A 247,948-nucleotide genomic window follows, 5' to 3' on the forward strand; every position below is an offset into this window, starting at 1 on the left:
TACTTCCACCTCCACATTATCTGCCTTCATCCCTATCTTAGCCCTACCCCACTTGAACCCTTAACCATGCATTTGCAACCTCTAGACTCAATTTCTCTAATGTCCTCCTTGCTCTCCTCCCATCCTTCACTTTCCATAAGCTACAACTTGTCTAAAGTTCAGCCACACATATCCTGTTCCATTCAACCATCACCCTCATCCTCATTAAATGATCACAAATTTCCAGACCACAAATGTATTGAATTTAAAAACCTCATACTTATTTAAAAATCCCTCCAAGGCTGCGGCCCATGGAGGTTGCAGAGTCCACCTCTGCAGCATCTCCTCTTGCACCCTTTTGTCCTCTTCACTCTGATCTTTTATGAATTTCGCCCTCTTTTCTCAACATGGTGACAGAGCCTTCAGCAACCTTAGCCCTATTCTTTGGAATACCTTCCCTAAACCCTATTGCCTCCTCGTTTCTCTTTACACCTTTTAACCCTTCTCAAAAAACATCTTTTCAACTAAACTTTTGGTCACCCCTGCTAACTCTCCCACCACGGCTTGGTTTCTTTTATTTGTTTTTTCTACACCTCTGTGAGCATCTTGGGGTGTTTTCTACGTTAATGGGGCCTATGCAAATGCATTTTGTTGTTGTACTGATACATCAGATATCATAATAATCAGTGGTAGTCTGTGTCTGATGTTAACTGCGTTTGGATCAGAACAGTGCTCCAAAGCTGATAATATGTTTACACCACTATAACTAATGAAACAAACGTGACTATTATTTGTACTGAATTTGCCACACCGCAGTACCACACCTTTACACAGCAGCCCAGCTGATACAGGCAATTCAGAGCAAGCTCACAGAAGATGGGGGAGAATGCACAAGATTTAGAGCAGACCAAAGATGTAACAAGGAAAATGAGAGAACATCAGGCCTTGCACAAGTGACTACAAAAATAAGAGATCAAACCGATCAACAGTGAGCTTCTGTACTCCCGTGTCCGGCTCCCTTCCCCTTCCTGTGGCCACCTGATCCTACGTTGATTAACACTTTTACATTAATGTACACAATTATTAAGGTGGCAATATCAATGTTTGCTCCAATCAATGCTGTGTAATGATTTTTTAAAAATCAGCACCAATCTAGTACAGGATGTTTCTGTTTAAATTTTCCTTTTCCATTCCTCTGGAAGTTCATCTTTTCAAGTTATTACACGCATCTAGTTGCTGCTCTGATGATGCTACTGATGAAACCTATCAGCATGCAGCTGTACTGGAAATCCTGCAGCTTCCTCTGCTAGACGGGTCCTGGATACCGATTAAGATTATGGATTTTCAGCCAACAAAATTCAGCACTGGCCCTGGAGTAAATTTTGTATAAAGTGACACCCCTGACCTACATTGGCTCCAGGTGCAGGAATGCCTCGATTTTAAAATTCTCATCCTCGTGTTCAAACCCACCATGGCCTCGCCCCTCCCTGTCTTTGGAACCTCTTCCAGCCCAACAACCCTCTGAGATCTCTGCACTTCTCCAATTCTTGCTTCTTGCGCATCCCCGATTTAAATCGCTCCACCTTCAGCTGCCTAGGCCCTAAGCTCTGGAATTCCCTCCTTAACCTCTCCGCCTCTCTACCTCTCTCTCCTCCTTTAAGATGCTCCTCAAAACCTACCTCTTTGACCAAGCTTTTGGTCACCTGTCCTAATATCTCCTTATGTGGCTCGGTGTCAAATTTTGTTTGATAACGCTCCTGGAGTAGGCCATTCGGCCCTTCGGGCCTGCTCCGCCATTCAAAATGATCATGGCTGATTGTCTAACTCTGTACCCTGTTCCCGCTTTTTCCCCATATCCCTTAATCCCTTTAGCATTAAGAAATATATCTATCTCTTTCTTGAATACATCTAATGACTTGGCCTCCACTGCCTTCTGTGGTAGAAAATTCCACGGGTCCATCACCCTCTGAGTGAAGAAATTTCTCCTCATCTCGGTTCCAAATGGCATACCCCATATCCTGAGACTGTGACCCCTGGTTCTGGACTCCCCAGCCATCAGGACCATCCTCCATGCATCTAGTCTGTCTAGTCCTGTTAGAATTTTATATGTTTTGATGAGGGTTGTTGAAGTTTGGAACTCTCTTCCGCAAACGGCAATTGATACTAGCTCAATTGCTAAATTTAAATCTGAGATAGATAGCTTTTTGGCAACGAAAGGTATTAAGGGATATGGGCCAAAGGCAGGTATATGGAGTTAGATCACAGATCAGCCATGATCTTATGAAATGGCGGAGCAGGCACGAGGGGCTGAATGGCCTACTCCTGTTCCTATGTTCCTAGATCACCTCTCATTCCTCTGAACTCTAGTGAATATAGGTCTAGTCGACCCAATCTCTCCTCATACGTCAGTCCTGCCATCCCAGGAATCAGTCTGGTAAACCTTTGTTGCACTCCCTCCATGGCAAGGACATCCTTACTACATTAAAGGCGCTATATAAATGCAAGTTGTTGTTGTTGAATTGACAGCAGGGATTGGTCAGCACGGTGACATTTCCAGTGGAGCTGCTCACCAACATCAGCACAACAGCTCCCAACTGTGCGAAGATCCAAACTACACCAACAATTTGCCTTTAAATAGCACCTTTAACTTAGAAAAATTTCCTAAGGCACTTCACAGATGCATAGGAACGTAATAGATTCCCAGACAATGGAAGAGATATTAGGAGGGGTGTCCGAATGCTTGATCAAAGACGTGAGCTTTAAGGTCAAAGGAGCAGAGGGAGCTGAACAAATGGAGAGGTTTAGGGAGGGAATTCGAGAGTATGGACTCAGCAGCTGAAGACGCAGACTGCTAATGTTGGGGCGAAGAGACCAGAGTCAGAGGAGAGTTCCAGGGAAGACTTGTAGGGCTGGTGGAGGTGACAAAGATAAATAGGGGTGAGGCCATGAAGAGATTTAAACACAGGGATGAATATTTTAAATCTGAGGCATTGTGGGGTCCAGGAGCCAATGTGGGTCAGCGAGGCCAGGAGTGATGGGTGAACGGGACTTGCTGCAGGATAGATATGGGCAGCAGAGTTTCAGATCGGTTGACGTTTATGGAGGTTAGAGGATGGGAGGCCGGCCAGGAGAGCATTGGAATAGCAGGATAAGAAAGGAGTATTAATATACATGGAAACATAGAAAATAGGAGCAAAAGTAGGCCATTCGGCCCTTCGGGCCTGCTCCGCCATTCAAAATGATCATGGCTGATCGTCTAACTCTGTACCCTGTTCCCGCTTTTTCCCCATATCCCTTGATCCCTTTAGCATTAAGAAATATATCTATCTCCTTCTTGAATACATCTAATGACTTGGCCTCCACTGCCTTCTGTGGTAGAGAATTCCACAGGTTCACCATTCTCTGAGTGAAGAAATTTCTCCTCATCTCGGTTCTAAATGGCATGCCCCATATCCTGAGACTGTGACCCCTGATTCTGGACTCCCTAGCCATCGGGATCATCCTCCCTGCAGGAGGACTAGTCTGTGTAGTCCTGTTAGAATTTTATATGTTTTGATGAGATCACCTCTCATTCTTCTAAACTCTAGTTAATATAGGCCTAGTCGACCCATTCTCTCCTCATACGTCAGTCCTGCCATCCCAGGAATCAGTCTGGTAAACCTTCGTTGCACTCCTTCCATGGCAAGGACATCCTTCCTCAGATAAGGAGACCAAAACTGCACACAATACTCCAGATATGGTCTGGAGTACAAATGACTCCCATCAAGTAGGAGCTCCCTTCTGGTGCTTTTGCATTTGCTGCTTCTGTAGTACATATTGCAGATCAGCATCTTTATGCCAGCTCCCATTGAACGCTGAAAAACTGGCTTTATGTAGGTCTAAGGATGCATTGACACTGAGGCTGGGAATTTCTGTGTCTGCATTCCCCAACCTGTGATTTTCCACTCATTAAAATGAATGGACAGAAAATAAGGGGTTGGGAGCACAGAAGGGGAAAGTCCTGGTCTGTAACTGTGGCACTGGTACACAGCAATTTCCCATTTACGCTTCAGTTATAACAACACCTTGTATTAATATAGTATCTTTAATGTAAAAAATCACCCAGAGGTACTTCACAAATAAAAAATAAAGAAGGGAAGGGATACCAACACTTGATTTACACTTCACAAGTTTAAATCCTTGAGGGACGTCACATAGAAACTTTAAAAATTGGAGCAGGAGTAGGCCTTTCGGCCCTTCGAGCCTGCTCTGCCATTCAGAATGATCATGGCTGATCCTCTATCTCAATACCATATTCCTGCTCTCTCCCCATACCCCTTGATGCCTTCTGAGTCTAGAAATCTATCTATCTCCTTCTTAAATATATTCAGTGACTTGGCCTCCACAGCCTTCTGTGGTAGAGAATTCCACAGGTCCACCACCCTCTGAGTGTGGTCATACCAACAACTTACATTTATATAGCTCCTTTAACATAGAACACTAAATTTGTTCTGTGAATGCACTGTTAAAATCAGGATAAGGGAGCTGGTTTGAACAATGTAAACAAGGGGATTAGCACACTGGCCTCAGTCTCCTGCATCTCCACCACAGAAACAGCAAATTTAAAACATCATGCTTGAGTACGTCATATTGGAAGTGCTCTCCTCCACTTACATTCTCCATTAAATAATAAGAGAAAGGCCTGACTCTGTCCACTTCATCTCTGCGTTACCTGAAATAACTTACCAAATCTACTGCTGTAAAATGTTTTAACTGAGAAAAAGTTAAGTGGGCAGGAACAAGCAGCTTCAGTCTGTTCAACTAAACTGCCAGACATCAGGATTACTATCTTTGAGTTTAATATTAGTGAGGCACCTACCAACAGTGTCAAACTAAGGCATACAGCTTCTTTGTTTCTGTTTCTCATGAGAATGCTGGCTGCCCAAATCAATGTCCGCCTGAAAATCTTTCCCCTAGACACGGTGTAAACAAGTTGCAAATTGGCCCCATTGGAGCCGATTCCCAGATTGACAGTTTCCTAGTGGAGCCTTAAGTATTCTCTCCCTAGAGGGGAGGAGAGATCTAGACATTCAATCTGGGCCAGCTTTAGACACTTTGTAGCTTTCAGTTACAGAGCTTGAACCAAAATTGGCTTGCTTTGCCTCACAGAAGCATTTACGAAATACATAAATGCTTCAAGATTAATTATTCCCCAACTAGTAGTTCGAGAACCTGCTGAGGTGTGTTCTGCTATTTATAATTCATTGAAGATCAATAAAGCAACATTATTCCAGTTGTGAAAAACTTTCCCAAGGCAGGATGTGAAAAAGCAAAGGACTGTACAGCTAAATTTAAAATGTCCCATTCTTGACTTCAAATCCCTTCATGGCCTCTGCCCACTGTACCTCTGCAACCTCCCTCAGCCCTACATTCCCTTTTGCAGCCTTCGGTCTTCCTACTCTGGCTTTTTGTGCATCCACCCCCCCTTCGTCCTACCATTGATAGCAGAGCCTTCTCCTTCAGCCGCCTCAGCCTACTCCCTAGAACTTCCTCCCTAAACATCTCTACCTCTCCACCTTGAAAAATCATCTTTTGACCAAGTTCTGCCACCTCTCCTAACTCTCAAATCATGGTTTGGTGAATGCTCCACTTCCCTTTTTATCTATTTTTTTCTCCTCTACCACCCACTTCCCCTCCCTCCCCATGTAAACCATGTGGGATATTTTCTACATTAAAGGCCCTTTTTAATTGCAACCTGTTGTTATTGTTGGACAGTGACAAATCGGTACTGGCAGACAGTTCAGTGCAAGACATCTGTTACTGTCTTGGCTGTGTTGTGCAAGTGAGGCACAGAGCTGCAGTAAAATACAGAATTACCATGATTGGTCCTGTTATGGTTTCTGGACAAAAGCAATAAATGTCTCAAAAGCAAAATACTGCGGATGCTGGAAATCTGAAATAAAAACAGAAAATGCTGGGAATACTCAGCAAGTCAGGCAGCATCTGTGGCGAAAGAAACAGAGCTAATGGGCTCGATTTTTGCACCCGTGATCGGGTGCGTTCGTGGCGGGGGGGCTGCGAAAATCGGGGATTCCCGGGGCGGGGCGGGAGCCCACTTCCGGGTTTCCCACTGACGTGCTCACATGCGTGCACAGCCCCCGCATGTGGGACTCCCGCCGGCAATTAAAGCCGGCGGGGTGCCACTTAAAGTACTTGAACAGGTACTTCAGGTTGTTTACAGACCTGATTGACCTGTTATTTTAGCAGGGATGGTATTTTGCAACTGACTGAGACTGTTTCCCGTACTGGGGGAAACACTCCCAGTTCAAATGGAGGTGTTGCAGCCATCAGCCTGTGGCAGCTGCAAAGGTCCATTTGACAGTTGGGGGGTGGGGGAGACCCTCACTCATTGCAGGAGGCCACTCTGTCACTTTGGACAAAGTTTGGCCTCCACCACCCTCCTCCTAACAATAAAATTGACCAACTTGCACACTTACCCCGGCGTCCAGACACATTTACCTACCTTGTGGACCCCCTCAGATGTACATCTTCCGGATGGGGGCCGCCGTAGCTGCAGTCAGGACCTCCTCGGAGGGTGAACAGCATCACCAGCCTCACCGGCCACGCCGTCCACCTCTGACACATGGAGCTCCACAACACAGTGCCGTGACACATCCACCTGCACAGCAGGAAGGAGGGCAACCGCAGAGAGAGATGCGTCGCAGAGGGCACTACCCTCGCCACAGGGTCCACAGACCGAGGCTCAGCTTCCTGGACCTCTCTGAGCAGCAGTGCACACGGAGGCTCAGAGTCACTCGACATGTAGTCGTGGACATCTGCAGCCTCCTTCATGCCGAGCTGCTCCTGGCTGGCCCGAGCACCATCTTCTTACCTGGTGCTGTCAAAGTCACCACTGCCCTCAACAACTTCTTCTCCACATCCTTCCAGGGTGCCACCGGGGACATCGCCGACGTCTCTCAGTCGTCTGCACAAAAGAGCCCTGCAAATACACCTACACCCACTCTGCAGTGGCATCAGTTGTGAGTCTTCATTGTGATCCTCAGGAAAGGGCATTATTGCACAAACCAGACAAGATTCGCAAAGATGTGACAGTAGTGGTGCCAATATAATATGTAATGTGAGTTGATCAGAAATCAAATATAAGTAAAAACCATGACAAACCCTCAAACACCCTTGTGCATCCCCTTCATGCTCACGACACGTCTGCCTTACGCTTCCTACTGCACATATGTGATGCACGCCCTGTGGCTGCAGCACAGGTAGTGGCAGGTTGAGTGAGGCTGACTGTGAAAGAGATGCATGGGAGGGTGAGTATGAGATAGAGCCATGAGATTGTATGAGGATTGGGTTGAGTGGTAGTGGCGGGATGAGTACTGGCGAGGTGAGTAAGTGCAGGTAAGATGAGGATGAGGTTTGAGTGGGTGTGAGGGGTGATGTGACAGAGTAGTGTTGGCAGTGCAGAAGGAGATGTGGGGTGGGGGCGGTGATGTGGCAGATGGAGTGTAGGGGAATGAGTAAATGTACTCACTTTGGCTGACCTACTGAGGTCATTGCAGCGCCTCCTGCACTGTATGCAGGTACGCGATATGTTGGTGGTGCAGGTTACCTCCTCTGCCACCTCAAGCCAGGCCTTCTTGGTGCAGAGGCAGGCCGCTTCCTCTCGCCAGCCGGGGGGAAGATCTCTGTCCTCCGCCTCCTCCTCACACCATCCAATAAGAGCTGGAGTGAGGCATCATTAAACTGGGAGCAGCCTTCCCCCTGGGCTGCTCCGTGCTGTAATTTTTCCGATTTCTTGCAGCATCAGTCAGTGGAGGACTGCCCCTTTAAATAGGGGTCCTCCAGCTGGCAGATCTTACTGCGCATGCGCAGTCCGCCCGCCGCGCAGCTCAGCAGCGGGGATCCCGGAAGAACAGGTAAGTGGATCCAATCAGCCTGCGATTGCATGCGGGGCAGACTGATTTCACCGGGTGCGTTACCCACGCGCCCAATCTATCCCCAGCCGCGAACCCGCCGCCATGGTAATATCGGGCCCAATGTTTCAGGTCGATGACCCTTCATCAGAACTGAAAGAAGTTGAAGATTAAACAGTTTTTATGCAAGTACAAAACCAGGGAAAGGGGTTTTTTTTATTCGTTCATGGGATGTGGGCATCGCTGGCGAGGCCGGCATTTATTGCCCATCCCTAATTGCCCTTGAGAAGGTGGTGGTGAGCCGCCTTCTTCAACCGCTGCAGTCCGTGTGGTGACAGTTCTCCCACAGTGCTGTTAGGAAGAGAGTTCCAGGATTTTGACCCAGCGACGATGAAGGAACGGCGATATATTTCCAAGTCGGGATGGTGTGTGACTTGGAGGGGAACGTGCAGGTGGTGTTGTTCCCATGTGCCTGCTGCTCTTGTCCTTCTAGGTGGTAGAGGTGGTGGGTTTGGGAGGTGCTGTCGAAGAAGCCTTGGCGAGTTGCTGCATTGCATCCTGTGGATGGTACACACTGCAGCCACAGTGCACCGGTGGTGGATGGGGTGCCAATCAAGCGGGCTGCTTTATCTTGGATGGTGTTGAGCTTCTTGAGTGTTGTTGGAGCTGCACTCATCCAAGCAAGTGGAGAGTATTCCATCACACTCCTGACTTGTGCCTTGTAGATGGTGGAAAGGCTTTGGGGAGTCAGGAGGTGAATCATTTGCTGCAGAATTCCCAGCCTCTGACCTGCTCTCATAGCCGCAGTATTTATATGGCTTGTCCAGTTAAGTTTCTGGTCAATGGTGACCCCCAGGATGTTGATGGTGGGGGATTCGGTGATGGTAATGCTGTTGAATGTCAAGGGTAGGTGGTTAGACTCTCTCTTATTGGAGATGGTCATTGCCTGGCATTTATCTGGCGCGAATGTTACTTGCCACTTATGAGCCCAAGCCTGGATGTTGTCCAGGTCTTGCTGTATGCGGGCTCGGACTGCTTCATTATTTGAGGGGTTGCGAATGGAACTGAACACTGTGCAATCATTAGCGAACATCCCAATTTCTGACCTTATGATGGAAGGAAGGTCATTGATGAAGCAGCAGAAGATGGTTGGGCCTAGGACACTGCCTTGAGGAACTCCTGCAGCAATGTCCTGGAGCTGTGATGATTGGCCTCCAACAACCACTACCATCTTCCTTTGTGCTAGGTATGACTCCAGCCACTGGAGAGATTGCCCACTGATTCCCATTAACTTCAATTTTACTAGGGCTCCTTGGTGCCACACTCACTCAAATGCTGCCTTGATGTCAAGGGCAGTCACTCTCACCTCACCTCTGAAATTCAGCTCTTTTGTCCATGTTTGGACCAAGGCTGTAATGAGGTCTGGAGCCGAGTGGTCCTGGCGGAACCCAAACTGAGCATCGGTGAGCAGGTTATTGGTGAGTAAGTGCTGCTTGATAGCACTGTCGACGACACCTTCCATCACTTTGCTGATGATTGAGAGTAGACTGACGGGGCGGTAATTGTCTGGATTGGATTTGTCCTGCTTTTTGTGGACAGGACATACCTGGGCAATTTTCCACATTGTCGGGTAAATGCCAGTGTTGTAGCTGTACTGGAACAGCTTTGCTAGAGGTGCAGCTAGTTCTGGAGCACAAGTCTTCAGCACTACAGCTGGGATGTTGTCGGGGCCCAAAGCCTTTGCTGTATCCAGTGCACTCAGCCGTTTCTTGATATCACATGGAGTGAATCAAATTTGCTGAAGACTGGCTTCTGTGATGGTGGGGATATTGGGAGGAGGCCGAGATGGATCATCCACTCGGCACTTCTGGCTGAAGATGGTTGCAAATGCTTCAGCCCTGTGTTTTGCACTCACGTGCTGGACTCCGCCATCATTGAGGATGGGGATGTTTGCAGAGCCTCCTCCTCCCGTTCGTTGTTTAATTTTTCCACCACCATTCATGACTGGATATGGCAGGAATGCAGAGCTTTGATCTGATCCGTTGGTTGTGGAATTGCTTAGCTCTGTCTATAGCATGTTACTTCCACTGTTTAGCATGCATATCGTCCTGAGTTGTAGCTTCACCAGGTTGGTACCTCATTTTTAGGTATGCCTGGTGTTGCTCCTGGCATGCTCTCCTACACTCCTCATTGAACCAGGGTTGATCCCCTGGCTTGTTGGTAATGGTGGAGTGAGGAATATGCTGGGCTATGAGGTTACAGATTATTCTGGAATACAATTCTGCTGCTGCTGATAGCCCACAGCGGCTCATGGATGCCCAGTTTTGAGCTGCTAGATCTGTTCTGAATCTGTCCCATTTAGCACGGTGGTAGTGCCACACAACACGTTGGATGGTGTCCTCAGTGCGAAGACGGGACTTTGTCTCCATGAGGACTGTGCAGTGGTCACTCCTACCAATACTGTCATGAACAGATGCATTTGCGACAGGTAGATTGGTGAGGACGAGGTCAAGTAAGTTTTTCCCTCACCACCTGCCACAGGCCCAGTCTGGCAGCTATGTCCTTCAGGACTCGGCCAGCTCGGTCAGTAGTGGTGCTACCGAGCCACTCTTGGTGATGGACATTGAAGTCCCCCACCCAGAGTACATTTTGTGCCCTTGCTACCCTCAGTGCTTCCATCCAAGTGGTGCTCAACATGGAGGATGACTGATTCATCAGCTGAGGGAGGATGGTAGGTGGTAATCAGCAGGAGGTTTCCTTGCCCATGTTTGACCTGATGCCATGAGATTTCATGGGGTCCAGAGTCAATGTTGAGGACTCCCAGGGCCACTCCCTCCTGACTGTATATCACTGTACCGCCACCTCTGGTGGGTCTGTCCTGCCGGTGGGACAGGACATACCCAGGGATGGTGATGGAAGAGTTTGGGATGTTGGCTGAAAGGTATGATTCTGTGAGTATGGCTATGTCAGGCTGTTGCTTGACTCGTCTGTGGGACAGCTCTCCCAATTTTGGCACAAGTACCCAGATGTTAGTGAGGAGGACTTTGCAGGGTTGACTGGGCTTGGTTTGCCGTTGTCATGTCCGGTGCCTAGTGGTCCGATGCCGGGTGGTCCGTCCGGTTTTATTCTTAATATGACTTTTTGTAGTGAGATTTTACAACTTGCTGGGCGATTTCAGAGGGCAATTAAGTATCAACCACATTGCTGTGGGTCTGGAGTCACATAAAAGCCAGACCAGGTAAGGACGGCGGGTTTCCTTCCCTAAAGAACATTATTGAACCAGATGGGTTTTTACGACAGTCCGGTAGTTTCATGGCCACCATTACTGATACTAGTATTTTAATTCCAGATTTTTATTTAATTAATTGAATTTAAATTCGCCAGCTGCCGTGGTGGGATTTGAACTCATGACTCTGGATTTTTAGTCCAGTAACATAACCACTATGCTACCGTACATGTGTGGGGGGAGAAAAGAACAAAAGGCTAGTTCTCTGATAGGGTGGAGCGCAGGGTGTGATTAAATGACAAAAGGGATGACGGTGCAAGGAAAGGAGGATGGTAATGGGACAAGTAATGAAACAAAAGATTGGTGTACAGGAGCTGCAAGTGGCAACAGCAGAACCATTACCTGCACCTGCTGTACAAAAAAACAGGAGCAGTGGTTATGATCTGAAGTTATTGAAATCAATGTTGAGTCCAGAAGGTTGTAAAATGCCTAATCGAAAGATGAGGTGCTGTTCCGCGGGCTTCCATTGAGCTTCACTGGAACAGTTTAAGAGGCCGAGGACAGAAGTCAGAGTGGGAATGGAACGGGGAATTAAAATGGCAAGCGATCGGCAGGTCAGGGTCATGCTTGCGGACTGAGTGGAGATGTTCAGCAAAGTGATCACCCAGTCTATGTTTCATCTCCCCGATGTAGAGGAGACCACATTGTGAGCAGCGAATACAGTATACTAAATTGAAAGAACTACAAGTAAACCACTGTTTCATCTGGAAGGAGTGTTTGAGGCCCTGGACGGTGGGAAGGGAGGAGGTGAAAGGGCAGGTGTTGCGTCTCCTGCGCTCGCGTGGGAAAGTACCATAGGGAGGAAAGCGGGTGTTGGGGGTGATGGTAGAGTGGACCAGGGTGTCGTGGAGGGAGCGGTCCCTTCGGAATGCTGAAAGGGGAAGGGAGGGGAAGATGTGTCTGGTGGTGGAATCGCGCTGGAGTTGGCGGAAATGGCGGAGGATGATACATTGAATGTGGAGGCTGGTGGGGTAGAAGGTGAGGACAAGGGGGACCCTATCATGGTTCTGGGAGGGAGAGGAAGGGCTGAGGGCAGAAGTGTAGGAAACGTGACAGACACGGTCAAGGACCCTGTCAACTACAGTGGAGGGGAATCCTTGGTTGAGGAAAAAGGAAGACATATCGGAAGTACTAGTGTGGAAGGTAGCATTGTCAGAACAGATGCGACGGTGACAGAGAAACAGGGAGAAGGGAATAGAGTCCTTACAAGAAGCGAGGTGAGAGGAAGTGTAATCAAGGTAGCTGTGAGAGTCAGTGGGCTTATAATAGATATTGGTTGACAGCCTATCCCCAATGGAGATAGAGAAGTCGAGAAAGGGAAGGGAAGAGTCGGAGATGGACCACATGAAGATGAGGGAAGGGTGGAAATTACATAAGAACATAAGAAATTGGAGCAGGAGTAGGCCAATCGGCCCCTCGAGCCTGCTCCGCCATTCAATAAGATCATGGCTGATCTGATCCCAACCACAAATCTAAAGAACACAAGAAGTCGGAGCAGGACCCGGCCACATAGCCCCTGGGCCCTCTCCGCCACCCACAGGGCATTGACCGATCCGAACTCAGCTTCATGTCCAATTTCCTGCCCGCTCCCCATAACCCCTAATTCCCTTTACTTCTAGGAAACTGTCTATTTCTGTTTTAAATTTATCTAATGATGTAGCTTCCACAGCTTCCTGGGGCAGCAAATTCCACAGACCTACCACCCTCTGAGTGAAGAAGTTTCTCCTCATCTCAGTTTTGAAAGAGCAGCCCCTTATTCTAAGATTATGCCCCCTAGTTCTAGTTTCACCCATCTTTGGGAACATCCTTACTGCATCCACCCGATCAAGACCCTTCACAATCTTATATGTTTCAATAAGATCGCCTCTCATTCTTCTGAACTCCAATGAGTAGAGTCCCAATCTACTCAACCTCTCCTCATATGTCCGCCCCCTCATCCCCGGGATTAACCGAGTGAACCTTCTTTGTACTGCCTCGAGAGCAAGTATGTCTTTTCTTAAGTATGGAGACCAAAACTGTATGCAGTATTCCAGGTGCGGTCTCACCAATACCTTATATAACTGCAGCAATACCTCCTTGTTTTTATATTCTATCCCCCTAGCAATAAAAGCCAACATTCCGTTGGCTTTCTTGATCACCTGCTGCACCTGCATACCAACTTTTTGATTTTCTTGCACTAGGACCCCCAGATCCCTTTGTACTGCAGTACTTTCCAGTCTCTCGCCATTAAGAAAATAACTTGCTCTCTGATTTTTCCTGCCAAAGTGCATAACCTCACATTTTCCAATATTATATTGCATCTGCCAAATCTCCGCCCACTCACCCAGCCTGTCTATATCCCCTTGCAGGTTTTTTATGTCCTCCTCACTCTCTACTTTCCCTCCCATCTTTGTATCATCTGCAAATTTTGATATGTTGCACTCGGTCCCCTCCTCCAAATCGTTAATATAGATTGTAAAGAGTTGGGGACCCAGCACCGACCCCTGTGGAACACCACTGGTTACTGGTTGCCAGTCCGAAAATGAACCATTTATCCCAACTCTCTGCTTCCTGTTCGATAACCAATCCTCCACCCATGCCAGAATATTACCCCCAATCCCGTGATTTTTTATCTTAAGTAATAATCTTTAAGATAAATTGGAAGCAAAGTTGATGAAATTTTCCAGTTCGGAGTGAGAGCAGGAAATGGCACCGATACAGTCATCAATATACCAGAAGAAGTGGTGAGGGAGGGGACCTGAGTAGGACTGGAACAAAGAATGTTCCACGTATCCCACAAAAAGGCAGACATAGCTAGGATTCTTATGGGTTCCCATAGTGACACCTTTGATTTGGAGGAAGTGAGTGGAGTCAAAGGAGAAATTGTTCAATGTAAGAACAAGTTCAGCCAGGCGGAGAAGGGTGGTGGTGGATGGGGACTGGTTGGACCTCCATTCAAGGAAGAAGTGGAGGACCCACAGGCCGTCCTGGTGGGGGATGGAGGAGTAGAGGGACTGGACATCCATGGTGAAAATGAGACGGTTAGGACCGGGGAACTGGAAACTGTTCAAGTGGCAGAGGGCGTCGGAAGGGTTGCGGATGTAGGTCGGAAGAGGCTGGACAGGGGGAGAAAAAATAGAGTCGAGATAGGAAGAGATAAGTTCCGTTGGACAAGAATAGGCTAAAAAGATGGGTCTACCCGGTCAGTCCTGCTCGTGGGTCTTGGGAAGGAGGAAGAAGCAGGCTGTGCGGGGTTGGTGGACTATGAGGTTGGAGGCCGTGGGGGGATGATCTCCAGAGGAGATGCAGTCAGTGATGGTCTGGGAAACTACGGCTTGAAGTTTGGCAGTGACGTCATGGTCCAGGGGGAGGTAGGAGTAGGTGTCAGAGAGTTGGCGTTCAGCCTCCGCAAAGCAGAGGTCTGTTCACCACACATCAACAGCGCCGCCCTTGTCAGCAGGTTTCATGACAATGGCCCCGATATCACCAGGGAGGCGGGATGGCAGCGGGGGGGGTGGTGAGGGGCGACTGGGCATATGGGTAACCCGTCCAGTAAAATCCGTCCGTTCCCCACGCAATCATGAGTAAATTGAAGTCACTTACCGTGGCTTCCGGGTTTCCCATCGTCAACCTGCGCATCCGCACCACAGGCTGTCGGCTGGAGGAGCCCTATTTAAAGGGGCAGTCCTCCAATGCTGCTCCTGCAGCGAAGAACCAAAATTATCGAATGGAGCAGACCAGGGGAAAGGCTGCTCCCAGATTTGCCAATGCCTCACTCCAGGTCCTACTGGGTGGGGTGAGGAGGAGGAGGGATACTTTCTACCCAGCAGACGGGAGGAAGTGGCCTGCATCTGCCACCAAGAAGGCCTGGCTCGAGGTGGCAGAGGAGGTCACCAGCAGCAGTAACATCTCCCGCACATGGATTCAGTGCAGGAAGTGCTTCAATGACCTAACTAGGTCAGTCAAAGTGAGTACACTTACTCATTCTCCGTCTTCCACATCACTGCCCCCACCCCACAACTCCTTCTGCACTGCCAACACTACTCTATCACATCACTCCTCAAACCCACTCAAACATCATCCTCAACTTACCTGCATTTACTCACCTCCCCAGTATTCATCCCACCACTACCACTCAACCCAATCCTCATACAATGTCATGGCTCTGTCTCATACTCACCCTCTGATGCATCTCTTTCACGGTCAGCCTCACCCAAACCAATGCATTCAGCGGTTGGCCACATCACCATCCCTCACTCATGCCTCTCTACTTTCTCCCCTTATAGGAGGAGAGAGCCCAGAATGCATGGGAGAGGGCGAAGACCAGAGGGGGGCTGCAACATCTGGTCGTCCTTACCAACGCGGAGCAGGAGGCTCTTAAATTAAGCTGCACCCTCGAGTGCCTGTCTGTCGGGGATGCCGAGACCACCACCCGACAAATGGCTGGTGACAGAACTTTAACATTCAGCATCACAATAGCAAATGATGTTAACATGCCTTGCCATCTTCAGCACTTCAACATCTGTCATCGTGCTTAATACTGCCTTCTGTTCTCTTACAGTTCCTTCAGCGACTGCTGTGACGGCGGAGGGCGATTCCTCAGAGGACCTGCCGGCCTCTGAGGGGGCACCGTCACATCTGAGCCAGCCATCTACCAGCGCAGATACACACACCTCGGTGGGTCCCCGTCCTCACTTAGTTGGGGTCGCACATGGTGAGTCACCACACACGTGAGCACGAGCAGACACTGGTGGCAGGGGCAGCTGTGGAGAGTCCGCGTCGGTGGGAGCACTCTTCTCCAGGCTCTGCTCAGCTGAACACAGATGCTGAACCCTGGGGGCCATCCTTTAAAAGGAGAATGATCGAGGGGCGGCAGCACATTTGCGAGGTGCTGGAACAGGTGCCACACGCACTCTCCAGAATCGCGCAGAGGATGGAGGAGTCCAACTCCTGCATGGGTGGAATGGTGGCACAGGTACAGGAGGGAATCTCTGAGATAGTGTCGTGGCTAAATGCGGGAATGTCTGCGATGGAGGGAAGACTAGCCTCCACGGAGCTTCAAGCACGGCTCACCAATGAGTCCATTGAGGCCCTGACAACGGCCCTTCGGAGTCAGGGTGAGCAACTTTCTGCCGCCTTAAACAGACAGGCAGATACTCTGGCACTGGCCTTACAAGGCTTCACACATGTCCTACAAATTGTCGTCCAGCAGGGTGGTAGAAGTGATGTGGGCCTGGCCCAGGAGAGGGGTGATGGCGAGAGGGGACATGGAAGTGGGGACGCCACTCAAAGTGCCCCCACGTCTCACCCGTTGCCACCCTCTCAACCAGTACCCGCAATGCTGCCTCCTCTCCAGGTGTACGAGTCTGCCCCTGCACAGGTGCAGATGGAGCAGTTTTTGGAGGGGCCCTCACGGGCACCGAAACCCAGAGGGCATAGACCCAAAACATCTAATCGGTCAGGGCATGATCAAGAGCAACCTGCCACTACCTCTGCTGCAGCCACAGGGGATGCACCACGTAGGAGTACTCGTAAGCGTAAGGCGAAGCTTTTGTGAACACAAAGGGGATGCACAAGGGTGTTTGATAGCTTGTCATGTTTTTTATTTATATTTGATTCTTGTTAATGGCACATTAAATATTATTATTGTCACCACTACTGCCATGTCTTGGCCATTCTTGACTGGCTTGTGTAATAAGTCCCTTTCATGAGGTTCACCAAGAACACCCACACTTGATGCCACTCATTGGGTCACTCTACAGTGGGTGTATGTGTAGTTGCACGACTATTTTGTGCAGGTGCCTGTGGCGCAGCACTGTGTTGTGGAGCTCCACGTGGTGGAGGTGGACAGTGTGCCTGGCGAGGCTGCTGATGTTGCTCATCCTCGGATGAAGTGATGAATGCAGCTATGGCGCTACCCATCCTGATGGTGTGAGTTTGAGTGGGTCCGCAAAGTAGGTAAATGTGTTTGCACAGCAGAGTTTAGGGTATAAATTAAGAATTTTGAGTGGAAAGACAAAGGTGTTGCAGCCAAAACTTTATCTGAAGTGACAGAGTGCCCTGCTGCAATAAATTAGGTTTTCCCCCCAACTTCCAAATAATCCTTTGCATCTCCTACTGGCTCCTGGCTGAAACACGTCTGCTCCAACAGGGAGTGTTTCCCGCAGCACGGGAAACACGCGGAGAATCCTTCAAAATTGCACCCCTGCCAAAATCTCCACTCAATGAGGTCTGCCAAGTACCTCAAGTATCTAAATAACTATGCAAAGTAGCATTCCGTTGGCTTTAATTGCCGGTGGGAGGCGGGAGCTGCGCGCACACCCGAATGCGTCACTGGATCCGGGCTCCAAACCCGTTCCGGGATTCCGCCATTTTAGGAGCACCCCCACCTCCAACACGCCCGCTCAGCCATCCAAAAATCAGCCCCAATGTCAGGGTTGGACCTGAGAGAACAGAGTGATGCAAGTTCAGAGGGGCATAGGTTAGAGTGAGCGAGGGGAATAGAGAAATTGAGATGTCACAACAGCAGTTTTCAATGAAAAGATCAAGAGAGGGTAAGAGGCCAGAGGGAGGGGTCCAGGTGGAACAAGAATTCTGAAGGCAGGAGAAAGGGTCCGCTGTGTGGGGGGAAGACTCCTGGTCAAAGAAGTGGGCGTGGAGGCAAAGGCGACAGAAGAAGAGCTCAGCATCGTGTCAAGCTCAAAATGAATTGAGGTAGGGGCGTAAGGGGATGAAGCTCCTCTGGACCCATCTTTTGTTTCTTTAGTTGCCCCATTACCACCCTCCTTGCCTTGCACCATCATCCCTTTTGTCATTTAATTACTCCTGCCCTCCACCTTTTTCTTCTTTCCTCACCTCCCCTTCCTCCCCCCTTTCCCTGGCTCTTTACTTGCTTAGAAACTGTTTAGTCTTCTTCCAGTTCTGATGAAGGGTCATCGACCTGAAACGTTAACTCTGTTTCTTTCTCCAAAGATGCTGCCTGACTTGTTGAGTATTTCCAGCATTTTCTGTTTTTGTAGCAGTGAATGTCTGTCGTCCAATCTATCAGCACCTTTCATAACTAACCACACAACACAGAAACAGTGTGCTCTCATTCAGGAATGTAAAATACAAACTCAGGAGTCAAGTATTGAGCCATTTCTCAGTGTAAGAACACTATTTCAAGTACTAGTGAGATCTAAGATCACATTGGATCAGCTTTCTTAGTTCTCCTACCCAACATCAGCCCTTCCCTCAGAATAAACATCTATATTACTCCCTTCGTAAAGCTGCATTTGCAAGATTATCCTGGCCAACATTTATCCCTCCAACAACACCATCATAAACAGTTTGGTTATTTATCTGGTCATTTATCTCATTGCTATTTTTGGGATCTTGCTGTGCACAGATTAGCTGCCATGTTTTCCTACATAACAACAGTGACTATACTTCAAAAGTAATTCATTGTTTGCAAAGCACTTTGGGACATTTTTAGGATGTGAAAGATGCTATATAAGTGCAAGTTCATTTTTCTTCTCTTTTTAGTAAGATGGAATGGACAGCATATAGATATTGAAAGACCCCATCAATTCCTCTTGGTTAATCCACCAGAAACCATGCTCGAATGGAGGAGGAGGGATTCTTTCCTTAGCCAGCATTCTTGTTCTTTTCCCTAGTCATGGCTGAAGCTGACTAACTTTCTTCTTAACATACGTTCAAGCATTCATCAGACCGTAGTTTTTCTGCAACAATCATTTAGGAAGGTTTTACATAATTATATCATCCATGACAGACTTCACGTATTTTAGGAGGGAATTAAAACACATGCCGTTGCCTGCAAATTTTGATAACGTCCACTAAATGCACTTTATTTTATTGCAATAGATATAATTCAACTTTCTATATTGTTTATTCACAAGAGGTAAAATCTAGTATCCACTCAGGATTCCAGTTTGCAAAATGACTCATCAGTAGAAACAACTAGTTATATGAGACCAAAATGGAACAGTGTCCAGCAGATCAGTCACGATGTCTGCAGGATAGAACGGTTTTCTTTTAGTTCTTAGAAACGTTGAAAAAAAAATATTTTTGATAGGGTAGATAGAGAGAAAACTATTTCCTCTGGTGGAGGAGGCCAGAATAAGTGGACATTACCTTAAAATTAGAGCTAGGCTAGAGGTTAGGTCAGGAAGGACTTCTTCACATAAACAGTAGTAGAAATCTGGAACTCTCTCCCCCAAAGCTGTTGAGGTTGTGGGTCAATTGAAAATTTCAAAACTGAGATTAATAGATTTTTGTTAGGCAAGGGAATTAAGGGTTACGGAACAAAGGGGTTACGATGGAGTTAAAATGCAGATCAGCCATGATTTAATTTAATGGCTGAACAGGCTTGAGGGGCTGAATGGCCTACTCCTGGTCCTATGTTCCTATCCCCAAAGCTTTTCACTGTTCATAGTATCATAGTACCATAGTAGGTACAGCACAGGAGGAGGCCATTCGGCCCACCGTGCCTGCGCCGGCTCTTTGAAAGAAATATCCAATTAGTCCCATTCCCCTGCTCTTTTCCCAAAGTCTTGTAAGTTTTTCCCTTTCAAGTATTCAAAGCTAGGTGGGAAGGTAAGCTGTGAGGAGGACACAAAGAGTCTGTAAAGGGATATAGACAGGTTAAGTGAGCGGGCAAGAAGATGGCAGATGGAATATCATGTGGGGAAAAGTGAGGTTATTCACTTGGGTAGGAAGAATAGAAAAACAGAATATTTTTTAAATGGTGAGAAATGTGAGATTTTACTCTCAGTTGCCAGTAATTGTCCTGACTCCAATTTGGTAAAAAGGTGCTTTATTGAAATTCACATGTTGTGGGAAAAAATCACCACTCGGAGTCAGACTTAAAGATTCAACATGCAGTTTATTGGACAAACTACTCTGGGAGAAGGCTGGACATTCCGCAATGTACGCATATACCTTCTCAACTTTAAAATGGTTGTCATGCTTTTTTATACCTTTGAAATACAGATTTCAGTAGCTTTTACATCATAAATCTTGATTACACACATTAACCAATTAAGTCCGCACAGCAACAACAGACAGTTTATACATTAACCAATTAAGTCTGCATAGCAACAACAGACTGCTTACGCATTAACCAATTAAGTCCGAACAACTATTATCACCTTAAGACAGCATGCCTTTGTTTTATGCAGTCTGGTTCTATAGTTTTATCAGTTCGTTATGAAATGTCCTTTGTCTTCCCAGACTGTAAGCCAGTTCTGGAATGTACAAACTCAACACTTTTAACTGTCTTTCCCACAGTCACAGAATCCATTTTATTTAATAGTGTCCCTTTGTTAATAGAATCCATTTTGTTTAATAGTGTCCATTTTATTAGTAGTCAAGCGTTATATTTAAGCCTTTAATTAAGGTTAGTCTAATCTACACAAAGCGCATTTCAATGTGGTTTTAGGGTAAATACCACTGTCATGTACCCATTAGTCACTTCATCGTTGCCTTTAATTCAACAGTCCAAAATCCACGCTAACACACAAAAGGACCAATACCCACAGTGTTGGGGCAGCGGTTCACAACACAGAGCAAGAGATCATATCGCCCGTTCCGCACTGGGTAGAGTCATGTCTGTCCAGGAGTCTTGAAGAAAGTACGCTTTCCGCCCCGCCTGGGGTACCTTCAAGGATTCACACGTCTTCTGCCCCGCCTCGGGTGACCCCTTGGACTCCTCATCCTCAGTCCTGCTCCACCTGGATCCACTTCTATTGATCCAGATTGTTTGTCAAAGTTACGTTACTCCTGCTAAGTCTCTACAACCTGATACCCGTGCAGGGTGCTCTTTTTATGCTACTTTTGGGGGACGGCACAGGGGCTGTTACTGAGACAGGTGTTTACCCTATCAGGGTCTTTCTAAAGGGCGAGGTGGCCAATGAGGCGTCATGTATCTCTTTAGACAAAGGAAGAAGAATCAGCCCACTTCTTATCTCTATATTTCACGGGTAAGGGGTGATTGAGTGGCTGTCAAAATGTCATGCCCTCTGGTTGACCAATCATTGGCTTCCAACACTAGAGGGCGCCTGCCCCTTCAACTTATCTTGTTCTAACTTCTCTTCAAGGCCGAAGCCGGCAGCTTGGACCTGTTATCTTTTCACTCCCTGTCTTGTCCCAGGCTGTTAGCTCTAAGACTCCATTGTCTCATATGGACAGCTAGTTCCTTATCTCATGGACATGACTGAGTAACTTGTTAATTTAGCTATGGTTACTGCTTGTGTGCTGTGCTAGCAATTTCATAATCCTTTTAATTGTATTAAGGGATTTTAAGTGTTTTGTAAAGCTGACAGATTCTAGATTATATGGTTAATTACTATATCCTTGTTTGATTAGTACAGAAGGGAAAAAGGTGTACAAGGATAGCAAAAGTTACATATCAAAATTCCATTTGGTACAATGAATCAAGTTACATGTGTGGAACGTGGTTGCCTAGCGACATAACGGCCCATCCTTTATTTCACTGTTCTTGCCTCAGATAGCCTGGTTGTGCGTTTTTAACCACTATTATTGAATTTGTGTGGAAACCATATTTCCTTACAGTCCCCACCCTGGAGGGAAAGGAGTCCTCTCCGACCCCTCACTTTATTTCCCTCATGAACTGAGCCACTTTCAAATGACTGGTGTGGTGTGTGGTTACATATTGTGGTTATATATATGTTGAGTGCAATATAAGTGAAGTTAACCGTGAGTAAACATAAGTACTATTCAGGTGTGGGGGCATCTCGGACGCCTCTCTGGTTTTCTCTCCTAGCCATAAGTTATCTCACCCCCATGCTGATTCAGTGTCAAACAGCTCTAGATGGCCTTTACCTTGGCTGTGCATTTACACACCCAGAGGCAGCTATTTTTCCTCATACTGAGACCGGACCTCGTCACCACTCAGTACTGCCCTCTTGCTAAATACCTAGACTCCAAGCGAGTTGGGATAAATGACAAGATTTAGATTTATCCCATATTCTTATATCTCCAACCTTTTGAACCTGAATTTTTGCCTTACCCCGTAACCTTCTTGGTCTTGTCTAATCATATATATATATATATATATTACTTCTAAGTTTCATTTGGTTAATACAGAAACCTACAGTGTATCATAATACCAAAAAATCATGGACTTAAAGGATTCTCCAGCTCTTCTTTTACTAATATCCATCATATGGATATTTTCTAAGAATTATTTCTCCCAATTTCATTGTTAACTGAAAGAAACCTAACCTTGAATTTTGGAAATCCAAATTACTATGTCCCTCTTTACTTTAATTTCAATCCCTCTGATTGGTATCAGTGTTTCCTGACTGTTTCATTAATTAGTCAGTTTCTCTATGGAGCATTTGTTTAAAAGGTTTTCTCACTCTCCTGAGGCACATTAACCATTTCATGTCGTGCTGTTGTCAAGTAACTGAGCATGTCTGAGACCCGTTCTTCAGTGCATCTTCATCACATATTTCTGCATACCAGTTGCCTCACACGCAACCTATCACATTTGCACACTCAGCGGTATCCCAAAATCATGCCAGACATGACATCAAATACAAGCCATTCCTGTGCTTTCAGGCTCTCTTATCAGCAGAGCGGGGGGTGACTCAGGTAGTCCCGATGTCTCAGGTAGTGGCCAGGCTATCAAATGCAATTTTGTTCAGTATAGGCAAGGACACAAACATCTCTAAGAGAAAGCTATCACTTTACTGTTCTCAACTACACTTCCCTGACTTTCACTAGATTGTACATTTGCACCAGATTGTTATCTTTATTAAATCATGCCCATGTCAGTGACTTTAGCAAAATTCCCATTTGGTGGTGTAATTTCTCTGTTTCTATACTTTAATTTTCAATCACTTCCTGTTATCCGATTTTACACATCCCATTATGTTATCTTTCATGAGCCCTGGAGGATCTTTACAGTCCAATTACAATATTTACAGTCGGATCCAATATCCCAATACATTTTATTTGTTTATTTTACTCAAATTCTTCTTAAAGCGCTTTTCATTATCCCAATTCGAGAGCAGTATTGTTGCACTGACAGGGCTTGTCAATGTACAATTTTATTCCCTCCCCAAAAAATTCTTTCTCATTACACAGCATTGGATAGGAACCATTTAGACTGGACTTCCTTTATTTTAAAATATAATTTGATTATCCTCTTAAACCACAGGTAAATTTTCCCTTCTCGAGTGCTTGAACAGCAACTCATATTAATTTTTCCTATCAATTCCAATTTCAGAAACAAATTATGCACAGGCTTTGTGGTTTTATAGTAGAGACAGAAGTGCTTGTAATTACTTTTGGATGTAACTCCCATATCTCCCCACCTCAAGCACTCTGCCTTGGAAGACAATAAATAACCCTGAATGGGTTAAAGCAGAGCTTTTGAGAGGCAAAGTCTCAGTCCAAACCATCACCACGTTGTGATATTGGATATCTGCCGATGTCTGCAGTTAAGGTCTTAAATTCTTCACACTACTGGACTGTTTCCTGCACCAACATTCCTCCAGCAAAGGTTGCTCCGTAACTTTCTGAAGCCATTTTATGTCAGAGAACTACTCTCGGTAATCCTGCACCATCAACACTCACGTGGTCACGAAAACCATGGTCCCCTGTTTTAAAAGAAACACAGAAAATCCACTGTGGCTCTTCTTGAGAGCCCAAGGGGTTAATTTGTCTATTCATAATTTTATTATTTCATTCTGTCACCGTGAGGAAATAGCCAATTAAATTATGTCAATTATTTTAAATAAATGCAAAAATATTGCTTGGTGAATTAAAAACAGATGTCGGTTGGATTGGGTTAATCTTTTTTTTCAGAAACAAAACGACCGAGCCAGATATCAGACTCACGCAGCATTCTCAGCGTACATCAACGTAGCTTTCACATAAATTTTTTTAAAACATTCATGTCGGGAGATAGCATTTCCCTTCGTTTATTTTAGTTTTTAGTTAGTCCAACATTTCCAGATTGTTGTGATCAACTTTTTGTTGAGGTCCCCCTCAATTTCTAATTGTTTCTTAAGTTTTATAATTTGCTGTCCTTGCCATAACGCAACTCTAGCTTTCCAATTCATTTTTTTTCACATACTTTTCGTGGGTATATCCTTTATTTAATCTTTCTGTTTTTCATTCATTTTTTTTTCTGACCACAGTCGATCACCAAGATAAAAAGAGGTGTGTGTGCTATCAGAGCTAATAGCTATCACACCTTAGGAAAACCAAGATGATTATCCCAAAATTATCAAAATTGATGCCCTGTACTAGAAAATAAGATATCGTTCTTCGATTTACAGTTACACACATTAACTCCTTACACATCAATTCACACTCACCAATACTCAACACAACTTCTCAAATACATCAATTCACACTCACCAATACTCAACACCACTTCAAATACATCAATTCACGCTCACCAATACTCAACACCACTTAAAACTTCAAATCGCTTGACATTTACTTCAATTCATTAAGCATTTAAGAAATTCAAAATGCCAATTTTTACGTGATGGTCTCATGTCCGGATTTGAGACGCTCACATTTTATAAGAACCAGAAATTAATAGGTCAGTTAACCTCAATAACTCCAACTTTAACTCAGCAATATCAGAATTAAGCACAAGACAAAACAGATACATTACGCAAAAGAGGAAAACACATAACAAGCTCTAAGAAGGGGGCATAGCCCGTAACACGAACAGAGGCACTCACAATGAGGACAGAATTTTAAAGAGACAGTACACTGAAAACAAATGAACGCATTCTGTAGCTTATTATCTCTCCCTTTTTAAATCATTTATCCTTCATCTCCGCACTCCATTTTCAATCTCCAATTTTTCCTACTTAACTTAATTCTAAAATCTAATGTGGGAAAGCCCTTTTACCAGGCTTGTTTTTACTCCCATGTTTAAAAGCTTTCTCCTTCTCCTCCGTTGCTGGAAGGAAGGGGTATAGTAATATAGTACCAAGTTCTCTGGCCAGAGTCTGCGCAATGTCTGGCCGTATCGGCTGTGATTCTACTACGGTGGGCCCCTGCCCTCCCTTGGCTCCCGTTGTTGTTCTGGTGGTTATCACATTTAGGGGCATTGGCTCATACATACAAACATACGAATTAAGAGCAGGAGTAGGCCATTCTGCCCCTCGAGCCTGCTCTGCGATTTGATAAGATCATAGCTGATCTGATTGTGACCTCAACCCTAGTTTCCCGTCTACCTACTATAACCTTTGACTCCCTTGTTAATCAGGAATCTATCTGACTCAGCCTTAAAAATATTCAATGACCCTGCCTCCACCACTCTCTGGGGAAGGGAGTTCCACAGACTCACGACCCTCTGAGAGAAAAAAATTCTCCTCATCTCCATCTTAATTGGGAGACCCCTTATTTTTAAACTGTGGCCCCTAGTTCTCGTTTCCCCCACAAGGGGAAACATCCTCTCAGCATCTACCCCTTCTAGTCCCCTCAGGATCTTATATGTTTCAATAAGATCACCTCTCATTCTTCTAAACTCCAGTGCATACAGGCCCAACTTGTCCAACCTTTCCTCATAAGATAACCCCCTCATCCCAGGAATCAGTCGAGTGAACCTTCTCTGAACTGCCTCCAAAGCAATTGTGTCCTTTCTTAAATTAGGAGACCAAAACTGAACACAGTATTCTGTGATGTGCTGTGGTCTCACCAATGCCCTGTACAACTGTAGCAAAACATCTTTACTTTTATATCCCATTCCCCTTGCAATAAATGATAACATTCCATTTGCCTTCCTAATCACTTGCTGTACCTGCATACTAACTTTTTGTGATTCATGTACTAGGACACCCAGATCCCTCTGTACCTCAGAGTTCTGCAATCTCTCTCCATTTAAATAATATGCTGCCTTTCTATTCCTCCTGCCAAAGTGGACAAATTCACATTTTCCCACATTGTACTCCATCTGCCAAATTTTTGCCCATTCACTTAACCTATCTATATCCCTTTGCGGACTCCTTATGTCCTCTTCACAACTTACTTTCCTACCTACCATTGTGTCATCAGCAAATTTAACAACGATACATTCGGTCCCTTCTTCCAAGTCATTGATATAGATTGTAAATAGTTGAGGCCCAAGCATTGATCCCTGTGGCACTCCACTCATTACATCTTGCCAACTTGAAAATGGCCCATGTTAGCTAACAGGAAACTCTCTGTTTCCTGTTAGCTAACCAATCCTTTATCTATGCTAATATGTTACCCCCTACACCATGAGCTCTTGTTTTGTGTAGTAGCCTTTGATGTGGCACCTTGTCAAAAGCCTTCTGGAAATCCAAGTACACCACATCCACAGGATCCCCTTTATCCACATTGCTTGTTACTTCCTCAAAGAACTCTAATAAATTAGTCAAACACAATTTCCCTTTCACAAAGCCGTGTTGACTCTATCCGATTGCATTGAGATTTTCTAAGTGTCCTGCTATAACCTCCTTAATAATAGATTCTAGCATTTTCCCTATGACAGATGTTGAGCTAACTGGCCTGTAGTTACCTGCTTTCTGTCTCCCTCCTTTCTTGAATAGAGGAGTTACATTTGCTATTTTCCAATCTGATGGGACCCTTCCAGAATCTAGGGAATTTTGGAAAATTAATACCAATGCATCTATTATCTTTGCAGCCATTTCTTTTAAGACCCTATGATGAAGTCCGTCAGGACCTGGGGACTTGTCAGCTTTTAGTTCTAATATTTTTTTCAGAACCCTTTCCTTGGTGATTGTAAATGCTTTAAGCTCCTCCCTCCCTTTCACCTCTTGATCCACAAATATGTCTGGCATGTTATTTGTATCCTCTACGGTGAAGACGGACGCAAAACATCTGTTCAATTCATCCGCCATTTCCTTATTCTCCATTATTAATTCCCCAGACTCACTCTCTACAGGACCAATGCTCACTTTACTTAGTCTTTTCCTTTTTAAATACCTGTAGAAACTCTTACTGTTAAACCACTGGTCGACGTTGGGGTAGGGATAGGGGGCCGCTGGTCCCTCCCAGGCAAGAGTGCCTCCTGTCATCCCCTGTCCCCTGGTTATGGCTGAAACAACAGCTTTCTGGCATCCCAGTCTGCCCTCCAGCTCGGCTATCCTGAGGTGACATGTGGAATGGTCGGGATCTCTTCCTGGCTTAGCTATTTCTTCTCGCAAAGCCCCTTGTGCATCCTCTAATTTCTGGGTCAAAACCCCAATTACTCCCTCCATCTCCCGGATCCTCTCTTTCATCTCCTGTGACCCGACTGCTAGCGCAGCAGACACACACCCCGAACTCTGCTGCTGTTGCAGCATGCTTGTTAGTTCATGCGTCCTATTTTGTTGCAGCTCTAGATCTCTCTTTATCTGATAATTTTCCTTTCCTAGCTCGAGGGCTTGCGTTTTGACCTGGCTCAGTTCTTTTTCCACATCAGATCTTAATTGCTTGCTCCTCTTCGCACAGAAGATGGCGGCATGGTTTAGTAGGTGATAGCCTCTTTTAAGCTTGATGGTACCCTCATCCATTTGTTTCTGAATGAAAGCCATCATGGCAGGGAGGCTGTTCCCACTATCACTCATAACTATCTTAATCACTTCGGTACTATTTAAATTTTCCCATTCTGCCTGTCGGACCGACTCCACGTTTTTTGCATGACGAGCCATCCCCTTAGCCACAAATACAAAATCAACCTACTCCAGAGAGCAAACGCACTCCCTTTTGGTTCTCCCTCCTAATCTGACGTACCGTGCACAATAGGTCAGTCCAAGGACCTTCTGTGAAGCCAAAAGAGCACCAATTTTAGTCAGGTCCCAGCGGAGTCACCAAATTTGTGAGATTTCACTCTCAGTTGCCGGTAATTGACCTGACTCCAATTTGGTAAAAAGGTGCTTTATTGAAATTCATAAAAGGACCAATGCCCACAGTGTTGGGGTAGTGATTTACAACGCAGAGCAAGAGATCATATCGCCCGTTCCGCACTGGGTAGAGTCATGTCTGTCCAGGAGTCTTGAAGAAAGTGCGCTTTCCACCCCGCCTGGGGTACCTTCAAGGATTCACACGTCTTCTGCCCCGCCTCGGGTGACCTCTTGGACTCTTCCTCCTCAATCCTGCTCCACCTGGAGCCACTTCTATTGATCCGGATTGTTTGTCAAAGTTACGTTACTCCTGCTAAGTCTCTACAACCTGATACCCGTGCAGGGTGCTCTTTTTATGCTACTTTTGGGGGACGGCACAGGGGCTGTTACTGAGACAGGTGTTTACCCTATCAGGGTCTTTCTAAAGGGCGAGGTGGCCAATGAGGCGTCATGTATCTCTTTAGACAAAGGAAGAAGAATCAGCCCACTTCTTATCTCTATATTTCAGGTAAGGGGTGATTGAGTGGCCGTCAAAATACCCTCTGGTTGACCAATCATTGGCTTTCAACACTAGAGGGCGCCTGCCCCTCCAACTTATCTTGTTCTAATTTCTCTTCAAGGCTGAAGCCGGCAGCTTGGACCTGTTATCTTTTCACTCCCTGTCTTGTCCCAGGCTGTTAGCTCTAATACTCCATTGTCTCATATGGACAGCTAGCTCCTTATCTCGTGGACATGACTTGTTAATGTAGCTATGGTTACTGCTTGTGTGCTGTGCTAGCAATTTCATATTCTTTTTAATTGTATTAAGGGATTTTAAGTGTTTTTGTAAAGCTGACAGATTCTAGATTATATGGTTAATTACTATATCCTTGCTTGATCAGTACAGAAGGGAAAAAGGTGGGCATGTAAGGATAGCAAAAGTTACATATCAAAAATACATGTGGTACAATGGGCTCAATTTTGAAATGGTGGCTGGTTGGCAGCGGGGGAGGGGGAGGGTGAAGGTGCGTGTGGCAAGCCCGCATAAACAAAACTTATCGTTTCTGATGTGATCGCATCGCAATTGACGGTGGTTAATGTGCTCTCCGGGTTTCACGCCGGCAGCCAGCCTGATTGCAGCTCCTGATGGCAGCCAGCCTGTCAACACGAGGTGGGGGGGGGGGGGGAGAGAAAGAGAGAGGGCGAGACGTCATCGGCGCTGTAACGGAAGATTGGGGGGGGGGTGGGGGGAGAGTGGAAGATCGGGGGGAGGAGAGTGGAAGATCGATGGGGGAGAGGTGAAGATCGGAGGGAGGAGAGTGGAAGATCGGTGGGGGAGAGGGGAAGATCGGAGGGGAGAGGAGAAGATCGGAGGGTAGAGGAGAAAATCGGGGGGGACATCGGAGGGGTGAAGAGGGGAAGATTGGGGGGGACATTGGGGCGGCTGAAGAGGGGAAGATGGGGGGGGACATCGGGAAGGTGAAGAGGGGGAGATCAGGGGGACATCGGGGCAGCTGAAGAGGGGGAAATGGGAGGGACATCGGGGAGGTGAAGAGGGGGAGATCGGGCAGGTGAAGAGGCGGAGATCAGGGGGAGGACATCAAGGCGGGGTGAAGAGGGGGAGATCGGAGAGGGGACATCGGAGCAGGGTGGAAAGGTAGGTTGATTTTGTGTTTTAACTTCATGCAATGTTTTTTTATTTAATTTATTTTGTTTCTTTTTGCCTGATCCGGCCCTTCATGCCTGGTTTGACCAGGCATGAATCAGAAGCGGTGGGCAAGCAAGTAAGTTAAAAATCGTTCCAACTACCTAATATGTCACAAGTAAAGTGTCTTAAGTATCTCAATGAGGTACATTTGGCTCTTTAACTATTATAAAGTTGGCAGGACTTCCGGAATCGGGACGCCCGCGTGCACAGATGCATCTGTGGGGAACTTGGAAGTCAGTGGGTTGGAGCCGGCTTCCGAACCTGAACGGGATTTCCCCGATTTTCGGAGCCCCCCCGCAATGCACCCACAATTTCCCGGGAAAATTGAGCCCACTGAATCAAGTTACATGTGTGGAATGTGGTTGCCTATCGACATAAAGGCCCATCCTTTATTTCACTGTTTTTGCCTCAGATAGATTGGTTGTGTGTTTTTAACCACGATTACTGAATTTGTGTGGAAACTATATTTCCTTACAGAAGCTATTAAATGTTGGCATTCAAAGAAATTTGGGTATCCTCGCACAAGAAACACACAACATTAGCATGCAGGTACAGCAAGCAATTAGGAAGGCAAATGGCATTTGGCCTTTATTGCAAGGGGGTTGGAGTACAAGAGTAAGGAAGTCTTGCTGCAATTGTACAGGGCTTTGGTAAGACCACACCTGGAGTACCGTGTACAGTTTTGGTCTCCTTATCTAAGGATATACTTGCCTTAGAGGTGGTGCAACAAAGGTTTATTAGATTGATTCGTGGGATAAGAGGGTTGTCCTAGGAGGAGAGATTGAGTAGAATGGGCGAGTACTCTCTGGAGTTTAGAAGAATGAAAGGTGATCTCATTGAAACAAATAAAATTCTGAGGGGGCTTAACAGGGTAGATGCAGAGAGGATATTTCCCCAAGCTAGAGAGTCTAGAACTAGGGGGGCATAGTCTTAGGACAAGAGGTTGGCCATTTAGGACTGAGATAAGGAAGAATTTCTTCACACGGAGGTTTGTGAATCTTTGGAATTCTCTACCCCAGAGGGCTGTGGATGCTCAGTCGTTGAGTATATTCAAGGCTGAAATAGATAGATTTTTGGACTCTTGGGGAATCAAGGGATATGGGGATTGGGCGGGAAAGTGGAGTTGAGGTCGAAGATCAGCCATGATCTTATCAAATGGTGGAGAATGCTCGAGGGGCTGTATGGCCTACTCCTGCTCTTATTTCTTATGTTCTAAGTATTTATTTAATTCCCTTTTGAAAGTTACGATTGAATCTGCTTCCACCACTCTTTCAGGCAGTGCATTCCAGATCATTACCGCTGCGTAAAAAAATGTTTCCTCATGTCACCTCTGGCTCTTTTGCCGATCTCCTCAATCTGTGTTCGCTGGCTACTGACCCTCCTGCCACTGGAAACAATTTCTTCTTATTTAGTCTATCAAGGCTTTTGACAAGGTCCCACATGGCAGACTGGTCAAAAAAGTAAAAGCCCATGGAATCCAAGGGAAAGCGGTAAGTTAGATTCAAAATTGGCTCAGTGGCAGGAAGCAAAGAGTAATGGTCGACGGGTGTTTCTGTGACTGGAAGACTGTTTTCAGTGGGGTTCCGTAGGGCTCAGTACTAGGACCCTTGCTTTTTGTGGTATATATTAATGATTTGGACTTGAATGTAGAAGGCATGATCAAGAAGTTTGCAGATGATGCAAAAACTGCTCCCAGTTTAATGATGCCTCACTCCAGGTATCATTAGATGGGGTGAGGAGGAGTGGGAGGACAGAGATCTTCCCCCCGGCGGGCGGGAGGAAGCGACCTGCCTCTGCCACCAGGAAGGCCTGGCTCGAGGTGGCAGAGGAGGTCACCAGCACCACCAACATATCGCCCACCTGCATACAGTGCAGGAGGCGCTCCAATGACCTCAGTAGGTCAGCCAAAGTGAGTACACTTACTCATTCCCCTACACTCCATCTGCCACATCACCGCCCCCACCCCACATCTCCTTCTGCACTGCCAACACTACTCTGTCACATCACCCCTCATACCCACTCAAACCTCATCCTCATCTTACCTGCACTTACTCACCTCGCCAGTACTCATCCCGCCACTACCACTCAACCCAATCCTCATACTCACCCTCTCGTGCATCTCTTTCACAGTCAGCCTCACTCAACCTGCCACTACCTGTGCTGCAGCCACAGGGCATGCATCACATATGTGCAGTAGGCAGCGTAAGGCAAACGTGTCATGAGCATGAAGGGGATGCACAAGGGTGTTTGAGGGTTTGTCACGGTTTTTACTTATATTGAATTTCTGACCAACTCACATTACACATTATATTGGCACCGCTATTGCTACGTCTTTGCGAATCTTGTCTGGTTTGTGCAATAATGCCCTTTCCTGAGGATCACTATGGAGACCCACAACTGATGCCACCCATAGTGTCACTGCAGAGTGGGTGTAGGTGTATTTGCAGGGCTCTTTTGTGCAGACGACTGAGAGACGTCGGCGATGTCCCTGGTGGCACCCTGGAAGGATGCGGAGGAGAAGTTGTTGAGGGCAGTGGTGACTTTGACAGTGACAGGTAAGAAGATGGTGCTTGGGCCAGCCGGGAGCCGCTCGGCATGAAGGAGGCTGCAGATGTCCACGACTACATGTTGAGTGACTCTGAGCCTCCGTGTGCACTGCTGCTCAGAGAGGTCCAGGAAGCTGAACCTCGGTCTGTGGACCCTGTGGCGAGGGTAATGCCCTCTGCGATGCATCTTTCTCTGCGGTTGCCCTCCCTTCTGCTGTACAGGTGGATGTGTCACAGCACTCTGTTGTGGAGCTCCACGTGTCAGAGGTGGACGGCGTGGACGGCGAGGCTGGTGATGCTGTTCGCCCTCCAAGGAGGTCATGACTGCAGCTACGGCGGCTGCCATCTGGAAGATGTGCATCTGAGGGGGTCTGCAAGGTAGGTAAGTGTGTCCTCACACCGGGGTTGCGGTTCCAGGTCGGTGAATTTTATTGTTAGGAGGAGGGTGGTGGAGGCTAACCTTTGTCCAATGTGATGGAGTGGCCACCTGTCGAATGCACCTTTGCAGCCGCCACAGGCTGCTGGCTGCAACACCTCCGTTTGAACTGGGAGTGTTTCCCCCAGTATAGGAAACTGTCTCAGTTCAGTGTAAAATCCCACCCCTCCTAATAAGACAGCTCAATCAGGTCTGTAAACGACCTGAACAAGCAACATAAATACTTTTAAGTGGCATCCCGCTGGCTTTAATTACCTGTGGGATTCCCACCTGCGGGGGTTGCGCGCGCACGCCGACGCGTCAGTGGGGAACCCGGAAGTGGGCGGGTTGGAGCCGGGCTCCGGACCCGCTCCGGGATTCCCCGATTTTCGGAGCCCCCCCGCCAGGAACGCACCCGATAGCAGGTGCTAAAATGATGCCCTATGCCTCTATTAATAAAGCCCAAGATACCAAATGCTTTTTTAACAGACTTCTCAACTTGTCCTGCCAACTTTAAAGATTTGTATACATACACCCGCAGGTCGCTCTGTTCCTACACTCCCTTTATAATTGTACTATTTGGTTTATATTGCCTCTCCTCATTCTTTCTACCAAAATGTATCACTTCAAACTTCTCTGCTTTAAATTTCATCTGCCATTTGTCTGCCCATTTCACCAGTCTACGTCCTCATGAAATCTTTTACTATCCTCCATGTTATTTTCTACATTTCCGAGTTTCATGTCATCTGCAAGCTTTGAAATTATACCCTTTATACTCAAGTCAAGGTCATTAATATATATCAAAAAGAGTAGTGGTCCTAATACTGACCCCTGGTGAACACCACTGTATACTTCACTCTGTTCAGCTCTACTCTCTGCTTTCTGTCCCGTAGCCAATTTTGTACCCACCCTGCCATTGTCCCTTAAATCCCATGCAATTCAATTTTGCTAACAAGTCTATTATGTGGTACTTTATCAAATGCCTTTTGAAAGTCCAAATACACAAGATCAACCACAAAACCCTCATCAACCCACTCCATTACTTCATCAAAGAACTCAATCAGGTTAGTCAAACATGATTTTCCCTTAACAAGTCACATGTGCAGGAAGTGTCATCAGCTGGAGGAGCTCAAGCTCCAGGTTTCGAAGCTTGAGCATCAGCTGGTGTCACTGCAATGCATCCGTGAGACTGAGAGCTACGTGGATAGCACGTTTCTGGAGGTGGTCACCCCGCAGCTTAGGAGTGTGCATGCACAGAGGGAATGGGTGACCGCCAGACAGATAAGGAGGACTAGGCAGGTAGCGCAGGAGTCCGGAGTGCATCTCACTCTCTAACCAGCATTCAGTTCTAAATACTGGTGAGGGAGAGAGTTCCTCTGTGGAGTGCAGCCAAAGCCAAGTCCACAGCACCATGGATGGCTCAGCTGTACAGGGGCGGGGTCGGGAGAAAGGTCAGGAGAGCAATAGTAATTGGGGATTCTATAGTTAGGAGAGCAGATAGGCATTTCTGCGGCTGCAGACGTGATTCCAGGATAGTATGTTGCCTCCCTGATGTCAGGATCAAGGATGTTACTGAGCGGCTGCAGAACATTCTGGAGGGGGAGGGTGAACAACTGGAGGTTGTGGTCCATATCTGTACCAACGACACAGGTAGAAAGAGGGATGAGATCCTGCAGGCAGATTTTAAGCAGTTAGGAAAGAGATTAACAAGCAGGACCACAAAGGTAGTAATCTCCGGATTACTCCCGGTGCCATGTGCTAGCGAGTATAGAAACAGGAGGATAGATCAGATGAATGTGTGGCTGGAGAGATGGTGCAGGAGGGAGGGCTTTATATCCCTGGGGCATTGGGACCAGTTCTAGGGAAGGTGGGACCTATACAGGCTGGACCGGTTGCACCTCAACGGAGCAGGGATCAATGTCCACGCGGAGAGGTTTACCAGTGCTGTGGGGGGTTAAACTAATTTGGCAGGGGGATGGGCACCAGGATGTAGCAATGAAAAGGAGAAACAAGGGGCACAAAGGATCGGGGGAGAAAGATAGGGAGAACAAGTAATGGTACAGTATTAGGTAGGATCAGACTAAAAGAGAGTACGAAAGTCTAAGACTGGTTTGCAGTGCATGTGTGTAAATGCATGAAGCATAGTAAACAAGGTTAGTGAGCTGCAGGCCCAAATAGCCACATGGGAATACGATATTGTGGCGATAACGGAGACCTGGCTCAAAAAAGGGCAGGATTGGGTACTGAATATTCCTGGATACAAGGTGTTCAGAAAAGATAGGGAAAGAAAGAAAGGATGGGGGGGGGTGGCAATATTGATTAAGGAGAATATTGCAGTACTGGAGGGAGAATGTCTTGGAGGGGTCAAGGACAGAATCTATTTGGTTACAGTTAAGAAACAAAAGAGGTGCCATTACACTACTGGGTGTATTCTATAGGGCACCAACTAGTGGGAAGGATATAGAGAGAAAATTTGCAGGGAAATTACAGAAGCTATGGAGTGGTGATAACTGGGGACTTCAACTATCCTAATATAGACTGGGATAACAATAATAATAAGGGGCAAAGAGGGGGTGGAATTTTTTAAATGTGTTCAGGGTAACTTTCTTAACCAGTATGTTTCCGGCGCAACAAGGAAGGAGGCATTGTTGGACTTGGTTCTAGGGAATGAGGCAGGAAGTCAGTGGGGGAGCATTTAGGGAGCAGCGATCATGGTATCATAAGGTGTAGAATAGCTATGGAAAAGGACACGGACCACTCTAAAGTAAAAATACTCAACTCGAAGAGAGCCAATTTCAATGGGATGAAAACAGATCTGGCCTGGGTAAATTGGAATCAAAGATTGGCAAGTTGACCGGAGGTCACCGGTTACGGTTACTGGCTTAGTACAAAGAGGAGAAGAGTCAATTCTCTCTTAACTCTCAATTCACTTTATTCACGCCGTTAGATCATGTACATATAGCTGATACATCTGGTTAGATATAGACATGCAGTTCACACCAGGTTATACAGTTTTATACCCAAACTAGGATCTAACCGCACACCCACTAGGTTTCTCTGACACTCCCTGAGTGGTTACAGAATATATGTCGTCTCTACGTCCCTGATGTAGGTTCTTCCACTTCCGCGATGGTTGGTCTCCGGAGTCTTCGCTCTGGCTCCACGCCCCAGATCCTTCATTCTTATTCCGAAGGACGATGTAGACATAGAAATACGGCAGGGGGACTGTGATATACTCGAACATATTAACATCGAGCGGGAGGAGGTATTGGCGGTTTTAGCAGGCCTAAAAATGGATAAATCCTCAGGCCCGGACGAAATGTATCCCAGGCTACTGTGTGAGGCAAAGGAGGAGATTGCGGGGGCTCTGACACATATATTCAGAACCTCTCTGGCCACAGGGGATGTGCCAGAGGACTGGAGAACCGCTAATGTAATACCATTATTCAAGAAGGGGAGTAGGGAAAAACCGGGGAACTACAGGCCAGTGAGCCTAACATCAGTGGTAGGAAAATTATTGGAAAAAACTCTGAAGGACAAAATTAGTCTCCACTTGGAGAAGCAAGGATTAATCAGGGATAGTCAACATGGCTTTGTCAAGGGAAGATCATGTCTGACTAATTTGATTGAATTTTTTGAGGGGGTGACTAGGCGTGTGGATGAGGGTAACGCAGTGGATGTGGTATACATGGATTTCAGTAAGGCCTTCGATAAAGTCCCCCACATGAGACTGGTCAAGAAGGTACGAGCCCATGGAATCCAGGGTGCCTTGACACTTTGGATACAAAACTGGCTTAGTGGCAGAAGGCAGAGGGTGATGGTCGAAGGTTGTTTTTGTGACTGGAAGCCTGTGGCCAGTGGGGTACCACAGGGATCGGTGCTGGGTCCCTTGCTGTTTGTGGTCTACATTAATGACTTGGATATGAATGTAAAAGGTATGATCAGTAAGTTCGCTGATGATACAAAGATTGGTAGGGTGGTAAATAGCGAGGAGGATAGCCTCAGTCTGCAGGACGATATAGATGGGTTGGTCAGATGGGCGGAACAGTGGCAAATGGAATTTAACCCGGAAAAGTGCGAGGTGATGCACTTTGGAGGGACTAACAAGGCAAGGGAATACACAATGAATGGGAGGACCCTAGGCAAGACAGAGGGTCAGAGGGATCTTGGTGTGCAAGTTCACAGATCCCTGAAGGCGGCGGAACAGGTAGATAAGGTGGTAAAGAAGGCATATGGGATACTTGCCTTTATTAGCCGAGGCATAGAATATAAGAGCAAGGAGGTTATGATGGAGCTGTATAAAACACTGGTTAGGCCACAGCTGGAGTACTGTGTGCAGTTCTGGTCGCCGCACTACAGGAAGGATGTGATCGCTTTGGAGAGGGTGCAGAGGAGATTCACCAGGATGTTACCAGGGCTGGAGCGCTTCAGCTATGAAGAGAGACTGGGAAGATTGGGTTTGTTTTCCTTGGAGCAGAGGAGGCTGAGGGGGGACATGATTGAGGTGTACAAAATTATGAGGGGCACAGATAGGATGGATACTAAGGAGCTTTTTCCCTTCGTTGAGGGTTCTATAACAAGGGGACATAGATTCAAGGTAAAAGGCGGGAGGTTTAGAGGGGATTTGAGAAAGAACTTTTTCACCCAGAGGGTGGTTGGAGTCTGGAACTCACTGTCTGAAAGGGTTGTGGAGGCAGGAACCCTCACAACATTCAAGAAGCATTTGGATGAGCACTTGAAATGCCATAGCATACAAGGCTACGGACCAAATGCTGGAATATGGGATTAGAGTAGACAGGGCTGATGGCCGGCGCGGACACGATGGGCCGAAGGGCCTCTATCCGTGCTGTATAACTCTATGACTCTATGACTCTATGAATCTTATCTCTTCAAGCTGTGCTGTCTCTCTCCCTTTGGTTTAGGCCTACTCGCTTTTGCCTGTGTCTTCTCCTCATTGGCTCTGTCCCAAGGACTTAGGTAGCATTACCTCATTACTCCTTTTCTCGATAAGGACTTGTGTCTTATCACATCTCCTTTGTCTTTCACAAAACTTAACTTATTCAAACCGGTTCCAGCCAGCTCAGGCCAGTGACTGAACTCAGGATACTTCAGTTCAAAAGTTGTTCTTGCCTGTGTGTGTCAGCAGCTGACGTCTCAGGTTACTTTCTGCAGCCCCTGGCCAACAGGCAGGCAAAACTGTAATTGAACAGCGGGCGGCCTTTAAAGAGGAGATGGTTCGGGTAATGTCTAGGCACATTCCCATGAGGCAGAAAGGTAGGTCAACTAAAGCCAGATCTCCCTGGATGACAAAAGAGATAGTGAGTAAGATGAAATGGAAAAAAGGGGCGTATGACAGATGTCAGGTTGATAACACAAGTGAGAACCAGGCAGAATATAGAAAGTTCAGAGGGAAAGTGGAAAAGGAAATAAGAGGGGCAAAGAGAGAGTATGAGAATAGACGGCAGCCAACGTAAAAAAGAATCCAAAAGTCTTCTACAGGCATGTGAACAGTAAACGGTAGGAAGAGGAGGGGTGGGGCCGATTACGGACCATAAAGGAGATCTACTCATGGAGGCAGAGGGGATGGCTGAGGTACTAAATGAGTACTTTGCACCTGTCTTTACCCAGGAAGAAGATGCTGCCACAGTCTCAGTAAAGGAAGATATAGTTGAGATACTGGATGGGCTAAAAATTGATAAAGAGGTACTTGAAAGGCTAGTTGTGCTTAAAGTAGATAAGTCACCTGGTGCGAATGAGTTGCATCCTAGATTGCTGAGGGAAGTAAAGGTGGAAATTGCAGAGATACTGGCCATAATCTTACAAACATCTGTAGATACAGGGGTGGTGCCAGGGGACTGGAGAATTGCAAATGTTACACCCTTGTTCAAAAAAGTGTGTAAGGATTATTCCAGCAACTACAGGCCAGTCAGTTTAACCTCATTGGTGGGAAAATTTTAGAAAATATAATTCAGGACAGAATTAATAGTCATTTAGATGAGTGTGGATTGATTAGGGAAAGCCAGCATGCATTTGTTAAAAGCAAATCGTGTTTAACTAACTTTTTAGTTTTTTGATGAGGTAACAGAGAGGGTAGATGAGGGCAATGTAGTTGATGTGGTGTATATGGACTTTCAAAAGGCGTTTGATAAAGCACTGCATGGTAGGCTTATCATCTAGATTGTGGTCCATGGTATAAAGGGGGCAGTAGCAACATGGATACAGAATTGGCTAAGTGACAGGAAACAGAGAGTAGCGGTGAACGGTTGTTTTTCGGACTGGAGGGAGGTGTACAGTGGTGTTCCCCAAGGGTCGATGCTGGGACCACTGCTTTTCTTGATATATATTAATGACTTGGACACGGTTGACAGGGCACAATTTCAAAATTTGCAGATGACACAAAACATGGAAGGGTAGTGAACAGTGCGGAGTGATAGACTTCAAGAGGATTTGGACAGACTGGTGGCATGGGCGGACATGTGGTAGATGAAATTTAACCCAGAAAAATGCAAAGTGATACATTTCGGTAGGACGAATGAGGAGAGGCAATATAAAGTAGAGGGCACAACTCTAAAAAGGGTACAGGCACAGAGAGATCTGGGGGTATATGTGCACAAATTGTTGAAGGTGGCAGGGCAGGTTGAGAAAGCGGTTAAAAAAGCATATGGGATCCTGGGCTTTATAAATAGAGGCATAGAGTACAAAAGTATGGAAGTCATGATGAACCTTTATAAGACACTGGTCCGGCCATAACTGGAGTATTGTGTCCAGTTCTGGGCACCGCACTGCAGAAAAGATGTGAAGGCCTTAAAGAGGGTGCAGAAGAGATTTACTAGAATGATTCCAGGGATGAGGGACTTTAGTTATGTGGCTAGACTGGGAAAGCTGGGGTTGTTCTAGAAACATAGAAACATAGAAAATAGCAGCAAGAGTAGGCCATTCGGCCCTTTGGGCCTGCTCCGCCGTTTTAAATGATCATGGCTGATCATTTAACTCTGTACCCTGTTCCCGCTTTTTCCCCATATCTCTTGATCCCTTTAGCATTAAGAAATATATCTATCTCCTTCTCGAATACATCTAATGACTTGGCCTCCACTGCCTTCTGTGGTAGAGAATTCCACAGGATCACCACCCTCTGAGTGAAGAAATTTCTTCTCATCTCGGTTCTAAATGGCAAACCCCGTATCCTGAGACTGTGACCCCTGGTTCTGGACTCCCCAGCCGTCGGGAACATCCTCCCTGCAGAGGAACAGAGACGGTTGTGAAGAGATTTGATAGAGGTATTCAAAATCATGAAGGGTCTAGACAGAGTAGATGGAAACTGTTCCCATTGACAGAAGGGTCAAGAACCAGAGGACATAGATTTAAGGTGATTGACAAAAGAACCAAAGGTGACATGAGGAAAAACTTCTTTACACAGCAAGTGGTCAGGATCTGGAATGCACTGCCCGGGGTGGGTGGTGGAGGCAGATTCAATCATGGCCTTCAAAAGGGAACTGGATAAGTACTTGAAAGGAAAAAATTTGCAGGACTAGGGGGATAGGGTGGAGGAATGGGACTAGCTGGATTGCTCGTGCATAGATCCGGCGTGGACTCGATGGGCCGAATGGCCTCCTTTCTTACTGTAACTTTTCTATGATTCTATGAGGGAGAGGGTTCTTCTGGGGAGTGCAGCCATGGGTGGCTCAGCTGTACAGCGGAGGAGGAGAAATGTCAGGAGAGCAATAGTGATAGGGGAATCAATAGTTAGGGGAACAGACAGGTGTTTCTGCGGCTTCAGACGTGATTCCAGGACGGTACGTTGCCTCCAGTTGCCCGGGTCAAGGATGTCACTGAGCAGCTGCAGAACATTCTGAGAAGGGAGCGTGAACAGCCAGAGATCTTGATTCACCTCAGTAACAATGACATAGGTAGAAAGAGGGATGAGGCTATGCAGACAGATTTTAGGGAGCTAGGAAAGAGATTAATAAACATGACCTCAAAGGTAGTAATCTCCGGATTACTTCCGGTGCCATGCAGATGAATGCGTAGCTGGAAAGATGGTGCAGGAGGGAGGGCTTTAGATTCCTGGGGTATTGGGACCGGTTCTGGGAGAGGTGGAACCTGTACAAGCCGGACGGGTTACATCTCAACAGGGCTGGAACCAATATCCTCGAAGGGAGTTTTGCTAGTGCTGTTGGGGGGTGGGGTTTGAACTAGCTTGGCAGGGAGATGAGAACCTGAACGTAGATTCAGAAGGGAGCGAAGCAGAGCTGGAAATGGAAGGCAGAAAATTAGTAAGCAAGTTTGGAAGGCAGAGGAATCAAAGGTTGGAAAATAGACAACAAAGGAGTTTGGCAGTGCTTAATGGTATATACCTCAATGCAAGGAGTCTAGTGAATACGGCAGATCAGCTGAGGGCACAGATTGACACGTGGAAGTTTGATATCATAGCTTTTACAGAAACATGGCTTAAAGAGGGCTAGGAATGGCAGCTCAACATTCCTGGTTACAGGGTTTTCAGACGAGATAGAGAAGGGGATAAAAAAGAATTGGGGGGGATAGCAATATTGGTAAAGGAAACAATTACAGCCATGAGGAGGGATGATATGTTAGAAGGATCATCAAATGAGGCCACATGGGTTGAGCTAAAGAACAAAAAAAGGGGCAATCACACTACTGGGAGTGTATTATAGACCCCCAAGCAGTCAGAGGGAGATAGAAGAGCAAATATGTAGGCACATTTCTGAGAAGTGCAAAAACAATAGGGCAGTAATAGGAGGGGATTTCAACTACCCTAATATTAACTAGGATAGAATCAGTGTAAAAGGTATAGACGGTGCAGAATTCTTAAAACGCATTCAGGAAAACTTTTTTAGCTGGAATATAGCAAGCCCAACAAGAGAGGGGCAGTTCTGGACTTAGTTTTAGGGAATGAAGCTGGGCAGGTGGAAGGAGTATCAGTGGGAGAGCATTTTGGTGGTAGTGATCATTATTCAGTTAGATTTAGCATAGTTATGGAAAAGGACAAAGATAGAACAGGAGTAAAAGTTCTCAATTGGGGAAAGGCAAATTTTACTAAGCTGAGAAGTGATTTAGCAAAAGTGGACTGGAAACAGCTGCTTGAAGGTATATCAATTGTAAACAATTTTACAACACCAAGTTATAGTCCAGCAATTTTATTTTAAATTCACAAGCTTTCGGAGATTTTCTCCTTCCTCAGGCATCTCCACATCATGAAGGTATATCAGTATCAGAACAATGGGAGACATTCAAGGGGGAGATAGTGAGGGTTCAGAGCAAATATGTTCCCACAAAGAAAAAGGGTGGGACTCTAGAGCCCCCTGGATGTTATGTCAGACACCGAGAGCTCAATACTGCAGAAAGCCTAGAGGACTATAGAAAGTGCAGGGGTGAGACTGTAAAGATTAGGAAAGCAAAGAGAGGGCATGAAAAAATACTGACAAGTAAAATCAAGGAAAAACCAAAGATGTTTTATAAATACATAAAGAGCAAGAGGATAACTAAGGAAAGAGTAGGGCCTATTAGAGACCAAAAAGGTAACCTATGAGTGGAGGCGGAAGATGTGGGTATGGTTCTTAATGAATACTTTGCGTCTGTCTTCACAAAAGAGAAATGTAAGGAATCTTACAACACCAGGTTATAGTCCAACAGTTTTATTTGAAAATCACAAGCTTTCGGAGATTATCTCCTTCGTCAGGTGAGTGAGTGAATGAGAGGTTCTCAAATCGCATATCTTATATTAGGCTGGGACACGATCACACCAATCAAAAGGTGTCATTGGTGTTCAGACACGTTAGCCATGGAAAACAGTACGTCCCAGTATACTGAATGCACAATGGGTCAAATTACACAGACAAAGAGAGAAAGAGACCCGAAAGGCAGAGAGGGAGAGAGAGAGAATGTCTAGTTGTATTAAAAACAGATAACTTTTTTTTTCCTGCTGGTGGGGTTACATGTAGCGTGACATGAACCCAAGATCTCGGTTGAGGCCGTCCTCATGGGTGCGGAACTTGGCTATCAATTTCTGCTCGACGATTTTGCGTTGTCGTGTGTCTCGAAGGCCGCCTTGGAGAATGCTTACCCGAAGATCGATGGCTGAATGTCCTTGACTGCTAAAGTGTTCCCCGACTGGGAGGGAACCCTCCTGTCTGGCGATTGTTGCGCGGTGTCCGTTCATCCGTTGTCGCAGTGTCTGCATGGTCTTGCCAATGTACCATGCTCCGGGGCATCCTTTCCTGCAACGTATGAGGTAGACAACGTTAGCCGAGTCACAGGAGTATGAACCATGTACCTGGTGGGTGGTGTCCTCTCGTGTGATGGTGGTATCTGTGTCGATGATCTGGCATGTCTTGCGGAGGTTGCCGTGGCAGGGTTGTGTGGTGTCGTGGACGCTGTTCTCCTGAAAGCTGGGTAATTTGCTGCGAACGATGGTCTGTTTGAGGTTGGGTGGCTGTTTGAAGGCGAGTAGTGGAGGCGTGGGGATGGCCTTAGCGAGGTGTTCATCGTCATCGATGACATGTTGAAGGCTGCGGAGAACATGGCGTAGTTTCTCCGCTCTGGGGAAGTACTGGACGATGAAGGGTACTCTGTTGGTTGCGTCCCGTGTTTGTCTTCTGAGGAGGTCTATGCGATTCTTCGCTGTGGCCCGTCGGAACTGTTGATCGACAAGTCGAGCGTCATATCCCGTTCTTACGAGGGCGCCTTCAACATGTCATCGATGACGACGAACACCTCGCTAAGGATGATGCAGACATTGTAGTGAGGAGGAGTGTGAAATATTGGATGGGATAAACATAGTAAAGGAGGATATATTAAAGGGATTAGCATCTTTGAAAGTAGATAAATCAACAGGCCTGGATGAAATGTATCCCTGGCTGTTATAAGAAGCATGGGAGGAAATAGCGGAGGGTCTGACCATCATTTTCCAATCTTCTCTGGCAACAGGCGTGGTGCCAGGGGATTGGAGGACTGCTAATGTTGTACCGTTGTTTAAAAAGGGAGAAAAGGATACACCGAGTAATTACAGGCCAGCCAGCTTTACCTCAGTGGTGGGCAAATTATTGGAAACAATTCTGAGGGACGGTATAAATCGTCATTTAGAAAGACATGGATTAATCAAGGTCAGTCAGCATGGATTTGTTAAGTGAAGGTCGTGTCTGACTAACATGATTGAATTTTTTTGGGGAGATAACAAGGAGGGTCGATAAGGGTAGTGCATTTGTTGTAGTCTACATGGATTTTAGCAAGGCTTTTGACAAGGTACCACATGGCAGACTGGTCAGAAAAGTAAAAGCCTGTGGAATCCAAGGGAGAGTGGCAAATTGGATCCAAAATTGGCTCAGCGGCAGGAAGCAAAGGGTAATGGTCGACGGGTGTTTTTGTGACTGGAAGGCTTATTCCAGTGGGACTCCATAGGGTTCAGAACTAGGTCCCTTGCTTTTTGTGGTATATATTAATGGTTTACCCTAAATGTAAGGGGCCTAAATGTAAATGATTAAGAAGTTTGCAGATGATACAAATATTGGCCATGTGGTTGATAGTGAGGAGGAAAGCTGTAGATTGCAGGAAGGTATCAATCGACTGGTCAGGTGAGCAGAAAAGTGGCAAATGGAATTCAATCCAGAGAAGCGTGAGGTAATGCATTTGAGGTCAAATAAGGCAAGGGAATATACAATAAATGGGAGGATACTGAGAGGTGTAGAGGAATAGAGGGACCTTGGAGTGCATGTCCACAGATCCCTGAAAGTAGCAGGACAGTTAGATAGGTGGTTAAGAAGGCATACGGGATACTTTCCTTTATTAGCTGAGGCATAGAATATAAGAGCAGGGAGGTTATGCTAGAACTGTATAAAACATTAGTTAGGCCACAGTTTGAGTATTGCATACAGTTATGGTCACCATAATATAGGAAAGATGTGATTGCACTAGAGAGGCTACAGAGGAGATTTATGAGGATGTTGCCAGGACTGGAGAATTTTAGCTACGTGGAAAGATTGTATAGGCTGGGGTTGTTTTCATTGGAACAGAGGAGGCTGAGGGGTGATTTAATTGAGGTTAATAAAATTATGAGGGGCCTAGATAGAGTGGATAGGAAGGACCTAGTTCCCTTAGCAGAGAGGTCAGTGACCAGGGGGCATACATTTAAAGTGATTGGTAGAAGGATGAGAGGGGAGCTCAGGAGAAATTTTTTCATCCAGAGGGTGGTGGAGGTTTGGAACTCACTGCCTGAAAGGGTGGTAGAGGCAGAAACCCTAAATTCATTTAAAAAGTACTTGGATGTGCACTTGAAGTGCCGTAACCTGCAGGGCTACGGACCAAGTGTTGGAAAGTGGGATTAAGCTGGATAGCTCTTTTTCGGCCAAACTTTTCCAAGTGCCAATTAATTTTGTCCGGATTATTGTCTCTAAAAGTTTCCTCACCACCGACGTTAGGCTGACTGGCCTGTAATTGCCCAGTTTATCCCTCTCCCCTTTTTTGAATAGTGGTGTAACATTTGCAATCCTCCAGTCCTCTGGCACCATCCCCATATCTAAGGAGGATTGGAAGATTGTGGCCAGAGCCTCCGCAATTTGCACCCTTACTTCCCTCAGCAACCTAGGATGCATCCCATCCGGACCGGGTGACTTTTCTACTTTGAGTAATGACAATCTTTTAAGTATCTCCTCTTTATCTATTTTTATCCTATCGAATATCGTTACTACATCCTCCTTTATTGCTACAATGGCAGCATCGTCTTCTCTAGTGAGGATGCGAAGTATTCATTTAGTACCTCAGCCATGCCCTCTGCCTCCACATCTTTTTTGTCCCTAATCGGTCCCACACTTCCGTTGATGACGCTTTTACTATTTATACGTTTATAAAAGACTTTTGGGTTCCTTTTATTTTAGCTGCTAATCTATTCTCATACTCTGTCTTTGCTCCTCTTATTCCCTTTTTTAGATCTTCTCTTTACTTACTGTATTCAGCCTGATTCTCAACTGCATTATGAACCTTACATTTGTCATAAGCCTCTTTTTTCTACTTCATTTTAATCTCTAATTCCGTCAGACAAGAGATGCCAGTGGCACTGGAACAGAAGGACCAAGCCAATGCTCGGACCTACGGACCTAGATCGCTCGGATGGACAGAGTGTCGAAGGTCATATTAAGGATGTGTTATGAATCACAAATTGTCAAAACACTGTAAAGCTCCTTTAACAATATACCTTAGTCCTAATCTCCATGGAGACCACCAATTCCCACAGCAGCAATGGTCTGTCTGACTGAGATTGCCCCAATTTAGTGCAAAATTAGAGCACTAGTTTTGTGCATAAGTAACTAGATTGTGGAGCAGGACCCTTAGAGTCATCAGATAGAGAGGATTTTCACCTTGTCAGCTTGGGACCAGAGTCTAACCCACTGCATTAACCAGTTTCTCATTTGCCAACCTAATATTGATCTTTTAGGTCTTTTGGCCACATATTAATTGTGTTTGGCTTGCATCTTAAATGGAGCATATCACAAGTAACAAGCACGCTGCCAACCTGCGTGCTTCATGTTCAGGGACTCTTAAGGTTGCTGCTGGACTGGGCACCTAGCACACATCTCTGCAATATTTCTCAATCCAGCATTTGTCTTTTTTCTATTTACTTGCAGGAGAAGACAGCACATAACAGGTGGCAGTAAATGTAGACTGGGGGAATTGGGTCAACTAATCTAAGATCTTTGACTCCTTACAAGGAGAGGGCATTCTGAAAAGGCCAGAGGTCTCCCCACAAGCTTACAGCTAGTACTGTCCTTTGTTTTTTCTTCTTTATCTCCCTACTCACTCATTCCCTCACACATAACACATAAGAATATCTTACTATGTAAGTTTTGCTTCAAGGACGTCTTCTTTCCAGTTTGTAAAATATGTTTTGTGATCCTCTCGGTGCCAAACAGGAGAGATGGTGCAGTCCTCTGCTGAGCACCTCACTGTAGTCTGCATCACTCACTCCTACAGTGGCAAGCACGAGCACAAATCCATCGACTTTGGGGATCAGTTAGTGAGTTGCAGAAGGGAGCACTCGATGCATCATTGAGAACGATTGAGGAGGAGGTGGAGGTGGCACTGCAGGAATTGAAGCCTGCTGGCTGGATAGACAGTTCAAGGGCTCCTACAGATGCTGAGCCAAGGGATTCAGACCTCACAGGTGTTTGATAGCTTGGCATGCAGTTAATGCTTTTATTTGGCAGTGCACCAAGCAGCCTTCAAAGCTTGTGGGCATTTAGAAACCACACCTAAACAGTGCTACGTGACCTCCCCCAGCCTTCTTCCCCACCCCCCCCATTCTGGGATTCAGACCACTGTAGAGAGCATGGCCACACTGGGCTCCTCTGCCGCAGAGACTCCTTCCTACGTTCAAACATTACAAATGCTCTGACTGCGGCTGTACAGATCATGAGCTTTATTTATAATAGCCTGGGGGCGATTTTAACTTTGCTCGCTTGTCAGAAACCAGCCAGGCGGGCAGTTAAATTCACCCATGGGACTTACCCGCTGATGTCCCACTCTCTTGCCGCAGGTTCCGATTTTAACCTAGTTTTCTGAACAGGTGGGAAAGACTCCCGCCAGAAACTGATGGGGATCCTCTTTTAAATATGCAGATAGGGCTCCAGTAATGTCGTCAGGGCCCGGCTGCTATTTTAACCAGCGGGACGAGGAGCCGTGGCCTGAAGAGGCCCGAGCAGCTAAGATTTTTCAGCCACAACAGATGAAGTTTTAAATCCCAAATGATATTTAGCAGGCTGCCACTTCTTCTAATTTTTGACCTGTTCAATTCAGTGCTTTTAGGAAATAAAGAGTTGAATACTACTTGTTTTACTCAAACAATTTTGAGGCCAATACAGGTTGGTATGTGCAATTCTGTTCATTAGAGCTCAGTGACAGTAACTGGGCTTCTATGAAGCATTGGCTTTCATTTCCAGTTCTTCAGAATGATCTCTGCTGAATCCAATGTACTATCTTGCTGTAAAGAGAAAGAGGAAAAAAAAAGATAATTTACACAAAGACTAACTAGAGATGCACAAATACAACAACAACTTGCATTTATATAGCGCTTTTAACGTAGTAAGACATCCCAGGGGCGTTATCAAACAAAATTTGACACCGAGCCACATAAGGAGATATTAGGACAGGTGACCAAAAGCTTGGTCAAAGAGGTAGGTTTTAAGGAGCGTCTTAAAGGAGAGAGAGAGGTAGAGAGGCGGAGGGAGGGAATTCCAGAGCCTAGGACCTAAGCAGCTGAAGGCACGGCCGCCAATGGTCGAGAGATTAAATCGGGGATGCACAAGAAGCAAGGATTGGAGGAGCGCAGAGATCTCGGAAGGTTGTAGGGCTGAGGCTGTGACAGAAATAGGGAGGGGCGAGGCCATGGAGGTATTCAAAATCAAGGATGAGAATTTTAAAACCTAGGCGTTCCCGGACCGGGAGCCAATCTAGGTCAGCGAGCACAGGGTGATGGGACAAGGGACTTGGTGCGAGTCAGGATATGGGCAGCAGAGTTTTGGATGAGCTCAAGTTTATGAAGGGTGGAAGATGGGAGGCTGGCCAGGAGAGCATTGGAATAGTCAAATCTAGAGGTAACAAAGGCATGGATGAGGGTTTCAGCAGCAGATGAGCTGAGCCGGGGCAGAGACGGATGATGTTATGGAGATGGAAGTAGGCGGTCTTGCTAATGGAGTGGACGTGTGGTCAGAAGCTCATCTCAGGGTCAAATAGGATTCCAATGTTGTGAACGGTTTGGTTCAGCCTCAGACAGTGGCTAAGGAGAGGGATGGATTCGGTGGGTAGGGAACAGAGTTTGTGGCGGGGACTGAAGACAATGGCTTCAGTCTTCCCAATATTTAGTTGGGAGAAATTTTTGCTCATCCAGTACTGGATGTCGGACAAGCAGTGTGACAAACCAGAGACAGCGGAGGGGTTGAGGGAGGTGGTGGTGAGGTGGAGCTGGGAGTCGTCAGGGTACATGTGGAACCTGACATTGTGTTTTCCGATGATTTCGCCGAGGGGCAGCATGCAGATGAGAAATAGGAGAGGGCCAAGGAGAGATCCTTGCGGGACTCCAGAGGTAACTGTGCAGGAGCGGGAAGAGAAGCCATTGCAGGTGATTCTCTAGCTACGACTGGACAGATAAGAGTGGAACCAGGTGAGTGACGGGGGAGAGGCGTTGGAGGAGGATGGTGCAGTCAACCATGTCAAAGGCTGTAGACAGGTCGAGAAGAATGAGGAGGGATAGTTTACCACGGTCGCAGTCAATAGGATGTCATTTGTGACTTTAATAAGGGCAGTTTCAGTACTGTGGCAGGGGCAGAAACCTGATTGGAAGGATTCAAACATGGAGTTGTGGGAAAGATGGACACGGATTTGGGGGGCGACGACACGTTCAAGGACCTTGGAGAGGAAAGGGAAGTTGGAGATCGGGTGGTAGTTTGCAAGAACAGACGGGTCAAGGGTGGGTTTTTGAGGAGGGTTATGATGTCAGCAGATTTGAAGGGGAGGGGGACAGTACCTGAGGAGAAGGAACCATTAACAATATCAGCTAACAAATGGGCCAGGAAGGAAAGATGGGTGGTCAGCAGTTTGGTGGGAATAGGGTCAAGGGTGCAGGAGCTGGGTCTCATGGTCAAGATGAGTTCAGAGAGGGCATGAGGGGAGATAGGAGAGAAACTGGAGAAAGATGCAATGCTTTTATACATGCTTTTAGTTTGTGCTTCATGAATTCTATGCAACACGATTGGTAAACAGACCCTGCCACTTCTTGAATGTTTAAACCAGTTGACTGACCTTGATAAAGCAGAAGCGAATATACTTTTCAAAATGGCTCTTGGACTGGTCACTGACAAATGAGGTCACAGGAATAGCTGCCAGTCGCTGAAAGAAAATAAAGGTTTGGAATGTAAACTCTAGTGAACTGTATAGGGATGAGCACAAATCAAAGTTTCAATTCCACATATCTGTATTGTACACGATTATCACAGGTGAACAGTTTAATCAGAGCAAAAGCAACCTATTACAATGGTAAGGAAAAAAAATCTATAATATATTAAAAATTTTAAGTCTGCGAGCACATCCTATCAACTTTTTTCCCATTGTAAGTTTCTACGTCCATTTTTTTAAAAATTCGTTCATGGGATGTGGGCGTCGCTGGCAAGGCCGGCATTTATTGTCCATCCCTAATTGCCCTCGAGAAGGTGGTGGTGAGCCGCCTTCCTGAACCGCTGCAGTCCATGTGGTGAAGGTTCTCCCACAGTGCTGTTAGGAAGGGAGTTCCAGGATTTTGACCCAGCGACGATGAAGGAATAGTGATATATTTCCAAGTCGGGATGGTGTGTGACTTGGAGGGGAACGTGCAGGTGGTGTTGTTCCCATGTACCTGCTGCCCTTGTCCTTCCAGGTGATAGAGGTTGTGGGTTTGGGAGGTGCTGTCAAAGAAGCCTTGGCCAGTTGCTGCAGTGCATCCTGTAGATGGTACGCACTGCAGCCACTGTGCGCCGGTGGTGGAGGGAGTGAATGTTTAGGGTGGTGGATGAGGTGCCAATCAAGCGGGCTGATTTGTCCTGGATGGTGTCAAACTTCTTGAGTGTTGTTGGAGCTGCATTCATCCAGGCAAGTGGAGAGTATTCCATCACACTCCTAACTTGTGCCTTGTACATGGTGGAAAGGCTTTGGGGAGTCAGGAGGTGAGCCACTCGCTGCAGAGTACCCAGCCTCTGACCTGCTCTTGCTCTTCTATTACATAGAATCTACAGCACAGAAACAGGCCATTCAGCCCAACAGTCCGTGCCCGCATGCAGCAAGACCTGGACAACATCCAGGCTTGGGCTGATAAGTGGCAAGTAACATTCATGCCAGACAAGTGCCAGACAATGACCATCTCCAACAAGAGAGAGTCTAACCACCTCCACTTGACATTTAAAAAAAAAATTCGTTCATGGGATGTGGGCTTCGCCGGCAAGGCCAGCATTTATTGCCCATCCCTAATTGCTCGAGAAAGTGGTGGTGAGTCGCCTTCTTGATCCGCTGCACTCCGTGTGGTGAAGGTTCTCCCACATTGCTGTTAGGTAGGGAGTTCCAGGATTTTGACCCAGCGACGATGAAGAAACCGTGATATGTTTCCAAGTCGGGATGGTGTGTGACTGAGAGGGGAACTTGCAATTCAATGGCATTACCATCACCAAATCCCCCACCATCAACATCCTGGGGGTCGCCATTGACCAGAAACGTAACTGGACCAGCCACACAAATACTGTGGCTATAAAAGCAGGTCAGAGGCTGGGTATGCTGCGACGAGGGACTCACCTCCTTTCCACCATCTACAAGGCACAAGTCAGGAGTGTGAAGGAATACTCTCCACTTGCCTGGATGAGTGCAGCTTTAACAATACTCAAGAAGCTCGACATCATCCAGGACAAAGCAGCCTGCTCGATTGGCACCCCATCCACCACCCTAAACATTCACTCCCTTCACCACCGGCGCACTGTGGCTGCAGTGTGTACCATCCACAAGATGCACTGCAGCAACTCGCCAAGGCTTCTTCGAAGTTCAAAATCCTGGAACTCCCTACCTAACAGCACTGTGGGAGAACCTTCACCACACGGACTGCAGCAGTTCAAGAAGGAGGTTCACCACCACCTTCTCAAGGGCAATTAGGGATGGGCAATAAATGCTGGCCTTGCCACCGACGCCCACATCCCCTTGAACGAATAAAAAAAAAACTGGTTTATGCTTCACACGAGCCTCCTTCCATTCTAATGACTCTTCCCACCCGTCCCCCATATCTTACTATTCCATCCTCCCTCATGTATGCATATTTATAAGAATGCTGATATAAACTTGTCACACTGTAATTACACCCTCTCATCAGTGGTGGTGCTTTAAAGTCTCAGTTTTGCATCTCCCAGTTCCTCAGCCTATACTGCAAAGATACTCCTGTGTTCCAACCAACTCTTGCAATATTTTCATCTAAAACACAGGCAATCATCTTCCTAATTTCAGCATGGTTGAATGAACTGCTTTGGTCTGTAGCAAGATAAGTGCTTTGCAAAAGCTGCTTTCAAGTTGATTCTTTTCTTGGGATTATTAATAAATGAGGCTTTTCTTTACGATATACTGAATTCTGTCACTGAATATAGTCACTGAATTCTGATGCACAGTAATGTGTCTGGTATCAGGCGTCGCTTTCTAATACACCTGAACTTCTTCAGTCTGCAAGGCCACGGACATCAGCAGTTGTTTTTTTTCACTTCAAACTTTTTCTCTGGATTCCTGGTCTACCTTCTTTCTTTCCTTCTTTTTTAGGCACAAAATAGCCTGAAGGTATAACTCCGTGTGTAACATAAGATGGGAACGTGATTTACCTCAACCCAAAACCTAAAGCAGCCAAGATCAGCTCTAGAAAATACCACACACTCAGAAGGCCTTGTGAGACAAACTGCACGTCCAATCTTGGTGTTTATGAGGCAAACAGAGGGAAAGAGGGGAGATGAAAGAGAAAGAGGGAAAGAGGAAAGGGGAAATAAAATTAAGGACAAATGAGACACATGGGGGGAGTGAGGGGAAGAATGAAGGAAAGAAGCAAAGAGAATAAATAAAGGACGGGGAGATGAAACAGGGAGAGAAGAGAATGAGGCAAGGAAAAAATAGAGTGAGAAAAAAAATCCAGATTTCAATTAAATAGTTGGAAACAAGAGCATAGGTGTCATTTTCAATATTTCTTGCAGAAACAAGAAACTGAGCATACTATTATCCAATATTTAACACTGGTGGCTGCTTGTCAGTACAACATTTGTTTTGCTGGCTCTTGCACTTCAAAAGGTGGCCACCCCTGATGTATGTGATCACATTCACACAAATAGAGTGATTAAAAAACAGTTTAAAAAAAGGCTGCATGTACTGACACCACAAGTCCCGGGCAGAATGGAGATGATTTGGTAATTCCCCCATCAACCATGCTTGGAGCCCACACAGCTGTAAGTGACTGGGATTGATTTAAAGCTCATAATTTCTATTAAGTAGCTATCTTCCACTCACTGTATTTTGCTGGAGAAATAATCCAGCTGTTCTCGGGAGACTGTGCTGTAGTTTCGGTCATGAGTTCCGTTTGCTGTAGTTCATAGAGACTCTGTTTAAATAGATTCTGTTTGCTGAGTAAATAGACTGTTTGCTGTAAGTTTATTGCCTCCAACTCACTGGCTGACAGTGGTGTCAATACTCACTCCGTTAAAAAAAGTGCCTCAATAATACCTGTGGGTAATCCACTGGATAAACCATAGTACCTGCCATTCTGCTGGAGGATTAGAGGAGCCATAAAAGGCAGAGGTCTTTACACCCGAGGTCATCTTTGCACCACCACTTATACCATCAAACTGGATTCCCAAAGCCTGGAACATTACTGATGACACATGTGGCCATATATGCCCCTAACCCCTGATACTACCCCTATCATGAATAGAAACTCCATTAACGTGCAGCTGGTCTGTGACAGAATAATGCATGTTAATGCTCACTGTGCTGGGAGCTTGCCACGGGTGCTTTATTTTATGGCAATCGATGGTGCCACTGTTCACTCAGAGCCAGGAAGACTGGTAGCGGACAAAGGCTAACCATTGGAGTCCTGGCTCATAACTCCCTTTGAGACATACATGGGCAAAGCTTAGACAGATACAATAGGCACACACAGCTACCAAGGTTTGGATGAAGCAGACCATCTGGATGTTAAAGCAAAGATTCCAATGCATCAAATTGGGGGGGGGGGGGGGGGTGGTGGGCGGGAGAGAGAAAGAGTCTCATAGCACAGCCCAGCAAAGATATCCAAGATTATTATGATCACTAGCCTAGTGGTTATGGTACTGGACTAACAATCCAGAGATTGCGAGTTCAAATCCCACCATGGAAAATTGGGAATTTGAATTCAGTAAAATCTGGTCATTTGTGGGCTGTCACCAGATAAATTAAACAACAACAACTTGCATTTATATAGTGCCTTTAACGTAGTAAAACATTAAGAATGAAAGTTGCTGGTTCACTAATATCCTTCAGAGAGGGGAACCTGCCTTCCTTACCCGGTCTGGAATACACATGACTCCAGTCCCATACTACACGGATGACTGGGTAACTAGGGATGAGTAATAAATGAGACTGTGCCAGTGTCACCCACATCCCAAGAATGAATATATTAAAAAATAATAATCTCCTGTGCTATCCATGCATAGGGCCATTGCCATGGAGCAGGTCAAAGAAGAAAATCAACTTCAGTAGCATGAAAGGGGCCTCGAACATGAGCAAGAGTTGTCTGCAAAACCAATCATTCACTCAACAAGAGTTTTAAGGGAAGCTCTACCAACAACACATTTAATTAAATGTCTGTATCATGCAATGCAAAATCAGTGATCTGCACATATGCCCAATACCCTGGCAAAAAGAAGAGACTCCTGCTCCTCCGGGTCCCACAAAGAAAGTTAAAAACAAACTTAGCTGCTCGGGCCTCTTCAGGCCACAGCTCCTCGTCCCGCTGGTTAAAATAGCAGCCGGGCCCCGATGAGATCACTGGAGCCCTATCTGGACATTTAAAGAAGGACCCCACCAGTTTCTGGCGGGAGTCTTTCCCACCTGCTCAGAAGAGCAGGTTAAAATCGGAATCTGCGGCAAGAGAGTGAGACATCCGCGGGTAAGTCCCATGGGTGATTTTAACTGCCCGCCTGGCCGGTTTCTGCCAAGCGAGCAGAGTTAAAATCACCCCCAGGCTGTTGTAAATAAAGCTCATGATCTGTGCAGCGCAGTCAGAGCACTTGTAATGTTTGAACTTCGGAAGGAGTCTCTGCGGCAGAGGAGCCCAGTGTGGCCATGCTCTCTATAGTGGTCTGAATCCCAGAATGGGGGGGGGAAAGAGGGCTGGGGGAGGTCACGTAGCACTGTGTAGGTGTGGTTTCTAAATGCCCACAAGCTTTGAAGGCTGCTTGGTGCACTGCCAAATAAAAGCATTAACTGCATGCCAAGCTATCAAACACCTGTGAGGTCTGAATCCCTAGGCTCAGCATCAGAAGGAGCCCTTGAACTGTCTATCCAGCCAGCAGGTTGCAATTCCTGCAGTGCCACCTCCACCTCCTCCTCAATCATTCTCAATGATGCATCGAGTGCTCCCTTCTGCAACTCAATAACTGAACCCCCAAAGTCGATGGATTTGTGCTCGTGCTTGCCACTGTAGGAGTGAGTGATGCAGACTACAGTGAGGTGCTCAGCAGAGGACTGCACCATCTCTCCTGTTTGGCACCGAGAGGATAGCAGAACATATTTTACAAACTGGAAAGAAGACGTCCTTGAAGCAAAACTTACATAGTAAGATATTCTTGTGTGTTATGTGTGAGGGAATGAGTGAGTAGGGAGATAAAGAAGAAAAAACAAAGGACAGTACTAGCTGTAAGCTTGTGGGGAGACCTCTGGCCTTTTCAGAATGCCCTCTCCTGGTAAGGAGTCAAAGATCTTAGATTAGTTGACCCAATTCCCCCAGTCTACATTTACTGCCACCAATTATGTGCTGTCTTCTCCTGCAAGTAAATAGAAAAAAGACAAATGCTGGATTGAGAAATATTGCAGAGATGTGTGCAAGGTGCCCAGTCCAGCAGCAACCTTAAGAGTCCCTGAACATGAAGCACGCAGGTTGGCAACATGCTTGTTACTTGTGTTATGCTCCATTTAAGTTGCAAGCCAAACACAATATGTGGCCAAAAGACCTAAAAGATCAATATTAGGTTGGCAAATGAGAAACTGGGTAATGCAGTGGGTCAGAGTCTGGTCCCAAGCTGACAGGGTGAAAATCCCCCCTCTATCTGCTAGCTCTAATGGTCCTGCTCCTCAATCTAGTTACTTTTGCACAAAACTAGTGCTCTAATTTTGCACTTTTAAAAAATTTGTTCATGGGATGTGGGCATCGCTGGCGAGGCCGGCATTTATTGCCCATCCCGAATTGCCCTTGAGAAGGTGGTGGTGAGCCGCCTTCTTGAACCACTGCAGTCCATGTGGTGAAGGTTCTCCCATCCCTGTTAGGAAGGGAGTTCCGGGATTTTGAGCCAGCGACGATGAAGGAACGGCGATATATTTCCAAGTCGGGATGGTGTGTGACTTGGAGGGGAACGTGCAGGTGGTGTTGTTCCCATGTACCTGCTGCTCTTGTCCTGCTAGGTGGTAGAGGTCGCGGGTTTGGGAGGTGCTGTCGAAGAAGCCTTGGCCAGTTGCTGCAGTGCATCCTGTGGATGGTACACACTGCAGCCACGGTGCGCCAGTGGTGAAGTTTGTGTTTGTTTGTGAATGTTTAGGGTGGTGGATGGGGTGCCAATCAAGCGGGCTGCTTTGTCCTGGATGGTGTCGAGCTTCTTGAGTGTCGTTGGAGCTCCACTCATCCAGGCAAGAGGAGAGTATTCCATCACTCTCCTGACTTGTGCCTTGTAGATGGTGGAAAGGCTTTGGGGAGTCAGGAGGTGAGTCACTCGCCGCAGAATACCCAGGCTCTGACCTGTTCGTGTAGCCACGGTATTTATATGGCTTGTCCCGTTAAGTTTCTGGTCAATGGTGACCACCAGGATATTGATGATGGGGGATTCGGCGATGGTAATGCCGTTGAATGTCAAAGGGAGGTGGTTAGACTCTCTCTTGTTGGAGATGGTCATTGCCTGGCACTTGTCTGGCGTGAATGTTACTTGCCACTTATCAGCCCAAGCCTGGATGTCGTCCAGGTCTTGCTGCATGCGGACTCGGGCTGCTTCATTATTTGAGGGGTTGCGAATGGAACTGAACACTGTGCAATCATCAGTGAACATCCCCATTTCTGACCTTATGATGGAGGGAAGGCCATTGATGAAGCAGCTGAAGATGGTTGGGCCTCGGACACTGCCTTGAGGAACCCCTGCAGCAATGTCCTGGGGCTGAGATGATTGGCCACCAACAACCACTACCATTTTCCTTTGTAATAGGTATGACTCCAGCCACTGGAGAGTTTTCCCCGATTCCCACTGACTTCAATTTTACTAGGGCTCCTTGGTGTCACACTCGGTTAAATGCTGCCTTGATGTCAAGGGCAGTCACTCTCACCTCACCTCTGGAATTCAGCTCTTTTGTCCATGTTTGGACCAAGGCTGTAATGAGGTGTGGAGCCGAGTGGTCCTGGCGGAACCCAAACTGAGCATCGGTGAGCAGGTTATTGGTGAGTAAGTGCCGCTTGATAGCACTGTCGACGACACCTTCCATCACTTTGCTGATGATTGAGAGTAGACTGATAGGGCGGTAATTGGCCGGATTGGATTTGTCCTGCTTTTTGTGGACAGGACATACCTGGGCAATTTTCCACATTGTCGGGTAGATGCCAGTGTTGTAGCTGTACTGGAACAGCTTGGCTGGAGGCGCAGCTAGTTCTGGAGCACAAGTCTTCAGCACTACAGCTGGGATGTTGTCAGGGCCCATAGTCTTTGCTGTATCCAGTGCACTCAGCCGTTTCTTGATATCACGTGGAGTGAATCGGCAATTGGCAATCTCAGTCAGAAAGACCAGGGGCGTGATTTTAGCACGGACGCAGGAAGGGAGTGGGGAGGGAAGATAATCGGACATGAAACCCGGAAGTTAAGTTGGCAGGTCACAATCTGTGATCGCAACCTTAATGAGGGCAATAAATTTTACTTCTGGGCTTTGCGCCCGGCAGCCAACGGGAAGGCCGGAGATCGGAGAAGAGGGAGAATGGGATCGTGGCCCGTGGAGGGCATGGTGGGGTGGGGGGGGTGGGGGTCTGATGCTGGCAAGAGGTCAGAGGTCGATTGCAGATCGGGTGAAGAGTTCTGAGGTTGAGTGAAGAGGTGTGGGGGCGGTGGGGGAGGAAATCGGCCGATTGTGGGGTCATGTCATGCCAGGTGAACTTGTTGGGCGTGGATAAAGTACTCCTGCGCATCCGGGCCCATAAGCAGCTCAATAAAGGCACTCACCTCATGGATCCAACCCTCCCACCCTGCTTTCACCTGACGTGAATTGGAAGCGATGGGAAACCTGACAGGTAAGGTTAAAGTTGTTTTAGTTTTGTAATACACAAAAAATTAAGAGCCTCAACTATTGCAATGAGATACATTGCCCGTTTAAGTATCAGCCCGTCGGCTTTAAGTGGGGGCGGGACTTCCGGGTGTCTGTTACACGCGCGCATCCAAACACCTGGGTCAAACCCGGAGGTGGGCACCTTGGAGCCGGGATGCGGTCCCGCTCCAAAAATCAAGTATTTTTACCGCCCACCTGTCCCCAACCCATCCGTTCTCGGGTGTAAAAATTACCTCCAGGTTGTTGGTGTGGGAATTGGTGGTCTCCATGGAGGTTGGGACCAAGATATATTGTAAAAGGAACTCTGCCCTGTGCCTAACCATGGTGTATCAGGACGTGCTTCATGGAAATACACCAGTACTAGCATCCCTCACATTCCTCACCTTGAAGGACAGATATCCGTGTTCAAAAAAAAACTGACTTGGAAAGATAGTGCTTCACGACAGTTTCAGAAAATGTTATTTTAAGACGCAAATACTGAAGAGGAGACAGACAGACCATCCCATACGTGGAGAGTTTGCACTCGTGAGTAATGTCACACTCGAGTGAAGGTGTGAGTCACGATTCACTGCGTGTGAATAAACAAAAGAGAGAATGATTCGTTCATCACGTCTTGATGCAGATGGTGCCCCCTCAACATAAAAGAACAAAGAACACACAAGTTACAACACAGCAACTTGCATTTATATAGCAACTTTAACGTTGAAAAAAAACTTCCAAAGCGCTTCACAATGAGGAGTGGTGACCAAAAGCTTGGTCAAAGAGGTGGGTTTTAAGGACAGTCTTAAAAGAGGAGTGGGAGGTAGAGAGGTGGAGGGGTTAAGGGAGGCAAGTTCACAGCATGGGTCCTAGGTGGTCAAAGGCATAACCACCAATCGTGGGGCGAAAGAAGGTGGTTGGGGGGGGGGTGCACAAGACGCCAGTCTTAGTGAAGTGGGGAATTTGGAGTTTGGGGTGGTGATAGTTCCAGAGGAAGTTACAAAGATAGGAAAAGACTTGCATTTATATAGCGCCTTTCATGACCTCGGGTCGTCCCAAAGCACTTTACAATCAATTAAGTAATTTTTGAAGTGTAGTCACTGTTGTAATGTAGAAACGGGGTGGCCAATTTGTGCACAGCAAGGTCCCACAAACAGCAATGTGATAATGACCAGATAATCTGTTTTAGTGGTTTTGGTTAAGAGATAAATGTTGGCAAGGACACCAGGGATAATTCCTCTGCTTTTCTTCGAAATAGTGCCCTGGGATCTTTTATGTCCACCCAAGGGGGCAGACGGGGCCTCGCTTTAGCGTCTCATCCTAAAGACGGCACCTCCGATAGTGCAGCACTCCCTCAGTACTGCACTGGGGTGTCAGCCTAGATTTTGTGCACAAGTCTCTGGAGTGGGACTTGAACCCTTCTGACTCAGAGACAAGAGTGCCACCCAATGAGCCACGGCTGATACCGTGGATGGGGCCATGAAAGGATTTAAACGCAAAGATTAGAATTTTAAATTTGAGGCATCAGGAGCCAATGTAGGTCAGTGTGGACAAGGGTGACGGGTGAATGCGACTTGTTGTGGGATAGGATATGGGCAGCAGAGTTTTGGAGCACAAAAGTAGTCCTAAGGAAATAAATTTGGGGGGAGAATCTCTCCTTGAACCAATCTAGCTTTCACTGGATTTGAACTTGGGTGGAGCAGCCTGCAACTGTTGAGACTTTTTTTTAAAGTCTCAAATTAGACTAGGGCAAGCTTTAAAAAGGATTGAATGTTGACATCAGTTCCAATTTTTGCTGACAGTTATTCTATTGCTCCTTTATTAAATAAATAATGCATTATTTAAAAGTAAGGCTAAGTAAATGTAAATTATACCCATGTGCGAGCTCAACCAATTCTGGACCCATCTTTTGTTTCTTTACTTATCCCATTACCACCCCCCTTTGCCTTCGCTATCATCCCTTTTGGTCATTTAATCACTCCTGCCCTCCACCCTTTCACGGATTCTCTGCTTTGTTCTTTCCTTCCCCACCCCTTTCCCTGGCTCTGTATTCGCTTAAAAACTGTTAAATCTTTAACATCTTCCAGTTCTGATGAAAGGCCAGTGACCTAAAACATTGGGGTTGATTTTAGGATGGCCAAGCGGGTGCGTGGGGGGCTCTTAAAATTGGGGAATCCCGGAGCGGGTCCAGAGCCCGGCTCCAACCCGCCCACTTCCGGGTTCCCCAGTGACGCGTTCGGGTGCGTGCGCAGCTCCCGCATGCGGGACTCCCACCGGCAATTAAAGCCGGCGGGATGACAATTTAAATACTTACTTACCTAGTTGAGTTCTTGACAGACCTCATTGACAGGAGATTTTGGCTGGGGTGGAATTTTCATGGATCCTCAGCGTGTTTCCCATGCTGTGGGAAACACTCCCTGTTGCAGTAGACGTGTTTCAGCCAGCAGCCAGTGGGAGATGCAAAGGATTTTTTGACAGTTGGGGGGGCTACCTCATAAGACCATAAGAGATAGGAGCAGGAGTAGGCCTTTCGGCCCCTCGAGCCTGCTCCGCCATTTAATGAGATCATGGCTGATCTGATTTTTACCTCAACTCCACTTTCCCACCTTTTCCCCATATCCTTTGACTCCCTTACTGATCAAAAATTTGTCTAACTCAGCTTTTATGTATTCAATGACTCAGCCTCCACAGCTTTTTGGGGTAAAGAATTCCAAAGATTCACGATCCTCTGGGAGAAGAAATTCCTCCTCATTTCCGTCTTAAATGGGCGACCCCTTATTCTGAGACTATGCCCCCTAGTTTTAGATTCCCCCATGAGGGGTAACATCTTTTCAGCATCTACCCTGTGGAGTCCCCTCAGAATCTTGTATGTTTCAATAAGATCTCCTCTCATTCTTCTAAACTCCAATGAGTATAGACCCAACCTGTTCAATCTTTCCTCCTAAGACAACCCTTCCATACCCGGAATCAACCTAGTGAATCTTCTCTGAACTGTCTCCAATGCAAGTATGTCCTTCCTCAAATAAGGGCACCAGAACTGTACGCAGTACTCCAGGTGTGGTCTCATCAGCACCCTGTACAGTTGTAGCATGACTTCCCTGCTTTTATACTCCAACCCCTAGAAATAAAGGCCAATATTCCGTTTGCCTTCCGGATTTACCTGCTGCACCTGTATGTTGACTTTTTTGTGTATCATGTACGAGGACACCCAGATCCCTCTGTACCGCAGCATTTTGAAGTATTTCTCCATTCAAATATTTTGCTTTTTTATTTTTCCTCCCAAAGTGGATGACTTCACATTTTCCCACATTACATTCCATCTGCCAAATTTTTGCCCATTCGCTTAACCAGTCAATATCCCTTTGCAGACACTTTGGGCTCGATTTTTGGATGTCCGAGCGGGTGGGTTCATGGCGGGGGGGCTCCGAAAATCGGGGATTCCTGGGGTGGGACCGGAGCCCGGTGCCAATCCGCCCACTTCCGGGTTCCCCAGAGACGCACTTAGATGCGCGCGCAGCCCCCGCAAGCGGGACTCCCGCCGGCAATTAAAGCTGGCAGGATCCCACTTAAACCAATTAATTTGATAGTTCAGATTGTTAGCAGACCTGATTTGTAGGATATTTTAGGAGGGGTGGGATTTTCATCGAAACTGAGCGTGTTTCCCATACTGGGGGAAACACTCCCAGTTGAAATGGACATGTTGCAGCCACCAGCCCGTGGCAGCTGCAAAGTCCATGTGACAGGTGGGGGGAGTGGGGGGGTGGGGGGGGAAGACCCTCACTCATTGCAGGAGGCCACTCTGTCACTTTGGACAAAGTTTGGCCTCCACCACCCTCCTCCTAACAATAAAATTCACCAACTTGCAACCTCAACTCCGGTGTGCAGACACATTTACCTACCTTGTTGACCCCGTCAAACGTACATCTTCCGGATGGGGGCCGCCGTAGCTGCAGTCATGACCTCCTCGGAGGGCGAACAGCATCACCAGCCTCGCCGGCCACGCCATCCACCTCTGACACATGGAGCTCCACAACACAGTGCTGTGACACATCCACCTGCACAGCAGAAGGGAGGACAACCGCAGAGAGAGATGTGTCGCAGAGGGCACTACCCTCGCCACAGGGTCCACAGACCGAGGCTCAGCTTCCTGGACCTCTCTGAGCAGCAGTGCACACAGAGGCTCAGCGTCACTCGACATGTAGTCGTGGACATCTGCAACCTCCTTCATGCCGAGCTGCTCCTGGCTGGCCCGAGCACCATCTTCTTACCTGTTGCTGTCAAAGTCACCACTGCCCTCAACAACTTCTCCTCTGCATCCTTCCAGAGTGCCACCGGGGACATCGCCGGCGTCTCTCAGTCGTCTGCACAAATGAGCCCTGCAAATACACCTACACCCACTCTGCAGTGACACAATGGGTGGCATCAGGTGTGGGTCTTCATGGTGATCCTCAGGAAAGGGAATTATTACACAAACCAGACAACATTTTCAAAGACGTGGCAGTAGTGGTGATAACAATTTTTTATGATTTTTTGCAAAACAAACGAAAATAAATCAAAAACATGACATTTTGTATTACACCCATGTGCATCCCGTTTTTGCTCACAAAACCTTCACCTTACGTTTACGGGAACCCCTACGTGGTGCTACCCCTGTGGCTTCAGCAGAGGTAGTGGCAGGTTGCTCTCGTCCATGCCCTGACCGATGAGATGCTTTGCGTGGACACCCTCTGGGTTTCGGTGCCCGTGAGCGCCCCTCCAAAGACTACTCCACCTGCACCTGTGCAGGGGCAGACTCGGCCACCTGGAGAGGGGGCAGCATTGCGGGTACAGGTTGAGAGGGGGGCAACGGGTGAGACGTGGGAGCGCTTTGAGTGGCGTCCCCACTTCCATGTCCTCTTTCGCCATCATCCCTCTCCTGGCCCAGGCCCACATCACTCCTTCCACCCAGCTGGACGACAGTTTGGAGGACTTGTGTGAAGCCTTGGAAGGCAAGTGGTAAGGTATCTGTCAGCCTGTTTAAGGCAGCAGAATGTTGCTCATCCTGAATCTGAACGGCCGTTGTCAGGGCCTGAATGGACTCATTCCCGCACCTACCCGCGACACTATCTCAGAGATGCCTTCACGTCCCTGTGACAGTATTCCGCTCATGCAGGAGTTGGACTCCTCCATCCTCTGCGCGATTGTGGAGAGCGCACGTGGCAACTGTTCCAGTACTTCGGCAATGTGCTGCTGCCCCTCGATGACTCTCCTTTTCACGGCTGGCCCCCAGGGTTCAGCATCTGGGTCCAGCTGAGCAGAGCCTGGAGAAGAGTGCTCCCACCGACGCGGACTCTCCACGGATGCTCCTGCCACCAGGGTCTGCTCGTGCTCACCTGCGTGGTGACTCACCATGTGCAAGCCCAACTAAGTGAGGACGGGGACCACCGAGGTGTGTGTATCTGCGCTGGTTGATGGCTGGCTCGCTCAGTTGTGATGATGCACCTTCAGAAGCCGGCTAAGATCATTCGCTATCGTGAGTGCTGACTGTTAGATTTCTGTCACCAGCCGCTTGCGCACTCCCAGTCTCGGTGTCCGCCACGGTTTCCCATTCATAAAAACCATGTTGACTCTCCTTGATTGTACTATGAGTCTCCAAATGTCCTGATACTACTTCCTTAATAATGGATTTTAGCATTTTCCCAATGACAGATGTTAGGCTAACTGGTCGATAGTTACCTGCTTTCTGTCTCACTCCCTTCTTGAATAGGGGTGTTATGTTCGTGGTTTTCCAATCCGCTGGGATCTTTCCAGAATCTACTGAATTCTAGAAGATTACAACCAACGCATCCTGACACTCTCTGTTTATCATTACCCCCATCACTTTCCTGTACTACTTCCTTGTCTTTTCTCTTTATCAATCTAAACTTCACCACACCTGAGCCCTCCCCCGTCTATTTAGTTTAAAGCCTTCTCTACCGCCCTAGTTATTCGGTTTGCCAGAACACTGGTCCCAGCATGGTTCAGGTGAAACCCTCATTTATTGCAGCAGGGCACTCTGTCACTTCAGACAAAGTTTTGGCTGCAACACCTTTGTCTTTCCACTCAACATTATTTATTTATACCCTAAACTCTGCTGTGGAAACATATTTATCTACTTTGCGGACCCCCTCAAACTCACACCGTCAGGATGGGGGGGGGCGCCATGGCTGCATTCATCACTTCATCAGAGGATGAGCAACATCACCAGCCTCGCCAGGCATGCCGTCCACCTCCGCCATGTGGAGCTCCACAACACAGTGCTGCGCCACAGGCACCTGCACAAAATAGTCATACAACTACACATACACCCACTGTAGGGTGACCCAATGGGTGGCATCAAGTGTGGGTGTTCATGGAGAACCTCATAAAAGGGACTTATTGCACAAGCCAGTCAAGAATGGCCAAGATGTGGCAGTAGTGGTGACAATATAATATTTAATGTGAGTTGAACCAAAATCAAATATAAATAAAAAATATGACAAACCGTCAAACACCCTTGTGCATCCCCGTTGTGTTCACGAAACCTTTGCCTTACGCTTCCTACTACTCATACATGATGCATCCCCTGTGGCTGCAGCAGAGGTAGTGGCAGGTTGGGTGAAGGTGATCGTGAAAGAGATGCATGAGAGGGTGAGTATGAGATAGAGCCATGAGATTGTACGAGGATTGGGTTGAGTGGTAGTGTTCGGATGAGTACTGGCGAGGTGAGTAAGTGCAGGTAAGCTGAGGATGAGCTTCGAGTGTGAGGAGTGATGTGATAGAGTAGTGTTGGCAGTGCAGAAGGAGTTGTGGGGTGGGGGCGGTGATGTGGAAGACAGAGTGTAGGAGAATGAGTAAGTGTGCTCACTTTGGCTGACTTAGTTAGGTCATTGAAGCACTTCCTGCACTGGATCCAGGTACTGCTGACCTCCTCTGCCAGGCCTTCTTGGTGGCAGGGGCAGGCCACTTCCTCCCTCCCGCCGGTAGAAGATCTCCTTCCTCCTCCTCACCCCATCCAGTAAGACCTGGAGTGAGGCATCATTAAACCTGGGAGCAGCCTTTCCCCTGGGCTGCTCCATGCTGTAATTTTGGCTGTTTGCTGCAGGAGTAGCATTGGAGGACTGCCCCTTTAAATAGGGCTCCTCCAGCTGACAGTCTGTGATGCGGGTGCGCAGTCCGCCCACTGCGCAGGTTTCCAACGGGAAACCCGGAACCCAAGGTAAGTGGTTTCAATTTACTCGCGATCGCGTGGGGAACCCACAGATTTTACTGGGCGGGTTACCCACGCGCCCAGTCGACCTCCCGCTGCCAACCTGCATCCCTGGTAATATCGGGGCCATTAACTCTGTTTCTCTCTCCATAGATGCTGCCTGACCCGCTGAGTGTTTTCCAGCATTTTCGGTTTTTATTTCAGATTTCCAGCATCTACAGTATTTTGCTCTTTTTTTATTCTTTGCTCAGCTAAGTAATATTATTAAAAACCGCATGCAGTCAATCAGGTATTTCGAAAGCTGGGCAGCAGCTGCTTTCTTGATATGTAGGTACTGGCCGACAGAAACTTTCAGTTGTACCCGAATTTGATTGAAAAAATTCTTCCACTTCTTTAAGTATGTACAAAATGTGAAAAAGCTGAAATCCTGTATGTTCGGGATTAATCATGTTTACAGAATCTGTAACAGAAGCTTCCTGTTTAAAATTACACTGTCGTCTCTCGGGGAAAAAAAAGTATAGTCTTGCTCACAGAAAGCTCGGGTCCTGTATGCAGTTTCTGACATCTATCCAAATACCTTGCTAAACGCAGACAAAGGTGAACTTTATCAGGGAACGATCTTTCAATATAATTACAATAAGTTTATCGGTTTATTTGCCCTTCAATGTTTATGCACAACTTATTACAGAAAATCTTGTCATTTCCACTGAACATCCATCAACAGATTGTGTGCTGGCTTAAAAAGAGCTTTCAAGTCCTAAACCAGTGCTGCAGGACTCCAAAAAGGGCATACGGGCAGGCATACTACTAAATCATACAGTTATCATGTCTCCAGTACTTAAGGTGCCAAGAATACTTAGCCAATGAACTCACCGTTCCCCAGGACTTTGTTCTTTCTCCCACTCTGTCCTTTTTCTATATCAGTTACCTCCTCAGCTCATCATCTAACACTATTTACTCTTCTGCCAATGATTCATTGGCATGTTCATCTACTTTCTTCAGGATACACACTTTTAAGTATACACGTGTGCTCGTGTGGAGCATAAAACGCCGGCATAGACCAGTTGGGCCGAAAGGTCTGTTTCTGTGATGTGACACATCCGCCATTCCTCCTGCAGTGCAATGGCTGAATCACTGCATCTTGATCCTCTCTCTGTCCTTCAATGCAGCAGTAAAAAAAACTTTTTCTTTCAGCTCTTCAAAGAGTTTCTTCACATGCTTCCTTCCTTCTACAATCTTCTGGCTCTTAAAACCTAAATCTGTCAATAATTAATCACTACCTCCTGATATTTTTACTCTTTTCAACATTCGTGGCGACCTGCACAATGGGTCGTGGTCTTTCACCTTAGTTTATCGATTCATCAATTTGAAAGAACAGGGCCCAATACTGCTCTCCTTGTGTGGAGACCTGTCAGGTCAGGTCTCCGCCCCCTTTATATTTCCTCAGGTTCTTCCATGAATGGGCAGACCTGGGTCTAAACCTGCAGTAGGCCCAAGAGTAGCCCAACTGCGTAAATGTGGTGAAAGAACGTTCCTAGCCCTCCCACCTCAATTTCCTCTTCCAGTGACCTGCCACTTCGAGTAACGTCCGAACACAATGGCAGCATGCCCTGGTGTCCCGAGATAGGGGAGCCAGGTAACAAGGTGAAGAAGGGCAAATAGGAAAACAGCCTTCCTTTTATTGCAGGACCCATTTGATCTTCGCACTTTGAGGCCTTCCAGTAACTGTCAGAAGGCCCCCGAGGCTGGCGGCCTCCCATAGCTGCGCTTCTTTTTCGGCCTGATTCCTGGCCAAGGATATTCCAGGGAGGGGGATGGCCGGGCCTGTGCAAGGGCCGTGACCAGGCTATGATCATGCCCCAGCCCACCAAATCTGGGCAATTCTCAGCCTGGTGGGCTCCACTTCTTATTTGCAAAAATGGAAGTGCACAGAATTGGAGGCAACCTTTCGACATGGGATAAAAATTGGCTGGGAGGTCGGCGACAGAGAGCAGGAACAAAGGGAACGTACTCTGATTGACGGGGATGTGGCGAGTGGTGTTCCCCAGGGATCTGCATTGGGGCCTCAGATTTTCATAATACACATCAATGACTTGGATGAAGGAATAGAGAGTTGTATAATCCAAGTTTGCAGATGACACTAAGTTAGGAGGACCAGTAAGTAGTGCAGATGGGAGCAGGAAGCTACATAGGGACATAGACAGATTAAGTGAGTGGGCAAAATTATGGCAAATGGAGTCCAATGTGGGAAAGTGTAAGGTCATCCACTTTGGATCCAAGAAAGACAAAAATAAGAATATTTTCTTAATGGTGAGAAATTAAGAACTGTGGAGGAGCAAAGGGTGTCTATATTGATAAATCACTAAAAGCTAGTGGGCATATACAAAAAGTAATCAAAAAAGCTAATGGAATATTAGCCTTTATCTCAAGAGGGCTGGAATACAAAGGGGAGGAAGTTATGCTTCCTTGATCAGACCCCGTCTGGAGTATAGTGTTCAGTTTTGGGCACCGCACCTCAGAAAGTATATATTGGCTTTGGAGTGGGCGTAGCGCAGATTCACCAGTAGGATACCGGGGCTTAAAGGGTTAAATAACGAGGACAGGTTGCATAAACTTGGTTTGTATTTCTTTGAGTTTAGAAGGTTAAAGGGTAATCTAATCAAGGTGTTTAAAATGACAAAAGGATTTGAAAGGGTAGGTACAGGGGAACCATTTCCTCTGGTGGGGAAATCCAGAATAAGTAAATGAGGTGCAGGTCAACCATGATCTGATTGAATGGCAGAACAGACTCGAGCGGCTGAATGGCCTACTCCTGTTCCTATGTTCCATCTGTCCACCACCCAGGCAGTGGCAGGGAAGCAATAATCAGGGCCAAAATGTGCATCTCATTCCTACGGCTTGAATTGTATCTTGAATTTCCAAAGCTGAGGTGCAACAATAAGAAATGCATTTTATATAACTCCTTCATGTCCTAAAGTTCTTTGCAGCCAATCAAGTATGTTTGAAAAGTAGTCACTGTTGTAATGTAGGCAAACATGGCAGCCATCATGTGTACTGCAAGATCTCACAAACAGCAATGAGATAAATGATCAGATAATCTGTTTTAGTGGTGTTGATGAAAGGATAAATATTGGCCAGGACACAGGGAGAACCCCCCATTCTGCTCTTCTTTTGAATAGTGCCATGAGACCTTTTATGTCCACCTGAGAGGCCTGACAAGGCCTCGGTCTAATGTCTTTTCTGAAAGGCAGCACCTCCGACAGTGCAGTACTCCCTCAGTACACAGTACTGCACTGAAGTGTCAGCCTGGATTACGTATTCAAGTCTCTGGAGTGAGGTTTGAACCCACAACCTTCTGACTTAGAGCCACGGTGGACATTGATAATCACCAATATGAAATCACTTATTTTATATCATACGATTGAAACTAAGTTGACCTTACCTTGTTTTTAATCATCCACTTCACAAATTTGTTATCATATGGCTCGTTCCCTTCCATCTTGGAGAGATCCACGTCTAGATGGAAAGTTATATAAAGGATTAGGAGAATCGATCATTTCATTATCTAGATTAGCTAACATAAGGATCGGGTATGAAAGGCAAGACCTTTCTGGTCTTTGTGACTCAATATCACACAGGGCAATGCACCTATCGACTGAACAATCGAGGAGCTCCAACAGCTCACATTATTTAAATAAAAAGAAGTTGAGTATGTACCCAAAAAAAACCCCTTTCTGCCTTCCTTTACTCTCCACTGCTGAAGGTGGTGACTTAAATGGTAACACAGTTCCACATGCCTTGAAGGCTGGCCTGCGTGCTGATTCTTTATGTGTGAACCTTGGCAGCAAATGTCAGTAGGCTATTCAACTGTGTGGGGCATCGCTGCCAAGCCCGATACTCGACTCGCCCAACATCCACACGCGCATCTTTCCAGCGTGGCAAAAACAACAAGCAGCAGAGGCAGGAACCACGACCTTCCCTCTTGCTTAGAGATCAAAGGTCATCCTCCCCACTGCCCCAGGGCTAAATCTGCCCGCACCAGGGATCTGACAAGAATCTTGTTGGTTTGTATGCGTGAGTGCACCATATAATTCTTGTGTAAAACCAGTAGACTGGCAGTTTGTTTTAATGCCTTACAGCACTTGGCAACTGGCCCAGCCAAAAGGTGTGGGTTTTTCTTTGGAAATCTCACGATCATTGCTGATCGATCCAACGGCAAAACAAAGTACGAGGCAACCGCTTACTGCCAAACTGCCATCAGCATGCACCCTTGGATCACTTTCAAATCAGAACTGTGGGCCCATTTATACTGCCCTGAGTCTTTAGTTTGTTGAGTCTAAAGTCAGCCTTGAATATACGGTGGGACTAATCCAATTTTCCATTTGTAACAAAACTCCTCTTGTTACTTTAATACATCATTCAAGAAATGGAAGGAAACATTTCAAAATCCAGCTATGTGTTCCTGCTGGCGCCAACATAAAACCTAGCTACCTGAGCAAAGCTCAACAATGGTGCCGAGTTAATAAATGACAAGTGCTTTTGGTGCTCTAAGTGGGGGAGGGGAGGAAGAAGAGGAGAAGCACTTACTCAGAACAGAAATATTGGCAATCATGAAGTATCCCCCCTCAGGGATGACTGGCCTCATCCCAGCAGCGTGGAGAAACTTTGCCATGCGATTTCGCTTGACTTCCAGCTCGCGAGGCAGAGACGAGAAGTAGCATTCCTGCTCCGTCAGACGGCCGTGCTCCTTCCGAATACCTTGGGCAACAGCTTCCTGCGCAACAGAAGGAGACGGACATCTTCAGTCGGTGTCCTTTGTAGCAGATATTAACAGCTCAAAAAGACATGGTGCAAATATTACATAGGGTTACATAGAATGCACAGCACAGAAACAGGCCATTTGGCCCAACCCGGTCCATGTCAATGTTTATGCTCCAGACGAGCCTCCTCCCTCCTTACTTCATCTAACCCTATCAGCATATCCTTCTATTCCTTTCTCCCTCATGTGTTTATCTAGCTTCCCCTTAAATGTATTCTGTTCCCCTCCTTGTAGTAGCTCCTCCTCCTCTTGGCCACACAAAGGAAAGAAAAAACACCTTTATTGGCCTCTTCTGGGGCTGATCCTCCTCTGTCCCACGTTGGCCTGGCGGGAAAGCTGCAGTGGCTTCCCCTGCTCTGGCCTGAGTTAAAATTGCAGTCGGGTCCCGAAGACATCATCAAGACCCGACATGCATCTGCAATACAGGCTGAGCGGGATTACAGCACCTTTCGAGCAAGTGAGACTAATGAATGTTGTTGTAAGATTTCCCCCTGCTCTAACTACAAAACGGTGGGGGGGGGGGGGGGGGGGGCCGGGGAAAGGTTCTGCTTAGGGGCACTTTCCCTCCCATTGAGGGTTCAATGCCTCAAAGTGCAGGGGGTGAGGGGTGACCAGAGCCCACACTGCTGATGTGGAAACCTGTAGCTGAAGGTCCTCCTGGTCTACCAGGCGCTTCTGTGTACTCACTCCACTCAGGTGGAGGCGCCAGTGTTATCGACGGAGTGGGTGCTTCTGGAGATGATGCCGACCGCTGCAGTGTCAGAAGGGGCAGGTGATGGGTGAGGACAGGGTAATGGGCAGGATAATGGAACTTGATGGGTTGGGGAAGGAGGTGCGGGCAAATCTGGAGTCTCGGTCATAGAAGAGGAACTTTCAAGTTGCGGGGATAAGAGGGAATTAAGAATATTTTATGAACCACCTTAACAGTTTAACCAGTAGCTGAACGATGCTTACCTTTTACTCACCTCAAAGCAGAAACCCTCAGCACAAAGGGAGAGATCACAGGTTGTGCCACAGTACCACCCAGTGGCCAGAGCCCACATCTGCAGCAGGGCTAAAAGCAGTGTTCTTTTTGCCATTTCGCCATATTTACTCACTTAGAAACTAAATGGAGAGAGTTAGGGAGTCACCTGATGTTACTTCAACTACATTTAATTACATCGGTGACCCTTATCACAGCAGTACCTACTGCCGTAACAGATACTGCAGGGAAATGCTGATGTTTTTATTATGGACAGAGCCTGAGTTTTCAATGTATTTTGTAAGGGAATGCTGCGACTCCCTCAACACTTTAACGTACGGTAGCTAGATTACTCAGGCAGTGCTGTGAACTGAGCAATATTTTACAGCAGCGTACACTTCTCTGAATTTCAGGCTTGTAGATTGCTTCGCTTCCTACCAAATACTGAGCTTGAGACTCTGCAAAGTAAACAGCCTGAAATTAAAATGATGAAAGGTTTGCACGTTATCAAAACTGAATGAAGCTTCTGGATAATTTTTTTGTTTTAAATTGAGGCCTGGGTTTGGGGCAGATATGCACAGCAAATTTAAAATTGTATACACTTCTTCCAAAATGGAAGTTTCAGAATGATCTCAAGATCAGGAACTCCCACCTTCAGCACTGAGTGACGACCCATCAGGTTACAAGCAGCAGTTGAGACCAGCAACATACATCGCAACGTAGCAAAATAGCAAAAGCTGACCAACAATTTTTTAAAAAGATTGAAAACTCAGAAGCAGTGCTGAATATAGGTACAGCATGTAGTCACATTGAAAGCGCAGTGGGACGCAGGATTCATCTAACATGCCATCACTAGTATAGTGGAAGGTTTGGATTATCTCTCATGTCTTGTGGAAAAATTGCAGGCTATTGTAACTATGTATCGTCATTCTCAGTTACCAACCTAAAATTCCTTACACGGTTGTCACAGTGACATGAAGGTGCTCCTCTCCCCACTCCATCATTTGGTGTCAGCCTTGGCAACACTCACCTCCGAGCCAGAAGGTTGTGGGTTCAAGCCCCACTCCAGAGATTTGAGAACATTATCAAGGCTGACACTCCAGTGCAGTACTGAGGGACTGCTGCACTGTCGAAGGTACCAAATTTCAGACGAGGCTTTAAATAGAGGCGTCGTCTGCTCCCTCTGCTGGACATAAAAGATCCAATGGCACTCTTTGAAGAAAAGCAGGAACTTCTCCTGGTGTCCTGGCCAATATTTATCCCTCAACCAACATCACTAAAAAAAACCTCAGATTATCTGGTCATTTGTCCCATTGTTGTTAGTGAGACCTTGCTGTGCTGTTTTCTGTTGCGTTTCCTTACAAGGCAACAGTGATGACACTTCAAAAAGGATTTAAAGGCTGCAAATCCCCCCTCAATTCATACTGGCACTTATCTTCTCCCTCCCAATTCACAAGGGCACTATCCCCTCAGTTCACTTTGGCACTGTTCTTCCCCACCTCTTCCCCCCCACCTCAATTCATGCTGGCTCATTCCCCACTGCTCCCCCGCTCCCCCCCCCACCTCAGGTGATATTGATACCTTCCACTCCCCTCACTTCATACTGACAGCTTTCATCCCCTTACAGTTCCTGTTTACACTCTCCTTGCCCACCCTCTCAGTGCTATCTCCTCCTCCAACTCCGATCTCCTGTTGCTCCGGGGAATGAAATGCTGATTTGGGTGGCGATTCTGGCGATTGGCCTTTCAAAACAATCACAAGGAGCCCAAGGCATTGTCTCGTCCCTCGGATCAGCAGATGGTAGGCACGGAGTGGCACTGAGGGAACAGAAAATTTAAAAAGTGTACGCAAGCATACGTCTGGTATGTACACTCTGTTGTATACTCCTTATAGAGGATGGGCAAAGATCAGTCTAGAAAACAAGGTCTCCAAGTTGATAGCTACCAGGTCACTGCTCAGTTCTGCAAACACACAGACAGAAGAATCACTTCTGCAGACTTTTGTAAAAAAAAAGAGAAATGTGGATAATTGAGGATTCTGCAGTACACGCAACCCTACAACCTGGGTTTTAAACCCAGCTGAACCAAGAGATGAAAAGTGCCCAGCCTCTGCCTCAGTGCCTTTTGTAAAACGATTCTGGGCACAGACTCGACCCAGCCCCTATAAAAGGGGAACTGCCTGCAAATTGGCAGTTTTACTCACAGAGCCTACAAGCTTGGGGAAAGGGAAAATCCACAGTACAACGGAGAGCATTCTTTACTGCAATATATATATTTTTGGTGGCCCTTCACTTGAACACAATTCACCAGAAATGTAATTAAAAGAAAAAAATCCGTCAGTGCATTCTGAAAGCTGCAAATGTCAGTAACAGAATGTGATCAAAATGAGGAACTTACCCAAATGCTGGGGTCAGCTGCATCTGCAGTCAGTTAAAAATGTCACGCGCTGATATTGCTGCATCGGTAAAAACTTAATTAAAAAAACTATTTTGTTTGTGATTTAGGATTTTCTAAATAACAAAAAGCTATGGTGCCCAGCGATATTGAGCAGTGGAAAAGGAGGAGATTGCTTCACAATCATGGCTCCTGTCCATGATTCCCCTCACGAGGAAAGCTCCTCATCTCTGCTGGATGGTCAAGGGAGGTGCGGAGCAGCCAGATCCAGAGCTGCATTGGGCAAGGACTGGAACACAACAAGGCACTTGACTAACCTCTTAAAACAAAGCAAGGAGAGACTTGGCAGTACCAAGTAAAATATTTTAATGTAGACAGTATTTGGCTGCAGCGAAAAAAAATCCTGAATACTTGTGGCTGTTTTTTTTGGTTGGTTGACATTAGGCCTACCTTCCAATTAAAGGATCTATCATTCCACTGCCTGTATTATATCACACATACATCTAAAGTGGTTCAGTGGCTAATAAAGGTAAACATTCAAGCATTAAGAAGCAGATTCAATAGAAACTTTCAAAAGGGAATTGGATATATAATTGATGGGGAGAAAATTGCAGAGCTATGGGGAAAGAGCAGGGGAGTGGGACTAATTGGACAGCTCTTTCAAAGAGCCAGCACAGGCACAATGGGCCGAATGGCCTCCTTCTGTACTGTAAGATTCTATGAGTCTATGATTAACCAGCTCAAGCATTGACTGCTGATTCTGGTGAAGCACATTTTCTGAAGCAGTTGTTAGATAAGAGACTTACAGTTATACTTTCCCACCTGAACAGGAGTGCAGCAAGTATAAATGGTGTTCTGTTGAACAGTCTGAAGATGTTTTATCAGGTGTTCTGGACCAATAGACCAACCAAGCTGGTAGAGAGGACAAAAAAAAAAATCACACGATAAATTACTATTTTAAGTAAAATCCATTCAGAATTCTATTGCATTTAATTCTGTACAAACTGAATATTAATTTTATTAATTTTTTACTGACCAAGAGCTTTATTTCTACATACACCAGCTGAAAGCATTTCAGAAAGAGACTATACGTGTAATGTTACTAAATGAGCTGCTCACTTTTAGTTTTAAAATAAATCACAATAAATAAATAAATTCTTAAATACTCACCTTCCAGCCAGTCACACTAAAAGTTTTGCCAGCACTTCCTATGGTAATAGTCCTCGCCCACATTCCTGGCAAAGTGGCTATGAAGGTGAAGGGAAGAAAACATCAGATGAAGCCAATTGACCACATTACACTGTTTGTGTTGAAGAGCTAAGCAACATAAGGAAATACACGTCAACATAGTGGAAACACAAGTGACTCAAAATAGGTCAGGCTGTTAAAGCAGTGAGTGGGTGAACCACAGAGAGGAGATAGGGCTGGGGTTCCTGCTCCTGGTCGCTATCCAGCGACCTGAGCTTGAATGTGGGCTAAGGATCAGGCTTGGTTATGATGCTTCCCATGGTAAAATAGCTCACTGACAGTTGGAGGTAGATTCTGAACCGCGATCCCACTCACCCAAAATCTGGTTACTTGGATCCTGCCAGGAGTCCGCCATAAATGTCTGACGGCCTCCCACCCAGGGAAATAGGCCAGGGTCAGAATGGCTGGGGGGGGGGGGGGAGCGGGGGTGGGGAGGGCAGGGAGTCCCACCCCTACCTTGTAAGGGCAGGAAGGGTCAAATCCAGCCTTTGTTGTCTGGGCTCAGTCATGAAAAATGACTACCCGGATGAGGTACCGGAGGGTATTCAGTACCCGGTGGGAATATAACCTGGCAAGGAATCAAAGGCTTCGGGAGAGAAAGCTGGGAGGAAAGAAAAAAAAGAGGAATCTCACTCAAGGAAACTTGGCATGATTGAAACCCCGTTATTGTTGCATATAAATGGGAAAAGGCCAACAGAAGGGAACGAGGTTATCAGTGATTTTTGGTGAGGGTCGCAAGTTTGGTTTAAGTTAGTTACAGAAATGCAAATTTTATAAGATGCAGATAAAGTTGTGCAGGGCATGTTTTTTCTGTTCTCCACCAATGTATTTTATTTAAAGTTCATCTATTTCATCTTCTATTCGCTTTGCCAGCTCTGACTACACTTCCGCCGTTTAAAGATTAGAGAATGCACATTATTCCCAATGTTATCCAACGCCACAAAAAATGAGCTTAAAAAGATACTGGAATATTAAAACTTCCATAGAATTCACATCAATCTTGCCCCAAAAGGCTAGCCCCAGGGAATTCTTGGAAATTTAGGGGTCAAATCAGAGTGAAGGCCTACCAGCGGGTCACAGATCCTCCCTCTCGTAGTCAGTGTTGAACTAGGAGGCCAGGAAAAAGCGAGGGAGAAACAGAGAGGGTTCGTGCCAGCGATGGAAAAAAAAAACACAGCCCAGCAGAAACCCACTGCAATAGGTTGGCCAGATGTAAAAGAGCCATTCGGATGACATAACCACACAGTTACCATTAATCGTTGAAGTGGGGACTGGCAGCCTTGCTGGTCTTGGATGGGGACTGTGGCTGAAGGGAACCCAGAGTTTAATACATCAGCCATATTCTTCACCCAGGAGACCCATGCGGTGAGTCTCCAGCAAGCTTTAAAACATCTCCAACTAAATCTTTTTGGGGTGGGGTATTTTAGATGAAAACACTTCATCACCTCCCCAGAATATTCTTTACATCAGCATTACTTCTGCTGGTTTAAAGAAACTGCTTTTTATATTGGTTAGTAAAGGTACGAATTCCTGCCCTTTCTCTCTCCGATCCCCCTGACAGCAACAACAGCTTGCATTTATACAGCACCTTTAACGTAGGAAAACGTCCCAAGCTTCACAGGAGTGCAATCAGTAAAAACTGACACCAAGCCCAAGAAGGAGATATTAGAACAGGTGACTAAAAGTATGGTCAAAGAGGTAGGTTTTAAGGAGGGTCTTAAAGGAGGGGAGAGAGGTGGAGGGGCAGTAAGGTTTAGGGAGGGAATTTCAGAGCTTAGGGCCTGCACGGCTGACCAAAGTACTGCTTTCAACATGTACACACACCAGTATAGAGCCACCATCTCTGATGACCTTCTCAATAAGTGGACGTATTCAGTATTACCTATTTTTATGTGCTTATGTCCACTGTACACGAGCCACTCATACACCTCATCACTGATGCAGAGAACATCATGCTTAATGCACAGGTCAGCAATTACCTTCAGTTCTTCCATTTTAAATATCTAAAAGCATAAACCACAGTTCATTATAATATGAAAGAGTTATCTGGGCAGAACAACACTTTGGTCATTTTTTGTTTTAGGTTAGGCAGGTTACTTAAAAAAAAATAACAATCTGTCCATGATCTTATCAGCGGCGGAGCAGGCACGAGGGGCTGAATGGCCTACTCCTGTTCCTATGTTCCTATAAGACTGCTGCAAAAACTGAGCTTAAAAGGAGCAAGGTAGAATGGCACACAGCATAACAAGATAGCTGAGTCCAGGCCCACTGCAAGCATATTATTCAAAGCATCACTACTTCGGGTTTGTCAAAACAAACATAGTTTTATCGAAGCAGATATCATTTTAATAGCTCGGATCCCAGTCAGAGGATCCCCCCCCGCCGTGCCAATTCTTTTTGTTTCCCCCCACTCCGAAGGTGGCGCATTGCTGGCGAATGTTTCCACAGCTGCCGGGAATCCATGAGCAAGTCTAAACGGCGAGGGTCAGCGGGCTAATGTTGTCCTCCCCTGATGTCCCACGTAAGTTCACTTTCAGCAAAAGATGTTGGAATGGGAACCTTGCCTGATTGTTCCCCACCTGACCCAGAGTTGACTGGCCCAAATGTAGCACGACTGCCCCCCCGCCCCCCCCCCCCGGTCCAGTCGAAATCATCTAACCCAACACAGACTGGGGACCAAAAACTTTTATATTTATACAGGAATTTCTTTAGCAGGTATGACTGTAAACTTTTATGTTTACAGTAACTTTCAAAAGGGAATTGGATATACACCTGAAAAGGGAAAAAAAATTGCAGGGCTATGGGGAAAGAGCGGGGGAGTGGGACTAACTGGACAGCTCTTTCGAAGAGCCGGCATAGGTATGATAGGCTGAATGGCCTCCTTCTGTGCTGTATGCTTCCATGATTCTATGAGGAATAAAAGGCACCTCCAGTCATGTGAGAAGGCTGCGCACATTGGCCTACGTTTCCCATCGCAATGCTCATCCCGAACTTATTAAAATGAACGGGTCACTGACAGCATTACAATCGAAAACTCTGTGCCATTTTGTTTACCAATAAAGCCTTTGACCTTGCATCATCATCATTATTTTTAGGGGCAGTAACACACACGCAGACAGAAAACCTCTTCCCTTTATTTGATTTGAAGAAATGCAGCAACACTTGATGAGACAGCAGTAACGAAAGCCATGACGTTTTTCAGAAACCAGAAGTACACTGTATAGATTAAGAAAACACAGTACACAGCCAGGATTCCGAGAATCAGAAAAATCTACTCAAGCCTTGCATTCAGCCACAATCCGGGACGTCAACTGAATTATTAGGTGCGTGTAATAGCCTGTGAAATACTCCTAGCCATCTGTTAATTCTCTGCCTAACTGAACTATATAATCTAATAATAACTTACTTCCTATGATTGAACCATTTCCCTTAAGTACATGAGAGAATCTTCAGTTCTCTAAATGTAAACTGAGTGCAGATGGCCACTAATCAGTGTTGTTTAATTTAATTTTAAAGGTCTTATTTTTGGTACAGCCCATTCAGAGCTTATGATCTAACACAAAGGTAGATTCCTCCTTCACATCTGATAGATTAATATTTGATGCATAAATTTTCAAAAAGTAAAAGATTAGATTTTGACGCCTTACCTTGCCCAAAGGATTATTGGGTGTATTAATGATTATTGCTTTAGTCCGAGAATTAAATTTACTAGCAAGTTCGTCTTCATCGAGGACCCAATCTCCACTATCAATCGCGCCCTGCTCAACTTTTTCTTGTATCTTAACGAACAAAAAACAAACAGCAGATTTCAACTTTCCACCAGGCATCCTAGCATTTACAATAAATAAATGGAGCAATAATATTTAGCTTTAGAGTAAATTATCAGGAGCAACACGAGGGCAAGGCAAGATCCAAGCAATGAAATGGAAAATAATTACTCTTACAGGAATATTTTTTGGGGAGATGGGGGTTGGGAGAAAACACAGAATAAAACTGGTTTACAAAATGCATGAATTTACATTTTATCTGGATTGTAATACTGTAGTGTTACAAGTGTTAATTGTATCCATGTGATTTATATCAATTAGTGTTAATTGTATTCAGGTGCTGGGTATCAATTGAGGACTCTCTTGTATCCATTTATAGGAGGGAGCTTATCTCGGGTGGGGGCTTGGTGTGTGTAATGGGGATCTTTGAGAATAAAGGCTTGGAAGCAACTGAAGACTAGACTCTAGTATTCTATCCTTCCCCACCTGGTTTTCCAATTTATTACAACAAGGACTGTAACCCTTTCTGGCATTGGCTCATCAAGTATCTCAGTCCAGAGTTAAGGGTTTTTTGTAAGGGAATAAGGGGCTGTTGCTGACCTCAGTTTATCCTGCTGAAATCATAGTTCATGGGAAGAAGGAGCCAACACCAGTGAGAGTTCTTAGCCATGTCACCAGTATCAGGAGCAGTAGTAGCTCAGGATTGTTGTAGCCACTAGAGAGATTAAGATTTGATGGACCTATACTGCTGAACCTCTACCTGGCTTCCATTGCCATCACTGCTGAAATCCTCATTTCTACACTCCTATATGGTGCCTTGAAACTTGCCTTGTCTTTTGTATAATGCTTTTGAGTCTTTGGTTCTGATGAAAGGTATACACCGAGAATGTTGACCTATATTTTCCCTTTATAGATGCTAACTGAACCAGCATTTTCTGTTTTTGCCTTTACTTTCCCTTGTCTTTGTTGCTCAAGAATCTTCCCAGAATGTACGGCTAGAGCAGCAGCTGTGTCTCTTTGAGGAATATTTATTCCGGTCAGGATGGACAAGTCTTTCTGTGCATCTTCTTCATGCTCCCCAGGGGACTAAGTGGTCTACTTATCCATGGGATAGTTAAGAATGCACAATTGGCTAACCCCATGAACATCTTACAGGTTTTGCGGTAGTGTTTCTGCAGGCTTTCTCCAATCGCCTGGCCAACTTTGGCAGAAACACTGGAGAGACGGCATAAGCAGTTGATTGTGCCATTTTCCTGGGATTTCTGCCGATTTCCTGCCGGAATTAAGACAGGAGTTTGGAAGAACCCGTGGAAATCTCAGGCATTTATCTTCTCACTGAAGCACGTTGGTTAGTTCTTCTTGGGTTGGCTACTGACAGCTTACTGGAGAGTACAATGCTACTTTAAGACTTACAAGTTTAGGCAAAAGGCGCTGTGACTGTGCTTATCCAACACAGAATCATGTAATGTTGCAACTGGTGCACTTTTTTTTAATATAAACAGTACTCAGCATGTACAAAGATCTTCCTTGTGACTAATTGCCCGAGGTGCAGTGTTACTGACAGCAGATAAACAGAACTAGAAGGAAGTTATATGCAATGTTGCAAGAACACATTGGGGACATTCCAACTGAGAATTTTTAAAAGAGCATGTACGAGGAAACTAGTTTGTACAGTGGGGTTAGTACACTGCCTTTTCACTATCAGGGCTTGGGTTGGAATTTATCCCAGGCTGATGGAATAAAATTATTCTCTCTGTTGGCTTTTAATGGTACTTTGCAATTGATTTGAATTTTAATCCAGTTCTTAAGTACAGGCAAACAGCTTAAAGCTGCCGGTCTCATCCCGAGAGGTTAAAAGAATGGCTGGAGTGGGAAGTTTAAAATAAAAAAAATCAGTGTAGGAGGGAATGCTCTTCTGAGACTCTGACTAAGGGGCACTGTTGGGTGAGAGTAAAGGAAGCCTTAATCTACACTTGCATTTATATAGTGTTCCTTACATCCACAGAAATTCCATAATGCTTCACAACCAATGAAGTACTTTTTGAAATGTAGTCACTGTTATTATGTGGCCAAACTTGACAACTAACTTCCAAAAACAACAAATAAGATAAATTACTAGTTAGTCTTTTATTTGTGGTGGTGTTGGTTGAAGGATGAATGTTGGCCAGGACACTAGTAGAACTCCCCTGCTCTTTGAATACTGCATTGGGATCTTGTACGTCCACCTGAGCAGGAAGACGGGGCATTGGTTTAACATCTCATCCGAAAGACAGCACATCTGACACTGCAGCACTCCTTCAGTACTGCAATGAAGTATCGGCCTAGGTTATGTGCTCAAATCCAGAGTGAACATAAACATGCTGACTCAGACGAGAGCGTCACCACTGAGTAAAGCTGGCGTTTGGGCATTTTATACCCAACCAGAAAGTGTTGAAACTAGAACCTAAAATTTATGCTGTCCACTATTAGTTCACAAACACTTAATGCATTCATCTGGAATTATCTGTCTATTTAATGAAGGTGTTAACCCTGGGAAATGCCTTTGTTAAAATGGCTGACAAAGTAATTCCAGATGAATGTGTTAAGCATGCATAAACTAATATGACACATTGTTATTCCATAGGTTTGGCATCCAAAGTGGAAAAATGTGCTCACCTCCCCTCCCCTCCACCAAATTTCCTCACCACGGTGAAAACAGAACTTTACTGGTGGGAGGAGGCTCGTGCAGAGCATTAAAGTCGACATGGACCAGTTGGACTGAATGACCTGTTTCTGTGCTGTAGAGGCTATGTAAAAAGGGAGCTAATGCATGCCTTCCCCTTTTTTGAAAGCAAACCAGAACTCCTAAGCATATTGTAGAACTGCCTCCTTCAGCCCACGCGCAGGATAGGAGGTAGATTTGTGGCAAAAAGGGGAAAATATTTCAGGCAGAGAAGGTTCTGGCCTACACCAAGTTGTCACTAAGCAGCTTGGAGAGGGAGTTAGCCTCATGACAGGCATGTCTTTTTGCCAACACCCCTCACGTGAAGACTAGGATAAAGCAATTAATGATGAGTAAGCCTGAGATGTGATAAAATTGGCTGACACCTTGTAAGCTATCCTGCATAGATCCTTTCACCAGGCTGAAAACAGATGTCCACCATATAGATGATGAAGAAACTCTGAACCTTGGATCGACAGCATACTAGAAGATATTACTTGGAGGTCAAGTATCACAAAAACACGCTCATATATCCAGCGTTTGGTATCCATCATGACTGGGCTGCTAGAGGTAAGCAGCTATCACTGAAGCTCTGTACAACTAACTGGTGGAACGTCTGTTCACTGGGGTATGTTGTGCATGCACTCAGTGTTCAGGATAGTGGAAAGGCACTCACATCTTTTATGGAGAGTTTTGTTACCCACCTTGCTGCTCGTGTGAAGCTCCTGATATCTGGTGAAGGGCCAAACCCACACTGGTCAGCTGCACAATAGAGTTTGAGAAGTGATGGTTATTCCCATATCACTACAGCAGAGACGAGTTGGTTGAGAGGGAAACTGGGAGTATCCAGCATGCAAAGAGTCAAGAATGTTATAATAAGCACATGGCTTGGACAGGAACCAGTGCTTATACAGACGATCCAAGACAGGCGACTGCAATGGTTTGGGCACGTTTCAAGAATGGAAACAGCTAGGATACCTTTCATGGGCCTGAATGCAGAGGTACACGGAACAAGAAGACAAGGAAGTGCTGGATAGACAATGTCAAGAGTTGCTTGTCACAGAAAGGGATACAGACGACTGAAGCAGCCGGGCTAGTTCAGAACCAACAACAGTTGACTGAATTCATTCGGCCCCACCGTCGCTGCTGAGCTGACGGATGGGAATTTAGTAGTAGTAATCGGTAGGATAGAGCAATGGTTAGTTACTGAACTAGTAATCCAGAGTCCTGGAATAATAATCCAGGCTTCAATGTATTGGGCATACAGCAATAGAAATGATTAAAATACAAATCTTTAAAAGGATATTTTTTCCATGAAAATGCAACATCTACTGCCAAACAATAGAAAACAGTGTGTTTTATTGAGTGTTAAATAGCTCTGTTTGATTAAAGACTCACAGGTCTTAACGAGATGAAGACTGGGATCCCTCCAGCCATTTTAACCATTGGTTCATAACAGTCAAAGAATGGCTCAATGATTATCACCTGAAATTAAAAAATACATTTTATTAATTGTATACATTAAAAACAGGTTACAACAACTTGCATTTATATAGCGTCTTTAACATAGTAAAATGTCCCAAGGCTCTTGATAGGAGCGATTATCAAACAAAATTTGACACTGAGCCATATAAGGAGATATCAGGACAGACGACCAAAAGCTTGGTCAAAGAGGTAGGTTTTAAGGAGAGTCTGAAAGGAGGAGAGAGAGGGAGAGAGGCGGAGAGGTTTAGGGAGGGAATTCCAGAGCTTAGGGCCTAGGCAGCTGAAGGCATGGCCACCAATAGTGGAGCGATTAAAATCAGGAATGCGCAAGAGGCATGAATTAGAGGAGTGCAGAGATCTCCGGAGGGTTGTAGGGCTGGAGTGAGGTTAGAGAGATTGGGAGGGGCCAGGCCATGGAGGGATTTGAAAACGAGGGTGAGAATTTTAAAATCGAGGCGTTCCCAGACTGGGAGCTAATGTAGGTCAGCGAGCACAGGGGTGATGGGAGAACTTGGTGCGAGTTAGGATACGGGCAGCAGAGTTTTGGATGAGCACAAGTTTATGGAGGGTGGAAGACGGGAGGCCGGCCAGGAGAGCATTGGAATAGTCAAGTCTAGAGCTAACAAAAGCATGGATGATGGTTTCAGCAGCAGATGAGCAGAGGCAGGGGTGGAGACGGGCGATGTTACCGAGATGGATATAGGCGGTCTTGGTGATGAAGCGGACATGTGATATCGAGAAAGAAAGAATTTGTATTTATACAATGCCTTTCACGTCCTCAAGACGTCCCAAAGCACTTCACTGCCAATGAATTATTTCTGAAGTGTCACTGTTGTAGTGCAGGCAAACAAAGCAGCCAATTTGTACGCTACAAGGTACAACAACCAGCCAATGAGATAAAGGACCAGATAATCTGTCTTAGTGGTTGAGAGAAAATGTCGACCAGGACACTGGGACAACTTCCTGCTCTTCTTCGAATAGTGCATTGGGATCTTTTACGTCCACCTGAGAGGGCAGAAGTGACCTCAGTTTAATGTCTCATCTGAAAAACAGCAGTACGAGTGCTGAAAATGGCATCAACACCCTTGGTTTGGAGAGAAGGAAAAAAATTGCTTACTTAACCTAACCTAGAGGCAACCGAGGCCAATTGTAACACCCTACCTCCATTCCAGATAGGATCAGTACAGAGCAGGGACCAAACCTGGGACACTCCTGGTCATAGGGCTCGGCCACTCGCTTGACAAACGCACAGAGCGAGTGAGAGAACCACAGTACTGTCACCTTTTAGGTTGATTAGCACATAATCGCACACAAAAAAAAAATGAAAAAAATACAATTATCTTCTTTTTACCTCATCTCCGTCATCAACCAGTCCTTGTATAGAATTAGAGAGGGAACCGTACCCTCCAACTGTTACCACAATCTCTTTATTTGGATCAATGGCACGTCCGCATACACTTCCATATAGCTCAGCAAGTGCCTTCACTAATGGAGGGTGACCCTTGTGTGAAAAGACAAAATATAGTAACAAGTGAGCAATTACCAAAAGCGTATTCATTTCAGCATTGTGTGTATTCTGCGAAGGCAGCTTTTATTTTTGGATAGTTATTGTTGACTAGTTAAGATTTGGATTCCTATAGTGCAATAGGCACTTCCTGGGCACTGGATCCACCAACTCTGATCAAACTAAATGCATCTGTAACCAATTATTTTACTGGACCAAAGCTCTCATAACCAAAACCCTTTCTCTTTTTTATGTATAAAAAAACATTTGGAGAAATGATCCAATGGCACAAAAACCAGAGTAGTTAATTTGTGGAATACTTTTTCTAAAAAAAAACTAGAATTAAACAATTTTTAAATGGGATAAATTAATTTGTAACTATATTTTTTTTAATTTGTAACTATCTTAAGACGATATCTAAACACAATGGCCTCAAAAATCCAGGGTCCAGTTCCGTCGCAAAACCGTGGCAGAGAGGGAATTGCGATACGCAGGCTGACTGGGAGACTGATCCCCCTCGTGTTTCTGGGGTCAGGGCAGGGTCAGGCAATTTAAATAAATCAGGCCAACACCAGTATTTGGCGTATCTTAGCTGTCCGTTCGAGGGGGAGAGGGAAGCAAAGTTCACTGCTGAAAAGCCAATTGAGCACTAAACTCAAACCACTTCAAATACTGTGGCATTGGTGAGATTGCATCTGAGGTCCCATTGAAATTTGGCAGCCAGGTCATGACCCCAACATGGAACACCTCTGTGGGTCCCATTTCCACCTCTCTACTGTACTGGCTGCCTGTATCATACCAGTGTGCAGTAGAATCAGAGCAGAGGAGGTGGGAACAGTCTAAGATCCAACGGCTGATGCTATCCCTCTGGCCCCACCTTCTACTTTAATGCCAGGCCTCCAAGGGGTGAATGGCCCGTCCCTGACCCCAACAGGAATTCCTGCTCAATCAGCTTCAGGGGCAGAAACCTGGTGTTACCAGACCCCACCCCATTTCCTGGTCCCACCAGTCACCATCAGTTAGACTTCTACCCCCAGGTACTCAGCTGGCCCCAAGGATATTGTAACATAGGGAGAGCAAAATTACAAAAACAAACCAAGTCAAATCGTGATCAAAGTTCAACTGGAAGGAGGGTGAGAAATGTGATGAGTGGAAGACAAGCATCAAAAATGAAGTATGGCACATCTATAAGTTGAGTATTCTTTCATTGTCCTACACATACAAAAGGGTAATTTTCCTTAATGAGCACCTCTTCATAAATAAGGGGACAGTGTCTGTGCGGGATTCAAATCAGAGCTAGCAGTCCTCCAAACCTGCACATTTTTTTTGCAGCCATAAACAAGTAGTTGTAGAGGACCTCATGGAACACACTTTAAACCAGTCTTTACAGGAGATATTATGTGCATTGGCCTTTAATTTTGTCTTGCGAATCTCTTGCTGTCAAGTATGAGCAACGTAGGGTACAATCTACTAACGGCCAATCCTTAAATGGGTGACAGCTTCACCCAATGTTTTACTTTCATTCTATACAACAAGGTCAAATCGATTTTCTGACCCTTTTTAGCTGCATCTATATTTCAGTAAGAGATCAAGTGGCTAGAGTGAGGCCCGGTGCCTCAACACGCTGTGTGAGATAGTGCCAGGATGGAGAATTGAAATTGGAATTCAGGCAAGACATTTCCATTCTCAGCCATTCCACTGGAAGATGTGCTTACTGCAGTACAAGGGTTTTCCCCACAAGGATGGCAAAGATACAAGGCATTCGATCAGGGCAAATAGGTGGGGACAGAAGGGGATGGGAGGTGAGAAACTGAAACAATACACAGTGTGCCCAATATCCACCTGATAAAACCTACATTTCATGCAGAGTAGGACTTTTTTTTGTGTGTGGAAACCCGTCACCATGTTTAAGAGTCTCCAAATTGATCCACTGAGAATTCCACGTGAGTGTTTCTGTTTGAGCGTGCCCCAAGGCCAGGGACCTTAGGTATAGGTTGGCAAGAACCAACAGTTGGAGGCCCCCAAGTAATTGTAACCAGGGTCTAAATGGGACAGTGCTGTAAACTACACAACAGATTCAGGTCCTGTACCAAATCTACTGCTTAAGGAGGTGATCTCATCTTCAAGGTTTGCTTCGGAAACTGGCATTCAAAAGTAAGAAACCTATTAAACGGAAACAGATTGTTGATATAGCTGCAGGAGCCATCCTGAAAGATTTGAACTCATCATAGAGAAGGCTCTACAACTTGTTTAGGGCAAATACTTAAAACTGTGGAACTATGGTTCAACCTAGAAGAATTCTTAAAAGGGACTGGTGTCCTTTGATTTTCCTCACGAGGCCATGATACTGGCAGAACAATTAAATTATAGTTTGATAAAATTCTGTTGAAAACAGAATGGAGCTCAAAGCAGATCAGATACTTCTATTTACTGTACTCATTAAATAAAATGTTGGGTTCAGTATTGCAGTCATAATCCAGAGGTCTATAGTAATAATCCAGAGAACGTGGGTGCAAATCCCATCATGGCAGTTTGAGAACAAGCTTGTTGTAAAAACCCAACTGCTTCACTTGTGTCCTTTGAGGGAAGGAAACCTGCTGTCCTTGCCTATATGTGACTAATCCCACGCTAATGTGATTGATTCTTAATTGACCTTTGAGGTGGCTTAGCAAGCCGCCGCTAAGAATTCGGGGCAACTAAGGATGGGAAATAAATGCTGGCCTTGCCACAACCTCACCCTGCATGAATGAATAAAAATAAAAACTTTCTAAACATACTATAAAGCACCATTCCAGTCCTCAACACTGTAGGTTTGAAACCAGCTTAGGTATAGTAAAGAGTCATGAAAAGAACTTACAAATCCTCTTGTATACTGGTTCAGCATAAAATTTTCACCTGCTGCAGCATCAGCCAAGGCTTCTCTTACATGAGGTGGAGGAGGCAGGTCTGGGAACCCCTGACCAAGATTGACCACCCCTGGCTCAGCAGCCAGCCTGGTAAATTCAACCCTATAAAACAGTGCACACTTTACTAAACGCAGAAAGTGGTGGAAATACACAAGTCTGTGAAGAGAAAGACAGGTTAAGACGTTGCGGGTGTGAATCCTTCATCGGGCCTGAAATGTGCGGACGGAAGGTCAGATTTTCCTCTGTGCACTCGGTACAGGTGATTATTTAATGTCCAATCATAAAAAAAGGAAATATGCCCTGTAACCAGGGATTGACACGTTTTAGAAAATGAGGTAAATGGTTTTTTTGATCAATCCCTAGGTGTAATTCTAAGGCACCATTCTATGTACCTATGTGACTCAAAGACAAAAGTCTTAGAAACCCTGGTATAGATTATATGAAAACTATTCCACCATTTTAACCTTTGTCTTTGTAGAAAAGATACCTGAGTATACATAGGAACAGGAGTAGGCCATTCAGCCCCTCGGGCCTGCTCTGCCATTTGATAAGATCATGGCTGATCTGTGATCTAACTCCATATACCTGCCTTTGGCCCATATCCCTTAATACCTTTGGTTGCCAAAAAGCTATCTATCTCACATTTAAATTGAGCAATTGAGCTAGTATCAATTGCCGTTTGCGGAAGAGAGTTCCAAACTTCTACCACCCTTTGTGTGTAGAAATGTTTTCTAATCTCACTCCTGAAAGGCCGGGCTCTAATTTTTAGACTGTGCCCCCTACTCCTAAAATCCCCAACCAGCGGAAATAGTTTCTCTCTATCCACCATATCCGTTCCCCTTAATATCTTATAAACTTCGATCACCCCTTAACCTTCTAAACTCTAGAGAATACAACTCCAATTTGTGTTATCTCTCCTCGTAACTTAACCCTTGAAGTCCGGGTATCATTCTAGTAAACCTACGCTGCACTCCCTCCAAGGCCAATATGTCCTTCCGAAGGTGCGGTGCCCAGAACTGCTCACAGTACTCCAGGTGCGGTCTAACCAGGGTTTAGTATAGCTGCAGCATAACTTCTGCCCCCTTGTACTCTAGTCCTCCAGATATAAAGATATAAAGGCCAGCATTCCATTCGCATTATTGATTATTTTCTGCACCTGTTCATGACACTTCAATGATCTATGTACCTGAACCCCTAAGGCCCTTTGGATATCCACTGTTTTTTAAACTTTTTTAACATTTAGAAAGTACCCTGTTCTATCCTTTTTTGGTCCAAAGTGGATGACCTCGTATTTGCCTACATTGAATTCCATTTGCCACAGTTTTGCCCATTCACCTAATCTATCAATATCGCTTTGTAATTTTATGTTTTCATCTACACTGCTTACAATGCCACCAATCTTTGTGTCATCGGCAAACTTAGATATGAAACTTTCAATGCCTTCATCTGAGTCGTTAATAAATATTGTGAATAATTGAGGCCCCAAGACAGATCCCTGCGGGACTCCACTAGTCACATCCTGCCAATGTGAGTACCTTCCCATTATCCCTACTCTCTGTCGCCTTTCGCTCAGCCAACTTCGTAACCAAGTCCATACTTTTTCCTTGATTCCATGGGCTTCTAATCAGAGTTTACTTCCAATATTCTAATTACACATGTCATACATGCAGCACATGGCTTCCAAAACTTTAGTTAAGTGATAATATTTCACAGAAGATAAAAATCTTTTCGTAATAAATCAAACTTTAAAAAAATCTGAATTGCCATCATAAAGACAAGAGAATTTAAGCTGCAATTGCAATGACCATAATATAATCCAGAAATGTCAATGTCCATTGCCTCCTCTGTATCCATTTCAAAGTGACAAACCATAGTCCATTTGAAAAAGCTGAGGGAAGGCAAAGAAAATTGGGTGAAATTGTACTGGGCTAATATTGCACAGTATGATTCCATTCTCAAAAGTATATTAAAATGGCAGTGGGGCTGCACAAAACATTGGACTTGCAGAACATACCACACAGAGCCATAGGCAAGTTCATGCTAGTGGCTCTCTAACTTGGCCAAGCTATCAGATTGATCCATACAGCAGAGACAACGTGATTCCCCACAGATACTCGAGAAAACTACGGGCAGTCACCCTGGGCTGTCCTCCTGCACCTCCTAGTGGCCAGTTAAAGAACAGCATACTTACCCTCTGCACCAGGGAACGATGATTTTTATTCGGAGACTTGAAATGAGGTGGAAAATATTAAAAATGGTTTGGAAATAATGAGTAATTTTTGTGTTTTAAGATCTGAACTTTGTAATATAATTAAAAAGTATCATTCTTATAACTGTGGCTGCTGCTCACTCACTATTTCAATTTGAAATAAAACCCATTTATTACCTGATAACTGGATTATATTTCAAATTGAGAAATAGTGAATAAGCAGCAGCCACGGTTATAAGAATCAACATATTTTAATTCTATTGTTAAGTCCGCCATTTAACTGTTCAAAGTACCCTATCCAGTTACCGGATGTAAATTTGATCAGGAATACCATAAAACACGTATGTTGCTGAATGGACCTGGACAGCATCCAGGCTTGGGCTGATAAGTGGCAGGCAATGCATCTCCAACAAGAGAGAGTCTGACCACCTCCCTTTGACATTCAACGGCATTACCATCGCCAAATCCCCCACAGTCAACATCCTGGGGGTCACCACTGACCAGAAACTTAACTGGACCAGCCACATAACTACTGTGGCTACGAGAGCAGGTCAGAGGCTGGGTATTCTGCGGCGAGTGACTCACCTCCTGACTCCCCAAAGCATTTCCACCATCTACAAGGCACAAGTCAGAAGTGTGACGGAATACTCTCCACTTGCCTGGATGAGCGCAGCTCCAACAACACTCAAGAAGTGGAAGCAACATGCTATAGACGGAGCTAAGCGATTCCACAACCAACGGATCAGATCAAAGCTCTGCAGTCCTGCCACATCCAGTCATGAATGGTGGTGGACAATTAAACAACGAACAGGAGGAGGAGGCTCTGTAAACATCCCCATCCTCAAAGATGGCAGAGTCCAGCACGTGAGTGCAAAAGACAAGGCTGAAGCGTTTGCAACCATCTTCAGCCAGAAGTGCCAAGTGGATGATTCATCTCAGCCTCCTCCCGATATCCCCACCATCACAGAAGCCAGTCTTCTGCCAATTCGATTCACTCCACGTGATATCAAGAAACGGCTGAGTGCACTGGATACAGCAAAAGCTATGGGCCCAGACAACATCCCGGCTGTAGTGCTGAAGACTTGTGCTCCAGAACTAGCCGCGCCTCTAGCCAAACTGTTCCAGTACAGCAACAACACTGGCATCTACCCGACAATCTGGAAAATTGCCCAGGCATGTCCTGTCCACAAAAAGCAGGACAAATCCAATCCGGCCAATTACCGCCCCATCAGTCTACTCTCAATCATCAGCAAAGTGATGGAAGGTGTCGTCGACAGTGCTATCAAGCGGCACTTACTCACCAATAACCTGCTCAACGATGCTCAGTTTGGGTTCCGCCAGGACCACTCGGCTCCAGACCTCATTACAGCCTTGGTCCAAACATGGACAAAAGAGCTGAATTCCAGAGGTGAGGTGAGAGTGACTGCCCTTGACATCAAGGCAGCATTTGACAGAGTGTGGCACCAAGGAGCCCTAGTCAAATTGAAGTCAATGGGAATCAGGTGGAAAACTCGCCAGTGGCTGGAGTCATACCTAGCACAAAGGAAGATGGTAGTGGTTGTTGGAGGCCAATCGTCTCAGCCCCAGGACATTGCTGCAGGAGTTCCTCAGGGTAGTGTCCTAAGCCCAACCATCTTCAGCTGCTTCATCAATGACCTTCCCTCTATAAATAAGGTCAGAAATGAGGATGTTCGCTGATGATTGCACAGTGTTCAGTTCCATTCACAACCCCTCAGATAAAGAAGCAGTCCGAACCCGCATGCAGCAAGACCTGGACAACATCCAGGCTTGGGCTGATAAGTGGCAAGTAACATTCGCGCCAGACAAGTGCCAGGCAATGACCATCTCCAACAAGAGAGAGTCTAACAACCTCCTCTTCACATTCAACGGCATTACTGTCACCGAATCCCCCACCATTAACATCCTGGGGGTCACCATTGACCAGAAACTTAACTGGACCAGCCATATAAATACTGTGGTTACAAGAGCAGGTCAGAGGCTGGATATTCTGCGGCGAGTGACTCACCTCCTGACTCCCCAAAGCCTTCCCACCATCTACAAGGCACAGGTCAGGAGTGTGATGGAATACTCTGCACTTGCCTGGATGAGTGCAGCTCCAATAACACTCAAGAAGCTCGACACCATCCAGGACAAAGCAGCCCACTTGAATGGCACCCCATCCACCACCCGAAACATTCACTCCCTTCACCACCGGCGCACAGTGGCTGCAGTGTGTACCATCCACAGGATGCTCTGCAGCAATTCACCAAGGCTTCTTCGACAGCACCTCCCAAACCCGCGACCTCTACCACCTAGAAGTATTACAGCAGCAGGCTCATGTGAACAACACCACCTGCACGTTCCCCTCCAAGTCACACACTATCCCGACTTGGAAATATATCGCCGTTCATTCATCATCGCTGGGTCAAAATTCTGGAACTCCCTTCCTAACAGCACGGTGGGAGAACCTTCACCACACGGACTGCAGCGGTTCAAGAAGGCGGCTCACCACCACCTTCTCAAGGGCAATTAGGGATGGGCAATAAATGCTGGCCTTTTCAGCGACGCCCACATCCCATGAACAAATATAAAAAAAACCATCCAGGACAAAGCAGCACACTTGATTGGCACCCCATCCAGCACCTTAAACACTCACTCCTTCCACCACCGGCGCACCGTGGCTGCAGTGTGTACCATCGACAAGATGCATTGCAGCAACTCGCCAAGGCTTCTTCGACAGCACCTACCAAACCCGTGACCTCTACCACCTAGAAGGACAAGGGCAGCAGGCACATGGGAACAACACCACCTGCACGTTCCCTTCCAAGTTACACACCAAATATATCACCGTTCCTTCATCGTCGCTGGGTCAAAATCCTGGAACTCCCTACCTAACAGCACTGTGGGAGAACCTTCACCACACGGACTGCAGCGGTTCAAAGCAGCGGCTCACCACCATTTTCTCAATTAGGGATGGGCAATAAATGCTGGCCTTGCCAGCGATGCCCACATCCCATGAATGAATAAAAAATCCTGGGATTTCAAAAAGGTTCTGACTGTAAACAATCAAGCCCTTCCCCTCAAGATTCATTCATTCCAGTAATAAGGATCTTTACAAAAACAAGATTCTATATGAACGTCCTGCTAGAGTGGCCCAGTGGTGACTTCAGAAAGTACAGCAATTACCTGGTGCCACCATGTAAACAGGGTCCACTATAACTTGCCAGGATCTAATATCCTCAATGTTCTTACCAGTAGGAAGAGAATGGGGAGGAAGGGACGAATTCTGACTTCCTTTCTTTGTAGTTTTTTTTTTATTCGTTCATGGGATGTGAGCATCGCTGGCGAGGCCGGCATTTATTGCCCATCCCTAATTGCCCTCGAGAAGGTGGTGGTGAGCCGCCTTCTTGAACCGCTGCAGTCCGTGTGGTGACGGTTCTCCCACAGTGCTGTTAGGAAGGGAGTTCCAGGATTTTGACCCAGCGACGATGAAGGAACGGCGATATATTTCCAAGTCGGGATGGTGTGTGACTTGGAGGGGAACGTGCAGGTGGTGTTGTTCCCATGTGTCTGCTGCTCTTGTCCTTCTAGGTGGTAGACATGGAGTAAGTTGAGGCGAATAGCTTAGATGCATTTAAGGGGGAAGCTAGATAAGTACACGAGAGTGAAAGGGATATCCTGATAGGGTTAGATGAAATAGGGTGGGAGGAGTCGCGTGTGGCGCATAAACACCGGCACAGACCAGTTGGGCCAAATGACCTGTTTTTGTGACGTCCATTCCACGTAAACACTGATCCAACTAGACTACAATCCAACCAGCACTTACAAGAATCCTGAAACTTGTAAAGTCTGCCTTCACTCAGCTATGAGCCTGATGAAGGTGACACTTGCCAACAGTGAAAATCTTAAAAATAAAATGTAACTTTGTACCTGCAGAGAGTTTTGGTGCTACTACTTACCATACATTCTTATCCAGGCCTTCAATTCTTTTTGCATTTTTGTGTCTGCATAAAGTCATCTACAAGTTGAAAGAAGCAAATTATTTCATTCATTTTTACATAATGCACGGGTCTTTATAAAATAACATTACGCTCAATCAACGAACACACAAGAAAAGATCCCAACATGTGCATTTTAAAAGGGTGCAGGCACTTTTGGTTTACAAGGCAACATTTCCTCCAAGTGAAAAGAGCAAGCACTCAGAGTATCAAATATAGCAATGCTGCTTTTAAGGCTGATCACTAATTTTAATAACCCCCTCCCCTGCCACCGTGCATGCACAAATACAAATTGTCTTTAAATGCAGGTGATTTCATTTCAAATCCTTTGCTGTCCTACCAACAGGCATAAAGAACCTTAGATTAACTAGTTTAGTGAAATGGTTCAATCCCTATCAATGGCCTGATAGATCTTTTGCAAGTTGTCCATAGGCTTCTCTCTTCTTCCTTCTCTGGTAATCTTCTTCCACCAAAATCCAGCGAATATCTTACATATTTTTTGTTTACTGTTTTACTGTAAATTCTTTGTACTTCTATTTCACCTAACCGTCAAATTTCTAAACTAAGGGCAGTCAGAGCTTATAAAGCTGAAACACTGGAAAAAAGAAGACAAAGAACTGCAAGTTTTGTCTGCTCACTGATATTCCCACTGTAACTAAGCATATCATGCAAGTCATTTTGAACTGTAGCCCACTGATGTGACATGCTTTGTTTCCAACTATTTGCTTGTACCCTCTCATGCCCCTGACTCATTTCTCCACTCTGTCTTATTTCCTCTTCTCTCATTCCCTTTATCCCCTTCCATCATTCTGTCTCTCACACTCCTGCCCTCATTCCCTTTTTTGTCTTTCACTCCCTCCTCAATTCCCTCTTTAATTCTCTTTCTATTTCTTGAGCTTAAGTTTATGGAGGGTGAAAGATGGGAAGCTGGCCAGGAGAGCATTGCAATAGTTGGAGTCCCAGGGTAAAAATGTGTTGTAGAAAATGCAATTAATCCAGTTAAATTTGTCTATTCCAATTCCTTACTCCTGCACTTTCCTTTGTCAAATTAGTACAACTGGATAGTTCTGTCACGGTTTTGAAAATATACAATGTTAGGTCGACAGTTCTGTCAAGATTTTGAAAATGTACAATGTTTGCTGATTGCACATTTTCAAAACCTTGACAGAACTATGTTAGCCACCAAGATAAGGGAAAACAAAAGCCATCATTTATTCATGGTATAACATTCAGTACTGTCTGCTGACACTATTGTAACAATATCAGTTTTGTACATTACTATTGAGAAACCAAGGTGAAGGATCAAGGCAAGAGGAGTGGAGGTTGCCAGCACTGAGAATGTATGATTTATAGGAAGTGGATGAACGTATCGCCAGTAAAAAAGCAGATAGGGTTGGATGGTGACCATTGATATGAAGAAAGAACAGGGTGGCAGAGATTTGTGGAATCTTGGAGTTAACAGAATCAGTGAATGAAGGATCAATTGCAGCATAGAGCGAGCGATTGCAATCTTGACATCGCCGGTTTCCACCGGTGCAGTATAAAAACGTGGATTTATATACCATCTTTAACATTCTCAGGACATCCCAAAGTGCTTCCCAACCAATGAATTACTTTTGCAGTCACATGTCATGTAGTTAACCGCAGCAGCCCATTTGTGCACAGCAAGATCCAGCAAATGAAATAATGCTCTGGGATCTTTCATATCCACTTAAAGAGACTGACAGGGCCTGGGTTTAACATCTCATTCAAAAGACAAGATCTTTTGTAATCCAGCATTCTCTTAGTACTGCACTTGGGTATGAGCCTGGGTTACATACTCAAATCCTGCAGTTGGGTTTGAACTCGCAATCTTCTGGCTCAAGGAGAATGAGTGCTACCACTGAGCCAAGGGTTTTTGGTGTAACCATGGGACCTTGAACACCAAACTCAATAGATAGAAAGAGTCTTGGTTTACCATCTTATCGCAACACACGGCACCTCATACAACGCAGCACTGTGCTAAAGTGTCAGCCTAGATTCCATGCTCAAGTCTTAGAATGGGTTTGAAAGTCATCATCCACTGACTCAAAAGGCAAGAGTGCTACTACTGGGCCAAAGTGACACTGCAATCCCAGATATGATTCCTGGAATGGTGCGAGATCCCCTGGTGGAGTAATAGGTTTGTCATTTCATAAAGAAATAAATTGCACCGAGCTTGTAGAATACTTGCAATAAGTTGAAGGTCTCTTTAAATTCTGCAATGGTACAACAGTTGTCTAAAACCAAAAGATGGCATACCGTTGAGGTGGAAAACTTTGGGGCGCTTGAATGACGAAGTAGATTCTGTGTGGTTTTGATACGTTTCAGCAAACAAGAAAGATGCATGCCTGCAACACAGAATGCAAAAAAAAACAACGCAACAGTGATTACACTTCAAAAAGGTAATTTGTTGGCTGTAAAGCGCTTTGAGAAGCCATGAGGATGTGAGGGGAGGCTATATTAATGCAAATTCATACTTTCTTTCCTTTTCAATGCAAACACCAAAAGTTCCATAAATATTCTGCAGTCTGACTTTGCTCAAAGCGCTGCAAAACATGTAATTCTGAGAGTGCATTTCCAATTTGGTCCTTGTATGTTGGAAAGCTCAGCTGAAAATGGAAAAAAAGTCATTTTCAAAATCCAGAACTAAATTATAATTCATGAAATATCACAAGTATCCCAGGCTACTGTGTGAGGCAAAGGAGGAGATTGCGGGGGCTCTAACACATATATTCAGAACCTCTCTGGCCACAGGGGATGTGCCAGAGGACTGGAGAACCACTAATGTAGTACCATTATTCAAGAAGGGGAGTAGGGAAAAACCGGGGAACTACAGGCCAGTGAGCCTAACATCAGTGGTAGGAAAATTATTGGAAAAAATTCTGAAGGACAAAATTAGTCTCCACTTGGAGAAGCAAGGATTAATCAGGGATAGTCAACATGGCTTTGTCAAGGGAAGATCATGTCTGACTAATTTGATTGAATTTTTTGAGGGGGTGACTAGGCGTGTGGATGAGGGTAACGCAGTGGATGTGGTATACATGGATTTCAGTAAGGCCTTCGATAAAGTCCCGCACAGGAGACTGGTCAAGAAGGTACGAGCCCATGGAATCCAGGGTGCCTTGGCACTTTGGATACAAAACTGGCTTAGTGGCAGAAGGCAGAGGGTGATGGTCGAAGGTTGTTTTTGTGACTGGAAGCCTGTGGCCAGTGGGGTACCACAGGGATCTGTGCTGGGGCCCTTGCTGTTTGTGGTCTACATTAACGACTTGGATATGAATGTAAAAGGTATGATCAGTAAGTTCGCTGATGATACAAAAATTGGTAGGGTGGTAAATAGCAAGGAGGATAGCCTCAGTCTGCAGGACGATATAGATGGGTTGGTCAGATGGGCAGAACAGTGGCAAATGGAATTTAACCCGGAAAAGTGCGAGGTGATGCACTTTGGAGGGACTAACAAGGCAAGGGAATACACAATGAATGGGAAGACCCTAGGCAAGACAGAGGGTCAGAGGGATCTTGGTGTGCAAGTTCACAGATCCCTGAAGGCGGCGGAACAGGTAGATAAGGTGGTAAAGAAGGCATATGGGATACTTGCCTTTATTAGCCGAGGCATAGAATATAAGAGCAAGGAGGTTATGATGGAGCTGTATAAAACACTGGTTAGGCCACAGCTGGAGTACTGTGTGCAGTTCTGGTCGCCGCACTACAGGAAGGATGTGATCGCTTTGGAGAGGGTGCAGAGGAGATTCACCAGGATGTTACCAGGGCTGGAGCGCTTCAGCTATGAAGAGAGACTGGGAAGATTGGGTTTGTTTTCCTTGGAGCAGAGGAGGCTGAGGGGGGACATGATTGAGGTGTACAAAATTATGAGGGGCATAGATAGGATGGATACTAAGGAGCTTTTTCCCTTCGTTGAGAGTTCTATAACAAGGGGGCATAGATTCAAGGTAAAAGGCGGAAGGTTTAGAGGGGATTTGAGAAAGAACTTTTTCACCCAGAGGGTGGTTGGAACTCACTGCCTGAGAGGGTTGTGGAGGCAGGAACCCTCACAACATTCAAGAAGCATTTGGATGAGCACTTGAAATGCCATAGCATACAAGGCTACGGACCAAATGCTGGAATATGGGATTAGATTAGACTGGGCTTGATGGCCGGCGCGGACACGATGGGCCGAAGGGCCTCTATCCGTGCTGTATAACTCTATGACTCTATGACTTGAAAAGCATACAAGCGCAATGCTTCTATTCTAACTAGCACATACAACATGGCAAGAGACTATTCTGAGAAGGGTTACACCTGAAACCCTTGGCTCAGTGGTAGCACTCATTCTCCTTGAGCCAGAAGATTGTGAGTTCAAACCCAACTGCAGGGCTTGAGTATGTAACCCAGGCTCATACCCAGTATTAAGGGGATGCTGGATTATAAAATATCTTGTTTTTTGAATGAGATGTTAAACAGACTGACAGGGCCTAGGTTTAAGTGGATATAAAACATCCCAGAGCATTATTTGAACAAGAACAGGGGAATTCTCCCATTGTCCTAGCCAGCATTTATCCTTCAACCAACACCAAAAAAGAGCAGATTAGGTATTTATTATTGCAATGCTGCTTGTGGGACCTTGCTGTGTGCAAAAGCTGCTCCATTTGTCTCTATACTGTGACTGCACTTCAAAAAGTAATTCATTGGCTGTAAAGCACTTAGGGATGTCCGGTGGACGTGAAAGGTGCTATATAAATTCAAGTTCTTCTTCTTCAAAACCTCAACTTGTCTTTTCTCTTTATGGACTGATCGTTTATCTCATTCTAGCATTTGTTTTAACATTTCCAGCATTTACAGTTTTTTTTTATTGCTGAAGAAGAATGCATTGATAAAGGATATGCCGGAGATGTGAATATGGATTTTCAAATGGTGTTTGATAAGGTGCCACATATGAACCTTGTTGATTAAATTAAAACACGTGGCATTAGGACAACAACTACTGACATTTATATAATGTCGTTAATGTAGTAAAACGTCCCAAGGCACATCATAGGATAAAAATTGACACAGCGCCAAAGAACGAGACATTAGGATAGGTGACTAAAAGCTTAGGAACATAGGAACAGGAGTAGGCCATTTAGCCCCTCAAGCCTGTTTGGCCATTCAATGAGATCATGGCTGATCTGTGACCTAACTCCATGTACTTGCCTTAGCCCCATATCCCTTAAAAATCTATCAATCTCAGATTTAAAATTAACAATTGAGCCAGCATCAACTGCCGTTTGCGGAAGAGAGTTCCAAACCTCTACCACCCTTTACGTGTAGAAATATTTCCTAACTTCACTCCTGAAAGTCCTGGCTCTAATTTTTAGACTCTGCCCCCTAATCCTAGACTCCCCAACCAGCGGAAATAGTTTCTCTCTGTCTACCCTATCAATTCCCCTTAATATCTTGAAAACTAACTTGATCGAAGAGGTAGGTTTATAGGAAGAGAGAGAGTTGGAGAAGTTCACAAAGGGAATTCAAGAGCTTAAAGACTAGACGGCTGAAGGCACGGCCGCCAATAGAGGGGCCGTATGGCCTACTCCAGCTCCTATTTCTTACGTTCTTAAACGCAGAGTTCAAAATGATAAAGGGTTTTAATAAGTTAAAATCGGGGGGGAAAAAAACTATTTCCCCTGGTTGTTACATCAGTAACTCGTGGACATAAATTTAATATCATCAGCAAAAGAACAAAGGGAGAGGTTAGTAGAATTTTTCTATGCAGAGTTGCTAGGATAAATAAATGCCCTCCCAAAAACAATGGTGGAAGCACAATTCAGAATAGATTACAGATGCGAGGTGGATAAATATTTGAAAAAGCAATATTTAAAAAAGGTTCTCGAGAAAGGCTGGGGAATGGGACGAAGTGGGTGGCACTCACAGAGCGGAGGCACAGACACGACCTGAATTACACCTTCTGTGGTGTGAAATTCTAAATTCTATCAGTTTAGCCGTTTGAGAAATGCTTCAGCTTATGGGTCACTTCAAACCTGTATGCCCCGGGCTGGCTGTCCAAGTGCGGGTTGGGTCACTTGTCCAAAGTTCAGAGTTTCCTACCTTGTGATGATAATTCTGGACTAAATTCCAATGGATATCTGGACGGCTGGTGACAGACGAGAGAATCATTCACCGAGGAGGACAAAGCTCAGATTAGCACTGAGGGGTAGTCCCTGCACAGGGAGAAATAGACAACGGGAAGTGGCTGGACTTTTATTACCAGCTGACACGTGCAAACTACGTACCGGCACATTGTAACTGACTGTGACTTCTGTAACAGTGCTGTCAGCATCAGTCATCAGCGTCAAGAGAGAAACCGATAGCCTCAATGACATAGAAAGTGGGTCAGGGCCAGTCAGTACACGGGGACTGGGTGTCCGGCTCAGGGCTTCACTTACCCCGTTGCGGGTTTATTTAAAGTACATTACCCACTCACATCAGGGGCCGTTCGAGTTATAACTGACCAGGCTTCTCCCGCATTGACCCCTTCACCCTCGCCCTCTCCGTGTCTCTCTGGGACAAGCCATCGTTAACTATCCCTGCAGCCACTCAGCAGTCAGACCACAGCCCTCCTGCCCACTTCTCCACCAGCAACTTTAAAGTCTAACTTTGCTTTTGGATGGGGATTGGGAGAACTCGACCCTGGGTGAAGCGCAATCTCTCTATCCCTCACTCTCTATCCCTCACTCTCACTCTCACTGATTCACTCTCTCTATCCCTCACTCTCACTGATTCACTCTCTCTATCCCTCACTCTCACTGATTCACTCTATCCCTCACTCTCACTTTCACTGATTCACTCTCTCTATCCCTCACTCTCACTTTCACTGATTCACTCTCTCTATCCCTCACTCTCACTTTCACTGATTCACTCTCTCTATCCCTCACTCTCACTTTCACTGATTCACTCTCTCTATCCCTCACTCTCACTGATTCACTCTCTCTATCCCTCACTCTCACTGATTCACTCTCTCTATCCCTCACTCTCACTTTTACTGATTCACTCTCTCTATCCCTCACTTTCACTGATTCAATCTCTCTATCCCTCACTTTCACTGATTCACTCTCTCTATCCCTCACTCTCACTTTTACTGATTCCCTCACTTTTACTGATTCACTCTCTCTATCCCTCACTTTTACTGATTCACTCTCTCTATCCCTCACTTTCACTGATTCACTCTCTCTATCCCTCACTCTCACTTTCACTGATTCACTCTCTCTATCCCTCACTCTCACTTTTACTGATTCACTCTCTCTATCCCTCACTTTCACTGATTCAATCTCTCTATCCCTCACTTTCACTGATTCACTCTCTCTATCCCTCACTCTCACTTTTACTGATTCACTCTCTCTATCCCTCACTTTTACTGATTCACTCTCTCTATCCCTCACTTTCACTGATTCACTCTCTCTATCCCCCACTCTCACTTTTACTGATTCACTCTCTCTATCCCTCACTTTCACTGATTCACTCTCTCTATCCCTCACTTTCACTGATTCAATCTCTCTATCCCTCACTTTCACTGATTCAATCTCTCTATCCCTCACTTTCACTGATTCACTCTCTCTATCCCTCACTTTCACTGATTCACTCTCTCTATCCCTCACTCTCACTGATTCACCCTCTCTATCCCTCACTCTCACTTTCACTGATTCACTCTCTCTATCCCTCACTCTCACTTTCACTGATTCACTCTCTCTATCCCTCACTCTCACTGATTCACTCTCTCTATCCCTCACTCTCACTTTCACTGATTCACTCTCTCTATCCCTCTCTCACTTTCACTGATTCACTCTCTCTATCCCTCACTCTCACTTTCACTGATTCACTCTCTCTATCCCTCACTCTCACTTTCACTGATTCACTCTCTCTATCCCTCACTTTCACTGATTCACTCTCTCTATCCCTCACTTTCACTGATTCACTCTCTCTATCCCTCACTTTCACTGATTCACTCTCTCTATCCCTCACTTTCACTGATTCACTCTCTCTATCCCTCACTCTCACTTTCACTGATTCATTCACTTCCTCTCTCCCTCAGTAAGTCACTTATTCTCACATTTATTCACTCTCACTCAATCTCACATTCACTCAATCTCCCACTCTCATTCAGTTACTCACCCCCTTGATCCAGAGGAAGAGGGAATTGCCCCCTGATCCCACAATGAAAGATGATTTTTTAAAATTCATTCATGGGATGTGGGCATCACTGGCGAGGCCAGCATTTATTGCCCATCCCTAAATGCCCTTGAGAAGGTGGTGGTGAGCCGCCTTCTTGAACCACTGCAGTCCGTGTGGTGAAGGTTCTCCCACAGTGCTGTTAGGAAGGGAGTTCCAGGATTTTGACCCAGCGACGATGAAGGAATAGCGATATATTTCCAAGTCGGGATGGTGTGTGACTTGGAGGGGAATGTGCAAACCAACCTTAGGGTGCAAGAGGATAAGAACATAAGAAATAGAAACAGGAGTTGGCCCTACAGCCCCTCGAGCCTGCTCCACCATTCAATAAGATCATGACTGATCTTCCACCTTAACCCCACTTTCCTGCTCGATCCCCATATCCCTTGATTCCCTTAAGGCAATTCCCTCCTCCCTTGGGTAAAGGGGGGGGGGGGGAGAGTGACGGAATGAGGGAGTGAGCTTCACCCAGAGTCAAGTTCTCCCAACCCCCACCCAAAAGCAAAGTTAAACTTTAAAGGTGCTGGTGCAGGAATGGGAAGGAGTGCTGTGGTCTGACAGCTGAGTGGCTGCAGGGATGGTTGGCGATGACTTATCCCAGAGAGACACGGAGAGGTAAGTGAAACACTACCAAACACTTCCAAATATCCATCAATCTCAGTCTTGAACATATTCAACGACTGAGCATCCACAACCCTCTGGGGTAGAGAATTCCAAAAGATTCACAACCCTCTGAGTGAAGAAATATTTCTTCATTTCAGTCCTAAATGTCCAACCCCTTATCCTGAAACTATGATCCTGAGTTCTAGACTCTCCGGCCTGAGGAAACAAGCTTTCAGCATCTATCCTGTCAAGCCTGTTAAGAATTTTAGACATTTCAATGAGACCATCTCTCATTCTTCTAAACTTCGGAGAATATAGGCCCATTCTACACAATCTCTCCTCATAGGACAACCCTCTCATCCCAGGAATCAATCTAATGAACCTTTGTTGCACCCCCTCTAAGGTGAGTTTATCTTTCCTTTGGTAAGGAGACCAAAACTGTACACAGTACTCCAGGTGTGGTCTCACCAGAGCCCTACATAATTGCAGCAAGACCTCCTTGCTCTTATACTCCAACCTCCTTGCAATGAAGGCTAACATACCATTTGCCTTCCTAATTGCTTGCTGTACCTGCTTGTGAACTTTATGTGATTCATGTACAAGGACACCCAAATCCCTGTGACCACCAACATGTCTTAGTCTCTCACCTTTTAAAAAATATTCTGCTTTTCTATTCTTCCTACCAAAGTGGATAATTCCACATTTCCCCACATTTTACTCCATCTGCCACCTTCTTGTCCACTCACTTAACCTGCCTATATCCCTTTGCAGACTCTTTGCGTTCTCCTTACAGTTTACTTTCCCACCTAGCTTTGTATCGTCAGCAAACTTGGATACATTACACTCGGTCCACTCATCTAAGTTATTGATATAGATCGTAAACAGCTGAGGCCCAAGCACTGATCCTTGCAGCACCCCACGAGTTACAACCTGCCAACCCAAAAATGACCCGTTTATTCCTACTCTGTTTCCTGTCCATTAACTAATCCTCAATCCATGCTAATATATTACCCCCAATCCCATGAGCCCTAATCTTGTGTAACCTTATTGAATGCCTTTTGAAAATCTAAATATAATACATCCACTCGTTCCCCCTTATCTACCCTGCTAGTTACACCCTTAAAAAGCTCTAGCAGATTTGTCAAACACGATTTCCCTTTCATAAAACCGAGTTGACTCTGCCTAATCATATTACGGTTTTCTAAATGCCCTGTTACTACGTCCTTAATAATAGATTCTAGCATTTTCCCTACTATTGATGTCAGGCTAACTGGCCTATAGTTCCCTCTTTCTTGAATAGCAGGGTTACATTTGCTACCTTCCAATCCATAGGGACCATTCTAGAATTTAGGGAATTCTGGAAGACCAAAACCAATGCATCCACTATCTCTGCAGCCAGCTCTTTTAGACCCCTAGGGTGTAGGCAGTCAGATCCAGGGAATTTGTTGGCTTTTAGTCCCATTAATTTCTCCTGTACTTTTTCTTTACTAATCTTAATTACTTTAAGTTCCTCCCTCTCATTAGACCATTGGTTCCTCACTATTTCCGGTATTTTTTTGTGTTGTCTACTGTGAAGACAGACACAAAATATTTGTTTAATGTCTCTGCCATTTCCTTATTCCCCATTATAATTTCTCCTGTCTCTACCTCTAAGGGACCCATGTTCACTATCACTAATCTCTTCCTTTTTACATACTTGTAAAAGCTCTTACAATCTGTTTTTATATTTCTTGCTAGTTTACTTTCACATTCAATTTCCTCCCTCTTTATTGTACTGCTTTTTATTTTCTCTCTCTCTCTCTGTCCTGAGTCTCTCACCAACTTGATGCCACTCCCTCTTTGCCCATTCGTTCTACGAGACCCCAGAGACAAACCCCTACACTCAGTAGCAGCACGGTATCAGCAGCCTTAAAGTGAAGGTCTGTCCCTGGAATCAGGGCCTAAAGTTCAGTCAGGACCCGAAGACCAGGGCTCCCACCCATGACAAGCTCCCACTAATTTCTGCTGCTGAGACCAGTGCCCGTGGTTCTCTTTTGTTTACCAGAGGAAAATAGCTTGTGTTTTTAACAATATTTAATACAATAAGAGAATGAACCGGCAGAAAAACTAAATAACCCTCCTGATTGCTCGGTGCTTTATTGCACGTCAGCATGTCCCATGGGTGTAGGTGTCCTTTCACTGGATGCTCTTGGGGCCCCAGACTGGCCTAGGGCTTATACGGCTCTAACTCCACCCCTGACTAAAGTACTTCATTGGCTGTAAGCGCTTTGGGACGTCCTGATAATGTGAAAGGTACTACAGAAATGCATGCTTTTGCTTTTCTTTCTTTAGTCACTGTTATAATGTAGGGAAACGCAGCAGCCAATTTGCACAGTGAGATCCTACAAACAGCAATGAGATACATGATCTATTTTAGTGCTGTTGGTTGAGGGATCAATGTTGGTCAGGACACTGGGAGAACTCCCCTGCTCTTCCTCAAAGTGCCATGCTTACAGTGCCATGTTTATATTGCCTGAAAGGTCAGGCGTGGCCTTGGTTTAACATCTCATCCGAAAGAAGGCACCTCCAACAGTGCAGCACTCCCTCAGTATTGCACTGGGGTGTCAGCCTGGATTATGTGCAAGTCTCTGGAGTCGGACTTGAACCCACAACCTGCTGACACTTGTCTTTTCACTGTTCTTTGTTCCTGTCCAAAAATATTACATCAGTTATATGCGCGCTTTATTGTGGATTTAGAAGAGCTTGGCTCAGTTAATAACATTCTCGCATCTGGGGTTGGATTATTTGGTTTTTTTGCTTTTAAAACTTTATGTTTAAAGAAAAACAACAAGCTATTTTGTGGAATCCTATGTCAGTGAAATACCTCAAAAGATCTTCACACAGTGAATGGGATGTAAACACAGCAGCCATTCTGTGTCAGCGACATCCACAAACAGCAATGAAATAAACAAACAGTTAATCTGTTCTTTTTTATGGTAATAATTGTGGGAGGAATGTTGGCCAGGACACACTGAGAACTTCATTCAACAATGCAGCACTGGAGCAGCAATCCAGAATAAGGCCTAGAAAACCGGCCAGGGCAAAATCCCAGCAGTTATGACGGGACTCCCCTCCCCCCCCCTCCGCCTTGCAAGAAAGTGGAGGATCTTAACTCCAGCTGCTCACTGTGGGGGCCACATAAAAAATAATGGGCAAAAATAACTCCACCTTGATCTTCGGAGGGTCCAGAATCTGACTCCAGCCCGGATCCGCAGATGGACTCCACTTCCATCTGATAATACCAGGCGAAGCTACACCAGGTCTCGACTGAGGACCTAGGAGCTTGAACACCTGACAGGGAGTCCCTGCCCCCGGCCCCACCCCCATTACATCAATGGCCTTGTGGGGACAGGCAGAGGCTCTGCCCCTACTCCCGAGAAGGTAATCCCAGAATCCCCTACACAGGGTCGCACCTGGCATATCTTACGACAGGAGTCTGCCAGAAATGTCGCGAATGTTCAGGGCCTATGAGTTCAAATATTGGTGCAGGATTTGAAACCATAACCTTCTGACCTATAGAGGGGAATGTAAGTAACAGCCAATTTTACACATGGAAAAAAATCCTCCAAATAGCAAAGAGGGGATTTGGAACCCAGTGTACCATTAGGGGATCTAAAAATAATTTCTAACAGCATTCTATGGTTTTTAATAATCCATCACTCTCCGTTTTAAGGTCACCTCCTTGGACCTAATATCAGTTAGAACTTAGGAACAGGAGTAGGCCATTCAGTCCTTCTAGAAGATTCATTTAGCCAATCCCAAAACAGTTGGCATGGGTGTTTATCTGTAAAGTATCTAACAAATTATAAGGGGTCAAAAATGGGATTTAAACAAATGCAACATATGCTACGATGCTTAGACAACTCAAGTTCAATCCACGGTCATCCTTTAAACCAAACAATATACTGGAACTGTGGTCTCATGCCTGAAATATTTACATTTTCAAACCCAAATAAGGTGGTACATTAATTACAACCAGTGTTTTAAGAAGAGTCACAGCAACTTACAACTGTTGTAATATTACAGCAACTTGCAACGATTTCCATTAACTGCTTCATACCTCACACCCAAAACTCATTCTACACTTCAGTACCGATGTGAAGAGACACACTCTGTAGAGCTACATGTCTGTCAGTAAGCCTCAGCTCACACTGCTCCCTATGTGAAATCACTACATCCACGCTCTTGTAGCCACTTATTTTTAATAAACTCTTTACTGACCAAATTTCAGCTTTTTAGGTGAGGAGAATTGTTCTTTACATAGAGGAATGCTGGACATGGATTACCCTGGCGAGTTCCATAATAGCTTTTAAAAAGTAAGTGGAAAAAAGAACAGGGGAATGAGACTAGGTGGACAGCTTGTTTCAGAGACCTGGAGCTGGTGCAACATGCTGAACATTCTGTACTGTAAAATTCTATGATTCATGGTCACTAGTTCAAAGCAGGTGGTTTGTCAGGAAGATTGTTTATTTTCAGGATTCTTTGGCCATTTTTTCCCCCAATACTTAGGCTTTTAAAATAATTCCCAATCATTTTTCACTGATTTTCACCCAAGGAAAGAAGACTTGCCAACAAGAAGACCTCTGCTCAGCAAATTTCACAATGAATGCTTAATGTGACCGTACTACGTTCCTATGTGAGCTATTTTTACATAGGCAGGGTTAATGTCTGTAAAATAATAATGTATGCAAGGATTTCATACGAGCGTTTAAAAGTATCTGTACATGAATTTCATTGTAACCTGATAATTTTTAGCACCAGGAAAAGGTCTTTAGGCTTTTGACATGATCACACTAACGTGAGTGATATGTCGTAGGCAATCCATGATGCTTGGACTTTAAAAGTGTCTCGGCAGTTCACTGGAACTCCTGGGAACATTATAAACTTATTTTTCAATCTTCTTAACATTAAGAGAACGTCCGGGACCTTCCTGCTTGCTCTCCCTTAGCAATTAAAAATTAGCCCCTCAGGGAGCATGAAAACACATGCATGTACACAGAGCAACTTTGTCAATAAGTTCAGTGCAAAGTGCAGCTGGCAGTATTACTTGGGTCTTCTGACGAGGCATCACAATCCACAGATACTGAACTGAGGCTGCTAACTATAGCATAACTGCAGTTTAAGAGAACAAGTTGGCAAAAGCAGTTCTTGCTGAGTCTTTTTTAGGGAACCCTGAACTTGTTTGCAAGATGCAACATGGCATTTTCTTCTCCTCCCTTTCCCCTTGCTCCCCTTCCCATGTTTTCTTTTGTTGAAAATTTCCCAGGAAATCAATAACAAAAATCAGATTAAAAAAAAACTTCGTAAATCAATTAATTTCTAACCTGCATGCTCAGCTGACAGTAGTGATGGTACTAGCAGTCTGAAAAATTGATCTGGGCCAAGGCATAGTGCCAGCTTGACAAACAGCAACAGGTGCAAAAGATATATTGGAATTGAGAGCTAAAATAAACAAAAGTCCCAGTACAGCTCCTCAAAGAAAACTTAACTTGGTATCACCGATTCCCTTCACTCAGAATCCTTACTTGGTTCCAAATTGCTCTAGCCAAGCATATCTTGTGAAATTGTTTTATGGGCAGTTGCTTATCAAGTATTAAAAACTCAAATCTTGATCAACACGCAATGCTAATGAGACCAAGTTTCTTAAAGCTGAACAGTCCTAGAACAGAACCACAAGGTACTACTTTGCTTAGATGGATGATTAGTGAGACTGAGCACTCAAAAGCAACCTCCTATCGTGGGAGGACATTTAAGGAACGAGGATCTGTCAAGATGATATTTTATTGTTCAGCAAAAATCACTAACAAGATAAGTTGCTAACAGAGTGAGGACTTTCAACTGGGAATTTGGTGAATGTGGGAATACACTGGTAAGCAGTAAGAGTGATTAATTTTTATCAAACTGAAAATTAACTTAGATTAAACTTAGTTTACTAACTTTAAAAACCTGCAAGTCAGTGCTGCAAGTCAGTGGCAGTTAACAGTAACAGACAATCAGCTGTAAGTAGGTTCCTGGCTAGGTGTTAACTATTATGGCTGGAAGTTGACTAACCAATTGTAATTAGAGTGTGTTAAAAAGCTATATAATACCGGATCTTTGCAAAAGCGCAGAGTTTGAACTTCTAATGGAGTGAATTGCTAACAGAGTGAGGACTTTCGACTGGGAATTTGGTGAGTGTGGGAATTTGTCTGAGGGGGAAGGAGCTGCTAAGTGATTTAAACCAAGGGACTATAAAATAACCTGTCAACTTTTAAGACTTAAATAAAAAATACATACTTTTTTTTTTAAAAAGGACTAAGTAATTACTAATTAATTATTTTGAAATCAAGCTAAATCCATTTACTAAATATAATCTAGATCTCAAGTGATTCCATTAGTCCTACAAATAAACTACTGATTAAATAAAAACTAGAGGTAGCAGTACAGGCTGTGTGTCAGGATTGTAATACATGGGAGTTTGTGGACAGCAAGACTTTGCTGGATTGCCACATCTGCAGTAAATATCTCTGGCTTGAGACACTCTGGCTCAGAGCCTTTGAGCTGGAGTGTGAGATAGATACACTCCAACACATAACTGAGCGGGAGATAGAGAAGGAGGTCTCGCAGATACTGGTCCTATCCAACAGCTATGAGGTACTTGGTACATGAGGATGAAGGCTGCAGAGAGGATGCCCAGAATGCTAACCATGGCACTGTGGCACATGAGGCAGTCCAAGAGGAGGGGGAGGAGGAGGAGGATCAGACTAGAAAGGTTGTAGTCATAGGGAATTCCATAATCAGGCGAATAGATAGCGTCCTTTGCAGTCATGACTGAGTCCAGAAGGGTGTGTTGCAAGGGTAAAGGACAGATCAGAGCAATTGGAGAGGAACTTGGAAAGGGAGGGGGAGGATTCAGTTGTCGTGGTCCGTATCGGCACCAATGACATAAGGAAGAACAAGGAGGAGGTCCTGCTAAGGGACTATCAAAAGTTAGGAACTAAATTTAAAAAGCAGGACCTCTGAGGTGGTAATCTCAGGTTTACTACCTGAGCCATCTGCTAACTGGCATAGAGATAGGCAGATCAGGAAGGTGAATACATGGGTAAAGAGTGGTGTGGGAAGGAGGGGTTCTATTTCCTGGGACAATGGCAGCAATACTGGGCCAGGAAGGAGCTGTACCGCTGGGACAGACTCCACCTGAACCAGAATGGGACCAGAGTCCTTGCGGAAAGAATAAATAGGGCGGTGCATAAAGCTTTAAACTAGCAAGATGGGGGAGGGATCCGATAGCAATAATAAAAGCTGAAAGATAAAAGAGATAGGAGATGAGAGTGAAGGTCAGACCAGAGTAAGGAATGAAGATCACAAATGGTCAATAACAATTACAGTTATAAAACATTAGTATAAAAGGACTATTTAAAAAATAAAGTAAAAGGAACAACTATTAAAGATGAGTTAAACTGCCTATACAGCATCCAAAATAAGTTTGATTAGTTTATCAATTATATATATTTTCATTCACCAGAAAAGGGAATAGTGCCAGAGGACTAGCAACAGCTAATGTGATTCCTATATTTAAAAAGGGAGATAGAACCAGTCCAGGGAACTATAGACCAATTAGCTTAACGTCAGTGGTAGGAAAGATAGTGGAATCTTTACTCAAAGATGTAATAGAAAAACATCTAGAAAATTTAAATATAATAAAGAATAGTCAGCACGGATTTCAGAAGGGAAGGTCATGCTTGACCAACCTTATTGAATTCTTTGAAGAAATAACAGAAAGGGTAGACAAGGGTAATGTAGTAGATATAATATATTTGGATATTCAAAAGGCTACATAGTAGACTGATGACTAGGGTCAGAGTATGCGGAGTCAGGGACAGGTAGCAGAATGGATAGCAAGCTGGCTACATAACAGAAAACAGAGTAGGGCTTAAAGGTAGTTACTCAGACTGACAAAAAGGTGGGAAGTGGTGTTCCACTAGGATCGGTGCTGGGACCACTGTTGTTCACCATTTACATGAACAATTTGGACTCTGGAATCGGAAGTACAATTTCAAAATTTGCGGACGACACCAGATTGGGGGGTGTAGTTAATAGAGAAGGACTGCGATAAAGTACAGGAAGACATTAATAAACTTTCAGAATGGGTGTGTAATTGGCAAAAGAATTTCAATATAGATAAGTGTGAGGTATTACATTTTGGTAGGAAGAATAAAGGGGTCACATACTGCCTGGATAATAAGAATCTAAATGGTAGAGGAGCAGAGGGATCTGGGGGTACAGATACACAAATCGCTAAAAGTAGTGACACAGTTTAATAAGGCCATTTTAAAAAAAAGTAAACCAAGCATTAGGGTTCATTTCTGGAGGGATAGAATTAAAAAGCAGAGAAGTTATGCTAAACTTGTATAGAACTTGGTTAGACCACACTTGGAGTCCTGTGAACAATTCTGGTCTCCATATTATAAAAAGGGATATAGAGGCAATGGAGAAGGTGCAAAAAAGATTTGCTAGGATGATACCAGAACTGAGAGGTTATACCTATCAGGAATGATTGAGCAGGCTGAGATAGAGAAAACTGAGCGGTGACCTGATTGAGGTCATTAAGATAATGAAAGGGTTTGATAGGGTAGATGTAGAGACGAAGTTTCCGCTTGCGGGGGAGACCAGAACTAGGGGCCATAAATATAAGATAGTCACTAATATATCCATTAGGAAATTCAGGAGAAACTTCCTTACCCAGAGAGTGGTTGGAATGTGGAACTCTCTACCACAAGGAGTAGTTGAGGCGACTAGCATAGATGCATTTAAGGGGAAGCTAGATAAACACATGAGGGAGAAAGAAATAGAAGGATATGCTGATAGGGTTAGAAGAAGTAGGTTGGGAGGAGGCTCTTGTAAAGCATAAACATAAAGCGTAAAAGTTCTAAATTGGGGAAAGGCCAATTTTACTAAGCTGAGAAGTGATTCAGCAAAAGTGGACGGAAACAGCTACTTGAAGGTAAATCAGTGTCAAAACAGTGGGAGAGATTCAAGGGGTTCAGAGTAAACATGTTCCCACAAAAGAAAAGGGTGGGACTGCCAAATCTAGAGCCCCCTGGATGACAAGGAGCATAAGGCAAAAAAGGGAAGCTTATGTCAGGCACCAAGAGCTCAATACTGCAGAAAGTCTAGAGGAGTATAGAAAGTGCAGGGTTGGAATTAAAAAGGAAATTAGGAAATCAGAGAGGGCATGAAAAAATACTGGCAAGTAAAATTAAGGAAAACCCAAAAATGTTTTATAAATACATAAAGATCAAGAGGAAAACTAAGGAAAGAGTGGGGCCTATTAGGTTCTTTTTTGGTCTCTATGTGTGGAGGCGGAAGATGTGGGTATGGTTCTTAAAGAATACTTTGCATCAGTCTTCACAAAAGAGGGGGATGATGCAGAGATTGTAGTTGAGGAGGAGGAGAAGACTGCAGAGTGTGAAATATTGCATGGGATAAACATAGAGAGAGAGGAAGTATTAAGGGGATTAGCATCTTTAAAAGTAGATAAATCGCCAGGCCCAGATGGAATGTATCCCAGGCTGTTAAGAGAAGCAAGGGAGGAAATAGCGGAGGCTCTGACCATCATTTTCCAATCCTCCCTGGCTACAGGCATGGTGCCGTAAGATTGTAGGACTGCTAATGTTGTACCGTTGTTTAAAAAGGGAGAAGGAGATAGACCGAGTAATTACAGACCAGTCAGCCTAACCTCGGTGGTGGGCAAATTATTGGAATCAATTCTGAGGGACAGCATAAATCATTATTTAAAAAGGCACGCGTTAATCAAGGACAGTCAGCATGGATTTGTTAAGGGAAGGTCATGTCTGACTAACTTGATTGAATTGTTTCAGCAGGTAACAAGGAGGGTTGATGAGGGTAATGCATTTGATGTGGTGTACATGGATTTTAGAAAGGCTTTTGACAAGGTCCCACATGGCAGACTGGTCAAAAAAGTAAAAGCCCATGGGATTCAAGGGAAAGTGGCTAGTTGAATCCAAAATTGGCTCAGTGGCAGGAAGCAAAGGGTAATGGTTGACGGTTGTTTTTGCGACTGGAAGGCTGTTTCCAGTGGGGTCCCACATGGTTCAGTACTAGGTCCCTTGCTTTTTATGGTATATATTAATGATTTGGACTTGAATGTGGGGGGTTTGATCAAGAAGTTTGCAGATGATACAAAAATTGGCCTTGTGGTTGATAGTGAGGAGGAAAGCTGTAGAATGCAGGAAGACATCAACGGACTGGTCAGGTGGGCAGAAAAGTGGCAAATGGAATTCAATCCAGAGAAGTGTGAGGTAATTTGGGGAGGGCAAACAAGGCAAGGGAGTACACAATAAGTGGGAGGATACTGAGAGGTGTAGAGGAAGTGAGGGACCTTGGAGTGCATGTCCACAGATCCCTGAAGATAGCGGGACAGATAGATAGAGTGATTTAAAAAGGCATACGGGATACTTTCCTTTATTAGCCGAGGCATAGGTTATAAGAGCAGGGAGGTTATGCTAGACTGTATAAAACATTGGTTGGGCCACAGCTAGAGTACTGCGTACAGTTCTGATCAACACATTACAGGAATGATGTGATTGCACTAGAGAGGGTACAGAGGAGATTTTCAAGGATGTCGCCAGGACTGGAGAATTTTAGCTATGAGAAAATATTGGATAGGCTGGGGTTGTTTTCTTTGGAACAAAGGAGGCTGAGGGGAGATTTAATTGAGGCATATAAAATTATGACGGGACCAGATAGAGTGGATAGGGAGGACCTATTTCCCATAAGCAGAGTGGTCAGTGAGCAGGGGGCATGGATTTAAAGTAATTGGTCGAATTAGTGGGGAGCTGAGGAGAAATATTTTCGCCCAGAGGGTGGTGGGGGTCTGGAACTCACTGCCTGAAAGGGTGGTAGAGGCAGAAACCCTCAACTCATTTAAAAAGTACTTGGATGAGCACCTGAAGTGCTGTAACCTACAGGGCTACAGACCAAGTGCTGGAAAGTGGGATTAAGCTGGATAGCACTTTTTTGGCTGGCACGGACACGATGGGCTGAATGGCCTGCTTCTGTACCGTAAATTTCTATGATACACTGGCATGGACCTAATGGGCCAAATGGCCTGCTTCTGTGCTGTATATTCTATGTAATTCCATAATATTACTGTTGAGTGTAACAAAACATTTGATGCAGTGGTGATGGGAAGCCTCCAGGGTACCATGTCTGTGCCACGTTATCTTATCTCAGCTGGGGGAGTGAAAGGCAGTACAAGTGGCCTCAGTACTCCTGGATCAAGAAGAAAATCAGTTAGTTCTCCCACCCCAAGCACTATCCAGGGCTCTCTGCTGGAAAATGCCATTGCATACACATCCGAAGACGACAAAACCAGGCTGAATTATAATGGTCAAAAACATGCTAATAGAGATTATAGGGGTGATTCTGTGCTCCTACGTTCCCCAGTGGAGAGCTGCACTCTCAGAATATAGAGCTACAATAATCTTCCCTTACGTCTCCCCTCAAACGTGAAGAACAGTCATTTGGATGAGATCTCGAAAGGTTGTCTGCAACGGAGAAACTGTACCCTAGTGTGATCAGTAAAGCTTTACTTTTCAAATTTTAAAACATTATTTAATTTTATTTATATAATGTGTTCTGAGCAGTCCAAGTGGCCATAATTTTATTTACCTGTAACTATCGTACCTGAGACCCGGCGAACGGAGAGGAGAGTTCCAGTCTCTGAATACTGGGTTGGCATCCAATGGGATACTCGTGTCCGATGGGAGCGGTGTGGCAATCCCCAATCACGGTTCTCCTGGTAGAGTCAGGTTAATGACCTGTGCACGTAAAAAGCAACTTTATCATGAAAACAACCCAAAGCACTATCTGCTGGATGCAAAAGCAGCGGAAGAAATGGGTTTGCTAATGTGAAGTTAGAGAAGAGAAGAAAAAGAAGATGGCATTTGAGAGTGAACAGAAAACAAGAACTGGCAGAAAAAGGATCAACTTAAAGGAGGGAAGGACTGGAGCTTTATTCACCACCTATCATAACTCGATAATTATAAACCAGTGTTTCTACACTAAATCGACCCCAATTACAATCGATGGGGATCTATTTGGAAGAGAGCGTGTCCCGTCAATCCATTCAGAGCACCAGTTTCCACAAATCAAAGAATTGCATAAGGTGTATGTAACACTCTGATTCCTAATTATAGACAATTGCGACGATGGTGCTCCCATGGCAGTGTTAGGTAAGGAATCCTTTCATTTTTCCTTGAAGCACAGGCTACTACGTACTGTGTTATGAGGTAATTAACCTGCAAATTCCTGCTGAAGGTAACTATATCTATTGGATCGTTCCAAATTGATTCAGCCTTAATGTACCTTTTTGTCTGCGACGTAGGAAGAGGAAGAAGGGAATGGAAAAGTTGGGAAGGCCAATGGTGGACATTAGAAAGGCTAGTATATTGAACTTATAAAGGTGGGATGGGTGGCAAGGTGGTGCAATGTGTTCAAACAACAAAGCATTGTGCATGGACTGTACAATGTCAGCTGTGGCTCAGTGATAGCACTCTTGCCTCTGACTCAGAAGGATATGGGTTCATATCCCACTCCAGAGACTTGAGTGCATAATCTAGGCTGACACTTCAGTGCAGTACTGAGGGAGTGCTGCACTGTCGGAGTTTCCGTCTTTTGGATGAGATGTTAAACAGGGCAGTCGAGGCCTCTGTCAGGTGGATGTAAAAGATCCCATGGCACTATTTTGAAGAATAGTAGGTGTGTTCTTTTGTTGTCCTGGCCAATATTTATCTCTCAACCGACACCACTTAAAAAAAAATCTGATTACCTGGTCATTGTTGTTTGTGGGACCTTGCTGAGCGCAAATTGGCTGCCGCGTTTCCTACATTACAACAGTGAGTGCACTTCAAAGTACTTCATTGGCTGCAAAGCACTTTGGGACATCCTGAAAGGCACTATACAAATGCAAGCCTTTCTTATACTAAATAGCATGTAGTGTATTCATTGCATCTGAGGTTTTTTTACACCATAATTACACCTAAAAAAAAAGACAACATACCAGGGTCCTTGAAGGCAAGGTTCTCCTCATTTATATAGTCGCAGGAGAAAAATTGGAGGCCTTTCTCATCTACGGCAGACTTTTTGTTCTTTGGAGGGGTAGAATGGTCCCAGTTTTACGTCTAACGTATCTGCAGAATGCCTTCAGTAGACTTAATATTACTCAAATATTTCTAGTATGCTTTCATGTTTTTTGTAGTTGCAAATATGGAATGTAAACAATTTCAAAACTCTCTCCTTGCCTTAGCAGAATTGATCTGTGGTCCCCACCATTGCTGACCTCTGACCATCCCCTTCTGCTACCATTACACCCCAACTGTCTCCTGTAAACATTGGTTTCTGCACTGATTTAGACATTCTCTGCTTATGTCTTTATTGGGGCGAGGGCTCTGATTTTTGGCTTGTCATGAGATTTAGCTTTCATTATGGGATAGTTTGGTTACATACGAATTAAGAGCAGGAATAGGCCATTTGGCCCCGCGAACCTGCTCTGCCATTTGATAAGATCATAGCTGATCTGATTGTGACCTCAACCCTACTTTCCCGTCTACCTACTATAACCTTTGACTCCCTTGTTAATCAGGAGTCTATCTAACTCAGCCTTAAAAATATTCAATGACCCTGCCTCCACTGCTCTCTGGGGAAGGGAGTTCCACAAAGGTTCACTTAACCTGTCTATATCCCTTTGCAGATTGTTCTCTGTCAGTGGAGCTTATTCACTGTGGTAAAATCTTCAGTGGATGAAACATAGGATGGATAAACCTGATAAAAGAGGACCTTTCCTCCGCACTACCTGGAGAGTAATTCCCAGTATGTGGGTACAGTAGGTTAGTGATTTATGGTACTGGACTTGTACTCCAGAGGTCTTAAGTTCAATTCTCATCACGGCAAGTTGTGAAATTGATTTAAATAAATCTGGTAATTTGAGGGCTAGCATCATAAAAGCTGCTGCATTGTTGTAAAAATCCAACTGCTTCCTAATATACTTCAGGAAAATAAACTGCCACTCCTACCCGGTCTGACACGTGATTCCAGTCCCACAGTATGCGGTTGACTCTTTGATGTCAGGGCATCTAATGCTGCTTTGCCAGCATTGTCTACTTCTCAAGAACAAATATTAGATAGAATTTACAGCACAGAAACAGGCCATTTGGCCCAACTGGTGTTTATACTCCACACAAGCTTCCTCCCACTCTACTTCATCTAACCCTATCAGCATATCCTTCTATTCCTTTCTCCCTCATGTACTTAACATTCTCATCCTTGTTTTCAAATCCCTCCATGGCCTCGCCCCTCCCTATCACCGTAATCTCCTCCAGCCCTACAACCCTCCGAGATCTCTGCGCTCCTCCAATTCTTGCCTCTTGCACATCCCCGATTTTAATTGCTCCACCATTGCTGGCCACCCCTTCAGCTGCCTAGACCTTAAGCTCTGGAATTCCCTCCCTAAACCTCTCTGCCTCTCTCTCTCTCTCCTCCTTTTTAGGACACTCCTTAACACCTACCTCTTTGACCAAGCTTTTGATCACCTGTCCTAATATCTCTTTATGTGGCTCGATGTGAAATTTTGTTTGAAAATCGCTCCTGTGAAGCGCCTTGGGACATCTTACTATGTTAAAGGCGCTATATAAATGCAAGTTCTTGTTCCCTTTAAATGCATCTATGCTATTTATATTTTTTTAAAAAAGAACAAATAAAAAAAAATTATTATGAGAAGTAATTCTGCAAGGCTGTCATGGAACCTCACTAAATGGGAGTGCGGGTTGCAGAATTAGCCTTGTTATGTTAGAGCCCTATCTCTGACCTGCATACCCCATCCGCTGAGGCTGTGCCTCATTGAATTTACCCACTAATAGATGATTAGCTTTTACAACACTCATGCAGCAGATGGCAGCACCAGTCACTATTTGAATTCAAACACTTATCACTGCAAGTAACTGCGTGATGCATTGTGGTGCGATTTTTTTTTAAAAAGGTCATATTTACTCAAAGCTGTTGATGCAATCATATTGACACTACAGTTGCAAGTCCACATTAGCTTGGAGAGCAAAAACATTTTAGTTCCTGCATAAATTGAAAATCGTGAGGTTTGAATCAATCTGACAAGCGAGCAATCTCTCGGTAAAACTTATCTTCGGTATTTTCTGTGTATGTGACATTAGGAACAGAGTCACGTAAATTATCCGATTCAGTCCTTAAACTAAATGAACCACTGCAGTCTCTGTGTCTGTTAACCCCTATGGTACAGGTTTTTTCTTGTGTGTGGAATCTAGCTGATATGAGGAACAGTAATGAAAAATATTGGGGTAGAAATTGCTCAGAGCAGTGAACCAACTGTGCTCGCCGCTCCATAGATTTATACTAACCCACTAACTTACCATGGTCTTTTCTTCGATTAGGAAGTGGAGAAGAGCCTAGCGTCAGTTCAGGCCAAGCTAGGACCCATGGGAGAAGAGGATAGAGCACTCCCCTCGACCAATCAGATCACAGCATTTTTGACAGCTGATCGCTCTTGCCCCCTCAACCAATCAGATCGCAGCATTTTTGACAGCTGATTCTGCAGGAAGTTGTTTAAATCAATCATTTTGAATCAATGTAAAAAAAGTTAGACAGCCGGAGGGGGGGGGGGGGGGGGACAAAAGGGTAAGAAATAATTTAAATAAATTAATGGGACAGAAAGGAAAAGAACATTTTTAATGACCAAAAACTATTAAAATAAGGAGTAATGAGACTCCACATTTTTTTAAAAGTTAATTTTTAGTTGTTTGGCAGTCATTAAGACTTACCATGCTGCAAAAACTTAGTTTAGACCTGTTTTTTGTTTTAAGCATACCTGTTTGGTGGTGTAATTAGTTACTTTCCAGCTGGGCAGATGAGCAAGTTGGCACTTTTTCAATGATTTCTCTGATTGCAGCGTGCGAGGTCCCTTTAATTCAAAGCGGCCATATCACCGGCAAACCAGTAGGAGCAAGTTCTAGATTTCCGCGTTTCACTGCCCATGTGCGAAAGCCAGAACTTGCTCCTTGATTTCGCCACGAACAACGGAGAGCGCTGTTGAACTCATTGTTATTTCCCAAGCGACTTCTGCCCCATTAACTTGAATGCCATATACACTGAAGACTTTACTATTCATTATTGATTTCATACTCAAAAATCCTTTTGTTGAGTTTGCCTTCAGAGTTCAGGTGTCATCAGTAATGCCTGTTGCCTAGCAATTCCATGGTTGAACCTTTGGCCTAAATCTTGTTGCACAGTATGCTTTATTACTAAGATCAGAAACAGACCTGAAGAGGTTCAGCTTGGTTAATACACTGCCATCGTCTTTCCAGGAATAGTGTTCCCATAAGTGCCAGTAGATAAGAATATCTGTCCTCTCCTTTCAATCGATCCATTATTAAAGGCATTATATAAATGTAAGTTGTATTGATGGTGGAATGGACAAAAATGTGGCAGATGAAAATCAACATCAGTAAGTGTGAGCTGGTACATTTTGTTTTTTAAAAAAAATTAATTATTGTACTTTGAATCAAGAAAGGCTGATATTTGTAGAATATTTTACTGTTCTTATTACTACTTTGAGATTCTCTCCTCATACATCCTCCTTGCTCCCCTTATCCTTTTCTTAACCTCTGTCCTTATTTTCTTGTATTTTTTCTTATTTTTATCATCCCTACAGGCCCCATATGCCCTCCTCTTCAACTTTAGTTTGTTTCTAACCTCTATTTATCCACAGCATTCTGAAACTTGAAGTAATTTCCTTTTTTAAAAATGGTGTATATTTATTCCCCAACTTTGAAATCTCTTTCTAAAAAAAATACATAAATAAATCCCATTGTTGATCTACAGTCCTGTGAACCAATTTCTCTTTTCACCTTAGTTCGCTCACTCGTCATCTTTCTAAAATCTGCCCTATTCCAATTAGGTGCCTTTGTTTTTATACCAATTTTTTTCCCCTGATGTGTCAGATTGTTTCCAAGTCCATCTTGAGTTCAAGTCATCTCAGTTGGGAATACTTCTTGCAGATGTGTTTGCCCAAGTTAACACCAAGGGCCATAGATTGGGCTGTGTAGTGCCCTTTGTGTAGGCGCTATGCGGCCTCCCAAGGAGCCAAAATGGTGTCCGGAATCCGCGCGCATACTTCTAGCGTGACATGTGCGGACACCATCTTGGTAAAGGAGTTTGCGCACGTGCAGATGATGAACGTCAACACCATGTAAAGTAGGGAGAATATGCGGTAAATCAGTGTGCAACGCTGATTTAAAGGGACAGATGCGATTTTGGAACTCAACGCTGTTAACCATGTAAAGCTTAACAGGTTGTAGATGGCCTGGAGGACCCCACACCATTGCTATTTAAAGGAATCATGCAGGTTAGTTGCTGAATTATTGCTTCTGGCTACTAGTACAATTGTACATGTTTCTTGAAGCTTCTTATACTTGGAGGAAGTTGCAGTATTATATAGAGTGGTCTGGCAGGTCCTGCATTACTGTTGGTGGCATTTAAAACTGTGTGCTGAACAAGGTTTCTGCCAACCATGGGTGGCCTGCTAGGGCTCCCGCTGGGCATTGAACACAACTGAGAGCATAGTCGGAGTCGTCCAACAAGGGCCTTAAGGGAACAATTCTCTTACTCAACCTGAGCGAAGATCAGTGCATCTGATGGCTGCAGTTCACCAAAGAGGTTGTTAGAGATATGTCAACTGCTGCAGCCTCACAGCAGGGCGAGGACAGCATTGCCTGTGGCTGTCAAGGTAACTGTGGCACTGAACTTTTACGGCTCTGGATCCTTTCAGGCCTCTGCTGGCGATATGTGCAACATCTCGCAGTTTGCAGTGCACTGCTGCATAAGGGAAATCACGGAGGCACTGTACGAGCTATGCAACAGGTTCATAACGTTCCCTCTTAACAGAGAGAAGCAGAATGGGGGAGCGTGAGGGTTTGCTCACATTGCAGGCTTCCCCATGGTGCAGGGTACCATTGACTGCACACATATAGCCATGTGTGCACCACATCTCAACTCTGCCATCTTCATGAACAGAAAGGGGTTCCACTCCTCAATGTGCAGTTGGTGTGCGACCGCACACAGCACATCATGCAGGTCAATGCCCGCTACCCTGGCAGCAGTCACGATTCCTTCATTCTGCAGCAGTCCAACGTCACACCATCTTTCAACCAGCAAGTCAAAGGCTGGCTACTGGGCTATCAGCTCATGACGTGGCTCATGACACCGGTCAGTAACACGCACACGTGCAGAGCAGGCATACAATGAGAGCCATGCAGCCACTCGGAATGTCATCGAGCACACCGTAGGCCTCCTAAAGCAACGCTTCCGCTGCCTGGACCATTCTGGTGGAGCCCTGCAGTACCCCGCAGAGCGTCATTGTATGCTGCACAACCTAGTCATTGAGAGGACAGCCCTTGGCACCGCCTATCCAGCAAGACCCTGAGCCAGAGGAGGAAGATGCAGGGAGACAACAAGGTGCACAGGCCCTGTCTGCCAGGGCTCTGCGTGCTCTCCTTATTAATGAGCGATATCAATAACCTCAACAACACCTCCCAAGTCAACAACAGTCCTACAATCTGCACCTGTCCTCTCCCACATAACTATCCAATCATTGTGCTTATGATTACACATTGCTTCCTCCCGCAGCTCATCACAAATAAAAACCACCACCAACTGCGACTATAAGTACAAATTTATAAACTGACACATGAAGTCATGTATACAACATTAGACTATTCACCCTTGTGTATTCCCTTAGTGCCTGTCGTTTGTCTGCCTTTTCCTTTCCTTGTGCTCATACGAGGTGTATCCCCAGTGGCTGGAGCATGGGTGGTGGGGGGCTGCTGGCCTTCAATGGAGGAGCTTGCAGATGGCCGTGGAGGACAACCTCGAGCAGCTCTGGGACAGGGGGGCCCGGCTTCAAACTGCACCATCTTGGCCTGGGCTGCAGTGGTGCAAGAAAAATCTAATGGCTGGACCTGCGAGACAGCATGCACCAATGTTCTCGGTTAACGCACTGGAAGCCTTGGTGGATGCATGGAGGGCCATCCTGTATCTGCACGGTGGCACGAGGTCCTCCAGACACCAGCTGTGGAGGCAGTGGGAGGAAGTGGCGCTGGAAGTGAATGCCAGGAGCATTGCACCACGCACGTGGGTGCAGTGCAGGAAAAAGTTCAATGATTTGACACGAGTGATCAAGGTGAGTGAATTCAAATGTCAAGTGGCACATCCTACCAATATTACCACTGCTCCATGCATGGCACCCCCCCGCCCCCGCCAAACACTGCCCATCCATACGCAATGCTGTACTTCGCATGTTGCATCTCACCATCACATAGTCCCACTCTTACAAGCCTCACACCAACAACTCACAGGTCACACACACTGGCAGCTATTCAACCATGACAGCCACATCACCCAAATAAATAAAAACTACCACCAACTGCGACTATAAGTACAAATTTATAAACTGACACATGAAGTCATGTATACAACATTAGACTATTCACCCTTGTGCATTCCCTTAGTGCCTGTCGTTCGTCTGCCTTTTCCTTTCCTAGTGCTCGTACGAGGTGTATCCCCAGCTGCAGCCCAGGCCAAGATGGTGCAGTTTGAAGCCGGGCCCCCCTGTCCCAGAGCTGCTCGAGGTTGTCCTCCACGGCCATCTGCAAGCTCCTCCATTGAAGGCCAGCAGCCCCCCACCACCCATGCTCCAGCCACTGGGGATACACCTCGTATGAGCACAAGGAAAGGAAAAGGCAGACAAACGACAGGCACTAAGGGAATACACAAGGGTGAATAGTCTAATGTTGTATACATGACTTCATGTGTCAGTTTATAAATTTGTACTTATAGTCGCAGTTGGTGGTGGTTTTTATTTGTGATGAGCTGCGGGAGGAAGCAATGTGTAATCATAAGCACAATGATTGGATAGTTATGTGGGAGAGGACAGGTGCAGATTGTAGGACTGTTGTTGACTTGGGAGGTGTTGTTGAGGTTATTGATATCGCTCATTAATAAGGAGAGCACGCAGAGCCCTGGCAGACAGGGCCTGTGCACCTTGTTGTCTCCCTGCATCTTCCTCCTCTGGCTCAGGGTCTTGCTGGATAGGCGGTGCCAAGGGCTGTCCTCTCAATGACTAGGTTGTGCAGCATACAATGACGCTCTGCGGGGTACTGCAGGGCTCCACTTCCCCTTTAAGAGGTGCAGGTTGCCTTTAAGTAGTGCTGGCCACGCCCCATATCAGGCCCCCTGCTGGTGCGTGCAGCCACTCAACAGCGCAGGGAGTGCTGGCTGCACAGAGCAATCGTGCAGATTTTCAGGCAGCACGAATCTCACGTGACCCCCGCACCTAGTTTCAGGGGTTAACCAATTTAACCCCCCTACTATTCAACCCCCTACCAATTTAACCCCCCTACCATTCTGCAGGAACCAGATGTTAATGTCTCTTCCTACGTTGCCATTCTTACTATAAATGCTAGTTAAGTTTATATTTTTATCAACTTAAATTTCAATTAAACTACACTGCCCTAAATTCCCACCCTAGTAAAATTTCCACTATGGACGTATTGTTCTCACTCTGTCGTAACTTCATTCCCTGACCTGCTCACCACTCAAAACTGATGTGATCCCACTACTATTTCTCTTCTCATACCCCTACCAAATTAGATCACAATCCAGTTTTAGCTGCTCAGCCAACCCAACTACACAGTAGATTAATTAACACCTAGCCAGTGATTAATCGGCTATCTGTTAACTGTTAATTCACTACAGTTGCACCAATCAGTTAAAGAGGGGGGAAAACACACACATACATAATGTTCCGAAGTACTTACTCACCACTTACTCTAATCACCACTGAATTCACACCTTAGTCAAATTCCTCCTTAGAAGTACTGTTCTGATCCAGTTCCCACCTCACTCTGTTACCAGCTCTGTGTGTTCCCAACTGCAGGATCAGAGGGAGAATGTACAGCAGTTAGATTTTTGAGAGATCTCGTCATGAAAAAGATTTCAAAGCAAAGGGTTAATTTCAAAGACTTGCATTTTTGGTGCTACTTGCAGGTTGCAGCTTTTATGAGCAGGATGTAAAAGGCTATTTTCAATCAGCGCGATACAATAAAGAATCCCCAAGGACCCTGTCATGGTGAACTATCACATCCATGTTGTCTTTCTAATTTAAGTGTTGCAGGCAGCTGACACTGAGATTGCTGACTTGTAGAGACAAGAGACACCAAAAATACCATCATATATGTCAACTGCAGTTCCACTATCATTACAGGATATCCAGGAAAATCTCCACTGCTATTATCAAACACAAAAGGTTGTCACCTTGATCTGCATGGTATGCACGCATAGGAGGCAGATCCTTATCGTGGAACAAAACGTTTCTGTATAATAAGAGTGGGATGTGGGTCACTGCAGTGTCTAAGAGTCTCTTTGTCATCATAAGTAAACGTAATCCTCGGGCCTGCCATAATGTTCCTTCTCCAACTGAGAGGGAGGAATTCGACTTGTGCCCAAAACGGGTGGCAAGTCAGCGAAGCAATTGCTCTGCATGCCGGCTTGAGGACCAAGCTAAATTCAGCATCTGGATATCATTTGAACAGAAGCGGCGAGCCGCGGGCGTTAAATGGGCATCTGGATGCAGTCGAGCCGGTTGGGGGTCTTGATAAATTCTGGCCAGCTTTGAAAGCGAGCCAGCCCGCAGGTAGATCCTGTGGGGCGAAACTGAGGGAGGCAAGCCCGGTCCAGCAACGGTCCATTGGATTTCTGGATTCTGGCCTCTTGCGCATTCCCGATTTTCATCGCTCCAGCATTGGCGGCCATGCCTTCAGCTGCCCAAGCCCATGCTCTGGAATTCCCTCCTTGGACCTCTCTACCTCTCTCTTTTCCCCCCTTTTTAAGACGCTCTTTAAAACCTACCTCTTTGGCCAAGCTTTTCGTCACCTGTCTTAATATCTCCTTATGTGGCTCGGTGTCAGATTTTGTTTGCTAACGCTCCTGTTGAAGCGCTTTGGGACATTTTACTACATTAAAGGCGCTATATAAATACAAGCTATTGTGGAACCAGGAGGAGCACTTCTGCTCCTTCTAGCTCCACAAAATTATAACTGTTATTTGAGCACCGACCAGTGGTGCTCAAGGCCTGGTACAACTAGGTGGGGTGCAAGCTCTGCCCATTTGTACCAGAATTTTGCACTGGAGTCCTACAACCGGCGAAGGATCCTGATTCGCATAGTGAAGCGGCCTTACGCCTGTTTCAGGCGGGCGGGCCACTCACCCATTTACAGACCTGCCTGAGTATAGCTTCAGGTGGACCTTGGGTGTTGACGGGGTGGTGGAGACGCCCCCACCGAATTTGCAACTCCTGGCCACCCGTTTTTATGACCTGAGTTAAATTTCGCCCCCTAAGTGTCATCTACTAGTACTATTTTTTTATTATTATTATGAAACCTTGGCAACCTAAAATAAGGACACTACCAAGGTTGAAAAGAGCGTGAAAGAATGCAAGGTAAATCACGAGATAGGGATTTGGTAATGTTTATAAGAAAAAGCAAAGAACAGGTCATGATTTCAAAGCTGTCAGCATATAGTGCAGAGCAAGAGCATATAGGCTAGTTGCCATATCTTAGAATTTTAGACCTTTTTTTAATGGTAACGGCTGTTGTGTTTTAAAACACCAAGTGATTTGTGCAGGTTTAAAAAGCCACAAGCTGCAACTACTGGGGCAAACAGTTTCTTTGTTAATGGCTCAAGCATTGAAGATGTGTATTAAAGCTAGATGAGCCCATTTGTGGAAAGTCATGGTTCACAAACTACTTCTAACTGAGATAATGAGAGTTAATTGACTCACCCCAGGATCATTAAGCCAGGATAACACCTATTATTTTTGAGAGTAGACAGTGGGGCAGTGAACATAGGAACAGGAGTAGGCCATTCAGCCCCTCGTGCCTGCTCCGCCATTTGATAAGATCATGGCTGATCTGTGATCTAACTCCATATACTTGCCTTTGGCCCATATCCCTTAATACCTTTGATTGCCAAAAAGCTATCTATCTCAGATTTAAAATTTAGCAATTGAGCTAGTATCAATTGCCGTTTGCGGAAGAGAGTTCCAAACTTCCACCACCCTTTGTGTGTAGAAATGTTCTCTAATCTCGCTCCTGAAAGGTCTGGCTCTAATTTTTAGACTGAGCCCACTTCTCCTAAAATCCCCAACCAGCGGAAATAGTTTCTCTCTATCCACCCTATCTGTTCCCCTTAATATCTTATAAACTTCGATCAGATCACCCCTTAACCTTCGAAACTCTAGAGAATACAACCCCAATTTGTGTAATCTCTCCTCGTAACTTAACCCTTGAAGTCCGGGTATCATTCTAGTAAACCTACGCTGCACTCCCTCCAAGGCCAATATGTCCTTCCGAAGGTGCGGTGCCAAGAACTGCTCACAGTACTCCAGGTGCGGTCTAACCAGGGTTTTGTATAGCTGCAGCATAACTTCTGCCCCCTTGTACTCTAGTCCTCTAGATATAAAGGCCAGCATTCCATTAGCCTTCTTGATTATTTTCTGCACCTGTTCATGACACTTCAATGATCTATGTACCTGAACCCCTAAGTCCCTTTGGACATCCACTGTTTTTAACTTTTTACCATTTAGAAAGTACCCTGTCCTATCCTTTTTTGATCCAAAGTGGATGACCTCACATTTGTCTACATTGAATTCCATTTGCCACAGTTTTGCCCATTCACCTAATCTATCAATATCGCTTTGTAATTTTATGTTTTCATCTACACTGCTTACAAAGCCACCAATCTTTGTGTCATTGGCAAACTTAGATATGAGACTTTCTATGCCTTCATCTAAGTTGTTAATAAATATTGTGAATAATTGAGGCCCCAAGACAGATCCCTGCGGGACTCCACTAGTCACATCCTGCCAATGTGAGTACCTACCCATTATCCCTACTCTCTGTCGCCTTTCGCTCAGCCAACTTCCTAACCAAGTCTGTAACTTTCCCTCGATTCCATGGGCTTCTATCTTAGCTAACAGTCTCTTATGTGGGACCTTATCATATGGCTTCTGGAAGTCCATATAAATAACATCCATTGACATTCCCCTGTCCACTACTTTAGTCACCTCTTCAAAAAATTCAATCAGGTTTGTCAGGCACGACCTACCTTTCACAAATCCATGCTGGCTCTCTCTGATTAACTGAAAATTCTCGAGGTGTTCAGTTACCCTATCCTTAATTATAGACTCCAGCATTTTCCCCACAACAGATGTTAGGCTAACTGGTCTATAATTCCCCGGTTTCCCTCTCTCTCCTTTCTTAAAAAGTGGAGTGACATGTGCAATTTTCCAATCTAGAGGGACAGTTCCTGAATCTAGAAAACTTCGAAAGATTATCGTTAGGGCATCCGCAATGTGCTCACCTACTTCCTTTAAAACCCTGGGATGGAAACCATCTGGTCCTGGGGATTTGTCACTCTTTAGTGCTATTATTTTCTTCATTACTGTTGCTTTACTTATGTTAATTTTATCGAGTCCCTGTCCCCGATTCAATATTAGTTTTCTTGGGATTTCCGGCATGCTATCCTCTTTTTCTACTGTAAATACTGACGCAAAGTTCAATGTCCGCCATTTCCCCATTGTCAATGACAATATCCCCACTTTCAGTTTTTAAGGGGCCAACACTGCTCCTGACCACCCTCTTTTTCCTAATATAACTATAAAAGTTCTTCGTATTGGTTTTGATATCCCTTGCGAGTTTCTTTTCATTCTCTCTTTTTGTAGCTCTTACTATCTGTTTTGTGACCCTTTGTTGATCTTTGTATCTTTCCCATTCGCCAGGATCTGTGCCATTTTTTGCCTTTTTGTATGCCCTTTCCTTATGTCTTATACTGTCCCTTACCTCTTTAGTTGTCCATGGCTGTTTTTTTTGGCAAGTAGAGTTCTTGCCCCTCAGGGGTATAAACCGATTCTGTATCATGTTAAATGTTTCTTTAAACATTTCCCACTGATCATCAGTCGTTTTACCCATTAACAGATTTGCCCAGTTTACTGTGGACAGTCTCTGTCTCATCCCATTGAAGTCGGCCTTACCCAAGTCTAGAATCTTAGCAGCTGACTCACTTTTTTCCCTTTCAAACACTACATTGAACTTGAAGTGAAGTAACCAATTTTTTTTTGACAGGCCTGCTGGTGAAACTCTGAATGGGGAAGAAGTCAGAGAGACAGTCCTCCTACTTGCTGAGACACAGGGTAAAAGGGAAAGTAGGCACACGGGCAGGAAATCAGATTTTAAACAGGGAAGTGCAAGATGCAGGCCTAGGACTGGGGCTGGAAGCTGAGATACAGGAGATCAATGATTGCAATTAGATGTTGTCTAGAAAGAAAGGTAATGTCAAAAACAAGCAACTCAGCCCACACTAGGAACAAAACGTGTGGTTTATTATTTTTTTTCTCATTTTCCATGGAGACAAGTGAAATTTAAATGAAATATGGGTAGTTTGTTTGCAACGGTTATTCTGTATGTTCACAGAATAAAGCAACTTAATGATTCACATCAAACCTCACCTCACCAAGTTATTTTCAGTCAGCCTTTGAAAATATTGGAAAAGTGTGCAGGAGGGTATGTGTGGGAAAGACACAACATCCAGTTCAAATCACAAGGAGGTAATACTGTTACACGCTCAGGTTACACTATCGTATGATTAGATATTGGGCAGAACGTCAACTGGGATTGAACTACACGGTTGTACCTTAGAAGATACCTAAGGCAGACTTGAAACATGTAACAGTGGTCTATTTGGAATGCTGATTCCCCCTATCGCTGAGCCTGTTGAGACGTTCCTGGTCTGTCTGGGCTCAACCATTCACTGCACAAACTCGCTGAGTCATCAGGGGAGTTTTTTTTCTTGTTTTCTTAATGCAAGTGGGAGTTTTGAGTAGCAGGATGTTTATGCCAAGTCTGTATGTAAATAGTTGACTGTACTGCCGATTTTTGTTTGGCACAAATTTCACGATTTTTAGATTTCACCAGTCATAAATTTATAACCTCAGTTTGATACATTGTATTGAAGTTTCCTGCTCTTAGTAATACATCTGTTAAAATATACCTCCCTTTTACTGAGCGTAGTGTGGAGATAAGGAGGGGGAGGAGTGGAATTAGTGAATGCTATGGAACTACTTAATGTAATTTTTTAAAAAAAGACCCTCATTTTATTGTGAGACTACAAGAGATGGAGATAGATCTTTAACGTTGCTGCAGTGCCAAAACTAGAGCACTACTGTGGGGTCAGATCAGTGACTGGACTCTCCAGTGTAGTTGGGAATTGTCCCCTGCCCCCACTCACCCTGACTACTGGGTGAGAATCGCTTTGCACCATGCCATTCCAGTCCCCAAAGTTATCTCACTGCAGAGGATCGCGACGGTTTCACAATGACAACAAGAATGTGAATAGAGCTGCAAACCTACTTCAGAATAATAGACTAAGTATGATCTTGCAATGCCAATATAAATCAGCTTCCCATATCCAAAACAAACTGGGGAGCAAAGTGCTTTCAGTTGACTTTGTGCAGTATGATTGCACACTTTTTTATTTCTTGGGATTGTCCAGCTCCTGTCAAAGCTACAATTTAATCAATGAATAGCCATCTTTCAGCATTAAAATCTGCAAACTGATTTGCTCTGAACAAAGAAACTGTTTGTGTATTAATGCAGAGGCTGAGCGACCCTTGTGTTTTCTAGTGCTTATTAGGCCAGAAAAATTCATTCAGCAATTTGAAGATTGAGTTGGTAGGTTGAGATTCCAGCTGGAATTTGTTTCTCTATTACCCTGGGTGGTGCTGGCAGCAACTATATCACAATTTATGGGATCCTCCCCTTTATTATATCTGCTGCTTTTTACATGTCTCATTAAAGATCTGTCCAAGTTAATTGGAAGCCATTCCAATTGCATGCATAAACATTTGAAGAGCTAGCGTAAAACACTGCACTCTGAGCAGTTACTCTGCCCAAAGGGATCTCTTTATGTACCCAGTAAGAGAGATTAGGAAACAAGGATTTCAGTGTAATTAAGAACATTGGGAGATAGTGCCTTAGTTGGTGGAAGTTTCATTTTCCGATTGCTGTAGGCTTGAAGTTATTACAGTTCCTCATTAGTGTTAGCATAGTTTTCACAAGAGATGGAATGGGTGGATCTGTGAACAATTTGTTAATGTATTTTCAAGTGGTAGACACTTCTGATGTCCTTTTTTGTTTCTATCAGTATGACTTAATTCAAGAAACAAAACTCCACTTGGAATTTAAAAAAAATTATTATTCAGTCCAGGGATGTGGGTGTTGCTGGCAAGACTGGCATTTATTGCCCATCCCTAGTTGTCCTGTGAAGGTGGTGATGCAACTGAGTGACTTGCTAGGCCACTTCAGGGGGCCGTTACGAGTCAACCACATTGGTGTGGGACTGGATTCACGTATAGACCAGACCGGGTGAAGGCGGCAGGTCTTAAAGGACGTGAGTCAACCAGTTGAGTTTTTATGACAATCTGACAGCTTCGTGGTCACTTTTACTGATACCAGCTTTCTATTTCCAGATTTTTTTTTAAAACTCGCATTGTCTGGATCACTAGGCCAGTAACATAACTATTACGCTACCGTACCCATACATGATATTAATAGAATACGTTACCTGTGCGTAAATGGCTGCCTGGTTGGCTATGTAACACTGTACTACTATGTAACTCATTGCATGAAAGGCACTTTAAGACTTGTATTTGCATTATGCAAATACAAGTCTTTTCTTTATAGACTCACCGTCGTAAAATTACACACTGCGGGACAAACGAACACTTAACATGTTTGTCTGAAATCCTCTTCTTGCTGTTTTAGTGGAAATACCAAGACAATAGCAGGGAGAGGAATTTCAAACAGACACGTTAAGCACTTGTAATTATTCCACTGAGCAAATTCAAGGCCCACTTTTGTTCCCAGCAATTACTGGGACAACTGCACAGTTGTACTGAAGACTGCAGATGTGACACTGATAATATTCCTGACAAGCCGGATGTTATTGCAGTTTCTATTTTTAATCTTATTAAGGGTACATGACTTTATATTGGGGGGAGAGACGAGTTTTTTTCACTGCAGTTTTCCAAGCTGATTGTTGGAAGACCAGATGTTAACTAATTACATAGTGTCAATAAAATCCAATATGCACAGCGTGGAGACTAGAGATTTCACCCCTGGTCTCCTTAGTACAGGAGGTGTCTCCAATGCTGCACATAAGTCAAACAGTTGTGACATGTGGGTTATGGTATTTGCTCTGATCCAAAACATTAGCATCAAGGAAGCCCAAATGTCTTTAATTACAGTTGACTTGCTTTTCTGCACAGCCATGCACACAAATCACTGAGGTTGAAGATTGCACCCGGGTACCGGCTATGTTTGTAAATTAGTTACTGTCAACCATGTGAAAAGGAGACTCTTTCTCTCTCTCTTTCTCTCTCTCTTTCTCTTTCTCGCTGATGACAATGGGCCAGAAATTTCTCCGAGCAGTGAGGCAACACTCGCCGCAGCTCCTGCGAATTAAATTAACAAAATTACTTACTGCGGGCTCTGTGGCATCGAATTGCTTGATTTTGAATTTTTTTTTAAAAAATGGTGTGCTATCAACCCAGCCTCTGAGTAGCGTGAGTTGCTGCAGCTAGGACAGTCTACGAGGAGAAGATACCGCCCACAAAATCTGTCAGGAAGAGAAGTCACACCCACATTCAAGCTGCATTGCTCAAACAGACTTCATTCATTTAAAGTTAATATTCTGGATGTTATCGTAAATAATTTTTTTATATATAAAAAAAGCCAAAGAAATAATTAAATTAAAGAGACAGAAGGGAATTGTTTTTTAAATTTAAATTTTTAATTTTTTTACGGCCAAAAGCTATTTAAAATAAGGAGTAATATGAGACTCCACATTTTTAAAATGTAGTTGTTTGGCAGTCATTAAAATTAACTGCCTTTCAAATCTTAGTTTAGATCTGTATTTTTAAGCGTGCCTGTTTGGTGGCGTAATTAATTACTTTCCAGCTGGACAGATGAGCAAGTGTGCACTTTTTCAATCATTTCTCTGATTGCACCGTATGATGTCCCTTTAATTCGAAGCTATGAAATCATGGGTGAACCAATAGGAGCAAGTTTATGATTTCCATATTTTAGTGCTCCTTCAATTTGCCATTAAAAACGGAGAGCGCTGTTGAGCCCCTCTGTTATTTCGGGAGCAATTTCTGGCCCAATATTTTTGCACCTATGTATAGCAACGGATTTAAAATGAACAAACCTTCATTCTGATTCTCCTCTCTGTTGCCTTTCCTGACCAGGAAACGGGAGGTCCACATCAACAGTTTCTGCCTTTTGGCTGATGACAGGATTTCCCATATTTTGTCCCTTAAATAAATTAAATAAATCTCTGCATCCGATGTGATTGGTAAGCTTGGGTCATGTGATAGCGACTGACACGGTCACGGAACCTCACCCTGCCTCCAAGTGACAAAAATAGAAAGTTGGATCAGCAGCAGCCATGTCATTTCCTCTTGGCCGAAGCCATCAGCCTGTTCGCTGACCTGTGGGAGTCTTCACTTGGGATTGGAAACTTGGATGGAAAAGTTGTTTCAGCCGGAGGTCAAGTTGTACAATTAACGTCATCATCAAATCTGAGTTGCACTAGAATAAACATTCGTGCTGGTCGAATGTGCGTGGTGGGGCTCATTGAGAAGGATATTTTTTTAAACTTAACAAAATCCTTTTCACAGAGGAGTCGCTCTGCAATGTAACCTCAAGTGGAATTACATAGAATTACAACATGGAAATGTTCAGCCCGACCAGTCTGTGGTGGTGTTTATCCACCACACGAGCAGTAGTCCTAATCCCATGTGCCCACCCTGTTCCCATGTTCCTTTATTCCCCTTTATTTGAACCACCTATTCTTAAATGTTGACATAGTCTTTGCTGCACTAACTCCAGTAAAACATTTCACAGACTCTCAGCCCTCTGGTTTCTATTGCCCCCTGTTTTATATCTTTTACATTTAATCTTATATCCAAGTCCCCTTGTTCTAGACCCCTCAATCATAAGAATGTAAGAAATAGGAGCAGGAGTAGGCCATGGGGGCCCATAAGCCTGCTCTGCCATTCAATAAGATCATGGAGGATCATCTATCTTAACCAAGGGTACGGTAGCATAATGTTTATGATACTGGACTGGTAATCCAGTGGCTTGGACTAATAATCTGGAATTAAGAGTTCAACTCCTGCTGAGGAATTTAAATTCAATTACTTAAATAAAATGTGGAATAAAAAAACCTAGTATCAGTAATGGTGGCCATGAAACTACCAGATTGTTGCCCCACTTTAGGGAAGGAAACTAGCTGGTCTGGCTCCAGACCCACAGCAATGTGGTTGATTCTGAAATGGCCGAGCAAGCCACTCAGTTGTACAATCTTGCTCAAGAAGGTGGCTCACCACCACCTTCTCATAGGACAATTAGGAATGAGCAATGCCCACATCCAATGAATAAAAAAACCCCTCCATTTCCCACATATCCCTTGATTCCCTTAGTGTCCAAAAATCTATTGATCTCAATCTTGAATATGCTCAATGACAAAACGTCCACAGCTCTATGGGATAGGGAATTCCAACAATTCACAGCCCTCCGAGTGAAGATATTTTTTCTCATCTCGGTCCTAAATGGCTGACCCCTGGTTCTAGACTCTCCAGCCAGGGGAAACAACCTTTCAGCATCTACCCTGTCAAGCTCTCTAAGAATTTTATATCTTTCAATGAGATCACCTCTCATTCTTTGAAACTCCAGAGAATATGCCCATTCGACTCAATCACTCCTCATAGGACATCCCTCTCATCCCAGGAATCAAACTAGTGAACCTTCATTGCACCTCCTATAAGGCAAATATATCCTTCCTTAGGTAAAGAGACCAAAACTGTATACAGTACTCCAGGTGTGGTCTCACCAGAGCTCTATATAATTGCAGCATGGGATGTGGGCGTCGCTGGCAAGGCCAGCATTTATTGCCCATCACTAATTGCCCTTGAGAAGGTGGTGGTGAGCCGCCTTCTTCAACTGCTGTAGTCCGTGTGGTGAAGGTTTTCCCACAGTGCTGTTAGGAAGGGAGTTCCAGGATTTTGACCCAGCGACGATGAAGGAACGGCGATATATTTCCAAGTCGGGATGGTGTGTGACTTGGAGGGGAACATGCAGGTGGTGTTGTTCCCATGTGCCTGCTGCCCTTGTCCTTCTAGGTGGTAGAGGTTGTGGGTTTGGAAGGTGCTGTCGAAGAAGCCTTGGCGAGTTGCTGCAGGGCATCCTGTGGATGGTACACACTGCAGCCACAGTGCGCCGGTGGTGAAGGGAGTGAATGTTTAGGGTGGTGGATGGGGTGCCAATCAAGCAGGCTGCTTTGTCCTGGATGGTGTCGAGCTTCTTGAGTGTTGTTGGAGCTGCACTCATCCTGGCAAATGCAGAGTATTCCATCACACTCATAACTTGTGCCTTGTGGATGGTGGAAAGGCTGTGGGGAGTCAGGAGGTGAGTCACTTGCCGCAGAATACCCAGCCTCTGACCTGCTCTTGTAGCCACAGTATTTATATGGCTGGTCCAGTTAAGCTTCTGGTCAACGGTGACCCCCAGGATGTTGATGGTGGGGGATTCGGCGATAGTAATTCCGTTGAATGTCAAGGGGAGGTGGTTAGACTCTCTCTCTTGTTGGAGATGGTCATTGCCTGTCACTTGTCTGGCGCGAATGTTACTTGCCACTTATCAGCCCAAGCCTGGATGTTGTCCAGGTATTGCTGCATGCGGGCACAGACTACTTCATTATCTGAGGGGTTGCAAATGGAACTGAACACTGTGCAATCATCAGCGAACATCCCCATTTCTGACCTTATGATGGAGGGAAGGTCATTGATGAAGCAGCTGAAGATGGTTGGGCCTAGGACACTGCCTTGAGGAACTCCTGCAGCAATGTCCTGGGGCTGAGATGATTGGCCTCCAACAACCACGACCATCTTCCCTTGTGCTAGGTATGACTCCAGCCACTGGAGAGATTTCTCCCTGATTCCCATTAACTTCAATTTTACTCGGGCTCCTTGGTGCCACATTCGGTCAAATGCTGCCTTGATGTCAAGGGCAGTCACTTTCACCTCAGCTCTGGAATTCAGCTCTTTTGCCCATGTTTGGACCAAGGCTGTAATGAGGTCTGGAGCTGAGTGGTCCTGGCGGAACCCAAACTGAGCATTGTTGAGCAGGTTATTGGTGAGTAAGTGTGGCTTGATAGCACTGTCGACGACACCTTCCATCATCTTGCTGATGATTGAGAGTAGACTGATGGGGCGATAATTGGCCGGATTGGATTTGTCCTGCTTTTTGTGGACAGGACATACCTGGGCAATTTTCCACATTGTTGGGTAGATGCCAGTGTTGTAGCTGTACTGGAACAGCTTGGCTAGAGGCGCGGCTAGTTCTGGAGCACAAGTCTTCAGCACTACAACCGGGATGTTGTCGGGGCCCATAATCTTTGCTGAATCCAGTGCACTCAGCCGTTTCTTGATATCACGTGGAGTGAATCGAATTTGCTAAAGACTGGCTTCTGTGATGGTGGGGATATTGGGAGGAGGCCGAGATGGATCATCCACTCGGCACTTCTGGCTGAAGATGGTTGCAAACGCTTCAGCCTTGTCTTTTGCACTCCTCACTCTTATACTCCAACTGCCTTGCAACAAAGGCTAACCATTTGCCTTCCTAATTGCTTGCTGTACCTGCATGTTAACTTTCTATGATTTGTGTACAAGGACATCCAAATCCTCTGATTACCAACATTTCTTCGTCTCTCACCTTTTAAAAAATATTCTGCTTTTCTATTCTTCCTACCAATGTGGATAATTTCACATTTTCTCACATTATACTCCATCTACCACCTTCTCACCCACTCACTTAACCTGTCTATATCCCTTTGCAGCCACTTTGCGTCCTCTTCAAAGCTTACCTTCCCACCTAGCTTTGTATCGTCAGTAAATTTGGATACATTACACTCGGTCCCCTTATCTAAGTTATTGATATATATTGTAAACAGCTGAGGCCCAAGCACTGATCCTTACGGCACCCCACTGGTTACAACCTGCCAATCCGAAAATGACCCGTTTATTCCTACTCTCTATTTTCTATCTGTTAACCAATTCTCAATCCATGCTAATATATTACCCTCAATCCCATGAGCCTTAATCTTGTGTAACAACCTCTTGTGTGGCACCTTATTGAATGCCTTTTGAAAATCCAAATATACGACATCCACTGGTTTCCCCCTTAACTACCCTGCTGGTCAGTTTCCATCTGTTCTGTCCCATCCCCTCATAATTTTAAGTCTCTCTGCCAAATCATCCCTTAATTTCCTCTGGTCTAATGAAAACAGGTGGAAGTACAACAATGGTAACCATCATTTTAAAAATGTAAAACCCACCGTAAAACCTGTTATGTAAACAGTACGCCTAATACAACTCAATAGACAGTGAGTGAAGACCATTAGAATCGTAGAATCATAGAAGTTTACAACATGGAAACAGGCCCTTCGGCCCAACATGTCCATGTCGCCCAGTTTATACCACTAAGCTAGTCCCAATTGCCTGCACTTGGCCCATATATAGAACTAGGCCCATATATATATATATACCATTCATCCCATCAGACTTGTGGTTTCCACAGACCAGCTACAATTTAAAATGGACTGTCCCGAATTTATTTAGTCTCCTGAGGAGGGTGAATGAACCACAGGGAAAACTTCCAAGATAAAATGTGAATAAAATTCCAACCACTCCCCCGCCCTTCCCCACCCCCCCCCCCCCACCCACCCCCGAGCACCAAGCTCATTGATCAAAACTTCAAAATCTCAAATTAACATTAGTTGAACTGAAATCCATGAGGATAGGTTTCCCGACCGATATCGGGACTGCTGGCAGGAATTGGGCCTGTGTGGGACCAGGAAACTGGGCGCTGATTACTCCGGTCAGATCCCTGCTGGGAGACTCTTCCGTTAATATTTCTCTCTGGGCCGTACTCCTGTTCATTTTATATGCATGCTAATGACAGGCTTGTTGAACCTGCCAGTGTTTGGACGGAAGGTGCGCCCAATGTTATTTCTTCCCATTCAGGCCAGGCGTTAAAGGTAAGCTGCATTCTTAAATCAAACTTAAAGGGACGCAGAAAGCAAAATACTGCAGATACTGAAAATTTGAAACGAAAAACAGAAAACGCTGCAAACACTCAGCAGGTCTGGCAGCATCTGTTGGGAAAACACAAACCTGTTAACGTTTTGGGTATAAACCTTTCCTCAGAACTGAAGGATGCTTTCAGTAAAATCCTCTTCCTCATCTAATTGTCTCACTTAGCAAATTAATGCAGGCATCACAAGATTCCCATGTTCATTTTTGATGCTCGGAATTGTCTGGAAAATGACATAGAAGAGCAGAATGAAGAGTTCAGGACTTACTGACATTACAGATGAAGTTCAGATCTACCAAACCATGATCACCTGAAGACAGAGGTGGCATTCATCTGCAGGGTATCCTACTTGAAATACCAACACAGTTCCAAATATATAAATTGGCTTTGGCTTGACAGTCTCATTCGGGCCATAAGGTTGGTTAGTTTGGGAGATAGAAAGTTTTTAAGTTTAAGGCACATTCTTAGGGTAGAATGGAGAGCGCTTTAGTCTGCATCTCATGTGCATCATACTTGATCCTAAAATGCTATTATGTAGAGTTTGAGGAGAGGTTTTAAATTACTAAACACTCAACAATTTGCTGTGATTGTAAAGTTTTTTTTCGTTACCTCGAACTCGACAATGATTTCCTGGTCAGCCTCCCATTTCCACCCTCCATAAACTTGAGCTCATGCAAAACTCTGCTGCCCGAATCCTAACTGGCACCATCCCATTCACCCATCACCCCTGTGCTCGCTGAGCTACATTGGGTCCCAGTCCACTAACATCCTGAAATTAAAATTCACATCCTTGTTTTCAAATCCCTCCATGGCCTTGCCCCTCCCTATCTCTGTAACCCCCCTCCAGCCCTACAACCCTCCAAGAACTCTGTGTTCCCCCAATTCTAGCCTCTTGTGCATCCGCCATTTACTTCACCCCACCATTGGCGGCCGTGCCTTCAGCTGTCTAGGCCCTAAACTCTGGAAGACCCTCCCTAAACCTCTCCACCTCAATCCCCTCCTTTTAAGAAGCTCCTTTAAAACCTACTTTTTTGACCAAGCTTTTGGCCACCTATCCTAATGTCTTCTCCTTGGGTTCGATATCAATTATTTTTTTGGTCACATTATGCTCCTGTGAAATGCCTTGGGACAATTTACTATGTCGTTGTTGTTGTACTTCATGTGCTTTGACAACATCATCCAGAGACAGAATCAACTTCCAGATGTGTGCTTGTGCATCCCCCATTTTCATCGCTCCACCATTGGCGGCCGTGCCTCCAGCGGCCTAGGCCCCAAACTCTGGAATTCCCTCCCCAAACCTCTCCGGCCTCTCTACATCTCCTCCTTCAAGACGTTCCTTTAAAACCTAGCTCTTTGACCAAGCTTTTGGTCACCTGTCCTAATATCCCCTTATGAGGCTCGATGTCAATTTTTGTCTGATAACGCTCCTGTGAAGCACCTTGGGGGACTATATAAATGAAAGTTGTTGTTGTATGCTGATGACACCCAGGTCTATATCTCCACCACCTCTCTCAACCCCTCCACTGCCTTTACATTGTCAGGCTACTTGTCCAACATCCAGTCTTGGATGAGCTGTAACTTCTTCCAGCTAAACATTGGGAAGACTGGAGCTTATGTCTTTAGACCTACCACAAACTCTGTACTCTTGCCACTGACTCCATCTCACTCCCTGGCCACTATCTCAGACTAAACCAGACTGTTAACAACCTCGGTGTCCCGTTTGATTCTGAGTTGAGCTTCTGACCACATAGCCTCTTTATCATAAAGGCCTCCTCCCTCCACCTCTGGAACACCTCAAATTTAAAATTCTCATCCTCGTGTTTAAATCCCTTCACTACTCTATCTCTGTAACCTTCTCCGGCCCTACAAGTTTCCCACCCCCACTGCCACCTTCATCATACTCTTCATTCATCTCACTCCAGCCTGTTGTGTAGCCCCCTCCTTTACCCTACCACTGACAGCTGTGCCTTCAGTTGTGTAGGTCCCACATCTGGAATTCCCTTCCTGATCTCTTCCACCTATCCACCTCCTTCTCCTTTAAGACCATCCATTAAACCCACCTCTTTGATCAAACTTTGGTCACCCTTCATAATCTCTCCTTTGGCCCGATGTCCATTTCTCCTTGCGCCTTTTATGAAGTACCTTTTAGGATGTCTTTCTGCACTAAAATAGCAATATAAATATAAAATAGCAATTAATATGTTGTTTAAAAAAAACCCTCTTTATTTGTAACATTGCTGAAACTCAGGAATACCAGCAATGGATTAAAAAAAATTAGTTAAAATAAGTGGCAGCTCACAATAATTTGCACCATTCACAGTCACCATTTCGATGGGCCTTAATGGCAGTTCCGAAGTTCTGGTGAGAGTTTACCTTCTGTTATCTTTATTATATAGTGATTAATGTTTGCAAATGTCCTTTCGTTGAGAGGATATTAGAGGTATCACAGAATTAGGTAATGGTTATCTGAGGATAAGGCAAGGGATAATCAAAGGCTCTTTGTTTTATGCAGAGGAATTGCACTCTTTGTACTGGAAACAGTTGGTGATGATGTCCTGCCTGATGTTGGGTAATTCTGGAAGCGGGTTGTCCTGTGCCACCTCTTTTCTCTCTCCTGGGCATCCTCCTCTAACCTGTCCAGTTCTTTCCCGCCTTTGGGACACTATACTGGACCCAATACCACTGCCTTTTATTGTGGTGGCTTTTTCTCAGGGTGGTATATGGGCATAAATACAGGGCAATCCCTGGGGCTACTAAACCATGCCCCAGCATGCTTCAGAGCAGGCAGATTAGGGTTATGGTGGGGTCAGCAGACTAAATTATGGTAGCCACTTATTGGGGCAGAGTTTCGGCAGAAGGCCTTTCCGCCCCATTTTCGTTGTCGGACCGCCTCTGTACCACCATAAAATGGGCGGTTTTATCAAGGAAAATCCAGGCCATTACCTCTGCGAAATTGCTTTCACTACTGCTGTTCATTTGACTTTTTCCACCCTCTCATTTCATTTCCATCTTTTGCTCATGGCTACTTTTCTATGATGAGAATATTTGTTGATAGGTGTGTATATTTGAAATATTTATTCCTATTTTAACATTTTTAATCCCTTATCTTCATCCGCCCTTCCCCCACCCCCCGCCCCCCCCCCCCCACCCCACCCCGGCGGCCCCCAATCTACAGTGAAAAAAGACTGGAGCATGGCTTCCTGTAAAGTAAAAAGTAAAGAACTTGCAGATATATATTACACCTTTCACATCCTCAGGACATTTAAAGCACGTTACAGCCAATGAAGTACTTTTGAAGTGTAGTCACTGTGGTAATATAAGCAAACGCGGCAGCCAATTTGCCCAAAGCAAGATCCCACAAACAGCAATCCGATAAATGACCAGATAATTTTGGTGATGTTGGTTGTAGTCAAGTACCAGGAAGAGCCAGGTCCTGTTCCTCCCCCAATTCCACCCCCACCGCTATGACTCTCTCTTGCTATTTTCCCTCCACTTCTGGGAATTGCTGCAGTCACCACTTGCCACCTTCCCCCTCAACAGAACACTCTCGATTTGGACCTGAGTGGAAGGGACTGAAAACTGCATCCACCCCTGACCCCAACCCTACCTCCACTTCTAATAGTTTCAAAAACCACCTGCAAAGCTTCTGCACTTCCTGTGGGAAAATTAACTGATGCTTTGAAGTGAAACTAACTAATATTGAGGAAAAGAACTCCAACAGAGATGGCCAATCATATGGCTAAATTGTGTGCCCTCATTTTGATCAACGTGACCTTGGAAGTTACATGGTGGCTTTGTCAAGGCTTTGGAGATTTGGATGTTATGGGAAAGACCGGTTTTGGAGCAGATCTTCCAGCTTGTGGGAAAAAGCACAATTAACTTGTACAAGTCTGAACGAGGAGTTGAAACATGTGCTTTCCTGTGGGAATTATTTAGACGTGGTTCTCACACAAGCTTCATACAGTTGGAAGGCTACCGAACATACTGTAGGGACATCCTTTAAGAAGCACATCGCTTGGAAACTGCTGACATCTTTTGCTGGCTCTGTGGTCCATCAGTTAATAATCCTCTTTTTAAAAAGAAAAACCTGCTGTTCACTCTCTCTAACATATCAGTAAATTGAGAGGAATTGTGTCAGGAGTTTTCCTCAGTCTTCACTACAATTTGCCTTCCTGTCAAATAAATTTATATCAGTTTCATGCTTCTTTAAGATTGGATACAGTAGTTTAGTTCCTGTCGTAGCTGCACCAGCAACCTAGAGGTCAAAATCCCATTGCAGCAAGTTATGAAATTGAATTCAATTAATCTGGTCATTTGTCAGTCAGTCAGTATTGGAACAAATGACCATGAATGCTGCTGGATTATTATAAACACAGCTGGTTGCACTAATGACCTTCAGGGAAGACAACTGGCTTGTCCTACATGTGACTCCAGTCCCACATTGACTCATCAAGTTCTCTGAAACGGTCTGGCAAGCCCTTCAGTTTAACAGCAACTCGGGACGGGAAATAGACGCTGCCTCGCCAGCGTTGCCCACAACCCGAAAACAAATAACAAAAAATAGAAACATCTTCCTTTCTGTTTGACACCGTGTGGGCATGAGAATATTGGGAAATAGAAATTTTCTTCATTTATTTCTTCTCCAAACTGTAATTCAAATGAGAAATCTCCTGACACTGCTCCTTTAAGAGATTTTATTTTCATGACAGTCATAAGAGATCCATGGTGTTATAAAGGCCTTGATTTGGATACCCTCCTGAGATCTTATTCTCTCATCGTTGGCACCTGTTTCTCTTGGATTGCTATCCATCCAGGCAATGTTATCCCAGTATTCTTTTGAATGGTGTACGTTTAGAATCACAGTGAGCAGTTTCTAGTTCTCTTTCGGTATCATTTTCACCTTTTTTTCCACTGTAGCACCGAGTCACAGCCACCAACTATAGCCTGGTGCAGCCGCATAATTCAACCTTGACCAATGTTGTTGTGCCCTCGTTTTGTTTAATGTTGCCTAAGGTATTTAGCAGCCTCAAGCCTCATTCCGATGTGGAGGATTTCTGTTCAGTATTTGGCATCCTGTTTCAGGCCTTGATTGAATGCTGGACCTTTTAAAACACCCGTCTCCCGCTGGGCTCCCACGGTTCTCTTTTGCATACCCCTGTCCTCAGCTCTGCACCAAGTAGACAAACTTGACAGAGTGCTCATGACCACTACGGAAATCCCGATATATTTTGCCTGTCGCAGACTCATGTATGATTTCCACATCAGATAAATTATGATAATCCTTCAAAGCCAGGGGAGGAACCAACCCTGTATTTATTGGCAAGGGGTCAAAAGAGTACAGCCTAGAAATTCCACAAGTCTTGCTTCATCGCTGGATTGCCCACCCCATGAGGGCACCAGAACCATGCCACCCTATCGGGGTGAGGGGGTGCTGGGCATGTCTGACCTAGGTATCCCAGATAAAAGATTCCCACTGCTTTCTGCCCCCTTGCTGTTATTCTGCTTCCTTAACAGCAATGAATTTCCCTGAGATCAATTGCCACTGGGATACAACATTGTAGGCCCACTTACCGACAATGTACGGCAAGTATACCTGCTTCTTGCAGGTATACTTACCTTTGGCTGTACGCTGGGCAGGGCTGGCAGGATTTCAGGAAAGCCCAGCATCAAGGCACCCCCAACTCCAAACTCTCGCCTCCATGTCAGAAGGTTGTGGGTTCAAGTCCCATTCCAAAGACTTGTGTGTCAGCCTGGATTTTGTGCTCCAGTGCAGTACTGAGGGAGTGCTGCACTGTCAGAGGTGCCGTCTTTCAGATGAGATGTTAAACCGAAGCCCCGTTTGCCCTCTCAGGTCGATGTAAAAGATCCCGTGGCATTATTTCGAAGAAGAGCATGGGAGTTCTCCCTGGTGTTCTGGCCAATGTTTATCCCTCAACCAACATCACTAAAACATATTATCTGGTCGTTATCTCATTGCTGTTAGTGGAACCTTGCTATACGCAAATTGGCTGCCGTGTTTCCTACATTACAACAGTGACGACACTTCAAAAGTACTTCATTGGCTGTAAAGTGCTTTGAGACATCCTTAGATTGTGAAAGGCACTACATAAATGCAAGTTTTTCTTTCTACCCTCTACATTAGCGCTAAGAGGGCATATCCAGTGCCACGTGGATGATTGGTGCTTTATCACATTGGATTATTAAGTGAGGAGACGATCAAGGAAATTAATTTCCTTCCTTGATTTTCTGAGAACTTTTTTTTATTCATTCATGGGATGTGCGCATCGCTGGCAAGGCCGGCATTTATTGCCCATCCCTAATTGCCCCTGAGAAGCAGGTGGTGAGCCGCCTTCTTGAACCGCTGCAGTCCGTGTGGTGAAGGTTCTCCCACAGTGCTGTTAGGTAGGGAGTTCCAGGATTTTGACCTAGCGATGAATAAGGAACGGCGATATATTTCCAAGTCAGGATGTTGTGTGACTTGGAGGGGAATGTGAAGTGGTGATGTTCCCATTTGCCCGCTGCCGTTGTCCTTCTGGGTGGTAGAGATCGCGGGTTTGGGAGTTGTTGTCAAAGAAGCCTTGGCAAGTTGCTGCAGTGCATCTTGTCGATGGTACACACTGCAGCCACAGTGTGCTGGTGGTGAAGGGAGTGAATGTTTAGGGTGGTGGATGGGGTGCCAATCAAGCTGGCTGCTTTGTCCTGGATGATGTCGAGCTTCTTGACTGTTGTTGGAGCTGCACTCATCCAGGCAAATGGAGAGTATTCCATCACAATCCTGACTTGTGCCTTGTAGATGGTGGAAAGGCTTTGGGGAGTCAGGAGGTGAGTCACTCGCTGCAGAATACCTAGCCTCTGACCTGCTCTTGTAGCCACAGTATTTATATGGCTGGTCCAGTTAAGTTTCTGGTCAATGGCAACCCCCAGGATGTTGATGGTGGGGGATTCGGCGATGGTAATGCCGTTGAATGTCAAGGGGAGGTGGTTAGACTCTCTCTCGTTGGAGATGGTCATTGCCTGGCACTTGTCTTTTCCTCCATTGAAGTTGAAGATTTTCTGAAGATGTTCAGTGTGCTTTGTCTCAGGGCAGTTTTGGCTTCAGAGGTGGATGGATCAAAACCATAGACATGTGTTTCTCCCATTATTTTATTTTTCCAAGAAGGACCGGACATTTTCGATCCTTAATGGACAGAAGAGTTTTAGATAAATTCATCCAAAAGGAGACGTTCGCGATGGTAATGTGATCACAGATCATTCAAGCGATACATCCAAGAGACTGGTCCTCAAGGACATGTAGTTTGACTTAGATATGTGTCCACTGATGAAAATACTTGATGTTCATCATAAGGAATAAATTACCAATACAAGATAATCTTGATACCCTGACATTAGCACCCAGAACGTTCAGAAAATGCCTGCCAGTAATAGCAGCCATCCCTAAGCTGCAGCAACTATACATACCTCTTTAAAAAGTGGCAATTTGTAACACAGAATGTCCGCCTTCACATTTACGCTGCTACATTGCTGGTCCAATAGTACATTTCTTTACTATCCTGGCGAGTGACGTGTCTGCAAATGACGTCTTTGGCTAGACTCACACTGGCGAAGAAATAAAAGGTATTTTTAATGTTTTTTAAGCATGACCAGTTTTTCCTGCTAGTCTTGGGAAATTGCTCAGTCTGGGGGCGGTCAAAGGATCAGTACCACAGTGAGGATCCATTTCCTTACTGGCATATAGAGTGGGGCCTGCTATCAGGTCATGTGACCGTGTGGGGCTAACCACAACTTGTTTGGTCGGATCAGATCTTCATGTTTAGTTTTTGGACTTCTACGGATCAAATCCCAAATTCGCACTACAACCAATGGTAGCCAAACACTCAGTTGCAGTGCAGAACACATATTGAAAACAAAAGTGGAAGCACTAACTAGCACTAAAGAAAAGTTACACCATATGTCGACTCTAGAATTCAGTAATCGAAATTTAGGCACATTTGCTTAAATAATATTTTTATCTTTCGTCTACTTTCGCCCAACATTTTTTAATCATTGCTGAAATCATCTCCAACACATAACGTGTAGACAGATCATTGTGTTGGTTGTTTTCTTGGTGTATGTATTGAGTGACCATTCCTCAGATAGTTGCATACAATTCACCAAGGTTTGTGCAAATTATGAAAGGAAGTCCTGCCGGAAACTGTTCTTTTTGGCATCAGTAATAGGCTATTTACAAAGCTCAACTTGAAGCATAATTCAGAAGTTCAAAAATACTTTTGTAGATTTGAATGACTATTCCCAGTACAGGAAGCACTCACTGCACGAACTTCTGCCCAGCCAAGCTGAAGACAACATGCCCATGGCTTTGTTCTCACTAACATGGGTGGATCTCAAGTCGATTATCGCGCCAGTAAGATTATATAGCAGGATACAAGCAATTGACCACATGGGAATTGAATTTATAGCTGCCCTACCATTATAGGTCAGGTTGCCCTTTGGTATGTTTTCTTTAATAATGACAAAGATGATTTTTTCTGAGTAAACACATAGTGAGTTAGTCTAAATGGGGGTAAGTTTGACTCTGTGCGATAGTGACAATGAAGTCAATGGAAATAAAAATCGGGAGAGATGTAACATGGGCTGTCGATTCGCTATCACCCGCTTTACACTATCGCACAGAGTCAAAATGACCCCCAGTGTTTGGGACAAAATTGAGCTTTTGCACGAACTAAACACCACCATTCAGTGGAGCACAATCATGCCAGTGCATAACTATTTTACCTGCACAACACCTAAGGGTAGATTTAAACTTTCAACCTCCGGGCGGTAAACTGGTTGGATTAGATTGGCTGCCCGTTATGCAGCCCACCTGATTTTTCTTTCCGTTTACTTCAGTTAAAATGGATTGAAAGGTTCTCCCAGTCTCCTGTCATTAATGGCCATTTTACATTGTTTCCCCAGGTGTTTCAATGGTCTCCTGTTAAAGTTAGGGTGGAAGACTGGGAGAGTCCCCATGGAATTTCAGGGCCATTGGTTTTAATGTATTACCAGTGAATCTCCTGTGGTGCAGCTCAGAGTGAATCAGAGGGTACATGGTTTTCTAAGGAGAGGAGCATCAGTTTTGGCGGCTAATATTGGATAAGTTAGGAATACAGTGAATGATTAAAAATAATTTAATTAATGTGAAATGGATTTCATTAGAAATTGAAATTAAATGAGTGCAGTCGATTCCAAAAATAATTGTATTATGAAAAAGATTTTAAAGGTATAGTAATGAAGGGAATGCTTGTTTAAAATTTAAAAATTCATGTTAAATAGATTAAATTATGTATGAAAATATGTTTATGAATAATTTAAATGGAGTATTTTATAGAATAATTTTAAAATAATTTTGCATATAATGTTTTGTATGGTTTGTATGGAGTATATTTTTTATATGTAAATATCATTGCACATGCACATCGCACATCAACCAATTTGAGTTTTTCAGGTCAAACAGGGTTATAGGGTGGAGGATAACTGATCCAATCGGAGCCTAATGGGATGCGTTTTGTTCCAGCAATTGTCTGCCACGGATTGGCACTTCTTCCTCATTTTGTCTGTGGGGAGGATTAAATTTGGGGGATAGGTTCCTTTCTCTATTTCCCACTCCTTTTCATTAGAACATAAGAGATAGGAGCAGGAGTAGCAGGAGTGTACTGGCCACAGTACACTCACTTCATTGGTCCTTCGAGCCTGCTCCGCCATTCAATGAGATCATGGCTGATCTGATTCAGGCCTCAATTCCATTTTCCCATCACCTTTGACTCCCTTGCTGATGAAAAATTTGTCTAACTCAGCCTTGAATATATTCAATGACCCTTTGGGGCAAAGAATTCCAAAGGTTCACAACCCTCTCAGAGAAGAAATTTCTCCTCATCTCCGTCTTAAATGGGTGACCTCCTATTCTGAGACTATGCCCCCTAATTCTAGATTCCCCTAAGAGGGGAAACATCCTCTCAGCATCTACTCTGTCAAGCCCTCTCAGAATCTTATATGTTTCAATAAGATCTCCTCTCATTCTTTTAAACTCCAGTGCGTATAGACCCAACCTGTTCAATCTTTCCTCATAAGAAAACCCTTCCAATCCCAGAATCAACCTAGTGAACCTTCTCTGAACCACCTCCAATGCAAGTATATCCTTCCTTAAATAAGGGGGCCAGAACTGTACGCTGTACTCTAGGTGTGGTCTCACCAGCACCCTGTACAGTTGTAGCAAGACTTCCCTGCTTTTATACTCCATTCCCCTTGAAATAAAGGCCAATATTCCATTTGCCTTCCCAATTACCTGCTGCATCTGTATGCTAACCTTTTGTGTTTCATGTACGAGGACACCCAAATCCCTCTGTACCGCAGCATTCTGTAGGCCTTCTCCATTTATATAATATTTTGCTTTTTTATTCTTCCTACCAAAGTGGATGACTTCACAATTTCCCACATTATACTCCATCTGCCAAATTTTTGCCCATTCGCTTAACCTATCTATATCCCTTTGCTGACACTTTGTGTCCTCCTCACAACTTACTTTTCCACCTATCTTTGTATCATCAGCAAATTTGGCCAAGTCATTGATATAGATTGTAAATAGTTAAGGCCCCAGCACTGATCCCTGAGGCACCCCACAAGTTACAGATTGCCATCCTGAAAATGACCCCTTTATCCCGACTCTCTGTTTTCCGTTAGTTAGCCAATCCTCTATCCATGCTAATATATTACCTCCAACACCATGAGCTCTTACCTTGTGCAGTAACCTTTTATGTGGCGCCTTAGCGAAAGCCTTTTGGAAATCCAAATACTCTACATCTACTGGTTCCCCTTTATCTACCCTGTTCGTTACTTCCTCAAAGAACTCTAATAAATTTGTCAAACACATGTTGACTCTCCTTGATTTTATTTTGAGTCTCTTTCATCCTTTGGATTTTGTTTTTCCCCATTGGGAATACCATCACCTCCAACTTCAGGGGTATGGTGGTGTATTTGGGGGTTCATGAGCGTAATAGTTATTTTACTGGACTAGTAAACAGAGGCCTGGACTAATAATCCAGAGAATGTGAGTTCAAATCACACTATGGCAGTTGGAGAATTTAAATTCAGTTGATAAAATCTGGAAATAAAAAACTGGTATCAGTAAAAGTGACCATGAAGCTATTGGATTGTTGTAAAAAACTCAACTGGTTCACTAATGTCTTTTAGGGAAGGAAATCTGCTGCCCTTACCCGGTTTGGCTTATATGTGATACTAGTCCTACACTAACGTGGGTGACTCTTAACTGCCCTCTGAAGGAGCCCAGTAAGTCATTCAGTTGTATCAAACTGGTACAAAGCACAGACTGCAGCAGTTCAAGAAGAAGGTTCACCACCAGCTTCTCAGGGCAACTAGGGATGGGCAATAAATGCTGGCCTTGCCGGCAAGGCCACATTCCAAGAATTAATAATAAACACAAAAGTTCCGCTCCAAGTCACGCACCATCCTGAGTTTCCTGACTTGGACATATATTGTCATTCCTTCATCATCGCTGGTTCTATAGCCTTCAACAACAACAATTTGCATTTATATAGCGCCTTTAATGTAGTAAAATGTCCCAAGATGCTTCAAAGGAGCGTTATCAAACAAAATTTGACACCAAGCCACATAGTATGAAGAGAGATGACCAAAAGCTTGGTCAAAGAGGTAGGTTTTAAGGAGCGTCTTAAAGGAAGAGAGGGAGTTGGAGATGTTTAGGAAGGGAATTCCAGAGCTTGGGGCCGAGGCAGCTGAAGACATGGCGGCCAATAGTGGAGCGATGAAAATCGGGGATGCACAAGAGGCAAGAATTGGAGGAGCACAGAGATCTCAGAGGGTTGTAGGGCTGGAGGAGGTTACAGAGATAGGGCGGGGCGAGACCATGGAGGGATTTGAAAACAACGATGATAATTTTAAAATTGGGAGGCCTAAGACCGGCCCGAAATTGGGCTTCATCTAAATAATGTGGGTGAACAGCCGGCACCTCTCATGCCTCCTTTAGGCGGCTGCTAGGGACACCTGAAAAATGGCCCAACCCAATGTCGGGTAGGACTTTTTCAGATGCCCTTTTTGCCTGTAAGATGGACGCAGCAAGGTCCAATTTCTACCCCATAGTCTTCTGTTTATTTTCCTGAGAATCTCAACACTTATTTAACCCCCACATACAAATACATAAGCTGGGAAATTCCTCGGAGCTGGTCCAGCTCTGCTGGCGTTACCTCAGCGACAGAAACTCAGTTTACGCGGGTAAATCGGGGATTCGGCCGCACTCCTAGCGAAGTAACGGTGGTGGAGCGGGGGCGACTCCGAGGAATTTCCCCGCCATGGTTTCTGATGCATTGGAAAACCAGAGAAATGGGAGCAAGGGGAAATTTCTTCCCTAATTCGTTTTTTTTTACTGAGGAATACAGGAATCCTCATAGAACTGGGAACCATTTGGGAACTGGGAGCTACAGAGCTCCCTTCAGGCAAAGATGCAGAACGTATTCACAGTTTAAATCTAAGCTGATGTCAGTGGATCTTGTCGCTATGTTTAGTTTTATATTTGTACACACTGGCTACTTAGATTTGAGTGACATCATAATGAAACTGACATCACAGTAATATAATTGATCGCTGTAGCTCCACAATTTTAACATCATAGTAAAAAAATCTTAAGGACACAGGAGTTAGAGAATAGGGGAAGTTAATTTGAAACCATGAGTGGCATTATTTCAACCCACCAGATCAAACACACTTTATAACATTTTGAAAGAAGTTGTTCTTTTCTTCTTTTAGCCTCGGTCTGGTCATAATGCTGCTGGGCAGCTTTAAAATTCAAACCATAGCTGAAAAAGACATTGTGTAACACAGCAATAGTACCTGCTACTTCATGGCCAGTGCCAGAGCAGTCCCATAGAAAGGTAATCCCTCCTCCCCAATCTCTACACATTTCAAACTACACCTGAGGTAAGTCTACCCGACTTTAGATCAATTGTTAACTTAGTCTATATTTGATAATTTTATTATGTTGCTGGCAGACCCATGATGAAAGCACAAGTTATGTTTATTTTTAAACAGTGGATAACTTCTATGGGATTTCAGAATATATCCTAGACAGCAACATGATAGGGTTAATATAACATATAACAGTTGGTTATTGTGATGTCATATTAATCCCACTAGCGGTCTTTTAATTCCTCAATTATTTTCTGGCACGGGATTATAGATATGTTGTCAGCAGTGTGATACCATCTATATCATATCTTTGTAACTGGATAACTGGCTTGTGATGGCTTCCACAAATGGAAGATATTTATCATGTCACTTTGTTTCCATGACATATCCTTCTATAAAATCCTCTTCTGCGTGTCAACTTGGCTCTATTGGTGGCACTCTTGCCTCTAGATCTGGAGATTGTGTGGTTTCAGGCCCCACACTAGGAATTTGAGCTGATGTAATCTAACATGGTGCTCTAGTGCAGTACTGAAGGAATGCTGCATTGCCACAGGCACATCCGTCTGTTTGTTCAGATGTATAGTAAAGATCGCACAGCAATGCAAGAAAAACAAGAAGATGTTTCTGACCAGTACTCCTCCCTCTACCACCACTTAAAAAAGAACAGATTAACACTCCATCATCTCATTACTATTGGAGGGGTCTTGTGTACAAAATGGCTGCTGCTGTGTCTGCCTACAGAACAACAGCAACTGCACTTTAAAAATCAATTCATTGAATATGAAGTGGTTTCTGAGAGATATGATTTGCTGCTGTGCACATAGAATTATTACAGCATTGAAGGAGGCCATTCGGCCCATCGAGCCTGTGCCGTCTTTTTGTAAGAGCAATCCAGTTAGTTCCAATCCCCCGTGACCCTGCAAATTTTTCCCCTTCAAGTATTTATCCAATTCCTTTTAGAAAGCCATGATTGAATCTGCTTCCACCACCCTTTCAGGCAGCGAATTCCAGTTCATAACTACTCGCTGCGTGAAAAAGTTTCTCCTCATGTCGCCTTTGGTTCTTTTGCCAATCTCCTTAAATCTGTGCCCTTTGGTTCTTGACCCTTCTGCCAATGGGAACAGTTTCTCTTTATTTACTTTATTAAAACCCTTCATGATTTTGAACACTTCTATCAAATCTCCTCTTAACCTTCCCTGCTCCAAGGAGAGCAACCCCAGCTTCTCCAGTCTATCCACGTAACTGAAGTCCCTCATCCCTGGAACCATTCTAGTAAATCTTTTCTGCACCTTCTCTAAGGCCTTCACATCCTTCCTAAAGTGCGGTGTCCAGAATTGGACACGATACTCCGGCTGTGGCCAAACAGTGTTTTATAAAGATTCAACATAACTTCCTTGCTTTTGTACTCTATGCCTCTATTTATAAAGCCCAGGATCCTGTATGCTTTTTAACTGCTTTCTCAATCTAACTTGCCACCTTCAAAGATTTATGCACATATACCCCCAGATCTCTCTGTTCCTGCACCACCTTTAGAATTGTACCATTTAGTTTATATTGCCTCTCTTTGTTCTTCCTGCCAAAATGTATCACTTCGCACTTCTCTGCATTAAATTTCATCTGCCATGTGTCCGTCATTCCACCAGCCTGTCCAAGTCCTCTTGAAGTGTATTACTATCCTTCTCACTGTTTACTACACTTCCAAGTTTTGTGTCATCTGCAAATTTTGAAATTGTACCCTGTACACCCAAGTCCAAGTCATTAATATATATCAAGAAAAGCAGTGGTCCTAGTACCAACCCCTGGGGCACCTTTCTCCAGTCCGAAAAACATCCTCTTTTATTCCACAGGCTTCAATTTTGCTGACTAGCCTATTCTGTGGCACTTTATCAAACGCCTTTTCAAAGTCCATATACACAACATCAACCACATTGCCCTCATCAACCCTCTCTGTTACCTCATCAAAAAGCTCAATCAAGTTAGTTAAACACGATTTGCCTTTAACAAATCCATGCTGGCTTTCCTTTATTAATCCACACTTGTCCAAGTGACTATTAACTTTGTCCTGGATTATTGTCTCTAAAAGCTTCTCCACCACGAGGTTAATATGTGAATCTTTCTAACAAAATTAAAGGTTGAATTTTGTTGTAAAGTTAACTAGTTCATTATCCATCCAACACAAAGCTGTTTCTCCAATCAACTTTATCAGGCAACTAGGAGAAGTTTAAATCTGAGTAGCAGTCGAGGGAATTTTGGACAGAGAACATCATTTACTGCCATCATGGCATGAGGCTTACATATTACTACAAAGATGGACTGGGGGGTTACATTTACATAGAATTACATAGAATCCATAGCATGGAAACAAGCCATGCGGCCCAACTGATCTGTGCTGGCGTTTAAGCTCCATACGAGTCTCCTCCCATCCCTCTTCATCTAACCATATCAGCATATCCTTCTATTCCTTTCTCCTCGTGTGCTTATCTGGCTTCCACTTAAATTCATCTATGTTATTCACCTCAACTACTCCATGTGGTAGCGAGTTCCGCATTCTTACCACTCACTGGGTAAAGATGTTTCTCCTGAATTTCCTATTGGATTTATTGGCGACTATCTTATATTTATGGCCCTTAGATTTGGTCACCACCACAAGTGGAAACATCTTCTCTGCATCTACTCTCATATCCTTTCATAATCTTAAAGACCTCTCTAGAATATATCTCCATTTAGATGACTATGAGAAGGAGCCTTCACTTTCACTGACATGTGAAAAGTACCCCTCTAGGTGAAGACCCTTTGTCTCTCGACTTGGCCTGTGGTGAGTCTGTACAGGATATTAGTGCAGTAAAGGGTTTATGATCTGTTTGTGCAGGCTGGCATTCCATTGGAGGATCAGCATTTTAGCAGCGATGTAGCAGCGGGCTTGCATAGTAGCAGAGACCTTGTGGTGTTTGGGCAGTGATGTAAGGGAAAGAATGTGAGCAAATAGTTCAGACAGAAGGGACCGGCAGTTCTGTTGACGTAGCAATACTGGGAGGACGTTTTACATAGAACACCGGATCAAATTGAGAGTTAACGAGACCGAAGGGATGTTTAAAATAGTTTTATAGTAGTGTTGGCCTCCATATATGGCATGAGAACCGTGCAGTGAAAATCTAATTCAATAGAGTTTAGACACACTAAACCACGGTGGGGAACTGGGGCCTGCACCCTGGATCTCGTTCTAAACCAACAGTTCCTACCAGTCCCAAAGCACTGTAGGGTGCATTGCTCAGTACAATATATTTCTTTTCTCAATAAAAATAACCACATTGCAAAGCACTGTGCAAGTGTCAATTGTTCATTGCTTTAACACAAATTACTAAATCAAATTACATATATTCACCAAAACTGCTCTAATCACCCTGCACGCTTCCCAATAAAGCAAACTGTTCACCCTCATTCCAGTTCTTAAAAAAAAATATGCTTGCAGTCTCTAACTTCCTGCCCATTCCCTTCTCCTGTTGCAGGACCCCTCTTTCCTGCCTCCCACACGTTACCACGTGCCGTATTAGAAATCTTTATTCTCCAACTCTTTCCTGGTATGCCATGTCCCTTAATACATTCACACTGCTGAGCAGCTGATGATGCCCCACTCTTAGTGCAGAGTAATACACTTTGCCAGTAGGATAGCTACAAAATGTGAAACATTTCCTAGAATGGCCTGAATGAACCGATTTTATCATTAAAATGGAAAAATGTCCACCTGCAATTTCATCATCTCTCTTAATGTATTTTAAAGTCACTTTTGGATCAGCCCATTCAACATTATGGACACCCCTCCCTCCCCCAAATCAGATAGCTCCCAGGCCTCTCCAGTTTTACTATCCGACGTGTTTGGCGCAGCTTCCCAGGGACCATGCCTGTCCATGTGGACTATCCTTAATTGTGACGTTTAAATCTCACTTTTGTACACTGCCTGCAGACCGACTCACATCTTTTCCTGCTTTCATCCCCCCCTTGCACACTTTATAGATCAGAAAGTGGACATTCTTGTGGCTGGATGTTTTCAATTCGTAAAAAATTGGCAATGTGTTTATTTATTCACCAGAGCTGAGTGTTAGGAAACTCTGCTTAGTGTATAAATTGGATTACTTAGACATCACAATTTTAAAACACTATTCGAAGATCTGCACTTTTTCTCCCAGAAGCAAGGATAATTTGAAAATTAATTCGAAGCATTGAAGATGGCAGGGCAGGTTGAGAAAGCAGTTAAAAAAGCATATGGGATTTTGGGCTTTATAAATAGAGGCATAGAGTACAAAAGCAAGGAAGTTACGTTGAACCTTTATAAAACACTGGTTCGGCCACAACTGGAGTATTGTATCCAATTCTGGGCACCGCACTTTAGGAAGGATATGAAGGCCTTAGAGAGGGTGCAGAAAAGATTTATTAGAATGGTTCTAGGGATGAGGGACTTCAGTTACATGGATAGGCTGGAGAAGCTGGGGTTGTTCTTGTTAGAGCAGAGAGGGTTGAGAGGAGATTTGATAGAGGTGTTCAAAATCATGAGAGGTCTAGACAGAGTAGATAGAGAGAAATTGTTCCCATTGGCAGAAGGGTCGAGAACCAGAGGACACAGATTTAAGGTGATTGGCAAAAGAACCAAAGGCGACATGAGGAGAAACTTTTTTACGCAGCGAGTGGTTATGATCTGGAATGCACTGCCTGAAAGGGTGGTGGAGACAGATTCAATCATGGCTTTCAAAAGGGAATTGGATAAGTACTTGTAGGGAAAAAATTTGCAGGACTATGGGGAAAGGGCGGGGGAGTGGGACTAGCTGGATTGCTCTTGCAGAGAGCCGGCACGGGTTCGACGGGCCGAATGGCCGCCTTCTGTGCTGTAATCTTCCTATGATCACCCATAAATGTGTCTATTTTGGCTGTCATTACTACAGTAACTGTACTTTGTTAATGCAAAAAGCCTACCGTGCTAGGAGATTTAAAATAGGATGTATAATTTATCATATTAGCTCACATATAGCATTGGATTTCCACCCCCAGATGTCACCAGCTTACAGTGTATAGGGTCGTGTTTGTGTATTAGCTACATCTGGTGGTAAGACACTTTCACAATTGTGGTGAAACGTGGCACATTTCTGTTGAATATTATTTACCCTTGTGTTGCTGGAGAATGAGATAAGCAGTACTTGCCTTTGAAATTGTGCTATGTGATACTGAGGGAATTTGGTGTTACGCCACTGCTTTTGGCCTCCCCCACCGTCTTGGCTCCGATTCCTTGCTCCCTCCGTCTTCCAAAGCAACCCTTATTTTTTTTAATATTCAGTCCCGGGATGTGTCTGTCGCTGGCAAGGCCAGCATTTATTAATAGCCTCTGTAGTTGTTCTTGAGAAGGTGGTGGTGAGCCTTTTTCTTGAACCACTGCAGTCTGTGTGGTGAAGGTGCTCTCCCACCCTTATCCCAAAGCATTTTCCTATCTTGCCCTTGTCCTCACAAAGCTCAACAAATCCAGGAAACCCATCATTTGTCCATTTGGACTCCTGCCCTCCCTGTTCCTTACCAACTTCTTTTCTTCAGCCCTCTAAATCACCAGCCTAGCTCTATTCTTTGGCATCACTCTGTACCACCTGCAAAATAGCTATCATAAGAACAGAATAAATAGGAACAGGAGTAGGCCATACGGCCCCTCGAGCCTGCTCTGCCATTCAATAAGATCATGGCTGATCTTCTACCTCAACTTCACTTTCCTGCCTATCCCCAAAGGGATTTGATTCCCTTAGTGTCCAAAAATCTATCGATCTCAGTCTTGAATATACTCAACGACTGAGCATCCAAAACCCCGAGTTGGAGAATTCAAAAAATTCAATAACTTTTGAGCGTAGAAATTTTTCCTCATCTCGGTCCTAAATGGTCGACCCCTTATCTTGAGACCATGACCCCTAGTTCTAGACTCGATAACCAGGGGAAACAGCCTCTCAACGTCCATCCCCTGTTAAGCCCTCTAAGAATTTTATACGTTTCAATAATATCACCTCTCATTCTTCGAAACTCCAAAGAATATAGGCCCATTCTACACAATCTCTCCTCATAGGACAACCATCCCAGGAATCAATCTAGTGAACCTTTGTTGCACCCCCTCTAAGGCAAGTATATCCTTCCTTAGGTAAGGAGACCAAAACTGTACACAGTACTCAAGGTGTGGTCTGCGCAGGGCCCTATATATTTGCAGCAAGTTTTCCCGACACTTATACTCCAACCCCCTTGCAATAAAGGCTAACATACCGTTTGCCTTCCAAATTGCTTGCTGTACCTGCATGTTAACTTTCCGTGATTCATGTACAGGGACACCCAAATCCCTCTGAATATCAACATTTCTTAGTCTCACCTTTTGAAAAATATTCTGCTTTTCTATTCTTCCTACCAAAGTGGATAATTTCACATTTCCCCACATTATACTCCATCTGCTACCTTCTTGCCCACTCACCTAACCTGTCTATATCCCTTTGCAGCCTCTTTGCGTCCTCCTCGCAGCTTACATTCCAACTTAGCTTTGTATCGTCAGCAAACTTGGGTACATTACACCCGGTCCCCTCAACTAAGTCATTAATATATATTGTAAATAGCTGAGGCCCAAGCACTGATCCTTGCAGCACCCCACTAGTTACAACCTGCCAAAAATGACCCGTTTAATCCGACTCTCTGTTTTCTGTCTATTAACCAATCCTCAATCCATGGTAATATATTACCCCCAATCCCATGAGCCCTAATCTTGTGTAACAACCTCTAGTGTGGCACTTTATCGAATGCCTTTTGAAAATCCAAATATACTACATCCACTGGTTCCCCTTTATCTACCTTGCGAGATACAGCCTCAGAAAATTCTAATAGATTTGTCAAACATGATTTCCCTTTCATTCGAGTTGACTCTGCCTAATCATATTATGATTTTCTAAGTATCCTGTTACTATGTCCCTAATAACAGATTCTAGCATTTTCCATATTACTGATGTCAGGCTAACTGGCCTATAGTTCCCTATTTTCTCTCTCCCTCCTTTCTTGAATAGCGGGGTTACATTTGCTACCTCCCAATCCACAGGGGCCGTTCTAGAATCTAGGGAATTCTAGAAGATCAAAACGAATGCATCCACTATCTCTGCAGCCATCTCTTTTAGACCCCGAGGATGTAGGCCATCAGGTCCAGGGGTTTTGTCGGCTTTTGTCCCGTTAATTTCTCCAGTACTTTTTCTTTACTAATCTTAATTATTTTAAGTTCCTCACTTTCATTAGACCCTTGGTTCCTCACTATTTCTGGTATTTTTTTGTGTTGTCTACTGTGAAGACAGATACAAAATATTCGTTTAATGTCTCTGCTATATTCTTATTCCCCATTATAATTTCTCCTGTCTCTGTCTCTAAGGGACCTATGTTTACTTTTGTTAAACTCTTCCTTTTTACATACTTGTGGAAGCTCTTACAATTGTTTATTATATTTCTTGCTAGTTTACTTTCATAATGAATTTTCTTCCTCTTTATGAATTTCTTGGTCATCCTTTGCTGAATTCGAAAACTCTCCCAATCCCCAGACTTACTATTCTTTTTGGCAACATTGTAAGTCAGTAATGTTGGCCATGAAACGACCGTATTGTCACTAACCCTAACCCATCTGGTTCACTAATGTCCTTTAGGGAAGGAAACCTGCTGCCCTTATCCGGTCTGGCCTATATGTGACTCCAGACCCACAGCAATGTGGTTGATTCTTAATTGCCCTCTGAAATGGCCCAGCAAGCCACTCAGTTGTAAAATCTCGCTAAAAAAAGTCATAATAAGAATAAAACCGGACGGACCACCCGGCATCGGACCACTAGGCACTGGACACGACAACGGCAAACCAAGCCCAGTCGACCCTGCAAAGTCCTCCTCACTAACATCTGGGGACTTGTGCCAAAATTGGGAGAGCTGTCCCACAGACTAGTCAAGCAACAGCCTGACATAGCCATACTCACAGAATCATACCTTTCAGCCAACGTCCCAGACTCTTCCATCACCATCCCTGGGTATGTCCTGTCCCACCGACAGGACAGACCCACCAGAGATGGCGATACAGTGAAACACAGTCAGGAGGGAGTGGCCCTGGGAGTCCTCAACATTGACTCCGTAACCCATGAAATCTCATGGCATCAGGTCAAACATGGGCAAGGAAACCTCCTGCTGATTACCACCTACCATCCTCCCTCAGCTGATGAATCAGTCCTCCTCCATGTTGAACACCACTTGGAGGAAGCACTGAGGGTAGCAAGGGCACAGAATGTACTCTGGGTGGGGGACTTCAATGTCCATCACCAAGAGTGGCTCGGTAGCAGAACTACTGACCGAGCTGGCCGAGTCCTGAAGGACATAGCTGCCAGACTGGGCCTGTGACAGGTGGTGAGCGAACCAACACGAGGGAAAAACTTACTTGACCTCGTCCTCACCAATCTACCTGTCGCAAATGCATCTGTCCATGACAGTATTGGTAGGAGTGACCACCGCACAGTCCTTGTGGAGACGAAGTCCCGTCTTCGCACTATCCAATATGTTGTCTGGCACTATCACCGTGCTAAATGGGATAGATTCAGAACAGATCTAGCAGCTCAAAACTGGGCATCCATGAGGCACTGTGAGCCATCAGCAGCAGCAGAATTGTATTCCAGCACAATCTGTAACCTCGTGGCCCGGCATATTCCTCACTCTACCATTACCAACAAGCAAGGGGATCAACCCTGGTTCAATGAGGAGTGTAGAAGAGCATGCCAGGAGCAGCACCAGGCATACCTAAAAATGAGGTGCCAACCCGGTGAAGCTACAACTCAGGACTACATGCATGCTAAACAGTGGAAGCAACATGCTATAGACAGAGCTAAGCGATTCTACAACCAACAGATCAGATCAAAGCTCTGCAGTCCTGCCACATCCAGTCATGAATGGTGCTGGACAGTTAAACAACTAACGGGAGGAGGAGGCTCTGTTAACATCACCATCCTCAATGATGGAGGAGTCCAGCACGTGAGTGCAAAAGACAAGGCTGAAGCGTTTGCAACCATCTTCAGCCAGAAGTGCCGAGTGGATGATCCATCTCGGCCTCTTCCCGATAGCCCCACCATCGCAGAAGCCAGTCTTCAGCCAATTCGATTCCATCCACATGATATCAAGAAACGGCTGAGTGCACTGGATACAGCAAAGGCTATGGGCCCCGACAACATCCCGGCTGTAGTGCTGAAGTCTTGTGCTCCAGAACTAGCTGCGCCTCCAACCAAACTGTTCCAGTATAGCTACGACACTGGCATCTACCCGACAATGTGGAAAATTTCCCAGGTACGTCCTGTCCACAAAAAGCAGGACAAATCCAATCCGGCCAATTACCGCCCCATCAGTTTACTCTCAATCATCTGCAAAGTGATGGAAGGTGTCGTCGACAGTGCTATCAAGCGGCACTTACTCACCAATAACCTGCTCACTGATGCTCAGTTTGGGTTCCGCCAGGACCACTCAGCTCCAGACCTCATTACAGCCTTGGTCCAAACATGGACAAAAGAGTTTAATTCCAGAGGTGAGGTGAGAGTGACTGCCCTTTACATCAAGGCAGCATTTGACCGAGTGTGGCACCAAGGAGCCCTAGTAAAATTGAAGTCAATGGGAATCAGTGGGCAATCTCTCCAATGGCTGGAGTCATACCTAGCACAAAGGAAGATGGTAGTGGTTGTTGGAGGCCAATCATCTCAGCCCCAGGACATTGCTGCAGGAGTTCCTCAGGGCAGTGTCCTCGGCCCAACCATCTTCAGCTGCTTCATCAATGACCTTCCCTCCATCATAAGGTCAGAAATGGGGATGTTCGCTGATGATTGCATAGTGTTCAGTTCCATTCGCAACCCCTCAAATAATGAAGCAGTCCGAGCCCGCATGCAGCAAGACCTGGACAACATCCAGGCTTGGGCTGATAAGTGGCAAGTAACATTCGCGCCAGACAAGTGCCAGGCAATGGCCATCTCCAACAAGAGAGAGTCTAACCACCTCCCCTTGACATTCAACGGCATTACCATCACCGAATCCCCCACCATCAACATCCTGGGGGTCACCGTTGACCAGAAACTTAACTGGACCAGCCATATAAATACTGTGGCTACAAGAGCAGGTCAGAGGCTGGGTATTCTGTGGCGAGTGACTCACCTCCTGACTCCACAAAGCCTTTCCACCATCTACAAGACACAAGTCTGGAGTGTGATGGAATATTCTCCACTTGCCTGGATGAGTGCAGCTCCAACAACACTCAAGAAGCTCGACATCGTCCAGGACAAAGCAGCCCGCTTGATTGGCACCCCATCCACCACCCTAAACATTCACTCCCTTCACCATCAGCGCACAGTGGCTGCAGTGTGTACCATCCACAGGAAGCATTGCAGCAACTCGCCAAGGCTTCTTCGACAGCACCTCCCAAACCCGCGACCTCTACCACCTAGAAGGACAAGGGCAGCAGGCGCATGGGAACAACACCACCTGCACGTTCCCCTCCAAGTCACACACCAGCCCAACTTGGAAATATATCGCCGTTCCTTCATCGTTGCTGGGTCAAAATCCTGGAACTCCCTACCTAACAGCACTGTGGGAGAACCTTCACCGTACGGACTGCAGCGGTTCAAGAAGGCAGCTCACCACCACCTTCTCAAGGGCAATTAGCGACGCCCACATCCCACGAATGAATAAAAAAAAATTTTAATCTCTATTCATGCCATTAATTCATCCATCTTGTTACAAATGCTTCATGCATTCAGATATAGTCCCTTTAATTTTAACTTTTTACTATTTTTCCCTGATGTGACCTTAGTCACTAATGCCCTATTATCTTTGTTAAACTCTCTGTCCCTTCCTGACACACTCTGCTTGTTTTTAACCCAATTCACTACTCTGCTCTGCAGCCTTGACTTTTCTCTTTAGACATAAATTTACCCTTACCTGAACCCTCCTCACCTCTTATTAGTTTAAAGCCCTATCTACCATCCTAGTTCTTCGGTTTGCCAGGACATTGGTCCCTGCCCATCCCAATGGAACAGCTCCCTCTTTCCCTAGTACTGGTGCCAGTGCTCCATGAATTGAAACCCCAGCTTCCCACTCTTTTAGCCATGCATTTAGCCATCTAAATCTGTTTGACCCTATGCCAATTTACGCGTGGCTCAAATAGTAATATAGAGATTATTACCTTTGAGGTTCTGCCTTTTAATTTGGACCCTAGCTCCTCAAACTCCCTCAGCAGAACCTCATTCCTAGTTCTACCTATGTCGTTGGTTCCTATGTGGACCACGGCAACTGGATCACCCCCCCAACCCCAGCCCCCCTTCTCCAAGTTCTTCTCCAGCCGTGAGGAGATGTCCTTAACCCTGGCACTGTGCAGACAACACAGCCTTCCGATCGCGGCTGCAGAGAGCAGTGTCTATCCCCCTGACTATGCTATCCCCTAACACTACCACATTCCTTTATGCTCCCCCCAGTTGAATGGCCTTCTTTACCAGGGTGCTGTGGTCAATTTGCCCATACTCCCTGCAGTCTTTGTTCTCATCCACACAGGTAGCAAGTACCTCATACCTGTTGGGCAAGGGCAAAGGTCTCCTCCACCACTGCATCTGGGGTCCCCTTACCTGCCTGACTGGCAGTCACATCCTCCTGTTCCTGACCACTAACCAAATCTAACCCACTATCTAACCTATCATTACACCTTCTCCTCAAAAAACCCTCCGTAGTCTTGGCCCACCCTACCTCAGAGATCTCCTTCTGGCCTATGTCCTGTCTTGCACCCTTTGTGTTTCTGACACTGGTTTATTCCTAGTTCTCCATCCTTAATACTCCACCATTGGTGATCGCTCTTTCAGCCACCATACCCTGCCTTTTGGAACTCCCTTGCTAAATTCCTTTGCTTTACCTCCCCCCTGTGAGTAAGTCTTTGTCTTAGTGGTAATATCTCTGCCTCTGAGTCAGAAAGTGAAGGAATTTGAATCCCGCTCCAGACAGTCCTCCTGAGTGGAGACCGGAGCTCCGGTACTGAATTCTGAGTTCACATCCAGTGGAGACACTCGGGTCCAGTGGATGTGGGTGCCCATAAAACCCTCCTGCTGTATAGGACTAACCACCCTGTTGGCTGGTATAAAGATGGTTACGGCTCTGGAAGGAGCTTTCACATCGCAGCCTCTCAGACTGTTGATCAGCCTGCGAATCCTTCCTCAACTTCACACTATTCTCCAAGGGAAGTGTGTGAAGATACGAAAAAAATTATAACCATCTCCTTTTCTGTTCATCTGCTCCCATCTACCTGTTCTTTCTTCCTGCTCAGTGCTCATTTTTTTTGTAAAATGTTCTGAGATATATTTTGCTGTTAGGAAAGCTAGGTAAATGTAAGTTATTGTTAAAATAGTGATGGAGGAATTTCATCTGAATGGATTAATGCATTTATTACTAATAATAGCACTGGCTGTGTTTTATGCAGTCCCAGTACTCATTTGCGGGCACCATATGTCACCAGTGGAGCAATGCATATTTTTCTTTTTGTGAATGTCAAGGATTAAAATCATGTGTTGTACCAATAGAACAGATTATGGAAAAAGAAACCACTCACAATGACCAGCATATTCATTATGATTTTTGGCTGCTGTGATCTCAGTTTTTATGATTTATCTCAATAACGTTCATAAGAAAGAAAACCTCATCAGGTGTACTGCTAGTTCTTCTTCGAAAAGTGCCAAATCATTGTCACCCCGAACAAGAAAATGGTGCCTCAATTTAACATCTCATTTCAAGGACCACACAACACTTAACTGCCAAACTAAATTATGTGCTGAACTCCTAGAGTGGGGCTTGAGTCCACAACCCTCTAGCTCATAAACAAGAGCGCTACTAACTGAGATAACCTGTCATTGAATACTCAATACAAAAGATAGACACCCTAAATTATAAAATATTTCAGAGTAAGCAGATTGAAAACATGTTTAAAAAAAACGTTTTTGTTTTTTCTTTTCTACAACAATAACAATGGTGAGGTAATCGAGCGTCTTTATAAATTGTTGGTGTGATTGCACTTACAATACTATGTACAGTTCTGACCCTCACGACCTAATCTGAATTCACTTCACTGGGGAATTGCCTGGGGACACGCAGCAGACAGCCACAACTTGCCGATCTAACTTAAATGAGGCCCAATATCGTGTGTGACTCAGGCCTAGCCCTTTTGGCGCTGAGATCTTTCCCCTGCACACAGTTCATACTATCCAGTTTCACCTCCTAAATTCTACAAAATCTGTACCTCTCTCGACCCCCTCCACTGCCTCCGATTTGTTACGCTGCTTGTCCGACGTTCAGTACTGGATGAGCAGAAATTTCCTCCAATTAAATATTGGGAAGACTGAAGCCATTGTCTTCGGTCCCTGCCACAAACTCCGTTCCCCGGCCACTGACTCCATCCCTCTTCTTGGCTATTTTCTTAGGCTGAACCAGACTGTTCACAACCTCGGCATCCTATTTGACCCTGAGATGAGCTTCCGACCGCGTAACCTCTCCATCACCAAGTCCGCCTACTTCCACCTCAGTAACATTGCCCGTCTCCGCCCCTGTCTCAGCCCATCTGCTGCTGAAACCCAGGCAAAATACAATTTATGAACTGGACTTTCCAAATTACCTCAATTTACCAAATTTTCATTTTTAAATACAATTTATGAACTTTAGCTTTACTATAAACTATTTCAATAAAAATTTCTTTTAATTTATTAACAGCAATTTAATTAATTTATGTAGAGTATTTTATCTCTGCTCTTGGTTTTCTCGCATCTTGTGATAGTTTTAATTTATTGTCAATCTCGACCCCCCCAGATCTCTTTCATTTTCAATGCACTTTATTTTTTTTCCGTTTAAGTAATAATCCCTTCCTGGAATTTTTGTCCCCATATGAAGCACTTTGCATTTCTCTACAGTGAATTTCAACTGCCATCTGTCTGCCCAAATTCCAAATATATTCAAATCCTCCTGTAGCTTATCCTGTTCAGCTTTGGAGTCATAAATCTTTTAAGATTTTATTTCTATCCAGATGTTCCATGATCTAACCTTTAATAAAGGTTTCCATAACTTTACCCACAATGGATGTCAAACTCACTAGTCTGTACTTTCCTGGATCAATTTTGCCACAATCTGCCTTTCTCCAGTCCCCAGGCACCTCCAGTATTCAGTGATTTCTGGAAAATTTGTGCCAGAGTTCCTGCAATTCTCTCCTTTATTTTCTTAAGGATCCTCCTGACCCCACATTAAAACCATGGGCAGCTGACAGCCACCGCTCACCCATCCTCTCGACCGCCGCCTCGACCCACCATCCTACTCATCCCTCTCCTGGTCTTAGTTGCCTAACCCTGACCCTAACTCTAACCTTAACCCTAACCCTAACCCTAACTCAAGGCCGACCTTGAATACTTTTGCAGGTTTTGGACATAAGAAAACCTCATATCTTTCTGGAGCAATTAATTTGAATTACATGGGGAATCTAAATTAGACTCTTCATTTGACGGCTGCGAGGCTCACAGGTTCTTGTCTTTGTGATATTTTAATGCGCTTTGTGTATTTTGGGGATTTGAAAAAAAAAATCACTATTATTTCTATTTCCTGAAATGACCACAAATATAATTTAAATTTGAGATTATAGTTCATAGAAAGAATCATAGAAAATTTACGGCAGAGTAGGAGGCCATTCGGCCCATCGTGTCCGCGCCAGCCAAAAATGAGCCACCCAGCCTAATCCCACTTTCCAGCACTTGGTCCATAGCCTTGTACATCACGGCACTTCAGGTGCACATCCAGGTACTTTTTAAATGAGTTGAGGGTTTCTGTCTCTACCACCCTTTCAGGCAGTGAGTTCCAGACCCCCACCAACCTCTGGGTGACATTTATTTTCCTCAGCTCCCCTCTAATCCTTCTACCAATCACTTTAAATCTATGCCCCAGTTATTGACCTCTCTGCTAAGGGAAATAGGTCCTCACTATCCACTCTATCTAGGCCACTCATAATTTTGTACACCTCAATTAAAACACCCCTCAGCCTCCTCTATTCCAACAGTCAAATGAGGCTCCATCTTCTGCTTATTTTACCAAGCTACTACAGTAAAGATTTAATCCGATAATCTAGTTTTAAAAAGGAATTGATTTTTGAAACTGTCAAAAACTCCTGTGTAAGGATAAAATTCCCTTCAAATGAATACTTTAAATGAAGTCTTTTGCCCCTGTTTAATCTCCACTTCCAGGAGGTTTATCCAGACTCTTCTCAATGATGCTAATGGGAAGCCTCTTTTAAAAACGTATCTATTTGATCCAGCAACCCAGCTGAGAAATTATGCAACTCACCCACGGAAGGTAATCTAATCTGAATGTCAGTCAACCACTGGGATCTGAACTCGGACACTCATGATAAGAGCCCAACACTCGACCACTGACGTTACTGGGGCATAGACTGTGCAAGTGAGATTTCATATTTTGAACTCATTTTATTTGAAAACACTTTTCTTTCTTTCTGCTTTCACTCCACAGGATACAGGGATGTTTACAGTGTCCGAATTCAAATGGTTAACAGATCCTCAGACTGCCTATCGCATACTGAAGCCGTGGTGGGACGTTTTTAGCCACTACATCTGCATGGTGATGCTCTTGATTGCTCTGCTAGGAGGAACGCTTCAGATTGCTCAGAATAAAATGCTATGTCTTCCTTGCAAGCTGGTTGTAGACAACTATTGCATGGCCCCTTGGGAGCGTAATTTAAGTGCGTCAATAAATAAATATCCAAATGGGAGTTCTCGTATTCTAAGTGGAATAAAAAACCTTCTCGACAGGCAGCAGTACTCTTTCATTGATGCTGTGTGTTATGAGAAGCAGCTTCATTGGTTTTCCAAGTTCTTCCCCTACCTAGTGCTCTGGCAGACGCTGCTCCTTTTAATTTGCAGCAACTTTTGGTTCAAATATCCCAGCACCAGTTCAAGGCTTGAGCATTTCATCACCATTCTTCATAAGTGCTTTGACTCACCGTGGACGACTCGGGCTTTGTCCGAGGCAGTGGAGATAAGTGGTGAGAAGCAGCCTTACCACAAACCTAAAGACACATCAAAACCATCTTATTCTTCCTTAAACGTTGAGATGGCTAACAAACCTGCACAGAGCAGGGTGGAGCCCAATCCTTCAGACGCCACTGAGAAAACTATCCTGGACCAAAAAGAGGGAGAGCAAGCAAAAGCTATTTTTGAAAAGGTGAAGAAGTTCAAAGCACACGTTGAAGAAAAGGATATCATCTATAAATTGTATATGAGACAGATTATTACTAAAGTCCTTATATTCATTTTTATCATTACTTATATCCCCTATTATGTTATTCAGATGAAGTTTGATATCAAATGCATGATTGACATACAGATGTTTACAGGATATCAGCAGTATCACTGTGTCCATTCCTTGGCAACTATATTCAAACTCTTAGCATCTTTTTATGCAGTACTGGTTGTGATACATGGACTTCTTAGTGTCTATAGTCTGTACTGGATGCTCAGACGCTCACTGAAGCAGTATTCATTTGAAACTGTTCGAGAGGAAAGTAGCTACAGGGACATTCCAGTCATTGTAAATGACTTTGCATTCATTCTTCACTTAGCAGACCAGTATGATCCCCTTTATTCGAAGCGATTCTCAGTCTTCCTCTCGGAGGTCAGTGAAAACAAACTGAGACAGATTAACCTTAACCTGGAGTGGACAGCAGAAAGATTAAGGCATAAGCTGCAGAAAAACGCTCAGGACAAGATAGAGCTGACCATGTTCATGTTAAGTGGACTCCCAGATGCTGTCTTTGAACTGAAAGAACTTGAAGTGCTAAAACTGGACCTCATAACTGAAGCCAAATTCCTAGCAGCAATGTCTCAGCTTACCAACCTTAAAGAGTTGCACCTTTATCACACACCAGCGAGTGTGGATCCCCAGGCACTGAATTTCTTATCTGAAAATCTGCAAATATTGCACACCAAGTTCACTGAGATGGATAAAGCTCCACGTTGGATATTTAATCTAAAGAACCTGACAGAACTTCATTTAACTGGTAACTTAAAAATGGAAAAGAACCACTTTACTTCTATAAATGGACTTGAGAACCTAAAGAATTTAAAAGTTCTATACATGAAAAATAGTCTTCCTCACATTCCAGCAGTGGTAACTGGCACAGGACTCCTCTTACACAAACTGTCCATTGATAATGAAGGCACCAAACTAACAGTGTTCAACACATTGAAGAATATGATAAACCTCACTCACCTTGAACTCCATAACTGTGACCTCGAACGCATTCCGCATTCTATTTTTAGCTTGTACAATCTACGTGAAATTGATCTGAAAGGTAACAGGCTTAAAACAATAGAAGAAATTATTAGTTTCCAGCATCTGAAATGGCTTTCTTGCCTTAAACTTTGGCACAATGCTATTGCTTACATACCAGTGCAAATTGGAACACTAGCAAATCTGGAACAGCTGTACCTCAATAATAACAGAATTGAAACCATACCAACACAACTTTTTTTATGTAGCAAATTACGATACTTGGACATCAGCAATAATCACTTGACTTCTATTGGTGATGAGATCAGTGATCTGAAACATCTTCAGTACCTTAATGTATCCAACAATAATGTAAGTGAATCAGTCTCTAGTTATTGTCAAAGGAACTGTATATGTAATTGCATAAGTTAGTTTATCGGAAGATCTTCAATCTCTGGCCTCTCTATGGTGTACAGGTAGCTGAATCCACAGATGTTAATTCACTTTCCATTGAATCATTCATCCATCATTCCAATTCTTGAATCCAACTGATAGGGTTGCTGCTAAAAATTGAACAAGAAAGCTAATGTTAGCTTAGCTCAGTGGTAGCACTCTTGCCTCTAAGTCAGACGGTTGTGGGTTTAAGTCCCACTCCAGAGACTTGAGCACAAAATCTAGGCTGACATTTCAGTACAGTACAGTACTGAGAGAGCGCTGTATTGTCTTTCAGTGAGAGGTCTTTCAGAATAATTTGCATTTATATAGCACCTTTCGTGTCTACAGGATATCCCAGATTGCTCCACAGCCAATTAATTACTTTTGAAGTGTGGTCACTGTTGTTATGTGGGCAAACACAACTGCCAATTTGTGCACAGCTAAGTCCCACAAACAGCAAATGAGATAAATCTGGTTTGGTGGTGTCGATTGAAGAATAAATATTCAGCAGGCTGTCCTTCAGCCATCTCGGCCCTACTCTGCAGATCTCCCATCATAAGCCTTACTATTTCTATCCCCACCTTTAAAAGTCTCTCTCTCTTTAACCAAGCTGATGGAGTAAAGGCAGGAAGGGATGCACAGGAGATCAGAATCAGAGGACATAGTAACATTAGGAACAGGAGTAGGCCATTCAGCCCATCGGGCCTGCTCCACCATTCAATTAGATCATGGCTGATCTGCACTTCAACTCAATTTTCCCACCTTTGCTCCATGTCCCTTGATGCCCTTTACCCAACAAAAATTGATCGATCTCAGCCTTGAAAGCTCCAATTGTAGCATCCACAGCCTTTTGAGGGAGAGAGTTCCAAATTTCTATCACCCTTTGTGTGAAAAAGTGCTTCTTGATTTCGCTCCTGAATGGCTTAGCTCTCATCTTAAAATGATGTCCTCTTGCTCTTGATTCCCCCACCAGAGGAAATAGTTTCTCCATTTCTACCCTATCAAATGCTTTTAACATTTTAAACACCTCAATCAGATCACCCCTCAATCAAGGGAATACAAACCCTTGATGTCTCCATTTTCTCCATTCACTGCTGGTCTATGTCCCATCATGCACTACGTCCTTCAGACTTTAAATTATTACTGGAGGTACGACATCCTGGCTGTGTTAACTATACTTCACCCAAAATAGGTTGTAATTAAGAGATCCAGTCAATGTTCAGACAAACATTAAGCTGTTTATTTTTGAAGGCCTCTTCTATTGATCTGTAAAACACATTTTACTGCACCCTATGGGCTGAAAATGGCTCTGAGAATTTTACTAGACAGGTAGTATCCATTACAGGTACCGTAGATCCATTACGTTAAATTGTAAGTAAGTTGGGACATTAGAATTTAATGGCTGCAAGTATGTTTTCTGCCCATCTTTACGTAGACAAAATAAAAGCCCAAATCTTTTAGCTATAGACAATCTGCAGGCGATACAAGACAAGAGATACTGATGTGGTAATGACTTTTAGCTGTAGACAATCTGCAGGCGATACAAGACAAGAGATGCTGATGTGGTAATGACTTTTAGCTATAGACAATCTGCAGGCGATACAAGACAAGAGATGCTGATCTGGTAATGACTTTTAGCTATAGACAATCTGCAGGCGATACAAGAGATACTGATGTGGTAATGACTTTTAGCTATAGACAATCTGCAGGCGATACAAGACAAGAGATGCTGATGTGGTAATGACTATAGCTCCACAGGTGGTCTGGTTTCATTGGTGTAGAATGCCAATTGGCATGAAGGCAAAATAAATGTTCTTTTTGATGTGAGACAGCTTGCAATTTAGAACACAAGGAAAGTAAATCCCAAATAAAGGGACGAGGGAAGGGAGCATTAGTGGAAGCCTGTCTGGATTATTTTTTGGTGGTTGTAACCCAGAAAGGTCCAAAGCCAAAGAGTCTGACCAGACTACTAGGATTCTGCCCTGGCATCAGTATTGAGACATTGTTTCTTGGTGTTGCATATTAGGACGAGCGATGACAATTCTAAGATGCCTTTGGTCATTTGGGAGCTTTCCCATAATTTATTCAGCCTATTTTTTTTTTACTTTTTAATGTGTGAATTTTATGCTCATTAAGGTGAGGAATATTAGTGCTCAGGAATGGGACACCATCCATTTCAGGCACTCGGTCTCAGCAACAAGTACTTCCCAGCCAGGCATGCTATTAATGCACATTAATGTCCCCTCTGCTCAGTCGGACAATGTGCCTAAACTATGATCTCAGAACACCCACTACTGCCATTTCCCACACCATCCATCCAAACTTTGAGTGAGATTGGTAATTTAGTATCAATTAGTGCCAGGTTAGAGGCAGTAGAGGCAGCTTCCTGCTGTGGCAGGAACAGAAGATACGATTCTAAATATTAGTACTAGATGTGGAAAATAGGTCCATGCCAACGAGGGACTGGGTTGAGATTTCACGTAGAATTCCTACAACCAGCAGAAAGGCTGTCTCAGTTTTCAAACCTCTTTTTCAAGATATGTCACATCAAGGGGAAATATCATACAGGGGTTTTTGGCTGTAAGAGCAGACTAGTTCAAGAGCAAGAACATAGGCCATTCAGCCCTTTGAGCCTGTTCCGCCATTCAATGAGTTCATGGATGATCTGTACCCTAACTCCATTTACCCACCTTGGCTCCATGTCCGTAACCATATTTAAACAGTTGTTGCCCCTCCTTCCTAACTAGTGACAATCTCCTTATGGCGTCTTGTTGTTGATTTAAAGCCGTCAAAGGTATTTCCTCTCTGCAGATAAACAAGAATATTGGCCTTGTTATTACAGTTGCCTTTTCTCACTCGTGATTTTTAAATTAAATGCTACAACTTGGCAACCATTCATAGTACTGGGATGGCACAAATGATTCACATCGGTGACCTTTGCTTCATTAAAGAAGCTTCACAGGGACGAAGGCTTTTCTTAGTGCAATTATCTGGAAAACAACAGAGTCTGAAATCCCACCCGGAACAACAACCAGAAAAAGAACTATATATAATGGAGATTGAAGTTGGCAAATTTTCATTTTACAGTTTGCCAACAGCGTTGTACAACAATGAGAATTTATTGTTGCTTAAACTTTGACTTTTATTATTGTTTCCTGATATTGTTCTCAGTGTGTGTGTTTTTCTTTTCAAATGCTTTGGTTATTTGTCCTGGAATGTTTCTATCTTTTAGTACAATTAAAGGCTGTTTGCAACTCAGTTACTAACTGTGTTTTGTTTAGTGAGTCGGAGATGCTCTGGTTCCCATTTCCTGAGCTTTAGTTTAGATTTGTTGAGCATCTTTTGTCCTGTTTGTGAGGAGTTGGGAATGTCTTTCCCCCCGAGGCCCTGGATATTGTAAATATGTTGCTGCAGTGAGGATTTTTTTATCCCCCTCGCTTCTTAATCTGTTGCCAAAATTTCTTGGAGGACATTCAAGCATCTTGTTTAACAGAACTCTGAAGTTGTAATTGATTCAATTATTGTAAAATGACCCACATTTACTTCAACAAAAACTCTGCTCATTTTTACACAGCGAGTGGTTAGGATCTGGAATGCACTGCCCGAGTGGGTGGTGGAGGCAGGATCAATCATGGCCTTCAAAAGGGAACTGGATAAGTACTTGAAAGGAAAAAAATCTGCAGGGCTACGGGGAAAGGGCAGGGGAGTGGGACTAGCAGGATTGCTCTTGCATAGAGCCGGCGCGGACTCGATGGGCCGAATGGCCTCCTTCCGTGCTGTAACCTTTCTATGGTTTCTCACGTTTCATAATTTGTAAAATGAAAATTTGCCAACTTCATCCTCCATTGGCCGTTTGGTCAACAAAAGCATCAACCCTTTTCCATAAAAGTTTGGCTGAAAGAAAGCATCAGCACCAATCCACACAGTGTCCAACACATTGTGGTTGAGGTATATATTTAAGAGAGGGAGAGGAGGAGGGATCTGGAGTAGCGAATGTCTTAATTAAACAACGTGTCTCACATGGCAGTTTTTAATTAGCCCCCACTTTCTACCTTGTCTTGTGAAGATTTGAGATACAGAGAAACCATTGGAGGTTGTGGGAAGAAGCAAAGACTAGGGGAGATAAGGAGTTCCACAGTTTAGAGATCCTGGGAATTAATGAATAAGAGTGGGATTTCACCACAGTAAGGGTGTAAGGTGGAGGAAGAATGTACAGGCTGGTGCAATTCAGCTTAGAACACACAAAATTAGAAGGGGTAGATATTTGTCTTCACTGCCTGGGCTGCAATCTGTCATTTAAAACCAGGCAGATTCTATGACGGACGGTCTGAAATTGAACCCATGTGGCGAGTGACAATTCTACTACTGAACTACCAATACGAGCAGTTTTAATAGAGGTTTTTAAAATTATGAAGGGTTTTTGATAGGGTGAAATGGGAAAGACTATTTTCTCTGGTTGAGGAGGCAGTGAAAAGAGGTCTTAAATTTAAGGTTGTAAGAGAGTGAGAAGAGAGGTTAGGAGAAATTTCTTTGATTAGAGGATTGTCAGAGCATGGGATGTTTTGCCACAGAAAATGGGCTGAATGACTTCCTCCATTGCCGTTAATGTCTATGGTTCCTTAAATGGCTAAATTCAGCAGCTACAGCAGAAAATTGAGATCTGTACAAAAAATATTGGGGTAGATTTTCAATTCTACCCAGGCGTAAAACTGGCGATGTGGATCGACCATCCGTCATAGAACCCGCCTGGTTTTAAATGACACATTGCAGCCCAGGCAGTGAATATCTACCCTATCTAATTTTGTATTGTTCTAAGCTGAATTGCACCAGCCTGTACATTCTTCCTGGACCCTACACCCTTACTGTGGTGAAATCCCACTCTTATTCATTCATTCCCAGGATCTCCCCCAGTCTTTGCTTCTTCCCACAACCTCCAGGGTTTGAAACTCCAAACTTAGGGCTCTATTTGTGTGCGTTCCTGGCGGTGGGGGGGGGCTCCGAAAATCGGGGATTCCCGGGGCGGGTCGGGACTCCCGCAGGCAATTAAAGCTGGCGGGGTGCCCCTTAAGCTATTTATTTAGGTATTTCAGGTCGTTTACAGACCTGATTAAGGAGATATTTCAGGAGGGTTGGGATTTTACAAACAACTGGGACTGTTTCCCGTACTGGGGGAAACACTCCCAGTTCAAATGGACGTGTTGCAGCCATCAGCCTGTGGCAGCTGCAAAGGTCCATTTGACAGGTGGGAGGGGGGAGACCCTCACTCATTGCAGGAGGCCGCTCTGGCACTTTGGACAAAGTTTGGCCTTCACCACCCTCCTCCTAACAATAAAATTCACCAACTTGCACATTTACCCCGGGATCCAGAGACATGTACCTACCTTGCGGGACCCCCTCAGATTTACATCTTCCGGATGGGGGCTGCCGTAGCTGCAGTCATGACCTCCTCGGAGGGCGAACAGCATCACCAGCCTCGCTGGCCATGCCGTCCACTTCTGACACGTGGAGCTCCACAACACAGTGCTGTGACACATCCACCTGCACACAGGAGGGACGGCAACGGCAGAGAGAGATGCGTCCAAGAGGGCACTACCCTCGCCACAGGGTCCACAGACCGAGGCTCAGCTTCCTGGACCCCTCTGAACAGCAGTGCACACGGAGGCTCAGAGTCACTCGACATGTCGTTGTGGACATCTGCAGCCTCCTTCATGCCGAGCTGCTCCCGACTGGCCCGAGCACCATCTTCTTATCTGTCGCTGTCAAAGTCACCACTGCCCTCAACAACTTCTCCTCTGCATCCTTCCAGGGTGCCACCAGGAACATGGCCGACATCTCTCAGTCGTCTGCACAAAAGAGCCCTGCAAATACACCTACACCCACACTGCAGTGACACAATGGGTGGCATCAGTTGTGGGTCTTCATTGTGATCCTCAGGAAAGGGCATTATTGCACAAACCAGACAAGATTCGCAAAGACGTGGCAGTAGTAGTGCTAATATAACATGTAATGTGAGTTGGTCAGAAATTAAATATAAGTAAAAACCATGACAAACCCTCAAACACCCTTGTGCATCCCCTTCATGCTCACGACACGTCTGCCTTACGCTTCCTACTGCACATATGTGATGCATGCCCTGTGGCTGCAGCACAGGTAGTGGCAGGTTGAGTGAGGCTGACTGTGAAAGAGATGCATGAGAGGGTGAGTATGAGATAGAGCCATGAGATTGTATGAGGATTGGGTTGAGTGGTAGTGGCGGGATGAGTACTGGCGAGGTGAGTAAGTGCAGGTAAGATGAGGATGAACTTTGAGTGGGAGTGAGGAGTGATGTGACAGAGTAGTGTTGGCAGTGCAGAAGGAGATGTGGGGTGGGGGCGGTGATGTGGCAGACGGAGTGTAGGGGAATGAGTAAGTGTACTCACTTTGGCTGACCTACTGAGGTCATTGCAGCGCCTCCTGCACTGTATGCAGGTGGGCGATATGTTGGTGGTGCAGGTGACCTCCGCTGCCACCTCGAGCCAGGCCTTCTTGGTGGCAGAGGCAGGACGCTTCCTCCCGCCCGCCGGAAGATCTCTGTCCTCCCCCTCCTCCTCACCCCATCCATTATATTTCTTGCAGCATCAGTCAGTGGAGGACTGCCCCTTTAAATAGAGCTCCTCCAGCTGACAGATTTTACTGCGCATGCGCAGTCCACCCGCCATGCAGCTTAGCAGCGGGGAACCCGGAACAAGAGGTAAGTGGATCCAATCAGCCTGCGATTGCGCGCGGGGCAGACTGATTTCACCGGGCGCGTTACCCACGCGCCCAATCGCCTCCCCCCCCCCACTGCCAGGAACCCACCGCCCTGGTAATATCGGGCCCCTAGTGTGGAACTGGAGTCAAGCGTAGGGTGGACTGGATTTGGGCAGCTGGTTCTCTTTCCCAAAGGAAGTTGGTGCACCGGTTGGGTTTTTATGACAATCCAGCAGCCCACAACTTACCAGACTTATTGAAATAAGAACAGAGGAAGCTGGAAATACACAACGGGTCAGTCAGCATCTGTAAAGAGAAAAGTGCAGGTTGTGATGATTCAGGCGTGTGCCCTTTTTTCAGATTCAGTGCAGGATTTTCTCTTATTACCTCAGATTTCGGGCCTTTCCTTTTTATTCCATCAGATGTGTTACATAGAATTACATAGAATTTACAGTACAGAATCAAGGCCATTCGGCCCAACTGGTCTCCACCGGTGTTTATGCTCCACACAAGCCTCCACACACCCTACTTCATCTAACCCTGTCAGCATATCCTTCTACTCCTTTCTCCCTCATGTACTTATCTAGCTTCCCCTTAAATGCATCAATTGTATTGAAGGTATTGAATTCAATCTCACAATTTGCCTCATGTGTGTGTGTGTGTGTGTGTGATTTGTACTTATGACCTCAGGGTTATTAGTCGAATACCATAACCCCTGCACATGCATTCCCAGGCCAAGTGCACAAAAGCTGCAGATGACTTTAAACAGCCTCCCTATCCTTTCTATTGGGGATGCTTCAAACATCTGGTGAGTGCATTCCAAATCTAATTCAATAAAATGATAGGTCAGAAGTCCAATGGGAAAGGGAACAGTCACTTGATGCATGGGCCTGAGATTCTGTTTTATTTCCTTGACTACGTAAATTTTGGAATTATTTGATATTGTTGAACACTTTCTTAATCTAACGTCCTTTGAAGCCACACCAGTTAGATATGTTTGCAATGACCTTTCGAAACTATTTTGCCACCAGAACCCTTTTTTTAATGTTAAACATTATACTACAGCTTGATGTACAATTAAGAGGCATTTATGCTCTGTGTATATATATATGTATATAGTAAAAATTTTCAGTTAGAAACCATTATCCCCTGGTTATATGATTCATTTTTAATTTGGTATTCTTTTATAGTTGGAAGCATTACCACATGGACTATATCAGTGCAAGAACCTGCGGACATTGCTTGTGTCCAAAAACAGTCTGACAGAATTATCACCTCAAGTGGGTGATCTGGTGAACCTTGTACATTTGGACCTTTCCGGCAACCAGTTTGAATCCCTGCCTGAAGAACTAGACCGGTGTAACTTTAAACCAGGTGGTCTTCTTGTGGAAGAGACGCTCTTAAGTTCATTACCCGCCTCTATAAGAGAACATTTGGAAAGAATTGAGAAGGAGCCAGCGTAATCAGATCTTATGCCAAAAATCCGCCAGTCGCAGTGTTTATAGCTAGTAGAGATTATTGGAAGAAATATTCAACTATTATCGTCGGTGAGGAGCTTGGATTGTAGCCACGTGCATTTTTCAACACGGAAAACCAACAGATATCAGATATCAGACAGATATCTGTCAGGTATCCAGAAGAGCATATGTATTATTACAAAAAATTACTAATTTAGACACGTAAGGGAATAAAACGATTCTTGGGAAGTAGATCGTAAGCCACAGAAGGGAAAAGAATTGAACATTGATCAAGAAACCGAAAGCGACATATATTGCGATGCTGAATCAGTCACCCTTGTTTGTTGATTGATGTTCTTTGTTGTGTTTACAGGATATATAAATTTGCACAATGTACAGTCAGGGAATCTGTGGGAGGGCGGAAATTTTCAGATTTCCAAAATAAATATATAAAGTGTTAAATAAAAGTAAAATTGCACTATAAGATTTTAAGGGATTGTTTCACATCATGAATTTTGTTTCCTTTCAGAAGAACGCTCTCATACAAAGGCCGACACCCTCTTCACAATGTTCAGTCAGTAATCATGACTGTGGAGCGTGCTAAAATAGCCACAATGTCTATTTATTTCTCTTCACTCTGCAGTTTAGTTATTGAGTTATTTTAACTTGGAACACATTCTGACAGTGGGATGAATTGCCACTGCATACTTTCAAAGATATATTCTGTTAGGATATATTGACTTTAATATTCTTTAAAAGTATTTAATAAATATTTGGCACACCATTTTCTTTGCACTGTTGGAAATAGCGAAGCCTTTTGACCGTATGTAATTCGTCTTCTGATTGATTAAGATCAGGGAAGTAACTTAATTTCTTCATTGCGTTTTTTCCCATTTCTCTTGCCCTCAGTTTCCTACCCGGGTTTTAAAAAAATCGCATTTGCTTCCACTATTGTCTGGGGCAGATACTCCTTCCTCAAAAGCCACCTTTTCTCCTTTGATGGGCCATTCCCTTGTTGTGAGGCTTCCAGCCTAGTGTCCCAGTTAAAAATTGGACAGACTCAATTAATTGAGGTGCATTTGACATATGGGGGGTGATAGCAGGCTTTCTGTCAGTACTCCTGTCACAAACTCAAGTAATATCTGCTCAGCAAAGCTATGATGACTTAAGCAGAGTAATTGTAAACAATTTTACAACACCAAGTTATAGTCCAGCAATTTTATTTTAAATTCACAAGCTTTCGGAGGCTTCCTCCTTCCTCAGGTGAACGAAATGAATTCCTCGAAATGAAATCGCATTTATAATTCACAGAACAATGCTTGGTGATTACAGACAGTTTTTTCAACTGCCCGTTGCCAAGGCAATCAGTGTGCAGACAGACAGGTGTTACCTGCAAGGTCTCAGAATATACAAATCACCAAAAAAAAACAAAAAGCAGAGTAAGTAAAGTTCTCTTCCAACCCACCGCCTTTCAGCCCTGAAACAGTTATTATAGGTTGCTGAGAAAAATATGTCTTTTTTTTGTTGGTTTGTACTAAATGCCACCTAAACATGCAGCTGTGAGGATGGGAGCCACATGTATGGTGAGAGAAAGTGTGATCAGTGTAACTAGTCTTATCCCACTACCGCAAGCATTGCCACAGATGGGATAAAATCAGATGACAGGTTGGGTTTGATCATTCCACTGACCTTGCCTCCAACTCCCAATTGCCCAAACCGCAGCCCCACCACTAGTGTGTAAAATCTAGTAGCAAATTTCCATCGATTGTGTGAGAGGCTGGGAGAGGCAGGCTATGTATAAATACTATGTATAAATTGCAGCAGTGTGATTGATGGATCTTTTCCTCCACACTGTCAGGAGATCTCTGTAATTCCACGAAGACACATATATACACATTTTGCAACTGTTTCATAAGATCAACTGAAAGATCCAACTTTTTTTTCTTAATGTTAAATGAAATAGGAAATTTAGAAATACATATCAATGCTGCAGAAGATTAAAATTGAGTGAAATGCGATGTTCGTTCACAGTTAAAATATAAAAGCTGGGTGTACAATATTTCTGATTTATTTAATGGAAATATTTTTTTCTATTTAATAGGAATCCAAATTAAGAATTTGAAAAATTGTCACTAAAATGTTAAGCAGGAAAATAGGTGTGGAGTTTCCAAGGTTACTTATCTGATGGAATCAGAAGGATTAAATGGAACAACTTATTTCTAGAGCAAAATGACCTAATTGCCTATTAACGGTCACGGAAGTACTTGGCACAGTCAAAATAAACTGTTAGTAACATTTTAATATAAATTCAAACATTTCAATTTATAGGGGGAGTAAGTAGTAGGCATTATATTTGGACTTGTGGGGAGAAACATGCTTTGGATGGTAACTGAGCACTAATCGAGCCTATATTCTACTCCAGCCGCTTTGTAATTTAGTGCCATGTGTAAGTTAAGCCATTCACTGGGGAACATTACAGTTCATGCTTTCAGGATTCTGTTTTTAACAGTGTTACACCAGTTTCTGTGATTGGAGCTCATCCCCCCACAATCAGGAAAAGTGCTTCCTATTAATTCTGCCGCCACAAAGATAGGTTTCCGTCAATCTAGCAATTAATCCCGATTACAGTAAGTTGCATACTGAACTTTACATCGCTTCATATGTAAAAAAGACTCACATTTATACAGCACCTTTCACGACCTCAGGACATCCCAAAGCGCTTTACAACCAATGAAGTATGTTTAAAGTGTAGTCACTGTTGTAATGTAGAAAATATGGCAGCCAATTTGCACACATCAAGGTTCTAAAAAACAGCAATGTGATAATGAGCAAATAATCTACTTTTACGTGTTGGTTGAGGAATGAATATTGGCCAGGACACCGGGGAGAACTGCCCTGCTCCTCTTCGAAATAATGCCATGGGATCTTTGACATGCACCTAAGAGAGCAGATGGGGCCTCGGTTTAACGTTTCTGAAAGACGGCACCTCTGACACTGCAGCACTCCCTTAGTACTGCACTGGAGTATCAGCCTAGATTTTGTGCTCAAGTCCCTGGAATGGGACTTGAACCCTCGACCGCAAGAAGGGATTTAAACATGGGATAATGGAATAGGTGAGCATGAAGCTGGAGGGCAGCAACACGTTTGGCCATCATAAGAGCATAAGAAATAGAAACAGGAGTAGGCCATACAGCCCCTCAAGTCTGCTTCGCCATTCAATAAGATCATGGCTGATCTTTGACCTCAACTCCACTTTCCCGCCCGATCTCCATAATTCCTTGATTCCCTTAGTCCAAAAATCTATTGATCTCAGCCTTGAATATACTCAATAACTGAGCATCCACAGCCCTCTGGGGTAGAGAATTCCAAAGATTCACAAACCTCTGAGTGAAGAAATTCCTCTTCACCTCAGTCTTAAATGGCCCACCCTTTATCCTGAGACTATGCCCCCTAGTTCTAGACTCTCCAGCCATTGGAATCAACCTCTCAGCATCTTGGTATCTCCACAAACCTGAGCATTTACTACTACAGTGAGCTTTATTATATCCGTTAGTAGTCAACGAGCCCCATTTGAAATGTAATATGAAAATTGTGTCGGGATACTAGTCAATGTAACACCAGTTGTATAATGTATACACCAGTTAATCTAATGTCAGCTGTGGGTAAACTCTTAGAATCTATATTTCGAGAGCATTTAGAAATACATGGATTATTCAAGGACAGCCTTGAATTTGGCATGGATTTGTTAATGTTTGATAAATTTAATCTTTTTTTTGAAGTGACCAAGTGGATAGTCTAAGGGAGTGCAATAGAGTTAACATTTATGAATTTTCAAAGATATTTGACAAGGTGTCTCATAGGCTTGTCACAAAATTTCAAGCATATGGTATAAGAGAAAATGTAGCACCATGGATAAAAAGTTGGTTGACAGACAGGAAACAAAGAGTTAGGCCCCAATTTTAACTCCGGGCCATTTCTTGGACATTTCAGCAGTGGTGTGAGTTCTCAGAATGGGCTGGAAGTCAGCAGGAAACGGACAGCGGGTAAGTGGCAGGATCAGCTGTCGGGCCGACCCTACGGGGGTCCCGTGATCGGGGCAAGGGGGGGGGGGGGGGGTGAGTTCGTGGTAGGGGAGACCTAAGCTTTCCTGTGGGGTCCAGAGGATAGGAGTGCCTGCTCCTCCTGGTCCAAAATGGAATGTTAAAATTTTTGGGCCTCTTCTGGCCCCAATCCTCTCCTCCACTGGGTTGGGCCTGGTTAGAAACTCACAGCCGCTTCCCGCTCAGGCCACCTAAGAAAAGTTGCGGTCGTGGTCCGATGACATTGGGGTCTGACCTGCGGACGTTAAAAATAACCCCGCCGATTTTGGTCAAGGAGAGCATGTGAAAATTGGAATCTGCCAGCTCCTGGCGGCTGCAGGGTGGGTAGAAGACATCAGGCTCCTGGTTACATCAGCAGATCTGATCTGCATCTTTAAAGTAGGGCACCGCTTCCTTCCTGCTCGCCTGCTCAGGTTAACATGGGGACGCGGCAGGGATTGGAGGAGATAAGTGTCTCACGTTATTTTAACAGCCTCCCCCACCTCCCCGCCTGGTTTCCGCCAGTCGGGGGCAGTTAAAATTGGGGCCTATTGCTTTAATGAGATACTGGGGACTACTTCCACTGCAGCACAGGAGGTAAGAGGAGATTTAGTAGAGTTTTTGAAATTATGAATGCTTTTGATGAAGTGACCATAGAAAGACTATTTCCTTTAGTTGGGGAGTCAGTGATGAGGTCATCAATTTAAAATTATGTTTGAGAGAGTGAGAAGAGAGGGTAGGAAAATTTATTGTTAGAGCATGCAATGCTTTGCCACAGGGAATGGGTGAGGCAGAGAAAAGTGGAGAAATATTTGAAGCATAGGAAGATACAGGATTGTGGGGTGAGAGCAGGGCAGTGGGACTCGTTTTGATTGCTCTTTTGATCAGCACAGAGACAATGGAGCGAATGGCCTCTGTTTGTGCTGTAAGCTTCTATGACTATAATAAAAACATTAAAAATGACATTTATAAGAAAATTATTAAATTTACCTATACCTTGGCATTTGTGTGTTTGAAATGCCTGCAGCAGTTTTCTGTCAGAGGCCTGAACTTTGAGATTGTCCCAGTTCCCAAACGTATCACTGATAGCTGAAGAGACTCAATAAGATAGCAGGTTACAGTTTCCAACAAGCATCCGTGCCTAGAAACTTCTAGAAATCTTGTGATTGGTAAAAAGACTGGCCAAGACTCTAGAAATGAGAAGACTGAGGGGTGACCTGATAGAGGTCTTTAAGATAATGAAAGGGTTTGATAGGGTAGACGTGGGTAAAATGTTTTCACTTGTCGGGGAGTCCAAAACTAGATGTCATAAATATAAGATAGTCACTATTAAATCCAATAGGGAATTCAGGAGAAACTTCTTTACCCAAATATTGGTTAGAATGTGGAACGCAATACCACAAGCAGTAGTTGAGGCAAATAGCATAGATGCATTTAAGGGGAAGCTAGATAAGCACACGAGGGAGAAGGGAATAGAAGGGTATCGTGATAGGCTTAGATGAAGAGGATGGGAGGACGCTCGTGTGGAGCATGAACACCGGCATAGACTAGTTGGGCCGAATGGCCTGTTTCTGTGCTGTAGACTCAGTGTAACTCGATGAAGACTGCCCAGGACTTTCTACTTGTGAGCCCTGTCTCCTCCAATGGAACATTGTTAGGGATGAAAACACCAAGGGAAGCAAATTTTAGGAGTAGTAAAAGTAACCAGAATTTTCTTTTTGAGGTATGTATGGGAGCAAAAAGGGTGTATACAAATACAAGCTGATCTCCCATAACTAGAATCAACATGTAAAGTGAGAGCTGAATGCAGATACTACCTCGGAGAAAAATGATAAATGGGAAAGTTTTGGGTGAGAACAACTCTGTGTGTTCTTTATATTTTATAATAGATTCAAAATGCTTACATTGGCTGCATTTATATTCATATAAACCATAACAAGTTGAGGCAGGAGTGTACCATTATTCAAATTTGGAGGGAGGTTGTAAATAAAAATCTGGAATTTAAATATTTATTTAAGCAGGACCTTTCACTAACACCAAGTACTCTTACAGATATATTTATTACAAAAGGAAAGATGCAATTGAGCTGAATATTTTCTTAAGTTTCATATATTTCATATCCATTGCTGTCAAAACCCATACCCTCAACAGATGGACAGTAAAGGTAAGGAGCTGCTCTCCCATGTTATCTGCAGAGATTTATTTGTTCATGGTAAGTGCGGTATATATGCAAAACAAATTTATTTGCCTGCAGTGGCTAAGGAGGTTTTTTGAAATATATTTTCTAAGTCCAGCTAAGAAAAAACATTGCTACACTGTTTCTGGGGCGATCTCTTATAAATTTCTTTACAGTCCCTTTCATGGTCAGTCCAAAGTCGGATTAATGAAAATCTTTCTTTCCTATGACATTTCCTCTTTGAGTCATGAGAAAACCTCCATCATGATTTTGGAGGAGGCCAAAGATAAGCATGACACCGTTGAGATACCTTGCAAAGGGAGGACACCACAGCCCTGAAGATACAAGAATTGGGGTCCAATTCAGTGCAGAAGGACCTGAATCCTTTGGCAGGTTGTGCCACGTGGCAGCTTTGCATGATATCATACAAACTCTGAGAGTCTATTAAAACAGGTATGGCGCATGTGCAATCCATGGCTGGGTATCATCTCTTTATCAGCCCCATTACACACCAAATCTCACAAGGTGAATGCACTGGTCCAATACCCTCAGAATATCTTTGAAATGGTGCAGCGTAAAGATACACAGTGGCACAATCATACCAGGCAAATTTGGTTGGGTGCAGTTGACAGAGCAGGTTGGCTCAAAAGCTAATTTATTCAAAGCATGGTTGGAACACAGTCATTTTCCTCCTTACAGCCCTGGAAATGGATGCTTCAAAATCCTTCAACTCCTGTGAAGGATGGTCTGCAAGGTTTGTGGGGTGGAACCAGTACCTCTCTCTGGCTTCTGTGCTACTTTGTCCAGAGTGTAATTCTGTGGAAGATTTCTGAGAGTCTGTTGCTCCCAAAATTCGGCAGCAACACATTAACAAATTAAACAGTTTCGTAAAAATATTATTGTTAATACTTATTCTTTAAAAAGCCTCCCATAATTATATGACATATTCATATAGGAGTGAGCATTGCTTCTCCTTTATTTCATATCAGTTAAACAAATATAGGGGTAGATTTTCAACTTGCCGCCCAGGCATAAAACCAGCACTGTGGATTGAGAGTTCGACAATGGAAATCAGACGGTTTCTGTAACAGTCAGCCGATCCGCACTGTGAATTTTACACCAGTCGAAGGTCTACCCCATATTGCTTATTGCTGGTATTTTATTTGTTTTAAGTTAAAGAAAATGATTGAAGTGATGTTAGTTACCCTTTACTTTTAAAAATGTGTAATATAAGAATTAATTTACCTGTGAAAATGACAATGTTATTTGACTACATTTTTATCACTTCTTTTCCTGTGCCTTTTTAAAAAATTTGTTCTCAATTCCTCCTTCAGAGGTTGATTTTTAAAACTCTACAACAGGGGCTTCCTTCACTTTCTTTGGCACAGTTCTTACACTTTGGGGTGCTGTCTATCATGTATTGTCTATCATGTCTATTATTACTAGACTCATGTGGAAGGGACGTGTGAGTTGCAACGTATAACATGATTTACATTTTTACATTGTGACCCAAGAATGGTGCGCACCATTTTCTCCGGAGGAAATTTGCGCTTAACCGATTTACACCGGTTTCACGCCGAAATATTGCTATGCGTGAGTTTCGTCTGAGATACATCCGCAGAAACCTTCTGCCGCTTGTTTACATAGCTCCGTTCCCCCCATGCAAAAGTGCAGCTCAAGCGAGTTTCCTGCCTTTACACCAGTAATGCTAGTTGGCATAGATTTAGGCCCAAAAAGTTAGGCACAGCACGGATACTAGCTGAACTGAGATTCGATTGCTATTATCTTAGCAATATTATTTTTGTTGAATTTTTCCTAATAAGACCTGCACAATACTGGACCAAAGATTCTGTCAGTCTCGGTGCACCTGAAATGCCTTGAACCCCCTCACACGTTCAGAAAGCCTAAGCAGCTGGAATGGACTTCCCAATGGTGCATACATCTGGTCTGCATGATAATGGAAGAAAAGTTGCAGAGTCCATTCTCTTCCGCCCCTATTGGTAGTGCTACGTTTGTGCTTGTTGTATGTGGGATTATTACTTTCAGGCATTGGCAAATAAGCTCCGCAGGAAATTTCGGTGTAAGTTCCATTCGGCAAGATTGGTGTAGTAACCGACATAATTTTAGTGTAGAAACTCCTGTATAAACTTTTCTCGCTGGCTTCTTTGTAATGTATATTTTATAACATTTTTTTACTATTCAGACAACTGTTACTGTTTCCTGTGATCCAGGAAATTCCGGGCCTAAGTGTTTGTAAGCAAATGGAAACAGGTTTGGCAAACACTTTCAAGTATTACTAAAAGATCAAAACAAACTGCAAAGGCACTTTTTGAACCATGTGTTGAAAATATATCCCTAATGCAGAAGAAGCTTCGCAGCTCAGGATTTTTTTTCAAATGAGATTTCCAGAATTGCTGCACGTCTATCACGCATCATCATGTAAGCTTTCTTACATCCGAGGTGACAAGAGTGTAGCTTAAAGCTAAATTAATGTGAGCATTTGAGATTATTCCTTACTGGCATTTGGTTGCAAGTGAAAAGAAGTGACATTGAGAATGATTGATCAGGTGCCAGTGAGTATTTACACATGTACCTTTAATTGTTCATATTTATTATTTTGGCTGCATTTCAATAGATTTGCGGATAACGCCGTCTCCTTATAATTTTGTGCTATGACTACCAATCTGTTACTTTCCCATATTTGGTATGGGTCCTATGTATGTTGAACAGAGGTTGATTTCACTTTAACATTATTGTGTTCTACTGCCCTCACTTTGAAGAACCCAATTAAGTAAATGAAATTCTCCAGATTGCTTTGAAAGGATTTGGAAAGTTCTTCCTCTCATTAACTGTTGTACTTGTCTGTGCCTTTAGTTTCTCCCCTGACGAGCTGATAAAGTTGTTGGCTTTCATCATTTGTTGAATGTTGGAAGGCTGTAGTGGCCTTTTTATTTATATTTTGAGTATGGCACTAATAGACTGTTCATTACAAACACTGCGGCCTAGAAAGCAGTCAGCGTGAACTGGGCGCAGCGAGCAACCCTTGCACTGGAACGGGTCGGCCCGGGCATACCCGATATTGGGCCTTGAGCTTCATTTATACGAGACCAGCGAGCTGTACAGACCTGGCAGGGTGTCCCCAGGCTGCTCGCTGGCAAGGAGGATTTCAATTTCGGTAAAGAGGAGGGGTGAATTACGAGAATTTCCAGAAACAGTTTGGAACGATATTAGATGTGTAAATGGAGATGAGGTCTAGGAGATGATAGCAAAAGAAAGAAAGAGAGCAAGAACTTGCATTTATATAGCACCTTATTGTCTCGCTCAGAAGCATCCCAAAGCTCTTCACGTGGAATAGATGGCTTTTTAAAGTGATATTTCCTAGACACTGGCACTAGCCAGATGGACCACAGTGGTCTTTTCCAATCCTGTACATTCCTATCTTCCTACGTTCCTATGTCACTGTTCCTGCGAAGTTAAGAATAACACTATTCCAGTAGTTAGAGAAAGTGATTGAATTATTAAAAAATTAAAATTGTCAGTGAAACTCAAAATAACAGTAAGAATATTTTAAATGAATATTTTCCAGAAATAGTCTTAGATAAGTAAAAAAGACTAATAAATTTCCTGAGCCTGCTGGAAAATATACTAGGCTTCTGAGGGAGTGTAGGGAACTTAGGGTCATTCCCAGAGATTCATGGATCTGGACGATAGTTCAGGCAAAGAAAGCCACTGACGCAGTAGTTTTGTGAATCAAAGTGATTCTTTCTTTAGTAATTTAAAAAGAGCATATAGCAAGCATGAAGCAACTCAATGAATACATGGATTACGCTACCCGATAATACAAGTGGGGGTTCGCAACATCCCTTACTTAATGATTTAAAAGAGCACATGAGCAGGCACAAAGCAAAGCGAGTAAGTAACGAATACAACCTCATGCATCAAAGCAGTCACTTAGGTCAAAGCAGTCATTTAGGTCCTAAAGTAGGGAGTAGATTACTGTGGTAACAGGTGATGTGTCAAAGTTCTTCTCATCAAGTCTTTTCATCAAAGTTTAGGAACAAAGTGGTTTGGTCAAAGCTCAGAATCAAAGGGCTCTATTTTAGCACCCGCGATCGGGTGCATTCCTGGCAGGGGGCGCCAAAAATCGGGGATTCTCAGGGCGGGTCAGGAGCCCGGCTCCAACCCACCCACTTCCGGGTTTCCCAAAGACGCGCTGACATGCGCGCGCAGCCCCCGCATGTGGGACCCCTGCAGGCAATTAAAGCTAGCGGGGTGCCACTTAGGCTATTTATTTTGGTATTTCAGGTCATTTACAGACCTGATTAACGAGATATTTTAGGAGGGTTGGGATTTTACATACAACTGGGACTGTTTCCCGTACTGGGGGAAACACTCCCAGTTCAAATGGAACTGTTGCAGCCATCAGCCTGTGGCAGCTGCAAAGGTCCATTTGACAGGTTGGGGGTGGGAGGGGAGACCCTCACTCATTGCAGGAGGCCACTCTGTCACTTTGGACAAAGTTTGGCCTCCACCACCCTCCTCCTAACAATAAAATACACCAACTTGCACACTTACCCCGGTGTCCAGAGACATGTACCTACCTTGCGGACCCCCTCAGATGTACATCTTCCGGATGGGGGCCGCCGTAGCTGCAGTCATGACCTCCTCGGAGGGCGAACAGCATCACCAGCCTCGCCGGCCACGCCGTCCACCTCTGACACATGGAGCTCCACAACACAGTGCCGTGACACATCCACCTGCACAGCAGGAGGGAGGGCAACGGCAGAGAGAGATGCGTCGCAGAGGGCACTACCCTCGCCACAGGGTCCACAGACCGAGGCTCAGCTTCCTGGACCTCTCTGAGCAGCAGTGCACACGGAGGCTCAGAGTCACTCAACATGTCGTCGTGGACATCTGCAGCCTCCGTCATGCCGAGCTGCTCCCGGCTGGCCCGAGCACCATCTTCTTACCTGTCGCTGTCAAAGTCACCACTGCCCTCAACAACTTCTCCTCCGCATCCTTCCAGGGTGCAACCGGGAACATCGCCGACGTCTCTCAGTCGTCTGTACAAAGGTGCCCTGCAAATACACCTACACCCACTCTGCAGTGACACAATTGGTGGCATCAGGTGTGGGTCTTCATTTTGATCCTCAGGAAAGAGCATTATTGCACAAACCAGACAAGATTCGCAAAGACATGGCAGCAGTGGTGCCAATATAATATGTGATGTGAGTTGCTCAGAAATTAAATATAAGTAAAAACCATGACAAACCCTCAAACACCCTTGTGCATCCCCTTCATGCTCACGACACGTTTGCCTTACGCTTCCTACTGCACATATGTGATGCATGCCCTGTGGCTGCAGCACAGGTAGTGGCAGGTTGAGTGAGGCTGACTGTGAAAGAGATGCATGAGAGGGTGAGTATGAGATAGAGCCATGAGATTGTATGAGGATTGGGTTGAGTGGTAGTGGCGGGATGAGTACTGGCGAGGTGAGTAAGTGCAGGTAAGATGAGGATGAGGTTTGAGTGGGTGTGAGGGGTGATGTGACAGAGTAGTGTTGGCAGTGCAGAAGGAGATGTGGGGTGGGGGCGGTGATGTGGCAGACGGAGTGTAGGGGAATGAGTAAGTGTACTCACTTTGGCTGACCTACTTAGGTCATTGCAGCGCCTCCTGCACTGTATGCAGGTGTGCGATATGTTGGTGATGCAGGTGACCTCCTCTGCCACCTCGAGCCAGGCCTTCTTGGTGGCAGAGGCAGGCCGCTTCCTCCCGCCCACCGGGGGGAAGATCCCTGTCCTCTCCCTCCTCCTCACCCCATCCAATGATACCTGGAGTGAGGCATCATTAAACCTGGGAGCAGCCTTCCCCCTGGGCTGCTCCATGCTGTAATTTTTCCTATTTCTTGCAGCATCAGTCAGTGGAGGACTGCCCCTTTAAATAGAGCTCCTCCAGCTGACAGACCTTACTGCGCATGCGCAGTCCGCCCGCCGTGCAGCTCAGCAGCGGGGAACCCGGAAGAACAGGTAAGTGGATCCAATCAGCCTGCGATTGCGCGCGGGGCAGACTGATTTCACCGGGCGCGTTACCCACGCGCCCAATCGCCCCCCTGCCGCGAACCCGCCGCCCTGGTAATATCGGGCCCAAAGTCTTTTTGTCAAAGTTCAGAAACAAAGTCTCGTTGTAGAAACTCATGCTGCAGTCGTTAACTCTTGAAGCTTCTTCCAGCTTCTCCAATGTTGTCTGTTGTCAGTCTGTTTTGACTGCTACAATGTCTTAACTTTATATGTTTCTGATCAAATAGGTGTGAACCAAGTTATAAGAAGGCCCAATTTGTTCATTGCATTAAGATGGATGGCTGGTTGGACCACTCATGAACCGTATGAACCCCTTATATCCTCCCCTCTATGTGAAGCCGGGTGTCCTATCAGTTCTTTGTCCTTCGCAGTTGCTCTATAGTTTCTGTACTGTATTGCTCCTGCAGTGTTAAACTGATGTCCAACTGTCCAGTTTAAATGGTCTGCACTTCGCTGTTTTGCAATTGTGCATTTATACTGTAATGTCCAGGGCAAGTTAACCCTTGCTTTCAAATGTAGTGTAAAGGTACTATCCAAGTGAAGGTCCAAATCCTTAAAGGAACTGGTTAACCCTTTATGTTGATTCGTCCAGTAGTTCAGAAGAGTAAAATGGAGTTTGACCCAATGTCCAAAATCCTTACAGGAGACCAGGAGAATCTGTGGAGCATGAAGTAATCATTGGAAGGCTCTCCAGACCTGGAAGTAAATCTATATTCAAAAAGGGTGACAAATGAACCAGGCAACTACAAGCCCATTAGTTTTCCATCAACAACAGGTAAAATGATAGAAACTATTTTTAAAAGTAAGCTGGAGGTGATCCTGCATAACAATACCTTGATAAGAAACACAGGACATGGATTGAGAAAGATCTTGCCTGAGACCTTCTGGATTTCTTTGAATATGTTACAGAAAAAAGAGATACCGCATCTCCTTATGATATAGTTTATCTGGGCTTCCAGGAGGCTTTTGACTACCACAATAAAGATTACTAATTAAAGCTACAGGAATCCAAGGTAGAAGATAGGACTGTATGAGAAGTTGGATACTAAATTGAAAGCAAAGAGTACTCATGAATAATGACAAAATGTGGGAGATAAATTTTGAGTGGGGCCCTGCATTGGTCAATGCTTGGACCCAAATTGATTTTAATCTATATTTAAACCTTTTGCCGAAATTAAATGTGAGTTTTTCAAATTTACTGAGGACACCAAAATAGGAGAAGTACTGGGGCAGAAATTGTAGTAAAAGGTTTACAGAATGATTTAGATAGACTGCACAACTGTGCAGAAAAGTGACAGATGCATTTTTTTTATTCGTTCATGGGATGTGGGCATCGCTGGCGAGGCCAGCATTTATTGCCCATCATTAATTGCCCTTGAGAAGGTGAGCCGCCTTCTTGGACTGCTGCAGTCCATCTGGTGAAGGTTCTCCCTGTTAGGTAGGGAGTTCCAGGATTTTGACCCAGCGACGATGAAGGACTGGCAATATATTTCCAAGTCAGGATGGTGTGTGACTTGGAGGGGAATGTGTAGGTGGTGCTGTTCCAATGTGCCTCTGCCTTTGTCCTTCTAAATAGTAGAGGTTGCGGTTTGGGAGGTGCTGCCGAAGAAGCCTTGGCGAGTTGTTGCAGTGCATCATGTGGATGGTACATACTGCAGCCACGGTGCGCTGGTGGTGAAGGGAGTGAATGTTTAGGGTGGTGGATGGGGTGCCAATCAAGCGGGCTGCTTAGTTCTGAATGATGTCGAGCTTCTTGAGTGTTGTTGGAGCTGCACAAATCCAGGCAAGTGGAGAGTATTCCATCACAATCCTGATTTGTGCCTTGTAGATGGTGGAAAGGCTTTGGGGAGTCAGGAGGTGAGTCACTCGCCGCAGAATACCCAGCCTCTGACCTGCTCTTGTAGCCACAGTATTTATGTGGCTGGTCCAGTTAAGTTTCTGGTCAATGGTGACTCCCAGGATGTTGATGGTGGGGGATTCGGCGATGGTAATGCCGTTGAACGTCAAGGGGAGGTGGTTAGACTCTCTCTTGTTGGAGGTGGTCATTGCCTGGCACTTGTCTGGCGCAATAAATGCAAATTATTGCATATTGATCATAGGAATGAGCATTATAAGCATGCAATGAATGGGATTGAATTGGCAAACAGAGACTTGGGGATCTGGGAGTGGAGGCGTGTCTGAACAATGTGGAAAAGCAATTATAAAAGCTGATAGAATGCTGGGATGTATAACCAGAACAGCGGAGCAGTAAAAGTAGAACAGAACAAAAAAATGCAACTCTCTGGAGGTTATGCTGGGACTTTACAATGCATTGGCCAGTCCTCAATTGAAGAATTGGGCTCATTTCTTCAACAACAACAACAAAACAACAACCTGCATTTATATAGCGTCTTTTAACGTAGCAAAACATCCCAACTCGCTTCATAGGAGCGTTATCAAACAAAATTTGACACCGAGCCACGTAAAGAGCTATTAGGGCAGGTGACCAAAAGCTTGGTCAATAAGGTAGGCTTTAAGGAGCATCTTAAAGGAGCTTGGAATGGTAGAGAGGCAGAGAGGTTTAGGGAGGGAATTCCAGAGCTTAGGGCCCAGGCAGCTGAAGGCACGGCCGCCAATGGTGGGGCGACGGAAATCGGGGATGCGCAAGAGGCCAGAATTGGAGAAAGGCACAGATCTCGGAGGGTTGTAGAGCTGGAGGAGATTACAGAGATAGGGAGGGGCAAAGCCACAGAGTTATTCGAACACAAGGATGAGAATGTTAAATTTGAGGCGTTGCCAGACCAGGAGTCAATGTAGGTCAGCGAACTCAGGGGTGATGGGTGAGCAGGACTTGGTGTGAGATAGGATAGAGGCAGCAGAGTTTTGGATGAGCTGAAGGTTCTGGCGAGCAGAAGGCAGGAGGCCAGACAGGGGAGGATAGGAATATTCGAGTCTGGAGGGAACAAAACCATGGATGAGTGTTTCAACAGCAGATGGACTGAGGCAGGTGCAGAGATGGGTGATATTAAGGAGGTGGAAGTAGGTGATCTTGGTGATGGAGAGGATATGGAGTCGGAAGCTCAGTTCAGGGTCAAGTAGGATGCCGAGATTGCGAACAGCCTCAGACAGTGACTAGGGGCAGGGATGGAGTTGGTGGCTAGGGAACGGAGTTTGTGGCTTGGGTCTTCCCAATATTTAATTGAAGGAAATTTTGCTCATCCAACACTGGATGTCGAACAAGCAGTGTGACAAATCAAAGGCAGTGGAGGGGTCCAGAGAGGTGTTGGTGAGATAGAGGTGGGTGTCATCAGCATACATGTAGAATCTGACATTGTGTTTTTGGAAGATGTCGCCGAGGGCCAGTATGTAGATCAGAAGTAGGGGGGGGGGGCCAAAGATAGGTAAGTATCTGGTTATCACACTAAAAAAGATGGAAAGATTGGGATGGATTGAGAGAAAGACTGATCCTGAGCTTGAGGAAGGATTAAAGCAGATTAAGCGAAATAGTCTAAAAACATAAGAACATAAGAAATAGGAGCAAGAGTAGGCCATACGGCCTCTAGAGCCTGCTCCGCCAATCAACAAGATCATGGCTGATCCTTGGCCTCAACTCCACTTTCCTGCCCGATCTTCAAATCCCTTGATTACCCTAGAGTCCAAAAATCTATCTATCTCAGCCTTGAATATGGGAAACATAGGAACAGGAGTAGGCCATTCAGCCCCTCGTGCCTGCTCCGCCATTTGATAAGATCATGGCTGATCTGTGATCTAACTCCATATACCCGCCTTTGGCCCATATCCCTTAATACCTTTGGTTGCCAAAAAGCTATCTATCTCACATTTAAATTTAGCAATTGAGCTAGTATCAATTGCCGTTTGCGGAAGAGAGTTCCAAACTTCTACAACCCTTTGTGTGCAGAAATGTTTTCTAATCTCGCTCCTGAAAGGTCTGGCTCTAATTTTTAAACTGTGCCCCCTACTCCTAGAATCCCCAACTAGCGGAAATAGTTTCTCTCTATCCACCCTATCCATTCCCCTTAATATCTTATAAACTTCGATCAGATCACCCCTTAACCTTCGAAACTCCAGAGAATACAACCCCAATTTGTGTAATCTCCTCTCGTAACTTAACCCTTGAAGTCCGGGTATCATTCTAGTAAACCTACGCTGCACTCCCTCCAAGGCCAATATGTCCTTCCGAAGTTATGATGCCCAGAACTGCTCACAGTACTCCAGGTGCGGTCTAACCAGGGTTTTGTATAGCTGCAGCATAACTTCTGCCCCCTTGTACTCTAGTCCTCTAGATATAAAGGCCAGCATTCCATTAGCCTTATTGATTATTTTCTGCACCTGTTCATGACATTTCAATGATTTATGTACCTGAACCCCTGGGTCCCTTTGGACATCCACTGTTTTTAACTTTTTACCATTTAGAAAGTACCCTGTTCTATCCTTTTTTGATCCAAAGTGGATAACCTCACATTTGTCTACATTGAATTCCATTTGCCACAGTTTTGCCCATTCACCTAATCTATCAATATCGCTTTGTAATTTTATGTTTTCATCTACACTGCTTACAATGCCACCAATCTTTGTGTCATCGGCAAACTTGGATATGGGACTTTCTATGCCTTCATCTAAGTTGTTAATAAATATTGTGAATAATTGAGGCCCCAAGACAGATCGCTGCGGGACTCCACTAGTCACATCCTGCCAATGTGAGTACCTTCCCATTATCCCTACTCTCTGTCGCCTTTCGCTCGGCCAACTTCCTAACCAAGTCCGTACCTTTCCCTCGATTCCATGGGCTTCTATCTTAGCTCTTATGTGGGACCTTATCAAATGCCTTCTGGAAGTCCATATAAATAACATCCATTGACATTCCCCTGTCCACTACTTTCGTCACCTCTTCAAAAAATTCAATCAGGTTTGTCAGGCACGACCTACCTTTCATAAATCCATGCTGGCTCTCTCTGATTAACTGAAAATTCTCGAGGTGTTCAGTCATCCTATCCTTAATTATAGACTCCAGCATTTTCCCTACAACAGATGTTAGGCTAACTGGTCTATAATTCCCTGGTTTCCCTCTCTCTCCCTTCTTAAAAAGCAGAGTGACATGTACAATTTTCCAATCCAGAGGGCCAGTTCCTGAATCTAGAGAACTTTGAAAGGGCATCTGCAATGTGCTCACCTACTTCCTTTAAAACCCTGGGATGGAAACCATCTGGTCCTGGGGATTTGTCACTCTTTAGTGCTATTATTTTCTTAATTACTGTTGCTTTACTTATATTAATTTTATCGAGTCCCTGTCCCCGATTCAATATTAGTTTTCTTAGGATTTCCGGCATGCTATCCTCTTTTTCTACTGTAAATACTGACGCAAAGTAATCGTTCAATGTGTCTGCCATTTCCCCATTGTCAATGACAATATCCCCATTTTCAGTTTTTAAGGGGCCAACACTGCTCCTGACCACCCTCTTTTTCCTAATATAACTATAAAAGTTCTTCGTATTGGTTTTGATATCCTTTGCAAGTTTCTTTTCATTCTCTCTTTTTGTAGCTCTCACTATCTGTTTTGTGACCCTTTGTTGATCTTTGTATCTTTCCCATTCGCCAGGATCTGTGCCCTTTTTTGCCCTTTTGTATGCCCTTTCCTTATGTCTTATACTGTCCCTTACCTCTTTCGTTGTCCATGGCTGTTTTTTTTGGCAAGTAGAGTTCTTGCCCCTCAGGGGTATAAACCGGTTCTGTATCACGTTAAATGTTTCTTTAAACATTTCCCACTGATCATCAGTGGTTTTACCCATTAACAGATTTGCCCAGTTTACTGTGGACAGTCTCTGTCTCATCCCATTGAAGTCGGCCTTACCCAAGTCTAGAATCTTAGCAGCTGACTCACTTTTTTCCCTTTCAAACACTACATTGAATTTAATCATGTTATGATCGCTATTGGATAGATGTTCGCGTAGAGTTAAGCCGTTAACTAAATCTGGTTCATTACTCATTACTAAATCTAGTATGGCTTGCCCCCTTGTTGCCTCTAGGACATACTGCTGTAGAAAACTATCCCGAACACACTCAAGAAATTCACTACCTTTCTGACAGTTGCTAGTCTGCTTTTCCCAATCTATGTGAAGGTTAAAGTCCCCCATTAAGACCACTACGCCTTTCTTACACTCTTGTCTAATCTCTGCATTTATACAATCTAGCACTTCAGAGCTGCTGCCAGGGGTCCTATGCACAACTCCCACTATAGTCTTAGATCCTTTCCTATTTCTCAATTCAACCCATAAGGTCTCTGTTGGCTGCTTACCTCTCATTATATCCCCCTTTATCATTGAAGTGATTTCATCTCTAATCATTAAGGCTACTCCTCCCCCTCTTCCATTTTCCCTATCTCTCCTGTAGACCTTATAACCTGGTATATTTAGTTCCCAATCCTGACCATCCTGCAGCCATGTCTCAGTAATAGCTATCATGTCATACCCTCCAATTTGAATTTGAACCTGTAGTTCATTTAATTTATTCCTTATACTCCGTGCATTTGTATATAGAACTCTTAGTTGGGCCACACACCCTAGCCTGACCTTCAGCTTTGAAGCTGGGTTAATCGCCTTACACTTTCTAGTTTTCACTTTATCTGTAGTGCCTAAAGTACACTTTCTTTCTGCTGTTCTATGCTTTTCCCTTTCACTTGTTCTTGAACAACTGTTTGTCCTATTTGTATTGTAGATTTCCCCTGGGTCTTCCCCTCTCTTGCTGCGCTCAACTTTACTCCCTTCTGAATCCCCGCTCAGGTTCCCATCCCCCTGCCACTCTCGTTTAAACCTTCCCCAACAGCACTAGCAAACACCCCCGCGAGGATATTGGTCCCAGACCTGCTCGGGTGTAACCTGTCCCGCTTGTACAGGTCCCACCTTCCCCAGAACTGGTCCCAATGTCCCAGGAATCTAAATCCCTCCCTCCTACACCATCCCTGCAGCCACGCATTCATCCGGTCTATTTTCCTGTTCCTATACTCACTAGCACATGGCACTGGTAGTAATCCTGAGATCACTACCTTTGAAGTCCTGCTTTTTAATTTATCTCCTAACTCCTTAAATTCACCTTGCAGGACCTCATCCCTTTTTTTTACCTATGTCGTTGGTACCGATATGGACCACGACTACTGGCTGTTCACCCTCCCCCTCCAGAATGTCCTGCAGCCGCTCCACAACATCCTTGATCCTAGCACCAGGGAGGCAACATATCATCCTGGAGTCACGTTTGCGGCCACAGAAACACCTATCTGTTCCCCTTACAATTGAATCCCCTATCAATATAGCCCTGCCACTCTTCTTCCTCCCCTCCTGTGCAGCAGAGCCACCCGTGGTGCCACAAACTTGGCTCTTGCTGCTTTCCCCTGATAAGCCATATAGTTGCCTTCCTAATTGTTTGCTGTACCTGCATGTTAACTTTCTGTGTTATGTGTACAAGGACACCCAAATCCCTCTGAACACCAATATTTAATAGTTTCTCACCATTTAAAACATATGCTAATTTCAATTTTTCCTACCAAAGTACAAAATAACCTTACATTTCCCCACATAATACTCCATCTGCCACTTTCTTACCCACTCACATAATCTGTCTTTATCCCTTTGCAGACTCTTTGTGTCTTCCCTACAGCATACTTTCCCACTTAGCTTTGTATTGTCAGCAAACTTGAATACATTACATTTGGTCCCTTCATCTAAGTCATTAATATAGATTGTAAATAGATAAAAGAGATCAAGGGGCCTTCATTGTAGAATACAAAATACTAAATGGCATTGATGATGTAAACCTTGAACATTACTTCAAAATAAGGCAATAAAACAGGATATAAATTTAAATCTATAACAATAGTTTTAGAACAGATATTAGAAGGAAATTCTTTACTCAAAGTGTGCTGAATATTTGAAATGAACTGCCATTTTGAGGAATAGGCAGAAACAATAGGAAAAGTTAAAGAAGACTTGGATGCTATAAAGGAAGAGTAAGAGTACTGGAGGGATGGGTTTTGATGGGTCGAGTGGCCTTTTCTCTTGACTTCTTATGTTCTTATAAGCGATAATGATTGTACTGACCCCAGTGATTCAAGAATATGGTCTACCAATTATTTTTGTGGAAGATTTTATCCCTCATAACAGGACAGGAAGAGACATGCTCTATGTCTAGCTCACAATAGGCAGACAGGGACTCCCAGTGAGATGTAGATTGGTCACCATAAAGAAAATTGCAATGAGATAGGGTTATGTAAGTCCTGAGAGTTTACTGCACCAAACAGTGTAAGCAAAATTTGGGCTCACTGTTGGTAACTCTTTTATTAAGTGAGTCACAGCTAATGTTGCCAGGATAATTTGGAGCAAGCACTTTCCACATCAACTTGCTTCTCTAAGTCCAAATGCTCTTTTGCTGCCTCAGTCTACTTGGAAAGACCCTCAGGGAGAAAGGGCCATCCCAGGTTAGCATGAATGCTGTTCAGCACAATAAGCCAAATCTCCATGTACGCTGTTATTTGCGATTTCTTTATGGAAAGCAGTCTGCATCACATTGGGGATCCTTTGACTGCCCACTGAAAGTGAGGCATAAAAGAGTTAATAATCCTTTGTCTGCCCACTGAAAATGAGGCGTAGAAGAGTTAGTAATCCTTTGTCTGCCCACTGAAAATGAGGTGTAGAAGAGTTAGTAATCCTTTGTCTGCCCATTATGAACTAGGCATAGAGCCATCACTCTTCCTCTTGCTGTGTGTGAACTCAAAGCTAGCATGAGGATCCACCCAGTAATGTCTAAGCCAAAAATATGAAGAGCTCTTTTGATGCTCCTAGACTTATGGAAAAGGCAGTCAAGCAGCGGATGTCAGCCCAGGTTCAAAATGAAACTGTTCCCAGTCAGACATTGGTGATTCAGTCAGAGAGCCGTCTGACTCATAGAGTATAGCTCTTTTTTTCCCCTAGCCTTTTGGGAAAGGCTTTCAGGGAGTTGCCATCTTTTTGGGTTTTTTAACACCCACCATCAAGAGGTTTTGCACACTAACTCTTTAGCTTTTTTCCAAATAAACTTATACAAATTCTACCCATCCAGTTTTGGGTATTTCTACTAGGTTAATGTGTATCAGATTGGGACAGGTCTATGTTTTAGCTAGAGAAGATGAGTTTAAACTATTGTATATGGCTCTACATAATCAACAGCTGCATTTTGACACTTTTTAGAGCAGGGATCAAGGCGTGTCATAACCAAAGCCAAAAGATTTAGTGACTCTGGTTTATCAAGTAGTTATGGCAGAAAAACCAAAATAAAACTGAAAACAAAGCAAAATACACAAACAAAGAATCACAAGTTTAAAACTAAAAATTGTAATTCTAAAAGATACAGAAAAGCCTTAGCAAGGGCATTGATACATAATTAAGCTCAAGAACATTTCTAAATGCACTAGTTTCAACCCAAGAGGAATGGCAAGGGCAGAATTGCACATTTTTATTGTAGTCATTTGAGCTACCCGTGGACCAAAATTTGTAGAGCAGCAAAAATGTTTGTGGTCCAAGTCACATGATCATGTGTGAGCCAATACAATCCATTCATTTTGCTAGCTGCTGCACTTCAAAAGCCAATAAAAATCTTTGCATGAAAATAACATTTTCGTACATTTACTTTAGCACAGGGTTGGTAATTGGTTGAGAGATGGGAAACAGAGAGTAGGGTTAAAGGGAATGGGCTCAAACTACAAAAAGCGTAGCCAATAGCATAAATACAGGTTGATATACAGTCCTGCATCAGCATCACAAAGTACAGTACAAATGTTCCAATATACTTCTGATTGGCAGGATGTGACAAGTAGTGTACCCCAGGGATCAGTACTGAGGCCTCAGCTTGTCACCACATATAGATCAATGATTTGGATGATGGAATAGACAGTTGTATATCCAAGTTTACAGATGTCGCTAAGTTAGGAGGCACAATAAGATGTCTAGATGGAAGCAGGAAGTTACAAGGGGCTATAGACAGATTACGTGAGTGGGTAAAACTGTGGGGAATTGTGAGATCATCCAAGAAAGGCAAATTGGAATATTTTCTTAATGGCAAGAGACTAGGAACTGTGGAGGAGCAAAGGGATTTGGGTGTCCAGGTACACAAATCACTAAAAGCTAGTGCACAAGTACAAAAACTATTCAAAAAGGCTAATGGAATGTTGGTCTTTAGCTCAAGGGGCTGGAATACAAAGGAGAGGAAGTGATGCTTCCTCACACAGGTCCTCACACCCCATTTGGAATATTCCACTGTTTTGGACATCGCACCTCTGGAAGGATATATTAGCCTTGGAGGGCGTGGTGTGCAGGTTCACCAGAATGACACCAGGATTAAAGGGTTAAATTATGAGAATTGGTGGCAAATACTTGGCTTATATTCCCTTGAGTTTAGAAGGTTGAGGGGTGTCCTAATTGAGGTGTTTAAAATGATAAATGGCTTTGATGGGGTAGATACTTCATTTAGTGGGGGAATCCAGAACAAGGGGGAGGACAATCTTAAAATTAGAGCTCGGCCATTCAAGAGTGAAATTAGGAAGCACTTTTTCCACACAAAGTGTAGGGGAAATCAGGAATTCTCTCCCACAAAAGTCTGTGGATGCTGGGTCCAATTTAAATTTTCAAGGCTGAGTTCAACAGATTTTTGTTAGGTAAGGGTATCCAGGAATATGGATGAAAGGTGGGTAAATGGAGCTGAAATACAGATCACCCATGATCTAATTGAATGGCAGAACAGGCTCGAGGTGCTGAATGGCCTACTCCTGTTCCTATGTTCCTACCATAGGGAATCTTTGTGATATGAAACAAAAGTTGCGGACCAACCTTCTTCCATTTGAAATGGCACTAATATATTTTAGAAATCAGCAGTTACCAAGCTACTGAGAATTTCAGCCCCTGGGGAGCTAACTTATTTTAATAGCTTTATTAAGAAGAGGCTCATGGCATTGGGACTGTTTTTGAAACCGAGACAGTACCATGAATAACTTATTTTTATGAGTAATATTTATTTTAGATTGAACCTCAAACTACGAGAAGAGCAGCCAATAGCATGAACACAGGTTGATACACAGTCCTGCGTCAGCATCACAAAGTACAGTACAAATGCTCCAATATACTTCTGATAGCCTTGAATCCTCCCTTTTGATATGACTCATTAAATTGAAAAAAAGAGAAAGAGCAAAAAAATGGTGCTGTGCTCTATTGCCAGGTGGACCCTTTAACCTCTCAGCAAAGCTCTCCTAAATTCACTAACCTCAGAATGGGGATTGGGTCCTGAATTAGTATGCAAGAGACAATTCCCCCCCTCCTAACAGGAGATCTTTATATCTGAGCCCTGTATTCTGTCTTCCTTATTTGTTCCCAGGTATGCTACAGTCCTACCTTCAGGTTCAAGCTCTCTAGGGACCGATGATTAACTAATCTTCCCTGGAGTGGAATCCTATCTGTTTCTGTTGAAACACTAAATGCTAATCACATCATTGAGACAGCTAGCTTTGAGGAGTTACCGAGACTGCTTGAAATAAGGTATTCCCCGACCATATAAAGCAACTGGATTTACATGCACTTGACATGGTACATTGCAAAACACACTGGACAGGTGAATCTTTCTGTATTAATTGAGCTCTCATACAAAGCTGGGTTCATAACTTCTCCAAGCCAGTCTCCCTCATACGCATCTGGGCTTGTCACTAAACAAAATGCAGAAAAAGATAAAAGTACAAAGAAGGTAAAAAAAATAGTTACTTGTAATGGGTAGTTTTTTAATAATGCAACATTTACATGGAATTGAACCGACACAAGCTTGATGGGCCAAATGGCCTGTTTCTATGTTGTAACATTCTATGAATCTATAATATTCATAGAATCATACAATGTTACAGCACAGCTGGAAGTTATCCAATCCATCACATGAGTCAGGGAGCTAATCACTCAGTCCCATTCTATGAAGTAAAGTACGGAGCAGGTTCGAAAGCACGTTTTTCAAATGACCAATAATGGAGGATAAAGGAAAACCTGCTGCAGAAAACTGTCATAAATTGAACAAGAAATTAAAAATATTTCTAACTGCAAATAGTCGGGGAGACAAGAACTGAAAACCAGGCTGAAATTTTAACGCAACTGAAGTGGATTCTGTCACTCTCCCCAACTCCTGGAAGTATTCTTCCCACAGCAGAAATATGATTCCTGTGGGAAAGGAGTATTGTATTATTTTCATCAACTAGAACTAATAGCAATGTAACTGGAAGTCGAAAGCTTTTCGGAGTGGATTGGATCCCTTAAGCAGAAAGGGATATTACTGCAAATTAAATCTAAGTTGGCTTGGTGTTGTATGTTTTTGGTAGTGTTCAGGTGATACGCGTTCGTTTACAATTAGTAGAAGAAAAAATAGATTGTCCCACGGGAAACAGTTCACTGGTGTACTGGCCCAGATAGTCCAGCCTTGGATCTCTAAGTGGGTTATCAGGACAAAAGATTTTTTTTTGTACGCCGCGTTTTTCTGTGGGAATGTTTTTTTTTAAAAAACCATCCCCTGCAACCGGATCCATATTAAATGTATCACTTTGACCGAAAGGCAGCTTTTTAATTACATGCAGTTCACATGCCGGCGCTGCAGGGAAACATCCGCTGTCTCCTCCAGCGAGTGAATGTGTGACCATCGTGTGGGCAGCAATTCTGCAGGACCCCCGGACGGCGGGAAGCCCCTCCTCTCTCCCAGCCCAGGGCACGTCACCCTGTCTCCCCCCAGGTTCGCATTGGTGACAGGAAGGTGGGAGTGAGTCTGATGATGCGGCCGCATGAACACTCCACAGTCCCAGTACACACACACACACAGGGTAAAGGCGGAGAGAGGACGAGCCGAGATCTACCGTGCAGCATCCTCTCCCCTTCTCATTCAGCTGTAAGGAGGAGAGGCAAGCGACCTGACAGCAGGACCGTGATTTAGCTCCATGTAACAAGGGGAGGGTTTGAGGGCGGGCTGGCTTTGCCTGAAGAACCGACTGTACCACCGTGGAGATACAAGGTAACCAGATGTATCATTCTAACCAAGGGGTGGGCAATCCCATGTTACAGAAAGGAAGTGGTTGTAGCTTGGATGAAGGATGCTGGCGATTGAACTAACCCGTCTCACTGGGCAGAGAGGAGCTGAATATGTTGTCAGCCAGTATTAATTGCCAATTCCAAACCTCACATTGATATAGGTAGCTTCTTCTCCTTCCCCCAGAAAAGAAAAATCTGAAAATATGCAACTTGGCTTACGATCATGCGAATATCCTTATATATTTCTATTTAGAATTAAGATCAGGAAAGACCCGGATTTTTTGTTGTTTCGAAATGAATAGCTTTTTGTTTTTTTTAAAAAAGTGCTTGAAACAGATATTTGGGCGCTTGGTTCACATATACAGTACACTCGCTGTGGACCTCCTGTTTCATGCTAGCGGATATCTTTCCCCATGTAAGTACTGTTTATTAATATACCGTCCGTCACTTGTTAGATGTTCTGTCATGCTTAAGACAAGTGGGGGCAAAATGCGCCAGGATTGCGCCCGCTCTATAACCTTCAATGGAGCGCACTGGACACATTACAATAGTATCTGACGGTTGTAATTCAATTTCATTTACCTCCTATGCTCTGCTAGAAAAGCCGAGGAATGATTTGAAGAAAAAAAAGAATTGCCGAATGCCTTGGGATATTGACGGAGAATGCAAACAAAAGTTGTATTTAAACTGTCTGTTATTCGGTCTCGTTGTTATTTCAGTTCTGAGTCAGTCAGCCTGTTGCCTTTTTATTTCATACTGGGTTTCTGCTGCAGACAGCTGAGAGGGTGGGGTTATCGAGCAGTATATCTAAACCTCTCTCTTTGTATCTGCGTGTGTGTCTGTGTGTGTAAGTATGTATGTATTTATATATGATCAACGCCAAATATATTGAGCGGTCTTCAAAGCTCTATAAATAGATTTAATGACTAAGGATATAGGAGCAGGTAAATTCGAGGGAATCAAATCAATGTATAAATTACACAATGGGAGTTGCAGTTAGGGGAAATGAGACCTAAACGCCTGATGTAGTTATTGCAAGTGACTGGTGGATGATGTCGTTTCGAAATGGTTCTCTTAGCGAGATTAAAGGCCCATCGTCTTCATTTTTTTTTGACCAATCCCTTTTTTTTCTTGTAGTTGTGAAGGGAGAAAGGCCACGCGTCTTATTGTTATGGTGATATCACACGCTAGTGCCTCATGTTGCATTTTCATGTGACTCCTGCCAGCCAATGTTTGTAAGCGAACGAAAAATGTTTGCCCGGGTAGCACCGCAAAAGTGAATGCAAAAGAGGCAGTTAGGTTTTTACTTCAGGGCAATAGTCACAGTGAGCTGTAAATCATCAATACAGCTCTGCCTCAGAATACCCTAAGATTGTTCATACAACAGGATATCAGTCTGGGTGCACAAAAACAGGATACACCTGTCAAGGCCATTCAAAACAATTCACTTCCTAGTGGTAAAAAGACAGATGCTGTATCATTAGATGGGAATCTGTGTGGGTAACTTTAATTAGAATTTCATAATTGCTCCTATTGCCCCTGCAGACAGCTGGCCCTTTAAAACTATATGCCACATGTCTTCGTGGATTTGGGAACAGCAAGTCAAGATTTTGCATCATTGCCCCCTATCAGTTCATATAACCAATGCAATATCTGCTGGCGATTTTAGGGATGGGCAATAAATGGGCAATAAATGCTGGCCTTGCCAGTGACGTCCACATCCCTTGAACAAATAAAAACAAACATATGGCCTGGGATTTGCTGTGTATTTGCGCCCAGAGGCTCGCGCAATCAATGTAAAAGATCGCGGAATTTTGGACGTAAGTGAGTAACGTGCATAAATAAAATACGACCAAGTCTTCTCAATCTTTTATGATCACCTATCGATCCCTCTGCCTATAATAATGGCCCCTCCCCCAAATTACAAAACCTAATACGTAAGTTTCCTGCAGTTGCGCTTGCTCAGATGCTCTCTTCAAATCACGACCAGAGTTTCAGACAAAAAAGTAATTTTTTTGGTGTTTTACTGTCCCCACCGCTTATAGCGGGCTCATTTGTGAACGCAATTTGCCCGATGTACCTGATAACAGCTGAAGTGAAGCCAGAACTGTCTCCCCAATGTCAAAATTAAATTTAACAGCACCTGACAAAAAATGAACAAAAGCAGCAGACAGTAACATGTTCCTGTATAATTTTTCAAACACACCCTCAGTATTTAATATTTAATTTTAAAACAGAACCGGAAGGTGTCAAGCTCAGCAAGCTGGCGAGAATGGCTCGCTGCAGTGGCAGGAAGTCTAGAGGCTTATTAAAGTCATTTCCTCTATTAAACTTCAAGAAACGCTTTTTTTCAGTGAGGGAAAATTAACTGAGGAATGCTCAAAATGAAAGTCCTGCTGGCAAACAGTGAGTAACTTAATAAAATTACAAGGTGCGAACAGCTGCTTGAACTGCCCAAAATAGTCGGACTGCTTAATAGGGTTTAAGCGGCACCTTTGTAATTGACGCCTATGGAAATGGCAAATGGTTAGGGCCGTTTACTCGATATAGGCGGCTGTCCGGAATAAGTGGGGACGGTGTAAGTGGTGGGGACTGTATCACAATTTTTTGACCATTTGTTAAAAACTGATCCTCACTGAGACCTGCACTGTATTTTTTTGTTTCTTTGACTGCATCTTTATGGCATCAGTATAAGTCACGTTGAAAATTGAAAAGCCTCCCCGATTGCAGATTCCTAAACACGCTATGCCCAATGTGCGTGAATGATGGTTAAATGAGATGAAACTTTAATTTTCACACTTAAAGAAGGAATATATGGTGTCAGTTTGGCTTTTTTCTTGGGCCCTAATTGTTTACGGTTATTTACGACTATTTTACGATCGGACGTATTCTAATGAGATCGGCAGGAAATTTGAGCGTAACTTGACATTGGTAGAATGGGCGCGGGATTGGGTGCATTTTTAGGTCCAACTTCCGGGTTGTACCCACAGAGGAAATTTCAGGCCATGGATCATTAAAATCATTTTTTCCTGGAATCTTTTAGTTTAAAATTAGTTTAAAAAAATGATTTCTTTCCAAAATTGAGAGGAAAAATTTCTAAGTGTTTTCTTATAATATATCAGTTATGGAGAAGGAGGTGCATCGCATCTCTTGACATCAGCATATACACATGCTGACCGCAGGTTCAATTGATGCATATCTCTAGGCCTGTGAAAATCGTTTGAAAATCAGAGGAATTCTTACAAAAGAAATACTTCACCAGTGGTACTCAAGTATCATCCTCTGAAGAAAGAAAGAAGAAACAATTACATTTACAGAAGATGTTAAACCAAGGCCCCATCTGCCCTCTCAGATGGACATAAAAGATCCCACAACACTATTCAAAGAAGAGCAGGGAAGCTCTCCTTGGTGTCCTGGCCAATATTTATCCTTCACCCAACATCATTAAAAAAATCCAATTTTCTGTTCATTATCTCATTGCCGTTTGTGGGACCTTGCTGTGCGCAAAATGACTGCCACATTTCCTACATTACAACAGTGACTACATTTCAAAAATATTGGCTTTATTGGCTGTAAAGCGCTTTGGGACGTCCTGAGGTCGTGAAAGGGACGATATAAATGTAAGTCTGTTTTTTCTTTAAGTAGCGTTTTCACGTCCTCGAGACGCCCCAAAGTGCTTTACAGCCAAAGAAATTACTTTTGTAGCCATTGTTATAGGCAAACGTGGCAGGTCAATTTGTACACATCAAGCTCCCACTAACAGCAATGAGATAAATGACCAGTTAATCTGTTTTTGGTGGTGTTGATTGAGGGGCAAATGTTAGGCAGGGGAACTCCCCACCTCCTCATTGAACAGTGCAATGGGATCTCACCTCTGACAATGCAACATTCCCTCAAACTGCACTGAATTTAATTTTAGATAAGATCATTTTTATTTTTGCCTTGTAGTGGGTTTGGCCACCTGATTTGGAGCCGTGCTGTTCCTGAAGCTGGGTACAGAAACAGTTTTTTAAAAATCTTTTGGCTCCAAGAAATACATGCTGCACCATTGAGAATCACGGGGATTGCAGTGAGCTGAGCTGAGCCAAAGCAATAATTGAGAAACTGTGTAAAAAAAAAACAGCAGCTCCAACCTAGAGGTCTTGCATTTTAATTAAAAACAGGAATTACTGTTTGATGAATAAATCCAATAGGGAATTCAGGAGAAACATCTTACCCAGAGAGTGGTTAGAATGTGGAACTCGCTAGCGCAAGGAGAAGCTGAGGCGAATAGCATGGATGCATTTAAGGGGAAGCTAGATAAGCACATGAGGGAGAAAGGAATAGAAGGATATGTTGATAGGGTTAGATGAAGAGGGGTGGGAGGAGGCTTGTGTGGAGCATAAACACTGGCATGGGCTGAATGGCCTGTTTCTGTGCTGTACATTCTATATAATTCTATGAATACTGTAGGGTAAGTCATTGTCTCCCTTTAGCCCAGAGTACTTCTTTAAAATGTACTTATGTTGACATGTTCATGTCACCAGTACAGTTTTGACTTTGCAACTAGGTGAAAAGCGGCAGTTTAACTTGGGCAACAGAACCCGCAGTGACACACGAGCAGTCTAATATATCAGAAGGGGGTCTCAGTTAGGTTTTACTCTGACTGCAGTATGACTCTAGTCCAATATGAAACTGCATTTCAAAAGTGCCCAGGGAGTCTTTGGACATTCTGGTAACTTTTAACACTTTGAATGGAACACTTAATGTTAGGAGAAATCTGGCATTAAAAATGAGCTGCTGAGAGATTGGAGCATTGAGCGTGCACCAAAGCACAGATGTGTAGAGCTTCTGTGTCATGGCACCTCTGCTGGTCAGAGTCGAGTCTGTCAGCAGATCTTGTGTACTGCAGACTTAATTATTTTTATGACTCTAAACTAGTGTTAGAAACTCATTGTGGAAGGCATCATAGGTAGGTCTGATTCTGTCCTGTCCACTTTCCAACAGGGCCACTGGATATTGATTGGGAGTGGAAACCTGGTTAATTTAATTTGTCCCCTTTCCCCACCCAAGGGCACTGAAGCTAACTGTAGTATCACCATCATTTCCCTGGCTGAGATTAGTTAATTTAGCACAGGTTAGGAATTGAACCTGGGTTCTTCATTGATCCGCATGGACTAGTAGTATAGAATACAAGTGCATTTACCCATTGAGCTAACCAGGCAGTTCCCTTTTGTTGTTCCTGTTTGTACATTAATTTCAGTGCTTCCTTCTGTTAGTTTGTTGGAGTGAAACATTGCCGTTAATTTTTTGGAACTGTCTATGTCTCAGGCACTCCCAGGGACTATGCAGAATAAAGTTCTCTGTATTCTGTTCCACCAAGATTTCTTAATTATTAGAACATGGCCCCAGTTTTATTTGTTGAATTTCCTGCATCAACAGCTTGTGGGTTTTGGGTCCAGTTTACCAATTATGCTGAATTGTGGATGATTTTGTGCTGTGGAATAAATTGGGATAGGTTGATACTGTCCAAACTCACTTCTCATAGGATCCTTACAACGAGCAGATAGTGCAGTTGAACCTGTTTCAAATTTGATTTTAATGTAGCCTGTAGCTGCCATGGTCACATGAGATGATGAACAGATAAACCCATGAACTCAGCCATCGCTTTAGATTAGTTCAGTGTCGCCCCTAGTTTAGAGCTCATTGGATTGGGGGTAATATATTAGGTCCATGTACATGAGTCACAGAATGTTTACATGCAGGTACAGCAAGTAATTAGGAAGGCAAATGGTATGTTAGCATTTATTGCAAGGGGGTTGGAGTATAAGAGTAAGGACGTCTTGCTGCAATTATAAAGGGCTCTGGTGAGACCACAACTGGAGTACTGTGGACAGTTTTGGTCTCCCTCCCTAAGGAAGGTTATACTTGACTTAGAGGCGGTGCAATGAAGCTTCACTAGATTGATTCCTGGGATGAGGGGGTTGTCCCATGAGGAGAGATTGAGTAGAATGGGCCTATATTCTCTGGAGTTTAGAAAAATGAGGGGTGATCTCATTGAAACATATAAGATTCTAAGAGGGCTTGATGGGGTGGATGCTGAGAGGCTGTTTCCCCTGGCTGGAAAGTCTAGAACTAGGGGTCATAGTCTCAAGATAAGGGGCTGGCCATTTAGGACCGAGATGAGGAAAAATTTCTTCACTTAGGGTTGTGAATATTTGGAATTCTCTACCGCAGAGGGCTGTGGATGCTCAGTCGTTGAGTATATTCAAGACTGAGATCAATGGATATTTGAACATTAAGGGAATCAAGGGAAATGGGGATAGGGCAGGAAAGTGGAATTGAGGTAGAAGATCAGCCATGATCATATTGAATGGCGGAGCAGGCTTGAGAGGCTGTATGGCCTACTTCTGCTCCCATTTCTTATCTTCTGTTCTCACCTGATCTTATCAAGTTTTCACTCTGGGACAATCCTCCTCATGTTTCCCAGGAAGCCACATTTCCATTTTGAAAAATGCAGATAGTCCCGGTGGATGGGGCAGTCTGCAAGATTTGCTGGTGCGGTGGAATGTGCTATACCTACAGCTTGCCGTACCAAAACTACAATCCAGGTGTGGGTCCAGGCTTGTGCAGTGTAGTGATTATGGTGCTGGACTCACTAGAGATTCTTAAGTTTAAATCCCCACCATGGCAATTTGTGATACAATTCCCCACCACTTAAAATGTCCATGTTTTAAAATGTGCAATCGCTCATATTGGCCAAAGTGCGATAACCGTTATCCATTTGCATTAACGTCAATTTCAAAGTTGCCAGTTATGGGGTCTTAAGTGCTCTGATTATTTTGGGCAGAAACAGCTGTGCTTACTCTACCTTCTTTACTGCACTGAAAGCAAGGAGGTCTGGACTAATAATCCGGAGTCATGAGTTCAAATCCCACCACGGCAGCTGGGGAATTTAAATTAAATTAATTAAATAAAATCTGGAATAAAAAAAACTAGTATCAGTAATAGTGGCCATGAAACTACCGGATTGTCGTAAAAACCCATCTGGTTCATTAATGTCCTTTAGGGAAGGAAACCTGCCATCCTTACCCGGTCTGGCCTATATGTGACTCCAGACCCACAGCAATGTGGTTGATTCTTAATTGCCCTCTGACATGGCCTAGCAAGCCACTCAGTTGTCAAGAAGGCGGCTCACCACCACCTTCTCAAGGGCAATTAGGGATGGGCAATAAATGCCGGCCTTGCCACAGCCCACATCCCATGAACGAATAAAAAAAACAATCTTAAGTACCTATAAATAGCACCTCTTTAAAGTGCCTCTTGCCCTGAAGCAAGAGCAATAATAAGCTTCTGGGCACCACACTTTAGGAAGGATGTCAAGGCCTTAAAGAGGGTGCAGAAGAGATTTACTAGAATGGTACCAGGGATGAAAGACTTCAGTTATGTGGAGAGATTGGAGAAGCTGGGATTGTTCTCCTTTAGAACAGAGAAGGTTAAGGGGAGGTTGAAAGAGGTGTTCAAAATCATGAGCGGTTTTGAAAGGGTAAATAAAGAGAAACTGTTCCAGTGGCAAAAGGGTCAGTAACCAGAGGTCACAGATTTAAGGTGAAAAGAGCCAGAGGCGACATGAGGAAACATTTTTTTACGCAGTGAATTGTCATGATCTGGAATGCAATCTACTTGCTTAAAAACTTTACTCTTTAACATCTTCCAGTTCTGACGAAAGGTCTTCGACCTGAAACGTTAACTCTGTTTCTTTGTCCACAGATGCTGCCTCACTTGCTGAGCTTTTCCAGCATTTTCTATTTTTATTTCTGGAATGCAATGCCTGAAAGGGGGGTGGGAGCAGATTCAATAGTAACTTTCAAAAGGGAATTGGTTAAATCCTTAGAATCAAAGAAAGGTTACAGCACTGAAGGAGGCCATTCGGCCCATTGAGTCTGTGTCGGCTCTTTGCAAGAGCAATCCAGCTAGTCCCACTCCCCCGCCCTATCCCTGTAGCCCTGCAAATTTTTTCCTTTCAAGTAATTATCCAGTTCCCTTTTGAAGCCACGATTGAATCTGCCTCCAACACCCCATCTAACAGTGCATTCCAGATCCTAACCTGTGTAAAAAAGTTTTTCCTCTGTCACCTTTGGTTCTTTTGCTAATCACCTTAAATCTATGTCCTCTGGTTCTTCACCCTTCCGCCAATGGGAACAGTTTCTCTCTATCTACTCTGTCTTGACCCTTCATGATTTTGAATAACCCTATCAAATCTCCTCTCAACCTTCTCTGTTCCAAGGAGAACAACCCCAGCTTCTCCAGTCTATCCACGTAACTAAAGTCCCTCATCCCTGGAATCATTCTAGTAAATCTTTTCTGCACCGTCTCTAAGGCCTTCACATCTTTCCTAAAGTGCGGTGCCCAGAACTGGACACAATACTCCAGTTGTGGTCGAACCAGTGTTTTATAAAGGTTCATCATGACTTCCTTGCTTTTGTACTTTATGCCTCTTTATTTATTTACAAAGCCCAGAATTCTGTATGCTTTTTTAACCACTTTCTCAACCTGCCCTGCCACCTTCAATGATTTGTGCACATAAACCCCCAAATCTCTGTTACTCTATCCCTTTTAAAATTGTGCCCTTTAGTTTATATTGCCTCTCCTCGTTCTTCCTACCAAAATGTATCAATTTGCATTTTTCTGCGTTAAATTTCATCTGCCACGTGTCCGCCCATTTCACTAGCCTGTCTATATACTCTTGAAGTCTGTCACTATCCTCCTCACTGTTCAACATGCTTCCAAATTTTGTGTCATCTGCAAATTTGGAAATTGTGCCCTGTACACTCAAGTTCAAGTCATTAATACATATCAAGAAAAGCAGTTGTCCCAATACCGACCCCTGGGGAAGATCACTGTACACCTCCCTCCAGTCCGAAAAACAACAGTTCACCACTACTTTCTGTTTCCTGTTACTTAGACAATTTTGTATCCGTGCTGCTACTGCCTCCTTTATTCCATGGCCTTCAATCTTGATGACAAGCATATTATGCAACACTTCATCAAATGCCTTTTGAAAGTCCATATACACCACATCAATTGCATTGCCCTCATCAACCCTCTCTGATACCTCACCAAAAAACTCTATCAAGTTAGTTAAACATGATTTGCCTTTAACAAATCCATGCTGGCTTTCCCTAATCAATCCTCACTTGTCCAAGTGACTGCTAATTCTGTCCCAGATTATCGTTTCTAAAAGTTTCCCCAACACCAAGGTTAAACTGACTGGCCTGTGGTTACTGGGTTTATCCTTACACCCTTTTTTACAAGGGTGTAACATTTGCAAGTCTCCATTTCTCTGGCACCACCCCTGTGTCTACAGATGTTTGGAAGATTATGGCCAGTACCTCCGCAAATTTCACTCTTACTTCGCTTAGCAACCTAGGATGCATCCCATCCGGACCAGGTGACTTATCTACTTCAAGTACAGCTAGCCTTTCTAGTACCTCCTTTATCAATTTTTAGCCCATCTCAACTACATCTTCCTTTACTGAGACTCCTTGGTAAAGACAAATGCAAAGTACTCATTCAGTACCTCAGCCATGCCCTCTGCCTCCATGCATAGATCTCCTTTTTGGTCCCTGATCAGCCTCATCCCTCCTCTTACTACCCGTTTAATGTTTACGTGCCTATAGAAGACTTTTGGATTCCCTTTTATGTTAGCTGCCAGTCTATTCTCATACTCTCTCTCTGCCCCTCTTATTTGCTTTTTCACTTCCCCTCTGAACTTTCTATATTCAGCCTGGTTCTGACTTGTGTTATCAACCTGACATCTGTCATAGGCCCCTTTTTTCTGCTTCATCTTACTCTCTGTCACTTTTGTCATCCAGGGAGCTCTGGCTTTAGTTGCCCTACCTTTCTCCTGCGTGGGAATGTACCTAGACTGTACCTGAACCATCTCCTCCTTAAAGGCCACCCACTGTTCAATTACAGTTTTGCCTGCCAATCTTTGATTCCAACTTACCCGGGCCAGATCTGTTCTCATCCCACTGAAATTGGCCCTCCTCCAATTGAATATTTTTACTTTAGAGTGGTCCATGTCCTTTTCCACAGCTATTTTAAACATTATGATACTATGATCGCTGTTTTCTAAATGTTCCCCCACTGACACTTGCTCCACTTGGCCTGCCTCATTCCCCAGAACTAAATCCAGCAATGGCTCCTTCCTCATTGGGCCGGAAATGCACTGGTCAAGAAAGTTCTCCTGAACACACTTCAAAAATTCCTCCCCCTCTTCGCCCCTTATATTATTACTATCCCAGTCTATATTAGGGTAGTTGAAGTCCCCCTGTTATCACAACTCTATGGCCTTTGCACCTCTCTGTAATTTCCCTGCAAATTTTCTCTTCTATCTCCTTCCCACTAGTTGGTGGCCTATAGAATACACCCAGTAATGTAATGGCACCTCATTTATTTCTAAACTCTAACCAAATAGATACTGTCCTTGACCCCTCCAGGATGTCCTTTCTCTCCAACGCTGCAACATTCTCCTTAATCAGTCCTGCCACCCCCCCTCCTTTCTTCCCTTCCCTATCTTTCCTGAACACCTTGGGGGTGATTTTGACCCCCAAGAATGGATGGTTTGGGGGGGGGGGGGGGGGGTGGGAGTTGAAAATAATTGTTTTGGGTTGCAACTGCAAAATTTTCAGACTTTACATTTCCTGTGGGAAGCCCAAGTTACACCTGGAAATAAAGCCGGGTTGCGATCGCGACCCAAAAAACAATTATTTTCAACTCCCACCCGCCCCCAACCCACCTGTTCTTGGGGGTTAAAATCACCCCCCTTGTATCCAGGAATATTTAGTACCCAATCCTGCCCTTTTTTGAGCCAGGTCTCCGTTATTGCCTCAACATCATATTCCCATGTGGCTAATTGCACCTGGAGCTCTCCAACCTTGTTTACCACACTTTGTCCATTTACACACATGCAAACCTATTTTAGACTTTCTTGTACTGTCTCTTAGTCTGGTCCCATCTACTACCAAACTATTTCTTGCTCTAGAGCAATCTTTCTCTCCAATTCCTTTGTGCACCTTGTTTCTCCTTTCCAATGCTACACCCTGATGCCCATCCCCCTGCCAAATTAGTTTAAACCCTCCCCTACAGCACCAGTGAACCTCCCAACGAGGACATTGGTACCAGTTCCGTTGAAGTGCAACCCATCCGGCCTGTACAGGTCCCACCTCCTCCAGAACTGGTCCCAATGCCCCAGGAATCTAAAGCCCTGCCTCCTGCACCATCTCTCCAGCTACGCATTCGTCTGCTCTATCCTCCTATTTCTATACTCGCTAGCATGTGGCACTGGGAGTAATCTGGAGATTACTACCTTTGAGGTCCTGCTTCTTAATCTCTTTCCTAACTCCTTAAAATCTGCCTGCAGGATCTCATCCCTCTTTCTACCTATGGACCACGACCTCTGGTTGTTCAACCTCCCCTTCCAGAATGTTCTTCTGCCACTCAGTAACATCCTTGACCCTGGCACTAGAAAGGCAACATACCATCCTGGAATCACGTCTGTGGCCACAGAAATGCCTGTCTGCTCCCCCTAAGTATAGAATCCCCTATCACTAGCGCTCTCCTGACATTTCTACTCCCCCCTGTACAGCTGAGCCACCCTTGGTGCCTATGGCCTTGGCTCTGGCTTGAAAAGGAAAAATTTTACAGGGCTACGGGGAAACAGCAGGGGAGTGGGACTAATTGGATAGCTCTTTCAAAGAGCCGGCACAGGCACGATGGGCCGAATGGCCTCCTCCTGTGCTGTTCCTACTGTGATACTATGAAGACAGGGAAGACTTTCAGTCAGAAGGGTTTCACCCCTAGGTCCCAGAAGTGAAACAGTCTACCAGCTCACAGCACCACCTCAGCCCTACGAAGGGCGTCATTTAAAAAAAAAACTGAATACAAATGTTGCAGCTCATCTGAATTAAGTTTTCTATTCTTTTGACCTCATTTTAAGGCAATATTTTTCCACCATCCCTAATTCTCCACCGCATGCATTATTCCCCAGCCAAAAAGAGTTAGCCTGGCTACTTGCTCTCAGACCCCTTCTAATACCACGCTGTTACTATCTGCTGAAGAGTATCCTGAGATTACTCATCCTTTTTATTTGTACCTCCTGCCCCCCACTCCCACCATAACAGTATTCCTGAGGTCAGGAGCTCTCTATCTGTAGGATCTTGTTACCACAAGTCTTCACCTGAGAACTGTAGCAAAACACATAGCAGCATCAATGCACTGTGCCATTACTTTTTTAATTAAGGTTATGAAATCCTTCTTTCATTCCCTTTTTTTCCTTCAACTTTGGTACCACTAGTTTGGTGGGATATGGTTGTGTCCGTGCTGTGAACGGGAAGATAGTGGCGATATGCTCACATTTTTTGCAGTGGGTTATGAAGCTAACCGGAGAAGAGTTCCTGGTGCCTGTTAGTAAGGGCTCAAACCCATAGTTGTCTAACGCCCTTGTGGCCGAGAGGGGGAAAGGGGAACAGCCGGATGTCGTGGTCCGTGTAGGAACAAATGAAATGGGAAGGAAAAGGATCAAGGTCCTGCAGTCAGAGTTTCAGGAGCTAGGGACGAAGTTAAAAAGTAGGACCTCAAAATAGTAATCTCCGGATTACTCCCAGTGCCACGCGCTAGTGAGTGTAGGAATAGTAGGATAAGTTAATGCGTGGCTAGAGCAATGGCGCAGGAGGGAGGGCTTCAGATTCCTGGGACCTTAGAACCAGTTCTGAGGCAGGAGGGATCTGTTCAAGATGGACCTCAACAGAGCTGATGGAGGAGCAATGTCCTCGCGGGGAGGTTAACGAGTGCTGTAGGGGAGGGTTTAAACTAATTTGGGAGGGGGATGAACACTGGGATGAAACATTAGAGAGGAGAATAAAACTGCACAGAGGGACAAGTAGCACCAGAGTAAAGAATAGTTCAGAAATAGGAGGGATTAGACAGGGGGCAAACACGAGGCAGTCTAAGATGAGATTGGAGTGCATGTGCGTAAATGCATGTAGTGAAGTAAATAAGATTGGTGAGCTGCAGGCTCAAGTCACCACATGGGATTATGATGTAGTGGCAATAACAGAGACCTGGGTCAAAGAAGGGGAGGATTGGGTACTTAATATTCCTGGGTATTCAGGAAAGATAGGGAAGGAAAGAAAGTGGGGGGGGGTGGTGGCGGTGGCAGTATTGATCAAAGAAACTGTTATTGCACTGGAAAGGGCTGATGTAGTTTAAGGGTGAAAGACAGAATCTATTTGGTTAGAATTAAGGACCAATAGAGGATCTATTATGCTACTGGGTGTATATTATAGGTCACCAAATAGTGGGAAGGAGATAGAGGAGAACATTTGCAGGCAAATTACAGAAAGATGCAAGAACTATAGACTAGTGATAATGGGGAACTTCAATTATCCCAATATAGACTAGGACAGTAACAGTATAAAGGGCAAAGAGGGGGGGGAATTCCTGAGATGTGTTTGAGAACTTTCTGGAAAATTGTGTTGCCAGCCCAATCAGGAGGGAAACGGTACTGGATCTAGTTCTGGGTAATGAAGTGGGGCAGGTGGAGCATGTTTCAGTGGGGGACCATTTGGGGAACAGTGATCATAATATCTTTAGCATTTGGGGAACAGTGATCATAATATCATTAGGATCAGAATAGTTATGGAAAAGGACAAGGAACAATCAAATATGAAAATGTTTAACTGAAGGAGGGCAAATTTCAGTGAGTTAAAAAGGGATCTTGCCCAGATGGATTGGAATCAAAAATTGGTAGGCAAAACAGTAATTGAACAATGGGAGGCCTTCAAGGGGGAGTAGGTTTGGGTACAGAGTAGACACATCGCTACGAGGTGAAAGGAAGGGCATTCAAAGCTAGAGCTCTCTTGATGATTAAAGATATAGAGATTAAAATGAGACAAAAAAGGGAGGCTTATGACGAATATACGGTTTATAATGCAGTAGAGAACCCAGGCTGAATACAGAAAGTACAAATAGATCTAAAAAAGGGAAAGAGGGGCAAAGAGAGAGTATGAGAATAGATTAGTGGCTAACATAAAAGGGAACCCAAAAGTCTTTTATAAACATATAAATGGTAAAAGGGTCGTCAAAGGAAGGGTGGGACCGATTAGGGACAAAAAAGGAAATCTTCTTGTAGAAGCAGAGGGTATGGCTGAGGTACTGAATGAATACTTCAAATCCGTCTTCATTAGAGAAGAGGATGTTGCCATTGTAGAAGTAAAGGAGGAGGTAGTAGTGATATCTGACAGGATAAAAATAGATAAAGAGGAGATACTTAAAAGATTGGCAGTAAAAGTAGAAAAGTCACCTGGTCCAGATGGGATGCATCCTAGGTTACCGAGGGAAGTAAGGATGGAAATTGCGGACGCTCTGGCCACAATCTTCCAATCCTCCTTAGATATGGGGATGGTGTCGGAGGAATGGAGGATTGCAAAAGTTACACCTCTTCAAAATTGGGGAGAGGGATAAACCCGACAATTACAGGCTAGTCAACCTAATGTCGGTGGTGGGGAAACTTCTAGAGACAATAATCCGGGACAAAATAAATTGTCACTTGGAAAAGTATGGGCTAATAAATGAAAATCAGCATCGATTTGTTAAAAGAAAATTGTAATTGTCTAACTTTATTGAGTTCTTTAATGAAGTAACGGAGAGGGTTGATGAGGGTAGTGTGGTTGATGTTGTGTATATGGACTTTCAAAAGGCATTTGATAAAGTACCACATAATAGACTTGTTAGCAAAATTAAAGCCCATGGGATTAAAGGGGCAGTGGCTGCGTGGATACAAAATTGGCTAAGGGACAGAAAGCAGAGAGTAGTGGTGAACGGTTGTTTTTCAGACTGGAGGGGAGTATACAGTGGTGTTCCCCAGGGATCAATATTAGGACCATTGCTCTTTTTGATATATATTAATGACCTGGACTTGGGTATAGAGGATATAATTTCAAACGGTTTGCAGATGACACGAAACTCGGAAATGTAGCAAACGATGTGGAGAATGGTAACAGACCTCACAGGGACATAGACAGACTGGTGAAATGGGCAGACACATGGCAGATGAAATTTAATGCAGAGAAGTGTGAAGTGATATATTTTGGTAGGAAGAATGAGGAGAGGCAATATAAACTAAATGGTACAATATTAAAGGGGGTGTAGGAATAGACACACCTGGGGGTGCACATACACAAATCTTTGAAGGTGGCAGGACAAGTTGAGAAGGCTGTTAAAAAAAAGCACATGTGATCCTGGGCTTTATTAATAGAGGCATAGAGTACAAAAGCAAGGAAGTTATGCTAAACCTTTATTGTGTTCAATTCTGGGCACCACACTTTAGGAAGTATGTCAAGGCGTTAGAAAGGGTGCAGAAGAGATTTACTAGAATGGTACCAGGGATGAGGGTCATCAGTTATGTGGAGAGACTGGAAATGCTGGGGTTGTTCTCCTTAGAACAGAGAAGGTTAAGGGGAGTTTTGATAGAGGTGTTCAAGATCATTAACGGTTTTGACAGTGTAAATAAGGAAAAACTGTCTCCAGTGGCAGAAGGGTCAGTAACCAGAGAACACAGATTTAGTGTGATCAGCAAAAGAGCCAGAGGCGACATGAGGAAACATTTTTTTACACATCGAGTTGTAATGATCTGGAATGCACTGCCTAAAAGGGTAGTGGAAGCCGATTCAATAGTAACTTTCAAAAGGGAATTAGATAAATACTTAAAGGGAATAAATTTACAGGACTATTGGCAAAAAGCAGGGGAATGGGACCAATTGGATTGCTCTTTCAAAGAGCCGGCACAGGCATGATGGGCTGAATGGTCTCCTCCTGTGCTGTACCTACTATGAAAGTATCATATGTAGGTGACTTTGGGTGAGTTAGCTCCAAGATGACATGGCTACTGATGTGATATTGGAACCAAGCCATTCCTCTGTTGCAGACTCAATAATTTAACACCTGAGCTAGGCAGATCCACAGTGCTCCAGTGCACTGCTGATGATTGACTGGCCAGCCCCGGCTCATTAATGGGATGGGGAGGGTCACAATGAGAATGGTCACTGCGGCTGGGACTCTTTCCAAGATAAAGCTGCAAGCCAACCGGCGGGATAGTTCTAGCTAGACAAACAGTGCAAGGTTTACCAGTGCCCCATGCTGCTAAAATGTGTAGTTTTAGCTGGATAGACTCCAGCTGTACCCTGAACACCCTACGGTGTCCTTATGCCTTAGCTCTTGCCAACTTACTCTTTAGTTCCCTGGGCTTAAGTAAGTGGGATGTGTCCCTACAGTAGGTAAGTCTCCACTCCAAAGAGAAACCCTACTTACACAAAAGCAAAATACTGCGGATGCTGGAAATCTGAAATAAAAGCAGAAAATGCTGGACAAGCTCAGCAAGTGGAGAAAGAAACCGAGTTAACGTTTCAGGTCGATGACCTTTCATCAGAACTGGAAGATGTTAGCGATGAACTGCTTTTAAGCAAGTACAGAGCTAGGGAAATAGAGGGTAGGAAAAGAAGAAAAGGGATAAGGTGCAGAGCAGGAGTAATTAAATGACTGAAGTGATGTTGCTGCGAGGCAACTTACTTATATGGATTTCTTAGTAGTTTATTTTGGAGACTCTTAAGCACTGTGATGGGTTTCTGCACATGTCAGCAGACACTTAGCTGACTTAAAAGAAAAAAATTTATTCCTCCCTAAACAGTTCTTGTCAAGCTACATACCTCGTGCAGCCAACCAGGCGGACAGATAACTAACCCCAGGTCTCTGTTATTGCTGTTCTTCAATTGGCCATTAATTTGATAGCAATGTCCTCTAATTTTACTTCCCCTTCTCTCCCAGGAGGGAGACAACTGGCCTCCACTCAACATCTCTCCATGGCAGCATGATTGAGGATAAGAACTCCATGGAGTGCATGAAAAATCAAACCTTATTTCCCACCATTCCCATGTTCCACACACCAGTGCACGTGTACATTATCATCAGCATTCATTTCTGATTTAATTGGTTTGTGTAACTATTTTAAGGTATAGGTAGCAAAAGAAAATAGGAAATTTAGGCAACTTGGTTTAGTCAGCGGGTGATAGAATTATGAAGGAGATAACCAGTGGAATAGTGGAACAAATAATTCCTGCTAATGAATAGGATTCTGGGCTAAAAACTGAAAATCCTGGAGACAGTCAACGGGTCAGGCAGCATCCGGGGCAGACTGGCCATGTGAGAAATCGGGAGATTTCAGAGTGCCCCTCTCCCATTAATGGTGTCCTGGTGCTGTATTATCGCCGCCCCCTTGTTCAGTGAGAATCCTGAAGAATCCTACGCCCTTTCGAGAAAGACCGTCTGCCCCTGGCAGCATCTGTTGAGAAATTTGCAGGGCAGGGGAGTGGGATTAATTGGATAGCTCTTTCAAAGAGCTGGTATAGGCTCGATGGACCAAATGGCCTCCCTATGCGCTGTAAGATTTTGAGTTGACGTTTTTGGTATGAACCCTTCCTCAGGATTCTGGGTTACTCTTTCCAGAATGGTGGTAAGGAAACTAAAGGGAGGTTTGGACGGGTAGACTAGATGGACTAATGGCCTTGTAAAGCTCAGAACTACTATGTTACTGATTTTACTTTGTATCAGTGCAAAAATAGATCACACCACAACTGTTCTGTACATTATCTGTGTACATGAAATGCTTTTCAGCCTTTCAGTATTTGAGCCAAGAAAAAGTCTGTTAAAATGTCAGCTGGATTTTTATTGCACTATTTATTTTTCCATCTCTCTCTAGCAGCTTTACGAGAAGTTTGCACTTTTGTGTTTTGCAGGTTTTAATCCGTCTGTTCATGCTAGATATCTTTAAAAAAGGAAATTTGTATAATTAAACATCATCTCCTTCTGGTCGCTGCTGCAAGAAGCAATACTTCCTTTGTAGGTAAGTGTAAAGCATATTTAAAATTGTATACAGACTGGGGTTAGTAATGCTGGAGTCCAGGGGAGGGGCTGGTTGGTGCAGTTGGTTGGAAGCTGTTCTTTCTACACAGGGGTTAGAGTTCAAATACAGCCCAGGCTGATTGGATGAAAGTCACCTTCAGGGGTCCTATGTGAAATGAGTTTGAACGGTCTCAAACCAGAGTAGAAGGAGTGTTACTCTGCATCTAACTATATCATACTTGATTTGAGAATGCATTATGCTGACACTGGGTGCCTGAAATGGAAAGTAGTTTCCTCAGTCTGACTTAACTTAGTATTGAAAAAATATGCTGAATCAGCTTTGTGCCTAAACATACAAGATTTCCAATTAATATTTTTCCTTGGATACATTTTCTGAATTCAAATTAACTAATAGTTCAAGCAACCTTTTTTTAAAAAGGACATTCACAAGACCAAAATTGCAAAAACTATAAAAAGCATTAGTACTAAATTACATCAGACGATGGAAGTGCCTTAAATATTCACCACAAAATGAAGACATTGTCAGATACTTTTGGCAAGAGTGAAGTGATGGGGCTCCATCTGTTAACATCACAACTTAAAACTGATTTAAAACGTCACTGGATTAGGAAAATGCTTTAATCTAACTGTCGGGTAATTTCAAAAAGGATAAGCCAGAATTTCCAATTCTGTACAAATAGTGGCCCCTACATTTAGATTTATTCTGGTTTTTATGCTTAATAGAGTTTTATTTTATTTATTTTCTTTTTGGCAGATTGGAAACCATTTGTGCCTAATCGATAGATGTCGGTCCCACGTGCGTACTTGCGACTCTGTTTCGTTGTGCATGCTACAATATCCGAGACCTTATAAAAGGAAAGAACTGCACTCTTATTGCATGTCTGCAAAATGCAAATACTGAAATTCCCTGACCTTTTAATCAAGAACGTTTATGAATGAAAACCAATGAGAGAGGCTGTGTGCTGCAAACAGTGGAATAAATGTGGAGTGTATGGTACTGAGCAGTGCAGACGAAGAACATCCCAGAATCAATCGGATCTGTGCTGAGTTTGCTAACCACAGCCTCGATGGGAGGGGGAGGGAGTGGCTTTACAATTAAACTCTGTGTCCTTAAGCACTAGAATGATGAAAAAAAATCTTCCTGGGTCCCTGTTCCTGATCATAATTCAGTGATGCCTGGATTGTGTTTGTGTGTCTGTCTGTGTGTGTGTGTCAGGATGTTGGGTGAGGACAGGATCAGGCTCAGCTGTAATGCCTCCACAGTCAAATATCCCGCTGACACACGTTGCCAAGGATCATGATTCACAAGATACCAGAAACTATCAACACCCTTAGAAGCATACTGCAGCATGAGACACCCTCTTCAGGAGAGGAGGGTATAAAAATGGAATTAAAAAAGCGGGGCTGGACCTCATGCTGCTGGATTATTGCACCATTGAGACGCAAGACATGTATTAGTGCTCATGAATGTGGTTCACTCTTCTCCTCCAACTCTAATTGGTAAAGAACTTCCTTCCATCGCTCCCCTCTTCTCTGCCAATATGACCAACACCAAGATTTGACCCTGCCAGCCCGCATCAGATCCTCCGCTCTCTGGCTTCCAATAAGACCTCTCGTCCAGAAAGTAATGCTCCCATCGTACTCGAGAAGTGTGCTACTGAACATATCTCTGTCCGAAGCTGTCTTTAATCTCTGTTATTTTCAGTCCGCTGTCTCTTCTTGGAAATTTGCTTATGTTCACACTGAGAACGATAGTCCCTCTTACCTTACCAACCACCACATTATAGCCCTTACACTGGTACTTTCTATGGAAGGAACTGCTAACTCTCCAATTATACATCACCTTGAAAGTTCTGGTCTATTCCATGATTGGCAGTATGATTTTTGTCATGGCCTTTCCATTCATGATCTTGTTACCAATGTTACACATCTGTGGAACTCTGCTCTTAACTATGTCCATGAATCATCTGTTATTGCCTTGGACAAATGTAAACTTCTGATAGGGTCTGGCATCATGCACTTCTGAACAAGTTACCATTGAATAGTCTCTCACCAATGTTCATAGTTATCTAATTTCCTCCGAAATTGCTTTGTGTGTGCTGTATTTGATGGAAACCTCTGATTCTTAATTCAGGAGTTTCCTAGGGTTTGCTCTCCCACTCTTGTTCCTTCTTCATATCCATGAAGTCCTCCACTCAACTCCAACTGTCCACTTTTTTGCTAATGATTCCACTCTACAATTCATCAGCTTCCTTCAGATCTCCTGCATTCAAGTGCATACAAACTCCATTTCTCCCAGTGCATTGGCTGAATCACTACATCCTAAGCTCCTCCGTGACCTGCAGTGGGACAATGAAAATTTTGTGTCTTTCAATTCTCCTAAGGCACAATTTGTTCAAGTTTGTCACAAGTCCAACTGGCAGCTACCAGCTCTGACTGATAGCTCCATCCTCAGTTCTTCATCTATTGACATTCCTTGCCTTACTATCTCCTTGGACCTCAAATGGAACTTAGATTTCTTCCATTGTTAAAGCTGCTTCCAAAATGCTTGATTTCCTCTTTTGTCAAACACCACTTCTTCGCATACTAATTGTTGTCTGTCCATTGAGCTTGAGTCATTCAAAATAACTATTGTACTTATATCAGAAGAGGCTCTTCTAATATCTTTCTTATACCCCTAGATAGGAAAGAAGAAAAAGCTTATCACAATCTTTCTTCTTTCTCTTTTATCATTACTACAATGGTAAGTGCTCACATCAAACTTCATTTTTGTTTCTTTTAAGCTGCAAATATGCCAGCTTAAATGCTCTTCCTCCTCCCTACAAAATTCCTGTGTTGAAATGAGAACAATCCCTTTGCTACTTTTAGCCTTTCCTTCTTCTTACATTCTTCAGGCTTTCAAAATCCATAATTAGCACCATCTAGTCGCTACTTCTGATTTACCTCGTGTCTTACTCTTTTCAAGGTTGGCAGTCTCCTGCTCTACGGCCCTTGGCCATTCACCTTGGTTTCTCAATTTAAAAAAAAAGTTATACCATCGAGTAGCTGTGCAGAATGGAAGTCAACAACAGGCAGAGAGAGATGGGAAAATCAGAAATCTAAAAAGCAACAAGAGGAAAGAAATATAGTAAATAATATCCTGTTCCCCCTGTCAAAAAGATGAAGCATTAAGTTACAGATGGTAGCATAAAAGAGGGAATTGTGTAGGGTAGTGGGTTAGACAGGGGCCTTTAATCTCTTGGACCTGGTTCAAATACAAACTAATGATTAAAGTTTGCTGGCTGTAAGAATCCGACATAAAATGAGTTTGCACAGTCTTTATCCATTTCCTATTAGGTATGGACACACAGCACAAAAAAACCACTGATCTGAAACAAATTGCACTAAATTGGTAAACTCATTCAGAGAGTCCCAGGATGGCTGGCGTGGGAAATGGAAAAAATGTCACACTGATGCAGGTTAGGCTTCAGAGAACTAGCATTCCTCACCTTCATCAGACCTTGATAAGGTTAATGCAATAGAATTTTAATTAAAGACCGCCTTTTAACAATTAATTAATCCATGTAACAAAAAACAAGCATGAAAAGCAGTATTCCTATGCATGAGCTATGTCAGTCGTTTATTTTAATCTAACACACAGAAAAATAAAATTAAAGTGGGGTTATTTTTGATGAACCAATGCTTGGAAAATTTCCAAGATTAAAGAAAGAACTTGCATTTATATAGCACCTTTCACATCCTCAGGACATTGGAAATCACTTCAGTCAATAAAGTGCTTTTGAAGTGTAGTCACTGTTGTAATATAGGCAATAAAGCATTAACCCTCACTTTAGCCCTGTGTGTACCAAATCATTAAACCCCTGAAGGCAATAAATCATGTTAGCTGCTGACCACATATTTAAAACGTGAGATGAAGGGGTTTGGAAAGCTTCTTACACCAGAATACATTTTACACAGCAGATTGTATGTATGTGATGATATAGACATATCTATACATAGCAGTATCGTACTGTAGGTGAATTTTCCAACCACAAAAATAGCAACCATCCTAATATTAATGAGACAGGTATTAACACTCTTGTATTGTTCAGTTCAAATCAGCTTTTCCCTCAATGGTTAAGTGTCCAAATAGAGGTTTGGTTGTGGTTGTAAGACTCCTACATAACAATTAATGAATATGTATTCTTTATGATTGTGCAGATATTTAATTTTTTTAATATATATATTACTTTGACAGGAACTATGATTCCAGTCACGGAGTTTAAGCAGTTTACTGACCATCAACCTGCATTTAGAGTACTGAAACCATGGTGGGACGTTTTTACCGACTACATAGCCGTCGCCATGTTGATGATTGGTGTGTTTGGATGCACGTTACAGGTACGTCTGTTAAGAGCTTAGAGTTAATTACCTATTTGATTGCTGCCGCATCCCAGAGGCAATTTTTGTGTTGCCACCTCCCTACTTGCACTTAAAAATGAGGCAGTAGCAGGACCAAAATAACGCTCCAAATTGCCACACAAGTCGGGAGGTGGCCATTTCCAGCGAAAATTAAAAGGATCCTCACCTGCAGTGAGAGAAAGCTGGATGGAGGTTCTGGTGTCATTTTTCTGGCAGTCGCTTGTGTATATTGAGCTTTATAGGCTTCTAAATTTAGCGTATTTGCTGCTGGAGGTTCTGCACACTAGATGTCTGCTGCTTTCAAGTGCTACTTGATTCAATTCCCAACACTTCCCTTTAAGGTGCTACTGCGGCCCCTTCACATTCGGCCGCCCTGCCTGATTTCCAGCCCGTGCATCAGCAAGGTGCCTACTGGGGGAGCGCATTTCCTGCTGGTAGCTCGCCGATCACCTTATATCGATGCAGAGAAACTCGTGGATAGCACGTTTAGCGAGTTGGTCACACCGCAGGTAAAGGGTATACAGGCAGGAAGTGAATGGGTGACCACCAGGAAGAGTAAGAGATGCAGGCAGGTAGTGCAGGGGTCCCCTGTGGCCATCCCCCTCTCAAACAGATATGCCACTTTGGATGCTGTTGGGGGGGATGACTTATCAGGGGAAGGCAGCAGCAGCCAACTTCCTGGCACCACGGGTAGCTCTGCTGCACAGGCTGGGAGGAATAAGAGTGGCAGAGCTATAGTGATAGGGGACTCAATTGTAAGGGGAATAGACAGGCGTTTCTGCGGCCGCAACCGAGACTCCAGGATGGTGTGTTGCCTCCCTGGTGCAAGGATCAAGGATGTCTCGGAGCGGCTACAGAACATTTTGGAGGGGGAGGGCGAACAGCCAGCTGTCGTGGTGCACATAGGCACCAACGATATAGGTAAAAAAGGGGATGAGGTCCTAAAAGCAGAATATAGGGAGTTAGGAGGTAAATTAAAAAATAGGACCTCAAAGGTAGTAATCTCAGGATTGCTGCCAGTGCCACGTGCTAGTCAGAGTAGAAATAGGAGGATATTTCAAATGAATACGTGGCTAGAGGAATGGTGCAAGGGGGAGGGATTCAAATTCCTGGGACACTGGAAACGGTTCTGGGGGAGGTGGGACCAGTACAAACCGGACGGTCTGCACCTGGGCAGGGCCGGGACCGCTGTCCTAGGAGGAGTGTTTGCTAGTGCTGTTGGGGAGGGTTTAAACTAAAGTGGCAGGGGGTTGGGAACCTGAGCAGGGAGAGAGAGGAAAGCATAACAGGAAGGGACAGAAGGTATGGAATAATAGGTAAAGTGTTAAAAAAGGAAAAAGCAGGAACTAAGCGTCACAAAACAGATTTGAAAGTTCTTTATCTGAATGCACGTAGCATTCGTAATAAAATGGACGAGTTAACGGCACAAATAACTACGTATGGGTATGATCTTGTGGCCATTACAGAAACATGGCTGCAGGGTGACAACGACTGGGAATTAAATATGCCAGGGTATTTAACAATCAGGAAGGACAGGCAGGAAGGAAGGGGAGGTGGGGTGGCTATGTTAATAAAGGAAGGAATCACTGTAATACAGAGAAATGATATTGGGACAAAGCATCAAGATAATGAAACAGTTTGGGTGGAGATAAGGAATAATAAGGGAAAAAAAACATTAGTGGGCGTAGTATATAGGCCTCCTAATAGTTGCAACTCTGCTGGAAGAAGTATTAATCAGGAGATAGTCGGGGCATGTAATAAGGGAACAGCCATAATTATGGGGGATTTTAATTATCATATTAACTGGACAAATCAAATTGGGCAGAGCAGCCTTGAGGACGAGTTCATTGAGTGCATCAGGGATGGATTTCTTGAGCAGTATGTAACTGATCCTACAAGGGGGCAGGCAACCTTGGACCTGGTCCTGTGTAATGAGTCAGGATTAATTAATAATGTCCTAGTTAAGGATCCCCTTGGAACGAGCGACCACAACATGGTTGAATTCCATATCCAATTAGAGGGTGAGAAGGTTGATTCTCAAACAAGCGTACTGAGCTTGAATAAAGGAGACTATGATGGTATGAGAGCGGAATTGATTAAAGTGGACTGGGAAAATAGATTAAAGGGTAAGACGGTACATGAGCAGTGGTGTTCATTTAGGGAGTTATTTTACAACTTTCAAAATAAATATATTCCACTGAGGAAAAAAGGGTGTAAAAGAAATGACAGCCATCCGTGGCTAAGTAAAGAAATCAAGGATAGTATCCGACTAAAAACAAGGACATATAAGGTAGCCAAACTTAGTGGGAGGATAGAAGATTGGGAATTCTTCAAAAGACAGCAAAAAGTAACTAAAGGATTGATTAAGAAAGGGAAGTTAGATTATGAAAAGAAATTAGCAAAAAATATAAAAACAGATAGCAAGAGTTTCTATAGTTATATAAAAAGAAAAAGGGTGGCTAAGGCAAACATAGGTCCCTTAGAGGATGAGACCGGGAAATTAATGGTGGGAAACATGGAGATGGCAAAAATGCTGAACAAATATTTTGTTTCAGTCTTTACAGTAGAGGACACTAAGAATATCCCAACACTGGACAAACAGGGGACTCTCGGGGGGGAGGAGCTAAATACGATTAAAATCACTCAGGAGATGGTACTCAGTAAAATAATGGGACTCGAGGCGGATAAATCCCCTGGACCTGATGGCTTCCATCCTAGGGTCTTGAGGGAAGTGGCAGTAGGGATTGTGGATGCTTTGGTGATAGTTTTCCAAAATTCCCTGGACTCAGGAGAGGTCCCGGCAGATTGGAAAACTGCTAATGTAACACCGTTATTTAAAAAGGGTAGTAGGCAGAAGGCTGGAAATTATAGGCCAGTTAGCTTAACATCTGTGGTGGGTAAAATTTTGGAGTCTATTATTAAGGAGACAGTAACGGAACATTTAGATAAGCATAATTTAATAGGACAAAGTCAGCATGGCTTTATGAAGGGGAAGTCATGTCTGACAAATTTGCTTGAGTTCTTCGAGGATATAACGTATAGGGTGGATAAAGGGGAACCAGTGGACATAGTGTATTTAGACTTCCAGAAGGCATTCGACAAGGTGCCACATAAAAGATTATTACTTAAGATAAAAAATCACGGGATTGGGGGTAATATTCTGGCATGGGTGGAGGATTGGTTATCGAACAGGAAGCAGAGAGTTGGGATAAATGGTTCATTTTCGGACTGGCAACCAGTAACCAGTGGTGTTCCACAGGGGTCGGTGCTGGGTCCCCAACTCTTTACAATCTATATTAACGATTTGGAGGAGGGGACCGAGTGCAACATATCAAAATTTGCAGATGATACAAAGATGGGAGGGAAAGTAGAGAGTGAGGAGGACATAAAAAACCTGCAAGGGGATATAGACAGGCTGGGTGAGTGGGCGGAGATTTGGCAGATGCAATATAATATTGGAAAATGTGAGGTTATGCACTTTGGCAGGAAAAATCAGAGAGCAAGTTATTTTCTTAATGGCGAGAGACTGGAAAGTACTGCAGTACAAAGGGATCTGGGGGTCCTAGTGCAAGAAAATCAAAAAGTTGGTATGCAGGTGCAGCAGGTGATCAAGAAAGCCAACGGAATGTTGGCTTTTATTGCTAGGGGGATAGAATATAAAAACAAGGAGGTATTGCTGCAGTTATATAAGGTATTGGTGAGACCGCACCTGGAATACTGCATACAGTTTTGGTCTCCATACTTAAGAAAAGACATACTTGCTCTCGAGGCAGTACAAAGAAGGTTCACTCGGTTAATCCCGGGGATGAGGGGGCGGACATATGAGGAGAGGTTGAGTAGATTGGGACTCTACTCATTGGAGTTCAGAAGAATGAGAGGCGATCTTATTGAAACATATAAGATTGTGAAGGGTCTTGATCGGGTGGATGCAGTAAGGATGTTCCCAAAGATGGGTGAAACTAGAACTAGGGGGCATAATCTTAGAATAAGGGGCTGCTCTTTCAAAACTGAGATGAGGAGAAACTTCTTCACTCAGAGGGTGGTAGGTCTGTGGAATTTGCTGCCCCAGGAAGCTGTGGAAGCTACATCATTAGATAAATTTAAAACAGAAATAGACAGTTTCCTAGAAGTAAAGGGAATTAGGGGTTATGGGGAGCGGGCAGGAAATTGGACATGAAGCTGAGTTCGGATCGGTCAATGCCCTGTGGGTGGCGGAGAGGGCCCAGGGGCTATGTGGCCGGGTCCTGCTCCGACTTCTTGTGTTCTTTAGATTTGTGGTTGGGATCAGATCAGCCATGATCTTATTGAATGGCGGAGCAGGCTCGAGGGGCCGATTGGCCTACTCCTGCTCCAATTTCTTATGTTCTTATGTTCTTATGACCCAAGGAGCAAAATTGGATCAGGCCTAACGCTGACTCCTGCGGGTGGCTGCTGTGTACGCCCACTCGAATAGCGCTCAAAGTGTTGAATTTCTCTATATTGCCTGAAAAGAATCTTGTTAGTTTATAATATTTCTTATAATGTATAATGCAGCATTTTTTCACTCAATAATTACCAACGTAACACTTGGTTGTAGGTCTTGGTAATATGAAATGTTAATTATCTACCCAAGGAGAGGTAGTTTGGCTATGAAACTGTTTATTTATGCAAGTTTTTGTGGCTTTAAGACAATGGGAAAACCCCAGGAGTCAGTTGGTTAAACGGCTAACAAAAACCCTAGGCCACCAGCCAGGATGGTTTTCATTTAATGCACCTAGTGGGAAGCTTAACTCAAGCAGACATTTGAATGCCTTGAGCTCCCATATCAAAGAGGAGACATTTCAATCACAGGGGTAACTTTGATTGATGTCTTGGTGGTCCAACCCCTCTCCCACCCTATCATTCTTAAGGGGCTAGTGTATTTTTTTTCCCTCCCTCTCTCTTTCACACACAGACTGGGAGAATGAAAATATGCAGTCTGTAACAGAAAAAAAAACAGGCCCAGTTACTTTGGGAATAGCTAGCTTGAAAGTGGGCTTATGCCCAGCATCTTTGTTATATTCACAGAATGAGGAGCAGTGGGATTTTAACACTATGAAAACTGTATTATATTCATTCACGTATTTTATGCAAAATAAGCCAGTTTACAATCATAGCTTTATCTTGCTAGAGTGCTTTTCAGTCTGGGGTTCTCTATTAGGATCCATGGGTCATGCTATCATTGAAGTAGATATTGGGCAGTAAAAAGTGCACTCCAAATCGTAGGAGACCAAAGGTCGGCTAATGGCATTAATGATGATGCTGCTCAAAAGAATATCTGGTAAGACCCAAACAACTGTGACACTTAAAAAGTGTATAAACAGGATTTCAAGTTGAGGACCAAAAGGGCACACATAATAAAAACCATTTGTTTTATGGCTATCAAAACCGCTTCACTTTCAGCATCTCTAGTTTCTTATATCTATTTTCTGTCTCATAGAATGGAACTTGGTAACCAATCGTTAGTGGGATATTGAGGCCCCAGCCAGACCTTAACACAATTATCAGGCACCGGACAGACACAGAAAAACTTGCTGGAGTTTTCTGTAGGGCAGTATCAAAGATAGCACTTCCGAACATACCTTGCAAACTCCTTCGAATAGACGAAAAATGTTCGTTTTCTTATAAAATGCTAGTCGGACACAATACACATCAAACTCAGTAGCTACGTGAATTGGCCTAGCTACAAATATCAACCATGGAAAGGAAATCTTACCCTTTCTTGGCAATCAGCTTTAATCATGCTTGGGTCACATATATCTAGAGACTGTTCAAGTAATATCTTTGTTTATAGTGGAGATTGGCCTGTGAGGAAGTTTTGACTAATTTGTCAAATGAAATACTGAAGCCTCAAATCCCTAAAAGCTGTGTAAGGTGTGAGCTCAATTATAGCTTAAGGGATACCTAGCAAATCGATTGAAAGTTAATGTTCTTCAAAATGCTTTCTAGCTTAATGAACCTATTGTTAGTGATCTGATTCTTTGAGCAACGTTTGATAAAAACGAACGTTGCCCAATAAGGGAAGCATAAACACGCACGTCCAGTCCATGTAATGTCACTGTACACCTCCCAGAAAGTACGACATTTCCTTAATACGTGTGGACTGAGCGATTTATAGTAGCAATGGGATGTGCATCCAAAGAAGGGAATGAACAGGCGCTGAAGCTCTACTGGACTTTTATCGTATTTTTTTTAGAGCAGTGAAAGCTGTGGGTGAGCCTCATGTTAATTTAGAATGCTCTGAACCTGCTTTCAAACAAACAAAGATGTGATACGAGCAGTCCAAGACTCATTATGGCCCATGCGAGAATGCAGCTGGTTGCCAGTAAAGAGGAAGAACTCCTACTCGTTTGGTTGACGTTTGTGACTGGGCCAATTCACACAACGACTGAGAATGCCGTGTGCTGACTCCGTACCGTGATTCACAAGAAAATACATTTTCATCTATATGAGGAGCTTGAAAAGGGGATGCCGGGAAATGTGGTGATGCTGGTCAGTTGCTATGCTGGGTTTAGATTATGGACCATAAGTGAACTTTTGAACTGAATTGTTAGGGTGCTCTTAGGAAATCAGTGTCTGTGTGTCACAGCAGCGCTCCTTGTATGATTAATCAACAGAAGGAGTCGTAGCTTTTAAAAATGCCCACATATGGTACATTCACAATAACGTATTCCGTACAGAGGGTGCTGAATGTTTGGAATGCAGTGCCCAGGAAGGGGATCGAAGCTGATAATATCGGTAATTTTAAGAAGGTAGGCGTTTGATGAGAAAATCAATGAGGAGATATCAGCAGTGAACCGGGTGTTCTGATTCTGAACTCTGGGGCTGGCAGATGGACCGAAATGTCGTTTCCTGGTCCTGCATACTCCTATACATCCAACCAGCTTCGAGATTAAATTATCTGCTCTGGGGCTTTCCTCATGGATCACTCTGTTAATGTTCCATGTCACACATACAAAGATATCAGAAAGTACAGGAAAAGACCACCGTGTCCACCAAGGCTGTCCCATCCCGAAATGGTGCGACCTACATGCACTATAAACCCCCACCACCACACCCTCCTCCCCCCCCCCCCCCCCCCCGGCAAGTCACGCAGTCTCCTAGGAGAAGCAAAAAAAACAAAATGGAGATGAATGCCTCGGGCCAATTTAGGTAAAAACTCTTGGAAATTCCTTTCTGACCCCTGAAAGTGATGAAGCAAACTTCAGGAGACCAGGGAGACTGATATCACTAGTCCCCCCCCCCCCCCAACACACAATAACCCACCTACCTCCTGTAGCACGAGATGCCTTTAATCGCAGGAATTGGACCGTCTCACTTTTAAACACTTGCAGCGAAGTGCCATGAGAAAAAACCCCAGTGGTGGAGAGCTTCGGGATCCACAGATCCAAAGTCATCTTTCTCCACCCAAGCACTTACCACAGTTTTGGTCGCCGCAGTACAAAAAGGATTTTGCAGCTATTGGAAGAATGCAGACGGGGGCAACCAGAATGATTGAGGAGATGAAAGGGTTAGATTACGACGAGCAATTAAGTAAATTGGGCACGCTCTCACTGGATAAGAGAAGATTGAGAGTTGATACGATTGCCGTTTTTAGAATTGTATACCATGACGAGCTGTTCCACCTTGTCCTGAACAGTAGAACCAGAGGACACAGTCTGCGCTTGAAGGGAGTAAATTTAAAACTAATCTGCGGAAATATTATTTCAGTGAGCGAGTGATAAATCCATGGAACAGGCCATAAGGAGACGGTGGAAACAGATAGTGTTGATTCGGTCAAATGCAAATTCGACAGATTTCCTTCAGAATGTAACATTTTGGGATACAGTATATGAGTAATTTGAGACATGGTTTGTGGTAAGTGTAGAATGCTTGGGAGGAGCAGGTGACTTTGGACCTATGTTTTCCAAAGCTTTACACAACTGGGGGGTTTTCTTGCCTAATGTCTGGGTCTGTTGTAGACTAAATGATAGCGATTGATTGCTACGATTAGTCAACAACTCCATTATTATTGTATCATGCGGCTACCAGGATGGTGGTAGGTGAACTAGATGGACCTTGGTCTTTTATCATATAACTATTCTAATGTTCCTATTCATATCCTCCCAAGCGGGAATGTCTGGGATAGCACTTGAAGGTGCCAAGATGGAGTCAGTGAATCAAGTGCTGGAATGAATGTTCTGGAGCTATTAAGGCTGCTCATCACATCTTTCTTTTTCTAAATGTCCAGCAACTGTGACTCTCAGTACTGCAGGCGACCCATCCCATTACCAGCCTGAACCTGACAGCTCTTCTCCAATTTCTCCATCTCCCACTGCCTCTGCGTTGTGTCTGCCCGAGTGTTGTCGAACTTCCTGCTCATGCCTACCTAAGGGCCTGTTGGGTCGCCGATCCTCCACCTGTGGCACTTCTTTGCTACTGATTGTGGGTGACCTTTTCCTTTTTGCAAAGAAATTAAAGATTTAGAAAAGCCAGTGATGAATTCAAAATTGAATGTCTGCAGACATTTCATTGTGATCATGCTTTCAGGTGCAAGGCTTTGCAGTAATCTTCTCACTCCCACCCTTAGTCTCAGAACGTGGAACAAGGAGCCATGGAATGGCGGCAGAGGGGTGTATGGCTGTGGGGGAGGGTGTTCGTGAGGTAGCTTGCGCATGTCAACTGTCTCATTCATCTCTTCATTTCCACTGTGTGGACAGGGATGACATGGAGATGAATCCAGCTTCCAGCATTATTTCAGGATCTACACGGGACATGTGTCTTCATCTGCCTTAGCCAACCTCATTAAAACGTTTCCAGCACTGTATTGCTATTCGTGGAGTGGCTGAGATGCCACTGACTGCCTGAGCCACCTCCCTCCATATTGCCTGCAGCACTGTTTCCTGAGGCTTCCAGACTTGGATGCCAAAGAGCCTGTCTCTCCTTGGCCTTGTCTCGGCCAACATTACCTCCAGGAAAGCTGCTGGGGATTTTGGCCACTGCAGATACCCCCCCCCTGGTATTGTTCCTTCTTATTTTAATCATTATCTTGTGCTCTCACTCTCTCTGTTCTTTTCAGACATAATTTCCGAGTTGCTGGGCCTATAAGCTGCAGCTAAACCCAGCTCCGGAGCAGGGTTCCTGCTTTGAGCCTGCCCCACGTGTAAAATTAGGGCCCCACCCCGGGGAAATGCTGTTGGCTGGCATCAAGATTGTGTGGATGGGTGGAAGTCCCACCCCACCATGTTTCCAACAGGCTCGGAAAAATGCAGGCCTAGGATATATCGAATTTTTGTCATTTCAGACAGATGTCAAGTTGGCCTCCAAATTGCAGTAGGCTCCAAACTGCACGTATGCATTTTAGACGACAATATAGAGTAAAAATTCCAATCAGTGAATTCCATGTATGACCGATTAATGAACTCATACTACATTCCTGCGGCCGTTATTTAAATGCAGATGTTAATTCTAGCATACACAGAAATGTAATATGAGTGCGGCAAATGTTTGTACATGAACTTCACCAATAGAAAATTCCACCCTCATTTCTCTGTTTATTTTATTAGCCTTCAAAAGAGTTGTCTGACTTCTGCCTCTTTATTAAGAAAACTTTTCTGGCTAAAAGCGAAACTAAAGGCATGTTTGGAGAGGCCCGCAGACCGTCAAGAGATCTTCAAGAATTTCTAACATGGAATTAAAAGGATTCTGAAAGAATAGGGACTGTTTCAGCAACTGAAACTCCTTCCCCTCCCAACCAATTGCAGAGAATTATATACTAGCATCACGTCAGTACTCCTGATTGAACTGAAATCCTATTTTTCACTATATTAAATTCCACCATTTTGATTTTTTTTAAAACTTGTTTTTGGGATGTGGAAAACTCTGGCAAGGCCGTATTTATTGCCCAACCGTAGTTGCCCTGAGAAAGTGGTGGGTGAGCCTTCTCCTTGAACCTCTTCGGTCCTTGTGCTGATGGTGCTCCCACAGTGCTGTTAGGTAAGGAACTCCAGGACGTCGGGCACAGCAATCATGAAAAAACAGCGATATATGTCCAAATCTAGATGGTGTGGGACTTGGAGAGGGAGCTGGAGGTGGTGGTGCTCCCATAGTCTTGCTGCTCTAGTCCTTCGCAGTGGTGTAGGTTGCAGGCTTGTCGAAGTAAGCTTGACGAGTTGTTGCAATGCATCTTGAAGATACTATATACTGCAGCCACAGTGTGACAGTGGTGGAGGGTGTGAATATTGAATCCAGTGGCAGAGGTGTTGATCAAGCAGACTGCTCTGACCTGCATGGTCTTGGGCTTCTCGAGCAGCTGCACCCATCCAGGGGAGTAAGTTTTTTTTTATTCGTTCGTGGGATGTGGGCGTCGCTGGCGAGGCCGGCATTTATTCCCCATCCTTAATTGCCCTTGAGAAGGTGGTGGTGAGCCGCCTTCTTGAACCGCTGCAGTCCGTGTGGTGAAGGTTCTCCCACAGTGCTGTTAGGTAGGGAGTTCCAGGATTTTGACCCAGCGACGATGAAGGAACGGCGATATATTTCCAAGTCGGGATGGTGTGTGACTTGGAGGGGAACGTGCAGGTGGTGTTGTTCCCATGTGCCTGCTGCCCTTGTCCTTCTAGGTGGTAGAGGTCGTGGGTTTGGGAGGTGCTGTCGAAGAAATATTCCATCATACTCTTGACGTGAGCCTTGTAGATGGTGAAAATCAGTAGCACAACAGAGGTCACCATTCAACTGCTTCTAAATATTCATACCAACATTCCTGGTTATCAACTTCTAAGAAGGTTCTTTAAAATTGTGAACTTTGGACATGGTAAATCCTTACCTGGGGTCTCCTGAAATACAGTCTTATTGAAAATATTTAAAAGTTTGATAGGACGTTGACATTTAACTTGAAATAGGAATTTTCTATGTGACATCCCAGTGAATGACCAATCCTGCTCTTTGACAGTATTTCCTCAAATTCTAATGGAAGTGTAGAATCTAGGAAGGGACTTGTAGTACTGCCCGTAAGTGGGGTGACTTTGTGACCTGCTCGGTGAGCCTTATGATTAACTGACACATGGGAAAGAGTAAAAAGTGATTTAACATGCAGAGAAGAAAGGTGACATTGCTTTGTAAGTACCTAAAATTGTCGATTCACCTTGCCGACAAAAGGAGTAATTCCATTTGTCTAGAAGGCACCGTGCTGTTAGACCCATAGTTGGGGGAGGGCCCCTCCCCGATTCTCTTACAGAAAGTCCACTAATATAAGAGATGTATAAATTTACTGTTAGCCGGGTCCTTTCCAAACTCCTGGGGACACCACAGCTGGTAACATGGACTGAAATAGTCTCCAATGTGAAAAGAGTTGGGTGGATAGGAGAGGGGAGGAATCAAGTCCTCCAAAGCTACAGCTGCCAGTAAGAGAGTTTAGCATGGGGTATTGGTCATTCGGATAAGTGATGATGATTTTTTAAAAGAAAACCTTTCCCTAAGCAAAACGTGGTTATAATCTTTGAAGGGAATAATCTTCATCTTGATAGTGTCCATTCTTCACTCTAAAGATGGGATCAGTGTTATTCAACACTGCAGTAAAAAGATTTACTGTTACTCATTCACAGTGTCTGAAGACAATTATAATTTTAATCCCTTATTAAAACCATTTGTATGATTTATTTCTGTTGAGCGAAGATGATATCACAATGACTGAGTGCCTCTGACTTTTCCCCGTTCATTTTATAGCCTGAAAGAATCAACTCAAAAAGAGATTAAGAGGATTAGGATTGCACAAATAAGTCAGCCACATGCAAAGGTACAGGCAATTTACTGTATAACCGAGAAGTTGATATGGCTACATAAGTATTCCAGTTTCATAAAGAGCTTATCGTTAAAAGAAAACAAAGACTTGCATTTATATGGCGCCTTTCATGACCTCAGGACATCCCAAAGCGCTTTACAGCCAATGAATTACTTTTTGAAGTGTAGTCACTGTTGTAATGTAGGAAATGCGGCAGCCAATTTGTGCACAGTAAGGTCCCATAAACAGCAATGGGATAAATGACCAGATAATCAGTTTTTAGTGATATTGGTTGAGGGATAAGTATTGACCAGGGAGATCTCCCCTGCTCTTCTTCAAAATAGTGCCATGGGATCTTTTACATCCAACTGAGAGGGCAGACAGGGCCTCAGTTTAACATCTCATCCGAAAGACAGCACCTCCGACAATGCAGCACTCCCTCACTACTGCACTCGTGTCAGTCCAGAATTTTGTGCTCAAGTTTCTGGAGTAGGACTTGAACCCACAACCTTCTGACTCAGAGACAAATGTGCTACTGACTGAGCCATGCAACAAAGGCTGCAACTGACCAACTCTGCATGCCATGCATTGATATGATGCTTGAGGTGGTGTATCATTTGGCTACAAAGCTATGCCTTGATTTAAGGCACCTGACAGCGCCTGCATGGCCGAGAAGATACTGGTGAGGGGTTTGTACTTATTCACGTGACAGGCCACTTCTCTGTGAATTGCTGACTAATTAAAGCCAGCAAGTACTCAAGAGTTCAAGCACTGGAGTAGGGTGATAAACAGACAGCGTTACACTGGCGGACTTTGTTTACTTGCACGTCAAGCTTTCGCTTGGAGTGGAGTTTTCAACTATGGAGTAACTCAGAACAAGAACTATATGTGTTGCGATGTAGTGTCTGCAGCTCAGCTTAAGTTTAAAACTATGTACCATCAAAATGCAATAAGGTAATAGTCTCTGATTGAGATGTGTGAAAAATAGTAAGCACATATCCAGTTCAAAACTTCCTAAAATTATATTTAGATTTGTAGAAACTATAACAATCCATTATCATAGAATGGTTACGGCACAGAAGGAGGCCATTCCGCCCATCGAGCCCACGCCGGCTCATTGTAAGAACAATCCAATTAGTCCAATTCCCCCCTCTTTTCCCCGTAGCCCTGCAAAATTTTTCCCTTCAAATATTTATCCAATTCCTTTTTGAAAGCCACAATTGAAACTGCTTCCACTAATCTTTCAGGCAATGCATTCCAGATTATAAATACTCACTGCATAAGAAAGTTTTTCCTCATGTCGCCTTTGGTTCTTTTGCCAGTCACCTTAAATATGTGTCCGCTGGTTCACGATCCTTCTGCCATTGGGAAGAATTTTTCTTTATTTACTTTATCTAATCCTCTCATGGTTTTGAACACCTCTATCAAATCTCCTCTCAACCTTCTCTGCTCTAAGGAGAACAACCCCAGCTTCTCCAATCTAACCATGTAACTGATGTCCCTCATCTTTGGAACCATTCTAGTAAATCTTTTCTGCACCCTCTCTAAGGCCTTCACATCTTTCCTAAAGTGCGGTGCCCAGAATTGGACACAATACTACAGTTGTGGCCGAACCAGTGTTTTATAAAGATTCAACATAACTTCCATACTTTTGTACTCTATGCCTCTATTTATAAAGTCCAGGATCCCATGTGCACCCCCTTTAGAATTGTACCGTTGAGTTTATATTGCCTCTCCTCATTCTTCCTGCCAAAATGTATCACTTTGCACTTCTCTGGGTTGAATTTCACCACCCATTCCACCAGCCTGTCTATGTTCTCTTGCAGTCTTTCACTATCCTCCTCACTGTTTACTACACTTTCAAGTTTTGTGTCATCTGCAAATTTTGAAATTGTGCCCTGTACACCCAAGTCCAAGTCAATATATATATATTAAAAAAAGCAGTGGTCCCAGTGCTGACCCCTGGGGAACACCACTGCACACCTTCTTCCAGTCCGAAAAAACAACCGTTCACCACTACTCTACTAGCTCAATTGCTAAATTTAAATCTGAGATAGATAGCTTTTTGGCAATCAAAGGTATTAAGGGATATGGGCCAAAGGCGGGTATATGGAGTTAGATCACAGATCAGCCATGATCTTATCAAATGGCGGAGCAGGCATGAGGGGCTGAATGGCCAACTCTTGTTCCTATGTTCCTACTCTCTGTTTCCTGTCACTTAGCCAATTTCATATCCATGCTGCCATTGCCCTTTTTATTCCATGGGCTTCAATATTGCTGACAAGCCTATTATATGGCACTTTTATCAAACGCCTTTTGAAAGTTCATATACACAACATCAACCACATTGCCCTCATCAACTTTTTCTGTTACCTCATCAAAAAACTCAATCAAGTTAGTTAAACACGATTTGCCTTTAACAAATCCGTGCTGGCTTTCCTTTATTAATCCACACTTGTCCAAGTGACTATTAATTTTGTCCCGGATTATCCTTTCTAAAAGCTTCCTCACCACCGAGGTTAAACTGACTGGCCTGTAGTTACCAAATTTACCCTTACACTGTTTTTTAAACAAGGGTGTAATATTTGCAATTCTCCAGTCCTCTGGCACCACCCCCATATCTAAGGAGGATTGGAAGATTATGGCCAGCACCATTGCAATTTCCACCCTTACTTCCCTCAGCAAACTAGGATGCAGCCCATCCGGACCAGGTGACTTACCAACTTTAAGTACAGCCAGCCTTTCCAGTACCTCTTTATCAATTTTTAGCCCATCCAGTATCTCAACTACCTCCTCTTTTACTGTGACTCTGGCGGCATCTTCTTCCTTGGTAAAGACAGATGCAAAGTGCTCATTTAGTACCTCAGCCATGCCCACTGCCTCAATGAGTGGATCTCCTTTTTGGTCCCTGATCAGCCCCACCCCTCCTCTTATTACCCGTTTACTGTTTATACGCCTATAGAAGACTTTTGGATTCCCTTTTATGTTATCTATTAAGCTCATTAGATGCATGTAAATAATAGTACAAAAATGAAGATATTAAGTTATTTGAATATTCACAGCACCACTCATAGTTAAATAAGGTCTCCCTAATTTTCAAGTTTGCAGGTTGAGTAGTTTGAGCAACTTGTATGACTGTGTACAATGATGCTCGTTGATTGAGAGGGAATGTGCTGCCATCTTGTGGTCTATACAGGAATTGTTGAAACTTATAACCAAAAATGACAGGCAACCCTGGGAGACCTGTCTAAGACCCAGGCACTTTCCTTGTGGTACTCAGCTGCCATCGTAGAAGTTGCGCTTAACTTTCACAATTACCCCTGAAAAGTAAATCTGTTCTATACAACAGAACAGAATTATTTATTTATATACTTGCTGATTCTTGTTGTTCTGAGGATTTTATGCAAAAGATAAATCTCTGGTAAATTTTAAATGTTCCCATATTTCCATAAACACTGAAACACAAAGAGCGGATTTGAAGAACTGCAGTCAGCCTTGGCTCAACTGTAGCACTTTTGCCTCTGAGTCAGCAGGTTGTGGGTTCAAGTCCCACTCCAGAGTTTAAGCACATAATCCAGCGCAGTACTGAGCTGTACTGCTGGAGGTGCCGTCTTTCAGATGAGAGGTAAGACTGAGACTTTGTCTGCCCTCAGGTGGATCCCGTGACACTATTCAAAGGAGAGCTGGAGAGTTGTCCTGGCCAATATTTATCCCTCAAACAACATCACTTAAAAAACTGATTATCTTGTCGTTTATCTCTTTGCTGTTTATGGGGCCGTGTTATGTGTAAATAGGCTGCCGTATTTCCCTACGTTACAACAGTAACTACATTTCACAAGCACTTTGTGGTCGTGAAAGGCTTTATATAAATGTTAGTTCTTTCTTTACTGTGAGCAAATCCATTTTTATATTTTTATAATCTTTGTAGACTACATAGCTCGAAAGCCAAGACCAGCACAGGCGCGATGGGCTGAATGACCGGTGTTGTAATTTCTATGATTATGTGACTCATTGATAAATATTGCTGTGTAAGCCTTCTAACGGTTATCCCTTTTAATGCCTTGTTTCTCCCCCTTTCCCAGGTAATGCAAGACAAGATTATTTGTCTTCCTAAACGGATTTCACCCCACACCTTACGCCCTGTTCAAAATCAAACTCTCATCAACATTTCTTCCAGTCAACTTGTAACACCAGGACCATTGCCACTATCACACCCATCCTCTGGTCCTTCTGATGAAATGAAAGGACTGAAAACCAACCTTGACCTTCAACAGTACAGCTTTATAAACCAAATGTGCTATGAGCGTGCTCTGCACTGGTATGCCAAGTATTTCCCCTATCTTGTCCTGATACACACTCTGATCTTCATGCTGTGTAGCAACTTTTGGTTCAAGTTCCCTGGATCCAGCTCAAAAATCGAACACTTCATTTCAATACTGGGCAAGTGCTTTGACTCGCCGTGGACCACCCGCGCTCTGTCCGAAGTGTCCGGGGAAAATCCCGAGGAAAAGGAGGACACTAAGAGAATCCAGAAGAATAACCTGATCAAAGTAGCACCGGGTTTGTCCAATTCGGAAGGCAACCTGGTGAAAACGCAGTCCTTGCGATCCATCCCCGAGAAGATAGTGGTGGAGAAACCGACCGCGAGTGCCCTGGACAAGAAGGAAGGCGAACAGGCAAAAGCGCTGTTTGAGAAAGTCAAAAAATTCCGACTGCACGTCGAAGAAGGCGACCTTCTGTACTCCATGTACGTGCGTCAAACTATCATCAAAGTCATTAAGTTCATTTTCATCATTGCCTATAACAGTATCCTCGTCTCCAAAGTCAACTTCACCGTGGATTGCGAGGTCAACATTCAGGAGATGACCGGCTACTGTAAGTTTTCCTGCAATCACACCATGGCTCACCTTTTCTCCAAGCTGTCCATCTGCTATCTATGTTTTGTCAGTGTCTATGGCCTGACATGCCTGTACACGCTGTATTGGCTGTTCTACCGTTCCCTGAAAGAATATTCCTTCGAGTACGTGCGGCAAGAGACTGGTATTGACGACATCCCAGATGTCAAAAACGACTTTGCCTTCATGCTGCACCTGATAGACCAGTACGACCCTCTGTACTCCAAGAGGTTCGCCGTGTTCCTGTCAGAGGTCAGCGAGAATAAATTGAAGCAGTTGAACCTGAACAACGAGTGGACCCCGGATAAACTGCGGCAGAGGTTGCAGACCAACGCTCAGAACAGGCTGGAGCTGCAGCTTTTCATGCTCTCGGGGTTACCAGATACCGTGTTTGAACTGACGGAATTGCAGTCTCTAAAACTGGAGATAATCAACAACGTGACCATCCCAGCGACCATCGTGCAGCTTGAGGACCTCCAGGAGTTGTCCTTGTACCAATGCTCGGCCAAGATCCACAGCGCTGCTCTGGCATTCCTGAAGGAACATCTAAAGGTTTTGCGAGTCAAGTTTGACGATATCCGGGAGCTCCCACATTGGATGTATGGGCTGAAGAGTTTGGAAGAGTTGCATCTTCAGGGCTCTCTGAGTCCTGACATTTCTAAGAACATTACACTGGAATCCTTGCGGGAGCTCAAAAGCCTCAAGGTTCTTTACATTAAGAGTAACTTGACCAAAATCCCTCCACCAATCGTTGAAACTTCAAGTCACCTCCAAACACTTTGCATTCAGAATGATGGCACCAAGTTAGTGATGCTCAATAGCTTGAAGAAAATGGTCAACATTACAGAGCTCGAGCTTATTCACTGCGACCTGGAGCGAATACCCCACGCCGTGTTCAGCCTGATCAATCTTCAAGAACTTGACTTGAAGGAAAACAATCTTAAATCAGTCGAGGAAATTATTAGCTTTCAACATTGCCGCAAACTCACTTGCCTCAAGATGTGGCACAACAGTATAACTTACATCCCGGAGCACATCAAAAAGTTATCGAGCCTAGAACGCCTTTACTTTAACCACAACAAGATCGAGGTTTTGCCTTCGCACCTCTTCCTGTGCAACAAATTGAGATCTTTGGACCTGTGCCACAACGACATCCGATTCATCCCACCCGAGATCGGCGTCCTCCAAAGCCTGCAGGACTTTTCCATCACCGGCAATAAAGTGGAGAGCTTGCCAGACGAGCTGTACTTTTGCAAAAAGCTGAAGACGCTAAAAATAGGAAAGAACAACCTGTCAGTACTGTCCCCAAAGATTGGCAACTTGGCACTCCTCACAGTGCTGGAACTGAAGGGCAATCATTTCGAAGCACTCCCTCCAGAGCTGGGTGAGTGCAGGTCACTGAAGCGAAGTGGGCTGCTGGTGGAGGACGCCTTGTTTGATGTGCTGCCTTCTCATGTCAGGGAACAAATGAAAACGGAATAGAGTGTTGTCAAGTGCAATCTAAATTTCAGCCATAAAGTTACCACTTTTAAGGTCGTGACCCTGATGGGTGAGTCTGTTGTGAGTTGGTTGTGCTTCAGAGTTTTTTTTCTTTTGCTTTTAAATGTGTATAACACCAGAGTTACTGCCAACATTTTTACATTAACCTTGTATTTTATAATCCATGATTTTTTTTTTAGCTGTGCTATATGAAACAATAGATGGAATTAGTGGATTCAGTAATTAGTGTCTCGCCTCTATCATAGTTACAAATCTCAAACAAGTGGATTTTACTGTGCTACAGAATTTCTGGATTAGAGCCAGAGAAAATTTATAAGAGCAGACCATTGCCTTTATGCACTGAAAAAAAAATCAGTGCAGGTATGATTGACAGAAATCTCTGTGTGAAGATACGACCAGCCTTTTTTAAATGTATGAAATATATATATAATATATATAAAATCAGAACTTTGTTCTCAGTAAACAGGAGTCAGACAAGATGGTGGTTCTTTCCAAATTTATTTATTTAACGAAAAAAATCAATTGAAAAAATGTGCCTTTTGAAGGGTGTTGATGCCCAAAAAACAGCTGCACAAGCAGGTATAAAACGCCACTAAGCTGAGCAAAGGATACCACAAACTGATTTAAATGCTCATTGCTTATCATTTATTCAATGCAACCTATTAGCAGGGAAAATAGCTTTTGCACTAAAGCATAGACACAAAAGGATTGTGTAACCCAACATGAGCTAGTGCTAGCTGAAGGGACACTGGAGGGGCAAATATTATGCCTCGACATTACTTACTTAGAACATACCTATATTTAGAGTCTGCAAAGGCTAAGAATGTAGCTGGGAACTGCAGTAAGCTGGTGCGTAGTCTTGTCAATTTGGACCACACATATACAGTGTGTGGGGCAGTGGACGGCTGATACTGAGTTGCAATGTAGCGTTTTAATAGTGGCTATGGTGTTGTAGAACGTGGGAGACTGAACTGCTGCTAATGAGCTGTTGGTAAAAAAAAAGAGTATTCAATATATTACAAGGAATGTTTTTAACAATTATATGGGAGATTTGCAGAGCATGGTAGGAGTATAGCATGATGTAGTTGAGAAGGTAATTAAGAGGATAGTGACATAGGAGTGAAAGGTATATGGCCTCACACTGGCCAAATGCCAGGTTATTTTTAAGCAAAATACTAAAAGAAGCACTATACACTTATGTATGTATATATATATTATACAATTACTTATTTTATTTGTTGAGGAGAGGGTAATTTAGAACTTAAGTTTAAAAATGTAAGCTTGCCATTATACTACACCTGCCAATCTGAGATTACTAGGCTTAAATCATAATGTGTGCCCGTAGACCAGAGTTACACTACAGGGTGTGCAACGGTCGATCTTAGCACTAAGCTCAACCAGGAGATAACTCTGTGAGTGCGTGCTCACAGAACGTACACAGCTCCACTCTCTGCCAGTCTATATATATAAAAAAATCATACATTTGCATGCACTTCCTGTATACAAAACCTTACTTCCTGTTATGTTTTTTTTAATCACACTTCTATGTCAACTTTTGCCATTATCAATTCATATTCTCACACTTATGATGGAAACTGCCTACATAAATTCACAAGTTAATGTTTTTAACATTAAAAAGACTTAAGTTTATAATCAGTGCAAGCTGCCCAACAGACACTTTTTGTTAAAAGCAACTTCACACCAGACCCAATGTAATACTACACCTGGTTCAACAGCAGAGGGTGCAAAAGCCTCTAGTGGAGGTCACCGAGCTAAATTGTCAGAGGGCCAAGCTACTACTGAGTTATAATGCTGATTGTGCATCAATGTGAAATAGAAACCACTTAGCAGTAATGTAATGGCAGTCTTGGATAGAGATCCAGGGACTATCATTTCATTGCTTTTGGTTATCAAAGGGAAATTTCAGAGCTCTGCTCTTGAAAGTTCACTGTGTCATTATTCACTTGCTTCAGGAAATTAGATAAGTCGGAGAAATCGCATGGCAGTGTACATTGTCTTATGATCTGTTGGATGGTTTGGGCGAATGGACCAAATGATCTTTTCTCATTCCATACTTTGTATAACATCATTCCATACTTTATATAAGATTGTATGTACAGTTTAACACTTAGCTGTTTTATTCAAAATTCATGTATTGTGGATAAAACCACTTTTTTAAACTAAATGAAGGACGATGAAGAAAGAGTGGAAAAAAATGAAGTGTGTCTAGAAGCAACTTATTTGTGCAGCTAAAAGCGGAGGATTTCCATTATGCACTTCACAATCCATGGAAAAGCCAAAAATACATTCCTTCATCTTTTAAGCTAGAAATCTGGGGGCATTTTTAAGCTTAGAAATAAGAGGCAGTGACTTGTATTATCTTGCACAGAATTTGTGTACAATACGACATGCCCAATGTAAGTGAAGGAGGGACCCAGGGTCAGATCAATGCCAAGATTCTACCAGACCCATAACGTACAGCCCAGTCAAGTGCCCTTCCTTTCAATTTTAGGCTCCTCACTTCGCTTTACGCCATTCTTTGAGTGAGAAGCAGACAATCTGCAACCAATCTGTAAAGATGCCACTCCCTCACCAGTAGGTGTATGAGAGCAGCTTGTGTTGACTTGTCTTTTGAATTTTTCCCCCTCCATGCATAGGAATACCTTGCTTCCGCTTGACATCTCTTCCCTCTGAGAACCTAGCTGAGAAAGAAAAAAGGCCTGCATTTAAAAAGCACCTTTCACGACCTCAGGATGTCTCGTCGGGCTTTACAGTCAATGAAGTACTTTTGAAATGTAGTCACCCTTGTACTGTAGGAAACGCAGCAGCCAATTTGCACACAGCAAGGTCCCACGAACAGCAATGAGATAATGAGCAGATGGTCAGAAACTCACCCTGTAGAGAATTACAGATCTGATCGATCCCATCGCCCAACACTTTGTGCTGTAGTGCGTTGGTACAGCAATATGCTTCAGCACCACACCATTGCAATTTGAGTCGCAAACTTGCCCTGTGGCACTTAGGACCATAACCCTGGAAATACTTAATCACACCTTTTCCCAAAGCACAAAACATTTAAGCTTGATCTCCCACTCAACCAAGACAACTTTTCCTTCTAAAGGGCAGCAGCAGCGTTGGAGACGTACTGTAGATCTTTGTCATTGGCCATAAACAAAAGGGGAATCGGGAGCAAAGATAGAATAAAGGCAACAGCAAATTTGAAGGTAGCTGACAGCACTGATTAGATGGGAGACTACAGCCTATGAAATTACAGTTTGGGATATTAGCAGACAAGGACTTAATGCCCCCTTATGACATTCCTCTGTCCACTATTGTAATGGAGGTTTAATAATGCCTCTGTTACAATTGCGTTTCAGAGGCATATCCTATGAGTTGTCACATGTTCAAAAGAGTATTGCTTATGTTTCATAAGTAAGTTTCGTGAGTATTAAGCTTATGTTTCAAACAAAATATCTGCATTATCTGAGACAACCAATTGATTTTGTTTCCTGTTGCAAATATGAACACAGACCTTTGGTTGTGTGTGAGGCAGGAATCACAGAATCATACAGCGCAGAAGGAGGCCATTCGGCCCATTGTGCCTATGCCAGCTCTTTGAAAGAGCCATCCCATTAGCCCTACTCCCCTGCTCTTTCCCTATAGCCCTGCAAATTTTTCCTTTCCATGTATATATCCTTTTGAAAGTTGCTATTGAATCTGCGTCCACCATGCTTTCGGGCAGTGCATTCCAGATCATGACAACTTGCTGCTTAAAAAAAAAATCTCCTCATCTCCCCTCTGGTTCTTTTGCCAGAGTGTGATTCTATTGAAATAGATGGAGGCAAGCTCATTATGCATTTTTTTTTTCTTTCTGATGTAATTAGAATGCTGTGGAAGGATAATAAAATGTAAAGTCCGGGAAAGCCCAAAAATACAACATGGGCACGGTGACCGCCACATTCCATTACTTTATCCCCTGGAGTTTTTTTTTTAACCCAGTTCTATTGAAAGCTATTAAAGGGACGGTTGTTTAAAAAATGCTTGTGTTTGTCCAGCAACAGCGTGAATAAAGGAAATACTTACACCTGTCAGAAACATCTCAAATCACTTCACAATGAGTTACTTTGAATTACGCTGATTGTTGTTAAGCAGGCAAACATAGCAGCTACTTTTGCAGCAATGAGACGAATAACCAATTAATCTGTTTTTGATGGAGTTGATTGAGGAAGGAATGTGAGCCAGGTCACCAGGAGAACTCCTTGCTCTTCTTCAGTTAGTGCCGGGGGATCTTTAACATCCATCTTTTAAAAAAAAATTCATTCTTGGGATGTGGGCGTCGTTGGCAAGGCCAGCATTTATTGCCCATCCCTAGTTGTCCTTGTGTGGTTGTGAGCCGCCTTCTTGAACCGCTGCAGTCCGTGTGGTGAAGGTTCTCCCACAGTGCTGTTAAGTAGGGAGTTCCAGGATTTTAACCCAGCGACGATGAAGGAATGGTGATATATTTCCAAGTCAGGATGGCGTGTGACTTGGAGGTGCTGGCGTTTCATATAGGTAGTGGAGGTGCTGTGGAAGAAGCCTTGGTCTGCTATACCACTCTAAACCAACCATAACAAGCAGACCGGATGAGAATGAAGGTCTTATTGGTGTCAGGTTCATTTTTATTTAATTTACTCCCCTTTTCCCTAACCTTCCCCTAACATGACAGAGGCAGCACTTTGCTACCTGTCAATCTCTGGGCCAGTTTTGTCAAAAGTAGGTCGCAGCTGCTTTCTGCACTTTATTACTGATGCTGCCTTTTTCTTTTGTTTTGAAAGAAGTGCACATTACTTTTTGTATTCAGAATGGGTTTTTAAAAAAATACTTTGATAAGCTGGATTTAACAGGTTAAAAATATCGAACCTGTGGAGTATTGTGTTTGAAATCTTCCTAAAAAAAAAAATTAATATATTTTGAATAATTCAACCAAAGAACATTAGAGTTGACTGACAGAACAGTAACTGTGTGTTTGAAGTTGTTCAATAAGATACTTGAAGAGAATCACTCCATGATAGGCTACTGCGTTTGTAAATTAAGACACCTGTATGTGCGATGTATGTGGGCCAATTTAGATTTTTTTCTTGGGCTCCTGAAATTATATTACAATCAGGTAAATGTATTGAATTCACTACTTTTGTGGCTGAAGGAGACATCATTTATTAAGTATATCTCACAATAAAATTGGGACTATCTCACTAATAAACTGGATTTCTTTTGATTAAGGACTTATTTACAACCGGAATGAAGCAGTGTGAGACTCCCTGGAGGATGGAGTCTCACTCCACTCCACTTCCGAGTCAGCTGGGGCCTTTACACCCGATTTACATGACTTTAGTGAGTTACAAAGCTGAAACCGCTTTGCACCAGAGCTAAACCTGTCCTGTAAATGCATCCAAAGAAACATGCATTCATATCACAGAGACTCAATTCAGTATTTCTAATGGAAATGTTGACATGAGATCTACACACTGCTCTCCGAGTCACTCCTGCGATGTGCATCGGATTTATTACTAATTCAACTGCAGGAGGGCCTCCTTGCGTTCAAAATATTATCATCACTCACTCTGCACTTACAAATTACAGCAAACAAAACAGTAATTATTTGTGGTTTCTTGTATCATTGATAATAGGCTAGGAGGGTTTGTGTACTTTTTTTTTGCCTGAAAATCCAAATTATCCTCAAATGAGAAAAACCTATTATTGTAATGAAAAGTCATTTGTTTATTCATTCAACATCTGTTTACGTAATATCTGTGTGTCCACTACTGATTTTAAAACTAAATTGCCTTTTTATTTTTTTAATGTCAATTTTTATCACACTGTACATATTACTATATTGTATTTTCTTGATGTACAGTATTACAAGGCTGAATGTGTGAACTGTGAAACTTTGTATTAGTAAATTATATTTCAAATAGCAGTATCATACATGATTATGTTTCAGCACAGCACTTAATAGTTGTTTGAACTGACTCTAATTGTAACTATCCGTATATTCAAAACAGTTTTAAGGATAAATGAAACATCATAGCCCATATGTATGAAGGATGTATTTGCTCATTTAATGCAGTTAATATGACCTTTCAGACAGCTGTTTCTCAATTAGAAACTTTGTGTGCAGTGGTTAACTATTGTAAAGAAGAACAATGTTTTAAATTGACTCTTATGCAAGAGTCTGACTAAATCAGTGCTATTTCTGCAAGAGAATGCTGTGTATGTTTGAGTTTTGGGAAACGAACAATCGAATTACTGCAGGATTGCAGTTATAGAAATGTAGCTACTGAAAGAAGCACAATAATGTTCCCCTAATTACCATAGATCAGGTGTACCTCGTTACGGACACAAAGAACTGTTAATAAACATATTACAAATGGCTTGTTCAACACAACTAGTTGTACAAAGTTTGAAAGCTGTCACTTTGTGTTCAATTGTAAACTGTGTACACAATTCTTTAATTTTCATTGGTGCTTGTTTTTTTTAAAGGAAGATGTGCAGAATTTTGGGATGTGATAGGACCCCTAATGTTATGTACTGCACTAGGTGTTGTGAATCTCGACTCATGTGATGCTGCAGAGAGTGTTTATTAGACAAATCCTTTCCTTGAAACCTTAAAGCTGTTTTTATTTGTCAAAAACATTTCATACATATTAAAAAGAAATAAATCTGATGGTAAAAGAATACAATTTGCTTAAATATTGCTGCCTACTTATTTATGTCCTATATTCATCATTCATGCATGTAGTGTTATTCAACTCTGCAGATTGAACAACAGATCTCAGATTACTGTAGTTACCAGGCTATATGTTCCTCTTAACTTAAGCAAAAATGTACACATGGGGCACACTGCTTCATACTCGCATCTAATTTTCTTGAACAGTAATGAACAGAGGAAAATATACCAACATACATATTCAGGTCAATGCT

The 247,948-nt window shown here is 44.0% G+C and overlaps 3 protein-coding genes across 13 annotated transcripts; 2 read left to right on the forward strand and 1 right to left on the reverse strand.

The window, feature by feature from the left end:
- Positions 1-42,301: 42,301 nt before the first annotated feature.
- On the reverse strand, positions 42,302-131,278 carry LOC137325142 (kynurenine--oxoglutarate transaminase 3-like). Of its 11 annotated transcripts, none has more exons than XR_010963825.1 (16): positions 117,230-117,334; positions 113,463-113,611; positions 95,208-95,296; positions 92,889-92,947; positions 86,672-86,822; positions 83,662-83,811; positions 82,224-82,310; positions 78,005-78,136; positions 76,240-76,360; positions 74,280-74,356; positions 73,932-74,021; positions 69,524-69,710; positions 68,379-68,452; positions 49,468-49,554; positions 47,179-47,650; positions 42,302-42,899 (listed from the first exon to the last, which is right to left on the reverse strand). XR_010963825.1 is itself a non-coding variant. In XM_067989893.1 (16 exons), exons 3-16 carry the CDS (start codon positions 113,530-113,532, stop codon positions 47,600-47,602), a joined length of 1,425 nt encoding a protein of 474 aa, XP_067845994.1. In that variant the 5' UTR covers positions 113,533-113,611; positions 122,694-122,802; positions 131,193-131,278; the 3' UTR covers positions 42,302-47,599. The 11 variants fall into 11 exon arrangements, 9 of the variants coding, with proteins under 9 accessions (XP_067845994.1, XP_067845995.1, XP_067845998.1 ...); XR_010963824.1 differs by having other exon boundaries at positions 46,508-47,650; XM_067989893.1 differs by lacking the exon at positions 117,230-117,334 and adding exons at positions 122,694-122,802; positions 131,193-131,278 and having other exon boundaries at positions 42,302-47,650.
- Positions 77,570-175,557, forward strand: LOC137325141 (volume-regulated anion channel subunit LRRC8B-like). The gene is made up of 3 exons (XM_067989891.1): positions 77,570-77,680; positions 164,687-166,816; positions 174,799-175,557. The coding sequence occupies exons 2-3, from the start codon at positions 164,696-164,698 to the stop codon at positions 175,069-175,071; spliced, it is 2,394 nt and encodes a 797-aa protein (XP_067845992.1). The 5' UTR covers positions 77,570-77,680; positions 164,687-164,695; the 3' UTR covers positions 175,072-175,557.
- A 24,691-nt stretch (positions 175,558-200,248) lies between these two features.
- lrrc8c (leucine rich repeat containing 8 VRAC subunit C) lies at positions 200,249-247,707 on the forward strand. Its single transcript, XM_067989889.1, has 5 exons — positions 200,249-200,444; positions 218,293-218,399; positions 219,174-219,215; positions 222,657-222,799; positions 238,676-247,707. Exons 3-5 carry the CDS (start codon positions 219,203-219,205, stop codon positions 240,968-240,970), a joined length of 2,451 nt encoding a protein of 816 aa, XP_067845990.1. The 5' UTR covers positions 200,249-200,444; positions 218,293-218,399; positions 219,174-219,202; the 3' UTR covers positions 240,971-247,707.
- Positions 247,708-247,948: the final 241 nt, after the last annotated feature.

Source organism: Heptranchias perlo, chromosome 9 (genome assembly GCF_035084215.1).
Source record: "Heptranchias perlo isolate sHepPer1 chromosome 9, sHepPer1.hap1, whole genome shotgun sequence".
Classification (NCBI taxonomy): domain Eukaryota; kingdom Metazoa; phylum Chordata; class Chondrichthyes; order Hexanchiformes; family Hexanchidae; genus Heptranchias; species Heptranchias perlo.

Excerpts from the sequence above, each read along its gene's own strand:
- LOC137325142 (XM_067989893.1), bottom strand. The coding sequence starts at position 113,532 with ATGCCAACCCAGTATTCAGAGACTGGAACTCTCCTCTCCGTTCGCCGG. Across the intron at positions 95,297-113,462 it reads CTCAGGTACGATAGTTACAG|GCATGCATCTTTCTTGTTTG; the intron begins GTAAATAAAATT and ends TCTGTGTTGCAG. Across the intron at positions 74,022-74,279 it reads TTAGTGTGACTGGCTGGAAG|CTTGGTTGGTCTATTGGTCC; the intron begins GTGAGTATTTAA and ends CCTCTCTACCAG.
- lrrc8c (XM_067989889.1), top strand. Across the intron at positions 222,800-238,675 it reads TGTTTGGATGCACGTTACAG|GTAATGCAAGACAAGATTAT; the intron begins GTACGTCTGTTA and ends CCCCTTTCCCAG.
- LOC137325141 (XM_067989891.1), top strand. The coding sequence starts at position 164,696 with ATGTTTACAGTGTCCGAATTCAAATGGTTAACAGATCCTCAGACTGCC. Across the intron at positions 166,817-174,798 it reads TTAATGTATCCAACAATAAT|TTGGAAGCATTACCACATGG; the intron begins GTAAGTGAATCA and ends ATTCTTTTATAG.